This window comes from Moschus berezovskii, chromosome 9 (assembly GCF_049115385.1).
Source record: "Moschus berezovskii isolate FMDL1 chromosome 9, NW_MosBer_1.0, whole genome shotgun sequence".
Taxonomy (NCBI): Eukaryota; Metazoa; Chordata; class Mammalia; order Artiodactyla; family Moschidae; genus Moschus; species Moschus berezovskii.
In genome coordinates, this window is record NC_142468.1 from 87,307,645 (window position 1) to 87,571,766 (window position 264,122).

The 264,122-nt window shown below is 45.8% G+C and overlaps 5 protein-coding genes, 1 long non-coding RNA gene, 2 other non-coding genes and 2 pseudogenes across 14 annotated transcripts; 4 read left to right on the forward strand and 6 right to left on the reverse strand.

Annotated features, from left to right (window-relative positions):
- Window positions 1-6,414: 6,414 nt before the first annotated feature.
- Window positions 6,415-17,449, reverse strand: PDCD7 (programmed cell death 7). Its single transcript, XM_055436696.2, has 5 exons — window positions 16,574-17,449; window positions 14,504-14,642; window positions 9,589-9,825; window positions 9,236-9,323; window positions 6,415-7,573 (listed from the first exon to the last, which is right to left on the reverse strand). Exons 1-5 carry the CDS (start codon window positions 17,447-17,449, stop codon window positions 7,450-7,452), a joined length of 1,464 nt encoding a protein of 487 aa, XP_055292671.2. The 3' UTR covers window positions 6,415-7,449.
- A 4,237-nt stretch (window positions 17,450-21,686) lies between these two features.
- LOC129563438 (zinc finger CCCH domain-containing protein 14-like) lies at window positions 21,687-24,045 on the forward strand (annotated as a pseudogene).
- Window positions 24,046-29,724: 5,679 nt separating this feature from the next.
- On the reverse strand, window positions 29,725-71,003 carry CLPX (caseinolytic mitochondrial matrix peptidase chaperone subunit X). 2 transcript variants are annotated; one of them, XM_055436077.2, is made up of 14 exons: window positions 70,731-71,003; window positions 64,423-64,583; window positions 62,956-63,073; window positions 58,262-58,416; window positions 55,028-55,187; window positions 53,608-53,649; window positions 50,112-50,288; window positions 49,808-49,972; window positions 48,887-48,975; window positions 47,758-47,922; window positions 35,947-36,246; window positions 34,085-34,177; window positions 32,644-32,750; window positions 29,725-31,442 (listed from the first exon to the last, which is right to left on the reverse strand). In XM_055436077.2, exons 1-14 carry the CDS (start codon window positions 70,807-70,809, stop codon window positions 31,352-31,354), a joined length of 1,902 nt encoding a protein of 633 aa, XP_055292052.1. In that variant the 5' UTR covers window positions 70,810-71,003; the 3' UTR covers window positions 29,725-31,351. The 2 variants fall into 2 exon arrangements, with proteins under 2 accessions (XP_055292052.1, XP_055292053.1); XM_055436078.2 differs by lacking the exon at window positions 53,608-53,649.
- Window positions 71,004-93,212: 22,209 nt separating this feature from the next.
- On the reverse strand, window positions 93,213-109,564 carry CILP (cartilage intermediate layer protein). Of its 3 annotated transcripts, XM_055435880.2 has the most exons (9): window positions 109,195-109,564; window positions 107,414-107,579; window positions 104,693-104,785; window positions 103,469-103,738; window positions 101,815-101,997; window positions 101,115-101,429; window positions 100,249-100,357; window positions 99,019-99,176; window positions 93,216-96,806 (listed from the first exon to the last, which is right to left on the reverse strand). In XM_055435880.2, exons 2-9 carry the CDS (start codon window positions 107,472-107,474, stop codon window positions 94,447-94,449), a joined length of 3,549 nt encoding a protein of 1,182 aa, XP_055291855.2. In that variant the 5' UTR covers window positions 107,475-107,579; window positions 109,195-109,564; the 3' UTR covers window positions 93,216-94,446. The 3 variants fall into 3 exon arrangements, with proteins under 3 accessions (XP_088696039.1, XP_055291855.2, XP_055291856.2); XM_055435881.2 differs by lacking the exon at window positions 103,469-103,738 and having other exon boundaries at window positions 93,218-96,806; window positions 109,195-109,562; XM_088839913.1 differs by lacking the exons at window positions 107,414-107,579; window positions 109,195-109,564 and having other exon boundaries at window positions 93,213-96,806; window positions 104,693-105,495.
- Window positions 108,634-204,867, forward strand: LOC129562581 (uncharacterized). Of its 2 annotated transcripts, none has more exons than XR_008687224.2 (3): window positions 108,634-108,998; window positions 113,445-113,581; window positions 204,738-204,867. It is a non-coding gene; the product is annotated as an uncharacterized LOC129562581 (long non-coding RNA). The 2 variants fall into 2 exon arrangements; XR_008687223.2 differs by lacking the exon at window positions 204,738-204,867 and adding an exon at window positions 115,772-118,195.
- Window positions 128,873-130,232, reverse strand: LOC129562578 (developmentally-regulated GTP-binding protein 1 pseudogene; annotated as a pseudogene).
- PARP16 (poly(ADP-ribose) polymerase family member 16) lies at window positions 153,183-180,558 on the reverse strand. 3 transcript variants are annotated; one of them, XM_055435886.2, is made up of 7 exons: window positions 180,502-180,557; window positions 179,744-180,063; window positions 163,022-163,159; window positions 160,561-160,767; window positions 157,508-157,679; window positions 155,961-156,102; window positions 153,183-154,598 (listed from the first exon to the last, which is right to left on the reverse strand). In XM_055435886.2, the coding sequence occupies exons 2-7, from the start codon at window positions 179,915-179,917 to the stop codon at window positions 154,460-154,462; spliced, it is 972 nt and encodes a 323-aa protein (XP_055291861.1). In that variant the 5' UTR covers window positions 179,918-180,063; window positions 180,502-180,557; the 3' UTR covers window positions 153,183-154,459. The 3 variants fall into 3 exon arrangements, with proteins under 3 accessions (XP_055291861.1, XP_055291859.1, XP_055291860.1); XM_055435884.2 differs by having other exon boundaries at window positions 179,744-180,558; XM_055435885.2 differs by having other exon boundaries at window positions 153,183-154,595; window positions 179,744-180,556.
- Window positions 191,704-191,820, forward strand: LOC129563660 (U5 spliceosomal RNA). The gene has a single exon (XR_008687400.1). It is a non-coding gene; the product is annotated as a U5 spliceosomal RNA (small nuclear RNA).
- On the forward strand, window positions 196,483-196,598 carry LOC129563657 (U5 spliceosomal RNA). The gene has a single exon (XR_008687397.1). It is a non-coding gene; the product is annotated as a U5 spliceosomal RNA (small nuclear RNA).
- A 15,489-nt stretch (window positions 204,868-220,356) lies between the features above and the next one.
- IGDCC3 (immunoglobulin superfamily DCC subclass member 3) lies at window positions 220,357-261,985 on the reverse strand. The gene is made up of 14 exons (XM_088840342.1): window positions 261,895-261,985; window positions 258,988-259,293; window positions 227,476-227,620; window positions 227,002-227,132; window positions 226,419-226,556; window positions 224,983-225,141; window positions 223,695-223,860; window positions 223,153-223,400; window positions 222,776-222,940; window positions 222,259-222,450; window positions 221,998-222,102; window positions 221,388-221,526; window positions 221,031-221,235; window positions 220,357-220,780 (listed from the first exon to the last, which is right to left on the reverse strand). Exons 1-14 carry the CDS (start codon window positions 261,983-261,985, stop codon window positions 220,613-220,615), a joined length of 2,358 nt encoding a protein of 785 aa, XP_088696468.1. The 3' UTR covers window positions 220,357-220,612.
- Window positions 261,986-264,122: the final 2,137 nt, after the last annotated feature.

The following is a 264,122-nucleotide window of genomic DNA, read 5'->3' on the forward strand; positions in this document are numbered from 1 at the left end:
ACTCCAAAATGAAACAATGAGATATCACTAAACACACACAGAGGAAGAGTTAAAATTTTAAAAAGCCTGACAATATCAAGTGTTGATGATGCTGTGGAACATCTGGAACTCTCATGCACTATTGATAAGAAAGTCAATTAATATCTGCTAAGCTGAAATCTAAAAATTAAAAATTCACACATAGTCATTGAACCATTTGGTTAAGATCAAGTGCGATATCAGTTCAATAATACAACAGCCAGGGATTTGTTTTTTTACATATTTTGGACCACATTAAATGCAGTTGCATTAAAAAAAAAAAAAGCAAAATTCATTCATACAGAATTCAATTTCATGACTGCCTATAATATACACTTAAATCTAGACTCCTGACCACAGGCATTTTGCAAACAATCAGGGTTTACCAGGGAGTACCTCTGGCTCAATACAACATCATCTGTATCAGGATGGTTGCAAAGTCCTGCTGTTCAGGGTCACTGGGGTCATCCCCACACACATAGGAGAACATCCCGTGAAGAGGAAGAGTGGATAATCTGAGGGCATAGAGGTCAAAGGAGGCCAGATGGGCAAATCCTTTAATTCCCTCATTTCTGCTGTCTGCCCTCTCTTGTCATTGTCTTACTGTACGGAAGGCTCGAAGGCTTCTCCACCCCATGTTGGGAGACAGTCTCCCAGTATACTGGGAATGAGTCTTCATACTATAGGATCAGACAGCTTCCAGTGTGATCACTAAGTAATCTACCCCATCAACCCTTCCTACAGGGGACCTTTGAGATATAAGGAGTTGTATGGGACACATGAAAGTGAGGAAGTTTTGGCAGTCTCAGATCTATTGTTTACATTTTTGGCCATCATTAGAATTTTTAGCTATGGGGAAGGACCACAGTTTGTTGAGACGCCAGTGTGAACTCCACGTCCAATGAATAAGTATAGAGCCCCCCTTCTGCTTCCTTCCCTCCAGTCCCAATATCTGTATCCTATTCTCAGCATTATACCTGCTTCTGGGGTTCTTTTAAGAGTTTGAGGATTCTGAAAGCACATTTTAATAGCAGCCAGGACTACAATGTAAGACATGATCTAGGTAGACTGTATTCTAAAATGACAGTCACTCTGCTAAATACAAAATAAGAGGCACATTAAGTGATGATGTTCCTCAGAGGACGGGGAGTATTCCAGTCCTTATGGGAGTTGGGGAAACTTCAGGAATGATAGGACTTGATCTGGACCCTGGAGGGTGGAAGAAAAGCCTGCGGAGCAGGGAGAAGGTGAGGCAGAGAGAGAACATAACCCCAGGGAGAAAATAGCTTAAGCCAGGGAGCAGGGACAGGGCAGAGTGAGAGGGAAGCAAGGTGCTTGAGTCAAGCATATGGTTTGTGTTGAGAAGCAGTCTGCAATAAGACTGAAGGGGTGCACTGAGGTGGAGCTGGGGAGGGTGCTGAACTTGAGCTGAGTGCTAACACCGTTCAGTAAGCAGTGGAGAAAGCCCTGAAGGGCTCTGAAGAGGTCGAGGGTGGGGAAAGGCGGATAGTAGGAAAGCCAGTCTACACATGCTCCGACAAACTGCATGACCCAGGACCTTTCCAACATCAGTTCAAGGGTCTGTGCTCACGTGGCTGTTTCTGAGCCTGGGGCTAGGGGCTGGGTGATAGGGATTGTAGTAATTGATCTACATGGAGCCCCAGCAATGATAGTAGTATTATAGGTCTCTACTATACTCTCAAAATGACTTCATCCTTGCCCACAGCTTCAATAATCTATGTGCCTGTACTCATACATGAAATTCTCCAATTAGGCCCTTCTAAGATCAAACTTAGAAATGCAACTGCCTACAAGGCCTCTCCTCCATGATGTCTCAAGGGAGCCTTAAACTCAACATACCCAAGGTAAACTCTGATGTTCCCCTCCCCCCAAACTGCTCCTCTTTCTCCAGGATTCCTTATCTCAAGGAATGTCTTAAGATACACACAAAAGCTTGGGACTCATCCCCAACACTTTCTTCTTCCCCTTCACCGCCACCCATCTCAAATTCCCACCGGATTTTCTCTCCTAAATCTCTGGAATCTAGCCATTTCATGCTACCTCCACTGCTGCCATTGGAATCCGAGCCCCCTTCCTCTCTCACTTGGGCAACTGGTGTCCATGTATCTTCTCAAGCCTTATCATTCTATTACACGCATTGTGATGACAATGATCATTTCAAGCCATTCTGATGTTTAAAAGCCTCCAATGGGCTTCCCTGGTGGCTCAGAGGTTAAAGCGTCTGCCTCCAACGCGGGAGACCCGGGTTCGATCCCCGGGTTGGGAAGATCCCCTGGAGAAGGAAACGGTAACCCACTCCAGTATTCTTGCCTGGAGAATCCCATGGACGGAGAAGCCTGGTAGGCTACAGTCCACGGGTCGCATAGAGTCGGACACGACTGAGCGACGGAACGGAACGGAACGGATGGTTCCCCCCTACTCTCAGAATAAAATCAGACTCCTGACAAGGAATTCCAATGCCTTGCAGTGTCTGGCCCTACTCCCTCACTTGCAGTCTTAATTCTCACCATGCCAGCCTTCAACTGCATTGCCCTCTCAGCCCCACAAAGGGTCTTTCCATACACTATTCCAGACACTTGCAGGGTTTCTCTTTGTCTCTCCCCACTAGTTAATTCTTCAGAGCTCTACTGGAACATCATGTCCCCAAAAAAGCTTTCCCTAATCCCCAAACTTGAATTGGTCCCACTAGTACAGTGGCTTTCAAGGTTTTTCCCCTACTGTGACCCATGGGATGAAATACATTTGACTCTGTAACCTAGTAAATACATACATAAACTGAACGATAATTCTTACACTTACTATGTGACACATAGATATTTTGTATTATTTCACCTAAAAGCATTACAGAACACTCAGTATGGCGGGGGGGAAAGAGGGGATAACCATAGCTCTCCTTCCAAGCACTCGGCCCACTTTTTTATTGTTGGATGAATATCTATCTCCTTTAAAGCCTGTACTCATTCAGGAGTATTTGGCATTTTGCTCACCATTATAGCCCCTGTACTTAGCAAAGTATCTGAGCCTCAACAGGCACTTAAAAAAATTTGAACAATGAAAAATATAAATTTGTGACTTAATACTGTTTGTAGTGCATATCACAATTACAACTGACTACAATTATCTTATATAATCATTAAACTTCTCTACTCTAGACTAACTGCAGGAAGGTAGGAATCCTATCTGTTTGCCCCCTTTTAATGTCTTCAACATTTAACACTGTACCTGGAAAATGGTAAATAACTTCCCAAGAACACCATTCAAATCCTGGTAACCATATTCTGGCAAGAATAAGTCAATGAAGTTGAAAAGTGACTGCTGCTCTTCATACTTATCCATTCTAAGTCCAGTTGCCTCCAAGACGTCAATCTTTGCTTCAGAGACTATGAAAAACCCAGCTTATTCCAAAAGGAAAATGGTACCTTCATTGGAAACAAATTCTTCATGGATAGTCAGGTGTGGCAAATCAGAAACTACTAATGGGTACACCCAAAAGGAAACAGTTAATTATGCGGGAAGAGTTGGTGATAAGTAATTTTTAATTTAGTTAGAAATGCTTCATGTAATCTCTACTCCCTAAATTATGTCACAGCTAATACTTTACAGCATTCACACTCCTTCTATATATTATTCTTATTTGAATGGAATAAGACATACTTTGCACTTACCTTGTAATTCCCAAGATAGCTTCTCTGAGGACAAAATTTATAGAAGTAAATTGCTACAACAGACAGTATAATCCCAGCTAAGCTTCTCAATAATCCTTAAACAAATATCACGTGGACAAAGGAGCATGAATGGCTTTAGAGTGATTAAATCGGTTGGCTATAGCAAATTCTTTGACGTCATAAACTCAGGCACTCCCACTGAACACTCTTAGTATTCAACATACAGCTAATCTCTTTCATTTTCCAATCTTCCCTGTACTTATCTAATTTCTTAAATGCTCTTATTAGAGTATCTCACAAATCTATTGTCTCCTATTAATTTGTCAAGATAAATTTCTTGTATATAAGACATGTTGAATCAACACATTTCTGGTTAGTCTTTGAAGGATTTTAATTCTCCATTTTCATTTATTTATGTTCAATACATAGAGAATATAGGCTATCTGCTGCATGCTAAGTTGTGCTGTGTGGCAAGCTGCTTCAGTCGTGTCCAGCTCTTTGCAACCCTGTAGCCCACCAGGCTCCTCTGTCCATGGGATTCTCCAGGCAAGAATACTGGAGTGGGCTGCCACTCCTCCTCCAGGGGATCTTCCCAACCAAGGGATCAAACCCACATCTCTTATGTCTCTTTCATTGGCAGGCGGCTTCTTTACCACTATCACCACCTGGGAAGCCCAGTATAGGCTACACCTATAAGGTAAACTTGGAATAGGATACTGGGATTGAGTGGGAACTCGGGATGGGAGTTCAAGAAGCTCCCACTGGCCTAACATGAAGCAATCAATAAAAAATAATAACAATGGGTTGAAAGAAAAATCCATTTAGATCCGAATTCATAATGACACTTAAAAACAAAATTTATAGTAACTTTTAGAGGATGCAACTCACTATTTTGAATAATAGTAAATAAAATCATGTGTTTATTTTTTGCCTTTCCTATACAAACTCTGGTATATAGTTGATGAGGTGATGCTTCTCCTTTTAATATTCCAGCTGAAGTAAAGAAAGAAGGACACAATTAAACTGTCTTTTGCAAATCCAAATAAGTGAGTCCAGGTCTTGAATAACAATGGCTGCTAAAATCACAAAAGGAGACAACCGATTAGCCCTCCTGAACGTAGTACCAGGTCTATGATACACTTGTACCAGAAAATCCTGATCTTAATGTGGTCAAACCTCTAGCGTGGTCCAACAGAAATATATGAGCCACATGTGTAATTGTACATCTCAAGTCAAACTCAGTTTCAGTTCAAACTCAATTTCAAGTGCCCATCAGCCATAGGTGGCTATGGTACAGTTCTGTCTAATCGTTAAATTATAAGAAATACAGGAACAGAGGAATATGCAATCACAATGATGCAGCTAGCTAAATCCAGACTGGGAACTTTTTAGAAAAAAGGTGATCGGATTTCCTCAAGTAATAAGTGGAGAGGCAGCGAGAATGCAACAGTACACAGGAAGACCTACGGGTTATGAGAAACTTAAGAGACACATCAGCTAACAACAATGCATAGATTGCATCCAGATCTTGATTTGGAACAAAATGCAAAACACACACTTACGAGATCATTTGAACACTGACTGGATATTTGACGATACTAAGGAGTTATTCATTTCTTTAGGTGCAATAATAGCACTATGGTTAAAATTTTTTAATGTCTTAGAGCTATATACTGAAACACTTATGACGTAATATGGCATCTGAGATTTGCTTCAAAATAATCCAGTGTGATTGGTAAGGGTACAGATAAAACAAGATCAGCCAGGAGTTGACTATTATTTGAAGCCAGATGATGAAAAACATTATACCATTCTACCTTTCAATGTTTGAAATTTTCCACAATTAAAAAAAAAAGAAAGAAGACCTGGGATAAGATTACAGAGATACTGTCCATATTGTCAGAAGTACAGTTCGTGAAAGACGCTACTATAAGTCTTCTTTCTGAACTCATGATGTACCAGTGGCTGCTGCCACCACCACGACACGGGGCAATAAACTAGGAAAAACTTAACAAAACAAAAAACCAAGCAAATAACAAAAATAATGCTCACTTTATTAAAACTTCACAGAAGCCCAATGAGAGGAAAGAGGGAATTGTTTTTTCCACCTGAGACTGTGTCTTCTTTTCCTTGGGTTCCACTGCCTGAGTTTTCCTGAGTCCCTGCTCCACACTCCCTAAGCCCATCAATGCAGGTATCTTCGAAGCAAGGCTCTCTGGAACCAAATATATATTGTACAATTCATCTTTTATTTCTACTTGTCCTGCAGCTCACCAGAAAATGGTGGAGATTTGTAACAAAAGGGCACACAAGCCTGTGGGGTTATGTGAGCCTGATCATGTCAGATTCTGAGGTTTATGAGCTTAGACACACTTTGGAGGAGTGATGGCACTCACACCCTATCTGCTAACTCTGTAATGCACAATATAGAAACTTAACAGTGCAAATGAAACAAAAAAGGGACAAATGTGTCAGTGAGTATCCTGTACCCAAGTGCTTCCAAGTACATGAAATCACCTGCAAAGTTGAGGTGTCCTTTCCTGCTTATCCAGAGCTGGATTCAACATACAAAGTCTAGTGCTTGAGGTTTGCCTTCCTGGAGCAAACGCCTAGTTACTAAATGTGAACTTTATAGTGTGTGTGTGTTTCAGCAGTGAGAAAGAGTGTGCAGTGATTTGGGAGGCAACAAATTGAGGGCAAAGGCTCAAACTAAAAAATAAAAATAATGTTTATTTAGCTTTTTGGAAATAACACAATAAATGACAATAAAAGGAAAACCAAACCAAACAAAAAAACCTGACAATGTTATATGATTGATCATCTCCAGGCACAACAGTATTTATTAATGAATATAAAAAATAAATTTTATTATTTCAATCCACTTCCCCCCTGCCCTCTGCTTCAACTATATGTATATTTTTGGAAGCTTGAGTTCCTAAGAAAATTCCACAATTTCCACTATACTGGCTCCCACAGGGTGACTGAGTGAAGTTGATCAGGGTCCCAATCCTATAAGGAAATTAATTTTTATCATTGGGGATTCTGAACAACAAGACCTTTAGGAACTTAAAAAGCAGGTGCTTTCATTAGGATCCTTCTAACATGGGGGACATGCAGCCAGCATCCATTAAAACACAATTCAGTTTGGATACAAGTACTCTGCAGGCTTTCCAAGTTCTCCACATGACAAGCAGTGAGGCCACCAGCTTTTCTGGCAGCCTAGCCTCTCCAGCTGCACCAAAAGTAGAATTCACAAAACTGAAGATAAAGCCTTCCTGGCTTTTCTTCCTGGAAGTTAGGGGGGTCTTTGGGTAAGAAAGGTAGGGAGATTTTGCATCAGGCTTGCCTTAACAAGCAGTACTGGGGGAAGGGCTGCTAATCCACCCAGAGCACACCTGTGTCGAGGCTGTGCGTGTACAGTGTCCTTACCCATTACCACGCAAGGAAGGCACGAGGAAACCTGCAAGTCACTCTGGACGAAGCCCCTCAAAACAGAGGCAAATTCAGTGAACCAAGGCCACTGCCTGTCACGATAACCTCAGTCCACCTAGGTCCTTTCTTGAAGAATCGTATTAATCTCCTGATTCAAGAGGCACCTCTGGCTGAGACAGAGGACAGAAGAAAAATGTACCTTCTGGGTAGGGCAATGCCACATGGAGTTTGGTCTACTGTACAAAGTGGCAGCATCGCTGATACTTAGAGCTGGAAAGAGCCTTGGCTGGATGACACTCCTGGAACATCTTTACTAATGCAGCTTAACAGCGGTTGCCCAGATGTCGTTGCTGGGGAGCGGGGGAAGGACCCATCCTTGAGGAACAGAGCTGCCTTTGGGATGATCAGATGGCACCAGGTACTGATCCCAATCATGCCTTAATAAGAACATTGTAGAACAACTGTTTATTTCTGTTTTATTCCAAGCAAGATGTTAGCAACTAAGTATTCTATTTCAGGACTCTGCTTTCAAATGACTGATATGAATCCACTAAAAAACTTAATTTCTAGAAAGTATGCAAAAGACTACTTCTTAATGTACACACAAATGGGGAAAAAAACTCCAAAGAACTTGTATTTTATGGATAACCAAACAATGACTATAGCGTTGACCCTCACTGTTTACAGATTCTGTATTTGAAAATTTGCCTACTCACTAAAATTGATCTGTAACTTCCCAAATCGTTACTCATGGTGCTTCCATGGTGACCTGCTGACACACACAGAGCAGTGAAAAACCTGCCACCAAAGGGCATGTTCCCAATTGCAGTGGAGCACGGTGACACTCTACCTTCTTGTTTTCAGCTCTCCTACTGTAAACAAGTGTCCTTTTTGTAGTCTATTTAGTGCAACATTCTTCACATTTTTGTGCCTTTTATTGGCATTTTGAATGGCTCCCAAGTATAGTACTAGAGTGCTAAATCTAGCATGAGAAGGCTGCAATATGCCTTATGGAGAATATATATATGTTAGATAAGCCACCTTCAGAAATGAGTTATATGTTAATGAGTTCAATGTTAAAGGATCAAAACTATATATTAAATAAGGTATCTCTTAAAAAAGAAAAAATTTATATGTTGATTGGTTGATGAAATGTTATGGCCAGAGGCTCACAGGAATCTAATTCTATTTTTCCTTTAGGAGCAGCAGTTCAACATTCTCTAATTCAGCATTTGCAGCTTTATAGAATACAGCTCCTATGAATAATGAGAATCAACTGTAATATATTTAAAGGCTAAAACTTGTGTATTAGCCAGAAATACACTTTTCCCAGAACACTGCTGAACAGCACTGCTGGACCTTTGGAAGGATCCTCAAAGATCACTTGGTTTGGCGGTTATTCAAACTGGGCTTTGAAGACCCTTAGATCCAAGGAGATGCTCTGGGGAGTCTAGAAACAACAAGTGCTTCCACTCACTAACAGATTTAAGCTGCCTGTGGAACCCATTCATTCATTCATTCTGTTATACAAACTGATTTCTCAAAAGACTTCATCTGGGAGGGTACTACTGTTCACCTTTGAAGGCCATAGTCTAATCCTCTAATTTACATCTTGCAGGTAAGGAAAGTGAGGCTCAAGAGCTAAAAACTTTACCCAGCTCGTTAGTAACTGCAGATTAAGGTGAGACTCCTTGTTCCTAGCTCTCCTGGCTTTGAACTCACAAGCCAGTGTGGGTCTTAAACAGTCTCCACAGGTAAGTAAGTACACAGGGAGGGTTTCTTCTCCTTGGCCTGTTTAGCCGCAGAAGAGAATTAGGAAAAGGAAGACAATGTTTTAAGTCAACATTATAGCTATAGCATGGGATAACACAGATGGCAAGTCACAACCTGAGTTTCAGTGTTTTTACCTGCTAAAATAGGGATATGTACTTCTCAAGAGTTGATGAGGACTAAACAAGATATAAGCGACATCCTTCAAACTTGGAAACATTACATAAATTCATAAGAACTAAAAAAAAGTTATAGTAATAGACCCCAACAACATAAGCACTGCCTGTTGCTACCTAAGGGAAAGAAGACGTGGACAATGCCCCTCTGACCTTATCTGGATGAGCGCTGGCAGGGAGTGCTCAGCTTGGAGGTAATACTGCCGGAAAGGCTGCAAGAGATGAGCGAGCGGGAACTCATCTGAAAAAGAAAAGCACCATGCCATGTCATCATGCTTAGCGTGTAGAGCATATTTCTCAAGACAAAGTGACTTAGTCTATGATTATACAATATGATCAAATGTGTCTCACCTTCATCCCTGATTTCCAGGATATAGTTTAGAATTCAAATCCTAAAGGTATCGCTTGGCATCTACCACCTCTTAGCTTAGGTGGAGATCATCCATGAGCAAAAGAGCTGTCAATCTAGTATTTTTCTTTTCTCTACTGGCTACAGAGGAACTTACCTGGATCCCCAAATAACTTGGACTCGATTTCATGCTTCTGAAGTAAAAATTTCTCTTTTTCTTTCCTCTGCTTCTTTTCCAATTCTCTTTTCCTCTCTTCCTCTTGTTCTCCTTCTAACATAACTTGGAGGGCTCTCTCTTCAGCTTCATAGAGTTCAGAGCGCTTTTTAATGAGTTTTCGCAGTCGCTGAAGATGATGCTCAAAAGTCTCATCTGCTGAGGCTGGAGGACAGACCCCTGGGCAACGAGATCCAAATGGTGTTTAGACACAACCTCTTCTTATCCCAGATCCATGTTCTAAGGAGCAGACTCAAAGTCCTACTTCCAGTGTGAGTTTGGTTAGGGCTTACAAATTCCAACCAATCTTCAAGGCTCAATGTGACCTTTCCGAGGCTGCAATTAATGTGGCCCCACCCTGAGTTTCACTAACTCCTTTCTGCATCACACCACTTAACCATTGATTTTGTTAATTTCTAATGGTTTTGACCCTTCAGCTGGACAGTTCCTTTACTAAAGGGAGGAACTGTCTTTTATTTCTTCATTGTAAAAACAGCACAGACACCTAGACCCAATTAATAAATATTTCTCCCTCTGATTGAGTCTGAACTTCTGAGAGTGCACACTTGAGCAGTAAGAAAGAAATACACTTAACCAACCACAATAATCTCACAGGCTGCTAATGGGAGTAGCATGACTAACTATTTCATGTGCCCAGTTTTAGCACTGGAAACCCAGCGTCCTGGGGATGGCTGGTCACCCTGATTTGGAGGTCTGATTCTTTTCTCCCTCAACTACTGCAACTAAACGGCTGTGGAATTTGCTCTCCTATCTTTATCTCCAAGGCTAATGGTTCTTCACATCATTCTGTTAGGATTTCTGTGCTTGAACAAGTTTCCATTCACTCATTCCCACCTATGGAAACTCTACAACTCAAATCCATCTTCTACTAAGTTGATAATTATTTTCCAAATACACACAAAATTCTTATGTACTGAGAAATTTAAACTGTCATTTTGTGGCCTTTAACGAATTCATGATTTTGTTTCTTTACCTAGACCAAGGATTCACAAACTTTTTCTATAAAGGGCCAGACACTGAATATTTTAGGTTTGTGAATCATACAATCTCTGCTACAAAAACTAAAATCTGCCAGTACAGCAAAAATATACAGCTAATCTATCAGCCCCAAAGTGCCTCCAGACCCATGTGAAGGTGTGGCCTGCTCCCATCTCAGTTTGCTGGGCCGCACCACCCACGCTCACATTCCTCAGCCTTTCATGGATCACTTCTCACCACCCTGACACATTCCCTCTGAAATGGCACTCCCCACCAACCCTCTTCCAGACCCCCTGCACTGACATGGTCTGGGTTAGATGAGATCCTTCCACTTCTACCATTACTTCTCTAGTTCGGGCAGCGCCCAGAATTTCCCTTGAGGCCACCCACGCCTTAGGGCCTCGCCCACTCTTCGGACCTTGGCATTATTAGAAAAAAGTTTCTAGCCCTGAAGTCTTAAACCCAATTATTCTCTTCTCTGGCTTTCTACCTGAGACTCAGTCAGTTTCACTAAAACTTCCAATCTGGGAATCCCTTGGTGGTTCAGTGGTTAAGATTCTACACTTCCACTGCAGGGGACATGGATTTAACCCCTGGTTGGGGAACTAAGATCCTGCATGCCATGCAGTGCAGCCAAAAAAAATTAAAAACAGACAAACAAAACAAGACCCAAACAAACAAAAACACCCCTCCAGTCTATCAGATTTCTCCAAAATGTGTGGTCACCCAGAAAGCAAAACCCCAACAGCCCTGTACTCTGTGCTCACCTGCCAAATGCACTCCTGGGACTATGTGACATGGTGCCAGTGTAGACTTTCGTCAGCTCTGCCCATAACAGCACCTCTCTGCAGTCAGATTCCCATGCATCTCTGGTTGGCTCTCATTCATTCCTCACATCAAGTATTTCAAACCTTCAACTGCTCTCCTTCTCTACTCTAAGCAACCCATCTAGCATTTTCCCTAAAGAAAAAGAGGCCATCAGGCAGGAAATTCCTTAACATTTTTTTTCCCTGACTTTGCTCATTTTCCCTACTACCCATTCTTGCCCTCTTCATTTTCATCCCAGTGGAAAATGGCTCCTTCTCCACTGACATGAATGCCTCCATCCGGGATCCGAATCTCCCTACTTCCTATAGGACCTCAAGCCATCAACTATCCCTCCTGCTTCCTTTCTCAGGCAAACTTTTAGTGAGTTGGACTCACTGTTTGCTTTTTTGATTTCCTATTCCCTCTCTGATCTTGTCTGGTCCGTCTTCTACTCATACCACCCCACTGAAATGCACCCCGCAGGTCACTAATGATCTGTTAGGGATGGTCCTTAATCTTCATATTACTTGATGGTGATGGTAATAATAATAGGAAGAAACACTTAAACATTTGCCAGAATGGTTTTAAACACTTTATGTATGTTTACTAATTTAATCATTGCAACACCCCAAGGATAGGTACTATCACTATTTCCTTCGTACAGGTGAGGAAAAATCAAGGAACAGAGAAGTTCTGGTAACCTCCCCATTATTACACAATCCCTTTCAGCATTTGCAACTTTCCAGAAAAAAGTAGGGAGTCTACGTGGTGCATGCCAAGTCGCTTCAGTTATGTCTGACTCTTTGCGACCCTATGCACTGGAGCCCAGCAGGCTCCTCTGTCCAGGGGATTCTCCAGGCAAGGATACTGGAGTGAATTGCCATGCCCTCCTCCAGAGAGTCTTCCCGACCCAGGGATCGAACCTGTGTCTCTTATATCTCCTGTGTTGGGAGGCAGATTCTTTACCACTAGTACCACCTGGGAAGCCCCAGGAAGTCTATGCTTTCCTCCTATCTCTCTTGATCTCTTTTGTAGTCTCCTCCTTACCCAGCTTGATTTTGACATTTCCGAGGATTCTGTCTTTTTGACCCTCATCTCATACCACACAACATCCTTAAGGTGATTCCAATTTATGGCTACATGCTGATAAACTCTTATCCAAAATACCCCAAAGGCACCTCAAACTCAACAGGTCCTAAACCAAACTCACCAGCCCTGAGCCTGTTCCTGTTCCTGTTTTCCTGGTCAATTAGAACGGTACCATCATTCATTTAAGAGATCAAACTAGAACCTGAAAGTCATTTTTTCCCTCAGCTCCCACATGAGCTCCCCAAGTTATTTACTGACGTGTATACACGCACTTCACACACACTACTCACATCCCTTAAATCCATATACTTTTCTCCAACTCACCATCTGACCCTTATTTCACAATCCCATTTATCCATGCCCAGACAACAGTAGCCTATCGGTCTCTTTTCTCCTCCTTCCTAGAAGCCCCAAACCTTCCTTTACTTTGCCAGCACTAATCATTGTCATCATTTCACTCTCTGCTAAAAGTCTTTCAATGGGTCCACTCAGCTTTAAGCATAGGTGAGATATCTAGTCCTAGTCCATAAGACTCTTTGCAACTTGTCCCTGCGACTCTTTGCAACTTGTCCCTGCTTACATAACCAGCTTCATTTTCTCAGTAGGTAATTGGAGAAGCACATGCCTTAAAGAGAGAAGTTAGCATTTCTTCTTTCAAAGTATCCAACAAAACCAGTTACTAGACACTAACTTGTTTTATACTCAAGGCAATTAATTCCAAAGAGTCTGCTTATTTTAGATCATAATTTCTCCTAAAATTTCTCCCTTCTTTTGGAAAGTGAGGAAAGCTAACAGTGAGAAATTATGATGGTTAATTCACTTGATGAAAATTTACTGAACATACCTCATGGAAGACATGAAGTAGGGGAATATTAAATAGTAGCCCTCAGGTTTTGCATTTTTGTCAGGAAAAGAAAGAGGTAGACACAGCAGATGCAAACTCCACTCTGACTCTTGAATGGGGTCATCTGATTCTGAGCCCTGAATCTGAATCAGCCAGTCTGGAGGCTGGCATGCAGAAGCTAATCACTTAGCTAGTGAATGAGCAGACAGAATGTACATGTCCCAAAGAAATTTTATTAAGGGTCTGAGCTGCGGTTTTCAATCATATTTTAAACCACACAGGGCAAATCTTTTGCTACTGTGGTACTTGCTCATTTGTGCACTCTCAAATATCCCTGGTGAATGACAATCGCCTACTAAATAGGTAGCGTGTTATCCCAGCCAGGTGCAAATGAAAAGGAGCAGCAGGTCACCTCAGCCCAGATCAGGGAAGGGTGGATAATGCTGCCTCTGTACTTACTTCTGAAGGATAGTTCAGAGCTTAAATGGGAAAGATGGAACTGAGGACCCTCCAGACAAGCAGACTGGCAAGAGCAAAGATCCAGGCAGGCAAACGGAAAGCAAACTGGGGAACTTCGAGAAAACCAGTGCTCCCTCTAGAGTCCAGAGGAGACTACTGAGGTTTTCTAAGTCCAAAAGTGACTTGCAGGTAAGTCAGGGACACCCGTGCAATCTGCAGGGCACTCCCTGCCCCATCGAACCATTCATACACTTTCAAATAGCCATGTTTCAGGTCTGAAATGTATCTGAGGGAACATGATAAATTTTTGACATCTTTTGAAGCACCAAGTAAAGACAGGGTAGCTTTTGCTTTAGTGTATGGGCAAAACTGACCAGCCATGCCAACCTCACTCAGACAAGTGTGGCCAGGAATGCCTGGGGTGGGAATGATGAGTCAAGAGGAACATACGGCAGTGGGTTTCCACATCCTTTTCAATTTTGGCTACCCGGAGCTAAACATCTGAAGCTTTCTGCTTCAAAAGTTCTGAGGTACTGTTGATAAGCTTAGGTTACCCTAGTGGGTGAAAATAATGAAGTATCAAGCATTTTTCCATCAAACGCTTTGGGGAGGGGGAGGTGCCAGGGTAAAGAAAAAGAAGAAATGCAAAGTCATGCTTACCTTTCCTTGCCGCAGCCTCTTTCCTAAGTTTCCTCAATTTCTCCAAGGCCCGAAGAATATCCACCATTCTTTTGGTGTCTGTTTGTTTTTTCCTCACTTCAGATAAGACACCATCAGCAGCAGCTTTAAGTTCCTGCTCCTAAAGGAGAAAGAGAAAGAGAAGCCATGAGACCTAGTTTGGAACCTAAAGAGGAACAACCTTACACCAGAGAAAAGCTGCCTGGGCTTGAGATTTCAGAGGATTGAGCGGTCCCAGGGTTAAGAAAGACTCCACTGGATCAACATCCCAGTTTCCCGGGCCGAGCACAACTCCCCTCTACACTGCTCCAGCCCAGGGATTATCTTCTCTGCAGCGTCCACGTGGGCCCTTGTCTTTGTTTCTTCCTCAGAGTTTCTCAAGCGTGGTTCAAGGAACATCTGCATCCAACTTACCTTGTCAAGCTGGGGCTCTGTCGTTAAAAACGCAGCCTCCTGGATGCAAAGATTCAGACTAGCAGGGAGAATAAGGAATGGGGTTGGAAAGCCCAAGACTCCACAGCGTTCTCAGTGACACAAAACCACAGCCTGTGCCCCACTGCTCTAAAGTTTTTGATAGCACAGCCTTTCCAATATCTGAAAACCCATTCTTACTCTTCTTAAATTGGTTCACATGTAGATTAAATAACCCTGGTTCCTCAAGTCACTACTCACAGGATTCCCTCTCTAGTACCCTTGCAGTGGGTGGTAGGGAGAATCCTTTTGACTAAAGCTCTCTTTCCCATCTGTCAAATGAGCACTACAATTTCACCATTACAGATACACCATGCTGTTTCACTCTTTTTTTCCTGGAACTGTACATGTTGCTTTCACTTAGCTTGGACATTTCCTACAAGACTCAGCTGAGATGTCACTGAATCATCTGGGTCGCCTTCCTTGATACTTTCCCCCAACCTCCGGCTGAAATCCTAACACACACACCATGCTATACAGACACGATCCCCCATAGTTCTCTAAGCCCCTCAAGGATAAGCTCTATGTCCTATTCATCTCTATCTCCAGCACCGAATAGTGGGCCAGCCCCAGTAGGTCCTCATCAAATGTCTGTTGAACTGGCTCAAATTCCCTTAGATTAAGGCACTGCCTCTCCTTTAAAGCACTATTATATTCCTGGAGGTGTGAAGACAAAGCTTGCCATCAATACACCTCACAGGGGAGGTGGATCAGACTCAGGGCTGTGGCAGATAGGAAGAGGGAGGAAATTCTAGCTGTTTGTGGAGAGCAGAGGGAGAGGGGAAGTCTCTTGAGGAACTCAAAAGTAATGAGGATGCCTTAATTATAATATCTGACCAATTTCCAGTTTCACCCTTGCCCTCTACTTAAGAACTTGAGGTAGGTAGGCTTTGGAGTGAAACTGCCCCCAAACCAGTTGTGGGACTGTTGGCAAATTAATCTCTCTATGCCTCAATTACCTAATTTGTAAACTTAGGGTAATACTGCTTATCTCTCAGGGTTGTCACAAGATCTGGCATTTACCAGGAAGGACTGTAGGCAGCATAGTGTCTAGTATATAGTAACTGCTCAAAAATACCATTGTTCCGAACTTGAGAATACAATTGAACTTGTAAACAAAGGAATCTGGGGAAATCATCACTATTGGCCCATTAGCTAATCAGGGTATATATGTTCCTGGAGAAACAGCCCAAAATACTTTTTATTTTGTATTATTAAAATCACCGCAATACAAGACGCAAGGCCCAGACGCTTGTTCGTCTTAAATGTTACGAAGTGGACAGAAGGATGCAGCAAGAAACAGATCTGTCATCCCCGTAAGATCACTGCGAGATCATTGCGTAATCCTAAACTTGGTATTCATGAGACTTTGCAACGCACCTAGAGCATTTGTATTAGTACACGATACACCATTAACACGCAACCAAAATGGAGATATGTGGTAGGAAAGGCAAACTATCTTTTTATTTTACGGATGAGGCAAAAGAGGTTTAAAGCTGGGAAATGACAGTGCAAAGCCTCACGCCCCTTCAGGTGGCAAACACCACTATCCCGGCCCCCGCGAGCGTCCGCTGCTCTTACCCGCTTCTTCTCCTCCACCTCCTGCACGCACTGGACCCTCCAGCGGTCAATCTCCTGCTCGCGCTCTGCTGCCCGCGCGGCCTCCGCCTCCCGCTCGGCCTCGCGTTCCCGGACCCTCTCGCGAAGCCGCAGCCGCCGACGCCGGACCCTCTCCAGCCTGCGCCGCGCCTCGCCCACGTAGGCGGCCTGGGTCAGCAGCTCTAGTCGCTCGGCCAGCTCGGCGCGCAGCGGCTGTGCCTGCGCATGCAGCTGCGCCCAGGCCGCGCCATCGGCCTCGGCCTCGCGCAGGGCCTGGCCCAAATCGCGCAGCCGCCGCACCAGACGCAGGGCCCCCCGCAACCGAGCGCGCAGCTCGCCCAGGCTGGGCCCGGCGGGCGCGCGCGAGGGCACCGAGCCGCCGGCCCGCCGCGGGGTTCCGAACACCGCCTCCAGCCACTGCCGGTCGCGCAGGCGCTGCAGGGCCGCGTCCCCGAGCGCGTCGGACGGCGGCGGTGCCTCGGGCCAGCGCTGGCTCCAGGGCGGCCCCGGGCCTGGAGGCGGCGGCCGCGGGCGCTCCCCGGCGTCGTTCCCTAGGAAGGGCCGGCACTGGGGCGGCGGCGGAGGCAGCGGCGGTGGCGGCACCGGGTAGAAGGAGCCGCCGCCGCCGCCGCCCCCGCCCCCGCGGGAGACTTCGCCGGGGGCCCGGGGCTGCAGAGCCAGCGGAGGCTGGAGGAAGGGGGCGGAGGCCCCCGGAAAGGAGCCAGGCCGCTGAGGAAGAGGCGGCGGGAAGGCCGGGGAGGGTAGTGGCGGTGGCGGACAGCCGAAGGGAGCGGGAGGCGGCGGCTGCGGGGGCGGCGGGCCGGGGCGACCCGGGGTGAAGAAGGGTGGCAGAGCCATGGCCACCACGGAGGGTTCTGAGAACTGACAGGAACCGGAGAGGGTCCCGGAGAAAGTGTCTTCCGGGAGGAAGTGACGCATACCACGCGCGGCACTAGTGTGACGCTGCGGCCCAGGGACCTCCGCGCAAGGCTGGGCGTTTTCATTCAATCCTTCAACACTGCCCTTACTGAGCATTCTGGGTGCGGAGCTAGCAGCTTTGCAGTGAGATTAACAGATACAGTTCCTCTCCTTCTAGAACTACCTATTTAATCAAGTAATCATTCAAGCAAATACGGAAGTGCCGCCGTGGATGTGGGGGAAAAAAGGGCAAGAACTTACAGGAAAATTTGATTTAAAGAGGTTGGGGAAGGTCGTCCTAAGGATCTGAGACTTCGAGGTCTTAAGGGTAATTATGAATTTAATAGTAGAAATCGGAGAGAAAATGAGAGGGATGCACAGTGCGGCTGGGAACAGTGTTTACAAAAGCTCTCTAGTGGATTACAAGAGTAGGTCTGGTGTGGGAACTGAGAGTATGCCAGTGTTGATGGACCACAGAAAGCCTGAAGGAAACCTAGTGATCCTGGGAAGCGGACTAGATCATAGGATCCAGGATCTGAGATTTTAAGAACAGTGGAAAACCACTGGAGGGTGTTAAGCAGGAGGGGCAGGGAAGCCCATATGAATTGTAGATTCGTATGTTATATATAGTACAGTAAAATCCTGTGTACTCTTTACCCAGTTTCTTCCAGTGGAAACATCTTGTAGAACTGTATTACAATATCACAACCGGAATGTTATCAAGATACAGAACATTTCCATACTTCCAGGTGCCCTCATTTGCCCTTTTATAGCTACACCCACTTCCCTTGGCAACTACTAATCCTCCATTTCTGTAACTTTTTTCCTTTTGAGAATGTTGTATAAATGGACTCATACAGTACATAACCTTTTAACTGTTTTCACTTAGCATAATCCTTTAGAGATACATCCAGGTTCTTGTATCCATGTTCCTTTTTATTGCAATAAAGTTGTGCAAAATAAAAAGTTGTGCAAAATAAAAGTTGTGGATAAAATGAAACCATACTTTGTGTAGTCATTTACCTACTGAAGGATATTTGAGTTGTTTCCATTTGGAGACTACCATGAATAAAGCTACTATAAACATATCTATACACGTTTTTATGTGAACACAGACTATCATATCTCTGGAATAAATGCCTAGGAGTGTAATTGCAAGGTCATAAGTCAGTAACATGTTTTGTTTTTAAAGAAACTGCCACATTGTTTTCCAGAGTAGCTGTGCCATTTTACAGTCCCACTGCTGCTGCTAAGTCACTTCAGTCGTGTCCAACTCTGTGTGACCCCATAGACGGCAGCCCACCAGGCTCCCCCGTCCCTGGGATTCTCCAGGCAAGAACACTGGAGTGGGTTGCCATTTCCTTCTCCAATGTGTGAAAGTGAAAAGTGAGAGTGAAGTTGCTCAGTCATGTCTGACTCGTAGCGACCCCATGGACTGCAGCCTACCAGGCTCCTCCATCCATGGGATTTTCCAGGCAAGAGTACTGGAGTGGCTTGCCATTACAGTCCCACTAGCAATATATGAATCATCCGGTTTCTCACTCTCATCAGCATTGTGTGTAGTTACTATTTTTTTATTTTAGACAACCTGACAGGTGGATATTTCATTGTGGTTTTAATTTCCACTCCTTTAATGGCTACTTTATGTCAAGTATCTTTTCATATGCTCATTTGCCATCTGTATACCCTCTTCATTGAAATATCTGGTCATGTCTTTTGCCTATTTCCTAATTGGATTTTTTACTGTTGAAATTTGAGAATTCTTTATATATTCTAGATACTTTTTTTTATATGTGGCTTGCAAATATTTTTTCCCCAGTTTATAGCTTGTCCTTTCATCCTAATATGTTTGTTTAGTTTTTTCAGAGCAAACATTCTTAATCTGGATGAAGTCCAACTTACCCGTTTTTCCTCTTAGGCTTTTGGAGTCAAGTCTAAGAACTCTTAGCCCTAGATCCTGAAAACTTCTCTTTTATGCTTTTTCTAAAAGTTCTCTAGGTTTACATTTAAGTCTGTGATCCATTTTGGGTTGATTTTTGTGTCAGGTATCAAAACTTAGTTTGAGGCCCCTCACCCCACCCCTTTGGGTATCCAATTGCTCCAGTATCACATGATTAGAATTTCACAGTTGTAAAGTGATGGATGATCCCTTGGGTAAGACTCCAGCTCTGTACCATGAGAAGAACCAATATGAACCTGACTTCACTTCCGAAAGGACTTCTAATATTTCTCAGAAACTTTGTAACCTAACATTCTACGTATTTACTTGTATCTTATGTATTCACTAATATGCAATATTGTATGTAATATTTGAAGTCTTCACTTTTCATCTTAAAATTTATTAGGTAAGGTATGGATATAACTTTATATTTTCTAGATGGATGTTGTTGTTCAGTCGCTAAGTTGTGTCCAACTCTGCGATCCCACAGAGTGTAGCAGGCCAGGCTCCTCTTTCCTCCACGGCCAGAGTTTGCTCAAATTCATGCCCTTGAGTCTGTGATGCTAACTCATCCTTTGCCACCAATGGTAACTCAGTTGTCAATACCATTTATTGAATCTTCTTTTTCTAATTTGAAATATCACCTTTTTCAACACTAAGTAAGTGTTAGTCGCTCAGTCGTGCCCGACTCTTTGCAACCCCATGGACTGCAGCCCACCAGGCTCCTCTGTCCATGAGATTTTCCAGGCAAGGATACTGGAGTGGGTTGCCATTTCCTTCTCCAGGGAATCTTCCCAACTCGGGATTGAACCCGGGTCTCCTGCACTGCAGGCAGATTCTTTACCAACTGAGCTACAGGGGAAGCTCTTTTCAACACTAAATCTCCATATATATTTAGGACTTATTTCTGTACTTCTACCTTCTTTTCCATTGGTCTGTCTGTTCATGCACTGGTAGATATTTAACCTCCTCATTCTTCTTTCATTTGTTGGTTATGTCGAGAGGCTTCAGAATCAGTCTGCCTGGGGTCAATCCTGGCTGTTACTTAGCAGTTGTGTGACCTTGGTAAAGCTATCTAACTACTCTGGACTCAAGTTTCTTCATCTAGAAGGGCTGACAGGAGTAGTACTTCACAGGGTTGTTGCATTAAATGCACAGTGACACAGAGCAAGCACTATGTGCATTATCATTTTACTTGTTTACCATTCTTGCTTATTTTTCCATACGAACTTTAGAATCCATTTGCCTAATTGCATTTAAAAACTTATTGGTATTTTATTGGAATATTAAATGTATAAATTAGCATAGGGATGACAGACACCCTTTTAATGTTGAGTTTTCCCATTAAAGAACATGGGATCCCACTTTTCATTGGTGGTTGTTTAGTCACCAAGTTGTGTCGAACTCTTGTGACCCCATGGACTATATAGTCCACCAGGTTCCTCTTTCCATGGATTTTCCAGGCAAGAGCACTGGAGTGGGTTGCCATTTCCTTCTCCACTTTTCATTAGATTTGCAAAAATACCTACCCATCCACTCTTCCACTTACATTGCTATCATCTGAGTCCAATCGATCATCATCTAGTAATAGCCCCGAGTAACCCTGATTTAACCATTGATCCTTTTGGGATCAAGGGTTTGGGACCCCTGGGCCATGGACCAGTACTGGTCTGTGGCCTGTTAGGAACCGGCCACACAGCAGGTGAGTGGCAGGCTAGCCAGCAAAATTTCATCTGTATTTACAGCCACTCCACATTGCTTACATTACCGCCTGAGCACTGCCCCCTGTCAGATCAGCAGTGGCATAATAAATAAATGTAATGCACTTGAATCATCCCCAAACCATCCCCCTTTCCCTGGTCTGTGAAAATACTGAGGAAGCTGGTCCCTGGTACAAAAAAGTTTGGAGACCACTGCTCTATAGTCTGGTCTCTTATACCACAGCCAGAGTGGACTTTTAAAACTTAAAAAAGTCTTGTAATGTCATTTCTCTGTGCAAAACCTTCCAACAGCTTCTCATCTCACTCAGAATCAAAACCTGGAAGGGAACTGGAAACAGCAGGGTCAACTTGTAGTTTACTGTGAAGGAGATGTGGGTTCAAGGAAGTTATGTTTTATATGTTGATAAGAATTGATCCAGGCCGGGAGCAGCAGTAGCGGCTGGCTGCAGGTTGGGAGCTGACATCTGGCTCCTGGTAAGTGGGACACTGTGCAGTGCCCGCCACTTTCCCCAGAGTCATGGAGATCGGCACAAAGATCAGCGGTAAGATCCCAAGTACCTTTAGGGGAAATTGCAAGAATTAGGAGCTTACGTTGATTGATTTTCACATTTGTGCTTTTCTTGAACTGAATTTTTTTATATTTTTTGATATTTGAAACAAATGTCTGATAGTACTTCTGAAATGAACCTTCCTGCCTACATAGAAATGTTATGAATATTTAAGATGAAGAACTTCCTGATTACATTACGGTGATGGTGGCCAACAAGAAAAGCCAGGACCAAATGACAGAGGACCTGTCTCTGTTTCAAGGGAACAACACAATTTGATTCACCATATGGCTTCATGTATATTAGATAAATTTAGTTCTGTAACAACCGACCCCTCTAGTCTGAAGTCTTCTGATACCAACCTCTTTGATGGTAACATACCTTCAAATAAGAGCAGTTTCAGTCGAGGAGACGAGGGAAGGCACAAAGCTGCAGTGCCACCTCTTGCAGTTTGTAGCACTAGACCTGAAAAAAAGAGAATCTAGAGTTTCTACAAGTTCACAGGAGCAGAAAGCCACTAATGTCAGATTTATGATGACAGAGCTGCAACCCGACTGATGTCCACAGTGAAACCTTTGAGGGAGCTAGCACCCTCTGAAGATGTGATTGATATTAAGCCAAAACCAGATGATCTTATTGATGAAGAACTCAATTTTGTGGAGGAGAAATCCTTATCTCAGAAAAAAAAAACTACAGTGACAATTACTTATGGTTCTTCTTGCCCTTCTATTGAAATTTATCGACCACCTGCAGGTCAAACGCAGACAGTGGTGCTCATGTAAACAGATTGCAATTTCAACAGCAGCAAAACAGTATTCATGTTGCCAAGCAACTTGATATTCAGGGTAGCCAGGTGTATGAAACAGGACATCTGTATGAACCAGAAATGCTTGACAGCTTAGAAGAGACTTATAGTCCCTTCCTCAGGAACAACTCAGAACTGATGAGTATTGAGGAAGAAAATTTTCAGAAGAGAAAGTTGCCTGTGGTAGGTTCAGTTGTTAAAGTAGAAAAATTCAGTCACGAGGGAGAAGAGGAGGAGGAAGATAAGGATTGTGGGTCCCATACTGGAAGCATCTCCAGCAGTGTGTCAGTGCCAGCAAAACCTGAACGGAGACCTTCACTTCCATCTTCTAAACAATCTAACAAGAATCTAATTTTGAAGACCATATCTGAAGCTCAAGAATCTGTAACAACTAACTATTCTACAGTCTCACAGAAACAGACACTTTCAGTTGCTCCCAGAACTTGAACTCAAGACGAATTGTTAGCAGAAATGGTCCAGGGACAAGGCAGAGTCCCAAGAATAAGTTCTCCCATTAAAGAAGAGGAAGCAAAAGGAGATAATATAGACAAGTCAAGGAACTCAACAGAGGCAGTTGTTATCCCAATTGCAAATTGACCCCGTGATGGCAGAGACTCTGCAGATCAGTCAAGATTACTATGACATGGAATCCATGGTCCATGCAAACACAAGATCATTTATTCTGAAGAAGTCAACGGATACTAGTTCCTATCTGAGCAACTAGTAGTGGCACCAAACCAGGAGTCGGGGATGAAAACTGCAGATACCCTTCGGGTATCTTCAGGACAACTTATGCAGACATGAGATCTTGTACAACCAGATAAACCTCAAGTCCTGAGTTTATAGTGACGCTGGATGGTGTCCCCAGCACCCCACCACCACCACAGGATACATGTCAGATCAAGAGAAGGACATGTGCTTTTAAGGAATGAGACCCACACACCACCCTGCAGCTTCATATGACGGACTCGCAGGTCTCCTCCACCCAAAGCAGTTACACTTGCTGAGCAGGCAGCTTGAGGACCCAGATGGCAGCTTTTCAAACGCTGAGATTAGTGAACTGAGCCTGGCACAGAAACCAGAAAAGCTGTTGGAGCACGGCAAGTACTGGCCTGCCTGCAAAAACAGGGACAAATGTGCTTACCATCACCGTGTCACCTTGCAAAGCCTTTCCCAATTGTAGATTTGCTGAGAAGTGTTTGTTCATCCCAGTTGTAAATATGATGCAAAAATGTACTCAACCAGACTGTCCCTTCACTCATATGAGCCAAACAACCCCAGGACTGCCTCCAAAACCAGCACTGCCTTCTAGTAGTCAGCTCTGCTGCTACTTCCCAGCTTGTAAGAAAATGGAATATCCCTTTTACCATCTGAAACACTGTAGATTTAACACTCAGTGTACATGACCTGACTGTACGCTTTATCATCCCACCATTACTGGACCAGCACGACATGCCTTGAAATTCAACCTCAGACCAGTGAATGACACCCAGTCCTACCTGACAGAAGACTGTGGAGTTTGAAAGTTTCCATCTACCGATGAAAGATATTGTACAGAATTTGTCAAATCTTTGAAACTTGGAATATATTGCTTTCATAATATGAAGTTTATTGCCTATCTGAAGTGTCTAATTTTTCAAGTTTGTAAGTTTATTAAGTGATTTTAACATTGGGTCTTTTTTTGTTGTTTTGACTATGGAAAGACAATTTAAGGAAAAAATGAATTGTATTAAAACATTTGAGGCGTGTATATAAAAAAATTGATCCAATTGACATATACACCCTACTGTATATAAAATAGATAATAAGAACCTACTGCATAGCAAAGGAAACTCTATTCAATGAGCTATAATAGCCTATATAAGAAAAGGAACTAAAACAGGGTGGATATATGTATAGTATATCCCCTACATATGAACAAGTTCCATTCTGAGAATGCATTTGTAAGTCCAACAAGTTAGCGTAGGTATGCAACTAACAAAATCAGCTATATAGTTCAGTTCAGTTCAGTCGCTCAGTCATGTCCGACTCTCCGCGACCCCATGAATCAGAGCACGCCAGGCCTCCCTGTCCATCACCAACTCCCGGAGTACACTCAAACTCATGTCCACAGAGTCGGTGATGCCATCCAGCCATCTCATTCTCAGTCGTCCCCTTCTCCTCCCGCCCCCAACCTTTCCCAGCATCAGAGTCTTTTCCAGTGAGTCAACTCGTCACATGAGGTGGCCAAAGTATTGCAGTTTCAGCTTTAGCATCAGTCCTTCCAATGAACACCCAGGACTGATCTCCTTTAGAATGGACTGGTTGGATCTCCTTGCAGTATAAGGGACTCTCAAGAGTCTTCTCCAACACCACAGTTCAAAAGCATCGATTCTTCGGCGATCAGCCTTCCTCACAGTCCAACTCTCACATCCATACATGACCACGGGAAAAACCATAGCCTTGACTAGACGGACCTTGGTTGGCAAAGTAATGTCTCTGCTTCTTAATATACTATCTAGGTTGGTCATAACTTTCCTTCCAAGGAGTAAGCGTCTTTTTATTTCATGGCTGCAATCAGCATCTGCAGTGATTTTGGAGCCCAAAAAAATAAAGTCTGACACTGTTTCCACTGTTTTTCCATCTATTTCCCATGAAGCGATGGGACCAGATGCCATGATCTTTGTTTTCTGAATGTTGAGCTTCAAGCCAACCTTTTCACTCTCCTCTTTCACTTTCATCAAGAGGCTTTTGAGTTCCTCTTCACTTTCTGCCATAAGGGTAGTGTCATCTGCATATCTGAGGTTATTGATATTTCTCCCAGCAATCTTGATTCCAGCTTGTGCTTCTTCCAGACCAGCGTTCCTCATGATGTACTCTGCATATAAGTTAAATAAGCAAGGTGACAATATACAACCCTGACGTACACCTTTTCCTATTTGGAACCAGTCTGTTGTTCCATGTCCAGTTCTAACTGTTGCTTCCTGACCTGCATACAGGTTTCTCAAGAGGCAGGTCAGGTGGTCTGGGATTCCCATCTCTTTCAGAATGTTCCACAGTTTATTGTGATCGACACAGTCAAAGCTATATAGTACTGTACTGTAACAGGTTTACATTACTTTTCACACAAATAATACATTAAAAACAAACACAAAAAATAAAGAAAACATTTAAAATCTTATAGTGCAGTACTTTGCAAATACAACAGCTGGCATACAGGGGCTGGCATCAAGTGAACAGGCAAGGAGAGTTACTGACTGGTAGAGGGAGAGGAGGTGGAGATGGTGGAGGTGAAGGATTGTCAGCAACTGGAGTCAGAGGGCAAGATGCAATTACACTCCTGCCTGACACTGATGGCAGAGGTCCTGGTTCCTTGCTGGATTCAATTCTATCCACCCTCTGGAAAAAACAATCCAGTGATGTCTGGGTAGTAGCTCTTTTTCTTTTGCCATGGATGACATGGTTCAGTTCAGTTCAGTTCAGTCGCTCAGTCGTGTCCGACTCTCCGCGACCCCATGAATCACAGCACGCCAGGCCTCCCTGTCCATCACCAACTCCCGGAGTTCACTCAAACTCATGTCCACAGAGTCGGTGATGCCATCCAGCCATCTCATTCTCCGTTGTCCCCTTCTCCTCCCGCCCCCAACCTTTCCTAGCATGAGTCTTTTCCAGTGAGTCAACTCGTCGCATGAGGTGGCCAAAGTATTGCAGTTTCAGCTTTACCATCAGTCCTTCCAATGAACACCCAGGACTGATCTCCTTTAGAATGGACTGGTTGGATCTCCTTGCAGTCCAAGGGACTCTCAAGAGTCTTCTCCACCACCACAGTTCAAAAGCATCAATTCTTCAGCGATCAGCCTTCTTCACAGTCCAACTCTCACATCCATACATGATGCACGGGAAAACCTAGACGGACCTTTGTTGGCAAAGTAATCTCTATGCTTTTTAATATACTATCAAGGTTGGTCATAACTTTAATACCAGACCACCTGACCTGCCTCTTGAGAAACCTGTATGCAGGTCAGGAAGCAACAGTCAGAACTGGACATGGAACAACAGACTGGTTCCAAATAGGAAAAGGAGTACGACAAGGCTGTATACTGTCACCTTGCTTATTTAACTTATATGCAGAGTACATCATGAGGAACGCTGGGCTGGAATAAGCACAAGCTGGAATCAAGATTGCTGGGAGAAATATCAATAACCTCAGATATGCAGATGACACTACCCTTATGGCAGAAAGTGAAGAGGAACTCAAAAGCCTCTTGATGAAAGTGAAAGAGGAGAGTGAAAAGGTTGGCTTGAAGCTCAACATTCAGAAAACAAAGATCATGGCATCTGGTCCCATCACTTCATGGGAAATAGATGGAAAAACAGTGGAGACAGTGTCAGACTTTATTTTTGGGGGCTCCAAAATCACTGCAGATGCTGACTGCAGCCATGAAATTAAAAGACGCTTGCTCCTTGGAAGGATGACATGGCAGCATGGATTAATTTCTGAATGGCTGCTGCAAACTGTGTACCATTCTACGTTCAGGTTCCATGCCTCAAGAACAGTACCTCCTCAAATAAGGAAAATCCCCTTGCCATTTCCCGTGTCATCAATCTACTGGGTTCTTCAGTTACTTCTTTTCTCTGGACCCAATCAGTTACTAATGGGTCTTCAACAGCAAGCCTGTGTTTCACAGCAAGGAGTTCAATGAAGTTGCGCTCTTGCAGATCTAGATCGTTTCTTGCTGAGGGACCACTAAGTTGCTGAAGACCTATTTGGACTCCTCATCCGCCTTCTCAAACCCATGGAAATCATGAACAGCCAGCCAGCAAAGGTACTTCCAAACCATGCATGGTGATAGCTGTAACCTCACACCAAAGTCAGTTTTTATGTCTTGTAAATGTGACAGTCCTTCCAAAACTGTCCCAAAGTTGTTCCTGATTCACTGCCTGATGAAAAGTGTGACATAAATATTTCTTCAAAGTTGTTGTAACCCCCTGGCCCACAGACTGGACAAGCAATGTAGTGTTCGGTGGCAGATGTACTACTTTGCCATTGGGGTGAAAGCCACCCACAAATGGTGGTGGCCTGGAGCACGTTGAGTAGCAAAAGAATGAGTGGGACATCCTTCTCCAAGCAACATTTCTCTGCCTCTGGGATAAAATGGTGTTAAAGCCACCTGGAAAATGGCCTGTGTAATCCAGGCTTTGGCATTACTCTTCCACATAACAGGAAGAGGGCCCTTGGCTACGGTTTTAGGGGCTTTTGGGTTCTCTGAATAATAAACTAAGACAGGCTTCAGCTTCCTATGCCCAGAAGCACTGTCACCAGAGTCAGCCTATCCTTTCCTACTTTATTGCCAGGCAGCAACTTTCCCTCCTTACTGATGTAACTTTGGTCTGCCACCCTCTTCCAGTACAGCCCTGTCTCATCCACATTAAAAATCTCCTTGAGTAAGTGTACACCTTCAGCAATAACTTCCCAAAGTGTTTCAGGAAATTTCCAGGCAGCTACCATATCTATAGTTGCTGCCTCACCACTTGCTTTTACATTGTGAAGGTCGGCTCGTCTTGATTCTGGAAACACAGTCCAGTTCTCCATGTTTCAAGTCTTCATAAGGGCTTTTAGGTTTCTCTTGAATCAGCATTAAGCTGAGCAGGACTTGACGCTAATGCTGATCCTGTTTCTCCATCTCCTCCATCACTTTCCCACATTTCTTTGATATTATCGGCACAGACTTCATGTTTCATGGTCTTATCCTTGTTCTTTAGAATTGCGCCAGTGGTTGAACAGTTTACGTCATAAGAATGAGCGACGTCTACCATCTTTTCACCTCCCTCTGCTCTCCCGATGATTTTCACTTTTCTTTCTTTCCATCATTATCGTTTGGCACTTCACAGAAGTACCAGCTACTTTTTACCACTTTTATGCTTGCTTCTGCACAGCCTGGGCTTGAAACAAAGATACTATATTACTGTACTCTATACAGTGCTGTACAGTACACAAAAGCACCACTTGCACAAGATGCACACACATGACAAGGTACACCAGATATATTAACTAACTTACGTAACTGGACATGTGAATGCATGTTTACATTTTTGAAAGTTTGCAACTTGAAGGTTCATATGCTGAGGACTTACTGTGTAACTGATTCACCTTGCTGTACACCTGAAACTACACTGTAAATCAACTATATTCCAATTTAAAAAAAAATTGATCAGATGGAAGGAAAGCAATGAGGTAGGAGACAAAGGGCAAGTGCTGGAGAAATGTTTGCAAGTAGATCTCTAGTTATGTCTCCTCCAATTTACCACAGAACCTTCCCAACAATTTAAAACACGTATCTAGTGATGTTCAATTCTCATGCTTAAAATCCTTTTAATAGCTCTCCATTATTTTCTGAATAAAATTACAACTTGATTTGGCATATTCTATATTTTTAAAAAACGTTTGGAGCAGGTGATGGGCTCCCTGTGTAATAATGTGGAGCAACTGAGTTTTGATAAAAGGGATTCTTCAGTTGTAACTGGAGAGAAAGGTTGGGTGTTAAAGCACATAGATTTATAGATTTGATAGTGGGAAGATGAGTTCCATCTTGTGATGGTTCCTCAATGTAAGGCCAAGTAAGATGGAGACGGGAGAGAATATATTAAACAGTCATCTCAGAGGAGTAACATGTAGTCATACAGGTTGGCTATTTCTCAACTCCTAAAGCTCCCTGGTTGTTTCACATTTCTGAGATTTTAATTTTCATGATTCCTTTCTGGCAAATTCCTACTTGTTTTTCCAGATTTTCCAGAAAGGAGTATCAAAATTAAAATCTCTGAAATGTGAAACAACTAGGGAGCTTTAGGAGTTGAGAAATAGGCAACAAGTATGACTTCATGTTACTTCTCTGAGATTACTGTATAGTATATTCACAGCTGGTACCTACCTCACTTCCATTATTATAATACACTGATGTTTGCATTTCCTTTCCCTAATAGACTAAGCTTCTTTGAAAACTTGGCCTGTACTCCTAGTATGGGGCCCATGCAGGATCACGTTTAATGGTAAACATTAATCAGTGTTTAACACAAACAGACTTTTTGTTGGTAGAATCCACAACTAGGAGAATCAGAGGAATATGAAAGTGCCAAAGGTTAACCAGTCTCTAGAATAAACCAGCTTGTGATACCTGTGTCCTTTTTAAAATGGCACTGCATTATGGACACACCACAACAAGGGCTTTCATTTAATCCTTTTGTTTTATTCAAATGCCAAAACAAGTTTCAAGATACAAATCGTAGTTGTGTTTGATTTAAAAACATCAATTATGCTTTGTTAACAACTTTCAAAACCAAATGTAAGTTGTTATGACTAAAACGTCTCCCAGTCCATTTCTGGAGGACTACCTTTAATACATTTAGTAGCTATTCCAATTTTCACTCTACAAAAAGGAAAATGATGAGCCTGTAAGAAAAAGATAATGAACAGTTATGATATGAAACCCTTCCTGAGAAGAACATTAACCATTTCTAGGGAGACCAGGGATACCGGTTTCTGTTCATACTACTGCAACCAGGCTGAAACACTTTGCAGAAGTGCATTTCTGGTCCTACCCCAACCATAATAGATATCTCTTATTACATCACAGAAAACCCAACTCCATCAACAAGATTTAGAATTTGCTAATAGTTTAAGGTTCTTTCCCTAAGAAAAGGGATAGGGTGCAGTTAAAAGAAAAACTCAAGAGTTTATAAACCAAAAATTAAAAACAAATGTTTAAAGGTACTCTGATTTAAACAATTTCCAATAAGGCTGAACTGAAGGAACAGTATAGAAACTTGTATCAATATAGAGGGAAAGAAAAAAATTTTTAAGGTATCCAAGTATTTTAATATTCATGGCATCAGTTTCACTAAGCCCCCCAAACCTCCCCTGCTATTGCTATATAATGAAAGTTAATAACTTACATTTTAATATGAACACATTCACTTCTGCTGATAGTAAAGCATAGATTTTCTTTAATGTTCCATGAAGCCAAAGAATTAGACAAATATTCAGCACCAGAAAACAAAAACAAGTATTTTAGATAAGTGTAAGGATATTTTATTTAGTTTAGCACATGGCTGTTATGACTGATGCTGCATGCTATTTTTAGAATTAGATGTAGTCTTTTTCTAAAGATTTAAGGCAGACTTTTAATTTCATCTGCTCATTCACGGTACTAAAGTGGATCAAAGATGGCAAATAAATCAGACAAGTTAGCAGGAGAATGGTCTTTTCTTATAGTACCAACGGGAAGTCAGTGTCATGCATCAGTGGACAAGACTAAGAACACAGCTAAACAAATCATCAAAGTATGGCTCTTCAGGGTACTTTTTTCCATGAAATCTTTAACTACTTGGAAACTCCTGTTCCAATTTTTAAGATGAATAAAATTCTAACATTTTTCAGGAAACAAACGTGAGTAGGCAAAGTTAAGCTAAAGAATGGAATCCCAACTTCAATTTTAAAGAATTTATTTTCCCATTTGTAGAGTAACATTATTGTAAAATCCACAGTTATCGCAACACCTGCATTGCTTAAAAGAACGCCTAAGATATTGTTTAAAGTATATTTTTTAAAAACCGAAACAAAATAATGTACATATTCTCTTGGAACATTGTATCATTAAAGTCCACGTAATGTCAGTCTGTATAAATCAATGTGATGTTACATAATATACATGATCTGATTTTTATCCTAAAAGCTTCTGACCATGTATATGATATCCAAGATAGATCCAATGCTTTTAATGTCAGACTGCAGAGACAGTTATGATCCTAAACAAAAGAAGGACAACTTTATATACACAACAGAAGTCTGACAGTTTAGCTGTTTGCAGCATCTGCTTGGCGAGGCCATCCTTCTTCTTCAACTCCAGAGTCATACTCCTCTTCTGAGGATTCTTTGGTTGGAGCCCTATAATGAAAAGTCATCAGTGTTTTTCTGTTTTAATAAGAATTAGGGGTAAATACAACTTCTCAAAAAATAAATAATAAATTAATCCACCTAGTTAGAAAAACTGCACAAAGAAAGAAAGTATTAAGAGTACTTCTAATATTAAGATTGCTTAATGGTAAATATGAGAAACATTTGAGCACACAACCAAAAACTATAAGTAATTTCCCAGTTTTTTTTAACTGAAACAAATCAACAACCAGGCTTCAACAGTGAAGGCCTTTTCTCCAGCAAAAGAAGCAGAATCTGTTATTTTAACTAAAATACTTATATGTCAATGGAAAGATGTTGAAAGCTTCTGATCAAACCAATATGACTCAAATTAGCCAAAATTATGATTAGACCACAATTCTTTTGTATATTAATAGTAAACAATAAAATGAGAGATTATACCTCTTTGAATAAGTAAAGGTTGTTCAAAACCAATCAACTGCCTCATAAGTTACCTTAGAAGATAAGCATAAAATGTAACATACCTTGTGACAGAAGTCTATTTTTTGTGTACGTAACATTCATGTCAAGCATTGTTTAATAAATATTTATTGAATAGACTGGGGTCAGTAAACTACAGCCTGCTGGCCAAATAAGTCTGTCATTTGTTTTTGTAAATATTTATTTGAACACAGACATGGATCACTCATTTATGGACTGGAACTATCAGCTGTAAGGACAGAGTAGCTACAATACAAATTGTATGGCCCCGAAATGTTAAAATAGCCCTGTACTGGACAGTTTACTGACCCCTAGAATAGTTAAATAAAAGCAGTGAAAGATATGTCAAATTTGTCAACTGATAAGATACAACTAAGAGGAATATTATGTCAACAAAGTTTTGGTCTTATGAAAGACATGAAACAAGTAATAAATAAATTATAGAATTAGAAGCAAAGTTCATTTAAATCTTTTCATTTAGATTACTTTATGTCTTTTTTGATACTTCTTTTAGGAGAAAAAAGTGGAGGCTAGTTTTGAAGATCAATTTCCAAGAAGACAAAATATTTTATAAACCAAAATTAGAAAAGTTTTCTACAGAATATTTGAGATAACTGATTCCTTTATGAATATAAAGATTTTCACACAACTGTATGACAGACCAATAAACCATAGCAATAAAGAATGATCTTAAGTTTTAGACCTGTTTTAGTTTGACAATACACTTTACCGGATGTATCCTGGTTCCTTCTTTCCTTCTACTACTTCTTTGTCAACCTCCACACATACAATATCAGAATTAGGGACTTCGAACATTGGTTCTAGTAACAGCTTTTCCTAAAGAGTAAAAAAGTAATGAATTACATGGAAAACTGAGGTTACATACAAAATACTTGTTTTCTATAGGTTATCAATCAAATTCATCAACTCAAGAAATATTATGGAGTCCCTATGATGCATCAGGAACTGAATTTTGAAAAGTCACTGTAAAAGCTTTCATATTCTTCATATTAAAACAGATTCTAACTAAATTCGGACAGAAGTCATTCTACAAGGGAAAGCTTGTCTGCAGTTCTGCCTACTTAGGTCACCCTGCACCTACAAAGACTGTACTTTCATTCTGCATGTGATCAGATATTACTCAAGAAGCATTTCTGACATACTTTATCACCAAAGGAGGTCAACTGGTAGTCCTTAATCTGAAAATGACTTAATTTTAAATCATCTATACCAAGCTATAACTTCAAATATGCATCTGTCTCAACTGCTGCAGTAGATCTAAAGTAATTTACTAAAGAAAACTAATTTTACCTATGGGTAGCAGCTGGATTATGTTCCATGTTAAGGAAAATACTGGTTGAATACATCAAATTTTCTAAAATTGTCAACTATATTACCTTTTCTTCTAGCTTACATGTTTATAAATCTGTCACAGCACCTGAAGTTGACACCTTTATTAAAGCATTATCTCAAACTGTGACAGATGTGTAGTTCTGTCCAAAAAGTCCTACTTAGATGAGAAAAGTAATACCAAGCAGTGAAATCCTCAGAGAACAGACCATGTGCTTGCTTTTGCAGTATGTAGAGAAACAGTAACCTTGTATAGCCACACCAGGGAGGGGAAAGACCTTTAAGAAAGAGGGTGGCTGAAAAGTAGGCTGTGTCACCAGGACTTGTAACAAAATTAAAATAGTGAGTTCATACTATACTGAAGAATTTAGAAATAAAATGTTATAATATCTACAACTTAACTTCAAACATAAAACAACAATGAGAATTTCAATGGTTCTGAGCCACTCTGGAGCTTAGTCAAAAGGCCTGTGTAGGGTTTTCTAAAAACTTTCTTCCCATGATCCTGATTTCCTCTATTTCATTAATCACATTAAGTGTATGTCCTTTGTTGCAAACACCTTGAAGTTCCATTTCAGAAAGAAGAAAAGGGACTTCCCTGGCAGTCCAGTGCTTCCACCGGAAGGGTTCAAACCCTGGTTGGGAAACAAAGATTCTGCATGCTGCACAGTGTGGCCAAAATATACAAGAAAAAAAAAAAATCACAAAATATATTAGACCAAATTTCTGGATATATTTCCAAAGGAAAAACATGGAGGTTTAGTATTCTCAAAATTCAGATCAAGAAATAATCTAGTTTTTGTAAATTTATGCCAACTTACCATAATGGACCGGAGGCCTCGTGCACCTGTTTTTCGTTCTAGTGCCAATCTGGCTATAGCTTTTAAAGCATCTTCAGTAACATTCAGTTCACACTACAAATACATTCAAAAGAAATAATTCAGATAATATTTGATGATGATGTTTTCCTAATAAAATCATGCAGTATTTGATCTATTACCTATCACTACCTATCACCATTACTGGTCTTTTTATAACAAGAGATGAATGCCCTGATTTTACAGGTAAAGAAATGTTCCAGAGAGTTAAGTACACTGATTCACTAATACTTAAAAACACAGAATCTTGTGTCTGGACTGATCCTATCTCCTTTCAGACTCAAGTATTTTTAGATTGTAACTTAAGCTTCTGAGAAAATACTCAAGAAGTGTTACTAACTCTCTCATCCCATAGAACAAAGGTACAATTTTAAGACAAGTCTCTCTAAATTACCACAAATATAAAAAATTACTATGAACTTAATATACCTCCTCCTAAAAAATAAGATCTTGGTACTAAAAAACTTTTGGTTATTAATTTCTACCTCCAGAAAATGTAAAACTTACACAAGGTAATCATCTCTCATGATGCTTTAGAATCTTGCTTTCAAAAAGCACTTGTTTCTATGAATTAGCTTATGAGATAGTTAACAGCATGAATCAAAGTTTGTCCTTAGTTCCTGAAGAGGTTTTCTAAATTAACATGGATTTTCTAGGACTTTATTCAACATTTATTGAACCCAGATGTGTTTAAATATTAGAAACTGAATGATGAATCAGATACCACCTTTACCCTCAAGAAACTTAAGTATATTGGATGGTGACAAATTAGCAAAATAGCATTTACAGCATAGTGTTTGCACATGGTGCTAAGAGAACAATAAAAGTGGGGACATCTAAATAAGGCTAGGGGACCACTGAAGCATTTTTAAGGACGGGAGTAAAATAATAAGCTTTGGTTTATTCATTCAATAAATATTTATTAAGCACTTAATATCTATTTGTTGAACACTATGTTCAATAATTTTAAAAAGATCCATTCTGGAAGTAAAGTGGGAGATGGTATTTTGGCAGTAGTGGTCAGAGACAAACTTTAGGTAAGGAAACCCAATTAGGAAGCAAATGCATGGGTCAAGGTGGAGAATGATAAAGGAAACTGACCTGAGGTAGAAAGAGTGGCAATGGAGAGAAGGAGACTAATGTTTTGTGACACTAAGTTCATAAAACCCAAACATCTGCTGATTGGATATATGGCTCCAAGTGTCTGACTGCAGAGAAGTAGATGTGAGAGCTAACTTTAGGAAAAAATATACCTAGCATGTCATAATGAAAGGATTTAGAATATCAAGGCTGAAAAGACAATTCTGTGTGCCTAGCCTGAGGGGTTAGCCTTAGGCTGCTAGCCTTAGGCTAGCTATATCCTTAGGCTTCAAGCTACAAGGCTGACTTTAACTAAGAAAAAATTTAAGCCAACTCATAAGTGTCTAACACAACACAACGTGCCTTCCCTGATTCCTCGATCCATATTTAGTGAGTAATAGGCTGGCCTGTTCCTGCCAACAGAATCTGCCTGCCAATGCAGGAGACACAGGCTCAATACTTAGGCTGGGAAGATCCCCTGGAGGAGGAAATGGCAACCCATTCCAGTATTCTTGCCTGGAAAATTCTATGGACAGAGGAACCTGGTGGGCTACAGTCCACACTGTGGCAGAGTCAGATACAACTGAGACACTGAGTGCACACGCACACACACAGGCTGGTATTCCTGACGAGAAGTACTGCTTTTTAATTTGTTAGGCTAACATATGCAGATTTTCCATAGCAAAAAAATACACGTAAGGAAGTATCAAAAATAAAGATCTAACCTTATCCATGCTGAATAAGGCTTGGTACTGAGGGATAACAGCATTACGTGGCTCAGTTAGTATTTGTACAAGTGTTTTCTCATCTAGGCTATGCAAAGGAACTACCACAGGCAACCGTCCCACAAACTCAGGAATCATGCCAAACTCAATGAGATCTCTGGCTTCCACATGACGTAACAAACGATCTTTTTCTTCAATGTCCTGGTGAGTATTTGATTCTCCACTTCGATTGGCAAGGTCAGCAGCAGCTGCAGCCCTTCTACCTTTTCCCAGATTAGATGGTGTTCCAAATCCAAGATACTGCCAAAGAAAACACAGGTATTGCAAATAACAGAATGAAGCTGCATCCTGTTCTGCATTCTGCATGCATATCTCAGGTGATCTTTGCAACAAAGTATTATCATTTATATTTTACAATGAATAAAAAAGGCTTAGAGAGTAGGGCCTATGGAACAAGCAGCCTTACAAGTAAATTATCCATAAGTGTCTTAAGTCATTGGTAAGCATTCTATTAAAGTCATAATTTCGGGTTGCACACTACCAGACTATACGATAAGTTAGAACACTGTATGAGTTCAGTTCAGTTCAGTCGCTCAGTCATGTCCGACTCTCTGCGACCCCATGAATCACAGCACGCCAGGCCTCCCTATCCATCACCAACTCCCGGAGTTCACTCAAACTCATGTCCACAGAGTCGGTGATGCGATCCAGCCATCTCATTCTCGGTCGTCCCCTTCTCCTCCCACCCCCAACCCTTCCCAGCTTCAGAGTCTTTTCCAGTGAGTCAACTCGTCACATGAGGTGGCCGAAGTATTGCAGTTTCAGCTTTAGCATCAGTCCTTCCAAGGAACACCCAGGATCGATCTCCCTTAGAATGGACTGGATGGATCTCATTGCAGTCCAAGGGACTCTTGCAAGAGTCTTCTCCAAAACCACAGTTCAAAAGCATCAATTCTTCGGCGATCAGCTTTCTTCACAGTCCAACTCTCACATCCATACATGACCACGGGAAAAACCATAGCCTTGACTAGACGGACCTTAGTTGGCAAAGTAATGTCTCTGCTTTTTAATATATTATCAAGGTTGATCATAACTTTCCTTCCAAGGAGTAGTAAGCATCTTTTAATTTCATGGCTGCAATCAGCATCTGCAGTGATTTTGGAGCCCAAAAAAAACAAAGTCTGACACTGTTTCCACTGTTTTCCCATCTATTTTCCATGAAGTGATGCGACCAGATGCCATGATCTTTGTTTTCTGAATGCTGAGCTTCAAGCCAACCTTTTCACTCTCCTCTTTCACTTTCATCAAGAGGCTTTTGAGTTCCTCTTCACTTTCTGCCATAAGGGTAGTGTCATCTGCATATCTGAGATTATTGATATTTCTCCCAGCAATCTTGATTCCAGCCTGTGCTTCTTCTAGCCCAGCGTTCCTCATGATGTACTCTCCTTATAAGTTAAATAAGCAAGGTGACAATATACAGCCTTGACACACTCCTTTTCCTATTTGGAACCAGTCTGTTGTTCCATGTACAGTTCTGACTGTTGCTTCCTGACCTGCATACAGGTTTCTCAAGAGGCAGGTCAGGTGGTCTGGTATTCCCATCTCTTTCAGAATTTTCCACAGTTTTTTGTGATCCACACAGTCAAAGGCTTTGGCATAGTCAATGAAGCAGAAATAGATGTTTTTCTGGAACTCTCTTGCTTTCTCCATGATCCAGCGGATGTTGGCAATTTGATCTCTGGTGCCTCTGCCTTTTCTAAAACCTGCTTGAACATCTGGGAGTTCACGGTTCACGTATTGCTGAAGCCTGGCTTGGAGAATTTTGAGCATGACTTTACTAGCGTGTGAGATGAGTGCAATTGTGCGGTAGTTTGAGCATTCTTTGGCATTGCCTTTCTTTGGGATTGGAATGAAGACTGACCTTTTCCAGTCCTGTGGCCACTGCTGAGTTTTCCAAATTTGCTGGCATATTGAGTGCAGCACTTTCACAGCATCATCTTTCAAGATTTGAAATAGCTCAACTGGAATTCCATCACCACCACTAGCTTTGTTCGTAGTGATGCTCTCTAAGGCCCACTTGACTTCACATTCCAAGATGTCTGGCTCTAGGTCAGTGATCACGTTATCGTGACTATCTTCGTCGTGAAGATCTTTTTTGTACAATTCTTCTGTGTATTCTTGCCACCTCTTCTTTATATCTTCTGCTTCTGTTAGGTCCATACCATTTCTGTCCTTTATCGAGCCCATCTTTGCATGAAATGTTCCCTTGGAATCGCTAATTTTCTTGAAGAGATCTCTTGTTTTTCCTATTCTGTTGTTTTCCTCTATTTGTTTGCATTGATCACTGAGGAAGGCTTTCTTATCTCTCCTTGCTCTTCTTTGGACAGACAGCTATTTTGCTCTTTTGCTCAGATAGCTATTTTGCTTTTTTTCATTTCTTTTCCATGGGGATGGTCTTGGTCCCTGTCTCCTGTACAATGTCATGAACCTCCATCCAGAGTTCATCAGGCACTCTATCTATCAGATCTAGTCCCTTAAATCTATTCCTCACTTCCACTGTATGAGTTAGATTTTATAAAAGAGCATGTAAGGATGACATCAAACAAAAATGGTAACTTTGTTGCAAAAGGTTGTGTATCTAAGATGTATGGACCTTGCTTTACTCTGTATGAAGAACTATACTCCAGGTAACTGTCATAGAGTTTGATTTTGATGTCATACAACTTTTTCAAAGTACAAGAGAAGTACATGATATATGAGAAAACAGTCTAAGTTAAAAATTCATTCTAAATATTCTGTGTATGTGGACAGTGACTCTATCAGAAAGCAAAATACTTTGCATTCAATAATGTAAACATTTAAAAAAAATTTTTAGGATGTACCTTTCCTTTTTTTAAAAAATTATTTTTAATTGAAGGTTAATTGCTTTACAGTATTCTGCTGGTTTCTACCAAACATCAACATGAATCAGTCATAGGTTTACCCATGTCCCCTCCCACTTGAACATCCCTCCCACCTCCCTCCCCACCCCACCAGGTTTTTACCGAGCCCCAGCATGAGCTCCCTGAATCACACAGCAAATCCCCACTGGCTCTCTATTTTCCAGTGGTAACGCATGTTTCCACGTTACCCTCTCCATACATCCCACCCTCTCCTTCCTCCCGCCCCAGCAGTGTCTGTAAGTCTGTCCTCAGTGTTTGTGTCTCCACTTCTGCTCTGCAGGCGTGCTACTGTTCAGTCGCCAAGTCATGTCCAACTCTTTACAACCCCATGGACTACAGCACACCAGGCTTCCCTGTCCCTCACCAGTTCCTGGAATTGCCCAAGTTCATGTCCATTGCATCAGTGATTCATCTCATCCTCTGTCGCTCTCTTCTCCTTCTGCCTTCAGTCTTTCCCAATGTCAGGGTCTTTTCCAATGAGTCTGCTGTTCGCATCAGGTGGCCCAAATATTGGAGCTTCAGCTTCAGCATCAGTCCTTCCAACAAATATTCAGGGTTGATTTCCTTTAGGATTGACTGGTTTGATCTCCTTGTTGTCCAAGGGATTCTCAAGAGTCTTCTCCAGCACCACAATTTGAAAGCATCAATTCACTGGCACTCAGCCTTCTTTATGGCCCAACTCCCACATCTGTACATGACTACTAAAAAAATCATAGCTTTGACTACACAGAACTTGTTGGCAAAGTGATGTTTCTGCTTTTTAATATGCTACCTAGGTTGGTCATAGCTTTTCTTCCAAGGAGCAACCATCCTTTAATTTCATGGCTACAATCACCGTTTGCAGTGATTTTAGAGCCCGAGAAAATAAACTTTCTGTTTCCACTGTTTCCCCATCTATTTGCCATGAAGTGCTAAGACCAGATGCCATGATCTTAGTGTTTTTAAAACTGAGTTTTAAGCCAGCTTTTTCACTCTCCTCCTTCATTCACATCAAGAGGTTCTTTAGTTCCTCTTCACTTTCTGCCAATAGAGTAGTATCATCCAACAGATCTGAGGTTATTAATATCTTGAATTTGAGCTTATAACTCATCCAGGCCGGCATTTCGCATGATATACTCTGCATGTAAGTTAAATAAACAGGGTGACAATAAACAGCCTTGTCATACTCCTTTCTCAATCCTGAACCAGTCAGTTGTTCCATACAAGGTTCTAACTTGCATACAGGTTTCTCAGGAGGCAGGTAAGATGGTTCAGTATGCCCATCTCTTTAAAGAGTTTTCCACGCTTTGTTATGATCCACACAGTCAAAGGCTTTAGCATAGTCAATGAAACAGAGGTAAATGTTTTTCTGGAATTCCCTTGCTTTTATGATCCAGCGAATGTTGGCAATTTGACCTCTGGTTTCTCTGCCTTTTCTAAATCCAGCTTGAAGATCTAAAAGTTCTCAGTTTACATAATGCTAAAGCCCAGCATGCAGGATTTTGAGCATGACCTTACTAGCTTGGGAGATGACTGCAACTGTCCAGTGGTTTAACATTCTTTTGTACTGCCTTTCTTGGGAATTGGGATGAGGATGGATCTTTTCCAGTACTGTGGCCACTGAGTTTTCCAAATGTGCTGACATATTGAGTGCAACACTTTGAGAGCACCATCTTCTAGGATTTTAAATAGCTCTGCTGGAATTTCATCACCTCCACTAGCTTTATTGGCAGCAGTGCTTTCTGTAAGGCCCACTTGACTTCACAATCCAGGATGTCTGGCTCTGAGAGAGTGACCACACCAACACCATCATGGTTATCCGGGTCATTAAGATCTTTTTTTGTACAATTCTTCTGTGTATTCTTTCCATCTCTTCTTGAACTCTTCTGCTTCTATTAGATCTTTACCTGTTTCTGTCCTTTATTGTGCCTATCTTTGGATGAAATGTTCCTTTGATATTTCCAATTTTCTTAAGGAGATCTCTAGTCCTCCCCCTTCTGCTATTTTTCCTCTATTTCTTTGCATTGTTCATTGAAGAAGGCCTTCTTGTCTCTCCTTGTTATTTTCTGGAACTCTGCATTTAGTTGTATGTACCTTTCCCTTTCTCCCTTGCTTTTTGCATCTCTTCTTTCTTCAGCTATTTGTAAAGCCTCCTCAGACAACCACTTAGCTTTCTTTTCTCTTTCTTTCAGATGGTTTTGTTCACTGTCACCTGAACAATATGACCAAGCTCTGTCCATAGTTCCTCAGCCATTCTAGTTTACTAGATCTAATCCCTTGAAGCTAGGTGTCACCTCCATTGTTATTCACAGGAGATTTAAGTTGTACCTGACTGGCCTATTGGTTTTCCCCTCTTTCTTTAGGTTAAGTTTAAATTTTGCAGAGAAGCTAATAATCTGAGCCACAGTCAGCTCTGATTCTTATTTTTGCTAACTCTATGCAGCTTCTCCATCTTCAGTTACAAAGAATGTAATCAATCTGATTTTGGTATGGACCATTTGGTGATGTCCATGTGTAAGGTTTATATATATTATAAAGCATTATTATGAAAACACTGGGGATATAAACCTGAAGACAGTCCTTATCCTAACTTAAAGGTGTTTACTTATAGTGAGAACACATTAAAAAATTTTTTTTTAATTTTTTATTTTGTACTGGGGTATAGCCAATTATCAATGTTGTGATAGTTTAAGGGGAACAGCAAAGGGAGTTGACCATACATATACACATATCCATTCTCCCCTTACATCCAGGCTGGCACATAACACTGAGCAGAGTTCTATGTGCTATATAGTAGGGTCTTGCTGGTTATCCATTTTAAATATAGCAGTGTGTACATGTCCATCCAGATGACTCGCAGGCAAAACCACCCTTATGGCAGAAAGTGAAGAAGAACTAAAGAGCCTCTTGATGAAAGTGAAAGAGGAGAGTGAAAAAGTTGGCTTAAAACTCAACATTCAGAAAACAAAGATCATGGCATCCAGTCCCATCACTTCACGGCAAATAGATGGGGAAACACTGGAAACAGTGAGAGACTTTATTTTTCTTGGTCTCTAAAAACACTAGATAAGGACTGCAGCCATGAAATTAAAAGACAATTGCTCCTTGGAAGAAAAACTATGAGCAACCTAGACAGCACATTAAAAAGCAGAGACTACTTTGCCAACAAAGGTTCATCTAGTCAAAGCTATGATTTTTCCAGTAATCATGTATGGATGTGAGAGTTGGACTACAGAGAAAGCTGAGTGCTGAAGAATTGATGCTTTTGAACTGTGTATTGGAGAAGGCTCTTGAGAGTCCCTTGGACTGTAAGGAGATCAAACCAGTCAATCCTAAAGGAAATAAGTCCTGAATATTCATTGGAAGGACTGATGCTGAAGCTGAAACTCCAATACTTTGGCCACCTGATGCAAAGAACTAACTCACTGGAAAAGACCCTGATGCTGGGAAAGATTGAAGGAAAGAAGAGACAGGGATGACAGATGATGGGATGGTTGGACAGTATCACTGGCTCAATGGACATGAGTTTGAGCAAGCTCCGGGAGTTGATGATGGACAGGGAAGTCTGGTATGTTTCAGTCCATGGGGTCGCAAAGAGTCAGACACAACTGAGCAACTGAACTGAACATGTCCATCCCAAACCCCCTAACTATTCCTTACCCCCATTCTCCCCTCCGGTTCGTTCTCTGAGTCTGAGAACACATGAAGATATTAAAGCATCATAACTGCAATGAAGGACAACTGTGCAAGAATCCTTAGCAGTGGAAAGGAAGGAAAGAGGCACAATCTGGGAAGGGAGAGTAAGAGGTGACCAAGAAAGTCCTCCCAGAGGAACTGACTCATCATTTAACAGAATCTTAAAGAATGAACACGTATCTGCCAACTGAACTGAAGCAGGGGAAAACATGAGCAAAGGCAATAGGAGTAAAACTTAGGACTGCAAGCAGTTTCATATGGTTAGGATATAGGCATATTATTTAATACTGTAAGCCTGGCTTTCAATGAGGTTTGATAAAAACAATAGCCAAATGGAAGTGTTTAATCCTTCATAAAATCACTGTTATAGACTCTTTCATGTTCCTGTATTCTTTTCATAAAAATCTATCTTTTAAAATCTTTGTCTTTCATGAACAGATTATACCCTTCCTCTTTCAGGGAATAAAAACTAGCTCATGATTTCTCCCTAATTTCATTAAGAAGTTCAAAGATAAACAGTGACTTAATTTCTACTAACTTGAAATGATGTAAACCTTCTTTCTATATCCATTTCTGATCTCTTTACTAACGTCACTTTTAACTGTTCTTTTCTACATGTTTCTAGTTTCAACTTTATTTGCAAGAATGAATTATAAATAAATATGGTCCGTGCTTTTGGTTACAGAATTTCAAATATAAAGTTCTATCTCCCACCCTCCCCCATCTCTCTCATACCCACACACGTGCATGCACACATGAAGAAATAATGTCTTCTAATTTTTTTAGGTTAACGCGCAGAATTTCAAAAGCAAGAAAAACACAAACTGATTAATATGAAAAATAAAAATCTAACTTTATCCATGCTGAATAAGGTCTGATGCTGAGAAGTAACAGCACTACATGGCTCAGCTGGTAGCCATACAAGAGGATTCTCATCTAGGCTATGCAAAGGAATGGCCACAGGCAACTGTTCAGTAGCAGAGTTTTTTTTTTTTTTTTACTACTACTAAACTGCTACATTAGTAGCTACTAATACCAAACTAAAAAACTCAAGTAAACTGCTACTAAACATGTAAGGTCTAGAAGACTTAGAGCAGGCAATATACAAAAGAGGTCATCTATGATACATTTTGGAGAAGGAAATGGCAACCCACTCCAGTAGTCTTGCATGGAGAATCCCATGGACAAAGGAGCCTGGTAGGCTACAGTCCATGGGGTCACAAAGAGTCGGACACGACTGAGTGACTAACACACACACACATGATACATTCATTTAGGTATTATATAAACCTAAACATATTATATTTGTAAGGCCTCCTCAGACAGCCATTTTGCTTTTTTGCATTTCTTTTTCATTGGGATGGTCTTGATCCCTGTCTCCTGTACAATGTCACGAACCTCTGTCCATAGTTCATCAGGCACTCTATCAGATCTAGTCCCTTAAATCTATCTCTCACTTCCACTGTATAATCACAAGGGATTTGATTTAGGTCATATCTGAATGGTCTAGTGGTTTGCCCTACTTTCTTCAATTTAAGTCTGAATCTGGCAATAAGGAGTTCATGATCTGAGCCACAGTCAGCTCCTGGTCTTGTTTTTGCTAACTGTATAGAGCTTCTCCAATTTGGCTGCAAAGAATATAATCAATCTGATTTTGGTGTTGACCATCTGGTGATTTCCATGTGTAGAGTCTTCTCTTGTGTTGTTGAAAGAGGGTGTTTGCTATGACCAGTGTGTTCTCTTGGCAAAACTCTATTAGCCTTTGCCCTGCTTCATTCCGTGCTCCAAGGCCAAATTTGCCTGTTACTCCGGGTGTTTCTTGACTTCCTACTTTTGCATTCCAGTCCCCTATAATGAAAAGGACATCTTTTTTGGGTGTTAGTTCTAAAAGGTCTTGTAGGTCTTCACAGAACCGTTCATTTCAGCTTCTTAGCGTTACTGGTTGGAGCGTAGGCTTGGATTACCGTGATATTGAATGGTTTGCCTTGGAAACGAACAGAGATCATTCTGTCGTTTTTGAGATTGTATCCAAGTATGCATTTCGGACTCTTCTGTTGACCATGATGGCTACTCCATTTCTTCTAAGGGATTCCTGCCCACAATAGTAGATACAATGGTCATATGAGTTAAATTCACCCATTCCAGTCCATTTTAGTTCGCTGATTCCTAGAATGTCGACGTTCACTCCTGCCATCTCCTGTTTGACCACTTCCAATTTGCCTTGATTCATGGACCTAACATTCTAGGTTCCTATGCAATATTGCTCTTTACAGCATCAGACCTTGCTTCTCTCACCAGTCAAATCCACACCTGGGTATTGTTTTTGCTTTGGCTCCATCTGGAGTTATTTCTCCACTGATCTCCAGTAGCATACTGGGCACCTACCGACCTGGGGAGTTCCTCTTTCAGTATCCTATCATTTTGCCTTTTTATACTGTTCATGGGGTTCTCAAGGCAAGAATACAGAAGTGGTTTGCCATTCCCTTCTCCAGTGGACCACCTTCTGTCAGACCTCTCCAACATGACCGTCTGTCTTGGGTGGCCCCACACAGCATGGCTTAGTTTCAGTCTAGATCTGATAGACAGAGTGCCTGATGAACTATGGACGGAGGTTCATGACATTGTACAGGATATACTGATCAAGACCATCCCCATGGAAAAGAAATGCAAAAAAGCAAAATGGCTGTCTGAGGAGGCCTTACAAATGGCTGAGAAAAGAAGAGAAGCAAAAACCAAAGGAGAAAAGGAAAGATATTCCCATTTGAATGCAGAGTTCCAAAGAATAGCAAGGAGAGATAAGAAAGCCTTCCTCAGTGATCAATGCAAACAAATAGAGGAAAACAACAGAATGGGAAAGACTAGAGATCTCTTCAGGAAAATTAGAGATACCAAGGGAACATTTCATGCAAAGATGGATTCGATAAAGGACAGAAATGGTATGGAACTAACAGAAGAAGATATTAAGAAGAGGTGGCAAGAATACACAGAAGAACTGTACAAAAAAGATCTTCACGACCAAGATAATCATGATGGTGTGATCACTCACCTAGGGCCAGACATCCTGGAATGTGAAGTCAAGTGGGCCATAGAAAGCATCACTATGAATAAAGCTAGTGAAGGTGATGGAATTCCAGTTGAGCTATTTCAAATCCTGAAAGATGATGCTGTAAAAGTGCTGCACTCAATATGCCAGCAAATTTGGAAAACTCAGCAGTGGCCACAGGACTGGAAAAGGTCAGTCTTCATTCCAATCCCAAAGAAAGGCAATGCCAAAGAATGCTCAAACTACCGCACAATTGCACTCATCTCACACGCTAGTAAAGTCATGCTCAAAATTCTCCAAGCCAGGCTTCAGCAATACGTGAACCGTGAACTTCCAGATGTTCAAGCTGGTTTTAGAAAAGGTAGAGGAACCAGAGATCAAATTGCCAACATCCACTGGATCATGGGAAAAATAAGAGAGTTCCAGAAAAACATCTATTTCTACTTCATTGACTATGCCAAAGCCTTTGACTGTGTGGATCACAATAAACTGTGGAAAACTCTGAAAGAGATGGGAATACCAGACCACCTGACCTGCCTCTTGAGAAACCTGTATGCAGGTCAGGAAGCAACAGTTTGAACTGGACATGGAACAACAGACTGGTTCCAAGTAGGAAAAGGAGTACGTCAAGGCTGTATATCGTCGCCCCACTTATTTAACTTATATGCAGAGTACATCACGAGAAACGCTGGGCTGGATGAAGAACAAGCTGGAATCAAGATTGCTGGGAGAAATATCAATAACCTCAGATATGCAGATGACACCACCCTTATGGCAGAAAGTGAAGAGGAACTAAAAAGCCTCTTGATGAAAGTCAAAGAGGAGAGTGAAAAAGTTGGCTTAAAGCTCAACATTCCGAAAACAAAGATCATGGCATCTGGTCCCATCACTTCATGGGAAATAGATGGGGAAACATTGGAAACAGTGTCAGACTTTATTTTTTGGGGCTCCAAAATCACTGCAGATGGTGACTGCAGCCATGAAATTAAAAGACGCTTACTCCTTGGAAGGAAAGTTATGACCAACCTAGATAGCATATTAAAAAGCAGAGACATTACTTTGCCAACAAAGGTCCATCTAGTCAAGGCTATGGTTTTTCCAGTGATCATACAAGGATGTGAGAGTGGGACTGTGAAGAAAGCTGATCGCCGAAGAATTGATGCTTTTGAACTGCAGTGTTGGAGAAGACTCTCACGAGTCCCTTGGACTGCAAGGAGGTCCACCAGTCCATCCTAAAGGAGATCAGTCCTGGGTGTTCACTGGAAGGACTGATGCTAAAGCTGAAACTCCAATACTCTGGCGACCTCATGCGAAGAGTTGACTCATTAGAAAAGACCCTGATGCTGGGAGGGATTGGGGGCAGGAGGAGAAGGGGACGACAGAGGATGAGATGGCTGGATGGCATCACCGACTCGATGGACATGAGTTTGAGTGAACTCCGGGATTTGGTGATGGACAGGGAGGCCTGGTGTGCTGCAATTCATGGGGTCTCAAAGAGTGGGACACTACTGAGCAACTGAACTGAACTGAAACATATATAAAAGGTATCATTTGTAGCTATTATGTAAAACACAAAAGCAGGGAAATTGGCATGTTTTGGGGGTTCTTGCCACTATGCTGATATTATGTTTTATCATAAGTACGTACTGGGCATGAACCTTGAGGATATGAAAAAATAAATTTCAGCTAAAATCAAGGCTTATAAGAATGTTTAAGAAATATTTATAAATTAGGTGAGATCACAACCCTCCCTCAACCTCCAAACTACTTTCCTCCACTTGTGAATGTCAGCAGTGATCTATGAAGACTCTATGGGCAGGGGCAATGGAGACAAGCTCTTTATTGTGCTCCAGTGAACTGGGAACGAGAAATGAGTAGAGATTTTATTGATTTGGCAGTTACCTCAAATAATAAAAAAACTCAGATGAATATAAAATCAAAATCATCAAGTCACACTTTAAAAATGCTGATATAAAGATGATATTTAGAAATCTTCCAAATTACTACTCTGAAAGTTAAAAAATAACTAGGAATATATTTCTGGTATACTCTAAGAACACCTAACTGGCAGAAAGCAGATATAAGATTAGGATCTGAGGGTCTATCCTCTAACTTCAAATGCTCTCCTAGTAACCATTCAGAAAAACTTACCTTTTCATTTTTCCTCCTGCTGATGATTCTGTCCAAACCATTGAAAGCACCAGAGGCAACAAACAAAATGTTTGTTGTATCAACTTGTACCGTTTCTCCACGTAGCTTACGGGAATTCTTTTCTGGAACATTGACTATCGTGCCTTCCAATAGTTTTAATAAGCCCTAAATAAAGAAAAAACGATTTATGGCACCATCATATGTGTATTATTTATTATACTTTAGATAATGGGATTCAATGGGGAAAATAATATGTGGGTATGGTCAATGAGCATAACTGAAGAACATCTCTACATTTCTATAACTAACATGAAAATCTAATATACTATCATACTTAATTATTCCTAAATTTATTTGGAATAGTATAGGACTCCTGACGCATTTAGAAAGCAATCAACCTGAGAGGTTGTTTTTGATGGTAAAGACATAATTCTAACATAAAGACAGAATTAGGACTCTATAAAATGCTATTCAACCACGTGGGAACATTCAAAATTTGAAAATATTTGAAGCCTTGTCTTTATACTAAAATTCTACTCTACTTTTAGTGTTAAACTTTGAGAATAGGTGTATTTTGAAATGCCTTTATAAAATACATCATCTAGCACATTTTATATGTGTGATTGGATGTCTCTATGTCCTGGTCAAAAAAGAAAAGCAATTTTCCTTACCCTGTAGTTTATGTCATAATTAGTTTCCAGTAAAAAGTCAAGTTAATCAATAGATCATTATGACTTTAATTATGACTCTACAAGGAACAGAGCACTATTTTATCTAACTAAGTGAAAAGAATAAAATACATGTACACAGTTCATTTAGGCCTAGTTAGAAATCAGAACTTTCTTCAAGCATCCTTTAGAAATGTTTAACTTAGTCTTTGTGGAATACGTCAACAAAAATTAAATTTCATTTACTTCTTTAAAATATCTTTAATTTCCTAACAAAGGTAATTAGGTATTCAAAATCACCAACAGCTTTCTCTTAGGATCTGAACTAAATAGTCTGGGGAGTTCAGAGTGGGAGAAATAAAACAGAATCTAATTGAATGTGAAACCAAACGTACAATATTTGGGAGGTTGATGTATTCCCTTCCTTCTAGTGGGCTTGAACAAAATATTCAACTGCTTACTTGCTGAACGCCTTCTCCACCTACATCCCGTAACTGATGAATGCCTGGCACACTGCCAATCTTATCTACTTCATCCAGAAAGACAATTCCTATAATTTAAGGAGGAGTCTATTTATAATATGAAAAAGATATATATAAGACAACCTAAGCTTTAAAAAGCTAGGTAGCTAGACAGCAAGGTATTTAATCTTTAACACAACATATGCAATAGTTTAATACAATAAAAATACACTGCCAACTTTTCCACACATTATTTTGTGCAAACGTTTTATAATTTATTCTTATATCATCTGGGTCAAAATAACACTTGGGTAAGATTACCAATTCTCTATGACTATTATAGTTAGCTGAACTGAACCCCACTAATGTTTTCAGGTTCTTTATTCTAAGAAGCAGAGATAGAGGTACAGTGTGAAAGCAAAAGGTGAATACAAGGCTGGTACTAGCTAAACTTCAGCTTATTTTTTCCATCTATATTCTTGTCCTAAAGGAATTTAGACAGGAAGTTATCAAGCTCTTCATGTAAATAAGGAGAGATGATACAGAGGGAAAGGAGAAATGTAGCATCTAGGACACTCCCTAGGTAGACAAGTTAATATGTTGCTATACACATTTTGCACCCTCACACTTGTCTTTTTCCCCTCCCCCAACCCATTTCAGCATTAGGAGTCTGGAGGAAAGTTAGAACAGAATGGAATAAATAATTTGGCCTGTTTTCACTCTAGTAATATTGCAACTTATGGCAATAAGACAAAGCAAACTTTGTGGCCCTTAGTATGCTAGAAAACTTAAACACAGCTACTTTTATACAGTTATTGAATTTTACTCCTTGACTCAAAACAAAAAATGTATTATCTCTTGCTATTAGACTGCTTCCTCAACAGACTATATCTGAGAACAGACAAACTTGCTGAAACATACCTTGTTGTGCTTTTTCTACATTATAATTGGCATCTTGGAGCAGCTTGGCAATCACAGATTCAATATCTTCACCTACATATCCAGCCTGGGTCAAAGTGGTACAGTCACAGATAGCAAAAGGGACATCAAGGCATTTAGCTAGAGTTTGTGCCAGAAGAGTTTTACCTATAAATAGAAACAGAAACAACGGGCCTTAGGTTTTCTCCTTAAGAGTGAGAGTCCCCCAGTCATAAGACACGGGTTACAGAGTCATTCATATTCTATTTTCTTAAATGAGTGGTAAATTTTTAAGTTAGTTATTTACCTGACCCAGTTGGTCCAAGTAGCAAAATATTACTCTTTTCAAGTTTGATGTCATCGTGAGAAGAATCCAGTACTTCACCTCCTCGTTTTTCCTGAGGTATTTGTTGATTTACTTGTTGCTGCACTGATGCTCCTAAAGCATTACCATGTGGACTAATCCCAGCAATCTGAAGCAACTCTGAAAAAATGCCAAAGGTATTAGAGCTTCATTTGCTTTCACTTGAAAAAATGCCCAATAAAACCTTACATCTAAAACCAATTACTTATTTAGAAAAAAATAAGTAAATATTCTGACATTTTTGTCTTACCTAAAAGGGAAGGAAGCCTCAAATTATCTAATGACAAATGTGTAATATATGATGATTATTCATAGAACCTCAAGCAAAGTAAATGTATTCTTTTTACCTTCCTTATTTTTATAAACTTGTAAGAATATCCTTTTACTGAAAAGAAGGCAGTATAACAGAAGGAGAACAGTGTCAGGAGTCAGAAAGTTTCAGAAATTTGGTCCTTTCTTTGCCTCTGAATAGCTATATGACCCTGAGCTATATCATCATACACAGTTTGTGTTTCTGTGCCCTAATCTATAAAATGGCTAACACCTGCCCTATCAATTTTAAACACATGACTAGAGGTTTAAGAACAAAATGCAACTGATTTGGAGGCACTCTGAAAGACAAAGGTATATGAACATATATTTGTACAAATGAAAAGAAACAGTGTTGGAGAGAAAGGGTAAAACATTGAACTGAGGAATAGAAAGCTTGGGTTCTAGCCTCAGCTCTATCCACAGGAACACAGCAAGTCACTTGGCTTTACTGAGCCTGCTTCCTTAGTGAATTACTCTACAATCTCTTCCACACTTAAAAATGATGCTGAGTCTACCAGAGAAACCAAGCATGGTAAGACTCATTATCCCTGGCCCTACCTGAATTTCTGATTTTACAGGATCTCAACTGGATCACTGCATTTCCTTTATCAGACATACAATGTTAATTATATGAGAATCATAATTTTGGTGAACTAAGAGTTTATCAGCTGGGTCCCTTTTTAAAAAAATCTTATTCTCACCCTCTCAGCTGAAGGAAAGAATTTCAGTACTCTTTTCAACTAGCTAGATTTGTAAATATCCACATTGCTCCTAGCTCTCAGCATTTAAGGTACCTGGGCTCGTATCACATGTCTATATTTTCTAGATTTAGTTGTAGCTTGTTTCTAAGAATATCAGTATTTTCCAATGCTTTATTATTTCAAGCACATCAACAGACAGATGTTCGGCAAACATACTACTGAAATCCTGTTCCATCTGGCTGTCATTTTCAAATTATCTTTGGGTCACATCCTTTGGTAAAGGGTTATTCTCTTCACGAAAAATAATAGGCATTAAATAAATATTTGAATTTAATTAAACTGTACTACATTCAAGGGTTAATGGTCAGTGAATAATTCACAGTGCTATGCCTCATTACAATTCACATCAGGTTAAAAAAAAGGCAGTCTTCAGTTAGCTAGCTGTCCCCTACCAAACAAAAAAAAATGAAAAACTTTTTATTTTAATTTCAGCAAACTCTAGTTAGGAATTGTGACAATATAAAGAGGTGCTTGGCTGAAGAATAGGTCTGCCCAATTGGGAAAAGATGATTTAGGTAACTTGAACAAAATTGTAAGAAGCATATTACCTACAGTGGAATCACATGACACATATATTCAACTTTATGATTTTAAGTTTTTTAAAAAAGAGGAATAGTTTAAATAGTACAGAACAAATGATGTTCGTCATTCCATTTATGAAAATATGCCCCAGGGTAAACTTGAGAAAACACTCCCGTTCTTTCAGTTAAGTCTCTGTGCACATCTCTTATTGCCGAAGCAGCTCTTTATAATGAGGACTATGAGTAAGCAGGCTAGAATAGTTAGTTGTATGGAGCAATAGGGCCCTGGGCAAAACTTAAAATTTCTGTGCTTCAACTTTCTTATATGTAAAATGGTAGTGAAAATAATCTTTTCTGTCTCATAGGCTTGGGGAAGATGAAATGAGTATATACATGTAAAACGCTTAAAACAGTGCCTGGCAGATAGCTTTACATGTGCTTTGGAAGAATTTACTGTTAGTATTACTATTTTCCTAGTGTGTAAGTATCTGTATAACATAGCCCTTATATGCAAGCCAACTAGTTCATCTGGTATTTAACATCAGAAAAATTTATGTTCCAATGATGAGGGAAAGAAACCATCAGTCTTAAAATGTTAAAGAAACACATGTTGATCTCTAACATGTGAGTTCCAAAGGAATTTCCAAGAATATTTTAATTATATATGACTTTGGCCCAATGTCCTAACATTAGAACCTAATACCCCACATAGGAGATGACGAAATTATACATAAAGTAAATTCTACATAAGCTCTAAAAATATTAATTTCTAAGTCAATCAATATATGTAATTACAAATTATTTTGCTTACATCCTTAAATTCTATTACTTGTTAACATTTGTATTAAATCACTAAGATAGACTTTACTAATTCATACTAGTTTCACCAGCCACCTGCCCAAAATTATGAATATATAATGACAGCTTATTTTATTACATGTAATAAATTTTATGCCAGAGTTGCTGAACTCATTATGGTCTCATGGTTCATCCTAAATATACAGTACAATATTCTGATGTTCAAATATTAGATGTATAATACTGCTTGGTTCAAAGGCAAATGTAAACTTATCAAACTTTTAAGTGAAAAATGTTCACACTGGTTTATCCATTTTTTGTCTTTTGTGACAACATGAATCTTTTTATGGTAACTTTGGAACCTTCACCCTTTCTTTGTGTAGCAGCTATCTCCACTTCCAAAGAAATGAGTGCAAGACATCAGAATGGCCACTATCATTGGTTTATCAGGTCATTCCATACCCTCCATCAGACCACCTGATGTTTTGAGGGGCAGTCTAGAGCTCTCAACAGTGAGCTGGAGGTTATGCATAATTTTTGTAAGCCTATACTAAGTTTCATAAACACCAAAAAATAATGTAGTTTCTGGCAAAGAGTAGCTGAAAGATAATACACCTCCCTTAAAATCTGTCACTTAAGGCAGATCAATTTTAATTGTATTTTTTTTTTTAAGGAAAAAAAATGGATACAACATTCAAGGTACAAATTTTTAAAAATACAACTTCTGTTAATATGCAGATCTAGATTTATAGAGGAAAACTACATATAATACTTACTTCTTTACATTATAAGAAATATCACAGTAGAAAAGATAAAATCAAATATCTGAAACAACCCAACATCTATTAACTACACAAATTAGCTATAAAACTGTTCCAAAGCTATATATGCCATGTATAACAAATGGGTTTAGATAATATACAATGCCTTTCTTAGTAATACACAGACAAGTACATATCTATCACAACTAGTGCTGATAAACTTCACTGAAGTAAATCTAAAAAGGAAGAATGATTACAGAGGAGGACCTGAAGAGAGGTCACTTACTTGTAAATCTGTACTCATCCTCCCGTCTTCTTATTTCTAACTCTAAGAAAGAGGATGAAAATGGCAACATGAAAATATTATATATTTGCTTAATTTAGGGGAACAAACAAGGAGTATTCCACTTCTTGCCCTCTTTCAAATATAAAGAATATGTTCATTAATGTTTTTTCAGCTATAAATTATGAAAGAATTTATATGCTACTTCTTTTCTGTATTAAAAAAAAACTTCAAACATGCTTAATGATGGCTGTATAGTTGCTAATATTCACATTTGTCAAATACAAAGCTGCTATCTATTTTAAGAAAAGAAATGTAGTAATTTAGGTCTTCAATAAGAATTTAAATTCCTCATATTATAAAGACCATATAACCATTTGCTTTGCCAGCACCTAGAAGAGTTTAACTATTAATTTGTTGACTGAAGGAATCAGAAAAAATTATTTTGCTCCATGACCAAACAACAATATTTGGACCTTATAAGTCATAAAGGTTCCAGGTCCTACATCAGTTACTATAATTTATACTTTCTAAAAAAGTAATTGATCCTACTATGTAAATATTTTGCAGTAAGTTCAAGCAGTGAACAAGTGTCTTCATTAAGGCAATAAATTATATATTAGTACCTACTAAAAGTAATTTAATACTAAAAGTACTTAGCAAAACCCCATAAAATTATAACATAGATAAAAGAATATAAACAATAGATATCTGTAGGACAACTCCAAAATTACAGCTCCCTAGCCAAAAAAAAACAAAAAACCTTATTTACATTTTACTGTATTCATAGTTTTCTAAATAAAATCATTCTGTTAATATAACATATACATTGTCCATAGTAAGTTGACATTACACGGTATATTGGTGCATTAGAATCTATCATTAATAGGAATTATACTTTGCATCACTTACAAATTTGCCCTGAACCTTGCACTGTGTAGCTGAGGCCAAAACAGAAAGAGTGCTGAATATGTTCTGTAAGAGGTACCATTTTCATATATCTCTGACTTAGGAAAATTAAATTCTGTGTCCTGAACCCAAAAGAGAAGAACTCAAGAGTTGTATACAGAACACTGCAATGATCTAGTCAACAAGAACTACCTGTGGTCAAGTCTACAACTCAAAAATGACATCTCAATTTATACACGAGAACCTAAGCACATATACGTGAAAATAAAATTTTAAGAAATAATACTTAAAAAGTTAGCAGACTCTGCTATTTCCTACTCACATTAACTCTCTTTTTTAAATGCTGTTGGAAATGAACTGGAATGATTTTATGAGCCACTAACGGGAAGCAACCTGTATTTTTAAAAACACTGTACTGTACTAAAAGTATTTTAAGACAAAAGCAAAGAGTTGCAAATAAGGATTACCTCTAAGCACAGTAATCTCTATTTTGATCAATTATCAAAACACTAACCTCTAGGTGTTAATGATGTCTGCTTCTCAACTTCTGCCTGCTGTCTCAGATTAGCTGGGATATTATTATATATTCTCTTGTAATGATTGTATACAGCAACAGAAAGCACCTTCTTGGCAAATGACTGGCCAACAACGTACTTGTCGAGGTAGTTATAAATCTGAAAAATGATTAGGAATGAACAATTTACTGTGAGTCATCACAATACACATATTAAATACCGAGCACATTTTTTTTTTGGCTGCACCGCACAGCACAAAGAACTTTCCCTACCATGGATGGAACCTGTGTCCCCTGCAGTGGAAGTGCGGAGTTAACCACGGGACCACAGGGAAGTCCTATATACTAAACTCATTTGCTTACAGTTTTAAATTTGAACCAAGACTCTCATTCAAAAAAAAAAATGTCAAGGGCATGAAACATTATGCAGCAATGATTTCAGAGGCCCCAAACCTTAAAGATACAACACACCATTCATTTATTCTCTAGCTTAATAAAATATTCCCGTACTTTTCCAGTGCTATGCCAGTTTCTATTCTATAAGCAATGCCAATGATCCTAATTTTTGAAAGTTAATATTAAAGTCAATTAGAATACCTACACTTGCTACCATGGGTCTAAAGCTGTTATCATTAATGAAATCAATTTAAAAAAATTTTACAACTCTTTCAATCATATGAATAATATTCTTCACAAAGATTACATTATAAAACTAATTTTTTCAAAATAGGCATTCAGTTCAATTCAGTTCAGCTGCTCAGTCATATCCGACTCTTTGCAACCCCATGGACTACAGCATGCCAGGCTTCCCTGTCCATCACCAACTCCCGGAGCTTGCTCAAACTCATGTCCATTGAGTGGGCGATGCCATCCAACCATCACCTCCTCTGTCGTCCTCTTCTCCTCCTTCCCTCAATCTTTCCCAGCATCAGGGTCTTTTCAAATCAGTCAGTTCTTTGCATCAGGTGGCCAAAGTATTGCAGTTTCAGTTTCAGCATCAGTCCTTCCAATGAATATTAAGGACTGATTTCCCTTAAGATTGACTGGTTGGATCTCCTTGCAGTACAAGGGATTCTCAAGAGTATTCTCCAACACCACAGTTCAAAAGCATCAATTCTTCGGTGCTCAGTTTTCTTTATAGTCCAACTCTCACATCCACACATGACTACTGGAAAAACCATAGCTCCGACTAGATGGACTTTTGTCAGCAAAGTAATTCTCTGCTTTTTAATATGCTGTCTAGGTTGCTCATAGCTTTTCTTCCAAGGAGTAAGTGTCTTTTAATTTCATGGCTGCAGTCACCATTTGCAGTGATTTTGGAGCCCAAGAAAATAAAGTCTGTCACTGTTTCCACTGTTTCTCCATCTACTTGCCATGAAGTGATGGGACCAGATGCCATGATCTTAGTTGTCTCAATGTTGAGTTTTAAGCCAGTTTTTTCACTCTCCTCTTTCACTTTCATCAAGAGGCTCTTTAGTTCTTCTTCGCTTTCTGCCATAAGGGTGGTGTAATCTGCATATCTGAGGTTATTGATATTTCTCCCAGCAATCTTGATTCCAGCTCGTGCTTCATCCAGCTTGGCATTTCACATGATGTATTCTGCATATCGGAGAAGGCAATGGCAAACCACTCCAGTACTCTTGCCTAGAAAATCGCATGGACAGAGGAGCCTGGTAGGTTGCAGTCCATGGGGTCGCTACTAGTCAGACACGACTGAGCGACTTCACTTTCACTTTTCACTTTCACACATTGGAGAAGGAAATGGCAACCCACTCCAGTGTTCTTGCCTGGAGAATCCCAGGGACGGCGGAGCCTGGTGTGCTGCCGTCTATGGGGTCGCACAGAGTCGGACATGACTGAAGCGACTTAGCAGCAGCAGCAGCATTCTGCATATAAGTTAAATAAGCAGGGTGACAATATACAGCCTTGATGTACTCCTTTCCCAATTTGGAACCAGTCTGTTGTTCCATGTCCAGTTCTAACTGTTGCTCTTGACCTGCATACAGATTTCTCAGGAGGTAGGTAAGGCAGTCTGGTATTCCTTTCTCTTTAAGAATTTTTAAGAATAAAATAAGCATTATATACTCAAAAATCATTATACCACCTGTATCAATGTGCTTTAATATGAACATTTAGCTTTTTCTCAGATATTAACTTTAAAGCTATGCATTTATCTAAACGGCAATCTAAAACTCTTATTCTTGGTAGAAACTAAAGCTCTGTATGAAATTTGGTTATTGCCAATGGCTTAGCACCTAGGGTAAATTCTTTCAGCTTTTAGTTAACAGAAGTTAACTGCTAATATTCACCAACTCCTGAAAAGAGTTATTTTCTGGAACTTTATTCTCTAGAACTCCGACTCAGATTCTGAAGTCTATACAAATTAGTGAGGAACATAAAGCTTAACAGCTGTATTTCCCATTACTTTACTTATTTTTACATAACAAATTCTATAATGGTTGACCATATATATGTTGTTATGGTTTTTAAAAATCATCATTCCTCACGAATCACGCCCATGATTTAGCACATTTGCAGAAACAAATGCACTGGTATCTAAACAGTCAAAGCAAGCAAAGGGTGAGAAACAGCAAGTGTGCAAACACCACCTGAGACACAGCCAGAGATAACGACACAGCCCGGAAGCAGGGCTCCTTCTCCTCAGAAAGCACGCGCCAAGCACCCAGTGAAGATGGTGGTGTACACTGCTGTGTCTGATGCGGCTAGATCACAGTGCACCTGAGACTTCCAGAAAGAGCCGACGCCACAAGTCACAGTGTTATACAGGAGTGCCCTGGCACATTGGTCATGAAAAAAATACTTGCTTCTATTGTTAGTCTGAGGCTGTTTTACCTCTAATAAAGTAGATTAATTTAAGAGGGAAAAATTGCAGGCTGCTGTTATTTAGGGATCCCAACTAACAAAAACACATCCCCAGCTCTTCTATTTTAAGGATATCATTTTAGATTAACTTAGTATTAACACTAATAATCATCAGCTGTATTTCATTGCTATGAATACAGTAATCATGATATGGGAAAACAGCAATGGACCCCATACCTAAATTTCAAGTATCAAATATCAGTAACAATTCAGCCAGACATAGCCTATATTATAAAGAACTTACAAAACTTGTTTAGATACTAGTATTCAGATTCAACATAAACTGGAGAGAGGGGAGCAATGAAATGTTTTCAAGATAAAATGTTTATAACACTGAGCAAGGACTTATACCTTCTTGGGGGGAGGAGGCGGTTTCTGTTGGAATGCCAATTTTACAGCTTCTGCTGCTGATTCAGGTTCTTTAATTATGCTTTTCTTTGAGTCTGCTTCTGATAACACAACAAAAAAATGATGACATTTTTCACACTTCACAAAGCGGGTGGACGCTGTAAAAGGACAGAGAAAAATAATTCAAATACTGTTTAAAGACTCACTGAAAATTGCTACCTACGTACTTGACAAAAAACTTATAGTTCACTCCACTAGCCACAACAGCCCGCCTAATTTGTACCTAAAATAGATGATAAATGTGAGTTCAATAAACTACATTCTATTCATTTCAGCTAGGTGTGACAGATTTTATGTAGAGAAAAGATTGGCTGAAATTCTTTCAACTTCTCCATTCACTAAAGTTTTGGGTTTTTCTTTGGGGGAGGGGGTGCACTGCGCAGTTCACGAGATCTTAGTTCCCTGGCAAAGGACTGAACCCGGGTCCTTGGCAGTGAAAGCGGGGTGTCATCTAACCATTACCAGGGAATTCACCCTAAAGTTAATTTTAAAAACTACCACTATATTAAGTAATTATTTTACTCAAATACTAGAATGAATAATGAATAAACTGTGGGAAAAAAGTAAAGTACAAATAAATTAATCTGTAATAAAATTAACCTTTTACTATAAAAAATTACAAACACACAAAAGCTGAAAGAGAAAAATCCATTTTAATCCCTAAAATATGTAAAATATATGTATATTCTTAAGGTTCTTTTCAAACCTGTGAGTATTTCTAAGACCTTGACTTGGTAAATATATAAAGTTATTTTATACCTTTCTTGTTATCTTTATTTCACTAATTCCTATTTCTTTGACCTAAAAACCACTAAGAAACTGGGACTTCGCTGGTGGTCCAGGGGTTAAGAATCTGCCTTGCAAGGCAGGGGACACAGGTTCAATCCCTGATCAGGGAAGTAAGATCCCACACGTCATGGAGAAACCAAGCCCATGCACCACAACTGGAGAGTCCGTGAACAACGCAAGATCCCATATGATGCAACACAGATCCCATACACTGCAACCAAGACCCAACACAGTCAAATAAATAAATATTAAAAAAATAAGAAACTAACAAACTATAATCATACAGCTTTTAGAAACAGTGCAGGGCAGTTAAAAGTGAAGATGAAACGGGTTTCTCAATTCCAAGGCATCAGCTATAGATATCTTGTGTTTAAAACAAAAGTTTTCCTCTTTTCTCTCTTTTAGAATACAGGCACATATTCTTAATCTTCTCCAAGCCTAATTCCACTAATGGTAACCAAGAACTTCAGAAAGCAGCATGGTAGAGAATCCTATACAGACTATTAACAGGTTCAGAGCAAAATATACACAGGAATTAGTTACATATTGGTAAGACTAGTAATATATTTTTGTGTTACCTTTGTGCAACCTAACTAAACATGTAAAAAAGCAAAGAAAAATGATTTTTAAAACTATGGGAATCTCTGTCCTTTGGGAATATTATAACTACCTATCCACAGATTACAAAAAAACTGTACTGGCAAGCACACCTCAATCTTCACAAAATAATTGAAGTTTAAAAAGAAATAGACAATTCCACATTTTAAAAATAAATTTAATTATTTATTCAACCAATTTAATTATTACATATCTGCTCTTAAACAAAAAGCCAATCAAAAATATACCTTCTGGACAAATTTTAGCCACAAATTTTAAACCAGATGAGGGATCACTTGTATATTCCATTTATCAATCACCTGGGGTCACAGAGAGTCAGACACGACTGAGCGACTGAACTGAACTGAACTGAACTGAACAAGGCTTCCCTAAAAAAAAGATCAAGTTATTTCAAGTACTTTTGATTAACACAAGTCAAAATTCATTATCACCAAATCCCATCAATGGAAAAGACAGTGGCTTTATGTTATGACTAGGCACCAGTTTATTATTGTTATGATGGTAGTTAACAGGGCAGGGATTAAAGGGCAGGGAAGCCTCTAATCTAGCTCAGGCTGTGTCACTGGAAAATCTGGCCTGAGAACACAACAACAAAATATTTCTCTGAAGAAATTAGGTCAAAGGGAAAGAGAAAGACCGACAAAAAACATTCCTTTCCTTATTCCTTTCTTCTTTGAAGGGTTGCTTAAATTCTACCTGAATATTTTCAATACTGCTTTACACTGAAACACGTTCAACATATATCCAGGTTCAACTTATCAAAACACTATTTCAGAAAAACAAGTAAACAAGCATTGTAATGCATATATTTTATTCCTAAAAACAAGAGGCAAAATCTGATTTTGTTAAGTTTTCAGGGGATAAATAAACCTCCTTACTTTAAGTGATTATTACAGGTATTCTATATTCCTTTACAAACAGAATACTGATGCCAATAAACATGCTTGTATAGTATACCAACAACAGAAGAAAGATTACCTTAGTAAAAACTTTTTCAGGATATTTGTTTAAATGAAAGTTTTCCATAATTCTGAAAAAGTTTCAGGGTCAAACATAAAATCTCCAAACCACTACATAAAAGTTTATCCTCACTCTATGAGACACATAATTACAGTACGCCTTCAAAAAGTACTATATACATAAAAATAAAAACTAAAAGCTCCATCCAAAAGCAAGAGAACATGCAGTATGATTTTGTTTAAATGAAATACAAAAACAGGCAAAACCAATCTCCAGTGATGAAGGTCAAGGTAGTGGTTGCATTGGAGGAAGAGAGGTTAGTGACTGGGAAAGAACATGAGGGAGCCTTCTGGGGTGCTGCTAATATTGGTTTGTACATCCATCACACTGTACATTTAGAATCCATGTATTTTCTTTCCTTTTCTGTATATAGATTATCCCTCAATTTCCCCCTTAAGTTAAATAAGAAAAAATTTTTTTAAAAATCCCAAAAAAAGCCCAAAATAAAAAACCCCATAACTAAAGGCTCTGCTGCTGCTGCTGCTGCTGCTGCTAAGTCACGTCAGTCGTGTCCGACTCTGTGTGACCCCATAGACGGAAGCCCACCAGGCTCCCCCGTCCCTGGGATTCTCCAGGCAAGAACACTGGAGTGGGTTGCCATCTCCTTCTCTACCTTAAATAAAACTAGGGACACTATTCATAAAGTTATTTTTCAAAAGGGCAAAGAAAAAATTAATATATATCCTTATAATCAACAACCTTAGATATTATTTTATGATGATTTTCTAAATACTCATAATGGGACCAACAGAAATGATATTTTATTTCAACAAAGTCAGTCAAGCAACAGTAATACCACTATCAGAAAACATAAAAATCACTATAAACGTATTTGTGAGATGAAATATGTACAGGAAGATCAATGAGCTAAGAACAGCTTTTACATTTAAAAAAATGACAATGAAAGTTAATGAAATTCAAATTTCAGTGTCATACACAAAACCTTATTGGAACACAGCCGATTTCACTCCTTTACATTGTCTATGGTTGCTTTTGCACAGTAACAACAAAGGAGAAAAGTCACAACAGAGACCATATGGCCCATAAAGTCTAAAATATTTACTATTTGGTGTTTATAGTAAAACTTAACTGACTCCTATACAGCATTTAAAAATAAAGAACTACCCATAGGATAAGAAAAATATTTGCAAATCACAAATCTAGATAAGGGCCCAGTATTCAGAATAAAGAACTCTTCCACCTCCACAATAAATAGATAACCCCCACACAAAAAAAAAAAAGAAAGAAAAAGATAACTCAATCTAAAAATAGACAGAAAGTTTAGTCTTCTCCAAAGAAGACATACAAATGGTCAATAAGCACTAGGGAAATGTAGATCACAACCATGAGATAATAATACCACTTTCTATTCCTATGATGGCTATAATTTAAAAAAAGACACAAATGTTGAGGATATAAAGAAATTAGAACCCTTATACCTGTCTTGTTAGTGGGGTTATAAAATGGTGCAACATCGATGTGCTGTACTGTGCTTAGTTGCTCAGTCATGTCCAACTCTTTGTGACCACACAGACTATAGCCCACCAGGCTCCTCTGTCCATGGAGGTTCTCCAGGTAAGAATACTGGAGTGGGTTGCCATTCCCTTCTCCAGGGGACCAGGGAAGCCCTTATACCTCGTTAGCAACATCTACAGCAGTCCCTTAAAAAGCTAAACAGTTACCATCTCACCCAGCCATTCCATTCCTAAGTATATAGCCTGCCTCTCGGGGCTCGTCTCAACACAGCTTAACCATTGAGAATTGTTTATCAATTAAAATTGCTGGTGGCTCAGATGGTAAAGAATTCACCTGCAATGCAGGAGACCCAGGTTCAATCCCTGGGTCAGGACGATCCCCTGGAGAAGGGAATGCCAACTCACTCCAGTATTCTTACATGGAGAATTCCATGGACAGAGGAGCTTGGTGGGCTACAGTCCACAGGGTCGCAAAGAGTTGGACACGACTGAGCGACTAACACACACAAGCAAAACAAAGAAGGAAAGAGTTTTCTTAAATTATCTTATACCATAATAGTTCAAAGCATTACTAGCCCAGGATATTTTTAGTATCTGGTAACTGTAAGACAGACTATTGTAAGTTCAGGAAAAAAATAATTCTGATGTATATAAGGTATAACGTATATATTCCTGTGTAATTAATGATTTACAGAAAAGGTAGGGAAAAAGAAGAACAGAAGAAGTAATACTTACACACGAAGGTCTCTACGTGTGTGCATAAGTCACCACATTTAGGACAGCGAAGCTGGTTTCCACCTTTCCCAGAATTCCCAGAGCCTGATTTCTTACTGCTTCCCTCACTTGCTGATTTCTAATGTTTATGCAAGAAAAGAAAAAGTGTCAATTATTACTTTCAGGCAATCACCATGTAACTTAAGTTTGTATTTAAATTTATGTTTATATTGTTTGTAATTAATCTTATAAAAAAAACCAGTTCTAGTAAAAACATATATTTACTGTTTCCCTTCTTTACATGGTATGATCCAGCATGTATAATAATTAGCTTTTTTTCAATGACAGTAAATACTAGAGGAAAAAAAAAATCAATAAGCACTAGTAACTAAAAAAGTTACTATGAAATTGAATTGAGAGCTATTACCATGACAAGTAGTGACTCAACTTTCTTAAATCTAACTTCTGTCATCTCTAAAAAAAAGGTGGCGGGGGGGATAATTTCACATACTTTAGAGGGGCATTGTTAGGATTAAGCGTGTATATGAAAACACCTAGCATTTTGTCTCACACGTATTAATAACTCAAGTGTTAGTCAAATTTGCACAGTAAAAAACACGATTATTCACTGACCTAATAAAGTTACCAATCATCTATTTCCTAGCTAGAGTTCAGTTCAGGTCAGTCACTCAGTCATGTCCGACTCTTTGCGACCCCATGGACTGCAGCACGCCAGGCCTCCCTGTCCATCACCAACTCCCGAAGTTTACTCAAACTCATGTCCATTGAGTCGGTGATGCCGTCCAACCATCTCTTCCTCTGTAATCCCCTTCTCCTCCAGCCTTCAATCTTGCCCAGCATCAGGGTCTTTTCAAATGAGCTACAGAGTAGCCCACCATTAAGTCATACAGATATCCAAGATTTTTAGGTAGAGGATGAAGTAAGGTTTATATAATCTTGAGTTTTAAGAGCTGTGTAGAAGCAGAAAAGGATGGCTTTTCCAACCAACCATCAGACTGACTACATAAATTACTTAATGAAGCTTCTTTACTATGTTGGGGTGTTAGAAACTTTAATTACTGTTTACCAATGAAATGCTTATCAAACAATTTTATGCTTCAGGCTGATACACAAAATAAAAATACATAAAATTCTTCACATCATTTTATATTTCCTACAGAAAACAAGGCCCTCCCTGCTGACTCAGCAGTAAAGAATCTGCCTGCAACGCAGGAGACACAGGTTTGATCCCTGGGTAGGGCAGATCCCCTGGAGAAGGGAATGGCAACTCACTCCAGTATTCTTGCCTGGGAAATGCAGGACAGAGTCACCTGGTGGGCTACAGCCCATGGGGTCACAAAGAGTAGGATACAACTTAGCAACCAAACAACAACGAAAACATATAACCAATGAAATACTGAATACTATTATATTTGTTTAAATGAGGGAACTCAAATATGTATATAGATGCCAATAAAGATAAAATACCTTATTTCCATCTCCAGAGCCATCTTTACTTATCCCATCTCTTGAGGCAAAGTATGCTGGTGTTTCTGTAAAAGCTCTAAAAGGAGCTCTTCGTAGAAGCTGAGTTTCAAAGCTCCCAAGCCTTCCTAAAACCGGTATATGAATACGACTACAAGAAATACCTGAAAATACAATGAAATTTATTTAGTCTACACACAGAATATTAACACGCCTTCAATAAATCCCCTGGAAACAAAAATCCCTTAAGCATTAAGGAAGTTGAAAAAGTTACAGTTTTCACAGCAATAGTACAAACTGGTGACACCATCCTCAAAAACTGGCCAAACCTGTGCTTAGGAAGTGAGGAAAGACCAGAGACAACAATCAATGGCCCTTTCAGTGTGAAAGGGGAACAAGGGCATTTATGTTCTATATTGTTATATGTCTTACATCTACCAACAAGAACAAACAAAATGTAAACAAATAGGTGTCTGGATCATTGTCTGCTGACTCCTGCTTCTCTGCATATAAACACAAAATAAACCCCCAAATAAATTATAGTCAATGGCAAAAGAGCCATACTCCATACTGTGAGGTAGTATTTCCCAAGTTGGTCTTTAAAAGACTGCTCCCTACACAAGAAAAGTGAATGGTCATAAGTTAAACAAAATTCCACAGACCTCAGTACCCTAGAGCTACTAAGAATCTTGCAAAAGCTAATAATGTACATGGGCCATGAAGCAAGTCTCCCAGCAGTTTACCAGACTGCTGTTAGGAGGTGATTAAACAGTGGGGGCGAGGCCGGCGGTGGCAGTGGTGGTGGTGGTGGACACTTAGACAAATTTAAGAAGCTGACTTTGCCTCCCTCATTTTATTCCCTGCACAATTCACAACTCAGGGTTTAATTTTTATACCTGTTAGGGCTTTTTAAAAGATACACATGTGTATGCTGTATTCAAATGCAAAAACTGGTTTAAAAGTATGTAATTAAAACAATTCAAAAACAATTGCTTAGTTATGTAACTGTTTTATTAACAACTCCCTCCCATTTTCCAATTCATTTTACCCTGAACAACTTATCACCATAGGCCATCTCCAGTTCCACAAAGCACAAAAATGAACCCACCAAATTACTCAGCAAACATACAAATAAGAGGAAAAAATTTTTCATTTCTATATAAATTCACAAAGAACACTAAAAAAGGATTATGACATCCCAGCCCCCAACCTCAAAAGTGTAAACTTTTGCTTAACACTATTAAGCTTGAATATTGAGGGAAAAAAATTTGATGCATTCCTTGTAAGTAACATTTTCAAGACATTTCAAATTTTCTCAAGTGTAACATTTCCATGTTTTTCAGTAAATTATGTTAGCCATTACTCTCGTTGGTGATGCCATTGAGTCGGTGATGACTCAATGGACTTTGAGTTTGGGTAAACTCCGGGAGTTGGTGATGGACAGGGAGGCCTGGTGTGCTGCAGTCCATGGGGTCACAAAGAATCGGACACGACTAAGTGACTGAACTGAACTGACTCTTGTTAGAAAGAGATACAGTTTATGAAATTTAAGCTAAACATTAATGTTTTTTTCAAGGACATAGTATGATTTAAAGACTATGTCCCTCTGAAAAGCAAGTTCAGACAAAGTTACAGGGGAGAGGATAGACGAAATCAAGAATGCAGAAAGCTGAATGTACCTTGAGGCTGGGTGATGGGTATCTGGGGGTTCAGTGTTCTATTTTGTGTGTCCTTGAGAACATCCATTAAATGAAAGACAGCATAATACAATAATTTACTATAATCTATGTAACAAGTGTAATTTTTTAACTGAACATTTATGATGTATTCACAAAGAAAACTACAATTATAACAACCTTTATATTTGTACTTGGATGCTATATTTGTACTCAGAGGTTTAGAACAAAACTTAGACCTGAAGTTTCACATATAGTGTATTATTTTCCACTTGTATTTTTTAAAATAGCATTTAACAATGTACAGTATCTAATACTATCAGAAAATAAGCTGAAAGAAAATTATCTTTGGGAATTAAGATAAATAAAGAAGATGAACATGATTCTTTTAAAATCTACTTGAATAGAAAGAAAAGTAAGTCCTTCACTTTAAATAACTTATGAGATAACATATGAAACCAAACTACACAGTCACCACAGAAAATACAATTTAAAAAACATGTTCATGTCATTTAGACTTCTAAATTTAAGAACTTCTTTGCTGGCCCTGATAGTATGGTACTGAAGTGGTGTTTTAACATTCTATAATCTAAGGGCCACACCAACATGATGCTATAAACACTAAACCACTGGTTCCCAAACTTGGGCATGCATTAGAATCACCTGGAGGGCTTGTTAAACCACAGATTGCAGGGGATCTTCCCTAGTTCTGATTGAGAGGGTATGAGGTGGGACCCAAGAATGCATTTCTAACAAGTCCCCAGATGATGCCGATGCTGCTGGTTTGAGGACCACACTTTTTAAAACCACTATACAAAACAATGTAAATGATCAGTCATTCACCAATCATATAACATCTTCACAGACAGCACTGCAGCAAGCCAATCAGGAATTTTTAACCCTTTTTTTTTGTCCTCTGGCACACTGATGAAGCCTATTCAGAACATTTTTAAATGTACAGAATAAAATATATAGGAACCCAATCATCCTGAAGCAGTTATCAACATATTTTAAAAATATGCTTCTTAACAAAAGTAAACAAGATCTAACAGCTTTTAAAATAACCATGATTTCAAAGTAGTGGAAAGTGTAAACAATATTTTGGGCTATCAGCAATGTAATGTGAAACGAGAACATCTGTGATTTTGACTGGTGACAATTCCACAGGTATTGCGAATACTAATACTACTACAGTTTCTTGCCTATATTTATAACTGAAGGAAATGCTACATTTCTCTAAGAGACTAGTGAAAATAAAGGTCAAAGAACCTCTGAATTTTATCCCTGGGCCTTTTGGAAGCCTGTGAACCCAGGCGAAGAACACCTAAAAGCCAAACAAGGGGAAGTATTTTTCAAAAGAAGTATATTTCAAAAGACTACTTGGCAGTAATGACAGAATACAGTTAAAAGTTAAACCACTTACAAACTTCTGTCATAAAAATAAAGCTTTGAGTTTCAGAGCAGCTGTTTTTTTAAAACTATATATTAGAATAAGGTATCATGATTTTAGGGCTTTTAAGAACAGGAGAATATTCAATTTCTAAATACTTAACTTCCTATATTCAATCTTAAATTAAGCATTCTCCAAAAATACACCAATGATTCAGCTTAAAAGATAAACTGATCTTTAATTTGCATTTTAGAAACAGAGCGAAAGAACTAATGAAAATTTAAAACTAGCTATTTGTAGTGACACATTTAAGTGTTTAACAACTTATGAAATGGCAAATCAAGTTGGATGCTCTCTTAAAACACTTGACCCCTAACACAAATTGGAGACAAAATTCAACACTCACAGTGCTTGCAATTTAGTAGATACTTACTGTTTCTGGTAATCTCAACTTTTTCCTTTATGTCCAAGTTATTACTTCAGGAATTCTGACTACTTATTAATAAAGAAAAATAACATGACTCCTCTAATAGCTTTCCTCAAGTTTAAAAATATTTGACAGGTTTTAACTAATGCTACTAATCTACTGGTCTGAAGGTGAACATGCCCAAGAAAAGAGAAGTGATTAGGAAACAGTGTGTAATTCCAGAAATAAAGATGTTCTATCACTTATTCATTTTGTCTTATTTAATTTGTATTGGATTTAATCACAAGAGAGGGAGGGAACTAAAATCTAGCTAAAAACTATTAAGTTAGGCACATTATGTAACTACCATGAGAATTATGGATGCCAAACAACAAGTTTGAGCATCTTCAAATCTTCATTTACACCCTTATGAGGTGACACCCTTTCAAAGGACAAGAACAGAAAGCATCCAGAAATTAAGGGAGTTATACAGAATCGCACAACTCTCATAGCCAAATTCAGATCAAGTATTGTCACTGAGCATTTTTTTAAATGGAATCAAACATTTTTGAATGCACATACTTAGAATGCAAACTGACTGGTATATATGCAAGGTACATTTTAAAAAGACATACACCAACACTGAAAACACCAGCAATTTGAGCAAAAAAAATATTTTAAAAATTTACTTTAATATGCATTTCATATTCAAAGGGAATAGTGAAGAAAATATTAAATTGGATACATATACCTCAACAGGAAAAGAAGACAGATCCAGTGTCTAGTACGACAATTTATCAAGTAATTTTTCAAACTACCATTTAAAATTTTTAAAGTATAACATGACAGATAAAGGAGTTATGACATCGCCCCTTTTATTCTTAAAGCACTGTACAATTTCCTGTTAGAAGACTATATTGATGAGATTATTTCTGTTTAATTATGTTGCTGAAATTCTTAACTCTAATTGTAAGAATAATACACTAGTTAAAATTCAATTCTAATTTTTCTCCCACTGTCTTCCTTTTTCCAGAAATTCTAAATAAAAATAACCGTCTTGGAGGTTTTTTAGGCTTTAATAAAAATTATCTTTATATTCCTGTAGATTTATGTATAGTTTCTACCATGGAAAAGAAACATTTTATGTAATTAAGCCTTGGGAAAGTCTCAAATCCATGTGAAAACCATTTGATGTTTGTCACATAAAAATATTAAATTCTATAATGATATTGAGTAATATCTCACAGTTTAAGTTTAATTTACTCCTTTACAGTAAAAGCTATGGTTTGGTACTTCTGAAAAGCGCTAGTAAACTTGTATTAACTGAGAAACAAACAGATAATTCCTAAATAAGCCATTAATTTTCTACTTACCTAAGGATAGATTTAAATTTTTTAATTAATTTTCATTGGAGTATAATTGCTTTACTAAATTTAATTTTTAAAGGAGCTGTTGTTTTGAAAAGAAAAATAAACAACTGCACACTTCCTATAATTCGGTTTTCAGGGACAATTGATAGAAATGAAGACTTCTGTCAAAAGGAGCCTTCCCTACCCAAGGAGAACACGCACATATTTCGTACAGGCCCAGAAACAGTATTATTCTTTGTCTAGTTCTCTAAACTTGAAGGTGAGGACTTATTCTCCCTTCCGTCTCCAGCACCAAAACAGGGCCCGGCACACAGGAGGCTGTCAACAACTGTGTCAGATAAATGAATTCAATTATCTGTCACTTTCAAGTGTTTGCAACTCAAAATCCCTAGAATACGGATGTCTACTTGTTCAGGTTTAACAGTGCCTGGACTAAATTCACTCCTCTATATTTACAAACCATTTACAAAATGCTTCTGCCCACACAACCTCATTTAATCCCTGTGTGAAATAAACTGTCAGAAAATAAACATTTAGTAAACAGTAAGGATTTTACAATGATGTTAAATATTAGGAATAGAGGGCTTTCCCCCTCCGCCCCGAGATCACAAGCTGATAATCCAAAACAAAACGAATTTGCCTAGAACTTAGTGATTAAAACAGGATCTAGCCTGTTGTCAGCTATTCATAGATCTAGGGAAGAGAAAAATGGTTTCTTTTCCGGAATCTCTTGGCTGGGGTACCATCCCTTCACAGCTCCTGATAAACAGAAAGGAAAGGTAAACAAGCACCGCCCTTCAAAAACTATTTGCGACTGTCAAGTTAGGAAACCCGGCAAACGACTGCTGAGACACCCAAGTCCTTAAAAACCAACTACCGAGCGAACCGGCACCTCCTCAGGCGCTCTCCCGCGGCCGCCCGGAAACAGCACGAGCCCGGTGTGCGTCCCGGGTGGGCGGCCGCACAATGACTGTGACACCCCGGGCCTCGCGCGGCCTGCGCCCGGGACGGCCGGGTCGGCGCCCCGAGGCCCCGGGGGACCCAACAGCGGCAGCCCTCCATCCGAGCCCTTCCCGCGGCCCGCGACAGGCCCGAGGGGAACGCGGCCGGGCTCCGGAGGAGGAGCCGCAGTCAGAGCAGCCGGCAGTCCCGGGAGCTCCGAGCGGGGTCTGGGGACACTTTTTAACAAACGGAGCAATCTGTCCCCCGCTTTCAGGGTTTCTGCGAAGCGGCCACATTCTAGCCCCAAAGGCCTGAAAGCCAGCGGGTTGGGGAGCACAGGGGGTTCACCTCAAATGTGAGAAACAGCTGCTCCGGAGGCTGGCAGAGTCCCATGCCACGGAAGGTGGGGGCTGGGGTGCCAGGAGCAGCACCGAGTGAGGGGGGCGGTCTCTTGCCCTCCCCGGAGTCTCCACCGCCCGCCAGGACACTCCTGGATCAAGGGCTCAGGGGAGGGACTACTTCGTTACCTCTTTGAGCGGAGACGAGTGATGAGCTAAAGATTCGCGCGGCCGCCGCGCCACAAGTACAAGCTCCGCAGCCCGACATCTCCGCGGGGCCTAGGCCGGGGCTTCGCGCCCAGCGGCCTCTGGGTCTCAGCGGCCGACTCTTATTCGCAAAGTTCGCTGCCTTAGCTTCGGAATCTCCGGCCCGCTCTAGGCCCAATGCAGCGTTCACCCGCTTGGCACCAGGACCTCCGCTCTCTCCGTGCCCCACTGCCGTCTACTCAATAGACACCTAACCCCCCCTTACCCTCCCCTCCTCCTTCCCCCGCTCTCCATCCCCGCCCACCGGGCCCCGGGAGCCTGCGCGCGCCTGCGTCCTAGGTCTCGGGGAGGGGCGTGGGCACGCGCCGCGCGTGCGTGCGTGGGACACCGATGTACGGCGAGAGGAAGGGGGCGGTGACCGAGGCTCCAATGAGCAGGCTCCTATGGCAGACGGCCGCCCCGAACTGGGGAACTACAAGTCCCGACAAAGGATTCTTCCGGAAGTCTCCAGAGTTGAAAAGTTTGCGATAGAAGCGAAGAGATGCATGCTGGGAGTTGTAGTCCCAAGTCATCACAGTAAACTGCTCTTTTTCGGACTCTTGGCTGGGAAGGTCAAAGTGAGACCGGTGGTTTGACCGGCCTCGAGAAGTGTTGAAAGCCGCCGATTAAGTAAGAGTCGATAAGTTCCTTTTTCCGAGGGTTCCACATCCTTATCCTTAGGAATACGGAAGTGGTAGCATCTTTTACCAAGTTCTCAACCTACTGTTTGATGACAGCTCTCCTTGTTTTTTCAAGCCTAGTGGTGATAACTTCCAGCCGTTGCTAGTCCCGGGGTTCTTTACAATCCTGTCTGTCCCCTTAAAGCTGAGCACACTTTGGTAAATAGTTACTTCATTCAGCTCTCTTCTGATACTCTTCCACCCCTGCGTGTGTATGGCTGCTTTCTCTCTGGATATCTAAAACAAATCAACCAGCTAGCCGACGAGGTGCAGGATGGTGACAAATGAATCAGACTCTTTTCCCATCCGGGTGGGCACCAGATTACTTTGTATATAAGATTCTGATCAACTCCGAAGCCCGGAGAAATTGCCAAGCGAGCTAGGATATCTTCAGTTCTGAGCTGGGGGAGTAGGGAGGGGAAGGAGAGAGTAGGGGGAGGACGACACGCAAGTCAAAGTTATTTAACCATCATCAGTCTTGGATCAGAGAAATGTGACTTATAGTTTCCCAAGTCTGGCCATGAGAAGGGGCATTGGCCTTAGCCCAGGTCACATGTGATTTTTGTCTCTCTGGGTGCTAACTCCTAGCACTCCTTCAGCTTAAAGTGACAGAGACCAAAAGGGAGCCCAGGTCTTAACTCAGTTACCTTCATGAATTGAATTTTCAGAGAGTATAGACTCTTAAGTTCCTTCATCCCAGTGTTTTCAAACTGTGTTTCTAGATTTCCCTCAGAAGCCAAAGCTCTTTGTCGGTGTGAGGGGACTAAGAGAGTGGGACTCCCCAAACCCTCCAAGCCACTGCGGAAGTCAATCAGAGCAGCTCTCCTTTAATAAACTGTTTAATTTATTGAGGTTTTGCTTGAAAATACAGTTGTTCTGCTTTAAAACAATGTTTGAAAACCACTGATTCTAGGACAAACTTCTTTTAGCAGTAAGCTAAGTAGGTCTCCTGGAATCTTTAACACCCAATTTAATCCTTTCATTCCACTCTACCTTCTATTTCAATTATGTACACATTTTCTTATTGTTATATAAAGAAGTTGTTTGCTAAAATTCATAGATTGCTATAAAGCAAGATGAATAAAAACATTAGTTAGGCCAGGTCTCATCTGGGGGCACCCTTTGAAAACTTCCCTTTCTCTGTCTGTTCTAAGGACTTGACTTATTCAGTCAGCAAATATTTATTAGCACCAGTTACATGCCAGACACTGAGGAAATTGCATTGAACAAAACAAAATAAAAAAGTTTCATGAAGCTTCTAGTGGGAAAAAGTATTATGGTAAGTAAGTAAAAATACCTGACATTGCTATGATGACATAGTTCAGTTCGGTCACTCAGTCGTGTCCGACTCTTTGCAACCCCATTGACTGCAGCACTCCAGGCTTCCCTGTCCATCACCAACTCCCAGAGCTTACTCAAACTCATGTCCATTAATTCGGTGATGCCATCCAACCATCTCATCCTCTATCATCCCCTTCTCCTCCCGCCTTCAGTCTTTCCCAGCATCAGGGTCTTTTCCAATGAGTCAGTTCTTTGCATCAGGTGGCCAGAGTATTGCAGTTTCAGCTTCAGCATCAGTCCTTCAAAGAATATTCAGGACTGATTTTCCTTATGATTGACTGCTTGGGTCTCCTTGCAGTCCAAGAGACTCTCAAGAGTCTTCTCCAACACCACAGTTCAAAAGCATCAATTCTTTGGTGTTCAGCTTTCTTTATAGTCCAACTCTCATATCCATACATGAATACTGGAAAAACCATAGCTTTGACTAGACAAACTTTTGTCGGCAAAGTAATTCTCTGCTTTTTAATATGCTGTCTAGGTTGGTCATAGCCTTTCTTCCAAGGAGCAAGTGTCTTTGAATTTCATGTCTGTAGTCACCATCTGCAGTGATTTTGGAGCCCAGAAATATAAGGTCTCACTGTTTCCATTGTTTCCCCATCTATTTGCCATGAAGTGATGGGACCGGATGCCATGATCTTAGTTTTCTGAGTGTTGAGTTTTAAGCCAATTTTTTCACTCTCACTTTCCTCAAGAGGGTCTTTAGTTCCTCTTCACTTTCTGCCATAAGGGTGGTGTCATCTGTGTATCTGAGGTTATTGATATTTCTCCCAGTAATCTTGATTTCAGCTTGTGCTTCATCCAGCTCAGCATTTCACTTGATGTACTCTGCATATAAGTTGAACAAGCAGGGTGACAGTATACAGCCTTGACGTACTCCTTTCACAATTTGGAACCAGTCTGTTGTTCCATGTCCAATTCTAACTGTTGCTTCTTGACCTGCATACAGATTTCTCAGGAGGCAGGTCAGGTGATCTGGTATTCCCATCTCTCTAAGAATTTTCCACATTTTGTTGTGATTCACACAGTCAAAGTCTTTGGCATAGTCAATAAAACAGAAGTAGATGTTTTTCTGGAACTCTCTCACTTTTTCGATGATCCAGCAGATGTTGACAATTTGATCCCTACTTCCTCTGCCTTTTCTAAATCCATCCTGAGCATCTGGAAGTTCACGATTCATGTAGTGTTGAAACCTGGCTTGGAAAATTTTGAGCATTACTTTGCTCGCGTGGGAGATGAGTGCAATTGAGCGGTAGTTTGAACATTCTTTGGCATTGCCTTTCTTTGGGATTGGAATGAAAACTGACCTTTCCAGTCCTGTGGCCACTGCTGAGTTTTCCAAACTTGCTGGCATATTGAGTGCAGCACTTTCATAGAATCATGTTTCAGGATTTGAAATAGCTCAACTGGAATTCCATCATCTCCACTAGCTTTGTTCATAGCAATGCTTCCTGAGGCCCACTTGACTTCACATTCCAGGATGTCTGGCTCTAGTGAGTAATCACACCATCATGGTTATCTGGGTCTAGAAGATCTTTTTTGTATCATTCCTCTGTTTATTCTCACCACCTCTTCTTAATATCTTCTGCTTCTGTTAGGTCCATACCATTTCTGTCCTTTATTGTGTCCATCTTTGCATGAAATGTTCCCTTGGTATCTCTAATTTTCTTGAAGACATCTCTAGTCTTTCCCATCCTATTGTTTCCTCTATTTCTTTGCATTGATCACTGAGAAAGGCTTTCTTATCTCTCCTTGCTATTCTTTGGAACTCTGCATTCAGATGCTTACATCTTTCCTTTTCTCCTTTGCCTTTAGCTTCTCTTCTTTTCTCAGCTATTTGTGAGGCCTCCTTAGACAACCATTTTGCCTTTTTGCATTTCTTTTTCTTGGGGATGGTCTTGATCACTGCCTCCTGTACAATGTCATGAACCTCTGTCCGTAGTTCTCCAGGCAGACTCTGTCTATCAGATCTAATCCCTGGAATCTATTTGTCACTTTCACTGTATAATCGTAAGGGATTTGATTTAGAAAATTTCTGAATGGTCTAGTGGTATTCCCTACTTTCTTCAATTTAAGTCTGAATTTTTCAATAAGGAATTCATGATCTGAGCCACAGTCAGCTCCCAGTCTTGTTCTTGCTGACTGTATAGAGTTTCTCCATCTTTGGCTGCAAAGAATATAATCAATCTGATTTCAGTGTTGACCATCTGGTGATGTCCATGTGTAGAGTCTTCTCTTGTGTTGTTGGAAGAGGATGTTTGCTATGACCAGTGCATTCTCTTGGAAAAACTCTGTTAGTCTTGCCCTGCTTTGTTTTGTACTCCAAGGCCAAATTTGCCTTGGAGTATCTCTTGACTTGATTTAGGTCATATCTGAATGGTCTAGTGGTTTTCCCTACTTTCTTCAATTTAAGTCTGAATTTGGCAATAAAGAGTTCATGATCTGAGCCACACTCAGCTCCCGGTCTTGTTTTTGCTAACTGTATAGAGCTTCTCCATCTTTAGCTGCAAAGAATATAATCAATCTGATTTTGGTGTTGACCATCTGGTGATGTCCATGTGTAGAGTCTTCTCTTGTGTTGTTGGAAGAGGGTGTTTGCTATGACCAGTGCGTTCTCTTGGCAAAACTCTTATTAGCCTTTGCCCTGCTTCATTCCGTGCTCCAAGGCCAAATTTGCCTGTTACTCCAGGTGTTTCTTGACTTCCTACTTTTGCATTCCAGTCCCCTATAATGAAAAGGACATCTTTTTTGGGTGTTAGTTCTAAAAGGTCTTGTAGGTCTTCATAGAACCGTTCAACTTCGGCTTCTTCAGCTTTACTGGTTGGGGCATAGGCTTGGATTACTGTAATATTGAATGGTTTGCCTTGAAAACGAACAGAAATCATTCTGTTGTTTTTAAGGTTGCATCCAAGTACTGCATTTTGGACTCTTTTGTTGACCATGATGGCTACTCCATTTCTTCTAAGGGATTCCTGCCCACAGTAGTAGATATAATGGTCATCTGAGTTAAATTCACCCATTCCAGACCATTTTAGTTCACTGATTCCTAGAATGTCTATGTTCACTCTTGCCATCTCCTGTTTGACCACTTCCAATTTGCCTTGATTCATGGACCTAACATTCCAGGTTCCTATGCAATATTGTTCTTTACAGCATCGGACCTTGCTTCTATCACCAGTCACATCCACAACTGGGTACTGGTTTTGCTTTGGCTCCATCCCTTTATTCCTTCTGGAGTTATTTCTCCACTGATCACCAGTAGCATACTGAGCACCTGCCAACCTGGGGAAATCCTCATTCAGTATCCTATTATTTTGCCTTTTGATACTGTTCATGGGGTTCTCAAGGCAAGTATACTGAAGTGGTTTGCCATTCCCTTCTCCAGTTGGACCATATTCGGCTGTGGTCCATGTGATCTGATCGACTAGTTTTCTGTGATTATGATTTCAGTGTGTCTGCCCTCTGATGCCCCCTCGCAATACCTACCATTTTATTTGGGTTTCTCTTACTTTGGTCATGGGATATCTCTTCACAGCTGCTCCAGCAAAGCACAGCCGCTGCACCTTACGTTGGAAGAGGGGTATCTCTTCAGGGCTGCCCCTCCATTCAGATATGACCTAAATCAAAACCCTTATGATTATACAGTGGAAGTGAGAAATATATTTAAGGGACTAGATCTGATAGAGTGCCTGATGAACTCTGGACAGAGGTTCGTGACATTGTACAGGAGACAGGGACCAAGACCATCCCCATGGAAAAGAAATGCAAAAGAGCAAAATGGCTGTCTGAGGAGGCCTTACAAATAGCTGTGAAAAGAAGAGAAGCGAAGAGCAAAGGAGAAAAGGAAAGATATAAGCATCTGAATGCAGAGTTCCAAAGAATAGCAAGGAGAGATAAGAAAGCCTTCCTCAGTGATCAATGCAAAGAAATAGAGGAAAACAACAGAATAGGAAAAACAAGAGATCTCTTCAAGAAAATTAGAGATTCCAAGGGAACATTTCATGCAAAGATGGGCTCGATAAAGGACAGGAATGGTATGGACCTAACAGAAGCAGAAGATATTCAGAAGAGGTGGCAAGAATACACAGAAGAACTGTACAAAAAAGATCTTCATGACCAAGATAATCACAATAACGTGATCACTGACCTAGAGCCAGACATCTTGGAATGTGAAGTCAAATGGGCCTTAAAAAGCATTACTACGAACCAAGCTAGTGGAGGTGATGGAATTCCAGTTGAGCTATTTCAAATCTTGAAAGATGATGCTGTGAAAGTGCTGCACTCAATATGCCAGCAAATTTGGAAAACTCAGCAGTGGCTACAGGACTGGAAAAGGTCAGTCTTCATTCCAATCCCAAAGAAAGGCAATGCCAAAGAATGCTTAAACTACCGCACAATTGCACTCATCTCACATTCTAGTAAAGTCATGCTCAAAATTCTCCAAGCCAGGCTTCAGCAATATGTGAACCATGAACTCCCAGATGTTCAAGCAAGTTTTAGAAAAGGCAGAGGCACCAGAGATCAAATTGCCAACATCCGCTGGATCATGGAGGAAGCAAGAGAGTTCCAGAAAAACATCTATTTCTGCTTCATTGACTATGCCAAAGCCTTTGACTGTGTGGATCACAATAAACTGTGGAAAATTCTGAAAGAGATGGGAATACCAGCCCACCTGACCTACCTCTTGAGAAACCTGTATGCAGGTCAGGAAGCAACAGTCAGAACTGTACATGGAACAACAGACTGGTTCCAAATAGGAAAAGGAGTACGTCAAGGTTGTATATTGTCTCCCTGCTTATTTAACTTCTATGCAGAGTACATCACGAGGAATGCTGGGCTGGAAGAAGCACAAGCTGGAATCAAGACTGCCGGGAGAAATATCAATAACCTCAGATATGCAGATGACACTACCCTTACGGCAGAAAGTGAAGAGGAACTCAAAAGCCTCTTGATGAAAGTGAAAGAGGAGAGTAAAAAGGTTGGTTTGAAGCTCAACATTCAGAAAACAAAGATCATGGCATCTGGTCCCATCACTTCATGGGAAATAGATGGGGAAACAGTGGAAACAGTGTCAGACTTTATTTTTTTGGGCTCCAAAATCACTGCGGATGCTGATTTCAGCCATGAAATTAAAAGACGCTTACTCCTTGGAAGGAAAGTTATGACCAACCTAGATAGTATATTAAAAAGCAGAGACATTACTTTGCCAACAAAGGTCCGTCTGGTCAAGGCTATGGTTTTTCCCGTGGTCATGTATGGATGTGAGAGTTGGACTGTGAAGAAAGCTGATCACCGAAGAATTGATGTGTTTGAACTGTGGTGTTGGAGAAGACTCTTGAGAGTCCCTTGGACTGCAAGGAGATCCAACCAGTCCATTCTAGAGGAGATCAATCCTGGGTGTTCACTGGAAGGACTGATGCTAAAGCTGAAACTCCGATACTTTGGCCACCTCATGCGACGAGCTGACTCACTGGAAAAGACTCTGACGCTGGGAAGGGTTGGGGGCAGGAGGAGAAGGGGACGACAGAGAATGAGATGGCTGGATGGCATCACCGACTCGATGGACATGAGTTTGAGTGAACTCCGGGATTTGGTGATGGACAGGGAGGCCTGGCGTGCTGTGATTCATGGGGTCGCAAAGAGTCAGACACGACTGAGCGACTGAACTGAACTCATCTCTTGACTTCCTACTTTTGCATTCCAGTCCCCTATAAAGAAAAGGACATCTTTTTGGGGTGTTAATTCTAGAAGATCTTCATAGATCTTGTGAATCTTCTTAGAACCGTTCAACTTCAGCTTCTTCAGCTGAAGGTGGTGACATTCTTCATCACAGAAATAAAATCCTGTTTTGTAATGTATTCTTCTATCATTCAAAGAACAACTGAGTATTTAATTTTTTTTATGGGCTGATGTTTTGTGTACTTAGCCTGTATTCCCAACTATGAGAATGAGTACTATGAGTCTTCGAAGGCAGGTATTTCATTGTATACATGGGCTGAATATACAGTATAAATTCAGTAAATACTTGATTAAGTAGTTATCTTCCAACTTCTCTAGCTTGGCAGAAAACTGGGATGGTATCTTCAGAAAATATGACATTAAATCAGAGCAAATTATAATTGACAATAAAGGTGTTAATAGATACAAATTCTACAATTTATACAATGGTTGATCCAACTGATTGAGTATCCCAGAAGGAATTCTTAGAAATTAATAGAGAGTAGACTTTGTCCCAGAAAGTACAAAACAAACAAAGCTGTATACAACTTAGTTTAACTTTTTCTCAAATGTGAGCAAAGGTCATGTGGCTTTGGCACAGACTGGTAACGGTTTCATCACACAGGCCATGTCTATTTGGTAGTTTCGATACATCACCCCCAAACTATGCTCTGTGGGTCAAAATGTACCAGGATTTTTAGGATCAGCCCTCAACAAATCCACTACCTGGATTGGGACACGAACTTTGTGTTAGGTTCTTTGATGGTATAAATCTTACAAAGTGAAATGAAAGTCACTCAGTCCCATCTGACTCTTTGTGACCCCATGGACTATGGCCTGGCTGCCAGCAGTCTTCTCCATCCATGGAATTCTCCAGGCCAGAATACTGTAGTGGGTAGCCATTCCCTTCTCAGGGGATCTTCCCAACCCAGGGATTGAACCCAGGTTCCTGCATTGCAGGTGGGTGCTTTACCACCTGAGCCATTATTCAGATTGGGAAACTTATACCTGAGGATATACCAAGACTTCCATTTGGTACTTGAGCACAGAGGAATGTTGAGTTTAAACAAAGTATCATCTGTGCTAGAAAGGCTTCAAACCTAAAAGGAACCCCTTGACTATATGATAAAGGAGTCTGTTCCAAGTATTCCAAGAGTTAAAGGAGTCTGTTCCAAGTGTTCCAAGAGTCTGTTCCTAGTCACACCCTGGGGCAAAGACAACCTGTTGGGACAATGTCTTTGCCCCAGGGTGTGACTAGGAAGCCATGAGATGGAGCAGAGCCATGAGAAAGAGTATAGGGGCTCTAGATCCATAGTAGGACCCTCTGTCTCACTTGGTACTTTCCAGGTATCCTCTGGTTAAGTTTCTATCAGGTCATCCTCCCAAATCTGGATTTGGAAGCACAGAGTCATTTGAGATTTTCCCTGTAGTAATACAGATCTTTTTTCAGGAAAGTAATGGCAAGTACTTGTGGTCTTATCAGCTCTTTGGAACAAAATACTTTTATATCATCAACTTGCAGCACTTTTCTGATAGGTTTCCGTTCCGTTCCGTTCCGTCGCTCAGTCGTGTCCGACTCTTTGCGACCCCGTGGACTGTAGCCTACCAGGCTTCTCCGTCCATGGGATTCTCCAGGCAAGAATACTGGAGTGGGTTACCGTTTCCTTCTCCAGGGGATCTTCCCGACCCAGGGATCGAACCCAGGTCTCCCACATTGGAGGCAGACGCTTTAACCTCTGAGCCACCAGGGAAGCCCTCTGATAGGTTTATGTTGCTTTAAAAAGATGGTCAAATACAAAGTAATGAATGGCTGTGTTCTTGTTTCTAATGGGAAAAGATTTATTTTGTACTTAAGATATCTAGATTGTTCCAAAATGTGAAAGAGGATAGTGAAGGACAAACTTGAATAGGAAAGCTGTAGAAGATTTGGGAAAGGGAAATTTATTTGTCTTGGACTATAATGATTGCAAATAATAGTCTTAAAATATGCAGTGAAATATTAAAAATTTTCCAAAGCTGAAAAAAAAAGAAGAAAGTCAAATGCTATTTTCCAGCTCAAATAGTTTCACTTGAGTTGACTTCTTGAGTTATTTACCTTTGCGAACTACATGACTAAAGGCACATAATATTTTATGTCTCCACTTTACATTAACTTTTTCCTTTTATACTTGATTCTACCTTACAGGATTGTGAACACTGTGACTTGCTAAGTAAAAGATATTTTACAGGTCAGAGTCAGAGTCATCCAATCTAGCACTGGATTTTCAGATGAGGAAACAGGCCTATGATAAAGCAGGGATTTGACAAAGGGCACATACTGAGTCAGAAGCAAAGAGAAAAATTGAGCCCAAGTCTGCTGATTTTAAAACTGTATTTTTCAGTCTTTTCTTTTTTAACCCAAGGCTCCTTTTTATAAACAGAAAAAAAAATCTTCTCATCTACCTGAGATTTTCATACAGCCTCCCAGAGAGTCATCATTCAGTTGAGAATCACTGTATCGTCTGAATAATGATATTTCTTTTTCATAGCTGAACACTGATCCTTCAGACCAGCAGACATTGATCCTGCCAGGCAATAACAGGAGCTCAAAATGTATATTTTAAAACATAAAGACAAAAAAAAAGGCTCATGTCTATAAGTAGTATGAGACTCAAAGTAATACTAAGAACATTATATACAACTTTACAAACTGCTTTTACATCTACCGTCTCATCAGATTCTCGCAGCAAGCCAGTAAGGTATTGTTATCTGCATTCTGGTTTTGCAGCTGAGAAGATCAAAACATGGAGAGTTTAAGTGACTTGCCAAAGCAGAACCAGGATTTACACCCTAATCTCCACTACTGTTTCCATTACTTCCCTATACCTTCTTCCAAAAGCTGGTAAAATTTTAGAGATTCACAGAATCGTCACTCTTTATCTAGAAACATCTCATATCGGGGACTAAAATGCTGTCGTTTTATTGAGGTAGTAACCACCCCTACTCCCATCCTTCCTTCTCTTAAGAATGACCTGGGGTGTTTGTTAAAATACACCTAGGCCCTTTTCCTAATGGTTTTGATAAAATACTCTGGAGTGGGGCTCAGGGATCTATTTTTATTGCTAGAATACTAGAATCAGGAAATGCTAAGGTTTATTTGCAAAAATGAATAAGGTGTGTTTTCACTGTGGTGGTGGGAGCCTGTCCCTTTATTTTCAAGGCCTCTAATTTACCACCACTAATTACCACCACTTTCTCCCTCTAATTACTACCATTTTCTCTCTCAATGAATCACCGTTCAGCCTTGGCATTGTAGGGAGACCAAAGATTCTACAGGAAGATGTTCACCATCCTCCTGTGCCTGTCCTTGGGGTCTGGTGGTAACCTAAGATAGCACAATGTTCCCCCCACCCCAAGAACTCTCCTTCATCCTGATGTTGAGGGAAATGGTCAGCAGATGGCACTAACTCACCATGGCTTCCCTCTGAATTCATGGGGTAGAGAGTGGAGGGAAAAAACTTTTAAAGCTAATCCATTGGAGTTTTGGTATACCAAATCTTGAAGACAGTGCTAGGAAGGCTTGTGTAGTGTTTTCTAAAGAGCACAGATGTCAGGGATAGGAGGAATGGTGTGTGGCTCCTAGCTGGGTCATTTACCGGCTGTGTGACTTCCAGCAAGTTACCATAAGCCTGTTATTTTTGCAACTATAAATTGGGGTGCTCCTGACTCCCTAGGGTTAATGTGAATAAATGATTCTGAGTCATACTACACAGTAGGTGTTTAATAAATAATTTTTTACTATACAAGGCTTTCCTTTTATGCTTATAAAAAGTTTCATTTTAGTTATGCCTCAGCTTGATGATCTTACCCCATTCCACTATACCTTAGCACTATAAGGAGCTTGCTTGATTTCAAATGCAAAATTGAAGAAGAAGGACAAAAGAGAAGAGGGTACAGACCCTTAGTTTACAAGTCCTTTACAATTTGCAGTTAATTTGCCTTAGCCATATTATTAGACAATAAGAGATATTTATGTTTCAGTAACAGTTGTAATCATTTATATTTATATTTTGGTCATCTGATGCAAACAGATGACTCATTAGAAAAGTCCCTGATGCAGGGAAAGATTGAGGGCAGAAGGAGAAGAGGGTGTCAGAGGATGAGATGGACGGCATCACTGATGCGGTGAACATGAATTTGGGCATAGTCTGGGAGATGGTGAGGGACAGGAAGGCCTGACGTGCTGCAGTTCATGAGATCGTAAAGAGTCAGACACAACCGGGTGACTGAACAACAACAACAAATTACTTGCAAGCACCCATTGGGCTGTGTGTGTAAAATATGTACCTGTTGGTAAGTAAGTCAGCAGGACAAAATGAGAGAAAGCGTCTTAGCCAACAGAATATATTTTGCAATGTTGGCAATTCAAAGTTCATGTGTTTTGCTCATACTCGGGCCTTCAGAATAACATTCTGTGCCTATTTATTCATTTAAAATATATATATATATATATTTATCTCTTTGGCTGCACCAGATCTTAGTTTCAGCACACAGGATCTTTTAGTTGTATGCTATGGCATCTAGTTCCCTAACCAGGGATTGAACCTAGGCCCCCTGAAGTGGAAGCGCAGAATCTTAGCCACTGGACCACCAGGAAGTCCTTATTTACTCATTTTAAATATTGATGTGATTATATGGAGCCTTATGACCATAAGTGGGTGAGTAAATTAGAAAGGGGAGCAGTGCTAGAAGCCGGCCACCAAAGGGTTCTCAGGAGCCCGACAAAAAAGGAGGAAACAGAAAAGTGGATGCATGAGCTCCCTAAGATGGAGAAGGCAATGGCACCCCGCTCCAGTGCTCTTGCCTGGAGAATCCCATGGGCGGAGGAGCCTGGTGGGCTGCAGTCCATGGGGTCGCTGGGAGTCAGACACCACTGAGTGACTTCACTTTCACTTTTCACTTCCATGCATTGGGGAAGGCAATGGCAACCCACTCCAGTGTTCTTGCCTGGAGAATCCCAGGGACGGCGGAGCCTGGTGGACTGCCCTCTATGGGGTCGCACAGAGTCGGACACGACTGAAGAGACTTAGCAGCAGCAGAATTCCATAAGAAGACTGTCTCATAGATGCAGAGAATAAATGGCTGGTTACCAGAAGGGAGGGGGGTTGGGGGTAGGGAAGATAGGTAAAGGGGATTAAGAGGTACAAGCATTCAATTACTAATATACACTGTGTTCATTCATTTGTTCAGGGGATCTTTATAACAGTTCCATGAGATACATATTATTTTCTCAAATTTATAGTTGAGAAAACTGAAGCACACAGAAGTTAGACAACTTGTCCAAGATTACACTGCCAGTAAGTTAAAAAACCAACATTGAACCCAGGTACTCTACTTCGGTAGTCATGCATTTAAACACTGCACGATATTCCACAGGACTCACTATTAGATTGTCTCGGATGAAATACACTTTTTATTGCACTGTTAGGCTTTTAAAAATTAAAAATTTCTAAGAACATGCATGCAAATTCTTATGTTACTGAGTAAGGTGAAAATTGTCAGGCAATGTTTTAAAGAATTAAAGTAAACTCAGGAATTGTTTTTAAAATGAGCAAGCAATTAGAAGCTATCAAAAGTGACCAGAGTAGGGACTTCCTACTGATGGTTAAGACTCCATGCTCCCATTCCAGGGGCCTGGGTTCAATCCCTGGTCACGGAACTAGATCCCACAAGCCACAGCTAAGACCTGGTGTAACCAAATAAGGGAAAAAAAGGGAGGGAAGAGCAGGGACTTCCCTGGTGGTCCAGTGGCTAAGAATCCACCTTGCAAAGCAAGGGACGCCGGTTCGATCCCTGGTCTGGGACGATCCCACATGCTGTGAGGCAACTAAGCCCATGTGCCACAAATCTGAGCCCACCTGCTGCAACTACTGAAGCCCGTGCACCTAGAGCCTGTGTTCCACAACAAGAGAAGTCACTGCGATGAGAAACCTGCATATCACAACTAGAGAGTAGCCCCACTCGCCACAACTAGAGAAAGCCCACATGCAGCAACAAAAACCCAGCACAGCCAAAAAATAAGCAATAAAGCTTTTTAAAGATAAATAAAAATATATAATTGTTAAAATTATATGAATAAAATTGAATTAGTATTTGTGTAGTGGCAAAACAGTCTTCAAGCGTTGAGACAAAATTAAGACATTTTCAGATAATAAAAATTGATAGAACAAACTTGTGAGACTTGCACTACTTGGTGTCAAAACTTACTACAAAGCTACAGTAATAAAGACAGAATACTGTCATAAGAATGGACATACACAGCAATAGAATAGAATTGAGAATGCAGAAACAAATCCTCACTTTTACAGTCAATTGATTTTCAATGAGTGCCAAGCCCATTCAGAAAAAAGAATCTTCACTAAAAAAAAAAAAAGATGCTGGTTCAACTGGATATACACATACAAATGAAGTTGGATCTCTACCTGTATCCAATATATACATTTACTCAAAATGAGTCAAAGACCTAAGTGCAAATGCTAAAACTATAAAACTGTCAGAAGAGAACAAAGGTATAAGTTTATGACCTTGAATTATGCAACAGTTTCTTAGATAGGGCACCAAATACATAAGCAACCAAAAACAAATAAATTGAACTTTATCAAAATTAAAAACTTTTGTGCTTCAAAAGACACTCTCAGTAAAGTGAACTACAACCCACAGAATGGGGAAAAATATTTGCATATCAAGTATTGATAAGGGCCTAGTATTCAGACTATATAAGGAACTCTTACAACTCAACAGTAAAAAGATACCTCAATTTTAAAAGGGGATGAATGTCTGTGTCCTCACAAAACTCATATGTTGAAACCTAATCCCCAATGTGATAATATTAAGGGCTGGGGCATTTGGGAAGTAATAAGAGCCCTCATTAAGGAGATCAGTACCCTTATAAAATAGGTCTCAGAGAGCACTCTTGCCCTTCCCACCTTATGAGCCAGGAAGTGGACCCTCACCAGATACCAAATATATCAGACCTTGATCTCGGACTTCCCAACCTCCAAAACTATAAGAAATGCATTTCTATTGTTTATAAGTCACCTGGTCTTTGATATTTTTGCTATAGCAGCTCAAATAGACTAAGACAATGAGCAAAGAATTTGAATAGACATTGCTCCAGAGAAGATATACAAATGACCAATTTGTTGTCGTTCAGTCGCTCAGTTGTGTCCAACTCTTTGCGACCCTGTGGCCTGCAACATGCCAAGATTCCCTGTCCATCACCATCTCCCAGAGCTTGCTCAAACTCATGTCCATTGAGTCGGTGATGCCATCCAACCATCTTATCCTCTGTCATCCCCTTCTCCTACCTTCAATCTTTCCCAACATCAGGGTCTTTTCCAATGAGTCAATTCTTCGCATCAGATGACCAAAATATTGCAGTTTCAGCTTCAGGACCAGTCTTCCAATGAATATTGAGGACTGGTTTCCTTTAGGATTGACTGGTTGGATCTCCTTGCAGCCCAAGGGACTCTCAGGAGTCTTCTCCAACACCATAGTTCAAAAGCATAAGTCCTTTGGCGCTCAGCCTTCTTTATTGTCCAACTCTCACATCCATACATGACTACTGGAAAAACCACAACTTTGACTATACACACCTTTGTTGGCAAAGTAATGTCTCTGGTTTTTAATGTGCTGTCTAGTTTGGTAATAGCTTTTCTTCCAAGGAGCAAGCGTCTTTTAATTTCATGTCTGCAGTCACCATCTGCAGTGATTTTGGAGCCTAAGAAAATAAAGTCTGTCACTGTTTCCATTGTTTCCCTATCTATTTGCCATGGAGTGATGGGACCAGATGCCATGATCTTAGTTTTTTGAATGTTGAGTTTTAAGCCAGCTTTTTCACTCTTCTTTCGCTTTCATCAAGAGGCTCTTTAGTTCCTCTTTGCTTTCTGCCTTAAGGGTAGTATCATCTGCCAATAAGTATGGAAAAAGATGCTCAACATCACTAGCCATTAGGAAAATGCAGATCAAACCACAGTGAAATACCACTTCACACCCACTCCGTTCCGTTCCGTCGCTCAGTCGTGTCCGACTCTATGTGACCCCGTGGGCTGTAGCCTACCAGGCTTCTCTGTCCATGGGATTCTCCAGGCAAGAATACTGGAGTGGGTTACCGTTTCCTTCTCCAGGGGATCTTCCTGACCCAGGGATCGAACCCGGGCCTCCCGCATTGGAGGCAGACGCTTTACCTCTGAGCCACCAGGGAAGCCCTCACACCCACTAGATGGCTATAACTCAAAAAAGCAGAAATCACCCAGGTGGTGGTTAAGAATGCAGAGAAATTACAACCCTCCAATAGTGCTACTGGGAATGTAAAATGATGTAGCTGCTATGGAAGACAATTTAGCAGTTCCTCAAAGATTAAACCCAGAAATACTACATGACTTAGCAATTCTACTCCTGGGTATATACCTAAGGGAATTGAAAAGATACGTTCATACAAAGACTTGTACAGGGTGTTTATAGCAACATTATTCAAAATAGGCAAAAAATGGACACAACTCGAATGTTCATCAACTTATTAATAGATAAATGGTGGTATATCCATAGAATAAAATACTATTCAGCCATAAAAAGTAATGGCATATCCTATGGCTGATTCATGTTGATGTATGGCAGAAACCAAGACAACATTATAAAGAAATTATCCCTCAATTAAAAATAAAAAATTTTTAGAGTACTGGCATATCAATACATGCTACAATATAGATGAACCTCGAAGACATGCTAAGTGAAAGAGATCAGTGCCACAACTACAGAGCCTATTCACTCTAGAGCCCATGCTCTGCAACTAGAGAGAAGTCTACATGCCACAGTGAAGATCCCATATGCTGAAACCAAGACCCAACACAGTCAAATAAATACTTTTTTAAAGTTAAAAAAAATTTTAAATCGCACACAGAAACTACAAAAACTGACCGAGTACTAGGTCACAAAGTAATACACAACAAATTTCAAAGAATTGGTGTCACACAGATCTCCTTTGTTGTGTTTAAAACCTCCTGATGTTTGGAAATGAAAACTCTAAACTCCTGGAAAACCCACCATTGGGCTGCACCTGCAGGCCTAGTAAGCCTTGTAGCCTACCCTCCAGACCAAAGATCCGGGAGACAGTAACAGATATTAATGGTTTATTGGACAGAGGCTCTTACACATCTAAACCAAAAGGTCCTGGAGATCTGCCCCACCGTGGACAGCAGACAGCAGACAAGACATGGCAGCAATCTTCAATACTTGGGGGTGAAGGGAATTGAAGTCAGGTTGACTCATCAGTTACCAGGGAAACCAGCAGCCAGGGCAGGAGGCAAGCACATAGTTACTAATTTAGCCCTATAATTAAGATGATTGGATATTCATGTGAGTGAAGCAGGGCCTGGTTGAGCAGAGGCTGTACAGAGAACAAGAGAACAGCCATCTTGAGTGGCCTGACCATACACCCACAGTGATCTGCTCATTGTTCCACTGAAGTATTCACCTTTCAGGTTGCCTCCCCAGCTCCCCAAGATTCCTTGCCACTTCCCCAGCAACCATAACTGTATAATAGGACTGCCCTTTAAACTCCACTCCCAACTATGGCCACAGTTGATTGGACTAGAGGTAGAGCCCTAATTCAAAATGAGCCAATCAGATTCTCCAAGGAATCTGGGCGTAGGTCACCAGTCTTCATTAGCTTGAGGAGAGATGCCCACCTCTTCTATAAGCCCCAGGGAGCAGAGAAAGCTGAGCTGCAAAGAAACGAGGGGTTCCTACAGAGAGGAGAGACCACACAGTAAGAGGGAGCGATTGAAAAACAGACGATTAGAAAGAGGAACTTAAAAAGAAACAGGCAGTATTTGCAGAGCATATAGAGCAAGACTGAGTTAAATTGAGACTGATGAAATAAAATTCATATTTTATGGCAAAAAAAATTAAGCAATTTTTTTCCTCTGCCTGTTTGGGCCTCTTCCCTCCCTTTTAGTGTGTATTGTACATCAGCATTAACCAGAATTCCTTATGTGATAATATTCCTTTTCTTTTCTTTTGTCATGCGACATGCAGGATCTTAGTTCCCTGACCAGGGATTGAACCTGTGCCCCCTGCAGTGGGAGTGTGGAGTCTTAACCACTGGACCACCATGGAAGTCCCTTGATCATTAATCTTTAGTGAGAAAGCATTAATTGATCAAATATTTTGTCCCTCAATGTCAACGGAATTTCTTACCTGCCCTGGGTCTATCATGTCTGTCCATGTCAGGTCTTCCTATTTCTATTTTATCTTTCCTTTTAGGGAGTTGTACTGGTAAGATGTCTGGCAAACATTAATGGTCAATTCCAAGTTTTCCAATGCAATTTATGTCTATTTTATCTTGCATGTGCATTGTGCATGCTCAATAATTTATACAGAACTATAGATGTGATCAAAATTGACAGAGTAACAATGTCATTAGTAAAGATTTAAGCCGAGATTCTCCTAAACCAAAACATTTTCACAGTAGTTTTCCTAAACTAGGAAGAGAATAATTCAAAGCGAAAATTTGATTCTTCATGTGTCATAAGATGAGTTAACATCTCAGTCACATGGTCATACCATTGGAAAATTGATAGAACTCAATATGCTCACATTAAAGGCAGAGTGCAGGGGTTGTTTCCAAGACTATCCATAGGTGACCTTGAGCCAAGAGAAAGCAATTGTGAATCTTTCTAACTAACCTGGGGAGAGTCAAGGCCATAAACTTGTTCCATAAATACACTGGATCCTGTTAGGAACTACCCAATATTTAATATCTAGTGAAAACTATTATTTATGACAAGGTTCAGAACAGTTGTCATTAACTGGCTAAAAGGGTCCCACTTCATCATACTGGCAGTAAAATTAGCTTGCATGGTACTAGAGTTTTTCCTTCTAAGAGAAAATTGCTAGGGGCCATTTATTTAGAACCTTAGAGAAGAGAAATCCACCAAGGTAACCTAGGAGTACTAGACAGAGCTAACTAGCCACAAACCCAGAAACTGGATTGAGTTTTGAAACCTGCAAATAATTGAGCCCAAGGAAAAAAATATATTTGGTTCACAAGTAAAAGTATGAGTAATTGTCTAAGTAGTATACAGACTTGGTCCAGCATCTTGGATCAGCTGCCTACTTCAGATGTCATCTTCTTGTCCTGGTCTGGTGGTATTAATCCTAGTCAAAGTTGGGTATCAGAAATAGGCGTTGCAGTTCATTCAGAAGAATGAAAGTGGCTGTAAAGAATCCTTTATCTGATGTCTTTTCCAGTATACATAATCTGCCAGTTGCAAGTCTTGGCACTTATCTTCATTCAAAGATAGATGACTGTGATAAGCTTCAGAACCAAACTTTACAATAATATAACAACAACGAGCCATCTGAGAAGTGAGTCTTTAGCAGTAAATACAGACTTCAATTAACAAAACTAGAATTAAATATCCACTGAAACATGTATTTTTCTCTCTAAAATGCCCTCATTTCTACCAAATATGGTCAAATTAAGACTAATTTGTTTGTGAAATAAATCTGCTTTTCATAAATTTGGCCTGATGATCTACATAAGTGTAACTGATCACATGGGCTTCCCAGGCGGCACTAGTGGTAAAGAACCTGTATGTCAATGCAGGAGATGTAGAAGACTTGGATTTGATCCCTGGGTTCAAATTTTGATCTTCCTGGGTTAGGAAGATCCCCTGGAGGAGAGCACGGCTACCCACTCCAGTATTCTTACTTAGAGAATCCCATGGACAAAGGAGCCTGGTGGGTTGCAGCCCATAGGGTCACAAAGAATCAGACACGACTGAAGTGACTCAGCACACACCCATGCTACTGATCTCATAGGCTCTTTTTAAGTTGGCTGTGCTGGAACTTTTCATAAGGAATCTCAGATTAAGCTTTTAAAAGGCCTCTCAAAGGCAAGAAAGCCATGCCAAGGCCTTGTCACAGATTCTGCCTGTGGTGTCTATAGATTTGGATGAATTCTTCTCATTTTCCCCCAAGTACCTTAAGACTTCTGTACCTATTAGGAGGTAGCCTTCCTTACTTGGGCTTCTCTCATAGCTCAGTTGGTAAAGAATCCGCCTGCAATGTAGGAGACCCTGGATCAACTCCTGGGTAGGAAAGATCTGCTGGAAAAGGGATAGGCTACCCACACCAGTATTCTTGGACTTCCCTTGTGATTCAGTTGGTAAAGAATCCACCCACAATGCATGATACCTGGGTTCAATCCCTGGGTTGGGAAGATCCCCTGGAGAAGGAAAAGGCTACCCACTCCAGTATTCTGGCCTGGAGAAGTCCATGGACTGTATAGACCATGGGGTCACAAAGAGTCGGACACAACTGAGCCACTTTCACTTTCCTTACTTGCCTGATAAAGTTTCTGGCAAACTAAGAAATTACAGTTTCTGGAGGGATTAGGTAAAGAGAAAAGATAGATGCTTCATTTCTATTTATAAAGGTACAATTTACCAAATTGCCGTGAGTCATAATTAACTGGAGGGGAAAATCAAAAAGTGATGGCCTAGATTCTGAAGGCTTTGCAGTCCCTGGCTCTGGCCCTTCTAGTTGTCTGCTGGCACCCCTGTTACTCCCAACCAAAAGCCTTCCAGTGTGCAGTCCCAGCCCTACTCCTTGGCTCTAGCTGATATCCCTCTGCCTGAAATTCCTCCTGTCCTGCACTGCCTCCAACTTGTCTAAGTTCTCTCCGTCTTTCAAGCCTCCGTTCTTATCCTGACATCTTGGTGACATTTTCTCTACCAGTCTAGCTGCTGGAACCCTCCAAACTGTAGTGAGTTTTCTGCCTGCAGCTTCCTTGGTTGAGAGCAGAAACTGCCTGACCAGCCTCTCTATCTTCCTGTCTGTGCCCTTCCTCCCCGCCATCTGGCGTCTGTCTTCTTACAGTTCACTCTCAGTAACTGGGTTATCCGCCAGGGTACAGCAGGCTGAGCCCAAAACCCCGGGGCTTTTCTGAAATGAACGTTTTGTCCATCCAATCTGCAGAGTCTCCGCAGGGGAAGGGAACACCCAGTGAATCATCCGCTGTTTGTTAAAGCAAAAGCATCTTGGGAACTGTGCTCTTTAGCCTCAGTGAAGAGCACGGAAAGGACTTTAGAGATGGTTCAGTCTAGACAAATCCTCCATTTAATTTTTTTCCTATTTACTTATAATTTAGATATTAGTTTTGGGTGTACAACCAACCCATTTATTCACTGATTTCTTTATTTTGGGTGTGTAGAGTAGCATGTGGGTTCCTCAACCAGGGATCGAACCAATGCTCCCTGTGGTGGAAGCAGAATCTTAACCACTAGACCACCAGGGAAGTCCTCTAACCCCTTCATTTACAGGTTAGGAAAATGACTTAACCAAATTCAGACAGTTAGCAAGGAGCCTGTCTTCAGAAGCAAAATGCTTAAAACATAGGTGTCATGAGCTCAACTCAACAGTGTTCCTTGTCTAAAAGAGAGGTATCTGCCCTCCCCTCCCAACCTCCACCTTCCTGGTTTTGCACAAGCTATTTCTGCTTGTGGCCCTTGCTCCTGACAAACCACACCTTCAGCATGCCAGCTCCTATCATTCAGACCTCAAAGTAGACGTCACCCGTCACCTCCTCTAAGAAGCCTCCTCTGGCCACCACCCCCTCCAAAGCTGGTGCCACTCTGTGTAGGTTTGCTTGTTTTCTTTGTTCTTTTTGGCTGCATTGAGTCTTAGTTGTGGCATGCAGGATTCTCTAGTTGTGGTGAGCAGACTTAGTTGCCCTGTGGCACGTGGGAGCTCAGTTCCCAGGCCAGAGATTGAACCCCACGTCCCCTGTACGGCAAGGCAAATTCTTAACCCCTGGACCACCTGGAAAGTCCATGTAGTATATTTTATAAACTCATGAAGACCTGTCTACTTGCACACATGGCTTTACATAGAATAGGCACTCAATATTTGATGAGCAAGAAAAAAAAAGTGGACTCCAGTAGCTGCCACTTGCTGGAGTCCATTTATTCAGGTCCTCAGTGGAGAACAGAAAGGGAAGATCAGGGGTTGGGAGCCCAGTCATCCCACTCTCCCCAGTAACCCCTTCTGATGAGTTTGCAGGAAACTGGACGATCAGGTTGAAGCCGTGAGGCAGCTGTGCTGTAGATAGCTGAGCACTGACTCCTTGGCGGGGTCAGTCAAAACCGCACCCCCGTCATCCCACCCAATGTAGTCAGTGGGAGCCACTCCCTGGGAAGGATAGCCTGGAAGTAGGTTACAGAGCAATCACAAAGCTGCGAGGACCTGGACCTGCATACACTCACTCTCAGAGGTCATGGGAGTGGGGTGCTTAGCCAGAGAAATTTCTAGTCAATTATGAACCAAACCCCTGGAAACTGGGCAGATGCTGATCCAGGAGTACAAATCCAGGCCAGAACAGAGGTGGCCAAAAAGAGGTGCACCAGGCCTGCCAGGGGATCAGGGAGAGCATTTTGTCCTGATTGTAAGCGATGCCCTCTCCTCACCCCTTGGCCTCTTTTGTAATAGATTTTGGAGAGGTTGGGAAAGAGGCAATCAGTACATCTTACTCAACCCTGGCTGTTGATGCCTCCAGGATCACTCTGGCACCATCTAGGGCCTCTGATATACTATTTTAAACCAAACACCTTTTCCAAAAAAAAAAACAAACCTGTCCATTTATTTGGACCGTCATTTTACCCAAGGGACAGAGGCTGTTACACACAACAGAGGTCTGGTGTCTGGAAAAGCTGGGCATCTTTAGAAGAGCTTGGAATGAAAAAAATAAAAAGCCCATCCTTCTGAGTGAGGCCAGCCAACCCAGCTGGAGAAGGCAGCACACTGTGGGGGTGGGGGGGTTGCCAAAGGACCACGGGGCCAGCTTGCCGGACCCTGGGCCAAACAATTGTATAAGCTCCCCAGTATTGGAAGGTATGAAAAAAAATCAGGACATGTTTTCAGCTTTGTTCAGGGGCCCAGAACATGCTTTCAACTCCAGGAATCTCTGTTCTTCTCTGCAAATGGAAAATATGATCAAAGAGAACAAACTCGACCACTAGAATATGTGCCTAGTCACCCAGCCCTGTAACTTGGGGTTAGGCAGCGCTATGCCTCATGCCACCTTGTGACCATTTTCCAGAGACCCCTCTGTCCCTCTGAGCAGTTAGCTCACTTTAATGGTTTAAAGACAGGTCAGTGACCGCAAAATCAAGTACAAAATGTGTATTTATTGACATCTGTTCTGGGCTACATTGGGCTTCTAGCAAGAACAATAGCAAATATAACAGGAAACACATTAATGTAGTTAGCAACCGAGTGCAGTTGTGGATACCAGGTGATGTTTTTTCCAGATGTGGCAGAGGAAATATGATTACCTTATATTCAACAGTGTAACACTGAACATGCACTAGAGTTCCAGATTCAGCAAAGAAATGTTAGTAACATTTCAAGTAACAATATGGTTTATTTCTTTATTTCACCACCTTTTATACGTATGAACTGTGGTGCAGGCCTTGCTTACATCCTATGGAGCCAGGCCAAGAAATATGCTTTATATTGGTTATTTGATCTTCAACGTCAGATCATCATTAGAGGTGGGCAAAACCATGCAAAAAAGAAAATGAAAGACATTTCCAGGTACGGCACTAAATGAAGAATGCCTGAAGCCACAGAGTTTGCCCATAGCCAATTTCTTGTGTTTCTTGTAGAGACAGAACAGGACAATGGGGCTTTATTTTGACATTTTAGGGGCCTCATGCCAATCAGGATCACGGGACAAAGACAATCAGTAAGTAAAGGAATGAAGAAATAAACACGCAAGTTGCACCAGAACAGATGGGCTTAAATTAACCGAGTGACAGTTTGGGCGTCAGTCCCACAGGGCTGTCACGTGAGATGGCAGGAGAAGAGAAGTACCACAAGCCTCAGTCGCTCAGAGGCTGCTGAGCAGCCTCAGGAAACCTCAGAGAGGCCACCCCTCCACGCTGGCTACCCTGACTTGCCCGCTGCCTCCTGGAGGGCACTCTTCCCCTGACAGGGCTTGCAGGGGAGGGCTGGGGCGGGGTGTTCTGGAGGTACTGGAAGGCACTCTGACGGCCCACCTGCCTCTCTACGCAGTTAAAGGTGAGGGCCACTCCCACATTGGCCTTCATGACTCTGGAGGAGCCATCAGATGTGCCATCAAAGCACCGGCCGAGCGCAATCTCCTTGGCTGTGCGAGGGTCCTGGTCAGTGACAGTGTAGATACCATAGTTGTGGCCCAGTGGGTCCAAGGGCGCCAGCATGGTGTACTCACTGGTGTCGTTGTTGACCGCCAGCGGTAGGTGGTTGACCAGGTACTCATGCAGCATAGAGTTTACACTGGCTCGTTGGCAACTGCCCTGCGGGATGACCTTCACCAGCGTGCGGTCCACACGGTCCTGGTCATAGAGCATCCCACTGCACTTGAACTCCAAACAGGCAGAGGAGACGTTGGGCTGGTCCCTGTCCCGTGTGCTCTTCACATCCCGGATTCCATACAGCTTTCCCACTGTCCGCCGGTGGGTGCCCCCCATGTTACGGGATCGCACATTTATCTCCAGTGGCCCCACAATCTTCACCTTGATGTAGCAAGCCCTGAACTCCATTGGCTTGGGCCACCATGCCAGATAGTCTTCAGTCCAGCTCATGGGGTCATCATCGTTGAAAGGGACTGTGTTATAGTCATACCGATCCCCCTCAATCTGGTAGAACCGGAAATGGGCCGCACTGGGTGGTGCATCCTCGCATGCCCGGAGGTTCTCAAATGCATAGATGGGTCCATTGCCCTCCTCAGCTAAGTTGGGCCTTGGCTTGGCCATGCTGATCTGGAAAGCCGTTTTCTTGACCCGTGGGTCCTCATGGTCTGTCCGCCGATACTTGAGCTTGTTGAGGTAGGGCTGAGGCACACCAATAGCATTTGGGTTGAATTTAGGGGAAGACTCCACTGCTTCCAGTTCTTCCCCAGCCAGGCTGGCCAAGACGTAGGCAGAGTAAGCATCGGGGGACTGGTCATCACAGAAGGCAGGCAGGCAGGCCCCATTGGGACCCGTGAGGACACTGTCAAAGCGGCCCCAGGCCCTGGGGTTGGAGGAGAAGCCAGTCCTGGGCTCCAGGTTGATCACAGAGACCACGACCCCCTGGATCTGCTCACTGGGCAAGAACCTCTCACTCCGGTAGGCCCTCACCTTGATGAAGCACCTCCTGCTTTCCGGGACATCCAGGTTAAAAAGCCTCCTCTCACGGATCTCCATGTTGCCCACCAGGAAGGTCCTGTCTTCCCTTCTGTTCCGCCTTTGGCTTTCAGGTTTGAAGTCACTTTCCTCCTCCCACAGTCCTGTGTCTGGGTTGAGTGACCAGAGTTTCATCATGGGCACATGCTCTGTCATCTTGACCTGGGTCGAGTCAAGATGAACCTTCACCTTGCCAACATTAAGGGACTCTGAGGTGGCTTCATCTCTGAAGTCCACAGAGAACATGCCATATGTCCGAAGAGGGAAAGTGTCACCCTCATCATTGATGAAGTTCAGGTCACTCTGGGCAGCAGTAGCTGTGGAAATATTCCGGGGATCCAGAAAGGTCACACTGGCCTTTACTTTTCCCATGTAGGGCTCCCCGTTCTGCCGGTAGAAACTCTTGGATGGGATCTCCAGCTCAGCCACAGGGTCTTCACCAGCCACATCCCCCAAGGGGATAATGTTGGTCTCCATGGCCTCCAAGGTGATGGGCTCTTTCCGCCGAAGCATCTTGATCTCATGGAACACGGCACTCCCCTTCTTATTGAAGGGCAGCACTTTGGTGGTATTGACAAACTTCTGCAGCCTGTCCACAAACGTGAGCACCAGCCTCTCTGTGTCCTGAGGGACGTGGAGGGTGAACGTGCCCTTGTAGCCGGTCATGCTCACACGAGTGTTCCCCATGTACACATGGCCGAAGCGCAGGGGTTCCCCGTTGTCGGCTGCGCTGACTCGGCCCCGTACGATTCTCCGAGTCTCCGTACACCGCTGGCATCTGCACTCCGTGGCCACCTTGGTGGGCAGCGTGTACCCGCTGCACTGGATCTCCCTCTCCTCTGTTTTGGAGATCCCACAGCAGTGCTCCACAGCATCTCGGCACCTGATCCCATTATCCTGCTGCCCTGCACAGGTCTTGACAGGGCAACGACCCACATCATAGTAGAAGGAGTTGGTGGCATTCTGGAAACAGTCATGGGGCAGCCGGATAAGGTAGCTCTCGGGGGTTGGGTTGCAAGGAATCTCATCAGCAGCTAAGGAGGGAAATAGTTCAGACATTAAAAGCAAGTCCTTTTCCTACACGAAGGGCACCTCAGCCTCACATCTCTGACCTCTCTGCATGCTTTCTGGTTTTCAAAGCACTGGCATGGTCCCAATTCTCACAGAACTCCCCTGAGGGAGACTGGATAGCCATTACTCATTCCATTTTATCCCTGGAGAAACAGAGTTCCTTGTGAAGACCACTACAGTAATGGTTCTCACTGGAGGGATTTTGAAAATTTGTGAGGGTGCTCTGAGTTACCACCAAAACTGGGCGTGGCTACTGGCTTATCGTGGGCGGGGCGGGCTTGCAGCTCTGTTTTCTGCAGTGCCTGGCTCTGTGTGACATAAAGAATTTTCCTGCATTCTGCTCTCACATATTCTTTAGGCATTCATGTACATGGAAAGCATGTTTAAATGATCAGAACCTGGTATTTTATACATGGTTTTACCATGCATTGAATTTTTGAAGAATGCAACTACCATATAAATCGAGCTAAGACTGTACCTTGTTTAGCTTGGTAAAATACCAAGAACTGCTTCTTGTCTCAGAAAAATCACCTCCCTACCACTGCCCAAGGAATGTGAGACAATGCCCCTCTACACGTCAGTATTTATTGTCACATTCATGGTGACTGGATTCAAGTGCAAGTGTCTGACTTCTTGGTGGATGTTCTTGTGTCATTAACACTTACATATTTAAATACATACGATTTTGCATTAAAATTATCGTTTTATATTTCCATTTTATGTCATTAGGAGCATGTTCCATATATATATCTTAAAATCACATGTAGTTATTATCTATAAATTTGACTTTAGAATAGTAAACTACTTTTTAGTCTAAAATATTAAACATTCAAAGTATTGAGAATAACTGTGACAAGCGGGGAGCGCTTGTATAATGAGCTGGAACCACGGTTGACAGGGCTCCACACCTCATCTGCCAAAGTCCAAGTGCCCCGCATCCTGTCTGTCCTGAGTTGTGTTGCTCAACTTTCTTGGCGACTGTGAAATACTCCAGAATCCCCCCAACAAATTTCCTCCTGCCTTTTGTTTGGTTCTATTTAGGTCAATTACTAAGATATCCTGCTTCCCCCTCACTTTGCAAGTACAGGTTCCTGACTGGCCTCGGTCTCTGGTCTCCCCTCCTTCAGCTCACTTCTAGAAGCCAGCTGTAGTCAGGTCACCCTTTCCTGTAAAGCCCCCTCAGTTTCCCACTTCTCTAACTTTGCTCACGCTGACCCTTGATCTGGAACGCCCCCACCTCCATACACACAGACCCTGGCCATTGTTTAACATCAGGGGTTCACAATACTGGCCAAAAACTAGAATTACTGGGGAGAACTTTTAACCCGAGTGTTCCCAGGCCACATTCCAAACCAATGAAATAAAGCTCCCTGGAGGTAAAACACAGGCATCAGCATTTTTTAAAAACTCAACAGGTGGACCTACTGTATAACACAGGAAACTCTGTCCCATGTTATGTGGCAGCCGGGATGGGGAGGGAGTTTGAGGGAGAATGGATAAATGTACATACATGGCCAAGTCCCTTCACTCTTCTCCTGAAACTACCACAACGTTGTGAATCAGCTATTTGTGCACACGTGCTAAGTCACTTCAGGAGTGTCTGACTCTTTGTGACCCTGTGGACTGTAGCCCACCAGGCTCCTCTGTCCATGGGATTCTCCAGGCAAGAATATTGAGTGGGTTGCCATGCACTCCTCCAGGGGTTCTTCCCAACCTAGGGATCGAAACTGCATCTCCTGCAACTCCTCATTGCAGGTAGATTCTTTACCACTGAGCCACCAGGGAAGCCCTAATCGGCTGTACCCCAATAAAAAATTAAAAGTTTTAAAAAAAAACAGTGCAACAGTTGATCCCAGTGGGTGGCCAAAGCTAAAAACCACTGTTTAAGCCTCAAGCAACCAGCCACAACAGTCATTCCCACCTGGAAGTTCTCTGTTTCTCATCTGTAAGTAACAGCCACAACTCCTTACCTCCTGGGTCAGCTGCATTTTTTTCTATCTCTACTGACTTGTCTCTCATTTCTCCTACCCTCCTCTGTGAGGGTAGGATCAAGGTCTGTGCCATCTTTGTGTCCCGGAATGCACAGCACTGTGCACAGCCCAGGACAGCCCAAGTTTTGACTATTCGGTTAAGCCCACTGTGGCAAGGGTTCTCCAGGGGCCCTTCCAGGCTTACCTATGACAGTCAGCTGGGCAATATGGGACTTTGCAGCCCCAGCATCGCTCTGGGCCTTGCAGAAGTACTCCCCGGCTTGGTCCCGCTGCAGATTCTTCAGCACCAGCTTGCTGTCATGCTTGTAGAGGGAGGGGTCCAACAGTGTGTTGTTATGGTACCTGCAAGGGATGGAGAGGGACAGCCTGAGGGGGCAGTGGAAGCGCTGCTGTCCTTAAGGACAGTGTCAGGAGCCAGGCAGCTGACAGACAGGTCCCTGCAGATGCCAACTCTACAACTGACTCGGCTCATTCAAGAGCACTGACTGGCCTGGGAGTCAGGGGACTTGCTTCTCAGTCTCAGCCCCACCACTGACTGGCTATGGACCCTTAGACGAATCCTTTCACCTCTGAGCTTCAACTTCCTGTTCCATTCACATTAAATAGATGCCATGATTCCTGGTTGATCCATAGAATTGTTGAGAGGGTCAAATAAGATAATGGCTGTAAAATGTTTGTGAAGGGTAAAGGACAGCCCCTGGAGACTCTAACCTTGTTTGCCTTCAGGAAATTAGGACTGGGAAACCTGATTCTGTGTCCCAAGGATATAGAGTCAGGACCCTAAAACCACAGCTGCTCTATAGGGACCCCAGCTTCAACAGGACAACAGGGCTTGCTGGTTGTCTGAATGGCCTCAACCCTGTTGGCCCCCACTTTTTAAAAAAATTTTTTAATATTTTTCATTTTTGGCTGAACCATGCTGCATGTTAGAATCTTAGTTCCCTGACAAGGGATCAAAGCTACACCCCTTGCAGTCTTAACCACTGGACCACCAGAAAAGTCCCCAGCTGGCCCCCACTTTTAAGTGCCCATTCCCTGATGATGCACCAGGGCCGTGTGTGTGTGCGTGTGTGTGTGTGTGCATGCTCAGTCATGTCCGACTCTTTGTGACCCCATGGACTGTAGCCTTCCAGGCTCTTCTGTCCATGGAATTTTCCAAGCAAGAATACTGGAGTATGTTGCCATCTCCTGCTCCAGGAGATCTTCCTGACCCAGGGATCGAACCCACATCTCTTGCATCTCCTGTACTGGCAGCAGATTCTTTCCCACTGCATCGCCTGGGAAGCCACACCAGAGCCTTGCTTGTAACTTTATTCTGCTGGTTATTGTCATGATTAATAACTCCAGACCCAGTGCAAGAAAGCACTTGTTTTCCAAGAGGAGAATCAGGCCAGATGGCTGGCAGAATACTCACCAGAAATACTTGTCTGGTTTGGGCTTCCCTGTGGCCTTGCAGCACAGGGACACGCTCTGCCCAGCTCTCCGTGCTTTTGTCTCAGGGTTCATCACGATGTACGGCGTTTCTGAGACAGGGATGAGAAATGGTGTGTGGGGTTTTTCATTGTGACAGGTTCTCCAGAGGCTTGCTCCCTCAGGTATTTTGACATGAGTTAAAATTGTACAATTTCACACACACACCCTAGACCGCTTCTAATGGTCCTAATGGAGTCCACTCCCTCCATCCACTCAGATGGGACCCGCTCCCATAGCCTCTTGGGCAGTTATCTGGGTGAGGCAGTGGTGAGCCAAGAGGACCCTGTACCAGGCAAGATTCCCAAGCATTGCCATTGAGACAGAGCTGGCTGTTTTGAATAGTGCAGTACCTTCTTTTCCGATTCCAGCAGAATTTTCTGGCTATTCTGCACTGTTTCTGAATTTCCCCAGCCTCTCTCTCTATGACCTCCAAGCCTTACACTAGGAGGCAGGAAAAGAACTTATACATCTGAGGGAGCAAGCCATGCCACTATCTGGGGGAAGAATACTCCAAGCAGAGTATGTAGCAAGTGCAAAGGCCCTGGGGCAGGACTGTGCGTGTGGAGTTGAGGAATAGATAGGAAGCCTTTGTAACTGCAGTAGTGACTCAGCGGGGCTGCTGGGGACTGTAATAGGACAGGAGAGAAGGTAAGTAATGGGTGGAGGGTGGGGAGCCAGATGATGTTGGAACTTGTGGATTTTTTAGTTTTACTCTGGACAAGCTGGGAAGCCAGCTCTGAGTACTAGAATCCTTTCATTTAAAAGTCCAGCCTTCCTCCCCAGCCCTACCCCAGAGAACTTAAGTACCTGCCCTCACAAACTCCGCCTTGATGGTGGCTGCCTTCAGTCTAGTCTTAGGCACCGTGAGACGGATAGGCACAAACTTGGTCTTTGTGATCTTCAGGATGCTTTTGCCATCGGGGCACAACCCAGGGACTCGGAACCTCCCACTGCTGTCCGTCTGGGTCAGTAGCTTAGGTGTCTTGCTCAGGAGGTAGACGGCAGCCCCTGAGGCTGGGGCACCCCCAGGGAGGGAGACAGCCCCATACAGCACGAAGTCCTGACACATGCATGCGTCACACTCAGCATTCGCCTTGCCCATGGGGCAGGTAAGGTCACAGGCTGTGGAAAAAGAGGCCACATCAGGAAGATGTGAATGGATTCTGGCCCTCCCTCAGCCATGTCCCACCTGTGGAGTCCCATATGCTCCCTCTCATCCTTAGGCCTTTGTTACCCTCCCTCAGCAGCCTGCGTAACTAATTCCTACTCATCCTTCAAGACTTAGCTCAGGACACCCCTCTAGGAAGACTTAATTGATCCCCCTAAGTGACGATAACTGACCCTGCTCTGTGCTCCCACATATCCTCTACGTCCCCCACCAGGGCACACAACTACTTGATGAGTGGATTAATGAATGAATGAACCTCAGTCTGATCCTCTGACCTATTCTAGGCTATTTCAGCCCCAGCCCCGTAACCCTTCCTGGTACCAGGAGCAGGGGTGGTACCTGAACAGGCCTGTTGCATGCAGTGCCGGCCTTCCTCGGTGGCCTCACTGCACAGTGACACCGTCTCCGCCAAGCAGGTACGTGTTCGGGTCTGGACCCCAGGGTGACCACAAGCAGCAGAACACTTGCTCCAGGAAGACCACAGACTCCAGAGGCTGTGCTCTGTGTCTCGGCGCAAGGATCCTACAAAGAAGACCAGCAGGTGGTCTGACTTCCCTCCCAAGGGGACTCCATCAGGATGTCTGACCCTGAGGCTGCTTTTTCTCAGAGACCCAGGCCTCCATTTACATCCTAGATGTCTTTGATATTTATATTTCCTGCAAGGATTTTTCCAACAGATGAACACCAAGAGACTTGAGAAAGTGATATCTCTTAATTTTCACAATGACACCACCAAATGGGGTATAGGTGCCCCTGAAAGGGACTTACTGGCCAAGCGCTGGGACTTTGATGTGCTGTCCTTGGATGTGGAGGACTGCACCATCTTTACTCTTTCCCAGTGTGAAAACACCCCCTGCTCCTGCAGAAGGGGCCCTGCGAAGTCAAGACTTGGGGCCTCAGCACCATCAAGCCCCCTCCGCCTACATTCCTCATCCTTGATCTGAGGCCTGTGCACAAGAAAACGGGGGCCTCGAACCTCACCCTGAGACATTGCCCAGCCAGGGTTCCTGATCCAGGTGACTGCCACTGCCACCTGAGCCTGCAGGGCCAGCCCGTGTGAACTGGTGGAACCCCAGGAAGGGAGGACGCACAGTCAGTAGTGGACAGGCCTGTGGCTGGCTCTGAATTACCCAGTATGGGGAGGGGAACAGAAAGAGCATGAACTCTTGGACTCTGCGAACACAGGCCTGGGTTTAAATCCCGCATTCCAATGACCAGCTGTGTTGTTCCAAGAAGTTCCCTAACCTCTCTGAACCTGGAATCACTTGTCAAAATAGAGATTCCTTATAGTCAGTTGTGAAAGTTGAGTAATGGAGATAACTAGCAGCATCTGGCACAGAGGAACTAAAATAGAAATGAAAACTTAGTGGGCATTCACCTGCATTAAGCCCTCTGCATTTATTATCTCATTTAATCCTCGTAAAAACCCCCATAAAGTGAAAGGGTTAGTCGCTCAGTCACATCTGACTCTTTGCGACCCCATGAACTGTAGCCCACCAGGCTCCTCTATCCATGGAATTCTCTAGGAGAGAATACTGGAGTGGGTGGCCATTCCCTTCTCCAGGGGATCTTCCTGACCCAGGGATTGAACCCAGGTCTCCTGAATTACAGGCAGATTCTTTACTGTCTGAGCCACCAGGGAAGCCCAAAACCCCCCATGAAGGTATATTAATACCTCTCTTCCACATGTGAGGCTCAGAGAGTTTCAGAAAATCTGCTTAATGAACACAATAGAGACAGTGGCCCCAGATTCAAAGCAGTCCAACTCCAGAGCCTGTGGTCATCCCCATCAGTAAAATGGACTGAAAGGAAACTATTCATCAACACAGAACACTGTTGGGAACGTTACGACTCTCATGAAACTAATGGGTTGTTATGGAGTTGAAGTGCGTGTATGTGTGTGACGTCCCGAGTTTCCATGGCCAGATGCAGGCCCTGCCTCCACCGTGTGAAGGCTGGTGACAAGTCGGGCGTGGGGGCTGGCCAGGCTCACCTGGAGGGCAGAGGAAGCGCACGGTGTAATTAGAGCAGTTCTGGCCAGGTCGCTGCTCCCTGTTGAGGCACCAGAAGCCCTCGAGGGGGCTGCCATGGACCACTTGGCCAGTGCTACCTGCGGGTTTCCAGTTGGTGGTTCGAGCCTCTAGCCGCAGGGGCCGGGCGCACACCCGGTCCCCATAGTAGAATTGAATGGCATCCAGCCGTTCGTAGTCACCCTGCCCACCCGGGTGGTCAATGTTAAACCAGGTCGTCCACTCCCCAGGACCTGAGAGAGAGCCAGAGAGAGCCAGGTGGGAGCCAGGTGGGAGCCAACCGGGCCCCAGAGCCCCCAGTGAGCTCACCCCCTGGGAGTCATCCTCGCTACCCCTCACCCGCCCCTCACTGGTCTCAGGCCCCATCGTGTCTCTCTGTGCCTCATTTCTAGAATCTCTTACCCTTCTGCACACCCTACTGCCAAAGATTCTCAGCAGCCTGGCTATACCATGTTAATAGCTTCCTGCCTCGTGTCTCTGCCTCCAGCTTCCCCAAACCATCCCCACCCCTCTTCAATACTACAGTCAGGGCAAGCTTTCTCCATGCAGCCTGGGCCACATCACTCCCAGCTTTAACGCCCTTAGCCAGCTATTTAGGTGCTGATGAGCTGGTTATCTCCACCCTCCTCTCTCTGCTCTCTCCCTGCCCGTCTGTGCTCTGGCCCCAGCAAGCCCTACAGCATTCCTGGGATCTATCAGGCAGCTTCATGCTTCTGAGCTGGACAGAGATGTTGGTCAAATATCCTTTTTTTTTTTTTTTTTAGTTCCCTGACCAAGGATTGAACCCAGACTCCCTGGGGGAGAAGCACCGAGTCTTAACCACTGGACTGCCAGGGAAGTCCTCAAATGCCTTTTAAAAAGTGGATTTCTATGGAAGTCCCCAAATGGCTCAGTGGGTAAAAGAATCTGCCTGCAATGCAGGAGATGTGGGTTCAGTCCCTGGGTCAGGAAGATCCCCTGGAGAAGGGAATGGCAACCCAGTCCAGTATTCTTGCCTGAAAAATCCCATGGACAAAGGAGCCTGGTGGGCTACAGTCCAAAGGATCGCAAAGAGTTGGACACAACTGAGCAAAGCATTTTGTCTATGGAACCCTGACATTGTCCCCTGACTGTAGAGATTCTCTTAACAAGCTCAGTAAAGACCAACCCCCTCACCCCCAGCAGTCCCTTCTCCAGCCACAACTCACTGTCCAGGAGGTTAGCAGGCTTGGCAAAGATGCCTGAGGTCCTCTTCCCAGGCTGGACTCTTCTTACTGACTGAGTGAGCATCATCTGCCTCCCTGAGGGCAAGGAGGAGAAGTGAGAAGCCAATACAGTTACAGGGGCCCAGCAGGGTCCTGCTTCTAGCCTCTCGGGACGTAGGGAAGCAGGGTGATGTGGGGAATGGAACATGAGCGCTGGGCGTGAGTTCAGAGTCTCACTCTGCCATTGACTGGCTGTATGATCACAAAAGCTTTATTCTTTTAAATTTGTTTCCTCATAAAATAGAGCTTTACCCTGTTTACAATAGCTAGGACATGGAAGCAACCTAGATGTCCATTGGCAGACAAATGGATAAGGAAGTTGTGGTACATATACACAATGGAATATTACTCAGCTGCAAAAAAGAACACATTTGAGTCAGTTCTAATGAGGTGGATGAAACTGGAAACTATATACAGAGTGAAGTAAGTCAGAAAGAGAAACACCGATACAGTATATTAGCACATATGCATGGAATTTAGAAGACAATAACGACCGAGCCTGTAAGCAAGACCGCAAGAGACACAGATGTAAAGAACAGACTTTTGGACTCTGTGGGAGAAGGCGAGGGCGGGATGATTTGAGAGAACAGCATTGAAACATGTAGATGACCATATGTAAAATAAATGAACAGTGCAGGTTTTCGATTAATGAAGCAGGGCACTCAAAGTCGGTGCTCTGGGACAACCCAGAGGGATGGGGTGGGGTGGGGTGGGAAGAAGAGGGAGTGGGGTTCACAATGGGGGGACAGGTGTACATCCATGGCTGATTCATGCCAATGTATGGCAAAAAGCACCACAATATTGTAAAGTAATTAGCCTCCAATTAAAATAAATTAATTTTTTTTAATAGAGCTGCACCAACAATCACTGCATTACAGGATCATGGTGTCTTTTCAGGATGATGGTGAAGGTGAAGAGACCTGGCATGCAGTGCATGCTCAGCCAATGTGGCTCTCTTTTCCCTTTTGTTCTAGAAATGGACCGTGGGATGCTGCAAGGCAGCTGGGGCTCCTCCTGTAAGATCTGAGCCCATCCTTCTTGGCAGAATGGAACCTTGGTTTCCTCATCTTGTAAAATGGAGATATTACTTCCCACTGCACATGTGGTGGTCCAGTTGGCATGAGGATTCCATAAGGAAACACAAAGTCTCTGAAGTACATGGCGATCGAGACTATGAGCCCCAGACACTGCCACTTCCTGTCTGTATTGACCTTGGGCCAGGTACTTAACTCATCTGAACCCTCATCATAAAGTAAGGATAATAATAGTCCCCATCTCAGAGGATTATAGGGATTAAATAAGCTTCATAAAATCCACTTAGAATAATGCCTAGCACAGAATGTTTGCTGAGTAAAATATTAACAACTCCATTTAGCTCAAGACCTGGACAATAGATGTCCATTTCCCTTCTCCTGGCAAAGTTTGACTTTGGGAATCCACCCTCACCCTCATAGGATCTGGCTGGAGGAGTGGTCCTTTAATTTTTTTTTTTTTTTTTTTGGCCACACCGTGCAGCCTGTGGTAGCTTAGTTCCCCAGTCAGGGATTGAGTCAGTGCCCTCTGCACTGGAAGTACGAAGTCTTAACCACTGGCCACCAGGGAAGGGCAGTCCTTGTTTTCTGACTGCAGCTGGCGGAGTCTCCCTGAGGAAGGGTATAGGGACCTTTGAGCCACAGGCAGCGAGCCTCCAGGCCCAACCCACCTGAGGCTGAGTTGGAGGCTCCAAATCAGAAAGGTGAGAGGAGAGCAGAGGCCTGCAAAAGCTTCAAAAGGCAATTAACTCTCACATGAAAGAGTCAAATTAGTATTCTCTTTGCAGCTTAACTGGGGTGATAGTAGCTCTTTTAATCAAACTAATCTGATTTCCCTTCAGGTTGCTGAATGTTAATCATCTTCATCAATAAGAGCTGTCAGGGCAGAAAGAGCAAAGCAGGAGGTGGGCACATAGAGGGTTTGGCAAGATGCTCAGACAGCCTTTGTTCCTGCATCTGCAGTCACAAAGCCTTCAGGGCTCGTAGCTCTAAGAGAGAATTCTGAGCATTTTTTGCTTTACCTGAGTATATGGCTAGAAATCAAGAAAGGAAAGGGAGGTGGGAGAGAGTATGCAGCCCGGTGCTGTGAGCGCTGATGCTCAGATGCCTCGGGGAGCCCACCGGGCAAATTCTCTCCACCTATTCCCTGGTGAACTCAGAGTCCCCATAGGATGGAGTCCAAGGACAAGGAGACCAGAAGGGGTTCTGCTGTCTCTGTGAAATTTGGCTACAGGGTCGAAATGAATTTTCATGAAACTAAAATCAGATCTCACCCTAAATCCAGATGTGAGAACTCAGGGATTCCTTTTGCTTTGGCTATCAGGAAAATCAGAACTAAATTTAGCACTCAGAGGGCAGTGGTAACCCTCTTACCTTTTTTCCTTCTTCTGAGTGACATCTTATCCCTCTCCTCATTTAAAAGATTCTGTCCTGTGAGTTTTAATATTGGGACCTATCTCAAACCCTTTAGGAAAACAAGCAGGGTATAAACTATGAATAAATAGATAAACCAGCCTCAGGTGTTAGTGGCACAGCTATGGTTTAAAGCAGGTGCAGAGTTGGATCCCAGACCAAATGTGACTTCCCTATGGCAAGTAGCAGCTTAGAAAGACAGGAGATACTTAGCCTGTACCCAATGCTGAGGTGATCTCCAGAATTAGGAAGAAGAACATGCAGGCCTTGGTCCCTGCCATCTTTCCCCGGTCCTGTGGGGAACGTGGCAGGAGCTGAGTGAGGGTTCCTTCACGGAGTTGGAGTCCCTGGAATGCAATCCCTGAGAACTTTCTCAGATCAGTGACCTGCAAAGAAACAAAGCTTGTCAGGTTCCATATCTCTGAGTTGACTCTGAGGTTCTGAGCAGAACTATTTCTTTTCTTTCTTTTAAAACAATTTTTATTCACTTATTTTTTTGGTTGCCCCTCACCACATGTGGGGTCTTAGTAACCCAACCAGGGATTGAACCCGTACCCCCTGCAATGGAAGCGTGGAGCCTTCACCACTGGACTGCCAGGGAAGTTCCCAGAACTATTTCTTGACCTATCAAAGGTGAAAGGCGGACAGAATGAAGTCTTGTGAGGATGATACCTGCCCACATTGCAAATCTGGGCAGCTTGGGCAAGGCAGAGAGTCAGAATCTCAGCTCACATGAGGCAAGCTTGGATTCAAACCCTGGGTCCAGGTGCTAGGACCCCACCTCAAGATGGGACATAAGGGACAGTTGGGGTGAGATGTTTCCTTGCCAGTGAGGGGGTGCCTGCGTTCTCCCCAAGCAGCCTCTGGATGACTCGTTAATCACTTCCAAGACCCAGGCTTGGGGACCTGTTTTGCTGCCCTTGGTGGGACTCACGTTCCTGCACAGCAGGGCTACATATTAAGGCTGGGCAGCCCCTGCCCCGACTACAGCAGCCTCTCACAGGACAGGCAAGCTGGAGGGTACAGATGCTTCAGACACACCAGCTCCATGAACACATTCCCAGATGTGCACAGGCTGCAGATGGAACACATTTCTGGCCTGCTTGGGAGTCACACAGCCAGGAGCCTGCGAAGGAGAGCGGAGGGACCCACAGGGAGAGGCCAGGGCCCCCCAGTAACTGCTGAGTGGGGGTTAGGGCCTGCAGGAACAGGAAGAGGAGTTCCCCTGTTCTCCAAGAGGCCTGGTAATAGGGCCAGGACCCAGGCTCCCGCTCAATTTTCTCTCTCCCCAGACCTCTGGCCAACCCCGATTCTGACCAGTGCCTGGAAATTCAAGAGGGATTCGCTTCAACCTCCAAAGTCCAGGGTGTGGTGAGAAAAGGGAGATTCCTCCTTTCTGGAAAAAAAGATTCAAAAACACTTAGTTGTCCCAGAAGAAGAACAGACCAAGCCCATGCTGCAGACCATCCAGCTCTAAGGCCACTAACTCCGCCACCTGTCTCTCAGCCCAGAGAACAGAGTGCAGGGTCCCCAGCTCTTGTGGGTCTCATCCCCAGCTCCCAGGCTCTGAGCCAAGGGCTGAGTGCTCCCCAGGGCCTTCACGGCCCTCATTCTGGGACTGCTCTGGGTCTGTCTGGAGCCAAGGTGGCCTGAGGCACCTTGTGGAAAAACCATTTCCCATCTGGCAGCCCATGGAAGTTTCCTCAGCATACGCTCTGCTGGTGAGGCTCCCCAATCCGCAGGTCTCAGAGTGCTCAGACAAAGAAGGCTGGCTGACGGCAGGAAAAAGGGAGAGTGCCCCAGAGGTAAGAGGCCCTGACTGGGGCCCTGTGAGGGCCCCTATCCTCATGTCGGGGAGGGAGAAGACTGGGGGCCAGCTCCAAAGAAGAAAGGCGAGTCTTGTCTGCGGGAGGTGAGGTGGCTGGTCGGGGGTGCCCCGGGGTAGCTGAGCCAGGCTGAGAGGTGCAGGGACGGGCTAAGGAGAACAAGAGCGGGGCTCACCGTGTCTTGAGCGGGACTCCTCAGCTGGGGGGTCCGAGTTTTCCTCTCTCCAGCAGGCCGGCCACAGGGCCTTATATAGCACAGCTGGAGGCTCAGCCTGTGGCAGTGTGCCAGGGGAAGCAGCCGCGAAACCAGATCTGAGCCCGAGGAAGCTCAGCCTTCTCCTCCCCTCCCCACATCCCAGCAGCTTCCAGAGGCCCGGTTTCACTTCCAGATCCTTGGGGGGAGATGCCGCAGGGCCTGGGTGAGGGCCAGGTGGGCAGCTGCCCGGGGCTCCACGGGCCAGGGCAGAGGGATGGGTGGGAGGCAGGGGCTTGGGGAGCAGCCCCGGGGAGGGGCCAAGGGGAAGAATTCTGCGTGCGGGCAGGCGGCGCTTCAGGGCTCAGGGGGTGGTATGCTCTTGCCTAAGCTTTGCCTGCTGATCCCCAACATTCCCCTGGCCCCGGCCCACCTATGCAGAGAAAGAACTTTGCTGCCCTTAGCACATACCCCGAGTTCTCTTAGGCACACGGATCACCTGGCCTCTCAACTAGGGCTGCCTTGTCTGATTGGGCAAGGCTTCTGTGGCTCTGAGGGAGCGCTCAGGGATCCTCCAAAGGGACAAGGGGCAGAGCGATTGTGGGGCTAGGAGGAGAAAAGTTCTTTCCTACCCCTTCCTGCCTTAATTTGGGTACCTGCCTATACCCAATGGATCTGAGAGGAATCTCTGCATATGGATTCTCTGAGATCGTGCCAGATGCTCATATATGTGCGAGTGTGTGTGTGCGAGAGAGAGAGAGTGTGTGTGTGTGTGAAAGTGTGTGCGTGTGAGAGTACTTTGGGTACAGGCACCCACCAGCAATGAGCAGCCGCCTTGCCCACGGGTGGCGTAAGCTGCTGCTAGTGTTTCCAGACTTCAGCCACCTCCCCTGCGGCATGAGCTTGCCTCTCCTCACAGGCAGCAGTTCTATAATTGTAGCATGCATTAGAACCCCTGGAGAGCTTGTGAAAGCACAGATGCTGGGCCCCACACCCAGGCTTTCTGGTTCAGTAGATCTGAAGTGAGGCCTGAGACTTTGCATTTCTCTTTTTTTGAGACTTTGCATTTCTGACAAGCTCCCAGGTGATTTTGATGAGCTGGCTAATGGACCACCCAAGGAGAGAGTCCCCGGTGGAGGCACAAGATGGGGAGGGTGAACCAGGGAGACAGCAGGAGTTGCCAAGGTTTGCCTTACATCCCAGGCTCATTGGGCCTAGGCTGGGCTCACTGCCTTATGCGGGGCCTGGAGATGGAGGCCTGGCCCATGTGGCCCTCCACACCAGTGTCAGCTCCCTCTTTCCACACACTGTCAACGAGCACCTGTTTGGAGCAGGCTCTAGGCTGGGTACTGGGAGGACATAGGGAGAAGACATCTCCATGATTTCAGAGGAAAAAGCCCTGTGTGGAAATGACCCCACAGCGCTGCAGTGCACACTTACTCAGCTGTGCGTGTGCGCTTGTGGTGTTTGTGCCTTTCTCTGTAGGTATGTGCCTGTGTGTATGCCGTGTGTATGTGTATATATATGGGCTTCCCTGGTGGCTCAGATGGTACAGAATCTGCCTGCAGTAGAGGAGACCCGGGTTTCGATCCCTAGGTCAGGAAGGTCCCCTGGAGAAGGGAATGGCCAGCCACTCCAGTATTCTTGCCTGGAGAATTCCATGGACAGAGGAGCCTGGCAGACTCCATGGGGTTGCAAAGAGTTGGACATGACTGAGTGACTAACACTCATTCACTCATATATATATATATGTGTGTGTGTCTGTGTGTGTGTGTATATATATGTCTTTCTCTCTGTGAATGTGTGTGGGTGTGGGTGTAAGCAAGGGTTTAGGAGCTCTGTTTCCCTGAGCATCAGCCTGGACAGGAGCTGTTGGCGGAGAAGCAGATGGGTAGAGGAAGGATGTTGAGTAAAACAGCCCCTAAGCAGATCCAAGGCACAGACCTGGTTTGCTTTTTCTCCTGGAGCCTCCTGGTTTCCCTCCTGGCCCACAGATTTTGGCCCAGAAATTCTGTAGCTAGACCAAGTCTGGTCCAGTTATAGTCAGAGCCAATCCATGAAGCAGCTTTAGTCTGAACTAAGTGAAGGCAAAGTGTGAACTGAGTGAAGACCCTAAGAACTCGGCTGGTCTGTGGACAAAAGGTGAGCCCCAGTAGCCTGATCAGAGGCCAGCAGAAAAACAGGAACTTGGGAGCCAAAAGTATAGTACTGGTTCTATTGCTAATTCTGATGTGTGATCTTGGACAAGTAATGACCCACATGACCCTGGACTTCCTATGCAGCAGGAGTTCAGACTGAAAGGCAATGGCAAGCCACTCCAGTACTCTTGCCTAGAAAATCCCATGGACGGAGGAGCCTGGTAGGCTGCAGTCTGTGGGGTCGCTACCAGTCAGACATGACTGAGCGACTTCACTTTCACTTTTCACTTTCACACATTGGAGAAGGAAATGGCAACCCACTCCAGTGTTCTTGCCTGGAGAATCCCAGGGACGGGGGCGCCTGGTGGGCTGCCGTCTATGGGGTCACACAGAATTGGACACGACTGAAGTGACTTAGCAGCAGCAAACCAGAGGACAAGAGGTCAAAGCCAGGGTAGCCAACTTCTTTCCAGGGCCTCTACTCTGTGGAACCACAGAGTACATGAAAGAGGTCTCCCCAGCCTCTCTTCTCCTTCTGTAGCAGGAGGCAGGAGGCCTAGAGCTTGGAAAAGGGAAGCCCTTTAGTCCATGATCCCTGCCTAGGTGTCCTTGCTTGGCCAGGAACTCACATCTCAGGCCCCATTTACCCTGCCCCAAGGGTAGGGTGGTAGGGTAAATGGCCAGAAGGTCTTGTCATGGTTGGCACAGGGCTGAGCTAGAATCCCTGGGCTCTGCTCACAGCCCTGCCATTGGTGTCCTTCTAGTTCATCTCCTCCCACATCTCCCGTTGAAGAATCCTTTTCTGTCCTCAGGAGGGACTGAGCAGCTAACTGCACAGGGCTAGACTGGTGGAATCTGAGCCCACCCCCACCCCCTGCTCCCAAGACGCCTTTGAGGGAGAGGCTGCTCTTCTCCTTGGCCAGGACCTCAGGATAGCGAGGGCTTGGGAGGCAGCCACAGATCCAGACTGTGCAGGGCCTGGCCTAACTGGGTCAGCGCCAACCATGAGTGGCCACCCGGGGCTCCTTCAGGCCAGGCCAGTCTGCTGCAGCTCCAAGCCCTCGCCTGGAACACACGAGAAACCCATCAATCACCCCCACCCTTGTCCAGGGGATCGAGGGGCTTGGAATCCAGTTTAGCCAGGCCATCTGTGACCCAAGCCTATGGCCAGGGGTCTCCACCCTGCCGAGGGGAAAGAAACTTGGGAATACTGGGAGGGGTCTGACATCATGCTGGTGGCTCCAGAGGAACGGATCTGTCTCGGACTCTCTGACCACCTCTCCTATGCCCCCATCATCGCCCCCTTGTGGCCTGAGGAGGCTTTGCAGGCCTGGGTAGGGATGCGCCACTGCTGATCCCTGGGGACTGGAGGACTTCACTGCAGCTCTGAACGACCCTCAGGGGCAGCTGACCCAGTAGTATGGGAGTCAAGATACCCAGAGTCTGCCGGAGTGGGAGAGCTCACTCTCTGACCCTGTTGGTCTCCTCCCTGTCCTAGATACAGTCTGTCACTTTTCCCACCCAGTGCCTTTACAGTGCTATTGCTCAGCTTCCCATCTTCCTCCCCACCCATGTGAATGTCCCCCATCTTTCAACGCCCCAGCTCAGTCTCCCTGCTCCTGCCTTCTCTGACCACCCAGGCACACCTTGACTATTGCTTCTCAGGTCTCAGATGATAATGTTCAGCACCTTGTAATTTACATTCGTGATCATCATCCCATCTTCAGCCTCACAGCTGATGTGTGAGACAGGAATGATGACACCCATTTTACAGAGGGAAAACTGAGGCTCAGAAAAGTGAAATGCACTCCAGCCATGTGCTTCTCAGTGAGAGCATGCTAGAATACTCTGGCTCTGCCTGCCTGGCACACACACCTCCCTTCCCATACACACACTAATTTCAAAAATGCCCCTATCTAATATCATCTATCATACTGTGGTGGATTAAATATGGCCACAAATTCTTTGCAGCTATCCCATTATGAGGTAGGTAGAGTCTCTTTACTCACCCTTTTGACCTGGACTGACTTTGTCACTTGAACAAAGGGATGACAGAAATGATACTCAAGAGATCTTGCCACCTTCACTCCCTAGGAACACTCTCCCGAGACCACCATATAAAGAAGTCAATCTGACGCCATGAAGGAGAACTGAGACCCCCAGCCAACAACCGGACATGTGAATGAGGACATCTTGAACTTTCTACCTCAGCAGTTGCATAAGTGAGCCAGGTAAGACCAGCCAAAGAATGACCTAGCCACCCACAGAATCACAAGAAATAATAACCATTGTTGTAAGGCACTAAGTTTTGGGGTGATTTGTTGTACTGTAATAGATAACCGATATACACAATCGGGGCTTCCCAGGTGGTGCCACTGCTAAAGAACCCGCCTGCCAATGCAGGAGACATAAGAGATGAAAGTTTGATCCCTGGGTTGGGAAAATCCCCTGGAGGAGGGTATGGCATCCCACTCCAGTATTCTTGCCTGGAGAATCCCATGGACAGAGGAGCCTGGTGGGCTACAGTCCATGGGGTTGCAAAGCATCAGACACGACTGAGGCAACTCAGCACACACGTACACATACATGCTAAGAGTAAAAGAGCTTCCAATTGCAAGAGCCAAAGCACAACTCAGATTGGATTATACAGAAAAGGGATCTGACAGTTGCCAAAACTGAAGTCCTGGGAAAAATTGGATCTCGGGACTCAAATAACATCATCAGGACTGCTCTCCTTCCATGTCTCCACTGCTCTCTCTGAGGTGGTTTTTTTCCCAAGGAGGCCGTAGCAGAGTCTGTATTTTCCCAGGTTGGCTGCAACAACAGCTCCCATTGCACATGTTCATGTACAAGGGGATTGCCTTCCTCTGCCATCAAGAAGTAGAAGGCAATGGCAAGCCACTCCAGTACTCTTGCCTAGAAAATCCCATGGACGGAGGAGCCTGGTAGGCTGCAGTCTGTGGGGTCGCTACCAGTCAGACACGACTGAGCGACTTCACTTTCACTTTTCACTTTCACACATTGGAGAAGGAAATGGCAACCCACTCCAGTGTTCTTGCCTGGAGAATCCCAGGGACAGGGGAGCCTGGTGGGCTTCCATCTATGGGGTCACACAGAGTCAGACACGACTGAAGTGACTTAGCAGCAGCAGCCATCAAGAAGTAGAATCTAATTTCCCTCCCCTTGAATCTCAGCTGGCCTAGGACTGACTTGTAACCAAGAACAAGGTGAACTTTTAAGGCTAGGTCAGAAAAGGTCATACAACTTCCACGTGGGATGTCTGCTCTGGGGAAAGCCAGCTAACTTCCCAGAGGCCACCAAACTGGAGAGGCCTGGTGTCAGTGTTATGGTAGGGGGTCCCGGCTAAGCCCAGTCTTCCAGCCCTCACCAATCATGTGAGTGTAACTGTCTAGGACCCTCCAGGCCAGACTAGCTCATCTACTAGATGAGTGCCACGGAATGGCCTAATCCAAGTCATACAAAACAAGTCATTGTTTTTTGAATTGCCCAGTCAAGCCCTACATGAGACCCTGACCTATAGAATTCTGAGGATATGAGAAGATGATCATCATTTAAGCCACTAAGATTTGGGGTAGTTTGTTATGCAACAGGAACTGAAACAGATGCTGTTCCCATGTGGTATCTTCCAGAAGATCCAGGCTCCTTTCTAGCACATCTCAAATCTCCAATCGAAAAAGCATGACTTCTGTGTTCCAGCAGAAGTCCTGGGAAAGGCTCTCTCTGGCCGCTTCCTGACCCAAGTCCCTGTAACCATGGGGATGGAAAGCTCTGATTAGTCCACTTGTGGAGGTAGGGGTAGATTATCTCACTAGAATCACAGGGACTGATTTTTCCCAAAGAAAACTTGTGCTGCTGTCATCAGCAGCAGGAAGAATGGATGTCAGGAAGCGAAAAACGACACACACCCACCAAAAATACAACCGCAAATACAAAGCAAAAGCACAATGCCTACTTCAGGTTGAGTAGGAGTCAACCTGAAATGTCTAACTACTAAACCTTTTTAAATCGAAATTCTTTAAAAAAATAATTTATTTTTGGTTTTGCTAGGTCTTTGTTGCCATGCGTGGGCTTTCTCTAGTGATGCCAAGCAGGGGTTGCTCGTCGTTGCAATGCACAGGTTTCTTGCTGCAGTGGCTTCTCTTGTTGCAGAGCACAGGCTCTAGACACACAGGCTTCGGCAGTTCTGGCTCATGGGCTTAGTTGCTCTGTGACATGTGGGATCTTCCCGGACCAGGGATTGAACCCATGTCCCCTGCATTAGCAGGCGAATTCTTAACCACTAGACCACCAGGGAAATCCCTCTTACTACTAACTAATCTTGATACCAGCAGTTGAATCTTGATGTCAAAAACCACTTAATAGCTGTCAACCTCAGCATTTACCCTCCCTTTGTTCTTCAGCAAACCTACGCATGAATCACTTCCTCTCACCCTGTAACCACATCAGCACTTCCCGGAAGAGCTGGGCGAAACTGAACCACTGTAACACCTCCAGCTTAGAAAATGAAGGAAAAAGAAACCTTCAGAACTACGCAAGTCACGCGGTAGCTGCACACACTGTGGCCTGCTGATCAGCACCTGGTCTTACGAGGGTGTGCTTACTCTTCAAAGGTTGTAGGTGGGAACAGATACCCCGAAACATGCCTAGGCCTCCACCTTGTGTCACATGCTCACTGTGCTCATGCTCCTTAAACTTAAGAAACAAGTCACCTGAGGACTTCCCTGGTGGTCCAGTGACTAAGACTCCATGGTCCCCACACAATGGGCCTGGGTTCGATCCCTGGCTAGGGAACTCGATCCCAACTGAGAAAAACTAGCACACCGCAACTAAGATGGAGAACTGCCAAATAAACAAGGAAACACTTTTTTAAACAAAGGTCACCTCGCCGTCCTGCAGTGCGCGCACCATGGTCTCAACCTTGAGTTCACACGTGGCATCTCTAGTGCTCCCCACACTTACCACAAGGTGCTCGCCCCCCCAGAAGCCCCAGCGTTTTCACCACTGACTATGGGAGTCACCATGATGCTCCCCAAGCTGTCGTGGCGGGCTCAGAGTCACCACAGTGTCTCCACCACACTTCCACAGCGTCTCCCACACTGAGACTTTGTTCTGTTCACTGCAGGAATCAGCGAGCTCATGTTCTACATGTGGACATCAGCGTGTCCCACAGTCCCCGCCATGTGTCTCGGGGATACTCCCCTCACAATTTTGTGTAGCGCTAGGGGGTTCACACTTACCAGGGAGTCATGGCAAGAGTGTTCACACTCCCCTCCTGGACCAGTCACACTCAGCGTGATGCGTTCGCCCCAGGTGTTCCTCAAGCTCACCCTGAAGCATCTGACAGAGGCCTGTTTCCCGTGACCAGAAGAGCCTGCAGCAGTGATGGGCATGGCCTCTATCAGGGCTGAGACAGATGTCGGGTGGCTGTCCTCTCAGACCGTACCTGCCCAGGACCCATGCTGTTTAATGGGCTAGAGCTGCGGAAAGTTGGGTGAGGAGCCTCCCTCTTTCTAAACAGAATATTTCGCCCACACAACACCTGGGCAGTAAAGATTTGGGCCTCCAGATGGCCCCGGGAAACAGGCAGCGAGGAGAATGGAAGTTAGAAAGGCCTGGGTGAGTAGGCTTAGTCAGACAGGGAGGGACAGCAGGAGACAGATAGACATGGGCCTACACAGATTATCCTTGGTGGGTTGACTCTTTGTTTCCAGAAACAATGCAGTGTTCAGGGTGGCTGAATTGAGAAATCACTCCCACCCCCAGGAGAACAATAGCTTTGAGGACAGAATGTTGGCCAGTATCAGGAAAGGCAAAGAAAGGGAAGAAGAAAATTTAATCCCTCTTCCCATTTTTACTTTTTCTTTCTTTTTTTAAAAAAAAATTACTTATATATTTGGCTGCAACAGGTCTGAGTTGTGGCACATAGGATCTTTAGTTGCAGCCTATGATATCTAGTTCCCTGACCAGGGATTGAACCCCACGCACCCTGCATTGGGAGCTCGGAGTTTAGCCACTGGGCCAACAGGAAATTCCCATCACTTCCCATTTTTAAAAATTGAAGCATAATTTTCATTCTGTAAAAGCACCCTTTTGAGTAGAAAATTCTATGATTGTTTACAAATGCAGACCGTCTTATAACCACTGTCACCATCAAGATACAAAATATTTCCCTCACCTCAGAAACTCCCTTTGGAGTCAGCCGCCTTCCCTATCCCCAGCTGCTGACCATCACTGATTGGTCCTCTTTTCCTGTCATTTTACTTTTAGGAGAATGTCCTGTAAATGGAATCCTTTGGTATGAGCCTTTTAAGTCTACCTTCTTTCACTTAGTATAATTATCCAGATTGTTACATGTATCAATAATTCATTCCTTTTCACTGTTGAGTAGTATTCTATTGTATGGATATGCCACAGTTTCTTTGTTCGTTTACCAGTTGAAGGACATGTGGGTTGTCTCCCAGTTTTTAGCAATAATATTTTAGCCATGAATATTTGTGTACCAATTTTTGTATAAACATGTTTTTCACTTCTTTTGAGTAAATATCTAGGAGTGTGATTGTTGGGTTATAAGTGAAGTGTATGCTTAACTTTATAAGAAACTGCCAAGTTGTTTCCCAGAGTGATTATTCCATTTACTTTCCAACAAGCAACATGAGAGTTCCAACTGCTCAGCAGTCTCATTAACACTTGATACTGTTAAAATTACACCTTTGGCTGTTTTTAAGCCTTACCAATGGTTGTGTAGTGTGTCTAGTTTTAATTTGCACTTGCCTGGAAACCAATGATGGTGAGCAGCTTTTCATGCTCTTATTTGCCATTTCTATGTCTTCTTTGATGAAGTGTCTGTTCACATACTTTGCCCATTTTGTAATTAAGTTATTTGTTTCCTCATTATTGAATTCTGAGTGTACCTTATATATCATAGATACAGGTCCTTTATCAGATGTATTTTGAAAGTACTTTCCCCCAGTAGCTCTGTAGCTTGTCTTTCTTTTTTTTTTGCTGCAAAGCACAGCATGCAGAACTTCCCTAACCCGGGATCAACCCGTGCCTCCTTCAGTGGAAGTGCAGAGTCTTAACCACCGGATTGCCAGGGGAATTCTGTCTTTTCATTTTCTTCCTATGCCTTTGGAAGAGCAGAAGTTCTTAATTTTGAAGTCTGATTCACCAATTTTTAATTTTATGGATTTGTGCTTTTGGTATTAGATCTAAAAATGTTTGCCAAAACCATGGTCACAAAAATTTTCTTTTGTGTTTTCTCTAGGAGTTTTCTTTAATTTTTAGGTTTTGCCTTTAGGTCTATTTTCACTTTTAAGCAGCTTATGCACATGGTGCAAAGTCTGAGTTAAGCTTCATTTTTCACATATGGACATCCAATTTTTTTTGCCCTATTTGTTGAAAAGACTTTTTTCTCCATGGACCAATCCCTTCCCCCATACTGCAGCTCTTCAAGTCATTGATGCCAGCACCATAGAACTTTCTCCATGTACAAAGGTCAGTAGCACAGCAGGAACAAATGCCTCTCTTGCCTGATTCCAAAACAGGTCTGTTTATGCCCAGATAAGCAAACTTTTTGGTGGAACAGTTCTTTTAGCTTTTACTTACAGCCCTTCTGTTCTCCCCAGGACTCAGACATGGGCCTACTGAGAAGTGCCCCAGGAGATGGCTGACTTTCAAACACAGTGCTGTGTCCAGAATTGCCCCTCCTCTCCAATGACTCTCAGATCTTCCTGGAGGCCCTTTGAACAGAGAGGGTTTGAATCCTCTTGTTGTTTAGTCACTCAGTTGTGTCCAACTCTTTTGCGACCCCATGGACTGTAGCCCACCAGGCTCCTCTTTCCGTGGGATTTCCCATGCAAGAATACTGGAGTGGGTTGCCATTTCCTTCTCCAAGGGATCTTCCCAACCCAGGGATGGAACTCATGTCTTCCAATGCAGGATGGAATCTCCAGCATTGCATACGGGTTCTTTACCACTGAACCACCAGGGAAGCGCTTTGAATCCTCTGCACCCAACTAATTAGCTTCCATCAAACAGCAGAATACCCTGAATAGGTAGTAGCTGCCTTTACCTTTCTGGCTGCTTTCATGTCATTTTCATTGGAGCCAGATCATAACCAGTGAAGGAGAAAGCACACTGTGCAAGGTATTGCAGACTTCTGCCAAGGCCTGGCTCTTGGGGATGCTTGGGAACTTGAGTCAGCCTCGAACCCAGACCCGATCTCTTAATTTCCCATCCTCTGATCTTTCTGTTTTCTCACAGCGGCCCCTCTACAGGATGCAGGACAGAGTTGGCTGTTCTTTGGCATGCCAGGGAGATGAGGGGGTGCCTTAGCTAGTTTCACAGTTTAACAAGAATGATGACTCACTCAGGCCCGTCTGAATAGAAAGCAAGCTTGTAAAGACAGCTGAAGTCAGAAACCGAGCTGAGGCGACCAGTCTCTCACATGCTGCCTGAATGTTTCTCCAGTGGAGCAACTGCTTCTCTCTGTACCTTGCTCCTCACAGGTCCATCTCCTGTATTTCCTTAGTTCACGTTCTACCAGGAGCCATTCTGATTGGCTCAGCTAGTTACTCTCTCCACCCCTATTAGGTGGAGCCTTTCCCAAGAAGCACACTTCACCAGTCACCTGCCAGTGGATGGATAGGCTGGCTTTAGGTCAGATGCTCAGCCTGAGCCAATCAGTGGCCATTCCCAAACACCATGTAACAAGTGCTTTCCTGAGTAGGGAGCAGTGGGCCCACAGTTACAGCTAGATGGGGATTGGGGTGTGGTGGCACCATCAGGTTACAAGCACAAGATGAGAGTTTATCATCACATCGGAAACAGGCAGATGCGCCTGCTGAGCATTCCAGCCTACCCCCTTCTCCAGCCCCAGTCTCACTATTTCCCACTTAGCCACTCTCTGAGCTGAGCTCTTTGCTCCACCTGGAAATGCTGCCTCCTGTCACCCAACTGTAAACTTCTGAAGGGGAAGGCCTGTGGGTTATCTCTGTGTCTCTAGCCCCAGGTTCAATGTGATAAATTCATAGATCTGGGACTTCCCTAGCAGTCCAGTATTAAGACTCTGCCTTCCAATGCAGTTCGTGCAGATTCAATCCCTGGTCAGGGAACTAAGATCCCAAATGCCTGGCAGCCAAAAAAAATATATATATATATAAAGCAGAAACAATATTGTAACAAGTTCAATTAAAGACTTTAAAAGTGGTCCATATCATAAAATCTTTTAAATAAAATAAATTCATAGATCCTCAAGAGGGAAAGGGATTTACCCAAGGCCATTCATGGAGAGAGGGGCAAGTCACGATGGAGCCCAGGTCTCCTGTTCCTCTAGGTTCCTCTAGAAACGTCTAGGTTCCTCTCTGCCTCCGGTAGACTCCTTGGCATCTCACTGAGATGTGACGCTAGGGGTCTGCAGTCCCAGTTCTGGGTCCAGTGAGGCTTTGGCTCTGCCCTGAGGCACATCTTCCCTTGAGGATGCAGGCCCAGTGCTGACCGCTGAGCAGCTGAGTCCATTCAAGGGCTGAACATCCTGCACTGCTTCAGGGAACCTCCAGGGGATGCTCAGAACAGACCTGCAGTAGCCTGACCCGAGGTTCCCAAATATTCTACTTCCTGCTATGGGCCCCGTGATCCGTGGGGGCTGCAGTGCGAAAGGGATGCAGACAGGCAGGCTGACCCAGATGCTCAGCTGAGTGAGGGATCTGAGCAGCTTCAGGTGTGATTAATGGCAGCCTCGGTTGTGTGCTTGCTCGGGAGTGTGCAGCACGACTGGCTGTGCGGGGGTGTGCAAACTCGCCTGGGTGTGTCATGACCCCTGTGTGCCCACACTCAGCGCTGGCCCCCAGGTACAAGGTGACCGCAGGCATCTTACTTTCCCTCTCTGGACCTCAGTTTCCTCCACAGTTAAGTGAGAGGATTAGGTGGGCACTAGAGCTCCCTCCTCTTCCTCTTCCACCACTGCTCCTTACGCCTTCCTCTGAACTCTCCTCCCTGTTTTCAGCAGAGCAGCAGCCTGTCCGTACTACAGGTCTTCAACTGTGGGAGCCTCATCTTCTACCTCCAGTTCTTATTAAAACCTTTCTCTTGGGACATCCCAGGCGGTCCCAGTGGCTAGGACTCCACTCTCCCAATTCAGGGAGTCCGAGTTCAATCCCTGGTCAGGGAACTAGATCCCGCGTGCCTCAACTAAAGATCCCACATCCCTCAACTAAAGATCCCACATCCCACAACTAAGACTCCATGCAGTCAGATAAGTATATAAAAATAAATATTTTTAAAAACCCTTTCTCTTACGGAAACAGCTATCTCACAAGAAGAAGGCTGGTACATTCTCCACTACCTTGTACATGTGTATGTGTTTATATGTAACTGTTTGTGACTACGAGTGTGTCTACACTTTAATGTGCATGCAATGGACAGAGGGGAAGGGAGAGATGACAGGGACCCCCCCACCCACGGAGAATGGGTCCATTTGCTGATGTCTCTCTGTTTTCCCAACACAGAGGATAGGCTTCTAGGGCACGTACCCACACTCCAGCTTTGTGAACATTCTTCAAATATCTGTTTGTAGCGAAACTCAACCAGGTACCACCTCCTCCTCTGGGAACCCTTCCTCACAGCCCAGGACTGAGATAACTGCCCTTCTCCTGTCTTCACGAGCCCTGTTCCCTGTGCACTCCTCCCACAAAGCGTTTATCGCATTCTATTGACATTGTCTGTTTCCTTGCTTGCCCCATCTCTATGGTGAAAGCTCTAGAGGACAGGGACCATGTCCAGCATCCCAGCACCTGGAACCTTCAGAGCCTGTGTAGCCTGTAAGATATTCCACCCTCAGTGGCCACACTTCTCTGTGTCCATCTCCACAGGGCTGCAGCTGCTGCTGCTGCTGCTAAGTCGCCTCAGTCATGTCCGACTCTGTGCGACCCCATAGACAGCAGCCCACCAGGCTCCTCTGTCCCTGGGATTCTCCAGGCAAGAACACGAGTGGGTTGCCATTTCCTTCTCTAATGCGTGAAAGTGAAAAGTGAAAGTGAAGTCGCTCAGTCGTGCCCGACTCTTAGCGACCCAATGGACTGCTGCCTACCAGGCTCCTCTGTCCATGGGATTTTCCAGGCAGGAGTACTGGAGTGGGGTGCCATTGCCTTCTCCTCTCTGCAGGGCAGGGCAGACCAAATCCAATACACCTGGGGGCTTTCCCCTTGGGATTTCCACCCCAGGACCTTCCTGTGGCCCAGGCAAGGCTTGCTTTAACCCTGAAGATGGAGGCAGCCTGGAATATAGAGTGTGGGTGACGTGACTGATCCCACCCCACCCCAGGGTTTCCACTGCAAGGGAGCCTTATTCCTTTTTTTTCTGAACTTTTTGGCCCTGGCCTGAACCTTGCTGGCGCCCATGGGCTTTTAATATTTTCCGTTCCTGGCTGTTGTACAATATTTCACCTCAAAAATGCATCCTCCCCCCTTGACCAAAGGGCGTGCCTCTCCAGTGAGAGGACCTGGCTGGGTGAGTGGAAGTGACCCACCGCAGCCTGGAGCTTGGAGGAGGCCCAGCCCAGCATGCAGAGGAAGAGGGGGCAGCAATGTCTCCCCGCTTCTGGGGAGACAGGGCCAGTTCCTGAGCCAGACTGAGGCCTCGTGGTCCCACTGGAAGCCCCTCCGGAAGCCTGGGTGCTTCCAGCAGCATGCAGGTCTGGAGGGGACCCTCGTCCCTTTCACTTGCCCTCTGACCGCAGGCAACTGGTTTCATTTCTCTGAGCCCAGTGTCCCCACCTGCACGATGGGGATGACGACAGTTTTGGCCTTTCAGGGTCCTTATGAGGCTCAAAGGCCACACATTTGGATCATCCGGGAGCTTTAAAACCGGTAACTGGTGTGGGCGCGGCCTGGACAGCAGTGGTTTGTAAAGCTCTCAGGTGATTCTCATCATATCTGAGAACTGCTGCTCTGACAGGAAAGCTCTTCAGCTGTGGCTCTGAAGAGCAAGAGCTCCACTCCCCCATGTTCCCGGGAAATATGACCACAGGGACGGCGGAGACCCACCGTCAGGGTGAAGGGGAAGCACTTGGAAAAGTCAGGCAAGGGTCCTGCTGGGGCAGACAGGACCTTCCCAGCTGGCCCTGCCTGAGCCTCCAGCCTGGTCCAGCCACAGGCCGGGACAGACAAACCTGCCCTGGTGGCCCCTCTGCTGGGCAGCTGGGTCCCCCTGAGCGAGACCCAGCCCCCTCCCAGACACAGGCCCTGAGCCCGGAGAGAGGGCCGGGGGTGGAGGGCATTCTGATCTGTCACCTGTCACAGCAGGGAAGGGCCGTGGTCACTGGAGAATGAAGGAGGAGCGAGCAGGAAGCCCTGGGGTTGTGGGGAGGATGTTTGGGGGCCTGGTGGGGAGAGCGACATCTGCTTTCCTCATCCTGAGGAGAGAGGATCCGCAGAAGGTTCCAGAGCCCAGAGGAAGAAAACAGCAGGAGAGCCAGGCGCCTGGGGGTGGGGGTGGCCAAGTGGAGAACAGCTTCTCCTAAGGCTGCCTGCACCCCCCAGAGCCCAGACATGGACAAAGGCAAGAGATCAGGTAGTCTCCAAGGGCCCTACAGCCCCTGCCTGGGAGCTTCACCCCGAGTCCAGTTTTCTCGGTGGAGCCCAGAGCTCTCAGCCTCCCCAGACCCCAGGTTTTCAAGGGGGCAGCGAACAGGCCAGAGGTTGGTGGGCTAGAGTCCCCGTGAGAGACTTCAGTCATGGGAAGAAGAGGGCAGAGACCCTGTTGTAGGGTTTCCTCAGAGTCGGGGTCCCAGGCTTCTGGCCAGAGGGAGGGAAGGAGGGAGTGTGGTGTGGGGGCCCAGCACAAAAGTCAGGAAGGAGGAGAGGACAGCTTAGTGGGCAGACTGGGCCACACCAGAACGGAGTCTAGGAAGAGCGGAGGCCACGACCACCACCCCAGGGAGCGCTGTCCTGTCCAGGTTTGTTTTCCAACTGAAGGCACATTATGTGTAGGCACGGGGATGCTCTAGGACGCCTAGAGCCGGGGCTGGGGCCTCCAGGGAAGCATGGACAGCCTCAGCAAGGCCAGAGGGGACAGGGCACAGCTGAACTGGGAAACAGCTCAGCCCCAAACGAGGCTGCCCCCCACTGCTTGGCAACCAAGGTGCGAGCTGCAGAGAAAGCGAGCTGCAGAGGTGCCCCAGAGATCTTTTGTTGTTATCCTGCCAGCAGCGTGCGGGATCTTAGTTTCCCCACCAGGGATCACACCTCCACCCCCGCCACTGTGCCCCTTGCACTAGAAGCTGAGTCTTAGCCAGAGAATTCCCTCCAAAGATCATTTTGTCTAGAGTTCTTAATCTTGGGTCCACAGATGACTTTGGGGGAGCAAAAAGGTATACATACCATTTTGAATGTGTGTATCTGCATTTTTCTAGGGATAAGGTCCATGACTTTCATCAGATTCTCAGATTTAGTAAAGAAATGTTCCCAGGAAAAAACAGTTAGGGAGAAGGGGAAGCAGGATAGTAGGGGAAGGGGAAGAATCCAAGAAAGAGTGCAATTTTGTGTGAAAACACATACTGACTGGCAATGAAGTCAGGAAGACACAGTAAGTCCCCTACATACAAACTTTCAAATTGCGAACTTTCAAAGATGTGAACATGCCCCTATTTGCCAGCTGTTGTACTGTACCACTGCACTTTCCAAGGTGCTGCAAGATTAAAAATATCTTCTTTATTTTTTGTTTGTTTTTATGTGTTATTTTCATAAAAAGTATCATAAACATATTACAGTACATTATATAGCCAATTAGTTGGGTACATTGTTGGACTTATGAACAAATTGGACTTATGAATGTACTCTTGGGATGGACCTCTTTTGTACGTAGGGGACTTACTGTACTCAGGCCAGAAAACAACAAAAGCTAGAATTGAGAGGGCAGTGGATTTTAACCAAGGAAATTAGCTGTTAGTCAGAAGACATTGTTTGAACTTAGTGAGCTTGAGCTTCAGTTTTTCAGCCTCGTGGAAATTGGACAACATTTAGAAGTCCATGCTTACATCACTAGCTGGGGGAGCCTAGGACCACTTTTATGGCAATAAACTAATGTTGCCTGGAGAATCCCATGGACGGAGAAGCCTGGTAGGCTACAGTCCACGGGGTCGCAAAGAGTCGGACACAACTGAGCGACAGAACGGAACGGAACGGAACGGAACGGAAACTAATGTTGACTCACCTCATGAGGCCAGGCCTGGAACTACTTTCCCTAAACTAGTTCTCAGAGTAAAGTTCAGTTCAGTTCAGTTCAGTCGCTCAGTCGTGTCCAACTCTTTGTGACCCCATGAATCACAGCACACCAGGCCTCCCTGTCCATCACCAACTCCTGGAGTTCACTCAAACTCACCTCCGTCGAGTCGGTGATGCCATCCAGCCATCTCATTTTCTGTCGTCCCCTTCTCCTCCCGCCCCCAATCCTTTCCAGCATCAGAGTCTTTTCCAGTGAGTCAACTCATTGCATGAGGTGGCCAAAGTATTGGAGTTTCAGCTTTAGCATCAGTCCTTCCAATGAACACCCAGGATTGATCTCCTTTAGAATGGACTGGTTGGATCTCCTTGCAGTCCAACAGACTCTCAAGAGTCTTCTCCAACACCACAGTTCAAAAGCATCAATTCTTTGGCGATCAGCTTTCTTCACAGTCCAACTCTCCCATCCACACATGACCACTGGAAAAACCATAGCCTTGACTAGATGGACCTTTGTTGGCAAAGTAATGTCTCTGCTTTTTAATATGTTATCTAGGTTGGTCATAACTTTCCTTCCAAGGAGTAAGCGTCTTTTAATTTCATGGCTGCAATCAGCATCTGCAGTGATTTTGGAGCCCAAAAAATTAAAGTCTGACACTGTTTCCACTGTTTCCCCATCTATTTCCCATGAAGTGATGGGACCAGATGCCATGATCTTAGTTTTTGGAATGTTGAGCTTTAAGCCAACTTTTTCCCTCTTCTCTTTCACTTTCATCAAGAGGCTTTTTAGTTCCTCTTCACTTTCTGCCATAAGGGTGGTGTCATCTGGATATCTGAGGTTACTGATATTTCTCCCAGCAATCTTGATTCCAGCTTGTGCTTCTTCCAGCCCAGCGTTCCTCATGATGTACTCTGCATATAAGTAGGTACCGGAATAAAGTCAGGGGCTCTTAGGCAAAAGGGAGGGGGAATAGTCATTGGGTAGCCATTGGGAAGCAGGGCCCGTTTCACTGTGAGAAGTCAAGTGTGTGAACTTGACCCAGAGGAAACACCTTAGTGCTTGGGGAGGCAGGGGAGTGGGAGAAAGAAGAATCTGAACTCATATCTGAGTCTGTATTCAGATTCAGCTCCTAAATTGGCCCACTGAACTCATGTCTGAGTCCTACCAATGGAAACAGTGTGATTTAAAAAAAAAATGTAGGATTTCAAGGAGCAGATAAATCTGCTTTGGGGACTCATAAAGCAAAGAGAAACATTTCTTCCTCCACAGAGCTCTATGTTTCAATCAAGGCAGGAAAACGTAGGCCACAGGAGATGCCCTACTGGATGCCCTGAGGTTGTTTGCGAGTCCATAGGAGCATTGGCCTGTGAACCCAGAAATACATGAGTGGGCTTTGCAGAGACTAGAGAGGGTCCTCACCCACCTCAGTGGGTAGATGCAAAGAATGGGTGAAATTTGGTGCTTAATTGTTTTGTTTTTATTCATGTAGGTCCATTTATACCCTAGGCTATTGAAGCCTGCGGAGCCCAGGTTCTAAGAATGAAAAATATCTCTTGCACTTGGTAGACAGTAGATTCTTGGGAGTTTTAGAAATAGAAGTGTCAGTGGGGTGATAGGGGCTGAAGCCAGCCTACAAAGGATAAAGAAGGAAAGTTGGGAGGTGAGGACATAGAGACATTGTTAATTACTCTTTGGATGTGGAAAGAAGATAAGTGGTTACATGGTGGCCAGAAAGGGGAGGAGAAGACTCTTTCTAGAATGGAAGAGACTCGGGACTTCCCTAATGGTCCAATGGTTAGGAGTCCACCTGCCAATGCAGGGGACACAGATTCAATCCCTGGTTTCAACGACTGAGCCCACGCGCTGAAACTACTGAAGCCCCAGCTGTAGAGCCCACGCTCCACAATGAGAAGCCACCACTATGAGAAACCCGAGCACTGAAATTAGGGTAGCCCCCACTCGCTGTAACTAGAGAAAGCCTCAGGCAGCAACGAAGACCCAGAGCAGTCATAAATAAATACATAAAATTTCAATAAGTAAATAAAAGACTCTGGGTTTGTTTTTTGTTTTTTTAAAGAAAAAAAATAAATAAGGAATGGAAGAGACTTGAACAAGTTGTTGGATTAAGGAGAAAAAGCCAGGATTGATCCATCAGTTACTGCGGGAGGCGTGTTAACATCTCCCACTGCACTACAAATTTGTTTTTATTTTGCTTTCCTTGATTTCTCTTTTTGCTTTATCTATTTTGAAGTTATTAAATACATATAAATGTAAGATTTATTCAATCTTACTGATGAATTGGACTTTTTAATCAATATGAAGTGACCCTGTTGTCTCTTACAATGCTTTTTTTTTTTTTGGTCAAAGTCTATTTTGACTAAAATATATAATCTTTCTTTGCTTAGTATTTGGCAGATTTTTTTCATCCTTTTACTTTTAATCTTTCTGTATTATATTTTAGATACACCTCTATAATAGCTTATAGCTGGATTCATTCGCCTTATCTAAATTGGCAATCTTTTTCTTCTTCTTTTTAAAAAATATTTATTTATATATTTGGCTGCCCTGTGTCTTAGCTGCACCATCAGGGTTTTGTTCCCTGATCAGGGATCATAGCTGGGCCCCCTGCAATGGGAACGTGGAGTCTTAGCCACTGGACCACCAGGGAAGTCCCAGCAATATTTTTCATCTAACTGAAGCATTTAGTCCATGCACATTTATTAAAATACTGATACATACACAGACACACACTTATATATGTATGTGTGTATGTATGTAAATGTATATGTACTTTATTAATTTGTATTTTTCATGCCTTTTCTTGATTTCTTTTTCTATTGTTTCTTGTTTTCTTGATTATTTTTTCTTATTCCAGTTTTCTCCTTTACTAGTTTGCAAATTATACTTGTTTTTGCTATTCTTAGAGGTTATACTAGAAACTTTAATGTGCATATTTTGCCTGTTTGACATTAACCAATATCTTTTATTTTCTCTTAAATAAAACAAGGACCTTAGAACTAATTCTAATCACTCCCCTTTTAGCTCATATATGACTGCTTTTATATATTTGAATTTTATCTTTTTTTTAAGCTCACAAGACATTGTTAGTATTATTTATACAATATTTGTTTTTACTGATATAGGTACCACTTTCTTTGCTCTGCAATCCTTCTTGTCTTTAATTCGTCCATCTTGAAAATAAACTCCTATTTAAGACTTCATCTTTGGCAAACTGCATTTTCACTATGATATGTCTACTTGTGGGTTTCTTTTTTTTTTTTTTTTGGCCTACCAGGTCCTTTATACAGCTCAACATATAAGGTGACACCAAGATAAGACAAGTGAAGTTCCAAATTGGGTGCTTCCATCTCCCTCCCTGTATCCTGATCCAGTGCCTGTCAAACCCAGGAGGGGCTTGGAGTCAGGTGTTTGATCGTGGAGAAAGCTGCTAGGGTTGGCCCAGCAGATGGGCAAGGGGATGGCATCACTTCTTCACAATCTGAATGACATCCTCGTCCTCCAACATATGGTCTTTACCCACTTTTTGAGGATTGTGTTTCACAGAGAGACCCCACACCAGAGCATATTTAAATTCTTTGATAAGATTTTTGTGAATCTTCATGCAGAAATCCTCCACTGTGGTCCTAGAGTAAGGCAGCACCACTGGGGACGTGTAATCGGGCAACTGGCCCTTGGGTTTGGTGTAAATTCTCACTAGTTTCAGATAGTCCCAGATCTTTTCCAACAGGTCATCAAAATTCCAGCGGTGATGGGCAGAGATGGGTACACAGTGAGGCACCTTATAGATAATATCCAGTTCCTCAATGGAGATCTGATCAATCTTATTTAACACATAGATACAGGGGATATAGACTCTGTTTCCTTCCACCACGTCAATGAGGTCATCTGCTGTGGCATCACTACGCAGAGTCACATCAGCATTATGGATTTTGTACTCAGCCAGAATGCTCTTCACAGTTTCAGCATCCAGCTCACTCTGAGGGCAAGTGGCTGTGAGATTAATGCCTCCTTTATCCTTCTTCTTAAAGCCAATGTTGGGGGGTTTGCTGTTCAAGCGAATGCCAAAGCCTTCCAGTTCATTTTCAATTATCTTCTTATGTCCCAAGGATTTCAGGACATCCAGAACAATCAAGATCAAGTTACACGTTCTGGCCACTGCAATGACTTGGCGGCCTCTACCTTTCCCATCCTTAGCACCCTCAATGATACCTGGGAGATCCAGAAGCTGGATCTTAGCACCTTTGTATCTGATGACGCCAGGCACAGTGGTCAGAGTAGTGAACTCATAGGCTGCCACCTCGGAATATACCCCTGCCAGGTTACTGAGCAGTGTTGACTTCCCCACAGATGGAAAACCCACAAACCCAATTCGAGCATCACCTGTCTTGGCAACATCAAATCCTTCTCCTGGTCCTCCACCTCCACCACCTTTTGGAGTAATGAGCTCTCTGCGAAGCTTAGCAAGACGAGCCTTAAGCAAACCTAGGTGGTGTGCTGTGGCCTTGTTCTTCTGAGTCCGAGCCATCTCGGCTTCGATCTCCGCGATCTTAGCTAGGGTGCTGCTCATGGTGGCGAGTTGTAGGGGACTCAACGGCCGCCACAGGAAAAGTTCCCCGACACAGTTGCCGGCAGACCAGCCACAACCACCCCTACTTGTGGGTTTCTTTTGATTCATTCTTTTGAGAATTTACCAAGATTCTTGAATGCACAAATTGATGGATTTCTGGATGAACCTCATCCACTAACTCTTCCAGTATTACTTCTGTCTCATAATCTCTCTGCTCTCCTTCTGAAACCTCTGCTTATATGTGTTTTGGACCATCTCAACCTATCCCCATGTCTTTTAACTACTGTTTCACATTTTCCATCTTTTTATTTCTCTATGCTGCATTTTAGAGAATTTCTTCAAATCTATCTTCCAGTTGTAATTTTATTGTGCCTGATATACTCAATTGTGTCTAACCTTCTATTTAACACAACCATTGAATTTGTAGATTTAGTTAAGATATCTGAAATTTCTAGAGGGACATTCTAGTTCTTGTTCAAATATACTTGGTGCTTTTTCAGGGTATCTTGCTCACTGCTCAAATTTTCAACTTCTACTCTTTCAGCATTTTATTTTATTTTATTTTATTTATTTATTTATTTATTTTTAAGTAATTAATTTATTTTTTATTGGAGGCAAATTATTTTACAATATTATATTGGTTGGTTTTGCCATATATTGACATGAATTCGCCCTGGGTTTACATAAGTTCCTCCTCCCCTCCTGAACCCCCCTCCCACATCCCTCCTCCCTTTATCCTCCCTCTGGGTCATCCCCACACGCCAGCCCCGAGCATCCTATAACATGCATCAACCCTGAACTAGTGATTCGTTTCACATATGACAACATACGTGTTTCAATGCCATTCTCCCAAATCATCCCACCCTCACCCTCTCCCACAGAGTCCCAAAGACTGTTCTATATATCTGTGTCTCTTTTGCTGTCTCGTATACAGGGTTATCATTTGCATCTTTCTAAATTCCATATATATGCGTTAGTATACTGTATTGGTGTTTTTCTTTCTGGCTTACTTCACTTTGTCTAATAGGCTCCAGTTTCATCCACCTCATTAGAACTGATTCAAATGTATTCTTTTTAATGGCTGAATAATACTCCATTGTGTATATGTACCAAAGCTTTCTTATCCATTCGTCTGCAGATGGACATCTAGGTTGCTTCCATGTCCTGGCTATTATAAACAGTGCTGCAATGAACATTGGAGTACATGTGTCTCTTTCAATTCTGGTTTCCTCGGTGTGTATGCCGAAGAGTGCGATCGCTGGATCATATGGCAGTTCTATTTCCAGTTTTTTGAGGAATCTCCACACTGTTCTCCATAGTGGCTGTACTAGTTTGCATTCCCACCAACAGTGTAAGAGGGTTCCTTTCTCTCCACATCCTCTCCAGCATTTATTGCATGTGGACTTTTGGATAGCAGCCATTCTGACTGGTGTGAAATGGTATCTCATTGTGGTTTTGATTTGCATCTCTCTGATTATGAGGGATGTTGAGCATTTTTTCATGTGTTTGTTAGCCATCTTTATGTCTTCTTTGGGGAAATGTCTGTTTAGTTCTTTGGCCCATTTTTTGATTGGGTCATTTATTTTTCTGGAATTGAGCTGCAGGAGCTGCTTGTATATTTTGGAGATTAATCCTTTATCAGTTGCTTCATTTGCTATTATTTTCTCCCATTCTGAAGGCTGTCTTTTCACCTTACTTATAGTTTCCTTTGCTGTGCAGAAGCTTTTGATTTTAATTAGGTCCCATTTGTTTATTTTTGCTTTTATTTCCAATATTCTGGGAGGTGGGTCATGGAGGATCCTGCTGTGATTTATGTCGGAGAGTGTTTTGCCCACGTTCTCCTCTAGGAGTTTTATAGTTTCTGGTCTTACATTTAGCTCTTTAATCCATTTTGAGTTTATTTTTGTGTATGGTGTTAGGAAGTGTTCTAGTTTCATTCTTTTACAAGTGGCTGACCAGTTTTCCCAGCACCACTTGTCAAAGAGACTGTCTTTTCTCCATTTTATATTCTTGCCTCCTTTGTCAAAGATAAGGTGTCCATAGGTGCGTGGATTTATCTCTGGGCTTTCTATTTTGTTCCATTGATCTATATTTCTGTCTTTATGCCAGTACCATACTGTCTTGATGACTGTGGCTTTGTAGTAGAGCCTGAAGTCCGGCGGGTTAATTCCCCCAGTTCCATTTTTCTTCCTCAAGATTGCTTTGGCTATTCGAGGTTTTTTATATTTCCATACAAATTGTGAGATTATTTGTTCTAGTTCTGTGAAAAATATCGTTAGTAGCTTGATAGGGATTGCATTAAATGTATAAATTACTTTGGGTATTATACTCATTTTTACAATATTTATTCTTCCAATCCATGAACATGGTATATTTCTCCATCTATTAGTATCCTCTTTGATTACTTTCAGTAGTGTTTTATAGTTTTCTATGTACAAGTCTTTTGTTTCCTTAGGTAGATATATTCCTAAGTATTTAATTCTTTTCGTTGCAACAGTGAATGGAATAGTTTCCTTAATTTCTCATTCTATTTTCTCATTATTAGTGTATAGGAATGCAAGGGATTTCTGTGTGTTGATTTTATATCCTGCAACTTTACTGTAATCATTGATTAGCTCTAGTAGTTTTCTGGTAGAGTCTTTAGGGTTTTCTGTGTAGAGGATCATGTCATCAGCGAACAATGGAAGTTTTACTTCTTCTTTTCCAATTTTTATTCCTTTTATGTCTTTTTCTGCTCTGATTGCTGTGGCCAAAACTTCCAGAACTATGTTGAATAGTAGTGGGGAGAGTGGGCACCCTTGTCTTGTTCCTGACTTTAGGGGAAATGCTTTCAGTTTTTCACCATTGAGGATAATGTTTGCTGTGGGTTTGTCATATATAGCTTTTATTATGTTGAGGTATGTCCCTTCTATTCCCACTTTCTGGAGAGTTCTTATCATAAATGGATGTTGAATTTTGTCGAAGGCTTTCTCTGCATCTATTGAGATAATCATATGATTTTTATTTTTCAGTTTGTTAATGTGGTGTATTACGTTGATTGATTTGCGGATATTGAAGAATCCTTGCATTCCTGGGATAAAGCCTACTTGGTCATGATGTATGATCTTCTTAATGTGTTGTTGGATTCTGATTGCTAGAATTTTGTTAAGGATTTTTGCATCTATGTTCATCAGTGATATTGGCCTGTAGTTTTCTTTTTTTGTGGGGTCTTTACCAGGTTTTGCGATTAGGGTGATGGAGGCCTCATTCTTTCAGCATTTTAAATATGTCATTTTATACTATTTGTCTGATAATTCCAGTATCTAAAGACAATACAGACTTGTTTCTACCATCTGTTGTTTGGTGTTTGGTGATTTTCAGCTAGAAGCTACTATTTGGAACTTTCTCTGTGGGAATTCTTGAGACTTGGGGTGAAGGTGGATTCTTCCAAGAGTATTTGCATTTGATTTGCCAGATTCCCACAGTATAACCAAACTGGGCCCACTTTAAATTAAATTAAATGCTGGACTGAAATTTTTCAGATCACCCAAGTAGTGTGAATTTGGGCTTCAAATGATATAGATATGCCTTACAGTTGTGAATTTGCAGGGGCTATTTTATTTCTCCTGAGAAGAGGGACACTAAGATTGGCATTTTTCTTTTCAGGCTGTTGGGAGGTAGTGGTGCTTTTGTCTGGCCCATTCATTCACTGAAGTCCCAATCTTAGGCGAGAAAGGTTTTACCAGACTTCCCACCTTAGAGACAACTTGAATTTCTCTCAGTAGTGTGCTGGAACTGGCTCCTACCAACTCAGAAGAACCAAATACTTAGGAATTCTGGGTGTCAGTTCCTGGTACCATTGAGAGCTTGAAACTGGCTATGGTAGGAATATTTACACCTTGGAAATCAGCAAACACTAAAAATAGGGTACTTTGTTTTGTTGGAGAGCCAGTTACTACTACAACACTGATTTCTCTCATATCACCCCATTCTATATGACCAAGTTCAAGTCTACTGAGCTAAGAAATAAAAACAATAAAGTGTCACTTGTGCAAAATGAAAAAGTTGTAGGGATCTGCTGTATAAGATCATGCTTATAGTTAACAATATTGTACTGTACACTTAAATTTTAGTTAAGAGGGGGGACTTCCCTGGTGGTCCATTGGTTAAGAATTCAGCTTGCAATGCAGGAAACATGGGTTTGGGAACTAAGATCCCATGTGCCTTGGAGTAACTAAGCCCATGCACAACTGCTGACCCTGCGAGCCACAATGAAAGATCCCTCGTGACGCAACAAAGATTCCACATGGGCCGCAACTAGACCCAACACAGCCAAACAAACAAATAAAATTTGTTAAGAGTGTAGACTTCATTATATATATGGCAGAGATGGAGTGGTCTCCACAATATAAACAAACAAATTAATTAAAAAATAGCTCAACTTACCTCTCTGGAATCTGGAGTTTTAGGAGCTGAGTATTCCTCATTTTTCTTGACCATTCATCAGTGCATTAAAAGTTTTTCTTCTCTTTTATCCAGAATTGTTTGCAGAAAGAAGCTTATTTAAGGTACTTTGTCCATCTTTTTACTAGAAAATGAGGTGTTCTCAGTTTTTTAACCTAGAAATTGAGATTGCTGTGCTAAATCAGTAGTTCTTAACACTTTGGGGACATAGGCATTTAAAAAATCTGATAAAAATGACAGCCTAGAGACCCTCCACCTAGGAAAATACACATACAGGGGAAATATATGTTTTTGCTCCCCTGAAACCACGTATGGCCCAAGATTAATACACCACAGTGACATGAATGCACTCTGAGGTTCTTTCCAGAGGTCATTTTTGATGCCTCTGCTATGCTCTCTGCTCTAGGCAGAGTTTCTGCAAGTCTTCTCTTGGCTAAATATGAGTACAGAGTCTCAGATTGGGGCTTCCAGGATCTCCAAGGCCTCTCAGAGCAGGAAAAACTGAGTTACCAACCAAAATCTATACAGAGCTAAAGCAAAGGCAATATTCCCTCAGCCAGACCTCCCCACATCTATTCATTCAATGAGTATTTCCTGGACCCCATTCCAATCTAAGTAACAAATCATCCCCCCAATTATATATACTAACAACAACAATCAGTTCGTTTTTCATCTCTCACGGTTCCAGGAGTAACTGGTCCAGCTAGGCAATTCTCACTCAGGGTTTCTCATGTGGTCCCAGTCAGATGGCAGCTGAGGCTGGAATCACCTCCAAGCCTCCCCTAGTATGTGTCTGCCAGTTGATATTGGCTATTGGCTAAGTTCTCAGTGGGGCTTTTAGCTGAAACACTTACCTGTGCCCTCTCTATGTGAACTGGGCATCTTCACAACATGGCAGCTATTTCTGAAAGGAGCATCCAAAAAGACATCAGGCCAGGAGGAAACCATGCTACCCTTCATGACCTAGCCTTAGATGTCACACTGCGTTGCTTCTGCCACATCTGTTAACTAGAGGCAAGTCATTAGACCAGCGCATATTTAAAGGGAGGCCGACTGGACTCTATCTCTTGATAGGAAGAGTATCAAAAAATTTGCAGACATGTTTTAAAATTATCATGTACTCCTGTGTGCCAAGCACTGTACAAGGCACTTGTGATAAGAGTGGTAAGTTATACAAACCCTCCCTTATGGTCTAGTGGTAGAGACAAACACTAATAAAATAACATTACAAATATGTACACAACTGTATACTACTTTGACAGTACTATGGAAGAAGAGTATGGGGAGCCATGAGAAATTATATTACACATTAGTATGACCTAGACCAGGGACTCAAGGATGAATTCCCTGAGGAAGAGACATTCGGGTTGAGATCCAAAGTATTAGTTGTTGCTAACTCCATGAAGTGAGTTGAAGAAGAACCTTCCAGGTGGAGGAAACCATAGCCATGGCCCTGCAACAGTAGGCAAGGTCCTGAGAGGCAGCCAGTGTCTTTGGAGGCAGACAGCAGAGGACGAAGGTGTGAGACAAGGCTGCAGAGGTGGGCTGAGACCAGGCCCCTAGACCTTGTAGGTAGGTGAGAATATTTGTCTTTGGCCTAAAGCTGCAGGAAGCTGTTGACGGGTCACTCACTGGAGCGTGACATGAACAGATTTGTGATATAAAGGTCACTTTGGCTACAGCATGGATAACCCCTGCCAGGCGCTGAGTCAGGTCTGGAAGGGCTGGGAGATTCCTGTCCACAGTACATTCCCTCTCCATGACAGTCTCCCACACACGTGCTAAAGCTAACAGCTGCCGAGGTCCTGTGCACCCTATACTTGATCTCCTCGGTCCCTCTTCCCAGGCATAGGGAGCTCTGCCATCTTTTATGACTTAATTAGTCACTCCTTTAGTCTGTCAATCAGTTGGTACATTGAATAATGGCCCCCAAAGGATATGTCCACAGGCTAATCTCCTTGTTTGGGGGAAGAAAAGATCTTTATGAATATAACTAAGCTAAAGATCTTAAGATGAGGAGATCATCCTCGATTTTCTGGGTGGGCTCTAAATCCTATGACAAATGTCCTTAGAAGAGAGGAGGAAGTGACCATGGAGACACAGGCTAGAGTGATGAAGCTCAGCTCAAGGAATACCAACAGCTGCTAGGAGCCGGAAGAGTAACAGGACGCATCGTCCCCTGGACCCTCCAGAAGGAACACAGCCATGCTGATGCCTTGATTTCAGCCCAGGGATCTGATTTTGAGCTTCTGGCCCCCCAGAACTGAGATAATAAACTTTTAATTGTTTAAAGCCACCAGTTTGCGGTAATTTGTCACAGCAGCCATAGGAAATTAATGATAGGTAATCCTCTAGTTGTTCCTTCCTGAGGAGCTTTACTGGCTCCTTCAGGGAACCTCCCAGTGTTGGAATGCCCAAAGCTATTTTCAAGCTGCTGCTTCGTCTATTCTCTCAAGGTGACTAACACTACACACAGACCCTTCTCTTGAAGTCTAGCCGTCTTCACAGGTAGACAAAAAGAGGACTCTGGTTCCATTCCCATCTCTACCCCCAAATCTTCCTGACCAGGCATCCCCAGCCACTCAGCACTCAAGTTGGAAATTTGGTAGCCATCCTAGATTTCTCCATTTCTCTCATATCTTATAAGTCTGTTAGTGCATTTGTTATTAGGTCTCAAAATATTTCTCAAATATGTCTGAAAAGTGATAGTTGCACAGTCGTGTCCGACTTTTTGCAACCCATGGACTGTAGCCCAACAGGCTCCTCTGTCCATGGGATTTCCTAGAGCAAGAATACAGGAGTGGGTAGCCATTCCCTTCTCTAGGCGATCTTCTCGACCCAAGAATTGAACCCAGGTCTCCTGCATCACAGGCAGATTCTTTACTGTCTCAGACACCAGGGAAGCCCCTCCTTTTCATTTCCACTGTCACCAGTATCTCTCACCAGTATGACTGTAACAGTCTCCAAAACACACGCAGTTCCTACTCTTACCCACTCCCCCGCCCCAGCCCCTTCTCCTCACAGCAGCCAGAATGAATTTCAAAAATTAGATCAGGTTGCAGTTTTTTGAGCAACTTTATTGAGGTATAGTTAACATATAATTACACATACAATTGGATACAATTGGAATATTCAATTTGATAAGTTTTGACATATTGGATATACCTGTGAAATTATCAGTAATCTTTATAACCTTGAGTTGGGCAGAGTTCTTAGATATGTTGCAAATAGTGCTAACAATAAAAGAAAAAACAACAAACTAGATGATTAAAATTTAACACTTTTGCTATCGAAAAGAAACCACTAGGAAAATGAAAAGATGGCTACCACTGGGAGAAAATATTTGTAAAATATATCCTATAGAGGACTTGTATCTAGAATATACTTTTTAAAAACCTATTTATAATAGGTCTAGAATGAATTAGCAAAGAATAGACCCAGAATACATGAAGAATTTGTATTAGAATATATTTTAAAATACAAATAGATAAAGAAGTTGTGGTACATATACACAATGGAATATTACTCAGTCATAAAAAGGAATGCATTTGAGTCAGTTCTGAAGAGGTGGATGAACCTAGAACCTATTATACAGAGTGAAGTGAGTCAGAAAGATAAATACTGTATTCTAACACACATATATACGGAATCTAGAAAAATGGTACTGAAGAATTTATTTACAGGGCATCAGTGGAGAAACAGACATACAGAATAGACTTATGGACATGGGAGAGGGGAGGAGAGGGTGAGATGTATGGAAAGAGTAACATGGAAAGTTACATTACCATATGTAAAACAGACAGCCAACGGGAATTTGCTGTATGGCTCAGGAAACTCAAATGGGCTCTGTATCAACCTAGAAGGGTGGGGTGGAGAAGGGGATGGTAGTGAGGTTCAACAGGAAGGGGATATATGTATACCCATGGCTGATTCATGTTGAGGTTTGACATAAAACAACAAAATTCTGTAAAGCAATTATCCTTCAATAAAAAATAAATTTTAAAAAATAGAAAAAAATATATGCAGCTCAGTAAGAAGGCACAAAAAAATATTTTATTTTTAAATGAAAAAGAGGTTTAAACAGACACTTCTCCAGAGAAGATATACAAGCAGCAAATAAGAATATGAAAAGTACTCCTTGGCTATTAGGGAAATGTAAATTAAAATACAGAGATACCACTACACATCCGCTTTTAGGAAAGCTAAAAGACTGACCTTACCAAGTGTTGGAGAGCATATGGCATCTGCCATATAAAACACACTATAATTCTCCTACACTACTGGTAGGAATATAAAATTGTGTAAAAACTTTGGAAAACATTATGGTACTTTCTCAGAAATGAAACACACCACTTTACTCAGTTATTCTCCTTTTATTAATTTTTCTTGCTATATTGCACTGGCTAGGACCTCTGGTACAATGCTAAACAGAAGTAGTAAAAACAGACACTCTTGTCTCAGGAAGGGAAGTACTCAGTCTTTCTGTTAGCCTTTAGCTTTTCATAGATTCCAGATTGAGGGACTTCCCTTCTTTTCCTACTTTGCTGAGGGTTTTTATCAAACATAAGTGTCGGATTTTGTCAAATCCTTTTCCTGCCTCTATTGAGGTGATGTTATTTGTTTTTCCCTTTTTCAGTTTGCTAATATGGTGAATTATATGAATTGATTTTCAAATATTTCTTCAAGCTGGCATTTCTGGGTTTCAGTTCAGTTCAGTTCAGTTCAGTCGCTCAGTCGTGTCCGACTCTCCGCGACCCCATGAATCACAGCACGCCAGGCCTCCCTGTCCATCACCAACTCCCGGAGTACACTCAAACTCATGTCCACAGAGTCGGTGATGCCATCCAGCCATCTCATTCTCCGTCGTCCCCTTCTCCTCCCGCCCCCAACCTTTCCCAGCATCAGAGTCTTTTCCAGTGAGTCAACTCGTCTCATGAGGTGGCCAAAGTATTGGAGTTTCAGCTTTAGCATCAGTCCCTCCAATGAACATCCAGGATTGATCTCCTTTAGAATGGACTGGTTGGATCTCCTTGCAGTATAAGGGACTCTCAAGAGTCTTCTCCAACACCACAGTTCAAAAGCATCGATTCTTCGGCGATCAGCTTTCTTCACAGTCCAACTCTCACATCCATACATGACCACGGGAAAAACCATTGCCTTGACTAGACGGACCTTGGTCGGCAAAGTAATGTCTCTGCTTTTTAATATACTATCAAGGTTGGTCATAACTTTCCTTCCAAGGAGCAAGCGTCTTTTAATTTCATGGCTGTAATCACCATCTGCAGTGATTTTGGAGCCCAAAAAAACAAAGTCTGACACTGTTTCCACTGTTTTTCCATCTATTTCCCATGAAGTGATGGGACCAGATGCCATGATCTTTGTTTTCTGAATGTTGAGCTTCAAGCCAACCTTTTCACTCTCCTCTTTCACTTTCATCAAGAGGCTTTTGAGTTCCTCTTCACTTTCTGCCATAAGGGTAGTGTCATCTGCATATCTGAGGTTATTGATATTTCTCCCAGCAATCTTGATTCCAGCTTGTGCTTCTTCCAGCCCAGCGTTCCTCATGATGTACTCTGCATATAAGTTAAATAAGCAAGGTGACAATATACAACCTTGACGCACTCCTTTTCCTATTTGGAACCAGTCTGTTGTTCCATGACCGGTTCTAACTGTTGCTTCCTGACCTGCATACAGGTTTCTCAAGAGGCAGGTCAGGTGGTCTGGGATTCCCATCTCTTTCAGAATGTTCCACAGTTTATTGTGATCCACACAGTCAAAGGCTTTGGCATAGTCAATGAAGCAGAAATAGATGTTTTTCTGAAACTCTCTTGCTTTCTCCATGATCCAGCGGATGTTGGCAATTTGATCTCTGGTGCCTCTGCCTTTTCTAAAACCTGCTTGAACATCTTAGCCTTCTTTTATACATTGCTGGGTTTACTTTGCTAGAATTTTTATTAAGTTTTTGCATTTATGTTCATGTCTGTCTGGTTTTGGTATCAGAGTAATGCTACTCTCTGAATTAATTAAGAACTATTCCTTCCTTTTCAATTTTCTGAAGAATTTTATATAAAATTGGTAATTTTTCCTTATGTTTGAGAGAATTCACCAGTAAAGGCATCCAGGTCTGAAGTTTTCTTTGTGGGAAGATTTTAAACTACAAATTCAACTTCTTTAGTGGATAGAGTGTTATCCAGGTTATCTATTTTTTTTTCTTTTCTACCTCAGAACCAGCATTAGGTGCTATTTATTTATTAACTGGCCATGTGGCATGTGGGATCTTAGTTCCCCAACCAAGGATCAAACCCATGCCCCTGCACTGGAAGCATGGAGTCGTAACCCCTGAACCACCAAGGAAGTCCCTATTTCTTCTTGAGTATGTGTCACACTTTCGCTTAAAGTCCTCGGGGCCTTCCCCTCACACCTACCTAAATCCTTACTGTGGCTTACAAGGTCATGTCTGGTCTGCTCTGGCCTCCTCTCCAACCTTAGCTTCATGCTGGCCTCTGCTCACTCACCATGTTCCATCAAATCAGTCTTCTTACTATTCCAAGGTAACACCAAGCTCTTCCCTGTCTCAAGGCCTCAGCATTGCTTTTCACTCTATCTGGAAAGTTCTTCCACGGGCTCTCTGCATGTTTCCTTTTTTTCTCTCATTCCCCAGTTCTCAGATTATGCATCTGGGAGGTCTTCCCTGACCATTATATCCAGGGTAGGGCCTTATGGCTACTCTCTCCTATAGAATCCAATTTATTTTCTTCATAATACATGTATCACACCCTTGGGACTTCCCTAGAGGTCCAGTGCTTAAGACTGTGCACTTTCAATGTAGGGGGCGCAGGTTCAATTCCTGGCTGGGGAACTAAGATCCCACATGCTCCATGGTGTGGCCAAAAATTTCTTTAAAAAATTTTAAAAACAAACAAAATATATATATATCTGTATACACACACACACACATATGTCATCCCATCATTGTTTTATTTACCGTCAGCTCCCTAAGAACAAGAATCTTGTCTGTCTTGTTCACTACTATATCCCCTGCACCCAGCATAACAGAGGGTACAAGCAAGGTACTCATTACTATTTGTTGAATAAGTAGATTTATTGGTCAGTCAGGCTGCACATAAAGCAGGCAGTGAGTCTTCTGTGAGATGGCCAGTCAGTCTGAGTTTCTCATTCAGCCTAAGGTAAGTCAGGTAGGCTTTGAGTGGGCTGGTTGCTCTGTGGGGCAGGGCTTTATGACTGATGAGTCCCCTGTAAGGTCAGGATTCTGGGGGACACAAAGAAATGAAAAGCTGAGGCTCACTGCCAAGAAGCTTCTGGCTACCTGTCTACTTGGAGGCTCACAGCTCCCCACCACCCAGCTGGGAGGGAAAGTGAGGATGGTACAGGATGACTAGGGAGGAGGCTACAGAGCATGATCCAACCTCTGGCAGCTGCTCCTCAACAACTGCTGCAGGGCTTCCAAATGCCATAAAAGCCTTACCTGGCGACCGCTGTGCTTAGCAAGAGCCTGTTCAGGAGACACAGAGAGAGTTTTGTGGCTTCTTCCCCACCCTACCTCCCCTGAATTGGGCCCTCTGCTCATGGAAACTCCCCCAGTGGACCTGGCTGTCTGGCCCCAGGAGACAGGCAGTGGTGCGTGCCGCCAAAGCCCGCTGTGCACAGGGGCAGGACACAGGCCTGTACTTCCAGAGGCCACTTCCTGCAACTGAACCCAACCTAGGTGCCTCTCTCCCCAGCTCTCTGGTTGAGGAAGGGGCCTTGTATGGAAGCAGGAGACTGCACAATGAATCCCAAGTTTCCCAGGAACACCCCCGGCTGTGAGATCATGGCGTGGCTGGAGTCCCGTCACAGACGAGCATGTGTAGGAGGGTGTCAGAACTGTCTGCATGAGAAGCAGCTGTTCGCGATAACTGGACAGCCGCACTGCTCACTGACAAACTGCATGACCAGGAGGCCCTCCTCAGGTGACATCACCCTCCTCGCACACCGGTGAGGGAAATGAGCGCAGGGTGGCCATCAGAGGCGGTCTGTTTACTTACAGAGACCCTGGCCGTCAGCAGTTCTTTGACCAGACATTCCCTGTCCTAGCCAGCATGAAGCAGAAATTTCCTTAAACACATTATTTTGGGCTCAACCCATTTGTGCCCTTGTTTTCTTTTTTTTTTTTTTAAGAGGAAAATTTCCAGTTCTGGCTCCAAACAGAGCAGCCCAGTGATGATGGGGGGATATCAAAATAACTCCCAGAGGGACTTCTGCAAATTAAGTTGCTCCCACCTGTCCAGTCACCTCTGGAGCTGAGAGATCATCAAACCAGTTCTCCATCACCCATGTGTGTGTGTGTGGAGAGGTGGGTCAGAGGGGTGCCCAGGATGACCTCAAGGGCAGACCCTCTCCTTGAGGGCCTCCCTCAGCACCTCAGCTACCCTGAGCTCATACTCAGCGCATTTCTCAATTCAGAATCCCTGGCTAGGCCCTAGACCCCTCCCTCATTCCCTCCAGGTCAGGGATATTTCCGGAGAGTCCAAGAGCTGCCAGTTTTCACAGGCTCCAGGGGATTCCCAAGATGGTCACTCCCACCAGCCCTGGCTGAGATGCTGTCACCTGCCCTCGCCCAACCCCCTCCATGTCATTCCTGCTGGAACTTGGCCATTCTGGAATACTTGGGGGAACAGGAGCTATGGAGGTCTCCTCAGTCTCCGCAGTGCTCCAGGATCCTAAGGCCATGCGTGCAGGAGCAGAGTGATGCCCTCCCAGGAGTATCAATCATGGAAGACAGGTGCCCTCTGCCGAACTGGGGCTGCCCACTACTGGGGCTGGTGTCAGACAGGCCCAGACATGTTGGGCAGCCTGAGGCCTTACCTGACCCAGCTCCTCCCTGTGGCCTGATCCTATTTAGCTCAGCGTCCTGCAGCACCAGGGATGGGCTCAGGGCAGAATCGGGTCAGGAAAGGCTGTTGGATCTGTGTTCCATAGTGCTTTTCATAAAACTAAAGAAAATGTCAAAGGTCCAAATCAGAGAATGGAGTGGAGGGAGAGGCTCACACACATGTGAGTTGGCAGCTTCTCAGAAGGCATTTAAGGGCCAGATTGTCTCATCCAACTGTGCCCCCTCAAGCAACATAGCACCTGAGCTCCCCAAACATGAGGTTCCAATTATCTCAATTAGACATGTCTACTAACCCAGAATTTATAAGGTAAGAAAGCTGGAAAGACCCCATATGAGGACAGAAGCTAATGTTTATCGAACATCTACTGTGAGCCTGGCATGACGCTCCACCCTTTACGCATGCTTATCTTATTCTGTCATCACCACCACCCTGAGGGAGGGTAACAGTACAGGAGGCACAGCACATACGGCACAGCTGGCATTCAAACCTGGTTCTGTATGAACCCAGGCAGCCTACAAATAAGCATTCCCAATTTGAACTTAGAAAGGAATTAACTCCAAAAATCCATCCCATTCCTTCCATAAACCAAGTAAGGCTTGTAAATTAAAGATGTGGTAATCCAACCTCGCCACTCTAACAGATGAGGAAACTGAGGCCAGATCACAGAGCAGGTCCAAGCTGAGCACAGGATAGTGACTCGGACTCAGGCCAGTGTTCCTCCCACCACCCCAGCCTGTCTGACAGTCCTAAGTCCTCAGTAAGTCAGGTGAGGGAAGAGTGGGAGAAAAGCTGTGGGTTCTACCCTCTAGAAGACACAACAAAGATGAACAGAAAAACACATCCACGGCCATGCACAGCCAAGCACACAGGAAAACACTCAAAGACACTGTTCTATGAGAAAACAAGCAGGAGGTGTCCTTACTCCAGGTCTGCCTTTTAGATGGCCACACTCTGGCTCTATTCATCCCACACAGTGAGAAGTCCCTGGGGTCAAGAGGATGGGCCCACTGGGAACCCAGGCCCTACTCCTAGACTACAACCCAGGTACGTGAGATTGCATTAGTTCCAGCTCAGAGCCATATAGCAGACTTCGGCAGTGCTGTGGGCACCCCTAGGTGCAGAGGGTGGCCAAGGGGGATACGCACGTGGAGTCTGGGCACATGTGAAGAATTACGCATGCATGGGAGCTACAGGATGAAGCCAGGATGGGGAAGAAGAAGCTGGGGCCACTCGCTCTGTGTTGCTGAGTTTCAGCACAAAACTCAGGAGTTGAGAATCCAAAATCAAACCCAGCCCTCTGGTTATTAGGAGTCTGTTTTGACTTAGAACATTTAAATATTTAGACACGAACGTAAGCCTTCATTTGTACACTTACCCGTGGTCTTTTAAATGTTAGGACCTGAGCTAGACAATTCTCTAAATCCCCCTATGCTGTGACAGCATAGGGCCAGTCACAATGCAAGCACTTGGAAGATGTCTGTTAGTAAATGAGCAAATCACTTTATGAATGAATTGAAGACTGAGTGAATGAATGCTTCTGCACAAATGTAAACAGACAAGCAGCCACACTTTCAGAGACTCACCAACATATCAGTGACAAATATATGCCCGTGCTCTCAAAGACACATATGCGTCAGCTTAATACATCAACAAAGACAAGTGCATGTTTTTACCAAACTAACCTAAATGCTCACATGTGTACTCCCACCAGCTATAGACCTACTCATCTATGCAAAGACACAGAGGCCCCCACTTTCCCTCGAAGATACCCCTACACACTAGCTTACACAGAGATGTGGATGTATATACATGCACATAAACACAGAAGCACACAATTTCCCCCTGAGGAATCCAATTCCAACTGGAAATGCAGCTGCCTACACATACAAACATGGAACAGTCACATAAATCCACACTGATACACACAGCCAGAAAAAGACAAAAGAAGAAGCCCAAGACAGACTGAAAGTTAGACAGCTGTCCACAGAGACCCCCGGGCTACCCTGGGCTTCCACACTGTCTGCGGCCAGAGGGGGTTCCTAGAGGAATTCTTTCTGCAGACAGGCTGAAGTAGTCTCTCTTCTCCCCCGCAGTCCCAGGCCAGAGCCCTAGGGCAGAAAAGCAGATGGTGTGTGCTGGCCAGGGCACCCCCTTCCCAAGTAATCTGCCCTCTGGCCCTGGCCACCTCCTATACCCTGGCCAAGCCTCGACTGGACGCTGGATCCTGGACGTGGCAGAGCCCCACTCAGGTCCTGCTGCCCCAGCTCCACTCCCAACAGGATGATTTAGGAGGGGCGGGTGAACAGTGCTTTTCCAGAGACTGCTTCCTCAGGAAATGGCTCAGCCGCAAGCCTGATCTCCAAAACAGGCGCAGGATGAAAACACCTCTGCTCCTCTCCAAAAACATGGGCCACCCCTCTCACCCAGGGCCCCTCACGTCATTCTAGCCACAACATCCCAAGGTTCCGTTCCGTTCCATCGCTCAGTGGTGTCCGACTCTATGCGACCCCGTGGACTGTAGCCTACCAGGCTTCTCCATCCATGGGATTCTCCAGGCAAGAATACTGGAATGGGTTACCGAAAAGCCTGGGGTCTTGCCTTGCTTCTGCACTGACTCATGATGCCCACCTCTGTAAAACAAGCCGTAGGGGTGTGATGCCTTCAGATGTACCTAGAATGATGTAGGAGCTTCAAATTCCCCAGGCAGCTTTCTGGGCATGGGTGAAGGGGCTCCAAACCTAGGGACAGTGGCCTTATCTTGACCTTGTCTGAAGTCACAAGAGTCATTACTACAAATACAGAGGTTGTGCCAGGAGTGGCTGAGGCGCTTGGCAGGGGGGCGAAATGGGGACTCAGGCTCAGGAATGTGCTGTGCGGTCTGAACACAGATGGTCACCTCCCCTCTCCCTTCCAGCTACTCACCAGGCCCCCCAGGCCTCTGCTGGAGGTGGACGCAGGGCTGCTGCCCGACCCGGCCAAGCAGACTGGGAGACAGGAATGCTGCTCAGCACAGCTGGCTGGACAGGGGAGACTGTTTATTCTCTGATGTCGGGAACATCTCAGACAATCAGGGGGATTTGGCCGCTGGCAGCCCCTGGATGCAAGGTTTAGAAGAAGTCAACTGAATCAGAGCAGGCTGATGGCCCAATCTCTGAGCAGGCAGTGGGGGTGGAAAGGAGAGGCCATCCCTCGGTGCCCCACGTGCAGTGCCACGTGCCCCTCAGAGCTCACCTGCTGGGTCTGCAGTGATGGGGCTGGACAGGTGAATGAAGCTGAGCTCAAAGCTCTCATTAATAGTGTGGGTTTCGGGGAGACTTCCCCTGTGCCCATTGCCAGCATCCAGCTGCACCCTGCTTATGAGACATGGCAGAGCTAACAGTCTTTGCCTGGGAAGTGAGTTCCCTTGGCACACCTTGAGCCTGGTGCCGCCCACTCCAGCCTCCTGCCCCATCAGTCCAGATCCCTTTTGCTCAGGCAGCTCCTCTAGCTGCGGCCTCACATTTACCTGTCTGTCTTATTATTTCAGCTCTAGAGTTAGCTTTGGCTCTGCCTCTTTCAGACTTTTTCACCTTGGGCAGTCACTTCTCCAAGCCTCTTTCTTCTCCTGTAAAATAAAGGCAATAGCATCTGCCTTGAGAGGGCATTGTGAAGATCAAATAATTCTTTCGATATGCCCATCATGCAGGAGGCACTTAATAAATGGTTGTACCCTTCTCCATCATTCCTTCTATTGCTACAGAGTCAACCTTTGGTTTTCTGGAGGGCCAAGATGCGCCAATATAATTTATAACCCAGAGCCCTGGTCTCATCTCCCCTCAGCTGCTCCCAGACCTCAGAGTACTCTGGGGTTCCCTAGGCCAGAAGACTTTTTGGAAGAGTGCAAGGTGACCCAAGTAAACACCCTGATGCTAAGGCTGCAGAATACCCCAGAATATGATGTTTTGTGTGTGTTGCCCAATTCTCATTTTGCACTGGTTTGCGTGCCTTGTGGTATAGTCCAGGGGTGAGGGAGGACTGTCAAAATTCAACAATTCAGACTCATATATCTGAAAACCATATCTTTATATATTCAATAAAAGGTTTACACCAAAAATAACGGAGCACCGGAGACGACAATGGATATAAGTTATGGGCTCCGTCCTTGTATTCCCCACAAGGCCCAATTTAAACTGTTAAATAAAGAGGAATTCATTGGTCACTTAAGCTACCAGGGCTTCCCTCGTAGCTCGGTCGGTAAAGAATCTACCTGCAATGCAGGAGACCCAGGTTCGATTCCTGGGTTGGGAAGACCCCTGGAGAAGGAAATCGCTACCCACTCCAGTATTCTTACCTGGAGAATCCCATGGAGAGAGGAGCCTGGCAGGCTAGTCCATGGGGTCGCAAAGAGTCAGACATGACTTAGCAACTAAACTACCACATTGGTCACTTCAGTGAAAAATCCAGCTCCAGGCATAATTGCATTCAGTACTCAAACATCATCATCGTGACCCTGTTCCTCTTCCCCTCTAGGCTTTGCTTTCAGCTGTTAGCATCAGCCTGAAGATTCCCAAGGCAGCAAGATGGCAGCAGAAAGAATGCAAGCTTCTTTCCTAGCAGCTCGAGAAAAAAAATCTTGGGGAGTCTGACTGGGTCACATGCCCATGTTTGAACCAATCACTGAGGCAGAGATGCGGGGCTGAAACTCACTGATTGGCTCGGGCCTCAGCCACTGCTCCACCCGCTAGAGTGTGTGGATGGGAGGGGCCTTCAGCTTCACCAAAATTCAGGGAGAGTGGAAAGAAATTGGTTCCCCACGGGGAAGGTGGGTTCAGTACCAGGAGAGTGATATGGGCTTCAGGGGACAAGAACAAATATCAAACCAAAGAAATAAGTGGGTCAGAAACTAAGATGATAAATGCTTTTCAAGCATACGTAAACCCTCTAAAACTATTATTGATGTTCTAGTTTTAAATCCCTACAGAACTCTGATGGGCAATGTGTTATGGACCTCTTTGGAATAGCCTGGACATGCTTGAAAACAGTAAGAACTATACCTTTAACAGAATGCAGTCCATACTTCCCAGGAATTCGGACCAGCCTTGTCTCCTCCTGCCCCACCAGCAGGCAGTTTGACTGAAGTGACCAGTATCGCCAGGGGAGAAAGGCCTGTCAGCACCACAGGCTGATTTCACTGGGCCAAAAGGGGTTGAAGTTATCAAGTAAGTGTGACTCCAGTAGCCTCAGCCCTCTCCCCCTATCCCCTCAGTTCAGTCGCTCAGTGGTGTCCAACTCTTTGCGACCCTATGATTCGCAGCACACCAGGCCTCTCTGTCCATCACCAACTCCCAGAGTCTACCCAAACCCATGTCCATCGAATCAGTGATGCCATCCAGCCATCTCATCCTCTGTCGTCCCCTTCTCCTCCTGTCCCCAATCCTTTCCAGCATTAGGGACTTTTCCAGTGAGTCAACTCTTCGCATGAGGCGGCCAAAGTATTGGAGTTTCAGCTTTAGCATCAGTCCTTACCATGACTGATCTCCTTTAGGATGGACTGGTTGGATCTCCTTGCAGTCCAAGGGACTCTCAAGAGTCTTCTCCAAAACCACAGTTCAAAAGCATCAATTCTTCGGCAATCAGCTTTCTTCACAGTCCAACTCTCACATCCATACATGACCACAGGAAAAACCATAGCCTTGACTAGACGGACCTTGGTTGGCAAAGTAATGTCTCTGCTTTTTAATATGCTATCTAGGTTGGTCATAACTTTCCTTCCAAGGAGTAAGCGTCTTTTAATTTCATGGCTGCAATCACTATCTTCAGCCCCCAAAAAATAAAGTTTGACATTGTTTCCACTGTTTCCCCATCTATTTCCCATGAAGTGATGGGACCAGATGCCATGATCTTCGTTTTCTGAATGTTGAGCTTTAAGCCAACTTTTTCACTCTCCTCCTTCCACTCACCCTTGAACTTCCAGCGATTTCTCTTTTACCACTTCCCTACCCCTTCTAAACTCTTACTAAAACCTGTTCTTAGGAAAGGCTTCCTCTTCAGTCATTTACGCTTGTGTATGAATAAACATCAAATTAATAATTTAATCTCTCTTAGGACCATTTGCATTTTGAGTCTGAGCCTTTAAAAATGAAACTTTTAAAAGACTCTGTCCTCCCCACCCCAATCTACTCCCAAAAGGTATTCTTGGTGATAAAGAATGAGACTCTGAAATCAACCAAAAAATGCCCACAAGATTATTTTAAACCCTCACCCATCTGTACTGGCTTACTGATGAATTTTTTCTTGCCTGACATCAGTCATCTTTGCTGACATTACCCTCTACTATGGCAAAGAAATTCCGTACATCCTTTCATCTATTTATTCAGTCAACAAGCATTTCTTAAGCTTCCACCGTATCTTAGATACTCGGGTTTACACAGATGACCTGGGCCTTGCCCTCAAAGAGCTTGCAGTTAAATTTTAGTGCAGGAAACATCACTTTCACCACCAGATTTTTAATACAAGCAAAGCCTAGCCCAGTGGTTGGTATACAGTAGGTACTCAGTAAATGCTTCTTCCCCTTCTCAGGGCTGTGCTATGTAGGCACTGCAGTGGAATACTGGAAATTTTCTAAAAACTCTTTCTGAGTGGATAAGAGTGCCAACAGGAGTGGGTGGAGATGGTGGTTTCTATCTTATTTCAGAACATTATGATTTATTTTGGATGTTCCAAATGTCAGGTTGGAGATTCATGCGAAGGAGAGGGGCTTATTCTAACCAGATCAGGGCTAGAGGCAGCCCAGGACACTGTCTCCATGGTGTACGGCCCCAGACAGTTTGGAAATAAACAGAAACCCATCCAGAGGTGACAGACTGACAAAATCAAAAACAAACAAAGGCCAAGAGATGGAAACTCTCGAGGTGGGGCAGCGGGGAGGGGAGGGGAGGGTTGTGGAAGGGGATTGGGGAGAAGTTTGGTCCTGGATTTTTCTAGGGAGCTGAATCCAGCCCCACCCCACCCCCTACCAAGAATCACCATGGCAACGAGGAGGGTGAGTCTGGCTGATTCCAAGTCAGGACAAACTTCCCAGGCTTAGCAGCAGGAATGGGCTCAGATGGATAAGTTCTAATGAAAAAGATCTGAAATGGGCTTTTAAAATCACAACCTCCCACTGGTTTTGCAGGCAATCAGTGTTTAACGAAATAGAAACAAGAATGGGCCACATCCCTCCTCCACATCTTTCTCACAAACACATGTACACTTACTTATCCAAAAGCCCAGAGTAAAATCCTTCCTTTTGTGGTGGAAAGTGACAGCTCATGTGATCCTTGGCACTTCTCAGAAGCAGGGACCTAGCCTGTGAAAAGTCCACTTGCCACCTCCCGTAACTGTCCCCTTCACCCTGCCCTTGGCAGTGGCATTAGTGACAGAAGGCTGATGAGGTTGCTTTGACAAGACCAAGGCAGCTGGGCCTCTAATAAGAGGCAGCTCCAAATGAACCACCATCTGGTCTCATCTGCCATCAGCTGCCCGGTGGAGCTCTTGGCCCTTAGGGGCTTTGTTGGCAAGGAGACTGGTGCTTCCTCCTCTCTGAAAGTGTCTGCAGCATGAGCCGCCTGAACTCTCAACTCCCAGAAGCCAATTTTGCCCTTTCCTGAACTTGTTGGCCTACAGGGTCTCCCTTAGATGTGGAGCTGTGCTAAACAGAATTGAGACTAGGGTTTGTTTCCTTCCTGCCTTTCTATCCCCAGGTACCCAGGGATCTCCCACTATCCCCTAGGACCCCATACTATCCTGTGACCCTCGTCCAGAGTTGGCTCATCCACTAGGCATAGTAGGCATAGGGCCTAGAGTCCACATCACAAAAAGGATTTAATTCCCTTTAAAAGTAGAAGAGGGACTTCCTTGATAGTCCAGTGGCTAAGACTCTGCATTCCCAATGCAGGGGTCCTGGGTTCAATCCCTGGTCAGGGAACTAGATCCCACATGTAGCTATTAAGATCCCAGGTGCCGCAACTAAGACCCAGTACAGCCAAATTAAAGAAAAAGTAGAAGGGAAAAAAAAAGAGCTTTTAAATGGAACATTTAGTACATTTAGTAATAAAACATTTTAGTACATAATAGTAATATTCATCTTTATACCAACACAGCCCTAAAGTATAATTTTATATTTTTTTTAGATAAAGGGGACCATGAAGGCACAAGTGCCCAGGGCTCAGGAAAGTCATAACACAGCCCTGTCCTGCCCTAGTCTTCCCTCATAGAGAAATGTATCTGTCCCTGGGGTCCACTGGCTTGGAAGCTCCTGGAGGTCAAGACCATTCTTCAACCATCCTCATGTCCCCATCATAAGCCCAGTGCCTGTCCCACAGTCACATCAGGTATTGTACCACCTCTTTTTTTTTGGAAGGTGGGAAAAGAACAGAAACCTCAGAAAAAGGGGGGTTAGTTTTTAAATAAATATTGTCTGACAACCCCTGGAAACTGCTCATGTCAGGTCTGTATAGTCGGACTTTGTTCACATCCCCTGTGCTGTACTCTACTGAAACTGTTCCGGCCAAGTTCACCAATGATCTCCAACTCAGTAAATCCAATAAATACTTCTCTGGTGTAATCTTGACTGTTTGGCAGCATTTGACACTGCTCACCAGACTTCCTTTTCACTTCTGTGACACTTCACTGTTCCGATGTCCCTGGACATAAGTCCTGTACTTTGCATGCTCCTCCTTATAATCTCCTCTGCTGGGCCACTGAAAACAAGTAACAGCAGCAGCTGAAACGTATCAGCTACTTGCTCTACTGTAACTGGTAAATTCTTTTAATCCTCAAAATAATCCTAAATCCATTCTCCAACTACCAGCTAAAGTAATGTTTCTGCAAACCAAATCTGATCACGTCATTTCCTTGCTTAAAATCTAATGGCTTTCCCCAGCCCACAGTTTTTAAGGTCTTTCATGATCTGGCCCCTATCTCTCCACCCCACTTCTCACCATAGCCTCTTCCTTTATGACCCTCTCCTGCTCTTAGCTTCTCCAGCAAAAACTCCACGTCTCTGCGTGCTATTCACACTGCCTGAAACACTTTTCCTCCACCTCTTAGCCTAACACTGATGGCTCTTCCAGGATTCAGTGACCATCCCCTTTCCTGGGAGCCCAGGGGGGCTATATAGCGTGGCGCTTATGAGACTGACACTGAAGTCAAGTTCCACCCTCAGCTCTGCCACTTCCTAGCCTACCCACTTTGGGCAAGCTATTCAACATTCTAGGACTTCATTTTCTTGTCTGTAGTGAGGGTTAAAGAAATCAGTACATGAAAGGTGCCTTGTAGGCTCAGGGTGACCCCTAACCATGTTAAGATACCTTGCCAACTGTTTTCCAGAACTCCTTTATAATATCCTATACTGCCAACTTCACTCCTGAGAATGTCTGTTGGTCTGTCTACCTTGCTAGACTGTCAGTTCCATGAGGGCTGGGACAGTTGGACCTGACACTGCTATTTCTAGTGCCTGGTACATAGTAGGTGCTCACATTTGCTAAATCATTGACTATAAATGTAATGCCTATGGATATCCTAGAGATACATACTCTCCAGAAAATGACCACCCCAAACATGGAAGGAAAGAGGATGAAATTTTTCACAATGATGAATACACAGCAGACTCGCATTAAGGCTGAAAAGCAGTCACGAAGACAACTTGGAAATTAGGAAAATATCTTTATTATTTCTGAAATGTTCCAATATTCAATGTAGAAACCATGATAGTGGCTTTTTCACAACTTCACAAATTATAGAAAAATGACTTTCCATCTTCTTTACAGAAATCTCCCCCCAAAATCAGGGCTCCGTGATGGCTGACACTGGGCAGGAAGGGGGGGCAGAGAATACAGCAGGTAGGACCAGTGCTCTCGGAGCAGCCTGAGGCTTTTCCTGAGCATTTAAAGCTCAGGCTGAGTCCCAGAGACCTGCAGGACCTGGGAGGGAGGTGTGGCCCCCACACACCTGGGACACACTGAAGCCAGCCTCTGCTTCAAAGGCCGGCCACCCCCAGAAGGCCTGCAGTGTAGCACTTGTGGCTGATGGGCCATGATCAAGGCAGCTTCGTGAGAATGAGAGCAAGAGTCAGGCCTGCAGCTCAAATCCTTTTCCTCTAAAGCACGGCCAGGAAAGAGGCTGTGTGCACTGGCCAAATGGTGCTCTAGGTTTAGAAATTCCCCTTTTAGCTCACAAAAACAAATTGTCAAATAGTTATTTTTAAAAAAAAATCAGAAAACAAACATTTGGTTCTATTTAGGCTGTAATCAGCAATTGGTAATTTTTAGAAAAAGACGACTCGAGCTGCTCATCGTTTTTATCAGGTCTCTGACTCCTTCCTTTCTCATCCGTGGCTGGGTGGAGGGGTTACAGCTGTAGCGGAGGACTGTGTGTTGACATGAGAAAACTGTGAAAAGTGTTTTGCACTTGCATACAAAGGCTGATGGAATTCAAAATGATCCCATTGAGTTTTATGAGAAACAGGACTGTTCCTCTTGGGTGTCTCAAGTCAAAACAAGGCAACTGCCTAGTGATTTATAGTCCCCACTACACTTTCTCCTGCCTTCCAAGAAGGCGTTAGAGAGGGGCCGATGTCCACCAGAACCAATTGTAAACACCCCACAGACAGCCTGGACACTTTGTTTTCAAATGCAGCAGGACTTTCTCCTTTGGCCCTGGCAAAAAAGCCAACTCCTTAAGACTGTTTAGGAAGGAACAGACAGGAACTCTCCCCCAAAAGCTAAGAGGGGCCAGTGCCCTCCATTGACTAGAGTGATGGAGAACATCGACAAAGGCAATTGATACATTTATGGCATATGAAAATTGTCCTGTGGTGCCCAAGTGGCCCCCAGGCTCGACCTGGCTCGATGGGGGGCACAGGAGGTACAGAACGAGTTATCGTAAGGCACGTGATCGAGGTGGCCCCCACACCAGGCCCAGAAAGATTATCTCTTCGCACGATTCCAAAAGTGTTGGAAAGCTGAGGAGTTGATGACACTCACTGTGAGCAGCAGCAGCAGATACAGGGTGATCATGACCGTAAACCAATGGCTGGAGACCCAGGAGAGCTGGCTGGAAGCCCTGCTTCAGCGGGGGTGGGTGGCGCGGGGGGGGTGATGTTGGAACAAAGAGAAAAATATTTTTTTAAAGGGTATGCAACAACTTCTGGCTCAGAGAAGATGGAATGATGAATTTCATCCTCTGAGTGAGCCACGAAATGAAGCTTCATGTGTGCTCCTTTCCTCAAAAAATCTGGAGCTGTTTGCCCTGGCGCTGACATGCCTTTCACCAGAACAATTTCTAAATGTACAAAGACAGCTATGCAATGAGCTCATCCTGATCTTTTCTTTTATAGCTCCTCTTGTACCTTTTATAACCAGTCTTTTCTTAAGCAAGACTATGGTATCTAGACAGATGACCTCGCTTAGGCAGATGACCAGATGGCGGCAGGTGGCAGGGTATTTAGCACAAGGCTTTTCACTTTCAGACATGCACAGATATCACTCTGAGCAGGGGAAATCCTCTCTGACCCACTGGGAGATGATCTAAGCCATCCAAATGTGCAGTACAGAGGCACTGCAGGAAGGAGTGGGAAAGGAAAGGAACTTTCAAGTAGAAAAAGCCAGATGATTTTAAACCACAGGATACTGTCCCCCAAACCTAGGAACCCTGGACATATTTCCCAGATCTAAGGGGAGATGATTTTACTAGTTTACTGAATCCTGAAGCATAGAAGTCGGTGGTATAGACAAGCAGGAGTTGGGAGTATTAACAATAACCCTTTCCCTGTCTAACCTGCTTGCCTGTTGCTCATCCCCATAAGAAATGCTACCAACAATGCAACAAAATCTCAAAGTGACCCTCAACCCCAGAGAGCCCTGCCAAACCCCCAAATACACACTGCTGGAACAGCATGAGGAATCCACCACTCTGATTCTTACAGGCTAGAATGGCCTCATCTGCTACTGGATTCAACACTCTAATTTTAGAGATAAAGATGAAGCATCTCAGGTCCAAAAAGGAGCAGGTGGTGGTCTGAGAGTCACTGTGGAAAGTGACTGAGCCAGACAGCACAGAATCAGAATTCCAGCCCAGTCCCGGCCCCACCCTTCCTCTCAGCTCAGCCCAGTCAGTGGATTTCAGTCTTGTGATCAGAGCCGAGGTGGCTAAGGGGCTTCACGGTTCGGCTTCATTTAATCCCTCAAGTCATTTGTGTTAACAAAGCTATTCCTCACTAGAATATACAGTCCCCTAGGGCCAGGACCACATTTTATTCAACGTATTCCTCACTCCTTACCCCTTATATGAAGCAGAGTGCTTTATGTATTTTATACATAGCTGCGGTTCAGGCTGAGGGAGAGGGGCCGCTGATAACCAGGAACCCACTCCCATGAACACAGCCCTTGGCTGTCCTCCTGGACTTTGTGCAGCAACCGTCCTTCTCACCTGTTGGGCTGCTTCTGCGAGTACACCAGCAGGTACTTCACACGCAAGAGCTGGTTATTAGTGACCACAAAGTACTTTGGAGGGACGTCGCCCCCTTCACTGTGCTTGATTCTCGCTCTCTTGCGATCTATCTCCTTGGAATCTGAATAAGGAGAAAAAGCACAACTTTACAGGGGGAAATGCAGTAACAAAAGCAAACTATGAGCAGAAAGGAGTCAAGCCTCCTGGTCCTGAGTGTGCAGAGGCCCTGGCAGGCAGAGGAACGGCCTGTGTATGTATGGGAAGCAGGACTTAAAAACAGGAGAGTCCGTCAGACAGACCACCAGGAAGAGGGAAAAGGGAACAGGAAAATGAAAAAAGATACGAGAGGGTAAAAAAGAAAAAGCCTGAGTGGGGAAAGCAGAGGGAAGCAGCAGATTGATGGCCACAGCAAAAAAAAATCATCTGGGACTAGCAACAGGACTTGCTCTGAAACAAGTCTTTTAACAGGCATTTTAAATTAACCGTTCTGGATTCGAGCTTCCTAGAACACTCATCTTCCACCCTTTGTACCATGACTTGTTTAAAAAAAAACCTTTCCTTTTAGTAACATGAAAAAGTTTTATGAAAAAGAACCAAAAATACAACAACCAAAAAAGCCCACAACAGGCCAAAGCTTCGTGACAGCAGATATTACAAGGTCTTGTCCTGATGTTTAATGTCACAGTGTGCAGACTTCCTAAGAATTATACAGGCGAATATTCATGCTGTCTGGTTTGGGAGAGTGGCGTCAGACCTGGGCCCGTTCCTCAGGACTCCAGTTGTTTTACATTAGGGGCCAGGAACAGTGTTCTCAATTCTCCTCTTAGTGGAACCAACAGGCCAGTTCTGGAGTCTAGAATGACAGTTCTGTGACTTCTCTGCCTTTCAGGACAAAACAGCAAGAGGCAGAGCTTTAAGGGACAGATCAGGAGAGCAGACTGAGGGGCCCACTGGTCATCTGCTCACTGGGGAACCCAGGATTTACCCCCACGGCCTCAGTTGGCCCTCACATCCTCCTGGGGCTCCAGCACACACCAGAGTGGCCTGGAGGAACAGGGTGAGACGCATCGTTAGCTTCAGTTTAGCAAATGTTTACTGAATGTCAAGTACGTACCAGGCTTCCTGCTGACACTAAGTGCCCAAGAGTGAGTGAGACCCAGTTTCTGCCTTTAAGGAGTCTATGCTCTGGCCTCGCAAGCTCATTTTCATCTTCTCTACCCCAAAGCTTTCCCTGAGCATTTGGACCCATCGTGACTGCCCCCTCCTCTGAGCTATCCCATGGACCTTATCAGCACCCTCAGCTGGCACTACTGACCTACTGCCTTGTAGGAGGTGATATCCTTTTCACCTTGTGTTCAGTCCTTAAGGAGACGGCTCACTCCCTGAAGGCGGGCTCTATCCCACACCGCTCTGCACCCAGCCCAGCCCTTGCCATGCAATGGGTGTTCCACCCAACAGCTGGGCCAAAAGCAAGAGCTTGACACCCAGAGGCCTGCAGTCCAGGTCAGGGCCAAGTGCTTACTCACCCTTCTTCTTCGTTTGGCACTTGACGTCTGGATGGTCAATGACCTCGCACACAGCCACGCAGCTAAGGATGGGGCCGAGGAGACTGTGCTGCCACCCGTGGCCATGGGGGCTATAAATGAGGGCCAGGCTCAGGTCACTGGTGAGGTAGGTCCCTTCCCCAAACAAGGATGTCTGGAACGGTGGAGATAAACAGAACACAAACAGGGCTGGGTGAGCGCCGAGTGGGTGCAGCAAAACAACACAGGTCTTTCTTCAGCAGAGTTTGTTAACACAAAGTCTTCCAGCCTCTCCTTCTCCCAGCAAAAGACATAACAGCAAACAATCCCATGACATCATCACAGGGATATTACAAAACACATTCCTACCTCACCACAGTTTAACTGACTGCGGATGTGGCTGACTCACCTGGCAAACTAGTAGTTCTAGTGCTCAAGGCTGAGTAAGAGAAACACAGGTGTTAAGAGCCCAAAAGGACCCATGTTTGAACCCCGCCTAACCCTCTAACAAGAAAGCAAGTAATATAAATTCTCTGGGCCTCAGTTTCCACACCTGCAAAGTGGCGATGATAATCTATTCTTCACAAGGTCGTAGGCAAGGATGCAATGAGACGATGCAGAAAGCACCACACAGAACGCCTGGCACAAGAGAGGGGTGGGTATCCCATCACAGGCTCCTGTGTCTCAGGGCATCAGTAATTCCTGCTACAGGACTGGATTAAGCACAGTGACACTGACAGGCTTGGAGGAGCAAAGGCACGCCCCTATGTGCAGGGAGAGGGGGGTCACACCTAAGTGACTAGGGAAAGTAACCTGAGTCATTACTTGGAAAAGAAATGAATCTCTCAGACCAGACACTGTAACCAAGTAAGGCAGGGCTATATGAGAAGCAAGGTTAAGTTTTGTGTTGGTGCAGACCAAGAAAAGGTCCAAAATTCTAGGAGGCAGATCGCTGGTGGTAGGTACTAACTTGCTGTCCTCCACAAGGAAGCATGCCACGTAAAAGAGAAGGCTCTCAGGTGAAATACCTGCAAGCTGAGGCTACAGCAGGCATAGCAAACACATCCTCTGCCCATGCAGACATCAATAATCAATCATGATGCCAACTTAAAAATATCAATCATGGCACTCATTCATACTGATTCAGATTCCTTCTCAACACAACATTCCAAGTAACTGCTACCAATGGATGGAATTTGACATAAGTTGTAATTCAAATTCTATCTCTGGGCCTCAGTGTCAGCATTTTAAGATGATTGAACGGCCTTACACAACTCATTGAACATCCTCTACTTGAGAACTGAGAAACATCCTATTCAGTGGCACCAGACATCCACAATTCTCAACCAATTAAGTGAAGCTTAGGGGAAACGAAACAAGCCTCTGCTTGGCCATTTTACAATGTCCCCATTATCTCAAAAGCTAGCACAGATCTTCTCCAAGGAGGCAATGTCTCTGATCTGACCCTACAGCCATTTCTGCTTATGCCTCTCGTGTATACACAATTCCCTAGACTCAAGAACCATGCACAGGGGAGAGCAACAGCAGGAAACTTGGGAGTATCTCTACCAAGGAAACACTCTTAGAGCTTCAGCTGGCAGGCAGGCTCCCTCAAGCAAGCCCCTCACTGAAAACCCAGACAGAGGTGGCCAGAAGAACATCCACTTCACCAAAGGGCTCTGATGAGATGCTTCTAAGCAGCAAACCCCTCAACCAAGCAAAGCCTTGGTTACAAGACTGAAATCGGCAGGGAACTTCTTCAGACGCGCTGTAGTGTGAAGTGTTGGGCCCCTGGATTCCAGTAGCCTGGCCATAATAATAAGCTGAGAGCCAGAGTAAACAAGCCCATCCTCCTCAACAAAACCCAACTGCGATAATCAGCTGCAGTGGTGTTGGAAAAGTCTCTCCTGCCTTGGGGCTGCATCAGCTACAAATAGCCCACAGCTCATGGAGCCAGCCCCCAGACAAGGCCGATGCTGGCACAACTAAGGGAGAAGCTGCAGCCCTCCAACCACCCCCCCAATCCCTCTCCTTCAGCCTCTAAAAGAAGCCACTGCTTCCTTAGTGCTTAAGTACAGAAGAGCCCCTTGCATACGTGATGTGTTTCAGTCCTGTCAGGACACCAGAAAGTGGGGAATGGCATCCTATTTTACAGATGAGGAACCCGAGGCTCTGAGAGGTTAAGTAAATTTGCCCATTAAAAAAAAGGGAGGAAAGGGATTTCCCTCATGGTACAGTAGTTAAGAGTCTGCCTGCCAATGAAGGGGACACATGTTTGATCCCTGGGCTGGGAAGATTCCACATGGTGTGGGGCAATCAACCCTGCGCACCGCAATGAAGAGTTGGCCCCGCATGCCCCAACTAGAGAAAGCCCATGTGCAGCAATGATGACCCAGCACAGGAGCGCCCCCCTCAAAAAAAAATGGTGCAGGGGAGCTCAAGGAGGGAGCTCCTCTCAATTTCCTCAATGATTGACTCTTGGAGGGTCCCCAGGGAAAGTACTTCTCAAACTTCAACATGCACATGAATCATTTGGGAGTCTACTAAATTGTGATTTTTCATATGATGGGGTGCAGATGGGCCTGAGATTCCACGTGTTCAACAAGCTCTCAGTGATGTGGTCCAGGGATCATGCTGGGAAGACCAGGCTGGCCACACAGTAGCATCACCTGGGGAGCTCTGGAAGCATACTGGTGCCCAGGCCCCACTCCCAGAGATTCTGACTTAATTGACTGGGGACATAGCCAGGCATCCAGACTCTTAATAGCTCCCCCAAGCAATTCTAAATGTGCAGCCAAGGCTGGGAACCATCTTTAAAGCGACACTTCTCAAACTTTCATCAGTAGAGGAATCCCCTGGAAACCTTGTTAAAATGTAGGCTCTGACTCAGGTCTGGTGGGCCAAGGATTCTGCATTTCACAGGCTCCTAGGTGATGCTGCTGGTCAACAGACCACACTTTGAGTGGCAAGACCTTAGTGAACCTACCTACCCCTACCCTCACCAGCTCTGACCACCCACCTCACTGCCCTCTGATGTCAGCAGACTTGGGCCCCACCTTGTTCAGGTGGCAGTGCAGGCCATTGTGGATGATGGAATGGAAGTTTTCTAGGCGGCTCCCGTGGAAGGCGTAGATGAGGTCGCGTTCTCCTTTGGTCTCATAAAATTTGGCGTTGGCTGGGTCGGAGTACTCGATTTCAAACAGGAAGTCCGGCACGGGGACAGGCGTGTGAGGGGTACCAGTCAGCTTTTGGATCTTTTCAAACTTGAAAACATGCAGGAAGTCGCAGTTTTATTTGGGAAGCTGGTAAAGAGTGCTGCCAAAATGGCCTCCTAAAGCCTTGGGCTTAGCTCCTATGGGCTCTGCTCATGAGACCAACTGTTTTCACAGCAATAAAAACATCAGTTTATAAACAAGTTCAGAGCCTACAGCTCAAGACTGCTTTCCTCTAATGTGTTTTCCCCTACAGTCAGCTAACTAAGAAGTATGAATTGTACCTTCTAACTAAAGATCACATCTAATTTTCATTACACTTTCACATTTATTTCCTGCATTCCACCTTTACAATACTATCAGGAGCTAGAAAGGTGTGATAAATTACAAAACTGGTCACGAATTTTTCCTCCCATCCCTGTCCATTCACGTTTCTGCAATGTGATTTTGCAGGTGGAATTCCAACAAGATTTCATCGGGAGATGGAATCAATTTCTCCACCCCTTAAATATTCACTTCTCTTGGCTAATGGTACCTTGGTAAGCATATGGCAAAAGAGCTTCCCTTGTCTGCTGCTGGGAACCCTTCACAAGTCCTGCAAACCTTCTACAGGATGACAGCTTTGTAGAAGCAGGCGCCAGCCACAGCAGCCTTCAGCTGGGATAGCTGAAGCCCCATACGCTTAAGTGAGGTTACCCTAGAGAAGCCCCGTGTGAGGCAGCCCTGCTCAGAAGAACCACCCGACCAACCCAGAGAATCGTGAGAAGCAGCCCGAGTTGTTACAAGTCAGTAGATTTGGGGGATGGTTTGTGATGCAGCAGAAGTCAACTGATATGCAAGGATGAACTTCTTAAGGGGTAATAATGCTCTTCAGGGCAGAGACCACATCATTTCTGTAATTTTCCAAAAGTACATCCCAGACCAAAGTCAGTCTGTGGTAAACTTTTCTCTGGGTTATGATTAAATGACAAAAATAAGGGCAAGTTCACAGATATATTTACACTGATGTAAGGCTGCCATGAGCCCTTCTTTAAAAGAACTATCCTTTTAGCTGGAGGTCAGGGCCATCCTCCCTTTTTCATATTAAAATATCCTTTTGTAAAATGATATGCAGTAGACTAATGTCCTTACTTGGTCACGATAAATAAAAAGTTGATAATCCTGGATCCCAACACTTCATATTTTAATGGAATTTAAATCTATATAATCTGTATAGTCAAACATCAAGAAGCAATTGCTTTATCTACTTTGCCTGTAACACCCAACAGCCAGTAAACGCCTGATGAGGAAGGAGTAAATCTAAATTTAACAGATGACAAAAGTGAAACCGAAAGAGCATCCAGGAGTTAGCAGCCCAGCCTGGACCTGAACACAGGTATCTTGACTCCCACTCCAGGGATGTTGATGTTTTCTTACCACCCAACGTGGATGGGGGATGTCCCTAGACACCAGAAACCGAGATACCAAATTCTAGGCCACGTAAGGAGGATTTTTGTCTTTAGCGGGAACTTATAAAATCAAATGCTCTTAAATTAAAAATGATTAAGGGAAGAATGTACAGACAAACCCCTATTACCACTTAGAGGTAAGAATGCCAGATTAGCGATCTGTCAGTCTACACTTTGACCCTTGTCATCCCAGCCTGTCCCTGTAAGATCCCAGCCAGGCAAGGGAAGCCAAATTACAGAGTGTCTGCCCTGTTCTAGAAACTATACTGGGGGTGACACACATTCTGTCATAGCTCCCTTCTGAGCTGTTAATATTCTCATTTTACAAATAGGGCACAGAAGACTAAATAATAGATGGGATCTGAACCCAGAGTCTAAGGATATCCACCACTTCACTCTGGCTGGTTGCTTCCTGAGAGCTGGAATCATTTAAGCTGTGGTCAAGGATCCCCCCTTGTTAGAAATATCTGGGGTGCTTGTGATAGCCAACATTTTCTGAGCCCTTAGCATGTGTCCTCAGGCATTATTCTAAGTGAGAAAATTCATTTAATTCTCAGAGCCAGTTCACTGACGGAAGTATACTATCATTATTCCCATTTTACAGAGTGAAAACTCAGGTACTGAAATGCGCCCAGAAAACTGCTCAGCGTCACACAGCTAGTAAGGAGGGAGAACACAGCTTTGTCCTGCCAATATGTAAACTCCTGGGCCCCACTCTAGACACAGAATCAGAATCTCTGGAGACAGGGTCCAGGAATATACATTTTCAACAAGCTGCCCAGGTCACGCTGGTGCACAAAGAGGTCCCACAGCTCTCCAGGCCCAGGAATCTGTGATCCTATACACCAAAGTCTCACCTCTGACTTCCCTGCACTGTGGATTGTCAGGACCTTTGAGGATAAAATCCAGCTCATCAGGTCCCAGGCTCGAGGCTCTTTTTCTCCTGAGGACTGGAGAAGTTCTTTCAGGTTAGGTAACTTGCTGGCATCTGCAAGCTGAAGTGAGAAAACTTCTGTTAACAAGGATCCTGGGGAAAAATGATAGTAACCAGATGCCCTCTAGTGGTAAGGCAGGCAACATGCACTTCTTTCATGTTCCAAGGAATTTCTTAAGAGGGCAAAAAGCATAAGTCTGTGATCCCTTTCCAAATACTGCCCAACTCCTAACACTCTGAACACTGGAAGGTTACATGTAACTCAACTGATACAAAACCTAACCTGAAGGGCTTCCCGAGTGGCTCAGTGGTAAAGAATTCACCTGCCAATGCAGGAGATTTGGGTTCGATCCTTGGTCTGGGAAGACACCAATGCCACTGAGCAAATAAGCCACAACCACCAAGCCTGTGCTCCAGAGCGGGCAACTGCAACTACTGACTCACACATCCTAGAGCCCGTGCTCCACAACAAGAAAAGTCACAGCAATGAGCAGCTCGAGCACTGCAACCAGAGAAAAGCCCAAGCAGCACAGCCAAGAATAAATAAATAATTTTAAAAAACTTAACCTGAGGGACTTCCCTTGTGGGCCAGTGGTTAAGAATCCCCCTTCCAATGCAGGCGATGTGGGTTTGATCCCTGGTGGAGGAACTAGGATCCCACATGCTGTGGGGCTGCTAAGCCCATTTCCTGCAACTGAGGCTCGATGCAGCCAAATAAACAAATATTTAAAAAAAAACACAAAACTTAACCTGAGCAGATGTGAAGTTCATTTCATCAAATTATCTCACTTTGTGTTACTATTAACACAAAGTCTTTTCCTGCAGGACTTTCAATACCTAATCATGGGATGCACCCTGCTGGAGATGTTACCAAATACACAGTATATACTGTGGGTAAAGGATTAACAATGCCTTTTCCCTTCAGCATGAGTTAATTTCCTATCCACCTGTTCCCCTGGAGACCAGATAAAAGAAATGTAGCAATTACATACATAACTAAGCGACACCATTTATGGTAACTACAACCCAAATGGTAACTCCAGCTGGGCTGGAAGAAACTGTGAGTGGGGAATCCATGGTTGGGGTTTCCCCAAGTGTGGTGACTTTCTGTGAGGACCCTGGTAGTTACGTTTATGATACTGTTACTAGAGGGGCCAGCCTCTGTGGAGCATGGGGCTTCATTAGACCAGAGCAGTTCCTGCAGTCACTCAATGTGAATCTCATCTCCTTAACACCTGAGCTGTCACACTTGAGGGCAAAGACTAGCTCCTGGACCTCTTTGTGGACCACAACAAGGACTTCTGCAGAAATGGAATGCCTGTTGTGAGCTGTGATCCATCCCAGAGCCTTCTGATGTAGGCTAGTACCTGGTGTGTGAGGTGGACAACACTGCCTCTGTAAAATTAGGCAGAATCTGAATTCCACAACAGATTTGGTGCCAGGATTTCTGATAGGTGACTGGGGACCTAGACTAGCAGAGAGCTACAAGGTATCTGTAGCTTTTGCTCAGAAATTAGAACTGACGAGAAGCCAAATCTCTCCAGAATGGGGTTTAAAACACCACTGCAGACTGGTGCGGAGAAGGCAATGGCAAGCCACTCCAGTACTCTTGCCTAGAAAATCCCATGGACAGAAGAGCCTGGTGGGCTGCCAGTCCATGGGGTCGCTACTAGTCGGACACGACTGAGCGACTTCACTTTCACTTTTCACTTTCAGACATTGGAGAAGGAAATGGCAACCCACTCCAGTGTTCTTGCCTGGAGAATCCCAGGGACGGCGGAGCCTGGTCGGCTGCCATCTATGGGGTCGCACAGAGTCAGACATGACTGAAGTGACTTAGCAGTAGCAGCAGACTGGTGACACCTGTGAACATACGCCCTCCAAGTTTTGCTCACTCAGTCCCCCGGAATGCCCCTTCCCCCAGCCCTACCGACCCAGGCAGCCCTCTCCTCCAAACCCCTAAAGCACTCAGCCCCAGTACTGTCTCTCCAAATTGGCCAGGATTCCCCAAGACCAAGGACTGTCTTGTGTTTTCCAAGTTCTGTTTCCCTGGATGTAGAGAAAAGAAAAGATGGATCTCAGGTTGAATCCCCACGCCTTAGACCTGGCTCAGCCACTAGACCTGGCTGAGCCTCGATCTCTCTAACATGAGAACCCCACTATCTCCATGTGGGTTGTCAGGAAGATCAAAGAAGGTAAAAGAATCTCAGGGCCTGGTCTATACAGTGTATGTCCATTTCTTTTCTTCCAATTTGTTTTTCTCCCTGGACAACACATACCTTTCCTAGGGATGTAGTTGGTACTTCATGAATATCAGCAGTTCTTTCCTCTGTTTCTAGCTGGTTCACAGCTGCAAACCTTGGGGGGATTATTCCCTAACCCTGTAACATTTCAGAGTTGTCTTATTCCAGTCTCTGTTTCTAAAGATGCAATCAATAGACTCAGGTTTCTGATAAAACTAAATCTGCACGCCTTGTGGGCCATCAGTGGGGACCCAATTTAAAAACAGGGATGTGTAGATGCTCCACAAGAATTGATGCTACACAGCAGGGAAGCAGAAAGATGAATAATTATGACTTAAAACTATTCACTGTCATAACAAAGATGGGTACAAACTACAAAGGGGAACAAAAGAGACCCCTGTTGGGTAGGTGCTGGGAGAAAAGGAAGCGGTCAGAAAAGGCTTTGAAGGGGAGGTGCTGGGTGACAGAGTTGGACAGGCAAAGGCACAAGAAGCACGGAAGTGCAGCCTATAGTCAGGGGCATCAAGGGAAGTTAACCACAAGCTCTTTTCCCGGGTGGCTCAGGCCCAAATCTGGGCTCAGCCCTTACTAGCTGTATGACCTGGGTGAGTTAACTTCCTGGGTTTCAGTTTCCTCAAACATATAATGGGAATGAGATTAGCCACTTCCGAGGCTCCTGCTGAACGTTAACCAAGTTAAACAAGTACTGTGCTGAGAGCAGTAAGAAGGCAGTAAGTTAGTGGGGCTGCCGAGAGTGTTGTCATCATCAACTGCAACTGGTTCAGAGCGGCGACAACTTAAGACTGTGGGGGAAGCATCACCAGGGGAAACAGCAGTGAGAAGACGACCTGAGATCAGCCTGTGAAGGACCCTGCACCCTCCTTGGGGACTCTGACTTTTCTGCTCTGTAGGCAACATGGAGCCACTGAGGGTACCCAAAGATGCATTCCAAATGATCTCCCCTCAGCTACACCGTGGCCTCCACTGGCACGCTTTCCTACTCCTGGTCGACACCTGTTATGCCAGAGTCTTATCTCCCATGGGAATGAGCACACCCATCGCTGCCCTCAGATCCCACCCGCGAGCCACAGCCTTTGCCAACAGCCAGACCGAGTCATTGAGGCCTCACAAGAGACTGTCAGGCAAGGGCCCTTTCAGGGTTCAGTCTATGGACGTGGGAGAGACCCCTCTCAACTCTGAGCTAGGCCTAGGCTCTTCCCACAGCTGCCTGCCCACACAGAGGGGCACTGCTGTTGCATTATTCCCATTTGCAACAACACAGATGGACTTGGAGGGCATTGTGCTAATAAGTCTGACAGAGAAAGACAAATGCTGTATGATATCACCTATATGTGGAATCAAAAAATAAAACTAGTGAATATAACAAAACAAACAAACACAGATATAGAGAACTACTGGTTATCAGTGGGAGGAGGAAAGGGAGGCGCGATAAGGAAGGGGTAGGGGGTTACAAAGCACAAACTGCTGCTGCTGCTAAGTCACTTCAGTCGTGTCCGACTCTGTGCGACCCCATGGATGGCAGCCCACTAGGCTCCGCCATCCCTGGGATTCTCCAGGCAAGAACACTGGAGGGGATTGCCATTTCCTTCTCCAACGTGTGAAAGTGAAAAGTGAAAGTGAAGTTGCTCAGTCTTGTCTGACTAGTAGCGACCCCATGGACTGCAGCCCACCAGGCTCCTCTGTCCATGGGATTTTCTAGGCAAGAGTACTGGAGTGGCTTGCCATTGCCTTCTCCGGAAGCACAAACTACCATGTAAAAATAGACAAGCTACAAGGACATATTGTGTAGTGAAGGAAACATAGTTAATATTTTATATTAACTATAAAGGGAATGACCTTTAAAAATTATGAATCACTGTGTTATACACCTCAAACAATACTGGAAATCAAGAATACTTCAATAAAAGAAATTTTTTAATTTTAAAAGATATATATGTACATACATACAAACATACATAAAAATAAGGAAACCGAGGCTTGGAGAGTTCAAGTACCTTGCCTAGGATCACACAGTTATTCAGTGGCAAGGCAGAGACACAAAGCCAGGTAACCTGATGCAAGTCCATTCTCCATGATGCTCTCCTACCAAATCAATGGAGAAATTTAGTAGTGGACTGACTATTTTAGCCCAAAAGAGCAATTCTGCTGCTGCTGCTGCTAAGTCACTTCAGTCGTGTCCGACTCTATGCGACCACATAGACGGCAACCCCCCAGGATCCCCCATCCCTAGAATTCTCCAGTCAAGAGTACTGGAGTGGGTTGCCATTTCCTTCTCCAATGCATGAAAGTGAAACGTGAAAGTGAAGTCACTCAGCTGTGTCCAACTCCTGGCGACCCCATGGACTGCAGCCTACCAGGCTCCTCCATCCATGGGATTTTCCAGGCAAGAGTACTGGAGTGGGTTGCCATTGCCTTCTCCGAGAGCAATTCTAGAAGAACTTTAAGAGGCTGCTTGGGAAGCTCGAGGTATGTTTCCTGAATAATACAGCCAAGACAGCTAGCTACTGTCTATGCCTAAGCCCTGTCAAAGGGCTTAAGAAGAAAGACGTACGTCATGTGTGGTATGGGGTGGGGGGGTTGGTCAAGAAGACAAACTCTCCATCTAGACGAGAGAAAGGAACCACAGTTGGTGCCATTAGAAGGCATTTATCAACAACTGGATTGAGGGGCAAAGTGTTCAGGAGGAGGGCAGGCATTCATGGGGGCTGAGGGGAAGGCAGACGGAAGGGCTTTCAAAGCAAGTAGGGTGGGAGAGGAACCTTGAGTGAGGGTGTAGAATTTTGAGAGGAAGAGAATTCCCAGTGGGAAAGAGCATGGCAAAGAGGCAGAGAAGGGAACAGAGCCTCTCCCAAAAGATGGTCCAGGGCTCAAATGCCCCAAGGCCAGGGAAGTGATGAAAAAGAGAAAGAGGTTGTCTAGGAAAGAGTAGTGAGGACTGTGTTGAACTGGAGGCCTAGCAAAGGGCCCAGCCACCAACCTCCAGCTGCTCTCTGCCTAAGGGCCGCCTCTACCCAGGCTGTAGAACCTCAGACTTTTTTCTTGCTTATAAAAGACCAGATGAGAAACAAAACCTGTCATCCCACAGGCCACCTTTTGCAGCCTCTGCTCTAAGGAATAAGGAAGGATGCAGCTGGAGAAGTGGTTGAAGGAGCCTGGGCAAGTCCTGAACACTGGACACTGCTAAGCGGTCAAAGGGGTTTGAGAAAGGAAGAGGTGGTCTGGGTGACTGAAAAACCAAGAGCAGGGAACCAGCAGGGGACAAGCAGAAAAGAGAGGGGACCAATGACCTTCAGTTCAGTTCAGTCGCTCAGTCGTGTCCAACTCTCCGCGACCCCATGAATCACAACACGCCAGGCCTCCCTGTCCATCACCAACTCCCGGAGTTCACTCAAACTCATGTCCACAGAGTCGGTGATGCCATCCAGCCATCTCATTCTCTGTCGTCCCCTTCTCCTCCCGCCCCCAACCTTTCCCAGCATCAGAGTCTTTTCCAGTGAGTCAACTCGTCGCATGAGGTGGCCAAAGTATTGCAGTTTCAGCTTTAGCATCAGTCCCTCCAATGAACACCCAGGATTGATCTCCTTTAGAAGGGACTGGTTGGATCTCCTTGCAGTATAAGGGACTCTCAAGAGTCTTCTCCAGCACCACAGTTCAAAAGCATCAATTCTTCGGCGATCAGCTTTCTTCACAGTCCAACTCTCACATCCATACATGACCACGGGAAAAACCATAGCCTTGACTAGACAGACCTTTGTTGGCAAAGTAATATCTCTGCTTTTTAATATACTATCTAGGTTGGTCATAACTTTCCTTCCAAGGAGTAAGCGTCTTTTAATTTCATGGCTGCAATCAGCATCTGCAGTGATTTGGAGCCCAAAAAAATAAAGTCTGACACTGTTTCCACCGTTTTTCCATCTATTTCCCATGAAGTGATGGGACTAGATGCCATGATCTTAGTTTTCTGAATGTTGAGCTTCAAGCCAACCTTTTCACTCTCCTCTTTCACTTTCATCAAGAGGCTTTTGAGTTCCTCTTCACTTGACCAATGACCTTAGAAGGAGACAACTCAGTATCCTTGCTAAGGGTCCGGGTTGGGGCAGGGGAGGGAGTTGGGATGGGAACGGGACAGCTCAACGGACACCTGGCAACACTCCAGATCAAACTCTCCTGGGGACGTGGCCCAAGACACTGTGTTTACAGAAGTTGCCACAGGTGATTCTTATCACCCGGAAAAGTGGGGATACTCAGGCTTAGATGTTAAGCAATACTGTCCTAGAAGGACTGGCAGCAGGAATGAACATCTGAAAAAAAAAAACAAAAAACCCTTGTCTATGAAGATGCCTGAGGCCATGATTACTAGCTGTGGGTGGAGGTGCTGGAAGGAAATGAACCAAAGCTACAGCCAAGGTCACCAGCCTCAGGGACCTGACAACAGAGTGACACCTGGAAAATGGGGTGGCCCACTGAGACGAAGGCAGGAAAGGTAAGACAGCATAGCTGCTACAGGTTCACCTCGTTTTCCACAAACCTAAGGTATAAAAACCTCCAGACGTTCAAGCTGGATTTAGAAAAGGCAGAGGAACCAGAGATCAAATTGCCAACATCTGTTGGATCACAGAAAAAGACAGACAGTTCCAGAAAAACATCTACTTATGCTTTATTGACTATGCCAAAGCCTTGACTGTATGGATCACAACAAAATATGGAAAATTCTTAAAGACACGGGAATAACAGACGACCTTACCTGCCTCATGAGAAATCTGTATGCAGGTCAAGATGCAACAGCTAGAACTGGACATGGAACAAGAAACTGTTTCCAAGTCAGGAAAGTTCAGTTCAGTTCAGTCACTCACTCAGTCATCTCCGACTCTTTGAGACCCCAGGGACTGCAGCACGCCAGGCTTCCCTGTCCATCACCAACTCCCGGAGCTTGCTTCAACTCATGTCTATCGAGTCAGTGATGCATCCTCTGTCATCCCCTTCTCCTCCTGCGTTCAATCTTTCCCAGCATCAGGGTCTTTTCTAATGAGTCAATTCTTCGCATCAGGTGGCCAAAGTATTGGAGTTTCAGCTTCAGCATCAGTCCTTCCAATGAATATTCAGAACTGATTTCCTTTAGGAGTGACTGGTTGGATCTCCCTGCAGTCCAAGGGAATCTCAAGAGTCTTCTCCAACACCACAGTTCAAGAGCATCAATTCTCCAGTGCTCAGCTTTCTATATAGTCTAACTATCACATCCATACATGACTACTGGAAAAAACATAGCTTTGACTAGATGGACCTCTGTTGGCAAAGTAATGTCTTTGCTTTTTAATAAGCTGTCTAGGTTGGTCATAGCTTTTCTTCCAAGGAGCAAGCGTCTTTTAATTTCATGGCTGCAGTCACCATCTGCAGTATTTTTGGAACCCAAAAAAAATAAAGTCTGTCACAGTTTCCATTGTTTCACTATCTATTTGCCATGAAGTGATAGGACTGGATGCCATGATCTTAGTTTTCTGAACGCTGAGTTTTAAGTCAACTTTTTCACTCTCCTCTTTAACTTTCATTAAGAGGCTCTTTAGTTCTTCGCTTTCTGCCATAAGGGTGGTGTCATCTGCATATCTGAGTCATTGACATTTCTCCTGACAATCTTGATTCCACCTTGTGCTTCATCCAGCCTGGCATTTCTCATGATGTACTCTGCATGTAAGTTAAATAAGCAGGGTGACAATATACAGCCTTGATGTACTCCTTTTCCTATTTGGAACCAGTCTGTTGTTCCAAGTGCAGTTCTAACTGCTGCTTCTTGACCTACATACAGATTTCTCAGGAGGCAGATAAAGTGGTCTGGTATTCCCATCTCTTAAAGAAATTTCCACAGTTTGTTGTGATCCACACAACAAGGCTTTGGCGTAGTCAATAACATAGAAGTTTTTCTGGAACTCTCTTACTTTTTCAATGATCCAACAAATGTTGGCAATCTGATCTCTGGTTTCTCTGCTTTTTCTAAATACAGCTTGAGTATCCAGAAGTTCACAGTTCATGTACTGTTGAAGCCAGGCTTGAGAATTTTGAGCATTACTTTGCTCACGTGTGAGATGAGTACAATTGTGCAGTAGTTTGAACATTCTTTGGCATTGCCTTTCCTTGGGATTAGAATAAAAACTGGCCTTTCCCAGTCCCGTGGCCACTGCTGAGTTTTCCAACCTTGCTAGCATACTGAGTGCAGCACTTTCATAGCATCATCTTTCAGGATTTGAAATAGCTCAACTGGAATTCCATCACCTCCACTAGCTTTGTTCGTAGTGATGCTTTCTAAGGCCCACTTGCCTTCGCATTCCAGGATGTCTGGCTCTAGGTGAGTGATCACACCATCATGGTTAACTGGGTCATGAAGATCTTTTTTGTACAGTTCTTCTGAGTATTCTCGCCATCTCTTCTTCTTATCTTCTGCTTCTGTTAGGTCCATACCATTTCTGTCCTTTACTGTGTCCATCTTTGCATGAAATGTTCCCTTGGTATCTCTAATTTTCTTGAAAAGCTCTCTAGTCTTTCCCATCCTACTGTTTTCCTCTATTTCTTTGCACTGATCACTGAGGAAGGCTTTATCTCTTCTTTCTATTCTCTGGGACTCTGTATTCAAATGGGTATATCTTTCCTTTTCTCCTTTGCCTTTCGCGTCTCTTCTTTTCTCAGCTATTTGTAAGGCCTTCTCAGACAACCATTTTGCCTTTTTCCACTTCTTTTTCTTGGGGATGGTCTTGATTACTGCCTCCTGTACAATGTCATGAACCTCCGTCCATAGTTCTCCAGGCAGAGACTATCAGATCAAATCTCTGGAATCTGTCACTTCCACTGTATAATCATAAGGGGTTTGATTCAGGTCATGCCTAAATGGTCTAGTGGTTTTCCTTACTTTCTTCAATTTAAGTCTGAATTTTGCAATAAGGAGTTCATGATCTGAGCCACAGTCAGCTTCCAGTCTTGTTTTTGCTGACTGTATAGAGCTTCTCCACCTTTGACTGCAAAGAATATAATCAAACTGATTTTGGCATTGACCATCTGGTGATGTCCATGTGTAGAATCTTCTCTTGTGTTGTTGGAAAAGGATGTTAGTTCTGTTGGCCAAACTGTTAGCCTTTGCCCTGCTTCATTTTGTATTCCAAGGTCAAATTTGCCTGTTCCTCCGGGTATCTCTTGACTTCCTACTTTTGCATTCCAGTCTCCTATAATGAAAGGACATCTTTTGGGGGGGTGAGTTCTAGAAGGTGTTGTCAGTCTTCATCGAAACATTCAACTTCACCTTCTTCAGCATTTCTGGTTTTAGCATAGACTTGAATTACTGTCATACTCAATGGTTTGCCTTGGAAACGAACACAGATCATTCTGTCGTTTCTGAGATTGCCCCCAAGTACTGCATTTCGGACTCTTTAGTTGACTATGAGGGCTACTCCATTTCTTCTAAGAGATTCTTGCCCACAGTAGTAGATATAATGGTCATCTGAGTTAAATTCGCCCATTCCAGTCCATTTTAGTTCACTGATTCCTAAAATGTCGATGTTCACTCTTGCCATCTCCTGTTTGACCACTTCCAATTTGCCTTGATTCATGGAGCTAACATTCCAGGTTCCTACACAGTATTGTTCTTTACAGCATCAGACTTTACTTCCATCACCAGTCACATCCACAACTGGGCACTATTTTTGCTTTGGCTCCGTCTCTTCATTCTTTCTGGAGTTATTTCTCCACTGATCTCCAGTAACATATTGGACACCTACTGACCTGGGGAGTTCATCTTTCAGTGTCCTATCTTTTTGCCCTTTCATACCATTCATGGGGTTCTCAAGGCAAGAATACCGAAGTGGTTTGCCATTCCCTTCTCCAGTTGGGAAAGGAGTACCTCAAGGCTGTACATTGTCACCCTGCTTATTTAACTTATATGTAGAGTACATCATGAGAAATGCTGGGCTGGATGAAGCACAAGCTGGAATCAAGTTTGTCAGGAGAAATGTCAATAACCTCAGATACACAGATGACACCACCTTTATGGCAGAAAGCAAAGAAGAACTAAAGAGTCTCTTGATGAAAGTGAAAGAGGAGAGTGAAAAAGTTGGCTTAAAACTCAACATTCAAAAAACAAAGACCATGGCATCCGGTCCCATCACTTCAAGGCAAATAGTTGGGGAAACAAGGGAAACTGTGACAGACTTTATTTTGGGGGGCTCCAAAATCACTGTAGATGGTGACTGCAGCCATGAAATTAAAAGACGCTTGCTCCTTGGAAGAAAAGCTATGACCAACCTAGACAGCTTATTAAAAAGCAAAGAAACTACTTTGCCAACAAAGGTCCATCTAGCCAAAGCTATGTTTTTTCCAGTAGTCATGTATGGATGTGAGAGTTAGACCATAAAGAAAGCTGAGCACTGAAGAATTGATGCTTATGAACTGTGGTGTTGAAGACTCTTGAGATTCCCTTGGACTGTAAGGAGATCCAACCAGTCACTCCTAAAGGAAATCAGTTCTGAATATTCATTGAAAGGACTGATGCTGAAACTGAAACTCCAATACTTTGGCCACCTGATGCGAAGAACTGACTCATGAGAAAAGACCCTGATGCTGGAAAAGACTGAACGCAGGAGAAGAAGGGGAAAAGAGGATGAGATGGTTGGATGGCATCACCAACTGGATGGACGAGAGTTTGAGCAAGCTTCGGGAGTTGATAATGGACAGGGAACCCTGGCATGCTGCAGTCCTGGGGTCACAAAGAGTCAGACACGACTGAGTGACTAAATGAACTGAACTGAAGGTATGAAAATCCAGACTGACTAAAACAGATTAGGGTTGAGAGTCTACAAGAGTCCTCTTCATAAAAAGAGTCATCACACGGACCCTTAAAAAGGGCGGTTTTCTACCCTAACCCCACACCAGCATCACCTGGAAGCTGGAGAGTTGTCTGCCACCATCTCACATACTGATGAGCTGATGGTGACAGAGATGATAACAGAATCTACATCACTGAGTTATTAGGAAGATTAAATGCGTTACACACAATCCTCCTGAAAACAGAAATAAAAATATAATCTGAGAGATTGAGAGGTTTACATTGAGATACCAAGTATGTACCTAAAGGACACTTATTGACCACAATGAATCTGTTAGCTACCATTTCCTCCACTACGCAGCACATGAGTGCCCATGAAATGATCAAATCAATTACTAGAAAAAATTTTAAACTACATATTCTCTACAAATAAACAAAAAACACAATGCCTAGGTTCCACCTCAAACCAATTAAATCAGAATATCTACGTGGTGAGACGCAGATGTCAGCAGTTTCTGAAGCTTCTCGGGTAATTCCAATTCAAGCCAAGGTTGCTGCTGCTAACTCACTTCAGTCGTGTCCGACTCTGTGTGACCCCACAGACAGAAGCCCACCAGGCTCCCCCGTCCCTGGGATTCTCCAGGCAAGAACACTGGAGTGGGTTGCCATTTCCAAGCCAAGGTTGAGGCCCTTATAAAGAATGATCTTCCCAGTAAATGTTAACATTCAATTTCCAATCTGGAAATAAGCAACAAAAGTCTTCCTTAGAAAGGTCTGTTAACTGATGAGCCAGCAATTTCACCTTTTGGAATTTACTTCAAGAAAATAACTAGAGATATAAGCAATGATTAATGTAATAGAAGGACCTTAGTTTGCTGCTGCTGCTGCTGCTAAGTCACTTCAGTCGTGTCCGACTCTGTGTGACCCCATAGATGGAAGCCCACCAGGCTCCCCCGTCCCTGGGATTCTCCAGGCAAGAACACTGGAGTGGGTTGCCATTTCCTTCTCCAATGTGTGAAAGTGAAGTCGCTCAGTCGTGTCCAACCCATAGCGACCCCACGGACTGCAGCCCACCAGGCTCCTCCATCCATGGGATTTTCTAGGCAAGAGTACCGGCTGACCAGGGATCAAACCCGTGCCCTTGGCAACAAAAGCATGGAGTCCTAACCACTGGACCCCCGGGGAATTCCCACCACAGCATTATTTATAAGAGCAAATTTGTTAAAATTGTGTAGGAACCCAGACGAAGGACTCCTAACTGCTAGGAAGTGGAGGCACAGAATAAGAGGAAGTTCCAGCTGTATCTTAAAGGATGAAGCAGAGTTTGCATGGACAGAGGGGGTGGCCTGGAGAGGACAGGCAAGCCCTGGGGTCAGGCAAGAAGCTTATTCACATTTTAATCCAGACATTGGAGTCGGTTTGTCTAGACATTATAAGCCAGACCCAAACCAACAGTCACTGGAGAAGTCCGGGCCCCCAGATAGGAGATGGGAATAGTGTAGACTGGCTGCAGTGCTTCACAGGCTTTACTAGGCACACAAACACACAGTGATAGTCGCTCAGTCGTGTCTGACTGTGACCCCATGGACTATACAGTCCATGGAATTCTCCAGGCCGGAATACTGGAGTGGGTAGCCTTTACCTTCTCCAGGGAATCTTCCCAACCCAGGGATCGAACCCAGGTCTCCCACATTGCAGGCGGATTCTTTACCAGCTGAGCCACAAGGGAAGCCCACAAACACCCAGAAACACTCATGGATCTCCTTAAAATGCAGATTTTGATTGCATAGGTCTGGGGTGCGGCCCAAAAAGCTGCATTTCTAACAAGCTCCGAGGTGATGCTGATTCTGCAGGCCCTCAACCACACTTTGGGTGGTAAGGGGTTGAAATTAATACATAAGAGCCATCCCCGCCCACCTCCCACCCCCAGCAAGGGTCTGCAGGCTAATGGAGAACCAGGGCATGGTGTTTTCTAGGGGGAAAAACAAAACAAAAAACCTTAAGGCTGTGACACCAGTGACAAGATTCTGTGTCCGTGATTCAGGAATGTGAACTGTACAACCTGAATTTTGAGGGGGTGATGGTCAAGACTATTGGACATTCCAAGAATGCTACAGATTCTCTGACCTGAAAAGAGCTTAGTCAACTCTTTCCGCAAAAAACAGAATAAAAAACCCTCAGCCTGGGCAATCAGCACATACCCAGTGTGATTCCTCAAACATCTTATAAGCACCTCCCAGGCCAGGCACTGGGAATACAAAGAACTAATACAAAATGAAAAAGCTGAACACTGATAGAAATGTCCTCAAAACAAGGCACTTGAGAGATGATTTGGAACTTGGGGGCCTATGAAATAATCAAACCCGGGTCTCCAATACTGCAGGCAGATTCTTTACCATCTGAGCCATCCGGGAAGCCCATGAAAGAACAGCCCAGAGCCATGCTAAGACTCAGAGTGTGGCTCAGCAGCGGGCAGTCTCAGGAAAACAACTGTCAAGGAAGTAATTTAAGCCAGAGCTCTAATTTTTGGAAACTGCAGCAAGTGTATTAGGACACCTCATAATGTAGAGAAAATTAATTTTAAATGGATGAAAATGATTCACTGTTTCACATTACTTGCAAGTGATTTTAGCCAAACAAATTAAAATAGGATATATTTTTCCAGTAGTTGTGACACAGGAGCTAAGTTGCTCTGAGGCACATAGGATCTTCCCTGTTCAGGGATGGAAAATGGGAGACTTTTAAAAGCTACAAACCTTCCTTCTCCAAGTAACCACAAAATGATCCAGAAGGCTGAGTCCAGATCTGACTCCTTTTAAAGGTTAACCTTTGAGTCAGAGAGACACAGGTCCAGATGCCAAGTTCTCTGCACCTTTTAACTCGTGTAACATGTGGCAAAACGAAACCTAAAGTGTGTTTATCTAAGAATATGTGCATGCCCCCAGAGGTCATGCCAGGACCTGCCTGGTGAGAGGTTTCTCCTCAGAAAGAGCTTCTGAAAGCCATGCCTAAAAGAAAACCAAGAATCTGCATAGCCTGCACTAATTTCCCTCACTCTGGGGCCCAATAAGGAATGGTAACAGGTTGGGACGGTAAGAATCTGTGTTTTTTTCAGTGGCCCCTGAGAGAAAGAGTGCACTGTCTAAAAATGGCCCCAAAATGAGCTCCATGCGCAGGACAGTCTATTTCTACAGAGGCGGCGGCTATTTGGGGCTACCCAAATTGTCAATGCTCTCCTAAGGGATTACTGGTATGGGAGGACGCATATGCCCCAAATTGAGTGCACTAATGGCTATGAGAGGGATGTGGGACAGGGTGAGCTCCATTAGGGGTGCTTATACTCTCTCACTTGGATTTTTTATAACAAGAATATAATCAAACATTACTTGTATAATTAAAATGAATTTTTTAAAAAGCATGAACAAATCAATGCATGAACAACTCCAAAGATCCCTTTGCGTTTATCCCATATCCATCAAAGTAACCTGATTCTGTTCTAGCAGAAAGAGAACATGCTGAGCATTCTAGTCCATTTGGATGTTTTTTGGAAAAAATTAATAAAGCGTATTGTGGGGCATCACCTCTGGTGAGTTTGGTACCTCTGACCCTCAGTTTTTTCTCTCTCTACTCCTGAACAGATCCCTCTGTCACCCTGCCACCACAAGGGTCTTATACATCCTGGATGTCACTACTGCCCTCTCAGACCAAGGATAAAATCTACACATCTGGGCAGATCATGCCCAGCCCTGCTTTCTCTGGTTGGCCTCATCTTTTCCTGTTCCCCACAAAAGTCACACGGAAGCACAGACTTGTCCTTCTTGGTGAGATCCTCGTATTCTGCCCATCCTGCTATTCCTCCTGGAATACCCCTTTCCTCCTCTCAGCAACTCCAAATCCTCCACATCCCTGGGGATTCAGCATGGTGTTGTAACTGCCCCTGGTTAGTGCTCTCTGAATCCAGCCCACTGCCAAGGGGTAGAGTCCTGCTCTGGGCTTCCATTTTGTATACAGGGCTTACCCCATAGGATAACTGATCAGACTGTTAACCTCTTCTTGATTCTTTTAATTTTGTATCCTTAGCACCTGGCCCACAGCAGGAACTCAGTATATATCCACTGACAAAACTGAAGAAAGGTTCATTCCCCAACACTCTGATAGCACAAATGCACAGAATTAAATATTTGAATTTGCAGAACAAACCATGGGGGAAGTCAGTCTGCTTGCCTCTTTCTCCAACCTCCCATTCCCAGTACCCTGAAACCCCTGTGCACTGTGGTCAAGATCTGAAGCCCCCTCAACACATCCCTAGCCTAAGCTGCAATGGACCAGGCAGGGCCAGGAAGCTGGGCCGTTGTCCCTTGACCATCTGGGAGTGAAAGCAAAAAGAGTCACCCAATACTGACCACCTCATAGGATAACTGATCATCATCGGAGATAATTTTAAACATCTGTTGATTCTAATCATGATCAACATTCTGTAAAAATGGTTTGTAATATTAACAGATTTTCTAATGTTGAACTAATTTCACATTTCTGGTAAAAACCCAACCTATTAATAAGTAATTATTATTTTTATATATTGCTAATTCAGTGATACTGGCCTATAAGTTTCTTGTATCATTCTTATTAGATTTAGTACCAAGATTACGGGCTTCCCTGGTGGCTCAGAGGTTAAAGCGTCTGCCTCCAATGCGGGAGACCCGGGTTCGATCCCTGGGTCGGGAAGATCCCCTGGAGAAGGAAATGGTAACCCACTCCAGTATTCTTGCCTGGAGAATCCCATGGACGGAGAAGCCTGGTAGGCTACAGTCCACGGGGTCGCAAAGAGTCGGACACGACTAAGCGACGGAACGGAACGGAACCAAGATTACACTACCCTATTTTTCTACTCTGGAAGAATTTGTGCAAGACTGCAATTATTTAGTTCGTCAGTGATTGGCAGAACTCACCAATGAAACCGGGGTAGGCTTGGAGTTGTCTCTGAGAGAAAACCTCTGAGTACACATTCAATGTCTTTAAAGCCTACAGGCTTTTGATTTTGTATTTCTCACAGAAGCAAGTTTGGCAAGTTCCATTTTTCTAGGTAGTTCCAAACATTTGGATTACAAAGATAACTAATATTTGGAAGGCTGACCCTGAGGTGAACTGCAATAAATTAAGTTCCTCCCTCCTGAATCATCAGAGAAATAACAGCTCACATGTGTACTGGACATATGTTACAATTTATAAAAGTACTGGCCACACATTACGTCATCTGAAGATGAGGTCCCTGTGGCTTTGATGACTTATGATGTCTCATTATTTGCAAAGGGATAGATAACTTCCTATTTAGCAGAATCAGCTGATTCACTAGGAAATGCTGTGGAGGCCTATGCAACTGTTGAATTCCTCACTTCATCTCGGGGTTGTCATTTGGGAGTGTGAATATCTAGGGTGTTGGGAGTGTTCTGAGCTCCTGGAAACAAACCTTCCCCAAGACCAGGCTGGGGGTGTTAAGTGCGGGGCTGGCACCTTCACGAAACACGGGTTCCACACACAACGCGGCCCGGACGCAGTGCTGGGGGCGACGGGGCACACTCACCAGGGCCTCGAAGTCCTTGCAGTCGTGGCGGGCATAGGACGCGGGGAAGGGCCGCAGCACGGAGTCGCGCTTGTAGCTCCGCAGGGCCGAGGCGAAGAAGCTGCAGCGCAGGTCGGCGGCCAGCACGTCACGGCCTGCCGCCTCCCTGACGGCCGCCCAGCCCGCGGGCTGCATCCCGGGGCGCCGCGCGTTGCCGGGGGAGACGCGCCGAGGTGCGGGGGCAGGGGCAGGGGCAGGTGGGGCCAAGCCTGCGGGCAGCGCGGGGCCGGGCCCGCGGACAACGGGCTGGAGGGGGCCGGGGTCCCTCGGCCGGGGGCGAGCTAGGCGGAGAGAGGAGGTGACAGGGTGAGAACGTGCTGACGAGTGTCTTCTGCGGGGGCGCCGCGCCACTCGCCGCCCAGGGGCCCGGCCCGGACCGCGGGCCAGCGCGAGGGTGGGCCGGGGGATAATGGGGCCGGCGGCCGGGGATGCCGGGCCTGGGGGAGGGGCTATGACATGGGTGAGACGACAGCGTCCCGACACGCGTCCTCTGAGGCGGCCTGGGGTGGGGGCACCGCCAGACGGACCGCGGCTACGCCGGGAGAAGCTGCGGCGCGGCCCGGGCCTTCCTGCCCCGCCTTCGGCCGGCGCCGCCGCAAGCCCCGGCGCTCGCCCGGCTGCCCTCGGCGCTGCCTGCGTTCCGCCAGCTGTAGGCGTCCGCTTGCCGCGCGGCGCCCTCCGCAAGGACTCCGGCGCCCCGCCGAACCCACGGGGCCTACCTGCCCGCCCCGCCGCAGCCGCCGGCGTCCCCGCCGAGCCCGGGGCGCCGCCTGGCGCTCCGCCCCGCCCAGCGAGGGCCCGCCCCTTCCCGCGTCCGCCTCCGCCCACTCCCAGGTGCTGCGAGCGTCCGCGCGCCCCTGCCCGCGCGGGCCCCGGCTAACCTGAGCGCGGCCCCGGCGGGGTCGCCCACGCTGCTGCGGGCCACCCTCGCTGAAGCCCCGAGTAGAAACTGACCCAGGCGCACGTTTGACCCACCGCGGGCTCAGCCTGCTGGTCTCGCCTGGAGAATTGCTACTACTTCCTGCCTCCCTCTGGAATCATATCCCTCCAAAATGGGCTGGTGCAGTCATTTAAAACCCAGGGCAACTGGGTCTCAGAGGGCTGCCGTGATTGCCCAAGGTTCCACAGCCAGATGCGTGAATCCGAGATTCTAAAAACCAAAAGACCTTTCCTCTGCCTTTCAGAATTCGCTGCACTGCAAAAGTCTCTGGCTTCTCAGACAAGACCTTTGAGAGCCTCCAAGAAAGGGAGGCCCTGGAGACAAGTAATAGGGGCGGGCTGAGGGCAGATTGACCCAGTTCTGCAGGAGGGAAGGGATAGACCCCCATCCCCTCCGCCAACTCACAACCCCATTAAGATAACCCCTACATTTTGGCCTCATGGTCACATGGAAATCTAAGCACACGTGATGGCTAACTCCTACACCAAGAAGCCCCTCAACACTCTGCCCACACCTCCGCACTCAAGCATCCTCCAAGGGAGGAACTTCCTGAACCTTCTCCATCCAGATTGAGTAGCACCCTGAGCTCAGAGGAGAGGTCTTGCTCTCATTTGTGTATGACTTTGGGAGAAAGAGCAAGACTAGATCACCAGCCATCACATGGTTTCCCAGGCTCACACTCACTTCCAATCAGTGCTGGCTGCTCCCAGGAGTCCGCATCAAACCGCATCAAACCTCTGGATGCTGTGAGACCTCTACTGCTCCAGAAGCATCAAAAAGTGTCTGAGAGCCTTCAGTTCACTTCAGTTCAGTTCAGTCGCTCAGTCAGATCCGACTCTTTGCGACCCCATGAATCACAGCACGCCAGGCCTCTCTGTCCATCACCAACTCCTAGAGTTCACTCAAACTCACCTCCATCAAGTCGGTGATGCCATCCAGCCATCTCATTCTCTGTCGTCCCCTTCTCCTCCTGCCCCCAATCCCTCCCAGCATCAGAGTCTTTTCCAGTGAGCCAACTCTTTGCATGAGGTGGCCAAAGTATTGGAGCTTCAGCTTTAGCATCAGTCCTTCCAATGAACACCCAGGACTGATCTCCTTTAGAACGCACTGGTTGGATCTCCTTGCAGTCTCAGAAAAAACCCTTCAGTCAGTCAGTTCAGTTGCTCAGTCGTGTCCAACTCTACAACCCCATGGACTGCAGCACACCAGGCTTCCCTGACCATCACCAACTCCCGGAGCTTGCTCAAACTCATGTCCATCCAGTTGGTGATGCCATCCAACCATCTCATCCTCTTTTCCCCTTCTCCTCTTGCCTTCAATATTTCCCAGCATCAGGGTCTTTTCAAATGAGTCAGTTTTTCAAATCAGGTGGCCAAAGTATTGGAGTTTCAACTTCAGCATCAGTCCTTCAAATGAATATTCAGGACTGATTTCCTTTAGGATTGACTGGTTTTATTTCCTTGCAGTCCAAGGGACTCTCAAGAGTCTTCTCCAACACCACAGTTCAAAAGCATCAATTCTTTGGTGATTCCTTTCTTTATGGTCCAGCTCTTACATCCATACATGACTACTGGAAAAACCATAGCTTTGACTAGATGGACTTTTGTCCGCAAAGTAATGTCTCTGCTTTTTAATATGCTGACTAGGTTGGTCATAGCTTTTCTTCCAAGAAGCAAGTGTCTTTTAATTTCATGACTACAGTCACCATCTGCAGTGATTTTGGAGCCCCCCAAAATAAAGTCTGTCATGGTTTCCATTGTTTCCCCATCTATTTGCCATGAAGTGATGGGACTGGATGCCATGATCTTAGTTTTCTGAACGCTGAGTTTTAAGCCAAATTTTTCACTCTCCTCTTTCACTTTCACCAAGAAGCTCTTTAGTTCTTCTTCGCTTTCTGCCATAGGGGTGGAGTCATCTGCCTATCTGAGGTTATTGATATTTCTCCTGACAAACTTGATCTCAGCTTGTGCTTCATCCAGCCTGGCATTTCATGTGATGTACTCTGCATGTAAATTAAATAAGCAGGGTGACAATGTACAGCCTTGTCATACACCTTTCCCGATTTGGAACCAGTCTGTTGTTCCATGTCCAGTTCTCACTGTTGCTTCTTGACCTGCATACAGATTTCTCAAGAAGCAGGTAAGGTGGTCTGATATTCCCATCTCTTGAAGAATTTTCCACAGTTTGTTGTGATCCACACAGTCAAAGTATATGTTTTGCTGGAACTCTCTTGCTTTTTCAGTGATCTAACGGATGTTGTCATTTGTTTTATTTTTTATTTTTTTTAACTTTTTTTTTATTGGAGGCTAATTATTTTACAATATTATATTGGTTGGTTTTGCCATACATTGCCATGAATCCGCCACGGGTATGAGTTCCCCCTCCTGAACCCCCCTCCCACCTCCCTCCTCCCTTTATCCTCCCTCTGGGTCATCCCCGCACACCAGCCCCAAACATCCTGTATCATGCATCGACCCTGAACTGGTGATTCATTTCACATATGACAACATACATGTTTCAATGCCATTCTCCCAAATCATCCCACCCTCACCCTCTCCCACAGAGTCCCAAAGACTGTGTCTCTTTTGCTGTCTCGTATACAGGGTTATCATTTGCATCTTTCTAAATTCCATATATATGCGTTAGTATACTGTATTGGTGTTTTTCTTTCTGGCTTACTTCACTCTGTCTAATAGGCTCCAGTTTCATCCATCTCATTAGAACTGATTCAAATGCATTCTTTTTAATGGCTGAGAAATACTCCATTGTGTATATGTACCAAAGCTTTCTTATCCATTCGTCTGCAGATGGACATCTAGGTTGCTTCCATGTCCTGGCTATTATAAACAGTGCTTCAATGAAGATTGGAGTACATGTCTCTCTTTCAATTCTGGTTTCCTTGGTGTGTATGCCTAGGAGTGCGATTGCTGGATCATACGGCAATTCTATTTCCAGTTTTTTGAGGAATCTCGACTGTTCTCCATAGTGGCTGTACTAGTTTGCATTCCCACCAACAGTGTAAGAGGGTTCCCTTCTCTCCACACCCTCTCCAGCATTTATTGCATGTAGATTTTTGGATAGCAGCCATTCTGACTGGTGTGAAATGGTATCTCCGGATGTTGTCATTTGATCTTTGGTTTTTCTGCCTTTTCTAAATCCAGCTTGAGCATCTGGAAGTTCACGCTTCACGTACTGTTGAAGCCTGACTTGGAGAATTTTGAGCATTACTTTGCTCGCGTGTGAGATGAGTGCAATTGTGCAGTAGTTTGAACATTATTTGGCATTGACTTTCTTTGGGACTGGAATGAAAACTGACCTTTTCCAGTCCTGTGGCCACTGCTGAGTTTTCCAACCTTGCTGGCATATTGAGTGCAGCACTTTCACAGCATCATCTTTCAGGACTTGAAATAGCTCAATTGGAATTCCCTCACCTCCACTTGCTTTGTTTGTAGTGATGCTTTCTAAGGCCCACTTGCCTTCGCATTCTAGGATGTCTGGCTCTAGGTGAGTGATCACACCATCATGGTTAACTGGGTCGTGAAGATCTTTTTTGTAAAGTTCTTCTGAGTATTCTCGCCACCTCTTCTTAATATCTTCTGCTTCTGTTAGGTCCATACCATTTCTGTCCTTTATTGAGGCCATCTTTGCTTGAAATGTTCCCTTGGTATTTCTAATTTTCTTGAAGGACTCTCTAGTCTTTCCCATCCTATTGTTTTCCTCTATTTCTTTGCATTGATCACTGAGGAAAACTTTCTTACCTCTCCTTGCTATTCTTTGGGACTCTGCATTCAAATGGGTATATCTTTCCTTTTCTCCTTTGCCTTTACCTTTTCTTCTTTTCTCAGCTATTTGTAAGGCCTCCTCAGGCAACCATTTTGCCTTTTTGCATTTCTTTTTCTTGGGGATGGTCTTGATCACAAAGCTCCGTCCATAGTTCTCCAGGTAGAGGCTCTGTCTATCAGAATCTATTTGTCACTTCCACTGTATAATCATAAGGGATTTGATTTAAGTCATGCCTTAATGGTCTAGTGGTTTTCCCTACTTTCTTCAATTTCAGTCTGAATTTTGCAATAAGGAGTTCATGATCTGAGCCACAGTCAGCTCCCAGTCTTGTTCTTGCTGACTGTATAGAGCTTCTCCAACTTTGACTGCAAAGAATATAATCAAACTGATTTCAGTATTGACCATCTGGTGATGTCCATGTGTAGAGTCTTCTCTTGTGTTGTTGGAAAAGGATGTTTGCTATGACCAGTTCGTTCTCTTGGCAAAACTCTGTTAGCCTTTGCCCTGCTTCATTTTGTACTCCAAGGTCAAATTTGCCTGTTACTCCAGGTATCTCTTGACTTCCTACTTTTGCATTCCAGTCTCCTATGATGAAAAGGACATCTTTTTTGGGTGTTAGTTCTAGAAGCTCTTATAGGTCTTCGTAGAATCATTCAACTTCAGCTTCTTCAGCATTACTGGTTTGGGCATAGACTTGAATTACTGTCATATTGAATGGTTTGCCTTGGAAACGAACAGAGATCATTCTGTCATTTTTGAGATTGCATCCAAGTACTGCATTTTGGATTCTTTTGTTGACTATGAGGACTACTCCATTTCTTCTAAGGGATTCTTGCCCACAGTAGTAGATATAATGGTCATCTGAGTTAAATTCGCCCATTCCAGTCCATTTTAGTTCACTGATTCCTAAAATGTCGATGTTCACTCTTGCCATCTCCTGTTTGACCACTTCCAATTTGCCTTGATTCATGGAGCTAACATTCCAGGTTCCTATGCAGTATTGTTCTTTACAGCATCGGACTTTACTTCCATCACCAGTCCCATCCACAACTAGGTGTGGTTTTTGCTTTGGTTCCGTCTCTTCATTCTTTCTGGAGTTAGTTCTCCACTGATCTCCAGTATCATATTGGGCACCTACCGACCTGGGGAGTTCATCTTTCAGTGTCCTATCTTTTTGCCTTTTCATACTGTTCATGGGGTTCTCAAGCCAAGAATACTGAAGTGGTTTGCCATTCCCTTCTCCAGTGGACCACATTTTGTCGGAATTCTCCACCATGACCCATCCATCTTTAGTGGCCCTACACGGCATGGCTCATAGTTTCATTGAGTTAGACAAGGCTGTGGGCCTTGTGATCAGTTTGATTAGTTTTCTGTGATTGTGGTTTTCATTCCAAAAAGACCCTTAGTGCCCTGAAAATCTTGGGAGCCTCATGGGACTCAGGAACTCTAACATGGCTGCCAAAGGTCAGATCCAGAAAGGCAGAGCCTATGGCAGGGAGGCAGGGGACCTGAGAACTATTGTTCTTCTTCACTGTGGACCCTTAGACAAAGCCACCTTACTGGCCTCAAGGATTGTTTGTTGGATGAAGACCTGAAGTTTGCTTTTTGCCAAGTATGCTATCTCACACACAAAGTGAGAGAGTCACACTGTTAATACCCATGTTCCAGGGGGTGTGGAAAGGTCTCTGAGGATACCACTCTAGAGTCTGGGAGCTCTTAAGAGCAAGCTGGGCTATCTAGTTCCATATCACTGTGGTTCTTTTTATTTTTTTTAAAAGCAACTTTATTGAAATATAATCCACAGCCCATACAATTCACATTTAAAGTGTAAAACAAGAGTTTTTAGTACATTTGCAGATATATGCAACCATCATTTTCATGAATTTAAAAACATCACCACATCAAAAAGAAATCCTATATACTTAGGCTATCACCACCCTATGCTCCCAAGTACCCCAGCTCTAAGCAACCATTAATCTGCTTTCTATCTCTTTAGGTTTGCCCATTCTGGACATTTCACATAATGGAGTCATATACTATGTGGTGTTTTGTGACTTGTTCTTTCAGTTAGAGTATGATGTTTTCAAAGTCCGTCCATGTTGTAGCATGCATCAATACTTCATTCCTTTTTAGGGCTGAATATTATTCCATTATCTGCATATACTACCTTTTGTTTATCCATTCATTAGTGAGTGGTCATTTGGATTGCCTCTACCTTTTGGCTATTATGAGTAAGTGATGAGGCATTATTCCCTTGCTGCTTTCAAGATTCCCTGCTTGTCTTTGGCTTTGGGCGTTTTTATTCAGTACTGTGCTGTGTCTGTGGAACTCACTGAATTGTATTTTATTGGAATCCATTAGCTTCCTGGACGTGTAAGTGGTTACTTTTATAATCTGGGGCGTTTTCAGCGTTATCTCTCCAAGTGCTTTTTCTCTCCCTCTGTCTCGTCTCTCCTTCTGTACTGCCACTACGCACACGTTGATGTGTTTGGTGGCGTCCCGCGTTTCTCTGCGGCGCTGGTGATTTTCCTTCAGCATTCTCCTCTCTGTTCTTGGATTATGGAATCTCTCTCAGTCTATCTTCAAATTTGCTGGTTCTTTGTTCTGTCAGTGTACATCTGCCACTGAGCCCTCTAGTGAAATTTTCCTTTCAATTATCATACTTTTCAACTCCAGCATTTCCATTTGTTTCTTCTTGAATAATTTGTCTTTTATTTCTATCAATAAAGGAGTCTCTATTTGATGTAACATTATCCTTTTTCCTTCATTTCTTCAATCACTTCCTTTAGCTCCTTGAACATATTTATAAAGGTTACTTTGAAGGCTTTGCCTGTTAAACCCAACATCTCGTTGCTTTCACAGGCAATTTTTGTTGACTGTTTTTTTCCCCAGTGTATGAGTCACACTTTCCTATTTCTTTGCATGTCTCATAATTTTCTGTTGCAATCTCAAGGCCAGGTTATCACCTGTGCTTCTGACCAACTAGCTGTAAATCTGAGGCTTCCATGTCCCCGTCCTTGGATTTGATTAATTTGCTGCAGTGGTTCACAGAATTCAGAAAAAGTTAACTTCCTAGAGTATAAAAATATAGAATCACAGGAGGAGCCAAATGAAAGCGATGACAGGGCAAATATGTGGGAAGGGGCTTTCTCCGTGCTCTTTCGGGGGGGAGGTACTATTCCCCGAGCATCACTATGTGTTCAGCAACCCCAGAGCTCTCTGAACCCCATCCTTTTTGGACTTTTATGGAGGCCTCATTACTTAGGCATAGTTGATCCAATCATTGACCACTGGTGATTGATTCAACCCCTATCCCCATCACCTCTCTAGAGCTGATTAATGTCATCATATCAACAGTGATAAATTATGTTGATGTATGTACCTTTGAAATGAAATGATGAAAATGGCAATATACCTATGTAGACTTCCTCTCAAAAACATATTACCCTAGTCTGATCATGAGAAAGGGTTTCCCTGGTAGCTCAGTCAGTAAAGAATCCACCTGGAATGCAGGAGAGGCAAGTTCAGTCTCTGGGTCAGGAAGATTCCCTGGAGAAGGAAATGGCAACCCATTCTGGTATCCTTGCCTGGGAAATCCCATGGACAGAGGAGCCTGGTGGCCTATAGTCCATGGGGTTGCAAGAATCGAACATGACTTAGCAACTAAACCACCACCATCACCAATCATGAGAAAACATCAGACAAATCCCAGTGGGGGAGGGGGGCCTTCGTTGGTGGTCCAGTGGTTAAGGGTCTGCACTTCGATGCAGAGGACATCGGTTTGATCCCTGGTCAGGAAACTAAAACTGCTGTGGGGCAACTAAGGCCAGGCGCTTCAACTAGAGAAGCCCCAGGTACTGCAAGGAACAGCCTGCACAACCACAAAAAGACCCAGGACCGCCACACACACAAAAACACCAACAGAAGGGGAGTCTACGAAATATCAGTATACCTCAAAACTCAAAGGCATCAAAACAAGCAAAGTCTAAGAAACTCAGAGGCCGGAGGAACCTAAGGAGACATAACTACTAAATAAAATGTAGTATCCTGGGTAGGATCCTTGAACACAAAAAGGACATTAGATAAAAACCAAGGAAATCTGAATAAACTTTGGACTATTGACTCATTAATGATAATAAATGTACCATATTGATAACTTTAGTGATTGGGATGACTGGGTGTGGGGTATACAGAAACTCTACAGTATCTTCACAATTTTTCAAAATGTTTGAAACTTTTCTTACAAAATTAAGTCTACTTAAAAATCCATTGCTGCTAAATTGAGTTTAGGTTATACATGCAGAGTTAATTTATGATACAAAATCTGTGAGTATAATTTTCCATATTTATATATTAAAAGGGAAAACTTATGATTAACTCAATATCCACCTACACTGCAAGAAGGAAAAAAAATACAATATACTAGGAGTACAATGCTATTAGCTTAATCAAAAAAATTCCTCCAAATAACTTTTGAGATCCAGTACAAAATGAAGATGCAGGATCATTTTTCTCTTTATATATGTGCATGCTAAGTCACTTCAGTCGTGTCCAACTCTTTGCAACCCTATGGACTGTAGCCCACCAGGCTCCTCTGTCCATGGGATTCTCCAGGCAAGAATACTGGAGCGGATTGCTATGCCCTCCGCCAGGGGATCTTCTGGACCCTGGGATCAAGCTGGCATCTCTTATGGCTCTTGTATTGGCAGGTGGGTTCTTTACCACTGACACCACCTGGGAAGCCCTTTTTTTTAAAATATATATTTTATTTATTTATTTATTTTTGGCTGCCCTGGGTCTACCTTGCAGTGCTCATTGCATTGGCTTCTCTTGTGCAGATCAGGAGCTCTAGCCACACAGGCTCAGTAACTATGGTGTATAGGCTTAACCCATGCAAAAGCAATAGATAAAATTCAACTAATACTATAATGTCAACAACAAATTCTAATTTAAAAAATCTATACTAGGCCCCAAACTACAAAGTATTAAGGGTAAAGTAAATCTAACCAAAAAAATCTTTGTTTTAAATTTACAAAACTGTATGAGGGACTTCCCTGGTGCCTTAGTTGATAAAAACCTGCCTGCCAATGTCTGGGGCCTGGGTTCAGTCCCTGGTCCAGAAAGAGTCCACAAGCCTTGGAGCAACTAAGCTTGAGCTCCAGAGCCTGTGAGCTGCAACTATTGAGCCTATGTGCCACAACTAATGAAGCCTGCACACCCAGAGCCTGTGCTCTGAAACAAGAGAATCCACTGCAGTGGGAAGGCCAGACACCACAATGACGAGTAGCCCCTTCTTGCCACAACTAGAGAAAGCCTATGCAAAAGCAACAATGCAGCCAAAAAAAGGCGTTGTTTTTTTAAAATAAAATATTTAATTTGAAAAGCTAGATGAAAAGACATAAAAATAGATGCCAATGATGGGGAAGATTCACAATGCTTATGAATATGATACATGATGTTATATGATATCTAAATATAATTGAAAAGGTAATAAAATGGGGACTTCCCTGGTGGTCCAGTGGTTAAGACTTGGCATTCCAGTGCAGGGGGATGCAGGTTCGATTCTTGATCAAGGAACTGAAATCCCACATGCCTTGAGGTCAAAAAACCAAAAAATATAAAATAAAAGCAATATTGTAACAAATTCAATAAAGACTTTATTGATTGAATTTACTTGATTGAATTAAAAAAGCCTCTTGATGAAAGTGAAAGAGGAGAGTGAAAAGGTTGGCTTGAAGCTCAATATTCAGAAAACAAAGATCATGGCATCTGGTCCCATCACTTTATGGGAAATAAATGGGGAAACAGTGGAAACAGTGTCAGACTTTATTTTTTTGGGCTCCAAAATCACTGCAGATGCTGATTGCAGCCATGAAATTAAAAGACGCTTGCTCCTTGGAAGGAAAGTTATGACCAACCTAGATAGCATATTAAAAAGCAGAGACATTACTTTGCCAACAAAGGTCCATCTAGTCAAGGCTATGGTTTTTCCCGTGGTCATGTATGGATGTGAGAGTTGGACTGTGAAGAAAGCTGATCCCCGAAGAATTGATGCTTTTGAACTGTGGTGTTGGAGAAGACTCTTGAGAGTCCCTTATACTGCAAGGAGATCCAACCAGTCCATTCTAAAGGAGGTCAGTCCTGGGTGTTCACTGGAAGGACTGATGCTGAAGCTGAAACTCCAATACTTTGGCCACCTCATGCATCGAGTTGACTCACTGGAAAAGACTCTGATGCTGGGAGGGATTGGGGGCAGGAGGAGAAGGGGACGACAGAGAATGGACATGAGTTTGAGTGAACTCTGGGAGTTGGATGGACATGCAGGCCTGGAGTGCTGTGATTCATGGGGTCCCAAAGAGTCGGACACGACTGAGCGACTGAACTGAACTGAAAAATGATCCACATCAAAATAAAGAAAACTTTTTAAAGAGGTACCTTGTTGCCTCCCTCCCAGTTTAAGAAGAAAGATAGTGCCAACACCTTTGAAACTCTCTGTGGTCCTTTCCCCAGTCACACTCCTCCCTCCCTACTGTGAAGTGAAGTCGCTCAGTCGTGTCCGACTCTTTGTGACCCCATGGACTGTAGCCTACCAGGAGTCTCCATGGGATTTTGCAGGCAAGAGTACTGGAGTGGGTTGCCATTGCCTTCTCCAGGGGATCTTCCCAACCCAGGGATCGAACCCGGGTCTCCCGCATTGTAGGCAGCCACTTTATTGCCTGAGCCAGCAGGGACGCTGTGGACTTCATATTAACAATTACTTCGCTGTCTATCCTCAAGGCCTGACCCCACCTCAACTATCAGAAAATTATTTTATTTAAAAGATACAAAAAATATATATATATATCAAAGTCCCAGTGTGCGAACAGATAACCTCAGAATGTCTCCAGCAGACCAACCGAGAGTTTAGATCAAAGGCAGCCAAGTCATGGCTTGGGCCCTTAAAGTTGACCCCAGAGCCCGGTTTGAATATGGGCGATCACTCAGGCTCATTTGCATACCCACAATGCACTGCAAATAGTTTAATAGTTTTGAGTTTAATACAAAAATTTTGCTTAGTTGAATTTTCTGAATGTGAAAATATTATTTTCAGAATTCCTTGAGTAAATTTCCTCAGGTAGTAAGTTTGGGAATAAATAGTCACCATCATTGTGGTAGAAGTTGTAGTTACTGGAAAAACGAATTATGGGCGGCAGCAAGTACACTCTGGTTTCTCTTCAAAACGTATAAATCTTTCGCCTTTTACTAAAGATTTCCGTGGAGAGAAACACGTCTGAGTCTTAAACCAATTTTTTGAAGCTTTGCTTGATGCGAGGCTGTTTGTTGCTGTGTGAAAAAAAGAACTAGTATTTCTCATGGGTGGCTTATAGAAACTTTTTTCTTATATTTGTTGTTAACAACAGACTGGTTATATGATAAGATTAAGTAGACATATACTTTGGGTTTACCTGTCGTTTTTGTTTTTAAAGGTTTTTCTGAGGTGCCTGTTTACTTTGCCAAATCAGTCAAAAAGAATAGGTGAAACAGCGTTTGTTGATATAACTTGTTAAAGTAAGCAGGTTTTTCTAGTATGTTATCAAAACGTTGTTGTATTAAAATAATGCATTAGTCATGGAGGTGCTTTTACAGTGTTATTCACGTGTGCTTTAAATGCTTATACACTTTGGCAAATCGTGGAGGAGAAGGGGCGTGTGTTTGAGCAAGCTCCCGGAGATGGGGAACGGCAAGGAAGCCTGGTGCGCCACAGTCTATGGGGTCGCAGAGTCAGATATGACAAAGCGAGTGAACCGCCAGGAACTGAACCTGGGGCTTCAGCAGTGAAAGCACAGCGTCCTAACCTTTCGATTGCCAGGGAGTTTCCAAAGTTAATCTTATTTAAAAGAGTAGTTTCATAAAATTGTTTTTTCTTTGAGCCCCTGTTTTGGAATTACAGCCCTATTATTATTTTCTTTGCTTAGTGTGATTCTTTAGCATGTGGTGTTATTTATTTTGGGAAAAGTTTGTAATTTTTCTGCACCTACAGTATCTTTCCCTGCTAGCGCAGGCAATGAGTCTGCCTGCAATGCGGGAGACCCAAGTTCGATCCCTGGGTCGGGAAGATCCCCTGGAGAAAGAAATGGCAACTCACTCCAGTATTCTTGCCTGGAGGATCCCCATCGACAGAGGAGCCTGGCGGGCTAAAGTCCATGGGGTCGCGGAGAGTCGGACATGACAGAGCCACTTGACGTTTACGTTTCAAAGTTTCTTCCCAGGCCGCGCTAGTGGTAAAGAACCCGCCTACCAACGCGGGAGACAAGAGAGGCGGGTTGCCTCCCTAGGTCGGGAAGATGCCCTGGAAAAGGAACTGGCAACGCACTCCAGTATTCTTGCCTAGATAATCCCATGAACAGAAAAGACTGGCGGGCTATAGTCCATGCGGTCGCCAGACAGCTGCTGCTGTTTAGTCACTTCAGTCGTGTCCGACTCTGTGTGACCCCATAGACGGAAGCCCACCAGGCTCCCCTGTCCCTGGGATTCTCCAGGCAAGAACACTGGAGTGGGTTGTCATTTCCTGCTCCAATGTGTGAAAGTGAAAAGTGAAAGTGAAGTCGCTCAGTCGTGTCCGACCCTTAGCGACCCCACGGACTGCAGCCTACCAGGCTCCTCCATCCATGGGATTTTCTAGGCAAGAGTACTGGAGTGGCTTGCCATTGCCTTCTCCAGAATTGAGCACTAAAAGGGGAAGCAAGCGCCCCCTTGTGGCCAACAGAGGCTGCAGCAGAAAGGAGAAAGGGACAAGAGCTGAGACCTAGAGGCCCAGTTTACCTTGCACAGGAGCGTGCTTCTCCACTGCAGAATCTGAAAGGATTAGGTGTTGCTCTAAGTCTCAGACCTGCCACTTGTAGCTGTGGCCTCTGGGATCCTGCCACAACAAAAAGGAACTAAAGAACAACCCATAAGAACAGGTAAGGCTGATTTAACACTGATCTCTTAATGTCGATCCTCACTGGAAGAGATTAGAGCAAAAGCATTCTATAATAATTCCACAAATGCAGAAAAAGTATTGAATAAATTCAAATACCCATTCATTATACATTTAGATGTGATGTTGTGGAGAAGACGCTTGAGAGTCCCTTGGACTGCAAGGAGATCAAACCAGTCCATCCTAAAGGAAATCAGTCCTGAATATTCATTGGAAGGACTGATGCTGAAACTGAAGCTCCGATACTTTGGCCACCTGATAAGAACTGACTCATTAGAAAAGATCCTGATGCTGGGAAAGACTGAGGGCGGGAGGAGAAGGGGACAACAGAGGATGAGATGGCTGGATGACATCACCGATTCAAAAGAAATGAGTTTGAGCAAACTCCAGGAGATAGTGAAGGACAAGAAAGCCTGGTGTGCTGCAGTCCATGGGGTTGCAAAGAGTCGAACATGACTGAGCAACTGAACAACAATATAGGTAAAATTTAACATCTGCCCAACCTAAGGAAGAATTTTAGCAACCAGAAAACCGGAGCAAACACCACATGAAACAGAAAGTGTTATTAATGTTCCCTTTAGAGTCAGGAAGAAGACAAGAACAATCACAGTTTCAATAAAAAAAATTCCAATAAAGGTTTTTATGTTTTATATTTTTTAGTATGCCTTTTATCAGTGCCTGATGATCTGACATGGAGCTGATGTAATAATAATAGAAATAAAGTGCACAATAAGTGTAATGCACTTGAATCATCATGAAACTATCCCCCACACTCCCACCCATGGAAAAAGTGTCTTCTATGAAACTGGTCCCTGGTGCCAAACAGGTTGGGGACTACCACCTTATATTACGTATTAGTATGAATTGTTGCCAGAAATGGAAATTCCAGGCACACTATAAACAAATTGTTCCAGCCCCTCAAACCCCATATTTACAATCAGAGGTGTGCCCATGCTCTGGAGTCAGAAGTCCTGGAAACATCCATGGAGCTTGGAATGGCTAAAAAACAATTTAACCCTCCTTGTAGTTTTCTAGCCAGTGAAAGCTGCCCAGGACGCTTTCAGAATGAAGGAGACCAAGGGTCCCCTCCAATCTAGGAGCAGAGAAACACTCTTTTCCTGTCCTCTCAACGACTGAGCCCCTGGCCAAACCCTGAGAGGTGTAACTATCGTCATAGGGTGAGAACACTGTACCTCCATGGGTCTTTAACGCCCCATCACACTGAAATATGGAAGAACACAAAGGAATCTCAAAACGAATGAATGAATGGTGTGAATTAATCTCAGAAACAGGCTAAGTGAAGGAAGCCAGTCACAAAAAGCCACAGGTTGTATGCTTTCACTGGTGTGAAATGTCTACAATAGACACTTCAGAGACAGAAAGTAGTTAGTATTTGGCAGAGGCTAGGGGGTGGGAGAGCTGGGGAATAACTGCTGATGGGAACTCTTCCTTTCTGGGGTTGATGAAAATGTTCTAAAACTAGGTTGTGGGGACTTTGCTGGCAGTTCAGTGGTTAGGATTCCCTGCCTCCACTACAGGCGGTGCAGGTTCCACCGCTGGTTAGGGAACCAAGATCCCATGTGGTTCACAGGCCTGCCAAAACAAAACAAAAACACTACTGTTGTGCGCATGCGTGCCAAGTCACTTCAGTCGTACCTGACTCTTCCCGACCCCATGGACCGTAGCCTGCCAGGATCCTCTGTCCATGGGATTCCCCTGGCAAGAATACTGGAGAGAGTTGCCATTTGCTTCTCCAGGGGATCTTCCTGACCCAGGGATTGAACCTGAGTCTCTCAAGTCACCGGCATTGGCAGGGAGGTTCTTTACCACTAGCGCCACCACATTGTGGAGATAAGCGCACGATTCTGAATATGCTAAAAGCCACTTAGTTGTACACTTTAAATGGGTGAACTGTGTGGTAAGTGGATTATACCCCCCAAAAGCTGTTTTCGACAAATTTAAATCAAATATAATGTGAAATATATTGTGAGCAGAACTAGCAAACCAAACATGACAACTCAGAGGTATCAAAGTTGGGAAGTGGAATACTGACACGGCCTCCAGAAAAGAATCAAAAAAGAACTGCAATTTCCTTTCCCAAGACTTTCAGTTACCACAATCGTTAAGGAGTCTCTGTAGATTGTCGGAGCCCGTTCCTGAGCACTGCAGAGGAGAGTACGGCTCATGGGGTGTTTTTTTTTTTTCTGGTTTGTTTTCTAAATGAGACTCGAGGTCTGAAACTGAAACAAGATTTCATCGCCACAAGTAGCATCAGGGCAGGAGGGAGGAGGCAGGAAATGTGAAGCCCAGGGCTGCAAGCGCCATTTTTATTTTGGCCTGCGCAGTTTGAGGGGTCTTAGTTTCCCCACCAGGAAAGGAACCAGCAAGGAGTGAAAGCTAGAGCCCGAACCACTGGACCCCCTGGGAATATCCAAAGCTCCAATTTTAAACAGGACACGGCTATGAATTTTTCTCAAACGGCAGAATATTCCAGAGTGTACATCTTGGACGTGCACGGTATAGACAAAACACCTATGCGCCCACCACGCAGTCCAAGAAAAAGGAAACTGTCAAACTTTGAAAACCCTCAGTCCACCGAAGGGAGGAATCACGGTCATGAATTTTGTGCCAATTACTTGCTATTTTTCTTTTTCAATCGAACTCAGACATACACATACACAAAACCTCTGAAAGGCGGGTCTCCGCCGGGTGCGGCGCGCGGATGCCGGCTGGCCGGCCAGGCCTCCGCAGCGCCCCCAGCGCGGACCCGGAGCGCCGCGCGCAGTCCGCGCTTCCGCGGGAGAGGCCGCCCACTGGGCTGATTTGCATACCGCCGCGCGGCACGTTTAAAACGCTAAAACTTCAAATTTTCTTTTACGTATGTTTCTGAAATTAGACCCTTGTTTACAGAGTAATCTAGAAATGTTTGTTCAGGCATTGGCTCTCGGTGTTAGCTAGTCACTATCACTGTTCTAGGAGTTTCTGTTACCCGAGCTGTGAATTACAACGCGGAGGTTTATACTCTGGTTTCTCTTCAGATCGTATAAATCTTTCGCCTTTTACTAAAGATTTCCGTGGAGAGGAACAACTCTGAGTTTTAAACTAATTTTTTGAGGCCTTGTTTCAACAAGGCTACTTATACTGGTTAACGAAAGACTTGTACTACCTTGAGTAGCCAAAAGTGTTGTCGGTGAAGGGGGATGAACTTCCTAGAACGTATCCATTTGAAATGCAAGTGTATGCGTCAGTTAATTATGTCAGAAAACCAAGTTATTGGAAGTTCGCTTTAAACCCCAATCTTTCTAATGAAAATTCAGGGTTGGTTTTCTTATTGTCTACCGCTCAAGTGTTTTACTCAACAGTATAGTTAAAAAGCATCAGTTTTCCAGTGCTCAGCTTTCTTGTATAGTTAACTTTCACATGGGAAAACCATATGTTTGACTAGACACACTTGGCAAGGTTAGTGTCTCTGCCTTGTAAATATGTTGTCTAGGTTGGTTGTATTTTTTCTTCCAAGGAGCCAGGGTCTTTTAATTTCGTAGATGCAGTTACCAACTGCAGTGATTTTGGAGCCCCCCCCAAAGAAATTTTTTTTGGACTGCTTCCCCATATATTTGCTCTGGAGTGATAGGACCAGATGCCATGGTTTTGGTTTTCTGAATGTTGTTTTAAGCCAACTTTTTCACTCTCCTCTTTCATTTTCATCAGGCTTTTTAGTTCCTCTTCATTTTCTGCCATAAGGGTAGTGTCATCGGCATATCTCAGGTTATTGATATTTCTCCCAGCAATCTTGGTTCCAGCTTGTGCTTCATCCAGTCCAGCATTTCTCATGATGTACTCTGCATATAAGTTAAATAAGCAGGGTGATAATATACAGCCTTGACCTACTCCTTTCCCGGTTTGGAGCCAGTCTGTTGCTTCATGTCTGTTGCTTCTTGACCTGCGTACAGATTTCTCAGGAGGCAGGTAAGGTGGTCTGGTGTTCCCATCTCTTGAAGAATTTTTCCAGTTTGTTGTGATCCACACAGTCAAAGGCTTTGACATTGAGGCAGAAATAGATGTTTTTCTCGAACTCTCTTGCTTTTTCGATGAGCCAGTGGATGTTGGCAATTGATCTCTGGTTCCTCTGTCTTTTCTAAATCCAGCTTTTCTAATCACAACTGATTAATGTGAAAGTGTATGTTTGTTATCCTTATTTACATGACTTAATCTTACTTGGGGTCGCACAGTCGGACACGACTGAAGCAACTTAGCAGCAGCAGCAGCAATCTTCCTTGATGAGCAGTTATGTGTGAAGTTGATGGCGGTTTTAATTGTTTTAGGGGCTGGTTAGTTAAATAATTTCAGGAAAAGATGTGGTTATTGTTTTTTCTTTTGTTGTAAGTTTGAAGTCCAGGGTGTATTTTATGATTAAAATGTTTTAATTGGGACTGTTTTGTTTTTAAAACGCTCAACCAGATTGTAACTGAAAAGAAGCCAGCTCGAAGTATAATAGATTACAGATCTTATTCTCCCTTCGTGGCTTTAGGGGCTGGATTGTCTGTTTTACTTATTACAGGTTGGGTTATTAGAATAATGTTTTTCTTGTTGAGACTGTGTAAGGCTTTCTTTCCCTGAGAATGGAATGGAGTCACAGATTTCTTAGGGCAGGCAGTTATAATAATTTGTCCCCAAAGCGAGTGTACCCATTTACACTTCTGCCAATGGCCTATGCATACTCCCATTGCCAGCTTTACTGGCCCTTGGTATATTCAGGTTTTAAATTTTGCCCATCTGGTAGTCATAAAGTTATATCTTAGTTTTAATGTTCAGTTCAGTCGCTCAGTCGTGTCCAACTCTCCGCAACCCCATGAATCACAGCACGCCAGGCCTCCCTGTCCATCACCAACTCCCGGAGTTCACTCAAACTCATGTCCACAGAGTCGGTGATGCCATCCAGCCATCTCATTCTCCGTCGTCCCCTTCTCCTCCCGCCCCCAACCTTTCCCTGCATCAGAGTCTTTTCCAGTGAGTCAACTCGTCGCATGAGGTGGCCAAAGTATTGCAGTTTCAGCTTTAGCATCAGTCCCTCCAATGAACACCCAGGATTGATCTCCTTTAGAATGGACTGGTTGGATCTCCTTGCAGTATAAGGGACTCTCAAGAGTCTTCTCCAACACCACAGTTCAAAAGCATCGATTCTTCGGTGATCAGCTTTCTTCACAGTCCAATTCTCACATCCATACATGACCACGGGAAAAACCATAGCCTTGACTAGACGGACCTTGGTTGGCAAAGTAATGTCTCTGCTTTTTAATATACTATCAAGGTTGGTCATAACTTTCCTTCCAAGGAGCAAGCGTCTTTTAATTTCATGGCTGCAATCAGCATCTGCAGTGATTTTGTACATTTCTTTAATTACTAATGAGGCTGAACATCTTTTTAAAGATGTTTTGGCCATTCATGCATGGTATCTCTTCTATGAAATGCATGTACTTGTCTTTTGCTGCAGTGTCATTTTCTAAGCGGAGAAGGCAATGGCAAGCCACTCCAGTACTCTTGCCTAGAAAATCGCATGGATAGAGGAGCCTGGTGGGCTGCAGTCCATGAGGTCGCTACTAGTCGGAGACGACTAAGCAACTTCACTTTCACACATTGGAGAAGGAAATGGCAACCCACTCCAGTGTTCTTGCCTGGAGAATCCCAGGGACGGCGGAGCCTGGTCGGCTGCCGTCTATGGGGTCGCACAGAGTCGGCCACAACTGAAGCGACTTAGCAGCAGCAGCAGCATTTTCTAAGGGTTGTAGTTTTTGATACAGACTTCAGACTCTAGGGAGAAGGCAATGGCACCCCACTCCAGTACTCTTGCCTGGAAAATCCCATGGGTGGAGGAGCCTGGTAGGCTGCAGTCCATGGGGTCGCGAAGAGTCAGATACGACTGAGCGACTTCACTTTCACTTTTCACTTTCAAGAATTGGAGAAGGAAATGTCAACCCACTCCAGTGTTCTTGCCTGGAGAATCCCAGGGATGGTGGAGCCTGGTGGGCTGCCGTCTATGGGGTCGCACAGAGTTAGACACTACTGAAGCGACTTAGCAGCAGCAGCAACAGCAGCCAGACTCCAGAGACTTTATTTTTTAAGTAAGACTTTGGTTTTTATTTATTTATGGCTGCACTGGGTCTTCATTGCCATTAGGGCTTTCCCTAGTTGCTGCGAGCAGGAGGCTACTCTCTAGTTGCAGCTTCTCATTGCGGTGGCTTCTTTCGTTGCAGAGCACTGGCTTCGGGCACGCTGACTTCAGGTGTGAATTGCAGGCTCTAGAGCACAGGCTCAGTAGTTGTGGCACACAAGCTTAGTTGCCCCATGGCATGTGGAATCTTCCCAGACCAGGGATGGAACCTGAGCCCCTGCACTGGCAGGCAGATTCTTAACCACTGGGTCACCAGGGAAGTCCTCCAGAGTCTAAACACGTACTCTTTGCTGGTTATGTGGTGCAATTTCCTTCTCCCAGTTTAAGGCTTCCCTGTCCAATTTTTTTAGTCCCTTCTGATGAACTGGTCTAAATTTTAATATTGTCAGATTGATCTTATTTTTAAAAATTGTATTCTGATTTTGTGCTTTTGTGTATGTGTTTAATAATTCATTGCCTCAAGTTATTAAATTCTATATATTTTTATTATATATATAATTTTTTCTCTTTTCTTCTTGGCCATACTGCACAGTATGCAGAACTTCCTCTGTGCGCTGTGCTTAGTTGCTCAGTCATGTCTAACACCTTGTAACCCCATGGACTATAGCCCGCCAGACCTCTCTGTCCATAGAGTTTCTCCAGGCAAGAATACTGGAGTGGTTTGCCAAGCCCTCCACCAGGGGATCATCCCAACCCAGGGACTGAGCCCAGGCCTCCCGCAGTGCAGGCAGATTCTTTACCATCTGAGCCACCAGGGCAGTACAGAACTTCATCTACCAGGAATTAATCCTGTGCCCCCTGCAGTGGAGGCGGGGAGTCAACCTCTGGACCACCAGGGAAATCCTGTATCTTTTAAAGTTATGCCTTTCATATTTAAGTGCTTGATTCACCTGGAACTGAATTTTTGTTCAGTAAGTCCTCTACATATGAACCTTCAAGTTGAGAACTTTCAAAGATGCAAATGTGTGTTCACATGTCCAGTCACAAAAGTTAGCTCACGTATCTGGCGTACATTGTCGTGTGTGTGCATCCTCTACAAATGGTCATGCTTTTGTGTACTTTACTGTAGAGTGCTGTATAGAGTACAGTCGCTTTATTTCAAGCCCAGGATGTCCGGAAGCAAATGTAACAGCATTGCTGATGTAGCTGGTACTAGTGTGCTTTTCATGGTACTATACTGTGAGATTAAACATGTTTTCTTTCTTTTTTGTTTTTTTAAATGTATTATTCATGTGAAAAATGTTATAAACCTATATAGTTCTGTTCTGTCGCTCAGTCGTGTCCGACTCTATGCGACCCCGTGGACTGTAGCCTACCAGGCTTCTCCATCCATGGGATTCTCCAGGCAAGAATACTGGAGTGGGTTACCATTTCCTTCTCCAGGGGATCTTCCCGACCCAGGGATCAAACCCGGGTCTCCCGCATTGGAGGCAGAAGCTTTAACCTCTGAGCCACCAGTACTATATAGCCAACTATGCTAGTTGGGTACCTAGGCTAACTTTGTTGGACTTACGAACAAACTGGACCGACCTACGAATGTGCTCTCAGAATGGAACTCATTTGTATGTAAGGGACTTACATGGTGTGAAGTGTGGGTCATTTTTATTTCCTCCCCAAAGGACTGACAGTCATCCAGCACTGATTTATTTATTGTTGTCTCTTTTCCCCACTGATCTGCAGTGACAGCTCTGACTTACATCAGCTTTCCTTACAAGAGTGGGAATGTTTCTGTACTCACTATTTTTTTCTTCAAACTACTCTATTGAGGTATGATTGACCTACAAAAAGCTGCACAAATTTAATGTGTACACCTGATGAGTTTGGAGTTAAGTACAGACCCATGAAATCATTACCACAATCAACGTGGTTAACACTCTGGGCTCTCCATTCTGTTCCATGGGTCTAACTTATCTATCCCTGAGCCAATATTATACATCTTAATTCCTGTGGATTTATAATAAGACTTGAAAGTGGTATGCTTAATCCCTCTCTTTGGTTTTCTTTTCAGGAGTAACTTGGCTATCCTTTGTTCTTCCAAAAATGTTTAGAATAGCCTTCTGATTTCCATGAAAATTCCTATTGGGGATTTCTCTGGTGGTCCCGTGGTTAAGACTTCTGCCAATGCAAGGAAGGGATGCAGGTTTCTATCCTTGGTGGGGGAGCTAAGATCCCACATACCTCGTGGCAAAAAAAGCAAAAGGTAAAACAGAAGCCATATTATAACAAAAAGACAAAAAATGGTCCACATTGAAAGAAAATCTTTAAAAAAAAAGAAAATCCCTATTGGATATGAATTTATTTATCTAATTAAATAAGTTATTTATTATTATTTAATAAGTTATTTGTTCAATTCATATAATTTAATAAGTTGTTTATTATTTAATATTTTATTTACTCAATAATATAAAGTAATATAAATATTAAAAATATAAATATTTAAATATTATACAAATGTTATAATTATTATAAATAATATAAATATTATTTAACTATTAATATAGTAGTTATAATTAATATAATTATATAATAATTTTTTATTTCTATTTAATAATATATTGTATTTATATTTAATTATTTAATTAATAATATGAATATTAATGTTGATAATATAAATATTATTTAATTAATAAATTGTTTATTATTATTTAATAAGTTTATTTATATAATCTAATAGATTTGTTATTATTAAATAAGAAATTTATTTAATTAAATAAGTTATTTATTTTTGGCCATACTGCCTTGCGTGTGAGATCTTAGTTCCCCAATCAGGGATCAAGCCCCAGCCCTTGGCAGTGAAAGTGTGGAGTCCTAACCACTGGACTACCAAGGAGTTTTCATAATTTGAATTTACTATCTAACTACACAATTTTTAAAAACTTCTTTTCTGATATTTTTTCTCTTTTTTATTGAACAGTAGCATATACAAGATTGATTTTATATAATATGAAGTAGAAATGATAGTGGACCTCTTTTTCTTAAGCCTGATCTTAAAAGAAATGCTTTTAAATATTTCCCCATTGAATATGATGTTTCTTTTAAGTATTAGATAACTTTTATCAACTATTTGGTTATACTCTCTAAATAGAGAGTTTTGCTGCATCTATTAGGATGATCATGTTAATGTGGTGAGTGACATTGACTGATTTCCAAATGTTGAGCCAATTTTGCATTTCTAGGATAAATTTGTCTTAGGCTGCCATGACAAAATGCTATAAACCGGGTGACTACTGAGACTTCTTTCTCACAGTTCTGGAGGTCGTAAGCCTGGAGTCAGGATGCCAGCGTGGGTCTGGTTCTGGTAAGGGCCCTCCTCCAGGTTGCAGACTGCTGACTTCTTGTATCCTCACAGGTCAGAAAAGAGAGCCAGATAGCACTCTGGCCTCCTCCTATTTATAAGGGCACTAATCCCATCTGTGAGGGCTCTACCCTCATGGCCTAATTACTCTCAAAGTCCCTATCTCCTAATTCGTCACACTTGGTTTATTTAGGGTTTCAGCATATGAATTTGGTGGGAGGGGACACAGACTTTCAGCCCACTGGAAAAGCCAACTTGGTTATATTATTACTTTATTTATTTTAATTTGTATTGCTTTTAAAATTTTTATGTAATTTTTATTGCTTTACAATGTTGTATTAGTTTCTACCCTACAGTAAAGGGAACCACTATACATGTGTGTACATATATATTTTTGTTGTTCAGTTACTCAGTCATGTCTGACTCTTTGTGACCCCATGGACTGCAGCACGCAAGGCTTCCCTGTCCTTTACCAACTCCTGGAACTTGCTCAAACTCATGACCGTTGAATCAGTGATGCCATCCAACCATCTCATCCTCTGTCGTCCCCTTCTCCTCCTACCTTCAATCTTTCCCAGCATCAGGGTCTTTTCTAAAGGGTCAGCTCTTTGCATCAGGGCCAAAGTATTGGAGTTTCAGTTTCAGCATCAGTCCTTCCAGTGAATATTCAGGATCGATTTCCTTTAGGATGGACTGGTTTGATCTCCTTGTAGTCCAGGGGACGCTCAGGAGTCTTCTCCAGTACCACAGTTCAGAAGCTGTGGTGTGTGAATATACATATATAATATTACACCAGTCTTTTTTTGTATTTCCTTCTCATTTAGGGCACCATTTAGCATCAAGACTGCAGTTCCCTGTGCTATACAGTCAGGTTCTCATTAGTTACCTATTATTTATTTTTTTAAATTGAGATATAGTTGATTTATAATATTATATTAGTTTCAGATATATAAGATAGTGATTCACATTTTATAGATTATACTATATTTAAAGTTACAGTAAAATATTGGCTACATTCCCTGTTCTGTACAATATAGCCTTGGTACTTATTTCTTCATTTCATACACAATAGTTTGTGCCTCTTACTCCTCTACCCCTGCCTTGCCCACCTCCTCTGCCTCTCCTCATTGGTTGCCACTACTTCATTCTCTACGCCTGTGGGTCTGTTTCTGTTTTGTTATTTCATTTGTTTATTTTTCAGGCTCCACTGTCAGTGATCACACGCAGTACTTGTCTCTCTTGTCTGACTCATTGCACTTAGCATAATACCCTCCAGGTCCACCCATGTTGTTGCAAATGGAAAATTTTCATTTGAAGCCTAAAACTGCTACCAATTCCTGTCTTTATTAGTTATAGACATTTAACTTTTCTGTCTTCTTGAATCAGTTTTTCTGAGAGACACAGATAATACATTTTCTGCAGTTGTAACATTTATTGGCACACAGTTGTTTATCATCTCTATTATCTAGGTCTCTGCTGTCCCTTCAGTTATGTCCCCTTTTTATATTCCCAATGTTATTTATATTATGCCTTCTCTCTTTTTTGATCTGATAAATCTTGTCAGAAGTTGTAAATTTGATTAGTTTTCTGTCTCAAGGCACTAAATTTGGACTTTGACATTTCTCTCCAAAGTGTCTTTTTCTTTCTCACTAATCTCTGTTTGCATTTTCAATGTATTTTTGTGTTTACTTTTTCTGAAATGTTTCTATTGCTTCAAGAGGCCTTTTCATGGCACTCAACAAGCTGATTTTAATACTCTTTTGGAAAAGGAAAAGACCTCAACTCTCCCTTTCTGAATCCTTATTGCAGTGATATTTTAAGACAACACACTGGTTTCATGTTCTGCTGGATATCACCACAAGCTGGACTTTCCTCCCGGGCTGGAAAGAAGCTCCCTTCGACAGATCCAGTCTTGTCCTTCCTGTCATCCCTGACCAGCAGCATGGAAACAGTAAGTCCCAGGAAGCGTGAAAGGAGCCACAGGAGAAAGACAGTCTCCCGCTAAGTGATCTCCGCAGGAGGCAATCCTCTCTGTGAGAAAATAGAGGTGTCTCCCTGCCTGCCTTGTAGGGTGTGCTGAGAAGCAGAAGAGAGGACGGATACAAAAGGGAGATGTTTAAAAGTGCTATGCCAAATAAAACATTGCTCTCATCTTTCAAAACCAGACAGTAACTCAGAGGCTTCCTGCAGAGACCCTCCCTGTGTCTTCAGGAACAGGCATATCCTGCTCCAGACACACAGAGGCAAGTAAAACCAGAAACCAGCTCACACAGACACACACACACACACACACCCCATTTGCCCCAAACTCTCAAGGTCTGAGAGCCTCTGGTGCCTTCCACACAAAAGCCCTGCAGCCAGCACTGCTCTGGCCACACCACGTCACCAGGCAAACAGCACCTCACGGATGCAAAGGGAAGCTTGGGTTGCACCACTCAGGCCTGCAAACGCTGTACTTGCCCAGCCTCAAGTCAGAAGAAAGAGCCTGGAGTCAGCAACAGAGGCCTCCATGGTTTAATGGATGGGGGGATCCTACATACTGAAGCAAGGCCCTGGAGAGACACCTCACCAGCAGTCTTTACTTCTGGGAAAGGAGGGAGGTTACCACTTACAGAGGGAATTGATATCAGATCGGTTTGTCGGTTGCCAGGGAAACCTGCAGAGGCCCACGCCTTGCACTGCCCCTTTAATAAATCACCTTGGTGGAGCAGTTCTGATGGAAAGATTACAATGAGCGCCAGCTGGGGCTGGGAGCCAGTATGTAGGCTTATCCCATGATTAGACTCTATGGTTAAGAGGGAAGGTCAGTCAGGTGAGGAGGGTGTAGGTGAGGCAGGGACGGGTCAGGGAGGTACAAAGATCAAGAGAATAGCCATGTTGAGTGGTCTGATCATACAGATGGGGACTTCCATTCAATGGTGGCACCTTGTTTGGGGTGTCTTCGGGGCATGAAAAGATCCCTTCCTTGTTTTCAGCCTGTCATATTGCTGAGAGGGCAGCCCCAGACACACATCTATTTCCTCAGGGCCCAAATCCCAAGTGCTCGCCACCCTTCCTTTCAAAGCCCACCCCCAGATCCAATTCCCATCCTGCCTTTCTAATGGCAGCCCCGGGATGGTCCGGAACACATAAGAATTCCAATGATGCCCCCTTTCCAGGACAATTGGGTTGTTGTCTAGGGGAACCCTTTCCCCACCACAGAGAAGCCTCTTTATTTCCTCAAAGGTAATTTACCTCCCAAGGTGACACAGGGGACTTTCTGACCCTTTCTTTTGATGAAGAGACCAACGACCTCTCCTGTTCTGTCTCTCCCAGGGCTCCTGTTACCCCGTCATGCTCCATTCACTCATTCCACAAACATTCCCAGGACCTTCCTCAAAGACACAATTTCCTGTTTCTTCTCTTGAAACCCCACATGGTGAAAGAATTTCCCCACCTCATCAGAGTCTTTTCTAAGAATCAGCTCTTCAAATTAGGTGGCCAAAATATTGGAGCTTCAGCTTCAGCATCAGTCCAGTGAATAATCAGGATTAATTTCCTTTAGGATTGACTGGTTTGATCTCCTTGCTGTCCAACAGACTCTCAAGAGTCTTCTACAGCCCTACAGTTGAGCGCTCATCCTTCTTTATGGTCCAACTCTCACATCTGTAGGATGACTACTGTAGGTCAGACAAAAGTCTGGGCAGTGGAGTTGTGGCAAGAGCATGAAGCTGGATGGGGAGATATGGGTTCTCATCCCAGCTCTGCCCCTAAGAAGCTGAGTACTTTCAAAAATCCAGAACTAGCTGAACTAAAAGCACTGAATCAATAAACAGTATTTCAGTTCAGTTCAGTTCAGTCACTCAGTCATGTCTGTCTCCTTGCAACCCCATGGACTGCAGTACACCAGGCTTCTTTGTCCTTTACTATCTCCCAGAGCTTGCTGAAACATCCATTGAGTCAGTGATACCATCCTACCATTTCATCCTCTGTCGTCCCCTTCTCCTCCTGCCTTCAATCTTTCCCAGCCTCAGGGTCTTTTCCAATGAGTCAGTTCTTCAAATCAGGTGGCTAAAGTATTGGAGTTTCAGCTTGAATACTGTTGCTGCTGCTGCTGCTGCTAAGTCGCTTCAGTCATGTCCGACTCTGTGCGATCCCATAGACGGCAGCCCACCAGGCTCCGCCGTCCCTGGGATTCTCCAGGCAAGAACACTGGAGTGGGTTGCCATCTCCTTTTCCAGTGTGTGAAAGTGAAAAGTGAAAGTGAGGTCACTCAGTCGTATCCGACTGAGGGACCCCACGGACTGCAGCCCACCAGGCTCCTCCATCCATGGGATTTTCTAGGCAAGAGTACTGGAGTGGCTTGCCATTGCCTTCTCCGTGAATACTGTTACTAAACAGTATTTAGTAAGAGTTTATTATGCCTGTAAAAGTAGTTCACGAACCGGAAGGTTCGAAATTCAAAGACTGATGTGAAATGCAGGGGCGTGAATTTACAAGATGGCTTATAAAGTGAAAACGAGGAAGCTGACAGTGTTCACAGTGACTGGTGATTACAGTGGGTTTTCAGATGGCAGGGGACTGGTTTAGAGCGGTCATCTCATACCTTTTTTAGGAAAATGACTGAAGTTTTCTTTTATGATTGTCATTGGCATTAACAGGAAATAACCTAAAATTGCATTTTACTTACCTGCATGAAATAAGCTGGATTTTTGTTTTGCTTTCAGAGCCTATATGGTTTTATCTGCTCAGGGAATTCTCAAGTCCAGTCTCGATTTTATATTTAACAGTATCCACTCTGGGGCTTGGTATCTCCATTTCTCAAGGGAGGGCCTGAGTTAGATGATCTCCACGTTTTCATCCTGGCCCTGGCATTTTATGATGCTGAGGTCTGGGCTCAGGGAAGTGGAGATAAGAGTGTGACAGAAGCAAACACCAGTGCCCGTGATCTGAGCAGCCTCTTGCTGCCTGCAATGACACAGGTGATCTGCCCATGGCTGCTCCCTGCAGGGATGAAAGACGCCTCTCAGCCAGCACAGGGCTGCGTGGTCACGCCCAGATGGCCATGCCCAAACACACACACCATGCATGTGTCCATGCTTGCGTGCTTGCATGCATGCGCACCCTCGTGCACACACACACTGCCCAGTGCTGCATGCTACAAAGCACCTCCAAGTCAGGGGACACACCTCCTTCTGGCTGGGTACTGGGCATCATGCTGGCCCATAAGCTGGGTCTTCCCTTCCATCCTAGTGTCATTGAGAGATTCAAGTCACATATCAGAATAAGTTTTCCAAATATTATTTTCCGATAGAGCTTTGGAAAACAAACATATGTGCCTAACTGCAGGCTGAGGGTTGCCCATATTAAGGCTGAGAGGCCGTGTGGTACAGTGGTTACCACCCAAGCACTGGAGTCACCCTGCCTAGGTTGTGCCCAGCTTTTCTAACTTCCTAGCTGTGTGACCTCAAGCAAGTCATTTAACGTCTCCGTGCCTGCGATACTTATCCATGAGCAGGCATGATAGTGGTAGTATCTACCTCATAAGCTTAAAGTGTGTCAACATGAGTGCGTGATCTTTAGTCTGTGCTCCATAAGGGAGTCCATCATCCACTACTAAAATTAGGCACTGACCCTCTGTGTTGATCTGAATCAGAACGAAACAAAAAGGACTTTCTTGATGGTCCAGTGGCTAAGACTCTGGGTTCTCAATGCAGGGGGTGCAGGTTTGATCCCTGGTCAGGAAACCAGATCCCACATGCCGAAACCAAGAGTTTGCACACCTCAACTAAAGATGCTGCAAGTGACAACAAAGATCAAAGATCCCTCATGCCACCACTAAATCCGGGTGCAGCCAAATACATAAATAAATGTTATTTTTTTTAAACACAGATGATAGCTTTTTTAATAATTTTTTTTAATTTTTAAAGGAAAAAAGAGAGGATCCCAGTTAACAGAATAGTAAGAATGTAAAAAAAAAGACATGTTTTATTTTTAATTATAACTTTACCACGCTAAGTATTTTTACGCATATGGGTTTTGTTTCAGGAGTGTTGTTTTTTGGCTGTACCACACAGCACGTGGGATCTCAGTTCCCTGACGAAGGATTGAACTTGGCCTCCCTGCAATGGAAGCTCGGCGTCTTAACCACTCACTGGACTGCCAGGGAAGTCCCTATGCATGCTTTATTTGCATTACATGACCTTTTGATTATGGTGCCATTTCTTGTTGCTTTGTGATTTAGAGTTTTAAAACATTTAATGTCCTTGAAAAAATGCTCAGTTCACAACATTTGCAGGGTTGCTGCGACACATGATGGCTGAAGCAGGCAGGAGTCCTGGGGGGGCTGGCATCCTGCGCCCACTTTGGGCAGGAGCTAAAGTGGGCAGGGGATTCGAGTGGGGACTTGGCCCAGGGGCTGCGGGCTCATCCCTAGCACTGGCTCCAGGAGGAATGGAGGGTCAGAGAGGCAAGTGGGTGGGGGGGTGGGGGGGGGTCAAGGAGATGGAGAGGGGCCAGGGGACAGAGAGAAGACAGGACACCAAGAAACTGGAGAAGGAGGCCAGGTAAGAAAACAGATCACGCCAGCCTGAAAACAACTCCAGTATTTACAGAGTTAATCCCTTCTAAGTCAGCTAAGGTGGGTGGACGGAGAAGGCAATGGCAAGCCACTCCAGTACTATTGCCTAGAAAATCCCATGGACGGAGGAGCCTGGTAGGCTGCAGTCCGTGGGGTCGCTAAGGGTCGGACACGACTGAGCGACTTCACTTTCACTTTTCACTTTCCACTTTCACACATTGGAGAAGGAAATGGCAACCCACTCCAGTGTTCTTGCCTGGAGAATCCCAGGGACGGGGGAGCCTGGTGGGCTTCCGTCTATGGGGTCACACAGAGTCGGACACGACTGAAGTGACTTAGCAGTAGCAGCAGCAAGGTGGGTGGATGAGGCTTGTTGGGATTGAACTGGGCACTTACTGAAGAGCAAATTTCCCAGGCTGCTCTCTGATCCTCAGAGCAGCCTTGGGAGGGTAGGAAGCTGCCTGTGCAAGACAGAAGCAGGCTGGGTCCTCCCACAGCCTGCTGGTGGCCAGTAAGCTCACACAGTCACCAAAGACGGCCATTCCACGGGCCTGTGGCCCAGGACCCAGCAAATCCTCTCGTTCCTGCTGTAGAGAAACACACACTGACGACTACAGGGAGATGGCCAGGGGTGTCAAATGCAGCACTGGAAACTGGAAACAGAAAATGTAAATGTCATTATTGTGTACACCATAGATTTGACTTAAGGCTTCCCTGGGGCTCAGCCATAAAGAATCCGTCTGCAATGCAGGAGACTTCCCTGGGTCAGGAAGATCCCCTGGAGGAAGGCATGGCAACCGACTGCTGTATTCTTGCCCGGAGAATCCCATGGGCAGAGGAGCCTGTGGGCTACGGTCCATAGGGTTGCAGAGAGTCAGACACAACTCTTTGAAGTGACTGAGCATGCGCACACACACATATTTGACTTGGGTGCTTATAGAAATCTATAATTACGTGGAGAAAGGCCTGAAAGGATCTTATATCACACTGACAAGAATGATTATCCCTGGGAGGGGGGCTGGGTTTGGGGTGATTGAAGTGGGATCTCTGTAATATTTTACTTTTTTTTGAGATTTGTGGGATCTCAGCTCCCCAACCAGGGATGGAATCAGGGCCCTCAGCTGTAAGAGTGCCATGTCCTCACCAGTGGAATGCCAGGGAATCCCCTTACTTTAACTGAGAGGACGTTTTTGTGTATTGCTTATTTGACTTAAACTAACTTAAAAAATTAAAAGACATAGAGCAAATTTATCCAGAGGGAGGAGGGATTTGGGCAAGAATAAGAGAAAATCTGGTATTGACCGGAGTTGGAGAGAAGAGAGGTTTGGAAGTGAATGTGGAGCCATGAGATGGTAGGGAGAAAGGTGGGCGAAGAGAATACTCCAGACTCCTTAGTGTAGGACACGTAATATAACTGGTCCTCTGACTCCTCTTCCAGGCTGTTCAGCAAAGACTTAAATAGTTTTTCAATTTGTTTTTGGACGTTGGGTCTTTCTCTCAAAGGTGAAACTGAGATTGACCACAAGACAGACTGATTTTGGGTTACAATTTACTTGGCAAATATTTACGGGAACTTTCTCTGGTGGAAGTGCGCTGGGCCCTAGACAAAGGGGCGTTAGGAAGAGCTCCACGGTGGCCTCTGCTATGTTGAGACAAGTCACGCAATGAGGCAGAAACTCGGGGCCACGGGAGCAGAAAGTAGGGAATATTGGTTCTGCCCCAGAGTCATGACAGCCTCATGGAGGGATGAAGCCTCAACACAGATGTAGGAACATTCCAGAGAGAAGAATTAGAAAAGTGCATCTCAGGCTATGATGGTTGTGATGGGTGGGCTTCTTCCCAAAGTTCAAGGTTGCCGTCTGTGGGCCTGGAAGAGTCCCAGAGAGGGAGCTCTCCAGTGGCCAGTGCCGACAGCGCCCCCTGGTGGAATCATTTACTCGGCATTCTCTCCACGCTAGGAATTCCCCAACAGGCTGAGAACAAGCCTTGGAGCTGGAAATCCCTGCATCCCTTGCCAAGAACAGCTGGCATCGGCATCGTGGGCCTCCAGATGTGAGGCCCTACTTACTGTAACCCAGCTGGACACTATGGGGCCACCCCGACCTCTGCCTGCCCCTTGTCTGTGGAAAGACTTTAGCCTCCAGGCCTTCCCCCAGTTTCAAAGAATATATTTAATCAAGAAGTGAGGGAAATGCAGAAGCAAAGAAAAATAAGACAAAACAGTAATAGTTTAGCCCTCGAACAAAGTCAAGGACCTTTTTAGTTCCCCTTCAAGCTAGAGGTCATCCTCTGAGCCATGTCCTTTGCGCTGTTTTGCAAGACTGAGACCCCCACCAGGTGGAAGAAGGTAACTATCTGCTGCCCACAAGCATGTAGACCCCAGACAGATTGAAACCTGAAGGCTGATGATGTTCGTTCGGGTTACCTCACCACCAAGCAATCAGAAGAATGTCCACGAGCTGACCATACACCCTACAACCCTCTCCTCAGCACGTAGCCTCTTCCTCTTCTCCCTGTGTAATTTCCAAGCAAAATCCTAGGAGTTGGTGCTCTGGGACAAGCACCACCTTCTCCCCAGGGTTGCCAGTTTACTCAATAAAGCCATCTTTCCTTTTTGTCTCACATGTATCTCTCAGTATTGGATTACTGAGCAACGAGTGGCTGAACCTGAGTTCAAGAACAACAGAACACTCCAAATAGTCAGGAACATACTCGGACCCTATTCCATCATCTGGGAAAGTGGCGTTACTGTAGTGCTCACCACGGGTGGCTGGTGAGGGCTGACTAAGCACACACACGAGAAGCGGGCCGGTGGGGAACTCACTTCAACCAGCAAAGAAATCTTAATGGAAAGGAGGCTTCCGCTGAGTCAGGCTCTATGGGGCCCCCTTCCCTCTGTGTGAGGGAGGGCCTGCACCCCTTTCTTCCCCTTTCCCACCCCACCCCTTTTCCCAGCCGATCCCAGAAAATGTGCTCCCAACAAGATGTATCAACCGCAGGGTGCAGCCTGGAAATGCAGCTTAGATCCCCTTTGTTGGTTTCCAGCAAATTAAAATTTATCTCTCAGGGAGGAAATGAGGGGGTTGGATTTTTTTTTTTTTTCTTCCTCCTTAATGGGCCCTGATGAAGGAAATGAATGCGGGGGAAGGGATCAGAAATACGATCCACCTCTCGCTGGCTCAGAAAGGTCTGGGGGCTCCCTGCACCCTCAGAGGGGGCAGCTGGGCACAGTGTGTTTTATTATATAATTAACCTTGACCCTTCTGGGTTCAAAGAGAGAGGTTAGTTGGAAATAAATCAATAGTCTGGTCTGGTCACTTCAAAGGCTTCAGGACCCGCTGGAAAATTCCATGTTGGTTCAGTGTGTAAATTGGAGTAGGGTGTGCAATTCTTTTTGAAAGGTTGTGGGGTGGTTAGGTCTAAAATTGAAATGAATTGTGTATCCGCTTCCTTTAATCAAGCAATCAGGAGTCTTTATTGTTTTTCTTGGTTGGGGCGGGCAGTGGGTGGGAAGGCCTGGGAGAAAATATAGTGTGACCTCTACGTAACCACTGGGCCCAGCGCTAGGACAATAGGCAACTCTCCAAGCTTAGGAAGCCCAGCTCCTCACCAGCAGGGCTCGGCCCTGGCTTCCAACAGGTCTGGGATTCTTGGACTCACTGAACCATCACCAATCATAATACACAGCAATTTTTGAGTGCTTGCTATGGGCCAGGTGCCAGAGATTTTCCAGTTGTTTTCTCATTTGAGTCTTGTAACAACCCAAGTAGATAAGTACCATTATTATCTCTATTACAAATAAAGACATTGAGCTTCCGAGGGGCTAAAGAGCAGGTCCAAAGCCACTGTGAGGTTTTCAAATTCTGTTCCAACGTTATGGCTCAAGGGATGAAAAGAAAAGCCAAGGAAGGGTGGCAAATGACCCAACTTCCCCTGAAGTTGTTGGAAGGTGAACGGAGCTGGTTTCTCTTCTAGTCTCTCTTGGCTTCATCTCCAGTTTGCCTTTCATCTCTCTTCCTCCCTTCTCTTTGTCTTTTCTTTCTTCCTCCGTCCCTCTTTGTTTCCCAGGCGGCACAGTGGTAAAGAATCTGTCTGCCCAAGCAGGAGACACAGGAGATGCGGGTTTGACCCCTGGGTCGGGAAGATCCCCTGGAGAAGGAAACGGCAACCCACTCCAGCATTCTTGCCTGGGAAATCCCCTGGACAGAGGAGGCTGACGGGCTACAGTCCGCGGGTTCGGATTGAGCAACTGAACACACACCCCCGCCCTCTTTGCTTTCCTGCTTTCTCTGCACAAGTGTTTATTAAGTACTTAGTGCTGCTCCGTAGCAGCACCAGCAGATCACAGAGAGATAAGAAACCACGCCTGTTTTTAGGACGCTCACATCCTGAATTCTCCGAGCAGGCGTGAGCGGCACATGTCATGTGTATTTTATGCTACAGAAGGAACTAGTTCTGTGTGAGGATGTGGAGGAAGAGCAAAGGCAGGAAAGGAGAGGATCAGGGAGGACTGGGAGGAGATCATGTTTGGAAGGATCTGGAAAGAAGAGATGGTTGAACAGTCTCACTGCAGGCTGAAGGGACAGCGTGCAGAAAGGGCCTGGAGGCACCATGGCACAGCGTGTTCCAGAGAAGCCAGGAGCCTAGCTTGGAGGACTGAAGTGGATGACAGGTGGCAAAGCAGGCTCTGTTCTGAATAATTATAGTAACAGGAAGCACAGTCCTGGCTGCTTTACTGCTCACAACAACCCGTGAAGCCTGTCCTGTGCTTCTCCAGTTTATAGACGAGGAACCGACGGTGCCACTGGGCCACAGCCAGACATTGGCTGAGTGGGGATTATACACTTGAGCCCATGCTCTTAACCCCTGGATGACACTGCCTCCTGTGAGGGAGGCGTGAATGCCAGGCGAAAGGCCCTGGACTGTTCAGGGGTCAGTGGGGAGCTCGTGAGGCTCCTCACTCAACTCGCATTAGCCGACATGCCCACCCCCACCCTCCTCTTCAGGGCCTCCCATCCCTGCACCTCTCCTCAACATTCAAAAAGAAAATCTTCATTTCAGTCCATTTAGACCACATCTCCCTTCAAGCCTGCCCCCACCAATTTACAGATAACAATCAGCAACCAGCATGGGCTTTGCACAAGGAGGCCCAGGTTCAGGCCCCAGTTCCACCACCTCACTTCTCTGGGCCTCGATTTCCTTATCTGGTAAATGGGAGGATGACAGTAAGTCCAGCTCTGCTTGCTGCAAAGCTGTTGAGAAGGCTCCAAGGAGGTGTTCTAGAAATGCCACCAGAAGTAATAACAGAGAACTCGTCCTTATCAGCAGGGCACCAAGGACTCCATAGCACCCCTTTCCATTTCCCGAGGAAGCTCCAGGCTCTCTGGCTTTCTCACTAGTTCCCTTCCCACCTGGAAAGCCATGTAAAGTTTTCCTCAAACACATCAACCATGTAAAAACATATGCTCTGGAGATTTAGTAGTCATTAATTCATACATTTATTGAGCATCTATTAAGTGCTAGGTCTCCTGCAGCAAATGACCTTCTGGCTGCTCCGTGATCTTACCGTGTTCATTGCTTACCCTTTGCCTTCAGCCTTGGGTATCCCTGCCCTCTTCTCCACTTGTCTTTGAAGTCTTCCTTAATTCTGGCCTGCAATGAATCATGTTTTCTTCTGCTTTCCCAGCTTGCCAGTGCCCATCCAAGCCAGTACCTGGATAAGTTGAAGTTGTCTTAATTCAAGCCCATACTGTCTGGTCACTGAGAGCTAGGTCTGTCTCTCCAGTGTGGGGCTGAGCTTAGCTGCTAGCTTCCATCAAGCGAGGGTTGACAGGCTTTCTTTCCTGTAGCTGTAATTCTCTCCATATCCACAGGGGGACAGCAAACCTCGCCGGTCACAACCTTTCTCCCTGGAGCTGAGACACTGCAGGCCGGGATGCTTCCTCCAGAGGCTCCCCTCCGTTCCACGCAGGCAATGCCAGACGCAGAGGTCCTCTCCTTTATCTCACTCACCCTCACTCGCTTTGTTCTGCCCACTTTCTCTGCCTGTAAGAATGAGATCATCTGAACACTTACACTGAACTCTTGGCTAATATGAATTCATTGGGTGCAATCAGAGTATACAAACCAATCCCTGTAATACTTCTTTGTGGGAGGGCCTGGGTCTAGATGGCCCACTCCCTGACTCTAGCCTGAACTCATCGTTGGTTGCTCCAACTCCCCCATTCCTGCTGCCAGTCCAGCTTCTCCCGACCCCTGCTGCCCCACACCTGTCCTGAGCAGGAGGACCACTCTCCTCACTGCCTGCCCCCAGGTCCATGCTCACACATCCCCAAGCCCCATTCTCCCCAGGACCCAGGCTCCCCATCAACTGTAGCCCAATTAGGTTTAGTGCAAAGGGCTCCTGGACTCCAGCCCTGGCCCTGCCTCTAACTTCTCTGTGAACCTGAGCGATTCCTGCTCCTCCTGGCTCTCGGTTGTCTTCTCTGTCTCATGAAGGGGTCAGTGGTCCCTCCCTGCTCTGTCATTCTGGGGACCACCATCCCTGGTGGGTGGGGATCTCAGGCCGGCACCAGCTCTCCCTGGCCCCTCAGCCCTCGCTGCCCTGAGGGAGCTAGCCGTGGAGAAGGCCCTTGCTAGGTGTTCATAGAGGCCTGGGCTTCCCTGCCTGTGACCTCAGGACTGGCCCTTCAAGCCTGATCTTCACTAATCATAGGGATGAGACCTACAAACATGGCTTGGCTAGGAGTCGGGAGCACTGCTTGTCTTCCTCCAGCCCCTCCCATCATACCCCAGAGCCTCCGGGAGGAGCCTTCCTGCTGCCCATCCTCCCAGCTCACACTTGTTCTCCACCCACCCCTCCAGTGGTCAAAGACCTGTGGTCAAAGAGGCCCGCAACATCTCTGACTCCACTCCCATCCAAAGGCGGAGTCTAACTGCCCTCCCTGGAATACAATGGCCTCAGTGACCTGTTTCTCAGGGAGAGAACATGGCAGTGATGCTGCGGGAGGTCCAGGGCTAGGTTCTAAATTTCCTAGCAGTTTCCGCCTGGTTCTGGCTCTCAGGAGCCCTGGGTCCCCGCCACCAGGCTGTGAGTCAGCCCAGGCACATGGAGAGGCCACATGTAGGCGCTGAGGCTGACAGCCAGCATCAGCCACCAGACGCGAGCAAGCCTTCAAATGATTCCAGCCCTGGGGCTTCAGGCTGCCACAGCCGATACGCAGTGGAGCAGAGACAGCTCTCCATGCTGGGGCCCGGTCCAAACTGCAGATGTGTGTACAAAAGAAATGTTAGGGTAAACCTCTAACATGTGGGGTGGTTTGTTACAGAGCATTAGGTAACTGGAGCAAACTTAAGCCCTGGCTGCTGCTGATTTCTGCTCAAACACGTATGTGTGCGTGTGTGTGTCTCTGTGTGTGTGTGTGCAGGTATTCAGCCAGAGGCCACTGGATCATTTGAGATCTCAGGACCTAGATTCCAGCTGGGCCACTCAGCTGAGAGCAATTTCTGCTAAACTTCCTAGTTGGAACCCTGCTTCTCCCTTTACCTCAGTTCAAGGTCTTGTTAGAACAGACCCTTCCTTTATTTGCATGTGATTTGTGTGCAATTTGCATATATCTACACGAGTCATATTAGGTGGTTTTTAAAGGTTTCTGGGTCCCTCCCTGGGGGGAGGTACTAGCATCTTGGACCGTTGGAGGGACAGGAGCACTGGAGGCTACGTGGTCTGCTCTCTTATCCCTTCACGTCTGCTCCTCCATATGACCCCCCATAACCTCCCCAGGTGGTCCTTGGATGGCTGAAGTTGATGAAGAATTTCTGTGTTTCTGGAGTTCTGTGTAAAGAAAAGGCAAGGTATTATTTCTATATTTGGGCTTAGTTCTTTCCTCTGGGAAAATCAAGACAAGTCAACCCCTTCTCCCCAAGACCCATGACGGTACCATGTGGCCTCAGGCTTCTCTCTCAGCTCAGCATCCACTGCACCATCACTGTCTGTGGCCAGACCTTGGCCCCAACCACCCCCGCAGCCGTCTTCCGGAGGTGCCAGGCCAAGGGCTTTCAGATGTTTCTTTTAGAAGCAGTACCCTGTTTTCTAATGAAAATCTCATGCAGAGCTCAACTTGGAAGACAACAAAAAGTCAAGCAGCTCTCTGTGTGAGTGGGCAAGGAGGCTCCCGCAGACCCTCTAGCCACAGCTGGGGAACTCAGCTTGCCATCGCTGTCCTCGTTTGTTCCTCTCAAAAGATGCCTCTGGGTATAGAGTCCAGCCCTCCAGACTTGCAGTCTCCCAGAGGTGAGCCCTGTTTTTCCAGTTCAGCAACAGAGGGGACATTGACAGTCTAAGCAGTTGCGTTACACCATTGCCTCTTACTAAGCTTGAGGCCCACTGAGACCTCCAGATCTTCTTTTTTAATTTTTTGGCCTTGCTGTGCGGCACGTGGGAGCCAGGGACCAGAGATCAAACCTGTACCTCCTGCACTGGAAGGGTTGCGTCTTAACCATTGACCTCTAAGGAAGCCCTGAGACCTCCAGATCTTTGTCAGCATGACACTTTTAAGGCTAGTCTCTCTTGGCCTGTTCTCAGACTCAGCAGCTTCCAGAGTTTGGACTGAAGAGGGCACAGGGAGGAACGGAGAGGCCTGACCAAGGGTCTGGCTGTGTGTCCTGAAAAGACTCAGCCAGTCAGGGCCCCAGTCTCCTCAGCTTTAGGATGGGAAGTAAGACGGTCCCTCCTCATACACAAGGCAGAAAAAAGCACATAGCTGGAATTTCTCTGGTGGTCCAGGGGCTAAGACTCATGAGCTCCCAGTGCAGGGGCCCTGGGTTCGAGCCCCAGTCAGGGAACTAGATCCCACGTGCCACAACTAAAGATCTCGCAGGCCACCACGAAGACTGAAGATCTCGCATGCTGCAACCAAGACCTGGGGCAGCCAAAGTAATTAACTGAGTATATTTAAAAGTACCTAGCCTGGCCTGGCCGCTGGCTCAGTACTGGTGGTCTGTCACCATTTGGTGGAAGGACTGGTCTCGGATCCCTTCCTGCCAGCTAGGGAGGCATGAGCCGCGGTCAGAATGCAAACTCTGGAACCAGGCCACCTGGCCGGGATGCAAACTGATCTCGGCCACCCTGCCAAGATGGGCCGTGTGGGATATAAAAGTTTTCCTTCATTTCTCATTCTCTCTCGGTTTCATCATCTGAGAGGAGACGGTGACAACTAGAACATCAAACCCCCTCCCGCCCGCCCAGGGAGACTGAGAACCTACATGACCTCCCCACCCGCGAAGACCCAGCAGGCAGAGCTCCGGTAAGGAATACCCAGGGGTCCGCTGTTATCACCCTGGGCTCTGACCCTGTCAGGGTCCACTGGATTGCCCCATCACCCAGCACTCCCACCCCTCCCCTCGGACCTGACACAGGCACCCAAACACGCAAGATTCACTTTGGCAACAGGACTTTTATTCAGTCAAAATGAGTGTGACAAACCCAAGACGGGCCAGGTGGCTCCATCCGTCCTCCCGCATGCCCACCCTTCCCCAGGGAGTGGGGGTTCCGGGAGGAAGGGGGTGTGGAGACGACGCTGCAGGGACCAAGGGGCACTGCCTTGGAGGTCTGAGGCACCCTGGGCTCAGGCCCAGCACCGGGGAGAAGGGACAACGCCCTTCCCCAAATCCACATGGACGAAGACTTCAGTCTTTCAGGAAAACACCATCAAGTGTACCTCCTTCAGCTAATTCACTAAAGTTTGGGGTGGGGAGTCCCTAGAGGGTTGGGAGTCAGGGACTTTATGGTCTAATCTCATACTTAAGGAATACAGTTTTTTTTTTTTTTCTTTAAAACAAAATTTTTCTATTTAAAAAAATGTTTGCATGTAACCAAAAATACGTATTTGTTTCCTTTTTTCTTTAACTAAGTCTTTCGAAGAACACAAAAGAGAAACAAGAAATCACAAGAACATAAATCCTTAAACACACCTCGTATAAAAATAGTTTCCGGCCATATCTGCTGACAGTGGTTGTTCCACTGCCCAGGGGGGTGGGTCAAGCTGGCAGTGCCCCAGGCAACAGAGGGCTGGGGACCCCCCCAAACATGCACACACAGTACATTCCAGGGGCCAGTCTGCTCCAGCGGCTCTGTGGGCAGGACAGGGGGCAGGCAGGCTGCGGTGACGGCCCACCCTCCCAAGGCCCAGGTACAGAGAGGGTCCTTGGGGTCCCAGTCAAGGATGAGTTGGCTGAGAGGGTCAAAACGGGAGTGGATAGGCCGACGAGACGGAGCACCAGTAGGGTGCTGAGAAGCGGCTAGTCTGGAGCAACGATTCACACTCCCAGGAACAAATTTTCCTCTTATTTTTGGCTTTTTTTTTTTTTCACATTTTCTTTGACCAATTCCATCTTTCTTTCTGCAGGCCCCAAGAGACCCACCCTTGCTGAGGAGCCAGGAAGGACGGTCCAGTGATACAACACAGGCCTGAGAGCCAGCGAACTTCGAGGTAGACATTTCACACCTGGAAATGGGGAAGTGCTTTTTTTTTCTTCTTCTTTTTTTTTTAAACTCTGGGCAATAATGTGGGGAGGGAGAAGGGGTGCCCCTAAAGGGGCTTGAGGTAGGAGTGCATTCGGGGTTCTGTGGGGCAAGGGGCTGAGGCCACGGCCCCACTCCCCCGAGGACATTCATTCCGGCTGAGGTAGGTGCTGAAAGCCAAAACAGCAAAGCTCCATCCTGAGAAAACAAGGTCGCGGAGGGTGACAGTGTCAGGCGTCCAGTCACAGCAGGGGCATATTTTTGGAGTCTAATTCCCCTTCTTCTCTCTTCTCTTTCTCTCTCGCTCTTTTTTTTTTTTAAGTTTGTTCTTTTTTTTTAAAGGAAAACATTAGTTCAGTTCCAAGTCATGTGGGTACAAGCAGAGGTGAAGGGGGGCCTTGGCCCAAGGCAGAGGCTCCTGCAGGAACCCCTCGGGGTCCTTGGAGGGGTTTTTGTTGAGGCTACTGCAAGTCTTGAGAATTGGAGGATCAGTCGGGACAGAAGCGCCTGGGAAGCCCCTACGTGAATCCCACATGACAGGAGAAATCTTGCCTTTGACCTGAGAATGGGGGGTTGCTCCCTGCAGAGCCTGCCGGACACCAGCTACAGCCCCAAGGGAGCTGGCTGGGCAGCTGGTCCTTCACTCGGGAGGCCAGGGCCTACGTCCTGGGGTGGCAGGGCCTCTGACGGCATCTCCTCCAGGAGGCTGAACCCCTGAAGTGGCAGCATGGAGAGCTGGGTTTCCTCACACAGGGCAGGGGCCTCGGGGTCCTGCTGGGGAAAGGGTGAGTCACACAGGCCTCAGCAAGGGGGCCAGAGGCCCACGAGCCCCAAGTCAGAGGGTCAGGCGCTGGAACCCATTCCACTCGGGGGTTAGGTCTCCAGGCCTCCCTGCCTGACCTGGGGGCACAGAGAGATGCTCTGTGTCTTGCAGCTTGGCAGAGGCTGGTGACTGAGGCCTGTGGCCAAGGCAAGGAGGGCGCGGCCTAAAGCGGGGGCTGGCTCAGGCAGGGGCACTCACTGTGGGCCTCGGGTGAGGCTGCGCAGCTCCTTCTCGGGGGAATAGCTGCTCCAGTTCCTTCACGTCCACACGCTTCCCGTCTCGGCCCAGCTGGGCCCGCTCTGCCCGTCCCGCCCCATTCAGTGCCACGATGCCAGGGTCCCTCTGGCTCCGGGGGCCCAGAGGAGGGGAGAGCTGGTTTTCCACATCCTTGCACAAGAGGACCCTAGGGGATGAGCCAAGAGTTAGGAGCAGGGATGTGGGAGTGGCAAGAACACAAGACAGTGGGCCCCAAGCTGCCCCTCCCGTGTGGCTCCCCTGCTCCACGCCTGCCCGCCCCATGCCGGCCCAGGCCCCTCTCCCCGGCCCAGGACCCACCTGCCCCTTTGGCCAAATAAGAGGAAGAGGACGCAGAAGATGATGCAGGTGACCCCGATGTGGATGCCGATGACGATGCCCGTGGTGGACGTCTGGTTGGTGGCCTCCTCCTTCCGACAGTCACATGGTGGGCTCAGGGCTGGGGGGTAGAAGCAGGGGCAGGTTGGGGGCTGTGGCTCCCAGACATCCAGGCTTCGTGGGTTACTTCTCCCGCAGCTGCTCCTACCCCTAGTCCACATGACCTTTGCCCTTGTCTATGGGGTCCCAGCCCCACCTTTTTGGTTCTTTTTACCAATGATTGAACACTAACTTGGTGCCAAATACTAGGAATAACAGTTTACGTGGACCATTTCATCCTCTAGACACTTCTACAAAGGTATTACTATCTCTGTTTTCTGAAGGACAAAATGGGGGCTCAGAGAGGTTAAGTAACTTACCCAAGGTCACACAGATAAGCGTCAAACTCAGGTCTAAGCCTGTGTTCTCCAGCTGTTCGTGTACTGTTTGACCCTCCTGCTTTCCCTGGATGCCTGCCCCCCGCCCCCCCACTCAGCTTCTGGCCTCCCTTCCTGAGGGCCAGTCTTTGGCCAGACCCACGCCCACCCCTCACCTGTCCTCTCAGCTGCTCCCCTCAGAGACACGAAGCGGACTGTAGCATTGCCGTCACCATGCTGGTTGTAGGCGAGCAGCTTCACCTCATACACTGCAGTGGGGTCTGAGGCGAAGGGCAGGTTGCTGAGGGACCGCCCCAGGCCCCACCAGGCAAAGGCGTCCCCAGGGTGAACTGGAGAAGACCTCTGGGAACCGCCTGCTGGCACCAGGCACCGCACCCCTGCCCAGCACCCCAAGCCCCGGGCCACATCCGCCTCACCGAGCTGGCTGAGGTTGTAGGAGGAGACAGTTCCCGGCAGCAGGATGGGGCCAGTGAAGGAGGCCTTGCTTGCTGGGCGGTAAAACAGCTTGAAGCCACCCTCATGCTGGGCCAGCCGGGGCCAGGGCTCCCACAGCAGCTGCAGGGTGGAGCTGCCCAGGACCCGCACTGACAGTGGCGGTGGGGCGGGGGCTGTGGGCGGAGAAGGAGGCTGAGATGTGAGGGCCTGGTGGTCATCAAAGCTCTTCCCTTCCACTTGTCACCTATGCCCCAGACCCCACTGCCCTCAAGAGCCGGGCTGCTCTCTGACTCTAACCCAGGGCCTCTGCTTGCTCAAAGAGCACCTTCGCATGAATTATCAACAGAAAAGGACACCCCTTCTTCCAGGCAGACCCAGCCCCCTCTCAGCCCCAGGGCGAAGCAATTTGTGCAGTGCACAACCTGAGCCACGGTGCACGGGGAGGGGGGGTGTGTGTCTACCTAATCCCCTGGGGCTTTGTCCACATCCAGACCTCACCTTCACCTAGAGTGCTGGCCAGGGTGGGGGCGGAGGCTGAGCTGGCTCCCCGGGGCGTGTAGGCTTTGATGTAGAAGCTGTAGGCAGTGGAAGGCTCCAGGTCGCTCACCAGATGCTGGAAGGTGCTCTTGCTAACTGCTTCCTGGTACTCCAGCTCCGGGGGGTCTGGGGAGGCCAGGGCGGGGCAGGCAGTGAAGCGGCAGGAGAGAATCCCGCCCACGCTGGGGAAACGAGGGCGGCCGCCAGGGGGCCGTGCAGAGGAGGAGGGGAAGGTGTCGGGTCAGGAGGGTCAGGACGCGTGGGGCTGCGGGGAAGAGAGCCCGGGAGTAAGAGGAAGGCGCTGCAGAGGCAGCCTTGCCCTCCGGGGCCCCACCCACCGGCAGCCTTCCTGATGTGTAGGACGTAGCCGATGATCTCCCTGGTGTTCACCAGGGGCTCGGTCCAGGACACGCGGACCTCGGTGGAGGACACGGAGACCGCCTGCACGTTGAGGGGGGGCCCGGGCAGCCCCTCGGCCCACAGCACGGTCAGCCTGGCGCTGGCTTGAGAGGAGCCGGCGCTGTTCTCGGCCACGCACTGGTAAATGGCCTCATCTTCCGGGCCGATTCCAGAAATGGTCAGGGTGCTGCAGCGGGAGGGAGAGCCTCAGACCCCCTCCTCCTCCCGGACTCTCCCCGGGGGTGGGCCACGTCTCCCCATTTGAAGGATGGAGAAACAGCCCCTCCAGAAGGCAACGACAGGCTTGTCTGAGGTCTCTCAGCCAGTTAGGGGCAGACCTGGGACTCAAACCCAAGTCTCCAGACCCCCAGTTTAGCCTTCTTCCCTAGCAGGAGGTGTAGGCCTGCCTGGACCACTCATCCGAGACCCCTTTCCCCGGTTCCTCCCCAGGCCCCACTCCCGCACACACGCCCGCACGTGCCTGTTGTTATTCTTGAGCCTGACATGGCCTCCGGGCCCCAGCACCTGTCCATTCTTCAACCACGTCACGTGAGGAGGTGGCTCACCCTGGGCTTGGCAGGTGAACATGGCTGTGGTCCCAGCCGGCCTGGAGATGGACTGGGGGTGCTGGACAAACTCTGCCGGGGCTGGGGTCGGGGTGGGGGCACGGAGAAACGTGAGGGGTCGGGGGAGACACAGGGGACACCTCTGAGCGAGGGGATGAGGAGGGTGAGAGGGCGGGGCCAGAGACCTGCAGGTGACCCGGTGGGCGGGGAGACTCCTCCAGGTGGGGCCCACCCTCCAGGAAATGGCAGCCCTCACCTCCCTCCGCCCCAGAGAGGCAGACCCAAGAGAGGACTCCATTTCAATGACTATTTAAAAGACTGACATTTGTATCCGAAAGCAATCAAGCTGAGCTCCCTGTTCAGGAAATTGTTAAATAAATAAATGTGCTAATAGGTTTGGCTGCACCTTGAAGGCGGTAATGACGGGGAGATGGATGAGCTCTCAGCACTGGCTCCCCTCACCCCTACATTCTGTTCCACTCTCCTCCAATCCCAAACCTCGAGCTTCCATTAACACCCGAGAAATGAAATGCTCCATCACTTTCATTTGGACAGATTAACGGCACATGGAATGCTAAACAAACAGGCATTTAAGTTCCTAATTCTGCTCTCTCCCATCTCTTCCCCAGCTCTCCAGGAGGGAACAACCACAGAAACCACCCCCCCCACCCCCGAGAATGGAATGCCAAGCCCAGTTCACAGAGACAGCTGAGTCCCAGGGCAGGAGGATGGACAGAATGACCTGGTCAATTGCAGAGGGCCCGCACACTTCAGGCGTGGAGTATGTGTGTGTGTGTTTGCGTGTGTGGAGGGAGCCGAGGTGTGAGAGTGTGAAATGACAAACATGCTGAGAGCGTGTGTGCAGGTGTGAGCATGGAAGTGCCACATGTGTGAATGAGAACAGCATGTGATGGGAGGGGACCCAGGGAGGGGGATGGCACAAGTTGGGGAGACCCGCTGAGATTACAAGGTGGAAATGACTGGGGGATGATGGCCCCTGGAAGATGCCCTTCCCTTCCCAACACATAAATGTTGGGAAGGAGAGACGAGCTGCTGTCTTTGGCCGGGCTGGGGCCCTGGAGAGGGGCAGGGGCAAGGTTAGAGTGAGGATAGGAACATGGGCGAGTATAAGGCCCTGGGCTTGGGCAGGATGGGGCAGGTGGAGGGGCAGTGCGGGGGCTGGGGGTGGGGGGGAGTCCGTACCTTGCACCACCAGCCGGCCCTGGGCTGTTCTCCTCACCCGGGTGCCGGGCCTGTTGGCTGCACAGACGTACACGCCTGAGTGCTGTACGGTTACGTCTGAGATGATGAGGTTCCCCGTGCCCAGCACCTGGATGCCCTCCACCCCAATGGGGCGGCCATCTAAAGAGGAAGGGAGGGTCAGGGAGGGAGGTGGCCAGGAACGTCCCAACTTGACCACCATCAGTCCTCCAGGGAGCCCCTGTCTTTGCCTCTGACTCTTCTCTCCAAGCATCATGGCATGCTGGAGGTGGCAGGGCAGCACAGGAAACTCTTGCCTGGCAGTAGGGAACTGGGTCCTAATCCTAGCATTGTCACCACCTCTCTGGTGACCTTCAAGTCCCCTCCCCCTAGTTTCTCAAACAGGAAAGTAAGGCCTTACATGGACATTTCCCAGCGTGATTTGTCTCTCCTCGAGCAAAGTTCCTCGATCAAATATCCATTCTGCTCCTTGACTATCCCAATGCCCATTAATATCAAGGCTCTGACAAGTCCCGCAGCCAAGGCATCTGGTTAACTGTTTCCCAAACTTGCTAGGCCACCAAGCCATTCCTTCCCCTTGCAGATCACGCTTTGGGAAATGCTCCACCAGATGGTCTTTATCGGGCCTATGGGCTCCTCTTAATGGTGAGGCCACTGTTTTCAGCCTCTCCCAGGCCCTGGGCTCTCCCCCCACCCAGGATCAGATTAGCACAGTCAGAATGCGAGGAGACAGCTCCCCATTCAGCCTCTGAAGTGGTGAAATCTACTCCATTATCCTGCCTGCTGCCCCTCCTTCCCCATCACTCAGCTGCTAGAATGTAGTGCAATCCTTGTGAATGCTACCCCACCCATCCCCTCCAGACTTTCCTTCCCCCAATGACCTCTCCACTCAGACAATGTGGGCCCATCTGCACCCTTTCATTTCTCTCCTTCAGCTGCCTGGGGATTTAGGGGACCAGGCTAGAGACTCGGGCGCTCAGAGAGAGGGTGTGACAACCGGCTGAGATTTTGAGGGGTTTGGGACTGCATCGCTGGGGAAGATGGCCAGGGTGTAGAGGACAGAGATGAGCCAGAGGGGGAAGCGACTAGGGGTGCTGAGAGCTGCAGAGAGGTTCTGGAGGCCCCAGTGGTGAGGCCAAGGGTGAGCGGAGCATGGAGGAGGGGACTGGAGGAGGACTGGAGGAGGACTGGACGAGGTAACCCGGGGAGCTAAGCCATCCACACAGGGGGAGGGAGAATGCAGTGGGCAGGCGGACCTCCCTGGTCCTGCCAAGGAGAGGGAAACCACCCCCTCCCTGGGACTCGAGAAAGCGGACCCCCACGGAGAATAAACAGGATTCCAAGTTCCCCCCAGAGCTGGGAGAAGAGACTGGCCCTCCCGGGGTTGGGAGAGGGGGGGGCTGCAGGATGGGGCTCACCCAGGCGGCTCCAGGACACAATGGGGCGCGGGTTGCCCGTGGCGACACACTCCAGCACAGCAGTCTGGTGCACAGTCAGGGTGAGGTTCTCAGGCCCCACGAGGATCGTGGGCTCCTTGTAGGCCCCGGAGCCCGAGCCTGGGAGGAAGATGCCACACTGCCTCACTGCCGCCGGGACCCTCCCCACCTCCTCACCACACTCCTCCCCGCCGCCCCGTACCCGCATACACAGCTCAGGCCATGGCGGGTGGGCGACAAGTTGCAGCCCCAAACCAGGCCTGGTGGGTGGAGAGAGGAGATGCTGGCGGTCCCTGGATCTTATCACACTCATCTCTCCAGTCAGGGCCTCTCACAGTGGGACAGCCACCCCCACCTAACCACCTAGAAGCAGAGGGTGGGCTTCCTCCGAGGGAACTGAGCCAGCGAGGGACCTCGGGGTCCTGCACCCTCACCCCGAGGAGCCCAGAGCTAGGTGCTCAGAAGGTGCTCGGTACACACTCGACAGTCCAGGCCCTGGGGCTCCACCAAAGGGAGGGTGATGTGGTTGGGGGGGGGAAGAATGCGACAGGGCAGAGGCCCGCACCTGTCACGGTGAGCCTGGCCCCGTGGCTGACCCGGACGCTGGCGATGTTTGAGGCCACACAGTGGAAGACACCGCTGTCCTCAGCTCGCAGGCCTGTGATCTGCAGGACTCCCTTGGGCAGCAGCGTGTACCTGCAGTGGGGGGCACGGTCAGCCACCAGCACAGCACCACTGGCCCAGGGACACCCAGCATCACGGACACAGTCCACCACCCAGCACTGTCCCAGTCCCACTTTGGTCATAGCAGACACTCCCTGGGACTCTCATGGTCGGCGCACCTGCAGTTCCAGCCTCAGCACCAACCAACCACACACCCGTCTTCTCACTGACTCAAGGATTGCATCTGGGCCCACAAGCCACACAGATACTCAGTCTCAACAAAGTTGCAGCCATCCCGGAGGCTGCAGTCAGGCCTTCTTCAAGGCCCAGACCCTGGACTGGGCCTGCCTCCTGGTCATGCCCACCCAGGGCTCACCTCTCATTGTCCGTGTCAATGGGGACCCTGTTCTTCTCCCAGGTGATGAGGGGTTTGGGGAGCCCGTGGATTTGGCACTGGAAGCGGGCCACACCGCCCTCCTCGCCCACAGCGGCCTGGGGATGCACGTGGAAGTCTGACATGGCTGGAGAAAGAAAAGGAGGTGTGCGCGGGGGAGGCGCGCTGCTGAGGCGCGGAGGGCCCAGGGGAGGGCGTGGGGGCCTCAGATCGCACATCAGCGCTTACCCTGCCCCCTACCTGTGGGACCATCTCCTCCAAAGGGACAGTATAGGCCTGGCTGGGACACTCTGAGAAAGGTATGGACGAATTCTTAAATGATAAACCTCTAACACCAAAACAGTGGACTGTGGACACACAGAGGCCAGTCATAGAAAGCCTTGCTCCCAAGGCCTGCTCCCCACTTTTACAGCTGCTTTTGGATTTATTTTTTATAAACTACCCCCTAGGTTGCTGTTGTTCAGTTGCAAGTTATGTCCAACTTTTTGTGATCCCCATGGACAGAGGAGCCTGGAGGGCTACAGATTTCCCAGGCAAGAATACTGGAGTGGGTTGCCATTTCCTTCTCCAGGGGATTTTCCCGACCCAGGGATTGAACCCAAGTCTCCTGCATTGGCAGATGGATTCTTTACCGCTGAGCCCCCAGGGAAGCCCCCCTCCCCCAGCTAAAGTATGCAGGTGCTAAATATTATTCTGCACATTTTACAGAATAGGAAACGGGCCCAGAGAGGGGAAGTGACTAGGCCAGTGTCACCCAGCAGGGACACTGGTCCTTAGACCCTGGTGACCAGAGCCCAGTGGCTTTCTTTGCCCTTCATCATCATCCCTTTATCCCCAGTTCTTCTGCAGCTTCTCAACGTACCCCAAGAGGGTAGTATATCCATCGAAGGTGACAAGCCTCTCAGAAGACTGTCAGACCCACCAATCTACATTTCAATGTGTCATAAATATTCAGGGACTGCCTCCCCACCTTTTGGGGATCTGAACTAACTGCTTGAGCGCTGATCATGAGAGGGACCATGGTCCCCCCCCACTCCATTTTCAGCTGGTTAAGTGTCCCTGCCCACCCTCATTCCCAGCCATCCCCACTCCCCAACCTGTAAAGCAGCAGAAAGGGGCCCCTCCCACACAGCTTCCCAGTTTCAGCACCAGGGCTGTGATTTCATTAAAATCCACTTTGCTTCAAGTGCGGGAAGGCGGCTCACCATCTGTCCAGGCAGGCAGGCACCCCCTCCCCTCCAACACTCCATCAACGGGGACAGTTGTCCCCTCCCAGAAGGAGCCCTCCCCCACAGCAGCAGGGACCCTGGAGCTTGTCCCAGCTCTGGCTCCCAGCTCCCTGGTTGCAGGCGGGCACACCCCATGCCAGACCCCCTCAATCCTCTAGCCTGTGCAGGACTCCAGGGCAGCTCAGAAAGGCTAAGCCTTTGTGCCCTTCTTGCCAGAGTCTCTGGGGGCTGACTCTTTTGTGGCACGTTCTCCATCTCATTTGCATGTGGTTTATTAAATATAAACATGCATAAAAATCCCCAGCCTTGCCTCCTCTTTCAGGGCCTTCTGGGAGTGCGGCTGATGGGTGTGAGCACCTCCTTGCACATGTGTGCAGGGCTGTGTGTGCGGGAGGACGGGGCTGTGTGTGTGTGTGTGTGTGGTGTGGTATGAGGGTCTGAGGCTGGATGTGAATGGGGGTTTGTATCCCTCAGCTCCTGCGGCTGGTGTATGATTCCACTTCTGTGGCTTCTGTGTAGGTAATCAATCACACATGTCCCCAGGTAGATATAGTCCTTACAAAGGGCACCTTGGGCCCTAGGGGAGGGGGGTGGGGGCAAGTGCCCAGCTGGTGTCCCCATCAGGCTTGGTGAAATGATCCTGAGGGAGCACCGTGAGGTCAGCCTACCCCGTCTCAGGCCAGAGGCTGTGTTTGGCCAAGAGTCTGCAGGTCAGCCCAGAGGTTCAGGGGAGGGGGCAGACATACCAGTGGGACCCCTCTACTGCTTCCAGGCCTCAGCCTCCAGGAGGGCAGGACTGGAGGCAGGCCTAGGGAGTAGAGAGGGCACCCAGACTGCTGGGTCAGCTGTCTGTGCCCCCAAAACCCGGCCTGACCCACTCAGGAGCTGGGGAGCTGCCTGCCACCCCCCCACCCCGTCTCCCACCCATCCACCACCCCCACTCCAGCTGGAGAGGAGCCTGAAGTCCCCCAGGGGATTGGGGCGGGGACTAATGGCTCTGCTGACTACAGATGCCTCCTCATTAAGGAACCGAATCCTTTTGTGTTTGCAGCCCCCAATCTGGGCTCCCTGGAGGTACAGAGAGCTAGGAGCTGGCCTGGGGAGAGATACCAGGGAAGGGACTGCTTCTCCTCAGGGCACTGGGGATAGAGAAAGTTTGGCTTCTAAGCTTCTTCCTCCCCTCTAAAACTAAACAATGACAAAGCCTGGCTTGAATGCCCTGCTGGAGAGGAATGCTGGAGCAGGAAACGGCGGTAGTTAAGGAGTAGTTAAGGAGTCAGTCTGCTCATCTTTTCACTGTACAAGAGTCTGAAAGGTCCCCAGGGCCCCTGGGAAGCAACCAGGGCCCCTCCCCACCCAGGAGGGCTGCTCTGCTCCCTCATGAACCTCTCTATCAGTTTCACCTAACTGCCATTCTGCCAAACATCTCATTTGAAGTGTAGCTTTGTTTTGAAAAGTGCTTGAAAACCACTCATTGCAAGCCAACCCATTTACTTTAGGAAGGGGAAACTGAGGCCCAGGCCCAGTTGGTGGCTCTACCAGCCCTAAATCAGAAGTTCCAGGCCCTAAGCCCTGTGCTGGGGTGTCCCTTAGTTCTCCAGCAAATTGTTCACTCTCCAAGGACAGGTGACCCCAGAGTGGACTGCAGGTGGGACTAGCCTTTTCTCACTGGTTGGGAGTTACCACTGTGCTGCAAGTTGCGATGAGCCCCAGAGACGGTTCCTAACTCCCACCCCTCAGAGCCCAGTTGGCCACACGGTGTGCTCCAGGCGGTGCAATAGGAGGGCTGGCCCCCTTATCTGAGGCTCCTTCTTCCCTCCCTTTCCTCCCACCCCTATTCAACCCTTGGGTCAGCCCTGTGTATCCCTGCAGTGTCCTGGGGGACTACAGTGAGACCCTGGGCAGGCAGTGTCAGAGGGTAATAAGGAAGAGCAAATCTGACTCCATGCTGGTCGTTTCTTTTACTTTAACCTTTTATTCTATTGCTTTTGCTACAAGTTCATCTCTAAAGTGATGTTGCTTAAAGTATAGATAACGGCCCATCTCTGGGAACCCTGTTTCCACTGTTTCAGTGTAACAAAAGCACCGCACCGGCCCTTCCCTCCACAGATGAAGGGGTGAACAGGTACTCTTCAGGGCCTACCGTCTCTGATTTCTGCCACCTTCATAAACAGGCCTTTGCTTCCTAGTGGCTCGGATAGTAAAGAATCTGCCTGCAATGCAGGAGACCTGGGTTTGATCCCTGGTTTGGGACTATCTCCTGGAGAAAGGAATGGCAACCCACTTCAGTATTCTTGCCTGGGAAATCCCACGGACAGAGGAGCCTGGCAGGCTACAGTCCATGGGGTTGCAACGAGTCAGACACAACTGAGCATCTAACACTTTCACTGTCTTTTGTCCATTCTCAGCTGAGCTGGGGTCTCTGGGACTTGTCCACTCACTCCAAGTTCACTCCTGACTTCCTTAGGAAGTCAGGGGAGAAAGTTTCTTGGGGCCCCTTAGATCTCCAATCTCTCAGAGTAGGACATGTCGGGTTGACAAGTCTGTTCTGTACTGGCTTGTACAAGCTGGCCATGGAGCTAGGGGAAGCAGTCCTTGATCGTGTCTCTCTCTGGGAAAGGGTCCCTGGGCAGCCATGGGGCTGAGGGGCTGAGGACTGGACCTCCGAAAACCCTGATCCCTGAGCAAGCCACCCTGGAGGCCACTGTGTGGTCGATAATGGCAGACACGGGTCACTGTGGTGGCTGGAAACACTACAGAGGCCAGTGTGGGCGGCAGTGTGGCCGTGGCTGGTGGATGTGAAGGTGGTGCTGTGGCTTGTGGCTGCTGATGCTTTATTCTCCTGCTGACACCCGTTGGTCAGGTAGGGGCCGTTGCGGGTGTCCTTGCTTCAGGTTGGGTTTTGGGAGGGGGTCGCTTTGGGACGCCCCTCCGGGGTGAGGACCAGAGAGAGTGACAGGGGGACAGAGATCTACTTGGGGGGGGTCACTGTGGAGAAGCGAAGAAGAAAGTACCTTTGTCCCCAAACTGTCTGCAAAGGAATCTCCCAGCCACTCCCTGTTTCCACTATGGGTACATTTCCTGGCCATGAGGAAAGAGGGTTCAGAGAGAGCTCAGCAACCCACCAGCCTGGAAGGGAGCAGAAGCAGGCAGGCTATGGCTCCTGGACACCCCCTATAAATCACCCACGGGGGCAGTTCTCCCGAGAGCCAGATGTAGAGTGGCTCAGGGAAGGGAGGGGGCTTTCCTCCCGGTCCAGGACCTCTGGCAAGGTCAGGCCTGGATCTGATTAGACAGGCTCCAGGGGGATGCTGCGGGGCAGGAAGGGTCGGGGCAGAGTGCTGGGAAGGAAGCTGGCCGCATCCCCCTGGCCCAGCCTCTAGCCCTCGGCTACAGCCAGACTCCTGTCTGGTGTGTGATGACAAAAAGATGAGTGGGCTTGCCAGGATGGAGAGTTCAAAACACAGCCTTTGTGGAAGCCGGAGGTACTGGCGGTCTGAGGCAATGACTGCCCCTGTTCATACCGCCCTTCAAGAAGAACAACCACAACCTGCAAACTCTTCCAAAGACCATCAAGGCCAGTCCCTCTCTTTGGATCCATCCCTGCCAAGGACCAGGGATATCCTGAATGCCCTGCTGCCCCTCAAGCAGTTCAGATGTTAACACTTTTCCTTGTACTAGAGAAATGCCTGAACCCTATATGCTTCCATCCAATGCCCCAACTTTCCCCCTGAGAATTTCATTTTCCAATGGAGGAGCTAGCTATTAAGCACTTGAAATGTGACCAGTCCAAATTTAGTTGGGCTGTACCTTTAAAATACACACTGGAGTTCAAAGCTTTAGTACAAACTAAAAGACACTAAGCATTAGAGAAACGCAGATCGAAACCATAATGAGATGCCACCTCACACCCACTGGGATGGCTACGATCAAAGCAACAACAAAAAATAACAGAAAATAAGTGTTGGCAAGCCTGGGAAAAAAATGAATCGCTGTGGACTGTTGGTAGGAATGTTAACTGGTGCAGCTGCTAGTGAAAACAGTGTGGGGGTTCCTCAAAAACTTAAAAGAGAGGACTTCTCTGGTGGTCCAATGGTTAAGAATCTGTCTGCCAATGTAGGGACCACGGGTTTGATCCCTGGTCTGGGAAGATCCAACATGCCATGGGACAACTAAGCCCATGGGTCACAACTCCTGAGCCTGCCTGCAGGAAATACTGAACCCCCCCTGACTAGAGCCCACGCTCCACAAGAGAAGCCACCACAATGAGAAGCCCGCCCACCATGACTAGAGAAAGCCCGAGTGCAGCAACGAAGACCCAGCACAGCCAAAAATAAATAAATAAATAAAAACTAAAAACAGAACAACCATATGACCCAGCAATCCCACCTCTGGGTATCTACCCCAAAGAATTACAGGTCTCAAAGAAGTATCTGCACATCCACGTTCAAGCAGCCTTATTTACAATAGCTAAAATGTGAGAGAAGTTAGGTGATCATCTACAGATGAATGGATAAAGGAAATAAGTTTATACAATGGGGTATCGCTGTTGTTGTTTAGTCACTAAGTCGTGTCTGACTCTTTTGCAACCCCGTGGACTGTGGCCCGCCAGAATCCTCTGTCCATAGGATTTCCCAGCCAAGAATACTGGAGTGGGTTGCCATTTCCTCCTCCACGGAATCGTCCTGACCCGCGTCTCCTGCATTGGCAGGCAGATTCTTTACCACTGAGCCACCAGGGAAGCCCACAATGGAATATTAATCAGCCTTAAAACAGAAGGAAATTCTGACACATGCCACAACGTGGATGAACTTGGAGGACATTATGCTAAGTGAAATAGGCCAGTCACAAAAAGACAAGTACTGCATGATCCCACTTATATGAGGTACCTAGAGTAGTCAATTCATAGAGATAGAAAGCAGAATGGAAGTTGCCACAGGCTGATGGGGAGAGAGGTTGAAGGAATTACTGATTAATGGGAACAGAGATTCACATTTGGGAGAGCAAAAGAATTCTAGAGATGGATGGAGGTGGTGGTTTGCATAATAATATGAAGCTACTTAATGCCACTGCACTACACACTTAAAAATGGTTAAGACAGGGACTTCCCTGAACTTGGTGGTTCAGTGGCTAACACTCCTTGCTCCCAATGCAGGTGGCCTGGGTTCAATCTCTGATCAGGGAACTAGATCCCACATGCCACAGCTAAGACCCCGCACAGCTAAATAAATAAATATTTTTTTAAATGGTCAAGACAGTGTATTTTACCACAATTAAAAAGTTGGAAAAATTATAACTTTAATTGATAATAATAGTTAATAATTTTAAATACTGATGAAGTTGAAATGATAATAGTTTGGATTTTTAAAGACAGTCCAAAAATATCAAAAAGTTATAAAAAATTTAAAAGTAATGATTTTGTGTTAGAATAATAATACTTTGTATATATTAAGTAAAATAAAGTTTGTTATTAAAATTAACTTCCCTGTTTCTTTTTTACTTTTTAAAAATATATGTGACTGTTAGAAAATTTAAAATTATCTATGTGGTTTCTGTTATACTTCTACTGGACATTGCTGCTCTGGAAGACATATATTCTTCATGTAACAGACCTTCAAACACTTGAGGTCCGGGGTGTTTCCTGAGAAACATCTTCTGAGAGGAGTGAGTGAAAGTTGCTCAGTTATGTTTGACTCTTTGTGACCCCATGGACTGGAGCCCGCCAGGCTCCTTTGTCCATGAGATTCTCCAGGCAAGACTACTGGAGTTGGTTTTGGTTCACTTCTCCAGGGGTTATTCCCCAACGCAGGGATTGAACTCGGGTCTCCCACATTGCAGGCAGATTCTTTACCTTCTGAGCCACTGGGGAAGCCCACTGAGAGGAAGTACCCTTAACTCCTTCAGTCACTCGTGATGATGAGTGACGTTCAGGTGTCTTGAGCCTGAAGACCATGGGCAACACTGAACCCACAGAGCCTTACATCACCGGGGACTTGGAGCAGATTTCAGCTGTCATCTGCAGTGACCATCCCTGTGCTATCCAATATGGTAACCGCTAGTCACATGTGGTCACTTAAAATTAAATTACAAATTCAGTTCCTCTGACTCACTAACTGCCTTCCAAGTGTTCAGCAGCCACCAGTGGTTACAGGTTACCTTATGGGACTACACCAATAAAATACTTGCATCGTCACAGAAAGTCCTGTTGGACAGCACTGGTCCACACCCAAGACAAAACCTCATACCCACAGCTGCCTTCTGCATCGTTTCCTCTCTCTGGCTGCCCCATCTGAGAGCGCCTCCCTGTTTCTGTATGGTCATCGTTAGCCCAGCTTTGCCCCTGCCAGATGCCCCTCTCCTGGCCACGTGGATTCAGAGACTGCTGACAAGGCCCATGTTTGATTGCATCTCTGCATGACAGGAAGGCCTCACACAGCAAGATTTCTGCTCCTGGTGGGGGAATACTTGCTAAGAGCATTTTGAGGGAACGGTCCAGTGAAGAGGTTAATGGTACAGGCTCTGGAATGAGACAGAACTCAACACCACCACTCTCAACTCTGTGATACTGAGTGAGTTAGTCCCTCAGAACCTCTATTTTCTCACTTATATTAATAAAAATAGGATTGATAATAGTTTGTGTCGTTAGAGCCACCGCACTGGGGGGAATCAATGACAGCTGTTTGTAAAGTACTTGGCACAGTCCTCAGAAAATAGCAAAAATACCTATTGTTGAGGGAAAACAGCAGAATTGAGTTAAAAGATGCTGAGAGGTTATGGGACTTCCCTGGTGAACCAGTGATTAAGACTCTGTGCTTCCAGTGCAAGGGGATTGGATTCAATCCCTGGTTAGGGAACTAGGATTCCATACGCCGCACAGCACAGCTGAGAAAATTAAGGGAAAAAAAACAGGTGCTGAGGTTATGGTAGAGCGTGGTAGGATTGGGTTTGTAGCCATCTCCTCCAAGAGAGTAGCCATATTCTCATGGACAGGCAAAGGCTCAGAGAGTTAGCGGTAGAGGCTCTGAAAGAGTGAGTAAAGATTGAACTTGCAAGGCTTGAATGGTGAGAGGGTCAGTGCAGGGGGAAGGGGGCAGCGGGGTATAAACCAAACTTGGCTTCTATTTCTCTTCTGCCTGGGGGCTTCACAAAGGCTCTAATAGGCGAGCTGTCAGTTGGAAGAAGCCATTGGGTAATTGAGGCCTTGACTTCTCTAGTAAAATGTTTATGAAGCCCATAAACTCATGCCTTTATTGGCCAGGCTCATTCCAGGGGATGGATGTGGCTCTCCGAGGTGCAGTTAAAGCACCTGCTGAACTCTGGCACCCTACAGCTACTCCGGGCTCCACCCAGACCCACCAGGCAGAGTGACCCTGGAGGGTGAGGCATCCAGCCAAGCCCCTCACGTGCCCTTTAAACTCCACAAAGCACTTGTAAACGTCCTGTCTCTACATGTGAACGGGAAGGAAGGAGGTGATGGCAGAGTTCTGAGTCCCGGGGAGGTGGGCAGCGCACCACAGTCCCCATGGGATATTGGTTTCATCATCAGGCTTCTCCTGCCCAGGCTTACCCTTCCTAACCCTCTGTCCCAGTCTCCCCAATATCTGGGTCCCCACCTTGCCCATGACTTTGGCTCTGTTAGGGAAGAACACCCACACTGATTGGCTGTTGACATTTGGGATGCAGCAAAGTATGAACTTAGAAGACCTGTATTAATTCCCTGGGCCTCCAAAGGGAAGTCTGAGAGTTGAATTAAGGTTTTGAATCCAGGGAGTATGGTGTTTTGGGCAGGGGGGGAGGCACTGTGTGGGGTTTGGGTGGATGGGAGTGGGTGGATGGTGTCTGGGGCTTACAAACAGCCCCAGAAGACTGCAATGGCTCAGAGGCCCTGCTCAGCTTTGCTGGGGGTGATTGATTTCATCTGGGCCTTTGCCTGGTGACCCTGGTCCGAGAAGCCTCTGGATCCTTTTGTCCCCCTCCTGAAGCCCCTTACCCCCTGCCTTAGGCCCCTGAACCCCAGACCGTCCCTCCCACCCTCCCACACCACCACCAGCTCACCACTCCCCCGGCCCCAATTCTAACACAAAAGGCAACTTTGTCTTTCAAGTCAGCAACCATAAATCCACGTCTCTCCCCTGCCTCCTGGCAGCCACCTCTGACAAATGGGAGGAGTAGGGGACAGTGGGGGGCCAGACTCAGCTTGGGAAAGTCCCTGCATCCAGTTGTTGGCCTACTGTAGGCTGGTGAGCATCAAACCTTTATGGCCTGATCTTTGATTCCAACGGACAGGAAGACCCAAGGCACAGCTGCAGGGGAGGCAGTCGGGCTCTCTGCAGTCTCTGGGCTGGGCTTTTACTGCCCAAAGAGAATAAAGCCTCTCAAAGCCCTCCTTTTAATTATTCAGCCCATCATTCGGAGGCTCTAGTTCTTCCTCCACATCAGGCAGTGGGCTCCCCATCCCTCCCCTACCTCCAGCCCACCACGGAGGGTGTAAATGTGTCTGGCGGGGTGTGCTGTGGGACACGGGTGAGGCCCTGCCTGATGTGGCACCCTGGGTGAGCCGCTAGGTGGGTGTGTTCCAGTGCTCAGTGTGGCCCATGCACATGGGAAGGGAAAGGCGGAGACAGTCACTCACCCCGTGAGACTACCCCATCCACTCCACTGCTAGATTTTCAAAAGCAGTCCCAACTCCAAATAGTTTGCTCTATTTTTCATCCCACATATCAGACAATGGGTCAGAGGCTGTGTCCTGGTCTGGGAAATACAGTCATCTGTCCTGTTTACAGAGGACACCCACTAAATCAACTCTAAGCATTCATTCAACAGATACTTACTGATTGCTAACGTGTCAAGAGGATGTCCTGGCACCCTGGGGCAAATTCCCTCCTCCCACAGACCCTGTCTTTAGACTTTCCACCCAAGCTCCTAGAAATATCAGAAAGGTGAAAACACCAGAGCCACAGTCTTAGGTATGATCATAGTCCTGTGACCCTGAAAAACAGAAACCTGCAAGAGCCACTGATGGGCAAAGCTAAGACATTTTGTCAGTATAACCCTGAGAGGTAGGGATTATTAGCCCTTCCGACGCACAGAGAGGTTAAGTAACTTGTCCCAGGTCACACAGTCATTGAATAATGATGCTCACACACTAACATTTAATGATGCCACAGCAGGCAATTGAACTTAAAATGTTCTAACCCATGCTCTTTCCTTGCATCACAGCCTTGAGACACACACATTCAAATGCTTCTCAAACACGACTGACCATACCTTTGAACAATGGCATTGAAAATCACAGAAGCACACGACATCCTAGACCCTTAAAAGTATCCCGCTAAAAAAAAAAAAAATGTATCATGCCTACGTACATTCGGAGACACCCATGACACAGCAGGCTTCACTTTAACTGAATCCCTCCAGGGTTTGAGATAGGTTTCACAGGGTGTAACCAATGCAGATAAGCACCACGATATGACAGTGTTATTAGCCTCCTAAGGGTCACTGAGCCCACACACGTTTCCTAAATTCTATTAACACAGGTAAAGAAACAACCCAGACACCAGGCCCCAGGTAGACCTTCCACGAACATTTTCGTGCTCGTGGAAATCGGCAAACCAAGAAACCAAGCTGCAAGGATGGGGCCTGCACAGTTATTCCTGTCACTTGGAAGACTTTACAAAACAGAGGAGTAACTTATTTTCCAGGTTCTGCAGGAAGAGGACAAAGCATTGTGAGATGCCAATGGCTTCCATGGGGTTAGTGGGGGTGGTGGGGCAGGGAGAGGGAAGGTGAATGTGTTAAAAAGAAGGGTCGCCGAGACTGTCTCAGTCCTTTTAATAACTGGGTCTTGATAAAGCCAAAGCCCCTCCCTGGGCCTCTTATTTCCTCCTCTGTAAAATGGACGAGTTGAACTGGGCTGGTCACAAAGTCTATACGGCTACAGCCTTTGAGACACACGTGCTTGCAGGCAGCAGCTGAGGGTGCAGGGTCAGGGGCTAGAAGTCAGCTTGGAAATCCCTCTCCACCTTAGACTTGAAACTGTCCAGGCCCAGCAGGGCCCCTCTCCACAGACTGCACGTCTCCACCTGTGTCAGGGTCACCAATCTTCCTTATGTAAACGTGCCTGGGCCCACGACATCCTTAACTTCCGTCATTCTAGTTGGGATACCGGATCTCCCTCACCTCCCGGAAGGACGTCTGGTTAGGGGGCGCAGGCTGGAGCTATTAAGTAAATTGCTTTCACGTGACCATGAGGACAACTCAACAAAAACAGACACTGCCCCCAAATTTCCAGAACCATATATTAGGATTTGTAGGGGACTAATCTAGCAGGCATTAGGTAATGGAGGGGTGACCTGATCATGTCTGACTGTCACAGATTCCTTATGTGACCTTTCCATTTCAACCATGGTTTTCTTATCTTTAAAACTGGAGTGGAGGAGGATAGACAAGATAATCTATAAGGTTCATACCATTAATATTTTGGGATAACACTAGGTGAAATGGTCTCTCTCCTCCCATGAAAGGACTCCTCTTCTCAAACCTTGATCTGATGCTGTATTTACCTCTCATAATTCTACAGAATCTCTGGTGGCTCAACTCTGAACCATGATCGTTTAAGGTCTGCAGACCCTCCACCCCAGCAACACTGCAGGAGAAGCCTTATCTGTTGGGGGAGGAGAGAGGCCTGCATTCCACGAGAGGATCATGAATTTTCTTGGCTGGGGCACCAGCTCTTGGAAGTAGATTTATTTGGTGAATGCCACTGCTGTCCTCTAGTTGTCAGAGGTCTCCCACAGCCCTAGGAATCTTCTATAGAAGGTTTCAAAAGCCTTTCCTTAAATTCAAAGGTTTCACCACATCCACCCCTAACCTCTTCCTTTTCTTGTGATTCTTAGTTAGAGCCTCACCATGGGCCAACTACCCAAGCTAGAACAAAACAAGGGGTCACTGCCACACCTGTTGCCCTCTCCCCACAGTCAACTGGTCACTAATCCCTGGCTAACCTCCCTTATCCCTCCCACTGCCTTGGCTCAGGCTCTCAACACTCTCAGCTGTTTCTGTAATAGCTTCCCCTGTCCACTCTCCCCATTTCTAGTGCTCCTTTCCTCCGCTTCTTGGGCTTCCCTTGTGGCTCAGCCAGTAAAGAATCCACCTGCAATGTGGGAGACCTGGGTTCAATCCCTGGGTTGGGAAGATCCCCTGGAGAAGGGCATGGCAACCCACTCCAGTATTCTTGCCTAGAGAGGTGAGGATCTTGGCGGGCTACAGCCTATGGGGTTGCAAAGTGTCGGACACACCTCCTCTTCTTAGTCCATTCTGAAGCCATAAACATCTTCCTGAATATCCAATTAAGCACCTTTGGTGGTTCCCCATTGACTTGAATCAAGGTAGTCTCCTTGGGATGGCATTCAAGGTCTTCATTATTAGATCCTGATTGATTCATCTTTCCAGCTTCAAAGGCAGCTAGTTCTCTCTTTATGTAATTTGCACTCAGATCGTGTGAGACAGGCTTGTCTTTTCCAGACGTATCATAGATGTTCAGACTTCTCTTTACCTTTGCTGTCCCCATTTGCCTGGAACTCTTTTGCCATTTTCTCTACTAGCATCTCATCTTCTACAGCCCCCAAAGGAGGCAGAATTAATTCCTGCCTTGAATGTGTTGCCTTTGTGCCTCTCTCCTAGCCTTTAACAAAACATATCAGAATCTGATGCTTACACATCAATCACCTACTAGCCTATGAGTCCCTTATGGGCCCAGAATGGTCTAATTTGCCTTTCTACCTCCAGCACCTAGAACAATTACTAGGTAAATAATAAGTCCTCATTAACTGTGTCCTGAATGCTAGCCTTAAGGGTCATATGATCTTGGGGGTCATTACACATTATCTTCTCTTCCACCCAAGTCCCCACCCTGCCACAACTCATTGTTTATTTGGGGCAAGTTACTTTCTCTCTTGAGTCTCAGCTTCTTCAATGAAATGAAGGACTTGGGACTAAGCACCCCCACTCCTCTTCTCAAACCTGTGTATCAGAATAACCTAGGGAGCTGAGTAACAGTGCAGATTTCTGGACTCACTTCCTTGGTCTGGCGCGGTGCTCAGGAATCTCTATTATTACTGTGAAAGAGCAGGAGGCTGTCACGTGTGCACGGCCAGCATTGGGACCCCCTGGCCTGGCGGGTTCTCGAGAATCCTTATCATCCCCCGAGCTCCCGCATCCGACAAGGGCAGATTCTCAGCCCAGCACCCCTAACCCCATCCACCCACCCAACCCCTCCAGCTAGTCAGTCCAGGCAGTCTGACTCCTGTGCCAGGAGCCGGCGGCGGGGCGGGTGGAGGAGCATGCGGGATCCCGGCCCCCGCGGGCCCCCAGTGCTGGCATTCGCTGCCGGGCGGGGTCAGGGCCCCAGAGCCTGGGGCCCTGAGAGCCGCTCGCTCGGCGGCGGGAGTAAGTGGGACCATCTGCTCGTCTCGGCAGAGGTCAGCGCTTTGTGTCAAGCTCCCATCCCCCCTCGCTCCTCCCTCCACCTTCCCCTCTTTGCCCTTTGACTCCCAGGACTCAAAAGGAGGAAAAAAGCCCTCGAGGTCCCGATGGAAGTGGGGGTGTGACGGGGAGCGACCCCGGAGCTCGGGCCGGGCGGTGCTGAGCCCGCGCCGGCGGAGAGGAGCAGCGGCCGCGTCCGGTCCCCGGGCCCCGGGCCGCGCCGGCGGGGCGGCTCCCGAGGGAGGCGGCGCCGGTTCCCACAGCCGGCCGGGCCGCCGCGCGCCTTTGAAGTGGCCGCAGCTGCACACCCCGCGCCGCGGCTAATCCCCCCGGCGCGGGCGTCCTCGCCCCCGGCATAGCAGTAGTGTCCGCGCTGAATGGCGCTGGCTAATTACCTCGCTCGCACCGCGGCGGGTGAATGAGAGAAGCCGGCATTGTGCGCGGCGAACGGAGAAAATAAGACAACCATTGTCCTCGCACGCCAAACGAGGGTTTGATGTCGCTGGGGCGGGCGAGGCACCATTTCCCGCCACCCCCTCCCCCCAGCGGGGCGAACGCCCCAGCTGCGCCCGGGCGGACGCGGCCGGCCTGGGGAAACTGAGGCAGCAGGTCCCGCCTCCCCCCGAAGAAGCCCTCCGCGCCCCCTACCCACGGAGGCCCGGCGGGGGCTACGAGACTGCCCCGGGCTCCCCTCTACGCCAGTGGGTTCCTGGGGGCACCTGCTGTGACAGCCCGGTTCGGAGGAAAACCACGCGCGGCCCTGCCTTCACAGCCTAATTAGATTTCGCTGGGAACACGGGAAACAATGGGAAGAGTCGAGGATTTATATTCTTCAGTGCCCAGCTGTGTGCCACCAGCCGAAAGGCGTTCAGAGCAGGGCTGCGAGGGATGTGAGGAGAGGAACAGGGCTCTGAAAGGAAGAGGCAGGAAGATGGGGAGCCGTGGGGCTGAGGAATGGGCTGGCATGTTCCGGGAGGAAGAGAGAACGGTTGGAAAGGGGAGGTCCTAACAGTCAGGTCTGAGCCAGGGGTCAGGACTGGGATGATACCGGAAGCACCCAGGCCACTGCTTTGACCCAAGAAAGGTCCCCTTGATGAGAATGGTGGATGGGAAGAAAGGGCTGGAGTTTCAACCACTTGCCTGTGAAAACCGACTCTTTATCAGGAACCGGACTAGCCTGAGGCACTTCCCTTTTCTTCTGGTATAAGGATGTGAGAGGCTCAGCTTAGAAGTCTGCACTAAAGGAAAATCGTGATGCAGATGGACAGGCTGACAATCACAGTTTATCAAGTCAACAGATTCTGTGCTTTATCAGGCTGCCCTCTCTCTTCATCACCATCAGTTATGGCTGCTTTTTGGCACGGCGGGAAGAGGAGCTCACATTCTTCAAGATCAGGAGGTGTCTTGTCTTTCTGTCCCTCAGAGTCCTCAGCTTAGAGGCAGGTAGGTGTAGGAGAGATGCTCTTAGTTGATTTGATAACTGACCTGCTTTAATATCCTCCAGGTCCAGTATCCTTTTCCTGGAGCATGTACTTCCTAATCCCATCTGATGGGCTCTTAGATTATGTCTGCCTAAAGGAAGAACATACATAAGATCCAGTCCTTTCTGGCTTCTCAACTGATAAAAAGGTCCATTGCTCAGATCAACAGTAGGCTGTTGGGCGACCCAGTAACCCTGGGTTAGCACCACATATTACTGGCTCTTTCTAAGGCAGCAATCTCTTCTAATGTTCTAATGTCCATGTTGCCACAAAGATTATGAACCCTTTGTGTACAGCTGATAACTAGACTCTGAAACAGGATCACCCATAACGTGAAGTCGCTCAGTTGTGTCCTATTCTTTGCAACCCCATGGACTGTAGCCTACTAGGCTCCTCCATCCACGGGATTTTCCAGGCAAGAGTACTGGAGTGGGTTGCCATTTCATCCATCCATTTATTTGAGAATAAAATTAAAGACTGGACAACACTTATTGAGAGACTAAACAACAGCCCAAAAGGTTCCTTGTTTTGACTGATCAACCACATCTAACATTACTGAGCACTAGTTGTAACAGTGATACATGAAAAAGTATGCTTTTTAAAACAGAGGAAAATCTAAGTATAGGTTATTATTTTTCTAAACCAATTCTCAATCAAGGTTTAATTTAACCTAGTCATAACTGCCAATATGATCATAATGTTTTTCTTAATAATTCTCTTATATCTTCATCTCAGAGTCATGTTTCTTCTGCCTAAGGCTCTAGAATCTTAAGCCTATTTTGTATCCCAGCACCTGCTGAACTACTCCCCTGCTTAGGCCAGTCTACCTAATTAGCTGATCTGCCTAGTTAGTTGGTCTGCTGCTGCTGCTGCTAAATTGCTTCAGTCGTATCCGACTGTGCGACCCCATAGACGGCAGCCCACCAGGCTTCCCCGTCCCTGGGATTCTCCAGGCAAGAACTTTGGAGTGGGTTGCCATTTCCTTCTCCAATGCATGAAAGGAAAAGTGAAAGTGAAGTCGCTCAGTTGTGTCTGACTCTTAGCAACCCCATGGACTGCAGCCTACCAGGCTCCTCCGTCCATGGGATTTTCCAGGCAAGAGTACTGGAGTGGGGTGCCATTGCCTTCTCCAGTTGGTCTAAAGAACTCCAAAACCAAACAAACAGGTAGCGCAGAACTGCCGTGGATATGGTAAATGCAAGAAGCCTGAAGCTCCAGCAATCTGACTTCTCTTTCCCTCATCTCCAGGCCCTGAGCCCCCTTCACAGACCCAAGGACCGTAAAGAATGATGCTTAACGTCCCTTCCTCTAGAGAAAAAAAGGACCTACCCAAGGAAGCAACAGTTAGTTTGTAGTAGATCAGAGATCATTCTAATGCCATACAGGCCACTAGCTTCATCTTACAAGACTAAAATGACCATTCAAACAGAAACTGTAATTGCTATTATATAGTACTATACGTGTGTCTTTATAGTTTGTCCAGATTTCAACAAGAGTGCCTGAATGTCTAATCCCCAGAAAATTACACTTAGGAAATGATCCACTATTCAAAAAACATGAGGCGCCTCCAGGCCCAAACTGGAGATTCAACACTTTTAACTAAAAAAGTGCTTTTTAAAGAAAGCCTATTTCTCCTCACAGCTCTTCTTTCCCCAAACCCAAGACCATCAAGTAACTTTAAAAATAATGCTCCATGGGTGAATCTTTTGATAAGAAGAAAATGAGTATAATGAGAGTGTGTTTTCTTCTCCTCTTATCCATTCCCACCGCAACATGCACTCACAGGAGGCTTTGTTATCATGGTTATGACTTTTCAAGATAACAGGAAGATAGGCACGTACATACGCAAGGACAGTCCTTCCCAAGAGGATGCACATGAAGTGCAAGGGAAGAGGGATACTTCCCAGCGTGGAACTAGCCTGCTAGCCACTCTGGGGATGAGGCCAAAGGTCTGGCATCCTCAGACTTTCTATAGCTTGTCTGGAAGGTCGTCCCACCGCGAGGTGACTGAGTATCGGCAGCCTTCTCTCCTGATAAACCAAGGTCTGAATTCACCAGGCCAACCCCTTCCCCCTCAGCCCCAATCACCTCACCTGCAGCTTCGTCCAGTCTCGATCCTCCCCCAAGTGGCCAGCAGTGGGACCTTGGAGAAGGCTGTCTCAAGGAAGGGAACTGAAGAGGGAGACAGGGGTGCCTCTTAAGACTAGAAGAAGCTGGTTTAGGAGACAGGTGATACGGTTAGCGGAGAAGGCAATGGCAAGCCACTCCAGTACTCTTGCCTAGAAAATCCCATGGATGGAGGAGCCTGGTGGGCTGCAGTCCGTGGGGTCGCTAAGGGTCGGACACGACTGAGTGACTTCACTTTCACTTTTCACTTTCACACATTGGAGAAGGAAATGGCAACCCACTCCAGTGTTCTTGCCTGGAGAATCCCAGGGACGGGGGAGCCTGGTGGGCTTCCGTCTATGGGGTCACACAGAGTCGGACACGACTGAAGTGACTTAGCAGCAGCAGATACGGTTAGATGCAGACATGGCTGCTCTCGGCTCCTGACAGTAGGGGACTCAGAAGCCTAAGGAAAATGGCTTCAGTGAAAGTACACCGTAGGCTCTCGAGTGATATTCGACTCAGCCTTACTTGCCTCCCCCAAGTCCAGGCTGTTGAGCTCCAGAGGCTGAGTGTGCTGACCACAGCACACAGGACATGTTCCTACCCTCCCTTTCATATGCCTGCAGCTCTCCATTCTCACCCTTCAGGTACCACCCTGTGTTTAGCACTGAGGATGCTCAAAGGAGCTAGCCCCACACTTCAAGGAGTTTACAAACCAGTGGGAGGAACAAGCTTTATGCTCACTGTCCCAGAACAGGCTGGGGTGTCTTCTGATTCTCCTCACCCGCAAAAAGCAAAGCTGGGCATACAGTTCAATGACTCCTTCCCGAATTGATGCAATAAAAGCTATATGGCTTTATTTCAGGGAAGCCTTGATCCCATCAACCTTATACTTAGCAGGCTTGCTTGTAATGATCTTGATTTTGTCACGGTTCAAAGGGAAAATGACTGATTTGAGGAGCAAAATCAGAAACACAAGAGAGCCGGAATGTCAAACGGGCTCAGTCCTGAGACTCATTCTATATCATTACTGGTCTTCTGATACAGTGGAATCAAGGGTATTCTAACACATTCTTCAAGTGGGACTAACTTATACAGGGTTTCTCTAAAATATTAGAGGTTTGGCATACAATTTTTGTGGTGGTGATGGTGTTCAGTTGCTAAGTCATATCCAACTTTTTGTGACCCTGTGGACTTTAGCCCACCAGGCTCCTCTGTCCATGGGATTCTCCAAGCAAGAATACTGGAGTCGGTTGCCATTTCCTTCTTCAGGGGATCTTCCCGACCCAGGGATTGAACCCATATCTCCTGCATTGGCAAGCAGATTCTTTACCACTGAGCCACTAGAGGAGACCAGCATACAATTTTAAGAGACCTCTAAAAAATTAGGGTGAAGGGAACTACTGTAGAGAGTGACATTCCACAGAAGCTGGGATGTAAGAGGCAAATCAAAAATAACCCACGAAGAGCGGGGGAGGTGAGGAAAAAAACAGCCAGATGTGAGATGGCAGGAAAAGATCCAGGAATTGTTTAGCACAAGCAGATACTGGGTTTCAGTGTTCCAAGATCCCTGAAGTTAGAATCCCAAATCCCATTTGGCCAATCAGCACATTGGAAAGAACGGCTGAATGCTTTCTGTCCCAGTTCTGTACACCCAGGACTTGGGGCAAGGCCTGCTCTCTGGGTCTCAGCTTCCACAGCAGTGATAAACACGGGCAAGAGTCTGGAGCACAGGGCAGAGCACGGTGAGGGTGAGCCAGGAAAGCCTGCGACGGTCCCTTCCCCCATTCCTGCCTGCCCCTGGGGGGCGCACACTCCCAAGCACTGTCAGGGCGGCAAGCACACAGCTCTGTTCCAGGTGCTTTCTGTGAAGCTTCTGGGACCCACTGCTTCTTGTTCAAAGGCTGGCCTACAAACTTTTGTCTAGCTTCTGCCCCTTGTTAGCAATCCCTGGCCTGCACTCCAAGCCAATCCGGAGGAAGGAGGCTGGAAGCCCTAGACCTCCACTCTCCTGTTCCATTTTGCTCCCCAAGAGGCCTCCAGTCGGTGGGAGCCAGTCCCCGAGTTACCAGGTGAAGGCCAGGGAAGTAATGGAGCATACAGGAGCTCCAAGGAGGACACACGCGCATTCGCAGCCCGCAGATACACACACACACATGTTCTCATATCCACAGAGACACAGGGCGCGGTGACTTGACAGCCCCGCGACTGAGCGGCGCGGGTTAATTGAAGGCACACCGATTCTGCCTTGTCGACCAACCGGCCCGGCCCCGCCTTGGCGAGAAGCAGCCCGCTTTGTGCTGAGGGTTGGGGGCATCCCTCTTCCCCGATGCAAGGGAAAGGAGTCGTTTTCGGAGCGCGGCGCCTCCCGTTCCACTCATTTCACACTGCGCTTGCGGCGCGGCGGAGACCCAGTCCCTGCGCAGGGGTGCGCGCCCCGCCACACCCCGATCCCGGGACTCAGTAGCCCCCAGACAGGCGACAACCGCCCAGGTTGGGGCAGCGACAGAGGGTGAGGATGACAAGAGAACTTTGCTGTGGAACTGTGATCTTGACAGTTCAAAAAGGAGGAAGCCAAGCCCATCACGGGAGAGAAAGAGGAGTGGGAGAGATGGAGGAGAGAGCTAGGGCCAGCCCGGGGACAGGTAGGGAGGAGAGTTGGGGAGGGGGAAACTACCTTCACGACGAAACGAGTCAGCCTCTCCGAATTTTAGAAGTGAGAAGGGACACTGAGAACCTTGTAATCTGGTCCTCTCCACACTACCTTCCACCTATGGGGAAACTGAGGTCCGGGAAAGTGAACTTTGGGTTTTGTGGGTCCAAAACCACATGGGGATGAGTTGAATATTTATATATTACAAGCAGCTCCTGGTTGAAGTGGGAGTCAAGGAGGACACAGAAGTAATGATGACGTCTATGTCAGGTCCAGGCTCCTCCCACACCTTCCCAGGTGGGAAGCGGGTCGACTGGGAGGAAGACATGCAGGCAGTTCCAGGGCAGATGGGGCCCCAGTCAGGGCATATGCCCCAGGAATCACCAGCCCCCAAACCAAGGCTTTCAGGTAGGGATGGGGCAGGAAGCAGGACCCTCCCCAGAAGTCAGGTTGCTGAGAGTGAGGGTGAAGAAGCGCAGAGCATCCAGGGCTGCCGCAGTATCCCAAGAAGGGCTGGTTTGGTGCCCCTTCCCCACCCCCATTACCGGCTCTCACTCAGAGACCCAAAGTTCGCCCTGTTCTAGGGATCCCAGCCGCAACTGGCCCCCTCCCCTTGGCCAGTAAAGCCCCCACCCTGTGCCCTCCCAGCAGGCACAGCCCGCCCCTCCCTGCAGTGCTGCTGGGTTGACCATGGAGCCTGCCATCCCACACACCGCTCAGTGGGGCCGTGAGGGCAGGGGCCTCACCTTGACCACTCACCCAGGTTGCGGTAGTAGCCGAATCTTCCAGCTACCACAGCAGGCAGGGACTGTGGTCAGGGGTGGGGGCCACGTAACTCCACGAGGCTGTAGGCCACCTTGCCCAGGGAAGGGGACAGCAAAAGGACAATCAGCAGCCTGGCTTCTCCATATTCCAAGGCTGATTATATCTCTTCCCTACTACCCAGCCCCCACCCCCAGAACCCCTAGGGAGAAGGATCCTACTCAAACCACACCAGTTCCTCTCCTGTGATTTGTTCTGAATTTTCAAACAAAGAGTAATTATGACAGATGTGGAGCAATCAGCATCATTATGCGGGGGAAACAAGAAAGGGGAAGGGAGATGAAGGGCCCCGGGGGAGGGGAACTTGTCTTTCCTCCTTGAAACAAGCAATTCCCACACCTACAGCCCAACACCCTCCAGCCTTCTCCTGCTGGGAACCTGTGTCCAGCCACTCTGCACAGCTTCTCGGGTAGGACAACTTTTCTCTGCAGAGCATCCCAGCAGAGTACCCAGCCTAACTGCCCTCCAGATTCTCTCCAGACCTCCAGCAGCAGCTGGGGGTGAGGACCATGTAGCCCCATCTGGCACACCCAGAAGTGGCTCCCACTTTGGCCAGGATTCTAAGTTGTTCACTCCCAATACTCCTGCACGGGAACGTGGCTCTATGAATATTTCTTAGGCAAAAATACTGATTACGTTCTCAAGGGACTCTAGCCCCTTTTAAGGACACTCAGGCCATTGAATTTTGAGTCAGGCAGACCAGGTTAAATGCCGGCTTCTCTGCCTACTGTGTACCCTTGGGCAAGTTAATTAACCAGTCTGGGCTTTCGTTTACTCATCTGTAAAACAGGACTAGTAGTCCGTCTAGTCAAGGCTATGGTTTTTCCCGTGGTCATGTATGGATGTGAGAGTTGGACTGTGAAGAAAGCTGATCGCCGAAGAATTGATGCTTTTGAACTGTGGTGCTGGAGAAGACTCTTGAGAGTCCCTTGGACTGCAAGGAGATCCAACCAGTCCATTCTAGAGGAGATCAATCCTGGGTGTTCATTGAAAGGACTGATGCTAAAGCTGAAACTCCAATACTTTGGCCACCTCATGCGATGAGTTGACTCACTGGAAAAGAGTCTGATGCTGGGAGGGATTGGGGGCAGGAGGAGAAGGGGATGACAGAGAATGAGATGGCTGGATGGCATCACCGACTCTGTGGACATGAGTTTGAGTGAACTCCGGGAGTTGGTGATGGACAGGGAGGCCCGGCGTGCTGTGATTCATGGGGTCATAAAGAGTCGGACACGACTGAGCGACTGAACTGACTGACTGACTGAATGCCTACTAATGGCAATCCATGGGAAGTAAACAGATTAACACACAAAGGGCTTAGGACAGCGCAGCTCCCTTTAACTGGGATGACTCCTGCTACTACTACAGGCTCCCCACCAGAGCCAGCCCTCACACCACTCAGCTCAGCATCCGGGGTGCTCCAGAAACTCAGAGACTCTCTGAGATGGGCCATGGATGTCAGGAGCCCGTACCCACTGGCTGACACTCACATTCAGAACTACCCCCACAGACAGAGCCTGGGTGGGGGTAGATCAGGAGAAAAATGGAAATACACGTGCCAGTCTGCCCTGGAGGGGATATAAAAATATCTCCCCGCCAGCAACCAGAAAGTGGTGAGGCACTGGGCAGGGCAAGGGACATGAGGAACTCAAGGGTCTCTCCACCCTGCCCAGGCTGGAGGACCAATCACATCCTTGGGCAGGATACCTCCTCAGGGCCTCAGTTTTCACCTCTGTAAAACAAGGAGGTGGGACCAGGCGAGGTCCAAATAGATGCAGTCGGGATGCCTGTGATCCCACTGCGGGGCTGAGCAGACCCCCAAGGTCCAAGATGGACCAGGAATTTTGGGCTTCTTTGACTGTAGCCTGCAGCTCAGCGAAAGGGCTAGAACTCGGTCCTCTCAATTGGTGGTCTGCCCCCTCCTCTCCATTTAGGTGGTCTGGTCTCCATCTGCCCACTCCAAGTCCCTGGGGCCTCTTGCTAGTCCCCCCTCGCATTCCAATGGCCTTGGGGGCAGCAGCCAGACCAGAAAGTCCAGTTCCTGCCCATTATCACTGCTTGCATCTGCACTGCAACCCAACACCAGCATTCCAGAGAGCAGCCTGGGGCTGCCCCCACCACCCACCGTGGTCAGTGTCCGGGCTCAGAGACAGGGCCAAAGCAGGGGCCAGTGTTCTCAGATTCCTCTCCCGGGGAAGGTGTGCCCCAAGGAGACTCTGACTTGCTGGGGAGGCCACGAACGCCTTCCTTTGGGGTCCTCTTTGCACCCCATCCTCTCTGACTCCCCTCTTCCCATCTCTGTGTGCCGAGGCCTGAGCTCACCTACTTTTGCAGCGAGATGTCTCCCTCCGAGCACAGCGGCAGAGGGTGGACACAGGAATTGCTACTGTTGGAGCCAGAGGCAGGAGGAAACACAGAACAATAAAGAGAGCTGGAGACAGGAGGAAGGGAGGGCAGGAGAAACCAGGAGGCAGGAGGAACGCTGAAGGCAAAGACCCTGAGCATGGCCTCACAGGAGGGCAGAGGCGGGCAGAGTGTGTGGGGGCGTCAAAGATCGAGGAGCCTCGAGGCCAAGATCCAGGGAAGAGGTGGAAAGGGTGGGCTGGGAGCCCTCTGCATCCAACTGTCCTCCCTCTGCCTGAATCAGGCGGTGAGCCGGCCTGGATTCAGCCCACAGTTCCATCCCCGCCGTCTGCCTAGGGTCCAGGCTCTGGCCTGGCACTCCTTGCTTTCCCCTCTTCAGGCTCTTGCTGGGCCCCTGTCTTTGCCCTTCCATAGGTCACAATATCACCTGTCCAGGAAGCGCCCCTGGGGCTGCTCTGATTCACAGAGAACACTCTCTTCTCTGCTCCTGCCTTACCTTTGAGGGCAGTCAGAAAGGGTCAGCCTTTCTTGAAACAGGGTGAACAAAGCTGGGGGCAGGGGAAGCAAGCTCAGACATCAAAGAATGGTCCTTTGGTGGTGGTGGGGGTGGGGGGCAGTGGGCACTCGAGCAGCCCAGGCCAGCAGGCTCGGATTGCAGCCAGATTGCTGGCACTCACCTAATAAATAAGAAAACCACGGCCTAGATTCCCAGAGTTACTATGGCCAGGCCCCCATGCCCATCACGTAAGCCCCACCTTCTGCCAGTGACCTAAGGCTAGCTTTCCCTCCTTCCTCACTTCAGCTACAGGACCTAATAAAATGATCCACCACCCCGTCTTGCCCTGTACCAGTTCTGTCCATTCTAGATCGCTAGCCTGACCCCACTGCTCAGGGAGGAGGGATTCCCACAGGAGAGTCCTTTGAAAGCTGGACCCTGATCCTGAGCCCCATGCACCCTTCTTCGGCACACAGCTGTATGCTCAGGTGCCCACAGAGACCCATGTGGCAATATACACACACGGTACTGGTCTCCATGGGCTTGCCAGGTGGCGCTAGTGGTAAAGAACCTGCCTGCCAATGTAGAAGACGCAGGTTTGATCCCTGGGTTGGGAACATCCCCTGGAGAAGGAAATGGCAACCCACTGAAGTATTCTTGCCCTGAAAACCCCATGGCCGAGGAGCCTGGTGGGCTACAGTCCATGGGGTCACAAAGTACACGACTGAGCGACTTAACACTAGCACCGGTCTCTGCATTTCTTGTTGCAACAAGGCGAGGGCCAGAGGTCTTAGGGAGCCATAGGTTAGTTACACAGGCAGACATTTTTGGAACCACTTGGTCCAGTTTAAACAAAGACAGCAGTGAGCTGTTTGGTTTTCCATCCTGGGTGCTCTTCTGTTACATTCTACGTTTTTTTTTTTTTTTTTGAAGGCTATGTTGAACAGCCTTCAAGCTGCTGTGAAAAGTCTCTTACACACACACACACACACACACACACACGCCTGCAGGGACTCTGGAGAGGAGAGGGAAGGCAATACAAGAAGGCCAGAAGTGAAAAAGTCCTTTCTCCCGGGGGGTGGGGAGGGAATGGGGGGCTAAGGGGGGCTGGGGGCCTGTTTCATTTGCAGGCTGCAAATGCCTCCGCTATTCACCGACCCGCATTCCCAGCCAAGGCGCCCGGCCATGGACAATGCCGGGAACGGGAACAGAGAAGATCTGCACATTGTGTTCAAGGGGCCAGCTGGCTGCCTGGGACAGCAGAGCCAAGGTGTGGGAACCAGAAGCTTTCAACTTCCACACTCAAGCCCTGCTGGTGGGGTGAGGGGCGGTCCTCCCACTACAGTTGAGGCCAGCAGGCCTAGGGACACAGCCTTTATCCAGCCAGGGAATACAGTCCAAGGCAGGAACCCCAAGACCCAGGCATGAGGGCTACCAAGCAATGCGGTTTCTGATTTGCACACCATCTGCCAAGAGTCTCAGCTCCTCTAGAGAAAAACACGCAGCCACAGCCACCCCAAGATTTTGCCCCTAGTGTGTTATATTCCCCATTCACCAGCTTCTGTCCCTTTGAGCTGTGCTATCAATTATGAGATGGGGAGAAACAGAGAAAGTCAAAGAGAAGCAGAGAGCGATGGAGCCTTGCACCTATAAGGCCACATATTCATTTAGTTTTTTATTGGGCTCCACAGGCAGAAGACCTGAGAGATACAAAAGAGAGAGAAGCCCTTTAGGAGCTTAAAATCGAGTTAAGGAAACAGATGGAATATCCAGCCACAAAACAGTTACTTAACAATGCAGGCAGCCCCCACTGAGAGGAAGGCTGAGCCTGAATGCCACAGACCACAAGTACTCCCAGCCTTAGGAGGGTGAGGAAGAAATTACTGTGAATTAAGTGGTCTTTGGGGAGGGATCGGGTAAGGGACGAGCAGGGGCAAGAATAGACTGGGAAAAGGCTCAGAAAGGCAGGCAGTCCCAAGGACTAATTGGATGGAAAGGAAGCTTAATATTGTAGCACAGACATGAACACTGGTCCAATATTACAATCAGAAAACAAAGTCCAGAGAGGGTGACTAACTTGCCCAGAGTTACACAGGACGCCGGTGTCCAGGCAAGGGCCTTTCCACCATGCCCCACAGCTTCTCAAGAGCATCAGAAGAGGTCAGGCTGTGGGGTACTGATTTCCACCTACCTCTGCACCCTGGTGTACTTACAGGTGACCTGCCTGGTGTGAGAGCAGACTTTGGCATGGCCATCACTCATCACACTGGTGACACCTCAGTAGCAGCACCTGCTTTCTACTCTAACGGGTAGGCGGACACATGTGAGGGGCAGAGGGGAGATTTCCTCAGGGTTACTTTGGAGAGAGTCCCCTGGACTGCAAGGAGATCCAACCAGTCCATCCTAAAGGAGATCAGTCCTGGGTGTTCATCAGAAGGACTGATGCTGAAGCTGAAGCTCCAATACTTTGGCCACCTGATGCGAAGACCTGACTCATTAGAAAAGACCCTGATGCTGGGAAAGATTGAGGGCAGGAGGGGAAGGGGACAACAGAGGACAACACAGCTGGATGGTATCACTGACTCGATGGACATGAGTTTGAGCAAGCTCTGGGAGATGGTGAAAGACAAAGAGGCTTGGCATGCTGCAGTCCATGGGGTCACAAAGAGTTGGACACAATTGAGGGAATGAACAACATCCACTTTGGCTGACCTACCCCTCAAAGAGGAGAGAAAAGGTGGGTTTCACACACCAGGCCTCCAGGTGACAAAGGCCTCCAGGGTCACTGTGCCAGGAACCACTTCCCCGCACAACCCGCTGCCCTACACTGAGGCACTTCCGGGGTCCCCTAAACATACTGAGCCCACCACACAAGCTGTGCCACTCTGCAGCTCCAGCCCAGTTTTCCCAACCTGCCCACCCAGACCTGGCTCCACAGATCTGCGCTGAGTCCCTGCCCCCACATCCACACAGGCATGGATCTTGCTGCTGGAAGAGATTTCAGAGTAGCTGGTGAAACTGCCTTGCTCAGAGAGGTTGAGAATGGTTCAGACTTCAGAAGCAGATGACTGAGGGCCTGAGCAGTAGGTGACTTAGTAAGGCGCAGACAGCAGGGGACTAGACCTGGACTTCCTTCCCTCTCACCACACCCCTGCCTCTCACCAGGGACCCTCCTGGAACCACCGTATCTAAAGAAGCTTAGAACTTCACATGTCTCACCTTTGTAATCATCCCAGAATAATAACAGTATCTAAGGGACATTTTCTACGTGCCCCGCACTGTGCTAAGTTCTTTACACGTATTGTCATAGGGGATCCTCCTAGCATTCCTCCTTGCTAAGTATTATTTCCTCCAATTTAAAGATGAGGAAACTGAGCCTCAGGGATTCCAGTGACTTACCCAAGTCCATCCGGCTGGGGATCTGTTTCCCTCCACAGCCTACCCTCATAACCATCGTTGGGCACTCCCAGTCAGGATGGCTCTGGGCTATGGGGGAGGCAATCCTGGCACTTTGAGAATCCTACCTGCATTGGAATAGGCTTGTCTTCATCCTAAATTAGCGCTCAATACCTATCACTAGGGGCTTCCCAGGTGATTCAGGGTAAAGAATCTGCCTGCCAATGCAGGAGACGTGGGTTTGATCCCTGGGTCAGGAAGATCCCCTAGAAAAGGAAATGGCAACCTATTCCAGTATTATTGCCTGGAGAACCCCATGGACAGAGGAGCCTGGAGGGCTATAGTCCATGGGGTTGCAAATAGTCAGACACAAGTTAGTGACTAAACAACAGCAACAGCAAACCTAATGCTAACAATAATACTTAATGAGCATTTCTAGAGGCCAAGCCCTGGGTCAGATACTTTCCATCCATCATCTCATTTAATTCTCCAACAGCCCTGATAGGGATTATGCTGTTTTTTTTTTTCCTTTTCAGATGAAGGCACAGACTTAAGAGAGTTGAAAGTAACTGTTGCTAAGGACATGGCCTCTGTGAGTGGCAGAGCTGGGGTTCAAACACACCCAGACGTGACCCTGAAGTCCATGATCTCCAGACTTCACTGTGCTGCCCACAGACGCCCCTACACTAGCAACTATGATGTGGGAGGGGGCTCTCCTCTCACATCTGTGGACCAGCGCTGCTGGCATCACCAGGGATCTCGTTAGACCTGCAGAAACCCCAGGCCTTGGCCTAGACCTACTGATTCAAAATCTGAATTTTATCAAGATCCCCAGGTAAATTCACGGGCACAGCAAAGTCTGACAAATTGTGTTCCAGATCATCTACCTCTTTACTCCAGTTTCCCAAAGGGCTCGAGACCAGGAACTGAGGTCAGAAAGTGAGTGGCAGGAACTAAGCGTATCTGCCTGAGGTGGGCTGGGGGGGGAGGGGGACCTGGGGGTGGAGGGGCACCTGGGGGTGGAGGGGGCTGGGGGTGGAGGGCTCTGGGGATGGAGGGGGACAACCTGGGGGGGAGGGGCTGGGGGTGGGGACCCCCCCACTTATCCCCCCTCTTGTAGCCAGCCCATCCCTCTGTGGAGTCATCCAGGCACACAGATCTCAACAGGTGTGAATCACTGCCTATTCCCACTGGATCAGATGTCCCACATGCCCTTCCTGGAGCCTCTCCAGGGGGATGGGAGAGGGTCTCACAGGGCAGCCAAGCTTCAGTGGATGCCCAGAGGCTTGGGAGAATCCCCAGACCCTCCCAGTTCAGTTACAACAGAACAGGTTGCACTCCGCCTCTGAAGTGAGAGATTCACTCCCTGAGAGATTTCCCTGGAGTACTCCCTAACTGAATCCCAGTGTGGGAGAAAGCTGGGGGCTGGGAGTGGATTCAGGAGTCTGCTTTTGCTGGCAATGGCACAGGGAGTGAAAGTTGCTTGGTCGTGTCCAACTCTTTGTGACCCCATGGACTATACAGTCCACGGAATTCTCCAGACCAGAATACTGAAGTGGGTGGCCTTTCCCTTCTCCAGGGGATCTTCCCAAGGGGATTGAACCCAGGTCTCCCGCATTGCAGGAAGATTCTTTACCAGCTGAGCCACAAGACTGGAATCGCCTTTAAAAGAAGCAGAGGATTGACTCCATTACTGAGTACCAACTCTGTGCCAGCAAAGCGTGGAGTGTACTGGTCCTTACCACCATCCCACAAAGTAGGATTATATGTACATTTCACAGGTGAGGTCACTGGGCCGTGGAGAAATTAACTTGTCTAGGATCTCTTCCTTCACAAGTGTCGTAATTTTCAGCCCCCAAACTATAAACACATGGAATAGCAAGACAGAGAGACCAGACATGCTGGAAGCATGAGTATTCCTAGGACCCTGAATCACTCCATCCCAGATAGGAGACACTTGCCACTGAAGCCCCCAAGGAATGGGCCTGGAGTGTAGTCCATCATGGTCAGGCCATCTTTCAGTGACAGCATCCAGGCCACTGGATGGAAGAGGAGGCATTCCCAGCCATCGGCCTCTGGCTGGTGGCCCACACTGACCTGCCTCACCGGGTGCACTGGGTGGATTGTGTGTCTGTGAGGGGTGCTTAGCATCCTCCTGCCCTGTCAGCCCCCGTGGAGCAGGCAGGAGAAGCAGGGGCTCTGGAGGGCACCTCACACTCTTTCAGAAGGGCTCCTCCCATGTCATACGACATCTGCCAGCCTGTGGGCACATGGGCAGGGTGTTGTTACCAAAGGAGAGAACCCAGGCGGCTAATCAGCTTTGGAGGTTTCTAAAACCTCACAGGGACATGAGCCTGTGATGTGAGGAAAGGGGATCCAACCATCCAAGTCTTCCCAGAGGGGCCATAAGCCTTGCTGGGGAGAGAGCCCGTATCAGAGTGCCGGGGTTTGGAGGCAAACCCCCAGCTGTCCCCAGGACCCCAGAGGCTTAACCAAGCCGACCTCACCCACTGGCCCTCCCCGCAGCCAGAGCCCACAGCTCAACTGCTTATACTGTTAGGAGTTTAAGGAGGCTGAACATCTTGAAGGTATTACCTTTTATAGCAAAGCACATTTACAATTAGCTCTATATAAACACCTGGGGATTCATCTCCCAGAGGTCTAGGCTGGTGATGCAGGAGCCATCGAGCCCTCGGAGTTGACACAGGTTAGGGAGAGCTCCCTGAGAAGTCTCTTCTCTCCCGTCCGACAAGCTTCCTTGGGTCCCCACTCTCTGTCCACACTTTTCCTCCTCACACCCAGCCATCTGCTCAGAGGACGCACCAACCTCCCCTATACTGCCAGGAAGGCTGGAGGATGAGGGTTTGCTGAGCCAGAAGTGATTCTGTCTCAAGGTCCAGTCTGCTTCCCAGAGAGCTCCATATGGGGGCCTAGAGGAGGCTTCCTTAGAACAAAGGGGCATCTTAAACCCAATGAGAGACCTCCTGCTTCAGAACAATTCATCACTCGCCAGCCATTCACAGCAACTGTGCAAATGCCCTCGGAGCCAGGAAGAAATTGGTCAGTGATCAGACAGGGAAGACGCAGCGTGCCACAAGGGTTAAGTGGGAGGGTGCAGGATTCAGAATACCTAAGCTGCAGTCCTGGCTTCTCTGCTCATCAGGAGGTCGCCAATCCCCCTAAGTCTCAGTGTTCTCATCTGTATGATGAGGATGATGACTGCCTATCTTCCAGTGTCACCACAGTGACTAAATAAGATAATGCATATAAAGCACCTGGGCGGGGTGCCCAGTACGCAGCAAGTGTTTAATAAGCGTTAGTTTGAATGATTACCAACCAAAATTAAAGCAGCCTTTTTAAGGGACACCACCTCAAGACACCACCTAGAAGTACAGAGATTATGGGATGCAGAACATTTTTCACTTGGCAAAGCCTTTACCCTTCTCAAAAGCAGTGGTTCTTGGGAGTTCCCTGGCAATCCAGTGGTTAAGACTCCCTGCTTCTAATGCAGAAGACATAGGTTTGATCCCTGGTCAGGGAACTAAGATTCCACATGCTGTGCGACATAGCCAAAAAAAAAAAAAAAACCAGAAATCTGTGAGCAGACTTCCCACCCTCACAGCTTGCCACCTTCCCAAGATACATACATAATTTTGTATGTGATAATACCTATGAGTGTACACAGATTAAACAGTGACAGCAGACTTTTGGTAAGACAGAGCAGTAGAGCACGACCATCACTTCCTCACCACAGTGACTGCTGGTCCATCAGCTAAGCACAATTCTAGAGATGAAACACCTCTTCTCTCCCAGTCAAAAGAGTGTACCAAATATCAAGTCATCATAACATACGTTTTAAACATCTTATAATTTTATTATCAATTACACCTCAATAAAGCTGAATTTTTTTTTAAAGTACACCAGCAGGAAGGTGAGTGAGGGGAATGTCATCACTGTGTTAACCCTGAAATTATTCTATCAAATTTTTTGCAAAGCAAATTGCTGAAGCTGCAGAATGTTATCACTGGTACAGTGACGTTTATCCTACCCCAAAGGTTTGAAAATCAGCACGTAATTAAAAACTGCATGTAATCAAAATTACCCTTCAAAACCCTCTTAAACCACCCCCAAAGTTTGTCTTTAAACACAAAAATCATACTCAAAAGACTGGGATGTTCATAATATACAGGCATATGGAAGCTAAGACACACTGAACCAAGAGCTGAATGAAGCTGGTTTTCTCTCTTCCTACAACAGGGTTTGGCTACATTCTTGTCAAATTGCATTCCAGTCAGTTAAATGTGTAAATGATATAATTCCACCACTGCAAATTGCTGCTATGCTCCTCTCAACTGACCCATGCTGAGACATTAGTTCTCCAGAAGCTACATAAGATGGAACTGCTCCCTTTATCCCTCCATGACCTGGGAAAAAAAAAAAAAAGTAAGGGCACCCACTTACTTGCAGCCTGGATTCGAGCCTTCCGACTGACCACAAGCCCAAAGCGATTCTGAGCCACACACTCGTAGTCCCCCTCATCTGAAGGGCTGCCTCCTCCATCCAGCAGAAAGTGGCGGATCATCAAGGACCCATTGGCCAGCACAGTGGAGTGGGTACTGTCCGCCAGCTCCACCCCATTCTTCCTCCAGGTGATTCGCACTGGAGGAGTCCCCTCCACCTTGCAGCCCAGTATTACGGGCTGCCCAGGGACTGCAACGTCATCGCTTGGCTCCACAGCAAATGCCAGTTCAGCAGAGTGGCCAAGACCTGCATCAGGAGGGGGAGAGAGTGTAAAAGGAGAAGTTAGTGTGGAATGAACTTGAAAACACAGGGCTTCCAAGTTCTCTGGATCTGAGTGTCCCATCCCCATCATTCTGTGATATTAATTGGAATCTCTATTAATATATAGAAATTTCTGCATTATGAAGGGTCATCTCATGCAGTACAGTTACTTAATCAACAGACTGTCTCAGAGAGATAGATATTATTTCTACCACCTTTCTTTTATTTGTATGTTTTAAAAAATATTTATTTACTTGGCTGTGTTGCAGCATGCAAGATCTTCATTGTCGTGCATGGACTCTTTAATTGTGGCACAAGTCTTTATTCATATCTTTTACAGAGAAGGAAACTGAAGCTCAGAGATGTTAAGCAACTTGTCCGAGACCTCAGAGTTTTAATAGTTACAAATCTGGGACCTAAAAGCAAGATTGATTCCAGCATAGCTGCTACCACTTCTGTGGCCACCTGGTTAAACACTGAAGCCCCACAGACTTTCAGAGTGTGACCTCAGGTAAAGTATTCAAGCTGCCCTGGCTTCTCCATCCTCATGTGCTTAAATAAGGAACAACAATATGGCTTGTGTTGTTCGTATGTGCTAAGTCACTTCAGTCATTCAGTCCGACTCTTCGCGACCCCATGACCTGTGGCCCACCAGGTTTCTCTGTCCATGGAGTTCTCCAAGCAAGAATACTGGAGAGGGTTGCCGTGCCCTCCTCTAGGGGACCTTCCCCACCTGGGATCAAACCCACGTCTCTTATGTCTCCTGCATTGGCAGGTGGGTTCTTTACCACTGAGCCACCAGGGAAGCCCTATGTTAAACATGACCTACATACGTAAAGGCACTATGAAAAGTTAAAATTTCTAAACAAATATAAAGTGAGATAGTAACAAATCACTGCTTCTTTTTGCTGACAACACTATCTGAACAGGGAGAAGGGTGTGTGGGTCCAGGACTTGGTACAGGCTAGGTTATGGTCCAGCTCCACTGCCCCACCCCTAGGATGCTCTGGGGTTTGGCAGTTCCGTTTGTTTTGCCTTTGTTATAAAGAGGATGAGGGATCATCCAAACATCTACTCAGATTTCTCAAAATTCAGAAAGAAGGAGGCTCCTAGAACCTTTCTCCCAGCAACCTCTTCACTCCTGCCGAAGAGAAAGGAACTGGAAAAGGGGAAGAGGAGGGGGAAGAAGAGAAGGGAGAAGATGAGGGTGATCAGGGAACCAGAAGTGGGAGAGGAGGGACGAGAGCTCCAATCCCAGGTATGATCCCAAGTCTCCAACTTCTCCAGCGAGCAACTTACCAGACCAGTTACAACTTCAGTCCTGGAGAAATGAACCCACCTGGGCTGAGAAGGCAGCCACAGACCCCTCCACATTTCCGGGCAACTAGTGATACGGGAGAGGGCCCCTCCCTGCACAGGCCAGCGCCCACCCTGGCTGGGGGGAACGGGGCAGTGAGGGGGAGAAAGGAGGAGGAGCGCTGCGGTTAGGGGCGTTTCCCCCATCCTCAGGGACGTGTAATTCGTATTTTAAGATATTTGAGGGTCATGCCCCTTCAGATCCTACCCATCCTTCCCAAGACTTGCGTTTCAGCTGCCTCGGCTCCGCACCCCAACCCCGGTATTTTAATAGCAACTGGGGGATGGATAAACTTTCTACTAGATGCGCTTGCGACATCCTGCTTCTCCGGAGCTAAGAGGGGAGAGAATGCTGCCCAGAGGAGTGTCTGCTGAGAACTTGGGGTGGGAGGGGAAGCGACTAGATTTTCACCTCTCTCGCGTGAAAGGGGCCCGTTACAGTCCCTGAGGGAACAGGGTGGTGGTGACGGAGCTCCGGGCAGCAAAGCCGGCAGACCCCGAGCTCTGCGTGTGCACCCTCCGGGGCAGGGCGGGCACGTGGGCATCCCCGCCGCTCTCTCGCTCTCGGTCGGCTTCTCTTTCCGTTCCTCAGCTCGCAGAGTGTCTCCCGCTCCCCACGCACGGCCAGCCGGGGACCTCCCTCTCCCTCGATCTCTCCCTCGCATTCCGCGTCCCAGTCCCTCTCCAAACGCACGACGCGCTCTCTTGACCCATTGCAGCCCGCTCAGTCCCGGACTCCGCCCCCGGGGTCGGCGGTCTCCTAACCTCGGCCACCGCGGGCCACTCTGTGCCCACCCTCGGGCTCCGCGCTCCCCAACTCGCCCCTCGGACCGGACTCAGCCCTGAGGTCTCCCAAGGCTCGTTCCCCGCTCTCCCCAACTCCAGCCTGCCCGCCGATCTCCTGATTTGCCGCGCTCCTTGCCGCTTGGTCCGGGCTCGGACACTCCTGAGCCTTGGAGCCGCAGCGGACTGAATGTGAGTCTCTCTTCTGGGGGGTCCATCCTCAGCATCGCCTGGCTCCGCGTTCCCGGCAGCCGGGCCTCAGTGCCCTCTCCCCCGGCTCCGCCCCGTCCCGCCCGTCTCCCCGTCTCGGGCAAGTCCCTCCAGCCCGCGGTCCGCCGGCAGGTCCGCGCCGCCCTGCCCAGGTCCGCCCCTCGCGCCCGCTTCCTCCCTTCTCGCCCTTCCCGGGGCGCGGTCCCCAGCAGCCGCGCCGCGGGCGCCCTGGCTCACCGTCGCTCGGCGCAGGCAACAGCAGCAGCGGCAGCAGCGGCAGCAGGAGCCGGGGCCGGCGGCGCGGGGGCGCGGCGCGCGAGGCAGCCATGGGGCTCGCGGTCCGCTCGGATCGGCGACGCGCGGCTCTGGGGCCCCTCGCGGCTCACAGTGACCCGCGGGGCCGGCGCCGGGGCCGGGGCCGGGGCTCCGGCCGGGGCCGAGCCCGGGCGGCCGGGGGCTGGGGCCACATGCCTGCCTAGGAGCGCCGGGGGCGCAGGGCGAGCGCGGCCGCTTGCGCCATCTTGCACCCACCCGGGCGATCTGTCAGCCTCGCCGGGGTGCGCGCTCCGCACTCTCGCCGCCGCCCCGCCCTCCCCCGCCGCCTTCCCCTCCCGGTCCCCTCCCCCAGCCCCCTCTCCCCGGAGGCCGGGTCTGGGGAACAAAAGAGCCGGCGAGCGCTTGAAGCGGCCGGACATTCCCGGCTGCGCGGCGGACGCGCCCCCTGCGCTTTGAACTGCGGCCGGAGCGGCGGGCGCCATCCAGAGCCGCAGCCGCGGACCCCTCCCCGCGGGCCAGCTCCGGACTTGGGGGGCCGGGGGAGTGGAAACCCAGTGGACTGCGGAGTAGGACCGGGTTGCGGAGAAACACGCAAAGCTGCCGGATTCTCTCCTACCCACTTTTTCTGCTGCGCCCTCCTGCACCGTGTCCAAATCTGTATTGTCGAGATAATTCCCTAAAAGCTGCACAAAGTTGTCCAAGATTCGGTTTTCCATGGGTTTCTGGTTCTTCCACGCAAAGGTTAGGACGTTTAGCTGTAAGGCTGGCCTCTTTAGACCGAAGAGTTCCGGCGCTTGGGTGGACAGGAGGGAGGAAGAGTGGGAAGGCGGCTTCGTTCAGGGCCCTGGGAGGGCAGACCTAACAGGACAATGAGAACGCTAAAGTAAGCCGGATTCTGACCCCACTTCTCCCTGCTGTTTAGTTCAGCAAACCCGCGCAGTCAGAGCTCATCTGAAAGATAAAGATATCTCGTCTCCCCTGCTCACTTGCAAGGAAATGTGAAGGATACAGGTCATGACAAATGACCTGATAACTGGAATAGCACACTGAAAGTTAAAATTCCCAATAACACTTCTGTGCCACAAAACTCAATGTTTCATGTCAGAGAACGGAAAAGCAGACAACATCAGTCTCAGGTAAGGACTGTTATGGGAGATAGGCATGCCTCTTAGGGGATACAGCCCCATGCTGGCCTGCAGAGATCATCAGTCTTGGCCACTCGCTATTAAATGATCTTCTGTTGAGTTCAGCATGAAGTGCTAGTCCATCAAAATTACTGAGCATCTACTAAGTTAGAGGAGCAGGAGGTTTAAAGAGAGCAGTCTGCCTCACTCAGCTATTGGCATTGAATTGGTCAGGAAGAGGAGTAATTACATCTCTCTTGATACCAACTCTGGAATTGCGGAGCAGAAGTGTTAACATATATAAAACTAACTGATGCAGATAGGTTAAAAAAGGCCTGCAGAAATTAGGTAAGTTTACTAGTGATGGTTTGTGCAGCCCAGGGACTCTGTAGTAGCAATTGGAAGATGAACAGGACTTGAGACATATGAGCAAGCAGTAGGAGGCAGTGGAGAAATTCAGGGTCAGGGAACACACCAAGCCAATTTTCTTACAAGGAAGGGCAGGAAGATGAGCCTCTGTTGGCCATAGGAAAGGGAGGGGTGGGGGCCTTCCCAGGGCCAAAAGACCTGGAACTCCCTCCTGCAGGGTTTGAATTCTCAACTACCCCTTCTTGGCTTGTCCTAGACTCAGGAGAGGTCAAATTGGTGTCCTGAGTTGCTGTCATTTTAAATTCATTTTGACAAGTGTTTAATTCTTCTTTATCACAACGCTTGGTCTGAGAGTGATATGCAAATAATGGCTATTCTCCTGCATGCAAAATGTGCAGTATATCCGCCTACAATGTGTCAATTAACTCAGGGCTGGCTCACCAGCCACTTTGGGGGTGGTCCTGGGCAGGAAGGCCTCTGGTTCTTGGTTCCCAGCAGTAGAAAAACACCCATGGTCCAGGCACTATAAAGATCCTAGCAGAGCAGTTGCCAACTGTAGTCCTGAGATGCGTGTGGGGTGTAAGCGAGGAGTCTGGTGTTTGCCTGTTGTGCCTCGGTTTGAGTTAATGGACCAGCATGACTGTGAAGGTAGGGGTGCGTGTGTGGGCCTCTGAGCTCACAGGCACTGCGCCCATA

What these genes read in the sequence shown, in the direction of transcription:
- PDCD7 (XM_055436696.2), bottom strand. Translation starts at nt 17,449, where the DNA reads ATGGCTCTGCCACCCTTCTTCACCCCGGGTCGCCCCGGCCCGCCGCCC. An exon ending in AGGTGGAGGAGAAGAAGCGG is followed by an intron (nt 14,643 to 16,573) that starts GTAAGAGCAGCG and finishes TTTCTCCTTTAG; the next exon opens with GAGCAGGAACTTAAAGCTGC. An exon ending in CCAGCGCTCATCCAGATAAG is followed by an intron (nt 7,574 to 9,235) that starts GTCAGAGGGGCA and finishes GTTCTTATTAAG; the next exon opens with GCATGATTGGGATCAGTACC.
- CLPX (XM_055436077.2), bottom strand. Translation starts at nt 70,809, where the DNA reads ATGTCGGGCTGCGGAGCTTGTACTTGTGGCGCGGCGGCCGCGCGAATC. An exon ending in CCTTATTCAGCATGGATAAG is followed by an intron (nt 34,178 to 35,946) that starts GTTAGATCTTTA and finishes ATGTATTTGTAG; the next exon opens with TGTGAACTGAATGTTACTGA. An exon ending in AAGGAACCAGGATACATCCG is followed by an intron (nt 31,443 to 32,643) that starts GTAAAGTGTATT and finishes TTTTCATTATAG; the next exon opens with GGCTCCAACCAAAGAATCCT.
- CILP (XM_088839913.1), bottom strand. Translation starts at nt 104,897, where the DNA reads ATGTTCCATTCCCCACATCACCCTGCTTCCCTACGTCCCGAGAGGCTA. An exon ending in GCCTGCTAACCTCCTGGACA is followed by an intron (nt 103,739 to 104,692) that starts GTGAGTTGTGGC and finishes GCTCTCTCTCAG; the next exon opens with GTCCTGGGGAGTGGACGACC. An exon ending in GGCGGAGTTTGTGAGGGCAG is followed by an intron (nt 100,358 to 101,114) that starts GTACTTAAGTTC and finishes TCCCTGTCTCAG; the next exon opens with AAACGCCGTACATCGTGATG.
- PARP16 (XM_055435884.2), bottom strand. Translation starts at nt 179,917, where the DNA reads ATGCAGCCCGCGGGCTGGGCGGCCGTCAGGGAGGCGGCAGGCCGTGAC. An exon ending in ACAGTGCAGGGAAGTCAGAG is followed by an intron (nt 160,768 to 163,021) that starts GTGAGACTTTGG and finishes CATGTTTTCAAG; the next exon opens with TTTGAAAAGATCCAAAAGCT. An exon ending in TGCACTGCCACCTGAACAAG is followed by an intron (nt 157,680 to 160,560) that starts GTGGGGCCCAAG and finishes CCACCGTTCCAG; the next exon opens with ACATCCTTGTTTGGGGAAGG.
- IGDCC3 (XM_088840342.1), bottom strand. Translation starts at nt 261,985, where the DNA reads ATGGCTGCCTCGCGCGCCGCGCCCCCGCGCCGCCGGCCCCGGCTCCTG. An exon ending in GGCTCGAATCCAGGCTGCAA is followed by an intron (nt 227,621 to 258,987) that starts GTAAGTGGGTGC and finishes TTCTTTCTCCAG; the next exon opens with CCATGTCAGACTTCCACGTG. An exon ending in ACACATCAGGAAGGCTGCCG is followed by an intron (nt 222,941 to 223,152) that starts GTGGGTGGGGCC and finishes TGGCCTCCCCAG; the next exon opens with ACCCCCCGGAGCTGGAGTAC.